Below are 288,358 nucleotides of genomic sequence, written 5' to 3'. Positions count from 1 at the left end.
GACAGAATGACAGATAAAAGGATAGATAGAATGATAAAACAATAAAATGATAGACAGAACTATAAAACAATAAAATAGAATGACAAATAAAACGATAGAAAGAACGACAGAAGAAAAGATAGATAGAATGATAAAATGATAGAACGATAAAATGATTGAATGACAGAACTAAAATGATAGACGGAACTATAAAATGATAGAATGACAAATAAAACGGTAGATAGAACAACAGATAAAAGGATAGATAAAATTATAAAATGATATACAGAACTATAAAACGCTAAAATGATAGAACGACAAATAAAACGGTAGACAGAACGACAGATAAAAAGATAGATAGAATAATAAAATGATAAAATTATATACAGAACTATAAAACGCTAAAATAATAGAACGACAAATAAAACGGTAGACAGAATGACAGATAAAAGGATAGATAGAATGATAAAACAATAAAATGATAGACAGAACTATAAAACAATAAAATAGAATGACAAATAAAACGATAGAAAGAACGACAGAAGAAAAGATAGATAGAATGATAAAATGATAGAACGATAAAATGATTGAATGACAGAACTAAAATGATAGACGGAACTATAAAATGATAGAATGACAAATAAAACGGTAGATAGAACAACAGATAAAAGGATAGATAAAATGATAGAACGATAAAATGATAGATAGAATGACAGAACTAAAACGATGATAGACGGAACTATAAAACGATAAAATGATAGAACGACAAATAAAACGGTAGACAGAACGACAGATAAAAAGAAACAACGATAAAATGATAGATGGAACTATAAAATGATAGAACGACAAATAAAACGGTAGATAGAACAACAGATAAAAGGATAGATAGATAGAACGATAAAATGATAGATAGAATGACAGAACTAAAACGATGATAGATGGAACTATAAAAAAAATGATAAAATGATAGAACGACAAATAAAACGGTAGACAGAACGACAGATAAAAGGATAGATAGAACGATAAAATGATAGATAGAATGACAGAACTAAAACAATAAAATGACAGACAGATAGATAGATAGAATGATAGAGCTCCTATATGCAAATAAAAATCATATACAAAGTCTGACCCGTAAATACAGGAGACGTCGATGACCACATCAATCATGTCGCAGCAGAGCTCGTAGGACTGCATGTCCACCGGTGAACTGTCGGTGGCGATGTAAATCTTACTGACGACATCAAACAGGAAGGCCTTCTCAATCCCTGAATTCTATTAGCAGAGAAACACACATACACACATTGCATAATGCCCTGCAGGGTTTGATATGGGATCTTACAGCACTGAGAGCATAATAAAACATGCATGAGCATGACTGCATCAGAGATGGAGAGCCATTTCCACTGCAACAACAACACTATATATTCTTCATAATGACAATAATGTAGTGACCAAAGAGGGAATGAAAATTCATTAAGGTGCAACCATCTAGAAACATTGGGGTCTTGAGGTAGAGGCACGTACAGATATAAAGATGTTGAGAAGGTTCTCCAGTGTGGGAAGCTGAGGAATGAGCTTCTGGACAACTTTACTGAAGGCCTCGAAGATGGAGTGATCATATATACTGGTCAAATAGAAACTGCAGAGGACAGAAAAAAAAAGCCTTTGAATGAGATACAAAACATCCGATAGATTTAATACAGCCAATACACCTAATTCTCATTTTACCATTATTAGCACAATGATCTAAATTCAGTGTAATGCTTTTCATAGGTTCTCATTTAGGTACTAGTACTGGTAAAAGTAAATTGCAGGGTAGTTAAAGAAACATTTCTCAGAACATTCACACCTGAAAACGGCAATCTCGCATCTATGTGCATGTGGTGAACACTTCTTAGTCAAAATGGGGGGGCTGGGGGGGGGGGTATTTATGTAAAAACAGTTACATAGCTATATATTGGGAAGACAAAAAATTGCAATGTTTTTGTAGCGAAATCTGTTGCCAAATGAACAGAAGTGTTACCAAGACAAAAGCCAGCAGAATCTGCCAGAACAGAAGTAGCTTAAAGGCTCTGACTTAATCAAATATCCTCTCATATCAGACCGATCTGATGTGCAAAGATCTCTAAGCTCTCTTCTGCAAATAAGATGAGCAACACTATTACTTGTAAGAAATGATAGTAGTTGCCAATTATTACAACACAATATAATAAACATTTGTACACCATAAATAGTAGTGCAAGTCTAATAAACATTCATTTGCCAAGTGAAGTCAGTGGTCAGTGCTTTGTAAACAACAGGCAATGGTGAATTGCAAGCATACTTCTAGCATGTTCTGCTAGAAGTATGCTTGCAATTCACCCTTGCCTGTTTACGAAGCATTGACCACTCAAGCCTCTTGTACACTTGACTTGGTGTACCAAACAGAGCTGAAGGAAAACAAGCTTCTTGCTTTCCTAGTGTGGCTTTAGCATGTAAATTCAATTGTATAAGAGCTAATTCCTCGATAGATACTAACATCCACATGGTCCCAAAAACTATAGTAACCTAAACAGCAACTAAAAAGTATGCCTTTTTTTTTTTACTGAGGTGATCAGAGCATCTGAAGTTGCCATATTTGGATTGATAAAGACAAATATTACAAATGTAAATGCAAATATTTTCAGATAATGCATCATTAAGCAGACACTCTTTATTTAGATCAGAGGGTTGAGAGCTGTGTATTCATCTTCACTTTCAGTAAAGAGTACCAGGAGATTTTAAAGCATTAGTGAAGACAGCAGGAAAAAAACAAAACAAAAACATGTAATCGGATCCAACCATAAGTGGCACTCTATTTAAAATTTGATAACAAAATTAATTTTGCAAATGCCTATAATGACTGAGATTTAACACAGAGCTCATGAAACATCACCATTTCCTTGGAGAACCACTTTTCAACATCAATCCATTGCATCCATTATTAAGTCAACACCAGAGTGGCTCTGACTTACAGTAGTTTCTCTGATTTAGTGACATAAAATAAACAAACCAAGAAACAAAATCAAACTTTAGAAACATCCTTTCCACATATTCACACATTAATTAGCTGTTCTGCAAAATGAAAACATTAAGAATGTCACATTAAAAAATTATGATGAAATCACAATGCATCTACATCAATGCAGGATTTCTGTTCCATCTTCTCAGATCACAGAAACACTGAAACATGGGAATCCAGCACATATTATATGCCAGCACATATTCCTGGCACATATAATCAAGGAGTATTTTAATCAATAAACAGCACAGAAATAAAATGCAAATGATTACCTGAGATGTAGTTTCTCTAAGCTGGCATCTGCCAGGTCATCATTAGCCCTCTGATGTATATCCCTCTGGGTCTCAATCTTATGGTCATCTGACAGGCCATCTACTTTATGGATGAACACTTCAAAGTTGATCTCTGGGTTAACTCTGTAGGCCCGTGATACTGTTAGGTGGAGTCGACCAAGGGCCTCCACGTAGTCATCCTTTTATACAGAGAAAAAAAAATACAAAATGTTATGAGTTGGCAATGTACAATCGAGACTGATTAGGTTTAGAGAAAAAGCTATACTTGAGGCTACCAAAGAAATTGAAAATTACATTGTACATATTTACAAAATAAAAGAATGCAGAACTAAAAAAATAAATGATGCAAAAATATAGCAGTCTCTTCTAAATAACAGAAGACAAGAACATTAACAGCTCTTCTTGACACAACAACACATCATTTGTGCGATATCACACTCTGCTGTAGTTGAGACTTCTACTAGTTATTAGCTAATCTGCAATCTAATCAACCATATCCTTTAAAATAACTTTCAGCTAGAAGAAACACTGAAGGGCTGAGAGAAGATACCGACTCCTCTGTATCAGCAGAAACGCAGTCAATCTTGTGTCTATTTTTACCTTAAGCCAATGAGATACAATGAGCCAAGCCTCAATGACAAACACCATTCAATTAAATGAAACCAGAATATCTGGACTCAATGCCAAGATTTAAATAATTAACCATTTACAACCATTAACCCATATCAACTACAGTTAAACACAATCTTTACAATAACTTTAAATTTAAAACTTGATTCATTTAAATTAAATGACTTTCTTTTTGAAACATACAAACAAACTTAGACACTTAGAAGCTCTGTTTTATCTGGGTAGAAATAAAAGAAGTTGAATAAATAAACTTAAAACCTTAAATATTCCACCAACAAATATGATATAGCTGGTCAGCATTTGTAATTACAACGTTTCACACAAAAATACAGCCATCTCGAATTACTGACAGAAATGCATCACTATGTTGTTTGGGTGTATACAGTAATTAGAGTCAAGGCTTTGAATTTCCCATTTCACCTGTGCATCGATGACAAATATCAAGGCCCCAGTTCCTCTGAAAATCATCTCGTAGTCAAAGGTAGGATCAAAAAAATCAACTTGTCCAGGGAAGTCCCAGATCTGGAAGTTGACAAAGGAACTGCTGGAGATGTCATCTTTATAGATCTTGTTGGTGCTTTCCAGAAATAGGGTCTCGTTGGGGGACATCTTATGAAACACCACCTGATAAGTCAAAGACATTTAAAACATTACAAGCATTCTCGAAGTGCCCTGTCTCAACTCCAAAGGGTAATTATGTCAACCAGTTGTGAAATCAAACTAAAAGCCCAGTCACATGCTTCATGAGGAGCTTACTGGTGGCAAGGATTAAGTCTCGGGGGCCTCAGATTCAAATTCTTAAATCATAAAGTCAAGGTAATCATGCACACTATAAAGTTGCACTCTTTTTGCACAAAGTTTGCACATTTTTGATTGCAATTAGTTGGCGCTTTATCATTACTACCAATGGTTTTGGACATTATACTATAAACTAACACCAAGTGTGCGAAATAATTATTATGAGGAAAAGAAGTCGAAACAAAAAGATCTAATTCAACCATATTCAATTTTTGAAAGGGTTTACTATTTTGCAGTAGTGATAAAAGTTGAAATTCTTATTTAATCTTTCGCCAAATAGTGACTAAAAAACAAAAGTCGTGTTTGCCACAAAGTAACCAATACGGCACTCACACACTTTCCATTGAGAATCAAGTGGTGCGTAAATGAAGTACTGGCATTATGAATCGTAATGTTGCATATTTCATATCAAATACCCTTTCATAAACCCTGAAAGTCTGACACCTATTGTAGTGGATGCATGACACTGCGGCTTCACATCTCTTTATTTTTTTCATCCACGCGTGCTTATGAGTTCTCTCCCCGCGGCATTTGTGTGTTTCATGGTATGGCAGTTGTGACTGTCATGTGTTCATGTTCAGTGCCTGGAACATTTATCCTGAATTGGTGGTGTGGAAGTTGGAAAAAAAGAATCAAAAGGAACTGCTTGTTTGTTGTTATACTGTTTGCTACTTTTAGATTAATGATTTTTAAAATGCCTAAGCACTGGCTGAAAATGCTATATAAGATAAACATAATATTACCATTGTTATTATCAGTAGTATTATCCCAATCAATTGCATGAAACAGTCGGTCATGTGACGTCACCATGGAAGCGCCCACGAGGGGGCGACCCGCTCCATGCACAATAAAATAGCTTTTTCTAGTAGACTGTTATGTCTATAGTCTTCATTCCATGTAATTGTTCATCATTTTAAAAGCGCTGTTCATTACTTTGTGTACATCGTTTTTAATTAGCAAAAGTGCGCCTATAATGGCGAAATTTCTTAAACAAATATGAGTAATATAGGAGAAATGCACTCAAATGTCGACTTACACAATACGCAATTAATAGCCTTTGCATAACGTATATGATGCGCTAAAATAGTAAAAGATAGAAAACTCTTTGACAAGAATGAGCTAAACCATGAATGTTCGTACGATTTATATCATCGGTGTTGCGAGGGTGTGGGGGATGCTGAATGTATGAATAAGCATTTCAGGTTTTTATATGAAGAAATCACGTGCCACATTAATGCCGGGTGAGTTATCAAAACATGAACATAAGACATGCTACATATTCTTAGCCAGCTAACTGAATGTGATGTTTTTAGGCCTGTATGGCATCCAAGTCCGTAAATCCACCGCTGCTTAAGAAATAGGCTGGTTGTAACGGCTCTGAGTGCTGATCTTGCCCGTGCCCAGTGACAGTTAAGTAGCCCGGAGCGGCTCTGACCCGGTTGTAACTCGCTCGGCTAAGAAGTCAGCAGGGGAAAAGATCGTAGACTGTCTAAAAAAAACATCTCTTCCTCCTACCTTTTGGATAGAGGACTTTCCGCTCCTCCTTAATCCCATCAGCAAGATTCTTGGTTTGCTGTCGGAGGGACTAGGACTGTCCTCAATGTCTCCCTCCTCTTCTCCATATCCGAAATCTTTGGGAAATGAGTCCGCCACCCCGTAGCTGTCCGCCAGCGGTGCCTCGTACTGGATCGACATGTTGACCCCCCTCCCCAACCCCTTTAAAATATAACCTGCCCGATTATTAGTAATATAACCAGCATAAAATAAATGCTGAGAGAACAAACATAAAACCTCGTTACACTATAAATGGATGAGAGCAAACTTATTATGGATTCTCCTTTAAATCTTCAGTCTCTTGTGTTTCCCTTCTCGACGAAACGCCCACTTAAGATCGACACTCGCGTGTAATTGGACGGCCGTCCGGTAACTCGTATGCTGGTTGGCTAAATAAAGTGTCACTCAACTGAGCTATTGAAATGCGGGCGGATCGTTCCAAGTCATGTGCCTGGTGGTCACCTGACAAACGGATTCGTGTGAATGTCTGTTTTTTTCCGACCTTTCACCTAAAGTGTGCTTTCTTATCTAAAAATGCTGAAGAATTGTTTGTGAATGTTATATGTTGTTTATCCCTTTCAATTTTCCTTGTGGGAAAGTACGTTTTACTCCCTGGATATTAGACAAACTGTATGCTCTTTCTAAAACAAGTATGAATCAGCTCGACCACTTTCATGATCGATGTGAGAGCAATTTTATTATTACATTAATAGGCTAATAGACCCTTTCCACATTATGCATGCCAAATGTGGTAGTTGTAAAATTGTTTATATTAAGTCAAAACAGACATTTAATTTTAGACCATTCAAAACTTTAATTAACAGGCTATTGTTTAATATAATTAAATTATGATACACATAAATCGTGTATTTCAGTTTTATGTAAACCACAGGCCTTTCCAACACTGATGGACCAATGTGTCACATGGCAGACAAAAGCCAATGTTGTTATTGTTCAGTTTTACAAATGTATATGCACAACTATATAACTATATGTATTACATCAGATTGCAAAACTGAAGCACTTTAGTTTTTACAATTTTAGCAGCACAGATACATATAATTCATAAAATATTAATTCAAAAGATAAATTTAATGATCACTGGATGTTGGAAACTGCTTATTTGTTTTGTTTTGTTTTTGTGGTTAGGACACAACCAAATAAGAAGTATAAAGCAAGGATGGGATCTTATCTTAATAAAGATTTCTTGAAATGGTGCAAGTAAAGTTTTGCCATTTAAGAGTTGAATGGGAATGTAGAATTGTCTTACAAAACAGGTTAATTTGAGCAACTGTTTTGTAGTTTTATTCACTCATGCCTTCTTTTTCTAAAACAGCAAATGAACAAATATAACCAATCCAGTTCCGAATACTCAAATTAGAGTAGCATTTAGCTGCTAAAGTCACAGTATAAATATTTTTTTGTGTGAGGACTCAAAATATATATCCATATATATATATATGTCCAGTAGATGGTGGTGTGAGCACTCAAACTAGTTTGTTTTTTAAACTGTATTATTAATTCACTGCAATGTGGTATTAAAATTCGGGGAGAACAAGAAATAATAACACATTTCAAATGTCCCATTTTATTATGAGGTAATACTTATCATCAAATTTACGATTCTTCTCTTTAGTCAAGTGTAAGACAAGAACAAGGATAATTTCTTCTGAACCAAAGTGTGACATGAATAGATGATGATAACCTTTCAAGCTAACAGTAATGGAAACAGAAAACATACAAAAAACAAACAAACACACAAAACCATAATTAATAAAAAATAGTATTAATATTTGGATTTGGTGGTTGTGAAGAGAGCTCATTTAAAGGTGCCCTAGAATTAAATATTGAATTTATATTGGCATAGTTGAATAACAAGAGTTCAGTACATGAAAAAGACATACACTCAAACTCCAGTGTTTCCTCCTTCTTATATAAATCTCATTTGTTTAAAAGACCTCAGAAGAACAGGCGAATCTCAACATAACACCGACTGTTACGTAACAGTCGGGGTGTACGCCCCAAATATTTGCATATGCCAGCCCATGATCAAGCCATTAGACAAGGGCAGAACGTCTCAGCACAGCTGAATCATCAGACTAGGTAAGCAAGCAAGAACAATAGCGAAAAATGGCAGATGGAGCAATAATAACTGACATGATCCATGATATCATATTTTTAGTGATATTTGTGAATTGTCTTTCTAAATGTTTCGTTAGCATGTTGCTAATGTACTGTTAAATGTGGTTAAAGTTACCATAGTTTATTACTGTATTCACGGAGACAAGAGAGCTGTCGCTATTTTCATTTTTAATCACTTGCAGTCTGTATAATGCATAAACACAACTTCATTCTTTATAAATCTCTCCAACAGTGTGTAATGTTAGCTTTAGCCACGCAGCATAGCCTCAAACTCATTCAGAATCAAATGTAATACATCCAAATAAATACTATACTTACATGATCCAATGTATGCAAGCAGCATGCATGACGAACATCTTGTAAAGATCCATGTTGAGGGTTATATTAGCTGTGTAAACTGTGTTTATGCTGTTCAAGGCAAGCGCGAGCTCCGGGGGAGGGGGAGCACGAGAATTAAAGGGGCCGCAACCTATATATCGGTGCATAGTTAATTATGCCCCAAAATAGGCGGTTAAAAAAATTAATTAAAAAAAATCTATGGGGTATTTTGAGCTGAAACTCCACAGACACATTCAGGGGACACCTTAGACTTATATTACATCTTTTAAAAAGAAGTTCTAGGGCACCTTTAAAGCCTGTGGGAAGAAGCTGTTGCATATTTTCTTACCGTTAAGGTTCTAAACCAGCTTCATCTTGCTGATAAAATCATGTGTGCATGATTAAACAAAGCACAGTAGGCATGATCTTGACCGCATTACATGTCACATTACAAATCATTTTGCCAAATGATTTCAGTTATTTCAAATGTCCTTACAGCCTACAAAAGAAAAGAAAAAAATGACACTGAACAAGCAAATAAATATAGTAAACAATAGGATAAAAACAACAAATTCTTTCCATGTTTTTTGCCACAAAATTACGTTTTACTATGTATGGAAAGCACATAGCCTAGTCTTTCTCCTGTTCTCTCTCCTACTCATGCACACACATACAGTACGGACACACACTCGCACAAAAAAGTGTGGTCATTACTGCTCTGACAATTTTATTAAATCTTATCATTTCTCACTAGGGAGGTAATAAAGGCGCTGTTCTTGAACCAGATAAACTAGTTTTATTATTAGACGCTGCTGCCAAACAGTGTTGAGAGACACACAGACTCAGGTAATTTACACGCTTAACCTCTCTCTTTCTCTCTCTCTCTAATAACTGCATTAGTCTACTAGCAATGGCTCAAGCTTCCATTACTAGCTCTAAAAATATGAGATCCGTAAGAAAGTAGTCCTACACATGAGCGGTTTAAGGAAAAAACCTGACAATGTCTTGAAATACAACATCTGAACGATGTCTTGAGATGTGATAACCATAGTATAAGCTAAATAATTGACTCTGGTCCATTGAATTATTAGAAAATAATGCACACAAGGTGTTCTCCACTTCGTGTTGTGGTCATATTACCACCTTGGGTGTGCATCTGCCACTGTCTTTCTAATAATTCAACGGTCCGTCATCAAGTATTCCTTACTTATCCCGCTTTTTTAATCTTTTGAGATTTAAAGGATTAGTTCACTTTCAAATGAAAATTAGCCCAAGCTTTACTCACCCTCAAGCCATCCTAGGTGTATATGACTTACTTGTTCCTGATGAACATAATAGAAGAAATATTAATAAATATCCTGACACATCCGGGCTTTATAATGGCAGTGAATAGGGTTCACGAGTATGAGCTGAAGAAAAAGCTTCCATCCTCATCCATCCAGCAGAAAGTAGAAAGCTTATGCTACATCATGCGCCTTCCCTATTCAACTTACGGAAAAAGTGTAACTTACATGACACCAGTTTACACTTTCTTCGTAATGTGTATACGGAAGGCGGTCTTGTGGAAGCTCGATATTTGACTTCATAACTTGTTTAAATATGGATATTTTTTTACACAAACGCATCGCTTCGCTTCAGAAGGCCTTTATTAACCCTCCGGAGCCGCGTAGAGCACATATGATGGATGGATGAGGATGGAAGCACTTTCTTCAGCTCATACTAGTGAACCCTATTCACATGTCATTATAAAGCTCGGATGCGTCAGGATATTTATTAATATTTCTTCAATTATGTTCATCAGGAACAAGAAAGTCATATACACCTAGGATGGCTTGAAGGTGAGTAAAGCTTGGTCTAATTTTCATTTAAAATGCTCTTTGTCCATATGTTTGGAAAAGACAACCTTTACAAAGAAAGATTCAACATTGGCTTAATTGCATTGTAAATCAGACCACTTTATTTAGCTGTATTATGACATGCAGATATAACAGGTTTTTTTTACAATATCATATTTTTGAAGATTTTAACAACTGTTCTAATTAAGCACTATGGCCTAGTTTCACAGACAGGGCTTAGATTAAGCCAGGATTAAGCCTCATAGTTCAATTAGGATATTTAAGTAGCATTTATAAACATACTGATAGCAAAAAAAACATTACTGGTGTGCATCTTGAGACAAAACAATGGCACTGACAAGATATGTCGGTGCAAGTTGCTTTCAGTTAAAACAGCTTAAGCCTTAAGCCTAAGGACTAGCTTAAGCCTTGTCTGTGAAACCACGTGTTTTAAAATTGTGATTTTTTTTTTTTTTTTTACCATTACACCATTTTTACTTCTGATGCAGGAAGCACTCAAAAAGAGAAATTTCCAGAAGGCATACATAATTAAACATGCAATCCATTGTTCTGTATTGTAGTCATACTACTATTGTTAATTAAGTATACTGTGTGTACTGCTGAATTGATATGTATATAAAAGTAGAATTTAAACAATCCATTAAAGAGGGCCACCACTTTATAAAGTTAAATATAAAACTTTAGTCTAAGATTGCTTCCATGCTAACATCAAAGTTTTAGATGTTAATTTTACAGTCCATCAATTTATAACTGCAAAAATGGCTACCCTCTATGAGTTTTTCTCATATCTGTAAATCTGTGGGAGCAGCTCGTCTGCTACTGGAACTGCTGGCCAATGAGGCGCGATGGCTTGGTGATACTTGTGGACTATGCCGTGACTCAGAGCTGGATTCTTCTATTGAATCAGGAGAGGTGGGCCTGCTCCGCTTGGATTCAGACCTGGACAAAGTACGTGCCCGCACAGTGGAGTAGGGACAGCGGGCTTTAGCGCCTTCCAGTGAATCAGAGTCGGAGCCATTACCTTCTACAACCGTTGAGCAGTTCCAGGGTGCGCTGACCTTCCATGGCTTCTTTCCCACGCTGGATGATGAGTGAGAAGATTCTCTGGGGTGGCTTGATGAGTCTGAAGTCTTGGACTCCTGCCCTTTCTTGTGCGTAGGTGGAGGCTGGACAGAATCTTCCCCCTCATCTTGCTTTGGTGGCGTGACGGAGTTGCAAGGTGGTGAGCGCGTGTCACTGCTGGTGTTGTTGGAATTGCTGTTGTGCTCTGTGGGACTGTGCTGCGAATACTTTGGTGCATCAGAACCGTTTTTAGCTGGCAAATCACCCTGAACGGGTAAGAAAGCAGAGGATGGGTTAATCAAAGGAGGGTAGCCGGTTTCATCAGGTGGTCTCTCAAGAAGAAGGTTGTATCCGCTGGGTGCAGAAGCAATGGTGGCCTTGCGGCCAGTCGAGGTACCGATGCACGTCTGATGGACCACAGAATCTTTCTTCAGCTTGTTGGGATAGTAGCTGTCATCGAGATCGTCCTTCAGGTGTGGGTAGTAGTTCAAAATGACTTTTTTAAGCTTCTTGTAGGCCAGGTGCATGATCTCCAGGATGTTGAGAAACAATGAGATGGCAGCTATGCATTGCATGAACACCATGAAGACACTTTTCTCAGTGGGTCGAGATACAAAGCAATCCACTGCGTTCGGGCAGGGCTCCCGCTCACATTTGTACAGCGGATTTAGTTGAAACCCATACAGAATATATTGTCCGGTCATGAAGCCCACCTCTACGGCAGAGCGGGTGACTATGTGAGCCACGTAGGTGCGCAGAAGGGATCCTCTCAACGGAGCTTTGTTCAGCTTCCCCTGGTCGATCTGCCGAAGCTCACGCTCTATTTTGCGTCGTACCTCTGCCATCTCCACGTCCACAGCCTCAAGTTCACGTCTCAGTGTTAACTTTTTGCGCTGTCGCTCTTTCTCGAGGGCACGGAGGCGGTAGAGGGCATGGCCCATGTAGACCAGCGAAGGTGAAGACACAAAAATGACCTGCAGCACCCAATAGCGGATAAGGGAAATGGGGAATGCTTTGTCGTAGCACACGTTGCGGCAACCAGGCTGCTCGGTGTTGCAGATAAAGTCAGCCTGTTCATCATTCCACACATCCTCTGCCGCCACCCCAAGCACCAGCATGCGGAAGATGAAGAGGATGGTCAGCCAGATCTTCCCCACCATGGTGGAGTGGATATGCACCTCTTCCAATATCCCGCCAAGGAAGTTCCAGTCTCCCATTTTCACTTGGGCATTTTTGTCTCTGTTAAAAGAGGAAATAAGCAAGAATCATGAAAACGGACCGTGGGTCGCATTTGAATATTAAAATGCATTGAAATAAAACAAACTTACTACTAAACTATTATTTGATTATAGAGCGTATCACTTTCATTATTACTGTCAGTCACTTTATTTTAAATAAACATTCTCCCAGAGCTAAGCTTTCCCAAACTAAGAATATCTTAGAATAACCCAGTATATTTGTATAAATGTATAAATAGGTTGAAAACTAGGAAGGAATAACTTAACAAAGAGACAAAAAATTTTATGGTAAACTAAAACAACTGATGCAAGATCACAAAGTCTCCACTGCAAGCATCGAAGCATCTCCGGTATTAGGTATAATTCAGACATAAACGTTGAATACCCCCCCAACAAAAGGCAGATTAATGGCAGATCAATGTGGGATTTTCAGTGACAGATTCTTGTTTGAATGCAAACAAAATATAATAATAATAATGATAATACACTGTAAAAAGTAATACGCTCTATCTACTCAATAAAATTGTGGCAACAGATTACGAGCAATATTATTAATTAAATTCAACATATAAGAATTGAGTTAGAATTAATCAAATGAATTGCTTAAAAGTCAACCATTTAAAAAGTGTAAAATTAGCAAACACCATTACAAAAACCACAAACTTACATAAAAAGCAATGTATTAAACTACCCAACTAAATGAAACACTGATCACTATAATGGTGACCAAACATTTTCAATAAAATAAACATCAACAACTAAACCTCTGTTAATTATTATGTTTCTCTTTCCTTTAGTGATTCTGCTTGTTATCATCAAGTGTCTTCAATTTTGGTAATAAAAAATAAAGAGTTCTTAATTCATCTCTGATGTCTGTTATTCAGATATTTTTGAATAGATTTTATTTAAATTTTACTCCTTTTAAATGGTTGACATTTAAGGAATCAATTTGAGTAATTCTAACTCAATTCTATTTGTTGATAATTTAATTAATAATATCGCTTGTAATCTGTTGCCACAATTTTATGGATTAGATAGAGCGTATTACTTTTTACAGTGTACATTTACCTTTTTTTTATACCTGAATTTAATGTAAACAAATACATTTAGTCCCAAACAACATGTGTGTGTGTATATATATATATATATATATATATACTCACACACACACAAGTATATTAGGTATAACTTAGGTACCTATATTAATTACAGCAAGTTTAACTAACCTCTCTAATGCTACTAGTGCATGCAGTCAATCAATCAATCAGTACATTGCTGTGTTTACAGTTGTTAAGCATATTTTTGTTGAAAGTAAACGTAGATAAATAAACTGAAGTACCAACGTACCTTAAACAAATTAGGAGAAAATGAAGTAAATCTTCATTGTAAAATGACTCAAAAGCTACTCCAAGGCCTACACCTTAATTAAAAGCTAGGCTTATTCCATCCTGCTTATTGTTAAAGGTCTCGACTAAACACAAAACAAGCAGGTCTTCTTGGTGCCAACTTATAGGCATGCAGGAGAAATCAATGCGTTAGCTGATGTCATTACCTTACAACAGTATGGACAGAATGCTGGTGCTTTAAATCCCCGCGGGTCATACAGGCGCGATGAGGCCACCAAAATATTTAAAAATCGTTGGTGCCCTGTGCATCTGATGCAGCACATCACCTGAACTTTTGTGACCCCCTCTTTCCTTTCTGTTGGCACCGAAAGAAGGTTTCCAAATGTAGGGTTCTGTTGGCAAGCGCACTGCTTCTGTATGTCAGTGCGTCAATAACCAATACTCAAGGGAACACTGAATTGATTGTGTATGCCATGCATAAATAGAACATTATGGAATGATAAAGCCCCCTTCTGTATGAAATTAAGGCTCTGCTACACTTGGTGCTCACTTCATGATCCTGTGCACTCGCTCTTAAACACAGTAGTTGGTCTTGCATGTTTGATTTCTAGTTAACACCCATTACAGAACAACATTTCTGCTGAATTGCAAAAATAACTGCGCTCAACACTATTGGTGGATTTCCACATTTTGTAAAGAGAAATGAAGGCCTGTTGGTTCTTTTAACGACATAAAACCAAAAACAATGACCGACATTATGAGAAATGTAGAATAAAACAGCAAAAAGCTGAGATGTTTATTGTTATCATGATAGAGATCGCAGCTTATCACAATGCTTCTAATGGCATTTGGCCACATGTTGGTACTACTTTTAGTAGCCAATACTTTGGGAAGTAATCAATCGGTCATGTCCGATTTCATACTCTGCTGGGTCCAGCCCAATGTAATTAAGTTGTCTCTGCTAGTTGTGGAGATATTTTATTCCATTTAAAAGAAATCAATTGTGCAACCCCATTACACTCACTAACTATGCTGTTGTCCACGGCTTGCGACATCTACTTAGGGGCATATCAGGCAAGCCCTGTTTAACATAGTGAGTCTCTTCATTACACAATTTGATTCAGACTAGCATGCTCTTAATGAATAACTGAATTAAGCAGTTGAGTATCCTGTAGCTAAAGTGAAGCACATCAGGTTAGCTTGAATGCATTTTATGCTCCATGAGTAAAAAAATCTTTCCAATTTAACCATTTTATGACCATCCTATATGATCATATTAAACATTTTATGCATTTAATCATATAACAAAACATATTACAAGCATTATTTCAGAGTTTTTGGAAGACAATTGTTTCAGACAATTTTCTAATGGATAACTTTGAGCTTAATTCAATATTTATGTTCTTTACATAAACCATTATACTTTACAGAGATGGTGTGACAACTACTATTCGTCAATACATCCATCATAGATATGCACATACTGTACACACTACTTACAGACCCCAAACCTTTCTACATACACAATATTGTAGTGTAACATCTTAGTCCAACGATGAAGATTCAAATTGAAGCGTGTTTATTAAAACAAAGTAAGCTCAGGCAATACACAAAGATATGAAATGGCATACTACACACTTACAGTGCTACACACGAAAGAACTGAAAGCAAGGAGGAACTTAAATACACAGTGATAATCAACTAAATACAGACAAGTGTGCTCGTTAAATCAATGTCCATGACAACTGATTAGTGGTAGGAAACAGGTAACTGAAGAGAAACAAATTAAAAGTCCATAAAAAGAAACCAATACCAACTAAATGTGACAGAACTCCCCCCCTCTGGAAGGCTGCTCCTTATGCCACAAAAGAGAGTAAACGGTTCTTTTAGGAGGGAGAGTCCTAGTAGGTAGGAGGAGAGTACCAGGGTGGATCAGATGGAGGGAGGAGCCAGGGAGGAGATGAATGTAGGTGCAGGCAGATAAGGGTCCCAATTACAAGTGGATCAGGTGATGGGAGGAACCAGGAAGGAGGTGATGGCAGGATGAAGCAGAAGTAAGTCCAGAGCACATGTGGTATGTAGGCCCACTGCGGAAACGATGGTGAGAGGAGCCACTGAGGAAGACTGAGGCAACTCGAGAGGCTACTTACTGCAAAGCCATGGGTGGAGTATAACCTCCAGCTCCCCCTCTCGACCTACTGTGGGCATGATGGGTGGAGCTGCATCCCTGAACCACACCCTAATCCTACCCATAACCCTATCTCTCCACCCATTAAACAGGTTAAGATCATTTGGCTCTGCAGCGAGTACCACTTGGGCGACTCTGGTGCATCCGAGGATCAAGGCAGAGCCCAACAGAGTCGAAGGGGTGGAGAAACGAAGCACAATGAAAGGCCTGGAAGTCTGCGGTGCAGGCAGAGTGATGTCTGGCCAAGGTGGAGCCAGAGGGATGAGGGAGCCTGGTGGAGCAGTGAGGACGATGGTCCCAGGTGGAGCCGACTGGTCAATGGGCCAAGGTGGAGTTACAGGAATGGCTACCTGATACAAAGCCAGGGGATTCACACTCCAAGGCAGAGCTGGTGCTCAGCAGAACCGAGGCGGAGCCGGCTTACAGTCTAGTTCCAACAGTGGAACCGAGGGACTGAAGGGCACCAGTGAAGGCGGGGCCAAAAGAAGCAACTGATCTGGGCAGGATATACCAGTGGTGATACAATCTTTAAGCTGGGCAGGTGGCGATGAAGGCTCTGGGCTTGGCAGAATCAGTGGAGGAAGGTTGTCATCATTCCCTCAAACTCCTCTCTTTTTCCCATCCAGCTCATATGTAGAAGTCGGTACACACGCCTGGTCGGACTGAGCGGCGACATTTGGCTCCGAAATGGACGTGGCTTCAAGCTTTGACTCCATGATGGGATTGGCATTGGCTCAAGGATTGTGGCGGGCGTCAGCACTGTCTCCAGTTCTGCAGAGGTCTAAGGCTCCTTTCCTGCTTGCTCAGGCTCACAACGCATCCATCAGCTGTAGGTATGTGCACAGCAGACAACAAGAACCACCTCTCTCCAGGTTCCTTTTCCCACGTTTGGAAAGGGGGCTATACTAGTTCGCCCTCAACCAATAAAGAGACTTTATTGTCTTGTCATCAAAGTTGAATCTTGCAGCCAGTTGATTAAAGCAGGCAGAGTACTACAAGATAGAGAGATTCTTATTGGCTAAGTCAATGAGTTTTGCTGCAAAATCCATTTTCTTCTTTTCAGGTCCAGTATTCTGTAACGTCGTAGGGTGCGTTTACATGACAACGATGTAATAAAAACAGAAATGTTTTTTCTTTGTACAGATGACAATGTTATCAAAACTATCCCCGTTCACACGGATCCACGCAAATGGCTAAAAACAATGTATTATGCATGCCAGACAAGTAGTTGGCGATGTCACTTTGTGAAGAAAGACTACATGTCAAAACATACGCATAAAACGTTTTCCGTTTTAGTTGAAAACGGTGTCGTTTAAACAACCCCCTTAGTCCGATGATGATGATGATGATGATGAAGATTCAAATTGAAGCATGTTAAAACAAAGTAAACTCAGGCAATACACAAAGATATGAAACAACATACTACACACAATCAATACTGGACTGAATGCAAGGAGGAACTTAAATACACAGTGATAATGAACTAAAAACAGGTAACTGACGAGAAACAAACTAAAGTCCATATAAATGAAACTTATACTAACTAAACGTGACAGCAAGATGTCTCTTATGCAAAATTAATAAAAACAGTAATATTTTGGAATTGCTACAATTTATAATAAATAAATAACTGCTTTCTATGGTACTATTTATTAAACAATGTAATTTATTCCTGCTGAATTTTCAGCATCATTATTCCAGTCTTCAGTGTCACATGATCCTTCAGAAATCATTCTAAAATGCTGGTTTGGTACTCAGGAAATGTTTGTTATTATTATCCATGTTAAAAACAGTTGTGCTGCTTAATATTTTTGAGGAAACCTTGATACTTTTTCAGCATCATTTGATGAATAAAAAGTTCAAAAGAACATTTATTTGAAAAATCTGTCACTTTTTATTCATTTAATGCATCCCGATTTAATGCAAGTATTCATTTCTTTCAAAGAAAAAATCTTAATGACACAACACTTTTGAAAGGCAGCGCAGATTATGTATATGTATTTCTTCATCTAAAAATAAATTAGAACAAACTATCTATTTGTGTAAGGCAGGGGAATGTCCCTGGTGGTGCCCAATCGGCATTTCTGTTAGTCAGGGCAAATAACTGAACTTTGGATGAACATTTAGTTGAAGGCACAGCCCCAGACATCACTCAATTATTTTCTAAATATGGCCCAGAATTACATTAACACATATTATTCCAGGAGTGAGGTTGTTGCAAATTGATTTGATATACAACCCAAATTATGGTTTGTACTGGAAAGTTCTGCAAGTGATAAATATACCTAATTGATGGGATTGGTCAGCAGAGTGGAAAATCAGCCTCAAAGCACCCTCTTCACATCCTCAAATGCCCTTTAAGGACTTACGGGTCACATCAGGTATAAGATACTTCTGTAAATTTCAGAAACAGTTTATTATGGCACAAGTGTGAGGACTAGAATAAGTATATAATAAGATCACTTAATGAAAGCATGCTTGAACGATCAGTAAACTATTTTGTGCCATGTGGCTGGAGTTTTTATGCTATATTAAGAAGACATTAAATAGGGTTCTGCAGCAGCCCTTTTAACAATCTTTCTTTGCAGCAAACACACTGTATAAAGTGAATACTGAAGTGCCATGAATATCATAGTAGCTCAGACATATTTATAATGAAAATTGATTTTTTTCATGAACTGAAAATACCTGGAATGTTCTGTTTAGGCTGGCAAGAACACTGTATCCATATTGGCCGACAATCAATGATCTACTTTGGAGAACTACCATCAGCTAATTAGAACAGGGGGACAACATTTGTTTTGGGATGTTTTCAGATGTAAACTCACTTGCCCTTCAGCTATTCAGCATGGTACAGCATTTACCTCACACACAAAACTCATTAACCAGTACATAAAACAATTATATGTAAAACAAGTGAATATAATTAATGACTAACTTGGTTTGAAAAATTTTAGTACATTGTTTTATTTTATTTAAAAAAAAATGACATTTCCAACCTAAACCCTGAAACAAAATGATACGATAATCATGTAGTGATGCATGTCATTATAACTGAATTGACACAATTTCCTATTGATTATAGGTCAATAACTTATGCAACACCACATTTAAAAAAACTACATTGTTGTGACCTCAGGTTGAGGTCTGTCCACTTGCTGATCAGTGCTGCCCTCTACTGACACTTCCAATATTCTGAGTCTAAGAAATTAGAAATGTATTTAAAATTTCTAAGTAAAACGGAGTTTTATGGAGAAAAACAACAACAGCAGCAACAAAATTACATGGCAAGTATATTCTTTTTGACTACAAAGCTTATTTTTGGCTCCCATCAAATGAATTAAATTCAATTAAATTGAACTGTCTTAGTCACGAATTCAGTTTGTAGACCAGCATGTAAAGGGCTCAATAATTTTGTGAATACAAAATAAATGGTCTCACACACATACAAAAAAGGTCAAAATATAATTTTTTTTGTTGTTGTTGTTCCTGAGGATCTACATTATTTGAGGAGATATGTTTAAGCAAAACCAAAAAGGAAATATTTGGATTTAAAAATTACATTTACTTTAGATATGCATGTAGAGAATTAGCATACAACCTTAAGAGTCTTGTCTGACAGTTATATTGACCTGAGACTTGCTTTTTTTAAAAAGCCATGATAATAAAAAGTCCATTGTGAACTGATGCATGACTTCAACTATCACAGACACACATCCTCCTCATGCGGGTGCTGGGGACAGGAAGATGTTGAAAATTATAGCAAACAAGAAGAAGGCGATGTATCCCACAATGCACAACCAGAAGCGTGGGTCCCTGAGGAGCTCTTTATTGTAGTTGGTGAAAAAGACATAACCAATGGTCATGCCTGCTACTCCACCACCAATATGGGCCACAAAAGAGACCTAACAAAAACAAGAACCTTGTGTGAAAACTATATTCAGAGTGAATTCTTGTGGTATCTCCTATTTATTAAGCTTGTAGTCTAAATAAATCATTCTATTTGAGTATTAGGTATTCTGGTTTAAATAATATATTTTAATATATGGCTTATGATTCTGCTATGATCTTAAAACTGTCTCACCTTCATGGCAACGTCGTGGCTAAAGAACCTTCTGTAAATAGCAAATCCAACATCTGTTCCAACTGAGAAAAAAAATATATATATATATTTTCATTAACCAGTCAATAGGTCTGAACAAAATGCTCCAAACATCAATAGTAGATGTCAAAAGTGAAAATGGACGCACCAATAAGAACAATTACAAGAATGCGAAACACTCCCATAAGTGGAATCATCTCCCTGAAATTCTATAGGAAAAAGAAAACATTTTTTATTTGGGTACTTGAGTATATAGTCTGAATTGTCTTTTCTAAAAAAATGTATATCCCTTCAAATATTACTGGAAATCTACTCACCACCACAGCATTCATGAAGTAACCTCCCATGAGGGCATAAACACCTCCCGAAGCGCCCACAAGAGCACTGAGAGGATCAAAGATGGAGCTGGCAAGAGAGCCTGAAAGAGGATTCACATGTATATACACACATTCCTTGAGAATATGAAGATTTGAATCAACAGCAAAATTATAAAATGATCATAACTTAATAATTTTCCACTAAAACTATACTGTATCTAACCAGGAACTTCTCATTAATGAGTGAATGTCCAAAAGTTTAAAGTTTTGAATGTTACCATGTTATCACCATGCTCAAACTTCATTTACCCACTTTTTATAAATTAAAAAAAAAATTGAGAAATTCTTCGAAATTTCAAATTCTTCAAGAACTACAGCAAAACCAGTGTGATAAAAGAATAATATATATATATTTTAATCAATATTTATGAGAAATTGTATTTGAATATATCATTAGATTCCTAAGAACATATGAGAATAACCAGTTTGAACTCCATTGACTTCAACTGATTTAATTAAATTCATTGAAAATGTAGATTATTTAGTCTATGAACTTTTGCTCTACAATCAAATAAAGATATTTTGTCATTTTATTTTAAATTTCAGAATTATTGTGTGTGCATATGCGAGCATGTTATAAACAAAATGCAGCCCCAGTGGGAAGGAAAAAAAAAAATTGTGTGTAAGTGTAGGAAAGAGGCTAACTCTAACTAATAGATGTTTTTTTAAAGAAAAAAAATCATGTGTAAAGCCACAGTTCACTTTCCACACAAAACAGTCCAGAATGCAAAAGGTGTAACAATTCAGTTTAAATGGTTATATCTCTTACTCTTTTTGTTTAAAAAAAAAATCTGAAAAAATAAATGAGTATTCTTAAACTTACAAAGTTTCATCTTCATACTAAAAACTACAGATTAAAAAAATAATAATAATAATAAATGATGTACCTCTTCTGGGTCAAAACAGACCAGAATGCAATAGTATGTGAAATAATACGTATTTAAAGAATAAACATTACTTTAGAGTTGTGACATAACTTGCAGTAACTGTTTGCAATCCAAACAAATATTGCATTGCAATGTGAGAGATTGTATACTGTATCCCTGTAAGAACTACTGAAATACGCAAACCTACCTGCAAGGACTCCTGCCATATAGACCATGCCTACTTCAAAGCCCTTATGCACCAGCTCCAGGGGAATGCCAAGAAGAAGCTGCATTAACAGGTTTCCCATGATATGCTCCACCCTAAATGAGGAAGGATGGTATTAAAAGTTAGGGTAGGCAATTTCGGAGAAGCTAGCAATAGCAAGCTAGCTTTGAAAGCATAACGCTGCATTCACATGGTGCGTCGACGTCAGTGCTTGACGGAGGGCATGTCTGAAGCTTGAGCTGACGCGACCGTCATAGTACAACATGAACGCAGTTGGCTAGCGTATATGATTGGCTGACGCCTGCGTTGGCGCTTAAAAAAAATTGAGAAATCTTCAACTTCTGCCATGAGCAACATGAGTGAAGTAATGCCACGGAACCCACAATTCAGTTCAGCAATGCATGACGTCACCCATTCAAAGTAAATGAGAAGTGTTAATGCCGACGCCCCGTGTGAATGCAGTGTAAGATCCCACCCTCCCTTCAGAGCATCTCCAAAGCCACGCCTCCTGAAACTTCCAAGATATATATTCAAAGATATATGTACCTTTTTTTTATATATATATATTTAGACCACTTTTATTATTGATTGCCATCAGGATGTGAAGAGAGTTTCAACCAGTATAACAAAAAGTGTAAAAAAAAAAAAAATGAAAGAAATTGCCTACCCTACCTTTAAATACCTATAAGTTATTAACTTGGATGTCTGGCCCAGTGGAACAGGAGTTTAATAATTTCACTGGAATTAACTTTTATTATTTCATTCATTCAGGATGGCCAGGTGCTAATTAAATAGTTTTCATTGAGCATTTTCATGTACAACTGCAACTCCCAAAATAGAGAGTAATTTTAAAATAACGAAAATGAGCAAAATCCCCTTACCCGGCATGTACAAACATGTAGGAGAGAAACCGCCATGCCTCCTCGCGTTGTTCAGGCTTATAGGTAAGAGGACTCTCCCAGATCCCTGTACCCAGGGTTATCCACTGCTTTTGAGGCTTCCATACCGCATAGTATATAAACACTCCTAACTGTAAAAAAAAAAAAAAAAAAAAAAAAAAAAAAAAACATCAAAAAGAGTTTTGAGAGAGAGGACATCAAATCTTCATTATGCCAAAAAGCACTGTCCAAAACATTACCCTGTGTGCCAATGCCTCAAAAGGCATTTCTACTGTAGCAGAAAAAGCTCAGATTACAACAGGAAAAAAAATGTTGGTTTAGCAGTAATTAAATCATATTTAGACACATCATTTTCAAACATTATGTGTAAATTAAACCAAATATGAATTGTGGTAAATAATAATAATAATAAAAAGACACTTTCTAATGGAAGTTTATTCATTTGAGACTGATTTTCAGTGACTAGGTCTATTTTAAGTAATGTCCATGGAAACAAGGATGAATCTGGCTTTTCAAACACTGTGGCTAAGACTTGCCATACAGGAATGGAAAAGTGGACAGCATAGCTCCAAAAAAGAATCTCTGTTCTTTCATAGCGAGACATCCCAACAAAAATGTTTGCAAATTGATGGAAATGTACTGGTTGCTGCAAAGTGTCTATATATATATATATATACATAAACATACACACACACATATAATATAATATAATATAATATAATATAATATAAAGACTGGTTTAAAAGAGGTTTTCAGCTGATTGGCCAATAGATCAGATAAACCATCTCAACACCAGCTTGGCCAGGATGGGAGACCATTTTAAACCAGCTAAGACCAGTAAGCTTTAACTGGTTTAAGAGACAGTAGCTGTGGTGACAGTAGAAACAGTTCAATATAGCCAGAAAGATAAGATTCCAGCGGGTACAAAGGTTGCTATACAAACATTTGATTGTACCTCCGCTAAGCTGATGAGGATGATGAAGATCGGTGGCGGACAGCAGTTCGCTCGCTCCAAATACGTCTCCCGTAACTCCTCGGGAAGAATCCATTTCGAAACATTCTTATGTATCTTTTCTACCCTGCGACCACTTCTCTTCGGATTTGCTCGAGTATCACCTTCTTCATCCCTCTTTACGGGAAAAGTGTCTTGCTCTTCGATGTCATTATCGCCCATTTCTCTTAAAAAATGCAAATCAAAAGGGTCGTTTTTTGGATTAATTGACAAGAATGAACAAAAGGAATTAGTTGTTTTTTTAATAAAAATTATTTCATTAGGCTAACAGAAAAGTTTTTAGTAATCTTGGCAATTGTAGCAGAGCAAAAGCAAACTTAAAAGAAATCTAAAATGTACTTCAAAGCTATTTAGATTTCATCTCCACGTTATTCAGAGGCTCTCTCTTCCGGAGTTATTGGCTCTTCCTGCACAAACAAACTCATCCTGTATGGAATTATTTACGAGGTTACTATAGGCTACAGCCTATGCTTTATTTTATTAACAACTTTATGAGGGGAAAAAAATTGTAAGAGCGATTCATAGCCTATATCGGGGGGGTTTGTAACCTGAAATACAGGTTTTTCGTTTTCTTTTTTAAGTGATAGGGCATTTTCTATAAATGTTTAGAAGCTGCATTTAAACTGAGCAAAATTAAGTGCTTTTTATGTCCGAAACTCCTTTGAATAAAGAGAATTTGCGAAAAAAAACCTCAACTTACCCTTTCTTCCGATCCACCACCTCACGCGAGTACAAGAGATTTCTCTAAGAGCGCGCGCCGACCAGTGCTCATTAATGTTGTTGGTTATTTGAAAAGAGGCAAAAAAGTCTCTGTTTTCAAAATAAGATAAACAAAAATAGTTTCGTGACCATCACGGACTAAAAGACGCTTTCCCTGGACGATAATTACAGGCTTCATCCAGCTTTTCCGGTTTCAGTCTTCCTTCCTCTTGTTCCTAACTTGAGGGTCTGCAGGATCGTTTTATGTTTACTCTTGTTGAGCAAAAAAGCAACCTCTGACCCGCCAAAGTATGGTAGACTCTTTACCTGAGCTTCCGCAAACCGCCACACCTGAAGTCACGTGATGCTATTAATTGTTTTAAACATTTCGTCCAAATGACGAAATGCACGCCACAAACGATATATAAACGCGGACAATTAACTAACCATAAATAAACAGACAAAATATTGTAAAATACATAAAACTATACTCATTCAAAGAGAAGGTGGCATCCTTTATGAGCACTAGATGTCGCCATTTCCTGTACAATCAACATTCGGGTTTCTTAAAGAGAGAATTCGGACAAAAGAGAAAATTTTGCTCATACTTGCGTTTCAAAACACGTACGAGATTTTTCTGCAGAAAACAAAAGTATAAACGTGTTTTTTTTTTTTTTTTTTTTAATGGTTTTATATTTAAATACATTTTAAAATGTAATATATTCCTGTGATAGCAAAGCTGAATTTTCAGCATAATTACTCCAGTATTCAGTGTCACCGGATCCTTCAGAAATCATTCTAATATGCTGATATGGCACACAAAAAACATTTATCAATATTGAAAACAGTCGTTGTGGAAATCATTTTTTGTTTGTTTTTTTTGTTTTTTTTCAGGAATCATAACTGAATAACTTTTAAAAATAGAAATCATTTTTTCTAAGTCCTAGTCAATTTTTTTCTATGAAAAGAGTAAATGGTGACCAAACAAGAAAAAAAGCTTACAAAAAAAAAAATACATATATAATACAGTTGTTTACATGAAGCATGCACTACATTCAAAGTCTTCTAAAGCCATTCAATAGCTTTGAGGAACATGATTATAAATGTTATTCACCTGATACTTTTATATCCAGTGAGCTATTAATGCCATCCTCTCAAACACAACAAGAATTGAATTTCAGTAAAAAAAAAAAAAAAAAAAAAAAAAAATGACTTGAATGTCCCCATCACACAAGACTCCAGAACACTTACAATTTATCCTATTAACCACTTTCATGGAAATGTAACTTTTTTCCATGGAGGTCAAACTATGACATTATTTAAAATATATTTTGTGTTCCAAAAGTAGAAAGTCATAAGTGTTTGGAAAGACATGAATGCAAGTAGCTAATGAAAGATAATCCACTTTGAGTAAATTGATATGCAACACAAACCTATACAAGTTCATTACAAATTATTTGCAAGAAAGAACAGAATCTATACAAATGCTGACTTATCACAGATCTTTTATTTGTCAAAAAAGAAAAAAAAAAAAAAGTTGGAGAGTTAAAAAACAGACTGAAGGATAGAGGGAGAGAGTCTGGTATATCTGCTGCAGGTCAGTCACATTACATTATACAGAGATGATCGCATCAGCCAAGCTTTTTTACAGCGGTAGTTTGACATCTTTTCCCACAAATTCTAAAAGAGATTAAACTTTCTTAGAATGCATCTAGATATGCATATTTGGTGTTGGGCCATCAGTAACAGTTCAGCAATAAAAATGAGTTAAATGTGGATAGACCATGGCACCCAAGCATTTTAAAGGGGGGGGGGGGGGGGGGGGTAGGGAATCAAAAAGTGGAAGGAAGAAATTTCAAGTGAAACGAAGGGGGCTGGTTCTATAGCAACCAGCTGCTGAGGGTTGGCTAGTACCATCTATACTGTTCTTCAAGACACATCTGAAAATAAAGAGAGAATAATCAGCATTTGGACAAAAATGGTACAACTGAAAACTTTTTTTTTTTAATTGATACTGCAACAAACAGACAATGAAAGAATGTTAATTGGCTGCTAATAGAGGAAGTTAATATACTTACAGCTTGCAGGCCTGGCGCCATATCTTCGCATAATCTGATCCTGTGTGAATTTCACGAAGGACTCGTATTGTTCTTAAGGGGAAAAGGAACAAAAACAGCACATTAAGAATACAATTCAGCCATAAACTTGAACAAAACTGGTGAAACAAGAAAACATAGTAATGTAGCATGGCGGGGAGGGGGAATAAATAAATACATTATACTATGGACTACTTGCACTGATCCTCGTGATGCACATCCGTTTAAAACAATACTGCTCAGTTATTTCTGGTTATATACACACACTGATCAGGCATAACATTATGACCCCCTTCCTAATATTGTGTTGGTCCCTTTTGCTGCCAAAACAGCCCTGACCCATCGAGGCATGGACTCCACTAGACACCTGAAGGTGTGCTGTGGTATCTGACACCAAGATGTTAGCAGCAGATCCTTTAAGTCCTGTAAGCTGCGTTGTGGGGCATCCATGGATCGGACTTGTATGTTCAGCACATCCCATGGACGCTCAATTGAATTGAGATCTGGGGAATTTGGAGGCCAAGTCAACACCTCAAACTCGTTTTGCTCCTCAAACCATTCCTCAACCATTTTTGCTTCGTGGCAGAGCGCATTATCCTGCTGAAAGAGGTCACATGGTCTGCATCAATGCTTAGGTAGGTGGTACGTGTCAAAGTAACATCGACATGGATGGCAGGACTCAGGGTTTACCAGCAAAACATTGCCCAAAGCATCACACCGCCTAAGGTAAGCGACGCACACACACTGGCCATCCACACGATGTAAAAGAAAACGATTCATCAGACCAGGCCACCTTCTTCCATTGCTCCGAGGTCCAGTTCTGATGCTCACGTGCCACTTTTGGCGCTTTCTGTGGTGGACAGGGGTCAGCATAGGCACCCTGACTGGTCTGCGGCTATGCAGCCCCATATGCAACAAACTGCGATGCACTGTGTATTCTGACACCTTTCTTTCAGAACCAGCATTAACATTTTAAGCAATTTGATCTACAGCAGCTTGTCTGTTGGGTCAGACCACATGTGCCACCCGTCGCTCCCCACGTGCATCAATGAGACTTGGCCACCCATGACCTGTCGCCGGTTCACCACTGTTCCTTCCTTGGACCACTTTTGATAGATACTGACCACTGCAGACCAGGAACACCCCACAAGAGCTGCAGTTTAAGATATTTTAGATTTAGTACGAGAGACTTTCTGTCCATCCATTGAAAATGTGTGTGCAGTATACTGTCCACGTCCATAAAGGTAATAAAAACATCAAAGTAGTCCAAGTGACATCAGTGGGTTAGTTAGAAGTTTTTGAAGCATCTAAAATACATTTTGGTCCAAAAATAACAAAAACTACGACTTTATTCAGCATTGTATTCTCTTCCGGGTCTGTTGTTCATCCGGGTTCACGACTCGGGTTCAGTGAACCGCAGCGCACTGCTGACGTAAGACGCTGCTAACGTGTTATCTGGTGCGCCAGAGTTTCGTTTACAGTCTGAGGGAGACGCACGCTGTATTCAAGCTATTTTTTAAAATGGTGTGTATTCAAGCTATTTTTAAAAAAGGAGCGTAAGTGTGCATGTCGCGGATGTCCTAATCACCAAAAACAACGACGTAAAAGTGCATTACCAACGCCGACAGATGAAAGGATTCAGTGGAATCAATTCAATGGAATCAATTCAATGGAAAGGATTCCGAAAGAGAATACAATTCTGAATAAAGTCGCATTTTTTTATTATTTTTTTTATAAAATCTATATAAGATGCTTCAAAAACTAATAACTAACCCACTGATGTCACATGGACTACTTTGATGATGTTTTTATTACCTTTATGGACATGGACAGTATACTGCACATACATTTTCAATGGAGGGACTGAAAGCTCTCGGACTAAATCTAAAATATCTTAAACTGTGTTCCGAAGATGAACGGAGGTCTTACGGGTTTGGAACGACATGAGGGTGAGTCATTAATGACATAATTTTCATTTTTGGGTAAACCAATCCTTTTACATTGTTAAATTTCTTTAAGGCAGTTACCTCACATTCATTCAGCTATTTCAAACACTAAAGTAAAACCATGGTTCACCTTCATAAGGGTGTTTGATTAATTTTAACTAATGAAAGTCAAGATTAATCATCAGCTTGGCTTATTTGTGCATGTCTTGTAGGCTCTTCACTGCTCATTTACAGTCAGAAAGCAACTAGCGCACGATGCTAGTGGCGCTAACGGACTTACAGTGACTGTCATTCAGTTAACAGATTGCTAGGATGGAATCAACAATTCTTGTCAGTTTTAACTCGTTTTTGTTTGCAGTACAATTATAGCTGTAATGTAAAATAGTCTAGCCATCGTAATAAAGGCATTGTCACCCATAGTTACTACACTTTTACTGTAGTAAAGCCATGATTCATTTTCATAAGGGTGTTTATCAGTCAAATTAAAGTTCATATCAGTTCAAAGATAAAAACACTTCATGAGAAGACGAGCACTGGACTGCAACAGGTTAGTGGGGAAATATATTTATTATTCAGAATGTGCATTTGGAAGGGAAATATTTATAAACATTTTAGCAGGTTGAAGATAATTAATGTTAAGGCAGAGAATAAGGCAGAGCCCTAAAACGTAGTAATAATCTGCGTTTTCATGAGAAGTTCTCTGTATATAAGCGCGTTGAACGCTGACCGGAAACCCTTGAGCAGTACCAATTAGAACGCAGAAGTAGTTGTGCAAGTAGTCCATTAAAAGAAATAGACCTTATGTAGCCCCGACCCTTTTCAGTGCTGCACTCGTCATGTTCTGTCTTCCGGTTTACAGATTCGTGAATGAACAACTCGTTTTAAAATCTTCAGTCTACTGACATTTGTTATGACAGCGCTTCAAACATTACAGTGCTCATGATAACTTTCCTTAACTCTACAATAAGTAAATCCACTTCACCAGCTAATTACTCTGACAGTGATGCCATAGAAATATACAGAGCTACCTCAAAAATTAAAGTTCAAAGACAAAATTCTAAAGATGGCTGCACGGGTTCTCTGGTGCACAAGGTCTATATATATATATATATATATATATATATATATATATATATATATATATATATATATATATATATATATATATATATATATATATATATATATATATATATATATATATATATATATATATATATATATATATATTATATTATATATTGGTTTTTATCCCAATGAGAAAGGCATGAAATCAAAGCTAATACAGCACAGTGTGGAATCTGCAATGTGTTGTACCTGCAAGCTTTGTGTTCAGTATCTGTTCATACTCTTCACGGATCTTCTCCTCGTGATCTTTGATAAGGCGCTCACACAAATAGCCAACCTGCCTCAGTGTGAACAGTGGCTGATCCTTCTTCAATGATGAGGCACCTAAAAAACACACAACTCTGAATATCCACTTGATGTCACTATACATTCCAGTGCTCCCCACACATAGACTTTACTTGGGCGGGCTGCCCAGGTATAATAACGGCCACCCAAGTATATTTGGAGACACATTTTTGCTTTTATTATTTTTATCATCATCTTATACTTTTATATCCGCGCAAGATAATGAAACCATCCGCGTTTCATACCTGCTCATTATGTGTGCGTCAGAACTGTTTACTCCCGCTAGCATTCCCACAGGTGCTGCATTTTGCAAAGTCACAAGGCGGCGCTGTTGCGCCGTTCTACAAGCTCGCGCAACAGTGCCTCAGACTGCTTCAAAGTGATTCGCAATCAATGAAAAGCGCAGATTTATGCCAAGCGATTGCTAATGAACTCAAGTTGAATTACAATGTCTACTTCATGGCCTTTATATAGAATGTTTTATACGGTTGTAAGAATCTGAAGGATCAGCCTGCAATAGTACAGACATTTCAAAATAAGAGTCCCGGTGTATTTCGGGCTTGTTTATAATTAAAAGTCACATGCTAAGTTTTTTCTCTTTTTCTTTTGGGCATTACTGGTATTTTGGTTACACAATAAATTGTATTTAATTTCCATTTAATTCGTAGTAAATTATTGTAGTCTCCCCCACAGGAAGAAAAGACTAAGAACATTATTTGACACATATTATTCATAATATAAATTTTACTAGTAAAATCTGCATCCCATTCACTGAGAGAGACACTATATGACAGCAAGGAGAACATAGAAAAAGGATAACCATTTAAATGCTGTAATTTTGCATAATTTACAATGCATAATATTAGTATGTAAAGAAATTTAATAGTATGCTATGTAATTCAAATTAATTTCAATAAATAAAAATACTGTTAAAAATCACATATTTGTTTGTCACATGTAGTAGACCATTTTTGTGCCGTGGGTAATAGGAGGATTTATCACCCGGCTACCACCGCAAGTATATTTCAAAACTGTGGGAAGCACTGCATTCAATTTACAAAATATCTATACTACTGTTCAAAGTTTTGGGGTTGGCAAGATTGTTATTAATGCCTTTTAGATAAGTCTCTTATGTTCACTAAAACTGCATTTATTTGATCAAAAGTATAGGGAAAAACAGCATTACTGTGTACAATTCAAAATAACTGCATAGGTGTCTATGGAGAGACAGAAAGCTCTCAGATTTCATCAAAAAGATCTTCATTTGTGTTCCGAAGATGAATGAAAGTCTTACGGGTTTGGAACAACATGAGGGTGAGCAATTAATGAAGTAATCGTTTTTAGGTGAACTAACACTTTAATAATTACAGACAGGTGTGCTGGAGCAGGGTTGGAACTGAACTCTGTGGGAAGGTAGATCTCCAGGAACAGGATTGGGCACCCCAAGTCTAAAGGCTGATAAATGGTGAGCTTTTCAATCAACATGAGTTTTTAAACGGACTGACCTGTGGGAGAGCTGGGGGAGGTGAGGGCGGGACTGGAACTCTGGATATCAGTGGAGCTGCAGGGCTCAGTCTGGTTGAAGGCCCCTTCTAACTGCCGTCGCCTCTGGTAGCGGCTGTACTCCTGACGAATGTTCTGGAAGATCTGCTCTGTTGGGGTTAAAGGAAGACAATCGAGAGTTCAGAAAGATGTTAATTCAGCTTACATAAAAAAGAAAAAAAGAAGACTTCCCCTAATGACCTGATAAACTTGAAGAATGAACTGGTGTGTCATCATTATTTTTAACCAAATCAGGTCCAAAATGAAGTTTGTTTGGAGTTGGTTTCTGGAGTTTGAAACGGCTTGCCAAAGCAAACTTTTCAGGAAAATTTCACTCCGTAAACACCTTCAAACTACCCATTGGTCTATGGCAATTGTGTAATTAGTAGGTGTGGTCTGGGACTCCACCTGGTGCCTTATTTGATGTGGAAATTGATTAATGTTTTTTTTTCAGTTGACTTATTCTGTTCAGACCATCAAGGTCAGAAATGAGTAAAAACATGAACACAGTGGAGAGCTGCTTTGGAGTAGAAATGGAGTTGTAATTCTAAGTGACACTGACAAGGTTTGTGTCATCTTTAATACTATAAAGCTGCTTTCTTTAAAGAAATCTATTGTATTAAGTGCAATATAAATAAACACGACATGGCTTGATTTAAGTGCCAAATTGCCGAGCTGGTGCAAACATGTCCACAGTGCTATTATCAGATGCTTTCTTTACTGTGGTTTTCTCACTGCTGTAGTTTTTGTTGTGTGTTTATTTTGTTATGGGAGGTGTCAGGATGTTCCCTACCAGTATACTTCTGCTTAAGCATTTTAAACTTTTTGCCCCCAAGCAGAGCAAAAAAAAAGAACTTTGCCGCAAGTATAATCGGGGCCTATTTTCAATCATCTTAAACGATGAGGTGAAGAAAAACAACAGCAATCACTGGCTTTACTTAAGCCACCGCACACAATGCACAGAGGATATCCTGCTTTCAGCATGGGTCCCATGACGAATAGAGTGAAGAAATAAGTTTCACTTCAGTTTTACAATCAGCCACAATGGTACAATGACAACGTCACTAACACACGCTGCATAAGGGACAAAATGGGATGCAGGTTAGTTTCGTTTGGCTTTGTGGAGGGTAAGGCTTATTTCTGGTAACTGTATCTGGGTGACGGGACTGCAATGCGGAGGGCAGCAATGCAACCATGAACCTCCTGAGTCCCTTTCTAGAAAAACTGGGTTGGGTTTAGTCCCCCCCATCCTAGTCTTTAACACCAACATATAACTCAAAACTGTGTATTAGAAACCAGCATGACTTCCATGAGCCAAACTCTTTAAAATTATCTTCTATAATCGTCTTAAATCATCACAAAAGTAAGTATTTGGATGTTGAGCGTCTCAGCTTCCTGAATGTAGGTCATTTAAAGCTTCAAGGGTGGACAGAAACACCAGTGCACATCTATCTGCTGTGCCTGCATCACTTATCTTGGGTGGGGAGCTCAGAGTTTCCCCCCCTTCTAAAGGCATCAGCCTTCAACAAACTAAAAGACGAAGAAAAAAAAAAAAAGAAAAAAAAAAGAGGAGAAAAAAAGGGGGGGGGAAACTCAATGGGTAGAGGTGTGAATCTTCACTTACCTCATCATTCAATTACGATTCATTAATGATTAATGATTAAATTATGAAAATTCTCAATGTATCCTGATGCATCTTCTCCACTTATTTTATTATTATTAATAATAATCACAATACAATACTGTTATTTTATCTTTGTTTTTAAAAATAAGAACAAAGATGCAAATAAACAGTATAACAAATAAAAGAGGCTTTTCACAAGGAGCTGAACCCTGGGTTATCGTCGTTCTAAACACTGCTTTTAACCCTGGGTAAAGGAACATTTTACACTTTAGAAAAGAGGTTCGCACCGCTTTTTACCTGGTGTTATTGCGGCGCCAATCTTGTACAGTGTGAAACTATGCAGTGTTAGAATGTGAAGACTATATACTTAGCAACCAACAACCAATAGCGTCCCTCATATTTACTTTGGACAGTCACAGAAAAACCGTATGTTGTATAAACAGTAGTTTCAGTGTTTGATAGGAAAACTGTCAACTGTAGTCTTCTTCATGAGCGTTTGAGAGTGTGCGGTTAAAAACTAGCCTAGAGTGCCATCTGCTGTTAAAACCAAGCTCAGAACCGATTAGAGAAAATATCAGGATCGATCCAGATTCATTTTATCGATTGAATCGGTGCATCGTCCCAACCCTAATAATAAGAGTACTTTATTTACAATAAAACAGTATGATAGGCCTTTTTAGTTGCACTTTCTAAAATTCTATTCTTTTGTTTTTATGCATTGATGCGAAATCATTCACATCAGCATCGCAATTCATAGAAAAATGAATATATTTCACATCTCCATCAAAGGGTGCCAGCTATCTTGATGGTAATGCATTCCAGCAAAGCAGGCAGTGTGGCTACAACTTAGAGTGCCTCACTGCAGACTTCCTGTGTTTACAATTCAGCTCTCATCTGATTTTACTTGTACAAACACACAACTTTGCATGGCCAATAAAAAGGGGGTTTGGGGGAAACAATCAAACCTAGAAATAAGTATATGAGAACCAAAGACTCACTATTGATTTGTAGATGTCGTGTAATAAAGTTTTTCTGTCACAATAGAGCAGGGGTGTCCAATCCCTGCTCCTGGAGGGCCACTGCCCTGCAGAGTTTAGCCCCAATTAAACAAACTTGAACCAGCTAATGAAGGTCTAACTAGGCCTTTGATTTTTGACAATGCGTGGATGTGAGGATGTGATGCGTCTTAGTGCGATCTTCAAATCTCAACGGTTGTGATGTAATTATATAAATATATAGTCTGATGAGCTGCATGGAGTAAAACACAACTTTCAGCTTCGATTCACAGAAAATGCAGCTCTGCAAGTGCTGTGTGTTTGATTCGCTTTGCATTTGGGAATGCAACGTGCACAAACCATCCGTAATAACAATCATTTATGAATCTGTTGTCAAAGAGAAACGTCTTCCTGGACCTCCCTGTGGTTTTCCATCAAAATAAAAGCTCAATGATTAATGTTTGAGGGCAAGAAATAAAAGACATCCATCAATGTTAGTATTGTAATTTTACAGTTCTGTAAAATTATTTTTATTATTAAATAATAACTATATTAATACTTTAATATTTTCATTATAACTATCAATACCTTCTTTTTGGTCTTTAGCTGATCAAATGCCTGGCTCACTTAAGTGAGAATTTTTATATATATATATATATATATATATATATATATATATATATATATATATATATATATATATATATATATATATATATATATATATATATATATATATATATATATATATATATATATATATAGTGTTCAGTGGAGGGGGAAAAGAAAGAAAAAAAAAAAAAAAAAAAAAGTTATTTTGGTCTTTTGGCCCTGACACAGGCAACGTGAGGTGACAACACAGTCGGCTTTTATCAGTGCTAGTTCTTTGGTGTCGGTTTGATGTGTCCCTACCCTTATAACCCACTGCCTTTCATTGCATGGGTAAAAGCAGGCCTTTTCTTGTGTTCTAGAGAATAGGTCTGTAACAAATAACCAAAATCGATAATGAAAATAAACAAATCTGTCTCTTAATGTGTTTGAGATATGTTTTTCTCAGTGTAACTTAATGTATCCTTATTTGAAATCTTAATAGGTTATTTAGTAGTTAGTGTAGTGTAGTTCACAATTATCTGTTAATGTTAGAAAATTATTTTGTCTTGTCCTAACAGCAAGTCTCTGTTAAACTTCACAGCCTTCAGTGAACAAGAGTCAGGCAGATGGAGCACAATAGAACAGAAGTGCAATAATTCTCACTAAAACATAGGCCTACATTATTGCACTTTTTGAAAGGCGCCTATAAATAAACGGTATTATATTTCTTGTTAGACATCAAAAGCAACATGCAGCAATTTTGTAATTAATGGATTATTTTTTTAATAATCAACCATGAATTATTCCATTTGATTAATCAAATAAATAATTGTCCGATTAATCTGTTAGCAAAATAATTATTAGTTGAAGCCCTATTGCAGAAGGAAGTCTAAAAGGTTTTAAATAAAACAAGGATGACAACAATATAAGAAAACATTGTGTGAACTAACCCATTGAGTTCAGATCATGCAATAATCAGTTTTAGATACAGCTACAGGAATATGCACAAACTAGTCAATTGGCAACACCAGCCCCCTTGAATGACAGGTAAATCCCTCTGCCTGTATCAAATGCTGCCAAATGCTGAGACTAGGTCCAACAGGTTACTTAGCAACTGTAACCTTATATGGTCAAACCAAGCAATCAATCACAGTGGCTTCCTGAGAGAGGATGGGGAGCGATTCAAGGCCCAAAAGCACAGAACAGGGATAATACGACTACAATGGAGGTGTGGGATGAACTGGACAGGGGGGAGGGGAGTGTAAGTGGGTGTAGAGTTATGGCGTCGTATTCACTACACTGTCGAGGATTTGAGGAGGGAATTTAAAAATCCCAAACTGGCAGGAAGAGCCCTTAAGCCCAGGGTGTGTTCCTGCAAGGAGCTTGATTCGCTTTCTTTAGGATTTGGTGTGTTACAGGCGTTAATTATTCTGAAGCAAAAAGCTTTAGCGTTTGAATGTCAGATGACTTATAAAAGCAACCTCAGACATAGCTTGAAATATCAGACACCAACTCGTAATAAGAAACGATGAGCTGCTGATGGAAGATCTAGAAAATATTTTATTCAAATGTGCCCATCTAGAGACATAAACCTAAATGAGGATGATAAAGAGGGTCGTTCTATGAAAACAAAAGGGGCATTTGGTTTCACAAAGACAAGACTACCAGACAGCGAAGTGGGTCACATTCCATCTTTGCCATTTGGACCATTTTACTTCATGACATTTTACTTAACATGCATTTCTCTCTATAGACGCATCCATTATACTGCGGAAATGAGAGTCAGAATCGTCAACTTCATCTTTGCCACCGAAAGACAATAGTGTATTATTAAATTATTAAAAATGTCAGTCTCATCCAAGACAGTCTCCTTTGTTTTTTACCCAGACACCTTCATATTCATTACTTTTGCCAGTGTGCTATGGCAATCTTTATGGAGTGCTTAAATTTATATATTAAACACCCATTATTATGGTTTATTATCTCTCTAATGTAGAAAAAAAAAAAAAAAAAAAAAAAACATACTTTCTCAACCCTGAAACTAACCCCTAGTCAGGGGCAGACCTAAATAAAAGACTATTGCAGCTTCTGTTTAATGCCTGTTCTGTTTCTAACCTGCTTGTCACAAGAAAAAGTCAAATATTTTCATGTTTTTGTATTCACTATGGTGTTTATCAAACAACAAGATTATGAGATGAGAACCAGGTTCTTCCTTTATTCACTGTCACTTAGCAAAATAATCTGTGTGTCACCAAGTCATAAGTTGTGCCCCAAATGACGCACTATACACTTATACACTATGTACTCATCCGTGTAGTGCAGGAATTGTATAAGGTTATTTTGTCATTTAACAACGGAGTTCAATACCCCCTCTCCCTCCGATACGTAATTAAATCTGCGACAGTTGAGTGCATGAAGTGTCCAACATTCCACACTTCCTTTTTTCTGTTAATTTAGTGCATCATCCGGGTATTTAAAGTGCACTTTTTCTTCTTGGAATTTTCTGTGTGAATGCACTACTTGCGCTATTTATACTTAAAAACATCATAGATAGAATAGTGTATAAGTACACAAATTGGGACACACCTATAGTTCTATGTAAGAGTAGTGCGAAGGAAAAGAGATTAGAACCCCTCTTTAAAGAGAGGAGAGAAAAAAAAAAAAAAAAAAAAAAAAAAAAAAAACACTGACAGCATAAAACCTGATCTGAACTGAAATTTATAGCACTGAATTTTCATCTTGGTGTTAACAGGACTTTTTTTGTCATGTCCAACTCAAAGTATTGCAAACTGGAATCATTAAAGGTAGGGTGAGCAATTGTCAGAGAGGGTAGCAATAGTGAGCTAGCTTTGATAACCTAAAGGCCGGAACACACCAAGCCGACGCCGACGAACTAGTGGCTACGAAAGCATACTGCGAGGTTGGCTCACGACGGCAGCGTCTGTGTCCAAAGTTGGCCTGACACACCAAACCAACGCTCGACAGCCGACGGCCAAGTAACACGTCAGTTCTGCCTGCGTGAGATGAAATGCCTTTCCGAACCAGCAGGTGGCAGTATCTGAACAGCCAATCAGGGGTGCGTTTCCCAAAGCGAACTATGGTCGCAAGTTCCGTCGTTACCAATAGAGTTCAATGGGACTTACGACCATAGTTGGCTAACGATGCTTTCGGGAAACTCACCCCAGAATGATCAGATGGCCCGACGGGCCGACAAGCTCCGACGCCGATTCAACATTTCAGCATTTCAACATTTCGAACCAGCAGAAAAATAGCCGAGGAGGACCAACTTCAGCCGATGGTGTGGAACACACTGAGAAAACGTAGTCGGCCGACCGTTGGCTTGGCGTGTTCCTGCCTTAAGATCCCACCCTCCCTTCAAAGCATCTCCAAAGCCACACATTCTTCAAAACACAAATGTGTACAGCAGGGGGCACACAAGAGACGTAGATACCTCATATCTCAAAGCACATAACATTACAATAATAATGAACAAACAACTTTGAGCACTGACCTGTATCACCTTACTGCTGCAGATTCATCTCTGCGTTGATAGTGTTGCCATTGAAGCACATAAATTCGAGTCACAAACCGCTCCGAGTATAACGTCAAGGGTTTCCATCTCTTCCAAATAACGGTAGTTATGGCGTGAACGCAGCAAAAGCTTGTTGTCTTGGTTCAGGAGGAACTGTAAAGTTGTCTGCCGTTTCAGTTGGAGTGCACACACGGTGACTGACATCTGTCTAACTATGCATAGCATGAAATACGCCGATGACGTGCGATGTCTGCGCGAGCAGTGTGTGTGGAAGTATAAAAATACACGTTGACAGGATGTTGCATCATTGCACTTGGACCGAATGCAATGATTGGACACGTTTTATAGTCCTACACCTTCCAAAGACACTATATAAGTTAAGTGGTCTAAATATGTATATGTGTGTATATTTTGTGTGTGTGTGTGTATATATATATATATATATATATATATATATATATATATATATATATATATATATATATATATATATATATATATATATATATATATATATATATATATATATATATATATATATATACACACACATATTTAGGCCACTTAACTTAGTGATTGCCATCAAGATGTGAAGAGACTTTCAACCAGAATAACAAAAAAAAAATGTTTATGGAACAAATTGCCTACTCTGTCTTTAAGAATCAGAACCTAAAACATCATTTTGCATATCTTCTCAATCCTACTGATGGGGAGGCAAACTCACAGCACCTATAATTAAGAAATAAACGATGGCAAAGTGCAGGAGTTTGTTCTTAACTTTATTGTTATTTCACTCTAGCTTACGAATTTATTCAATGTGGCGTCTTTGAGATTTTAAAACGTCTTTCTAAAGCTGTGACTGTTTTACAAGCGCTAAACAGGAGGATTTGGGCGGGTTCGCCAAGGGGTCCATACATTTCAGATGAAAGCAGTGCAAGTATACAGACTACATAAAAAATATACACGGCTTTAATGAAATTATTAGTGTTAAATATCAAATTACTTAAAGTTGCCGAATTTTTGCCAGGGTTATTTTATGTATATATGCACACATAACATGAACACTTGTGTTTTCGAATAATATTGTTAAATCTAAATTAAATAATGCCAATCGACCCTTGCGCACATACCCACCTTTCCTCTTTGTTTGGACACACTGGTTCAATCCTGCTGATAAACTAAGTGGCTGAACGCAGAGATAAATGTTCACCATCCAGGCCAGAGCCAGGCGTTTGTAGAAAGACATTGTCATGTGTATTGTTTTCGGTAGTAATGGTCGATGACTACGTGTGCGTGTGTTCACACTAAGCCATGGGAGTTAAATGAAGCTCTGTGTCAGCTAGTCTGTATTAGCGTCCGCTTTCAGCCTAGCTAGCCGAGCTCAAAACAGCTATTCATCCAAACTGCATAATTAACTACAGCACATACCAACTACCCACCACAACCATACCATCCATTAAGAAACTCAAACTGCATTACTCAAAGCAGCATGAAGGGGGAATTAAATTAACAGACTGTCGAAATTCAAATACCCACTAGCTGGTTAGCTGAGATTAAACAACCCCCCATTCCCCTCCTCCATGTCAAACAAACCAACGCTTTTTTCCTCAAAGCCTTTTTCTCACCTGGAGTTAGCCTGTGTTCTCCACCCATAGACTGGGGCGACATCGAGTGTGCCGGGCTCTCTGTTGACGGGCGAAGACCGCATCTCTGCGGGGAAGGAGTAGTTGGAGTCCCCGGTAGAGGATTGCACCTCCTTCGCTTGGGGGACTGCGGGCTGAGAAGGGCCTCAAACTCCATAGATCGCTTCAACGTCGCGCCACAAGCCATGATCGCTGATTTAATGGGACAATAAACAAGAACAACGGTAAAATGACACCTTTTCGATAATAAAATGCGTCGATTTCCCTTTCTAACTCGACTTTTTCGGGGTTTTTATTGAGCTTCGCACGATGTCGGCGGCCCCCCCACTGTTCGCTCACCGGTTTAAACACCAAGTGCCAGATTTGTAGCAAAAATGCTAAAACGACACAGCCGAGGACTGTACCATTCACGGATAGGGGAGGGGGGAATGTTATAAACAAGTTTGTCTTTTCTCAAATAACATTAAATCATACTTTATTTTGTTTACTAAGCAACAAAAACATTCACACGGTTCAAAATATATTGTATACATATAAGCTATATTTTAAATAAGTTTTTACTTTATGAGTAAATTTACTACAGTGGTAATCGTCCCAACCTGTGATTCGTGGTTTTTTAATGCCCTCTCTTAACATAGTTTCTAGCGATGTGTTGCTCCAAATCAAAACGATTATTAATAATGAAAGTGATAGTTATACTTACTCAGGTTTATGCTTGCCATTGTTTAGCTTTTCCTGTATAAGCAGGCCTCTTGATCCGACTTTTAGGTGGAGGCTATTTGAATATAGAAAAGAACACATTTTACTATAAATTAACTTAATATTTTAAGATCCATGTACGATCATTATGATCTACCTTATGAATATATATTAAATAAATAGCCTAGGTAAATATATAATATGAATATATTATGTATAATATTTGATTAATAATAATAATAATAATAATAATGTATAATATTTGCTCTTTTTCGTCAATATTTGTTTTTCTCTTTACATGCTAAGTGAACTCTTTCAGTTTACCTAAACTCCTTTTGGGTCAGAATCTTTCACTCTAAGAAAGAAAAAAAAAAAAACTTTCAATTTCCACTCCTCCAACAGCTTAATCCTGATTGGTGCTTTACAATCATATGACTCTGATCAATATTTATTGAGTTTATTTGGCCAATGACCATATTTCTGTTGGATTTGCATGTTGGTGTTTGTTTGTGTTAGACCTAAAAGCAGTCTTTCAACTCACAAGAAATAATTTCCTTACTGTCTCTTTACATTTAAACCATTATTTTAAACCATTTAAACCATTATTTTCACATTGCTGACTCCATATGAATATCACACACTTTTATATCCCAATATGTCTATTTTGAATCAATCCAATGAAAATAATGTAAAATGTAAAACATATCGGCAGTTAATAATGTAGGCCTAATTGATAACAAATATACAATTACAACCCGAATTCTGGAAATTTTGGGACTTTTTTAAAATTTGAATAAAATGAAAACTAAAAGACTTTCAAATCACAAGAGACAATATTTTATTCACAACAGAACATAGATAACATAACAAATGTTTAAACTGAGAAATTTTACAATTTTATGCTCAAAATGAGCTCATTTCAAATTTGATGCATGCTACAGGTCTCAAATTAGTTGGGACAGGGGCATGTTTACAATGGTTTAGCGTCTCCTCTTCTTTTTAAAACAGTTTGAAGACGTCTGGGCATTGGGTTATGAGTTTCTGTAGTTTTGGTGTTGGAATTTGGCCTCATTCTTGCCTGATATAGGTTTCCAGCTGCTTAAGAGTTCGTGGTCATCTTTGACATATTTTTCGTTTAATGATGCACCGAATGTTCTCTATAGGTGAAAGATCTGGTCCGCAGGCAGGTCAATTCAGCACCCAGACTCTTCTACGACGAAGCTATGCTGTTGTAATAGCTGCAGTATGTGGTTTTGCATTGTCCTGCTGAAATACACGAGGCCTTCCCTGAAATAGAGGATTGTGTTTACCGACAGTGGTTTCTGGAAGTATTCCTGGGCCCATTTAGTAATGTCATTGACACAATCATGCCGATGAGTGATGCAGTGTCGTGTGAGGGCCCGAAGACCACGGGCATCCAATAAAGGTCTTCAGCCTTGTCCCTTACGCACAGAGATTTCTCCATTTCTCTCTATTTTTTGATGATGTTATGCACTGTAGATGATGAGATTTGCAAAGCCTTTGCAATTTGACGTTGATGAATATTGTTTTTAAAGTATTCCACAATCTTTTTACACACTCTTTCACATATTTGAAGCCTCTGCCCATCTTTACGTCTGAGAGACTCTGCTTCTCTAAGACATCCCTTTTATAGCTAATCATGTTACAGACCAAGGGCTGTATGTATAAAGCCACTCAGAGTAAAATTTTAGTCTTAAGTGTGTCAAAATTCTAAGAATTTTGCTCTTATTCCTAGACTTAAGAATAAGTATGATTCATAATGGTTCCTAAGTGTCAAGACTAGGCATTAGCTCCTAAATTATTTAGGAGAGCTGCATGGAGAGGTCTCCTAACCTAGTTAGGAGTAGCAAGATGGCAGCAAAGAAGAGGAGAGACACGCTTTCCAATGAAGATATGATGTATTGGAGTTATAAGATGACATGGCGTTGATAAAACACTATAAAGTTCATTGATAATTCTTTTTGTAACTGACCTAATAAGAAATAACCATAAAGTAATAACTTTAAATAAATGTAATACATTTAATAAATATTACTTAAACAATAATTAAAACGTTTAATGTATTTTGAATAAACTTTTTATATCTTTAAATGTAATAACTTCTCCCACTCTACAAATCAATGCTCTGACTGTAGAAATGAAATAGTAATTACCTTTTTTGGTAACTGGAAAAATGCAGCAGTGCATGGGTGATGACTTGAGCCCATCAGTCCACAGTAAGCAGGCTCATAAATAGTACTATTGCTAAACTTACCACATCAAACATAGTGGCCAAAATTGATGTGCAAAGGTTTTTTGTTTGTTTTTTAAATGACCCTACAATTTTGCTAAATCATAATATGATTGCCATTATAATATGAGGAAAATAATTTTATTTTTTATATTTATATTATTTAAATGAGGGAAGAATAAATCACTAAACTAAGCAAAGGTATTTATCTGACAAAATTTTTGGCAAAAAAAAAAAGGGAAACAACAGCTACAGGTTTCAGAAAAAACAGAAAAGCTCAGAAAAAGCATACATTGACTACAACATAATCAGTTTTTAATATTTCATTGGTCCTCATGTTTATGCATGCATAATTTCTTTGTATGTGTCACAGTCACCAGCTCAGTCACCTTCTCCCAACTACAACTCTCAGCATTCCTCCTGTTCTACACCTGCGCTCATTCATCAATCACCGGCACCTGTAAACCATCACCCTCGTTAACACTCATCAGCACTCTCTATATAAGCAGTCACCATCCTCAGCACAGTTGTCTGGTCTTGTCCATGACCTAGTCAACTGATCAATCTGCCACATTACCTGCCGTTCCCACTACAGAAATAGGGATCTAACCACACTGCCAATGCAAATGGTCACAGTGTCACCAGTTTCAGTTATGGCAGCGAGGAATATGGACTTGGCTGGCTGTGATCTGACTGAATATCTCATAAGGATCCTGATGGAAAGAGGCCTCAGATACACCAATATATCCTCAGTTCTGGTGAGAGAATGTCACCGGTGTCATCCCATCATGGCCACCAGTCCAGTATTCCATCCTAAGATGGCCGCCAGTTCAGAGTCCCGTCCTAAGATGGCCGCCGCCACGCCTGAGTCCTCAGTCAAGATGGCCATCGCCATGGCTATAAATCTCTTCCTCGTCCAGGATCCAGTCCTCATCCCACAGTCCAGAGGCGACTCCCATCCTCGTCCCGAGTCCAGAGATGGATCTTACTCATGAGTCCGCTCCAGTTCCTGTGTTCGCTCTTAGCCCAGAGAACGTTACAGTTTCTGTAATGGCACTAGCAATTGTGTGTGTTTGGGCCACACGCACAACAGCTCTAGTCCCTGAATCCGTTCCAGTGATGGCTCCAGCCCCGGACCAGCGTCCAGTGATGGCTCCAGCCCCGGACCAGCGTCCAGTGATGGCTCCAGCCCCGGACCAGCGTCCAGTGATGGCTCCAGCCCCGGACCAGCGTCCAGTGATGGCTCCAGCCCCGGACCAGCGTCCAGTGATGGCTCCAGCCCCGGACCAGCGTCCAGTGATGGCTGCCAGCGCTGCCATGGCTTCCCGAAGGGCCCGATCCGCCTTGGCGCCCTCGACAGCCAGCTCCGTCCTGGCTTCCCGAAGGGCCCGATCCGCCTTGGCGCCCTCGACAGCCAGCTCCGTCCTGGCTTCCCGAAGGGCCCGATCCGCCTTGGCGCCCTCGACAGCCAGCTCCGTCCTGGCTTCCCGAAGGGCCCGATCCGCCTTGGCGCCCTCGACAGCCAGCTCCGTCCTGGCTACCTGAACCACCAGTACCATCCTAGAGACGACCTGCCCTTATCACTCTGATCACCCGTCGTGACTCCAGGATTCCCTCCCTCCCCGACTAACCACTAACCATATACGGCGCGAGGACGTGCCTTCCGGGAGGGAGAAGTACTGTCACAGTCACTAGCTCAGTCATCAACTCTCAGCATTCCTCCTGTTCTACACCTGCACTCACTCATCAATCACTGGCACCTGCAAACCATCACCCTCGTTAACACTCTTCAGCACTCCATTCTCCACCATTCTTACCACAGTTGTCTGGTCTCATCCATAATAAGCTCCACGACCCAGCCAGTTATGCTCACCAGAGATACCTACCTGCTACTTACCTGTGACCTGTCTTCTGACTGCTACCATCCACCTGTCTTCATCCGTCATCCAGTCTGGCTCACCTGCAAAAGAGACGATTCATTACCATTCAGCAAGTCACCATTCAACGTGCTTTAGGCACAATACTCACCATACTTCATCTTTGTCCAGATCTGTGCCTCTGAATCTAAATAAAGACTGTGTTTGTGTTACTTACCTGTCTGTTCCCTTGTGTAACATGACAGTATGATAGCCTGGCCAAAAATTTGAAATAATTTGAAATTTCACTATTACACATGAAACAATTGACTCCAAGCACAGTTTAGCTTATGTTTATATCTTTAAACACATTTTTAAAAATATTTGAATTAAGGTTGAAGATGTCAATTTTCAGATGGCTGGACATCACATTTGGCCACTATGGCAGTTGATTGACTTTCCAACTGACCATCAAACCATGCGGCAAACCTTTGTTAATAGTGGGCTTCCCTGGAGTTGTTGGAGCCATTGATGGAACTCATGACACATCATTGCTCCAATTGTAAATGAGGAGACATATATCAATGGAAAATATTTCACACCATCAATTTATGATAATTTTGCACAATGCAAAGCTATTTTAAATTTAAATAAATAGCTATTTTAAATAAATTTAAACATTAAAACATTTCAGTGTCTTTTTAAATAATGTTTCTTAATATAATAACATTAAATTATTGGTGTTGTGCTGCTGCGACTTCACCCTTGCAGACTCACTATTGGCTCATTCAGAGGTTGAGGGTGGCCATTTTGAGTTGACATCATTGTAGTCCTTAGTTCACAACACTTAAGAATCAGACTTAGACTTTACTAAAAGTTGCTTTTAGCTCCTTTTTAAAAGTCTCCTAATCTTAGAAATGTCTTACTTTTTACTAAAAATTTTTTGACACTTACGTCAAAACTGAAGTCTATTCTTAAGAGCATTTCTGAAAAGTTTTATACATACGGGCCCTGATAACGATGAACTTAATTAGTTGCTAGATGTTCTCCCAGCTGAATCTTTTCAAAATTTCTTGCTTTTTCAGCCATTTGTAGCACCCATGCCAACATTTTTGAGACCTGTAGCAGGCATCAAATTTGAAATGAGCTCATTTAGTGGATAAAAGTGTAACATTTCTCAGTTTAAACATTTATGTTTAAGGCTCATGTGATTTGAATGTCTTTTAGTTTTCATTTCATTCAAATTTAAAAAACATCCCAACATTTCTGGAATTTGGGTTATATCAAACATTTATCTGAAAGAATATAGTGCTCCTCAAACAGAGCTGTATCATCAAGGTGTTTGATATTCAGGGGGAAAAAACAATGTATGAGTAAATTAATTGGTCAGATTGTAAAGTGTAAGTATGGTTTCTTAAACAATGTAACAGTAATTTATAGTTATGGCATTCAGTATTTTATTTAAATTGAATAATAATAATAATAATAATGCAGAAGACCTTCTGTTCAAACAGAAGTTAATATAAGATTACACTAATGACATTGCATTTTGCTTTATTAACAGACTCTTTCTTAACAAAGCAACATACAATATGCTTATTGTATCATAACAATTACTCTTCGTGATATAGTAAGACATACAGCCAAGAAATGTGATGAAGGCAGAGATGAAGTGTGTATTACAGAATGTACTACAAAGCATAATGTACAATCTATCCAAAGCGGAGGTGATGTTTTTGCCAGTAGTCATCAAAAATGCTAAAGGTATTTTGTTTCACAGTGTAATCTATATATATTTTGGCATCGTTTATGCTTGGGTCAAAATGTAGCTGTTGAGTCAGCTGTTCTGAGTGTGTTTAGTAGGTCATTTCACTCCTGAAGAAAATGGTTTAGAGAAACAGCATTATACATCAAAAGCTGATCACAATATTACTATACACACTGACCTATTGTATGTTCCCTTAATTTATAAACATGTTAAAGTTCTTATTAGAATTCATTTCATATTTTCATATTTCCCACACTTAACACTGTAATTTATTTGATAGCCTACAAATTCTTACCTCAAGCAATGTAACGGCAAGGCATAATAAAGTATACATTTCAGCAAAATGGATGAAAATGATGACCAAAATATTTTACAAATAAATAAGACTTCATAACATTTGTATGCTGTTTTGCTGGTTGTCTACACTCTCAGAGATAGTATCTGGATTACTATCACTTACTGTCTGATCCTTTTTCTTTTTGCCAGAATTATTTTCATTTCTTTGGCTGTAAGCTTTTCCAAAAGTATGTTCCCTGCAACATCTGAACAGTGCTAACAGTTCTCCCCTCAGCTCTCGGCAACGTAGGGCGTATAGGAGCGGGTTTACACATGAGTTCACCAGGCAGAGCGTGCTACAGAAAGCGAATATTCGCTGTTGTATTTTCTCAAGGGTCACCATGACATCCACCATCATAATGGACAGGACAGGCAGCCAACAAACCGCGAGGATCAGGAGGATCAGACTGAAGGTACGTGCGAGATGAATGTCCATTCGCATTCGAGTCTGTCCTTTTATGCTCTGCCTCCCCAACTTTGGTACACCCATTGCTGCTTCATGCCGGTTTGCTTTCCACAGGATGAGGACATAAGCCACTGTGATAAGGAAGAGCACCACAAGTTGCAGGCCTGTCCAGAATGCCAGGTAGTAATGATCCACAAAGGGGAAAAGACGGGAACATGGAGGATCCAACCTGGTTTTGCACCTCCAACCCATCAGAGGAAGGAGTGAAATTATAATTGTTACACACCATAATAATACTATAGCCAGCTTGGCCCTAGTGCGTGTCAATAGCACCTTGTAATTGGAAGCCTGGTAGAAGCAGAGATAACGGTCCAGCGCTGTCAGCAATAGACTTCCCACAGAGCCTGTGAAGGCCATTGTGACGCCACCCAGCTTGAACAGATAGATATTAGCGATGTCGCCTTTACTATAAAGATGGAAATCTAGAAAACTTATGGTGAAGAAACAGCTGGCTAAAGTGTCAGCCAAAGCCAAGCTGCTGATAAACAGGTATGATGGCCGTCTGCGCAGATTGGTGGAGCTTGCAATGACCACCAGGACCAAAATGTTCTCCAGGAAAGTCACGGGACCAGCTAGAAAGCAAATTGAGCCAATAGCGTTCTTCTCTGGTTCGCTCAGGACCATGTAGCATTGTAGGCTGTTGCACAAGTTTGAATCTGCAATAGTTCAGGATCAAAATTATTCAAAATAAATGCTTTTTTTAAGATAAAGAATCACTATGATTAATATTTAAAATATTTTAAACCAATGTTTTAATTAGGAATATTTTTAAATACCATTCAAGTGTTTGGGGTCAGTAAGATTTTTTTAATGTTTGATCTCTTATGCTCACCAAGGCTGTGTTTATTTGAAGACTTCAGATGCAAAAGCCTCTAAGTGCCGTCTGAAATTTTCTTCTAAAATGAGCATTTTTATCAAGCTCGTATGTCAAGCTCATTATCAAGCTCATTTTAGAAGAAAATTTAAGATGGCACTTAGAGGCTTTTGCATCTGAAGTCTTCATTTGATCAAATATACTGTAAAAACAGTAATACTGAGAAATATTATTACAATTTAAAATAACAACTTTCTATATATCAATATATTTTAAGATGTAATTTATTTCTGTGATGGTGAAACTTATTTTTTTACTCAAGTCTCAAGTGTCGCATACTCCTTTAGTTCTTTGGTGAAGAAACATTATTGTCAGTGTTGAAATCAGTTGTGCTGCTTAAAAGAACAGTTCACCCAAAAATGAAAATTCTGTCATTATTTACAAACCCTCAAGATGTTCCAAACAAACCTGTATGAATTTCTTTCTTCTGCTGAACACAAAAGAAGATATTTTGAACAATGTCAGTAATCAAACAGTTGATTGTCCCCATTGACTTCTATAGTATTTCTTTCCCCCATACTATGGAAGTAAATGGAGTCCATCCACTGTTTGGTTACCCATAATCATCAAAATGACTTTTTTTTGTGTTCGGCAGAAGAAAGAAATTCATACAGGTTTGGAACAACTTGAGGGTGAGTAAATGATGACAAAATTTCCATTTTTGGGTGAACTATCTTGTGGAAGCCATGATTTTTCAGAGTTTATTTGAAATAGAATTGTTTTTGTAAAAATGTAAAAGTCTTTACATTCATCCTTGCTGAATACAAGTAAACTAATTTCTTTTAAAAGCAACATTTTACTGACCTCAACCTTTTGAAAGGTAGTGTTAATTTAAGAAAATGCATAAAAGTTACTAGTAAAATCATCACAACTCAGAACAACATGTCATGATCACAGATGGACAAACTATACCTGTGGTTGAAATGTTTGGTGTACTTTCATTTGAAAGCAAAGCTTCTTGATCTGGTTCCAGTCCGCTCCCCATTTCCCCAGGACAGAAATTATCTATTAAAAATAAATGATTTTGGAGTTTGACATGATTAGGAGGGATAAAACACTCATTTAAAGTCAAGCATGTCTCCAAGCAATATTTTTATTAGGCTAATGCATTCTATAAATAAAATGACATTATTCAGGCTACATGGCTTAGATTTGTAAGAGAAGTGATGTTATCTTTAATGTGAAAAAAACAGCTTGTCCTACAGGTCTATTTGTGAATATAAACGCACTCACTGTCTGTGACCTAAAGCTGTTCAATAGATTAGAGAGTTACATATTGCCCTCTGCTGGCCAGAAGAACATACAGGATTATTACAAGAGAAGGATGGACAAATGAAGCAAAACTATGAGTGTTATTGTTTGATTCACATGTTAATGAACCATATAACCATTTATTTTTCCTAGTATCCACTAGAGGAGAAAGAATATTTTTGGAATAGCCTTGCATGCAAAGTCCAGAAAGCAGACACATGCTCCTTCCACAATCACCTTATTGATCCTTTCCTTACAAGAGGCAGTAATATCTTTTCCTTAATACCTTTTTCAGTAATATATTTTCCTTAATATCCTCCCACATATTCATCCCAAGGCGCATTAGCTCCATGCCATCTCTTTGTCTCAGTGTTCTTAAAATTTCTGGAAATGCTGGAACATTTTCAGTTAAAGCCTCTTCTCATGTTAGCTCTAATAGAAGGGATTCCCCGAGTCTTTGTTTCTCCCAAAATTTCTTCCTCATTTAGGCTATTTAAATATTTTTGTGAGTATTTCCTATAGCTACTTTCACCTTTGGTGGCTCACCGATGGTTAAAAGAAAGTTTTCCTTTATCTAATTTAGTTTTGCTTTAGAACCATGTGTATTGTAAAAAGCCCTATAGATATGATTTGAACTGACCAAAATAAGACAAAGGACTGTACAAATCACCCTTATGAAAGACAGTTATCTGATAACTTAAACACACTGTTGGAGTCACAAACTTCCTCAGGTTACACACTCTCACACAAGTGAAATGTAAGAAGATCTTACATACATTTATTTACATATGTCTTACAAACAAGGACAAAAATTACTTTCCTTATTTCACCCATTAGAGTTGTTTCAGTTCACACAGGATTTTGGCATAGCCTACATACTGATCAAATGAATAGGTTCTTACCGTTGTGTTTTGCTGTTGGTAGGGTATTGAATCCGGTATTTCACAAATCTGATCTTTCTGCAGTTTGCCTCTGATTACAACACGAGAGCATATGCCACACCCCCAATGAGAGAAAGAGGGAACCAAAAATGTCAGTATCATTCAGTATGATCATTTTCAGTATTCCTTCCAGACAGCTGTTATGAACTGAGATGTATTCATCATATATGAGCAGAGATGCAGGTTTCAGAGATTAAGATGACCAGGAAACATTACTGAGCAAAAAAAAAAAAAAAAAAAAAAAAAAGAAAAGAAAAAAAGATAAAGCAACTGATGGAAAGAACCAAAGCTGTTACTCTCTAAAGGTAATAAACAAAGTATCCAAAGAGGAAGCTTTTTGTGTCTCATCACCACAAGATGAAAATCGTTTAATTAATGCTGAAACATTTCTTTTTACCACAGCTTCCTCATGTTGTTGCTGACCTATTTCACAATAATATAAAATTCTATTTACTCATATCTTGGAGAACAGATGGTGGAGAAAAAAACCCCTTACCTCTCACTGCAACTGTCCCAATTTTTATACATTTCCATCCCTTTAACTGCTTATTCTGAAAGTAGAAGCACATTTTGTGAGGAACAACAACGCAAAAAGGTTTTAGAGCGTTTCTCATTTAACCCTTTGATGCACAACATGGGTCAAAAATGACCCGGCTGAGTTTTTATTTTCTATATCTTTGCAAGAAATTAATTTCATCATTCAGTATTCCAGGTATTCCTCAATTAACTTGTTTTTGATCATCACAAATCCTCATTTTCATTTTTTCTTTCTTAATTTTTGTATCACCACCCTTCTAATGCACAACATGGATCAAAAATGACCCGTATGCATTTCCTATGTAATTTCAATCATGGTTGAGTGTTTCTTTGCTGAATCTTTCAAAGAAATGTATTTTATCATTCATTTATTCCAGGTATTCCTTAAATATCTTGTTTTTGATTGTCAAAAATCATTATGTTCATTTTTTCTTTCTTACTTTATAAACAAACACAGTTTCTACATCAATTTTACACACATGGGTCAAAAATGACCCGTATTCATTTCCTATGTTATTTCAATCATGGTTGAGTGTTTCTTTGCTGAATCTTTGAAAGAAATGTATTTTGTCATTTATTTATTCCAAGTATTCATTAAATATCTTGTTTTTGATTTTCTACAAATAATTATGTTTATTTTTTCTTTCATACTTTATAAACAAACACAGTTTCTACATCAATTTTACACACATGGGTCAAAAATGACCCATATAGAAATCTTTAATATTTGCTAATTTTTGCAAGTAGGAACATATTTACTGCAGACAACTGTTCATCTGCCACACATTTCACATTTTAACAAGGCTACTTTTGTATATTTGATGGATGTAAGTCTTACAATATTTCATATATTAGGCTATATATTTCATAATTTTTAATTTTTTGGTCATAAACCAATGCGATTGGTCACCCGTTAAGTCTGTCAGTGTTCCTGAAAAGTAACAGTTTTGGACATATACATCATGGGTCTAAAGTGACCTGAATGAGTTATTTTCTATATTGCATATATTACAATAAATTAATTTCATCATTCATTATTCCAGGTATTACTCAATAAACAAATCCTTATTTAAATTTTTCCTTTCTTTTTGAATGAATTTTTTTTTGTGTGTCATTACCTTTCTAAAGGCCAAAGTATACTTCACTTTTTATGCATACGTGAGGGTCAGCATACAGATTTTTGTAACTTTTTATAATTTCTGCCTGATTTCTGTAACTGTGTGCAACCTGCACATACGCATTTAAATTGCGTTCAACTGTGCGCAAAGTATACTTTTAGCTTTTTTTTTTACAGTGATGTCATCATCCACCTCAGTTCTGTTGAGGACCAGCCGCTAACACTCTAGATAAAGACAAGAATATTTTGAAATACACATCAAACCGTTGATCGATACACTTAATATATATTTTCACTGGACAGAAACCTTGTTCAAAATGTTACTTTTCAGGAACACTGATAGATGTAAAGGTTGACCAGTAGCATTGATTTATGACAAAAAATGAAAATTATGAAATATAATATATAGCCTATTATATGAAATATAATATGACTTTCATCCATCAAATACACAAAAGCAGCCATGTTGAGACATGAAATGTGTGGTGGATGAATAGTTCTCTGCAGTAAATATGTTCCTACTTGCGAAAATTTGCAAAGGTTTCTATATGGGTCATTTTTGACCCATGTGTGTAAAATTGATGTAGATATACAAAAGCTGTGTTTGTAATATGTTTGTTTGTATAAATAAATGACAAAATACATTTCTTTCAAAGATTCAGCAAAGAAACACTCAACCATGATTGAAATAACATGGGAAATGAATACGGGTCATTTTTGACCCATGTGTGTAAAATTGATGTAGACATACAAAAACTGTGTTTGTTTATAAAGTAAGAAAGAAAAAATGAACATAATGATTTTTGACAATCAAAAACAAGATATTTAAGGAATACCTGGAATAAATGAATGATAAAATACATTTCTTTTAAAGATTCAGCAAAGAAATACTCAACCGTGATTGAAATTACATAGGAAATGAATACGGGTCATTTTTGACCCATGTTGTACATTAGAAGGGGTTTTCATAGCTTGTGCATCAAAGGGTTAAAGCCCCCAGTGATAAATACATTTACTATTAATGAAGAAAGGAAGAACTACGTTGATGTTTATCCACGGGCTATGCAATCCAATATCCATAACCAAAGAAAAAAATAAATATTTGTCAGTGATACCTTTAAAATTATATTTTCACTCAGTAATATATAATACTTAGGCCTGTGTAAATATTGAGTGTAGCGTTATTTTTAATCAGCAGGTGGCGCTTGTAAATCTTTTTTGTACTTACCTCATGTAATGTCTGGGGTCAATTTGACAGCAAAGCAACTCTGACATCTCTGAAAAATATGCTAATTGTATTTATTAGAAAAAATCATATCTATCTATCTATCTATCTATCTATCTATCTATGGTACATCTATGGTATAGGTACATACTCCCATTTATGCAGCATAATATAGCTGTTTAACATACAGATATGCAAATATAATTTACATGCATCATAAAAAGTATTTTTGTTTGTTTATTTGTTTGTTTCTTGTGTATATCTGTTTCTCCCCAAATTTGGTCATTTGACCTCTTCTCAAATCGTGTGTGACCGACAAGAGCCTCCCACCCGACCTACTTTCCAAACATAGGGCACAAACTTAGGCCAAGCCCACAGGAAAGCTCTAAACCAAGGTTGCATCCAGTGGGTGTGTACTTCCGTCACCAAATACGGATTTTGATTAAACAGGCAAACAAGTGCTGCATTATGCAACAGGTTTGCTTGAGGGATGAGCAGTATTATTCTACAGATGAGGGAAATTTTGTTAGGCTACATATTCATATTTATACTTTTTTGTTGACACTGACTGTCAGTTTTGTTTAGCTGAATACTTGTGTATCACACTGAGCTTTTTAGATACACATTTCAACAGCAGGAAAAAGTTTACTTGGGAAAAGTCAATACTGTAGCACACAGAAAAAGAATATAGTACTTTTATTACTACATGTGAACATAGATATTTATGGAATGTCTGACCGATTTTGGCTAACACGATGAAAGGATGTTTAGAAGTTGTGAAGATGACAATTTCACCTAGAATCATCAGTTTTGATCAGCAAGCCATGTGCATTTAGTTATTGTGCAAACTGTAGACAATTGAATAAGCGTAGTTTCAATCCGAGCTGTTCTGATGAAACATCAAGTTACTTCCTGAGAATAAGGTTGGAAATAGGACAACATAGAAGGTCTAATTTTGGCCTAAATTAAATGTTTATCTATAACTTCTAACAGCTGTTGAACTTAAAACATTCTCAGAGTTATAGCGCCATAAACAACCTGAGCAGACATTTTGGTTCAAGAACACCAAATGGCCCATATGCCTCCTCTACTTCCATTCATTGATTTCTGAAGATACTACACCCCCAAAATAACACCTTTGTCTGTAGCTTTTCAAACACTCTCCCTTCTATTGTCATTGGCAGTAGACACCACTTCACAGGTTTTTACCTACCTGTTGTCACATGCCAGCAGGTGGTCGTGTGTGATACTTCTTAGAGGATGTCATGTTTTTTCTTGGTTTTAAAGACAAAGTATTTCCTGTATCTCACTCACACCTTTCCTATGATCATGGTAATGTCTGCTCAATGTCTACTGTTTTATTAGGTTATTAATATAGTATGCATTTTAACATCTTGACTTCAAAATTAGACATGGGCCTACTCAAAATGTAGGCCTATTCTTGTCTTATATGATCATTTGCACAACATTAAGTGACTAAAAGTTACGTATTTTAGCTTGTGTTTAGCTCAATTTTCCTAAAAAAAAAAAGCTCTTCTATAAGGAAATTTGATATCTAAAGATTCAAAACACCGTTTCATTGTTCACAGAATTTTACATAAAGCATATACACTTCTACGTGTTGTGCCCCTTATGTGCTTTTCGATGATATGTCTGTATTTTGAGTTTAACCCAACCGGAAGAAAACCATGTGACGTTTTTTACGGCTTCGAGCTATTACAGTAACGCGGAAAAACCAAAATTCCCCACAAACATGCATAACACTCAGTGACGCAGGACGGATGGCAACAGGCGTGTTCATCGCTCCTATTGGTCACACGTCGACAGTGCTGCTCCCTGATTGGCCAGAACAACACACGCCTGAACTACTTATGCTTTGTTGAGGATCCATTTTGTTGTTAGACGGAGACAAACTGGAGGAGAATAATACCATTCCGCTGTTGCCTCGGATTTGTATGAAGATTCACATATCGGGATATATTTTCTCCATTAATAGCTACAGCTAACATACTATACCAAGGGAAGACGAAGGGCTTTTTCCATCAAAGCCTGAGGAAGTCGGTAAGTTGTTTTTTTTACTGAGTTAAAGACATAGGGAGTCGTCGACGGTATTGACGCCATGTTGCGTTCGAGAGTCTTTTGTTTTGGTACGGTGCCAAAAAACATGACCTAATACCCTTATTTTTTAACATTTAAATCACAAGTATTTTGTTAAAACATTGTAGTATTTATTTGCAACCTCGAAATGACCGAAACTATGTACTTTTTCGTCGATAGCGACCATTTTTTTTGTGAGAAGACTGAACATGATAGGGGAAGATCTGATGTTGTTTATGTAACACCACATCTACAAAATATTCCATATTTCAATTAGGTCAGATTTTTAAATGACAAATTATATGCAGGATTGTCTAATGTTTGACCCCAACTTAATTTTAGACCGTTTATTTACACTTACACACAAACAAATGGTTTAATTAGATATTTGATATTCGTGAAAAAATGAATGTTGGTAGATATCGTCTAAATTGAACGTATTTTATTAAGTTTGTCGTACTTAAGATTAAACAAATCATGTTTCTTTTGTTAGATTCACGGCTTCTAGAGCACCGTGCGCCGAGGTGAATTCATGTTCAACTCGGTTACACGACAAAACAACGCTCATTGGCACATGAAAACCTCAGATCTTGCTGGACTTAGATGTGCAGCGAGAAGTAGATCAACTACTTCGAGGACCTGGAGCCCGATTGGTGAAGAGAAATTAAAAAGTGAAAAGAACCACGCACTCAACTTTTTTACAACAGTGAGGTAAGTAGAGGAAGCGAGTGGGGGATGGGCGGGGACGCGTTGGCTGTCTCGCGCTGCACGTAGCCCTTTGTTATTGCCAGCCTGCATCAATGGACGTTTATCAACTATTTAAAGTTTGTTTTTTAACCAGTTTGCACATTTTAACATAGTACTTAAGATGTGCATTTATTTCCCTTTGATTAAACACCGTTTTATCTTCGTCTTTAGGTGACATCCAGTCAAAGCAGTATGGGAGGTGGTGAGAGATACAACATTCCAGATCGCCCAGCGCCCAAGAAGAGCCACCAAATTGTCAGGGGCAAGCAGAGAAGTCGAGACCAGAATGGAGTGGTGCATTCCGCCTCCTCAGGAGCCTTAGGGGTGCCCCATCACCACAGCCATCGCAGGGGTGAGAAGGGCACCAGCTATTCTTGGTCTCCTGAGGCGCGGCAGGCCGCGTCTGTAGACAAGAAGAATGCCTCAGTTCGTTTTGCCACACCATATGATCAGAATTGGGAGGGTACCATGTCCCATCTGAACAAACTTTTGTCAGCTCAGTGTGGTCAGAACTATGCTGGAGCCAAGTTTAGTGAGCCCCCATCCCCGAGTGTTCTACCCAAGCCCCCGAGCCACTGGGTGTCTCTTCCCATGGGTGCTTGCGATCATCGTGAGATGATGACCTTTCAGTTAAAGAGCCTTCTGAAGGTTCAGGCATAACAAGGTCTCACTGCTGCTCTATTAAGCCAACATATGAATGAAGGCTCCGCTTTGGCTTTTTGCCCTCCCCTTGAATGCTTCAGCTGCGTAATATATTTTACAGCTATTTTTAGATTTGCGTCTTAATAAGGTGATGACCATTTGGCAGGCAGATGTTTCTCCTAAATGTCCTTCACCTAACTTTTTTTTTAACGATAACCGCTCCACTAGTTATTACGTCATTGAGGCCTTAAGGGGCGGTAGAGAACTCTTAGCGGAGCTGTATGCCATGACAAATGAACTGGATGTCCTCCTTAATAACTCATTGCTCTGTTATGCTCCTGTTTTGTTTTGTTCTTTTTTTGATGGCTGTTTGTGACAGTGTTTTTTCTTCTCAACCAGGCCTAGGAGTAGATGTCTAGACAAAACTCAAACCATTTCCTTTCTAATATTTCGCATTCTGTTTTTCGCTTGCTGAGGATTGATGCGCACTCTCGGCTTGAGTTTTAATCATGCAGGGAGTGGCGGAAACCTCTTGGTGCTAAGCACAGCAGCATTTGTAGCATAATAGCGCATACTGCATCTCCAGGTATATCTTTTTATTTTGCTTTTTGGGAAGTAAAAGCCACTTGACTTCGTTCTGCAGGGATAACTAAGCGAACAGAATATGGAGGGGGGGCCAAGCTTAAGTGAAAAGGTCATATAACTAACCTCAAGCTTAATGAGGTGGCACAATGGACCTTGTGCTTTCAACACCTGTACTTTTTTTTTTTTTTTTAACGGCGCTGTGCGCATTGCACTATAGGTGTTGAAATTCGTTAAGGTTCACAAGCTCTATTGCAGCGTTAAACTTTTACTTTTTGCATCCCTTATGTTATAGCTTAGAAAACTAAGTGTGATTTTTAATGTCTACCAAAGCTACATAATCAGCAATTTTCTGTTGGAATCCCCATTTGCTTAACCAGATCTGGTTACAAGTGCCATAAATCATTGGGTAAGGCATTATCGTATATCAAGGTTTTGGTTGACAAATCATTTTTTGGAATTCATTTTTTTTTTTAAACTTTGCTGTACTTTTAGAACGATCGCAGAGCAAATATGCGGAGGATGGTTATGACGCAAGACCACAGGATGGATGTTTTCTCTGGTCTTGTCTCATAGCCTTGTTTGCTCTGGGATGTGTTTTGATATTATAAGCATTATGTTATGAAATGTGTGTATTATGGCACGGGGGAACTGAGAAGTAGGGCGCAAGTCCAGTGTGGACATGTTTACATTGTTTGTTTTAAAAGAGGCAGGTTGCCGGCATTTTACACACACACTGCCCTTTCTCACTTGTTGTTATTCTTGCACTGCTGTTCATTTGTGTTCAAAAGTTTCAGACAATGTTGCTCTTTCAACTGTGGATATGTGATGAAGCACCCCTTCCCACTTAGTTATGTATGTGGTGGAAACTACCTCTCTTGCAGAACGTGATATTAATAGCTATCTTAAAGATGACAAAACAAAGCTGATGAGTTTGGATCTGTGTAATGGAGCCATGTAAATAATGAAATGTATAAAATGTTGTAGCATATTGTACATTTGTGCAGGAATGTTTGAAACCTGCAGATAAAGTATTTTTAGTAATAACACTGAATGTAAAAGTCACGCTAAGGACGTGGCTTGTTTTCAAATGCTGAAGAATATTTTGTTAAGAAAAAAAAGAAAATTTTGCCTATAGTGCGTCAACACCCCTGCACTGTGCGGTTTGTTGCCAGTGATCTTGCACATATTTTTTTGTATAATGCACCATGTAGGGGCAGAACGAGCTTTAAGTGCAAGTAAAAAAAATGGAGAAAAAAAAGTTTTGAAATTGAAAGGGACTTTTATACATTTTGTTTGAGTTGCCTATGCAAATAGAAAATTTATTTTAAATATTTTGCTTGTTTATAACAATTCATTATTTTGCCCTTTATCCAGAGTCCATAAAGCAGTGTTGCATTTGCATCAAGTCATTGGTCTTTCCTCCGCGGGCCAATGTTTGAAGCCAATGATGCTGCGTTTTACCTCCAGAAACACCAGGTTACATTTTAACCTTTTAAAGTAAAAAAGTAAATTATTTTAATAGAATGTGTAAAAGTCCTTTTCCTAAATTTAGCTATCCTGAACAATTGGCTTTGAATTTATCCCAACCATGTAAGTGTCACTTGAAATGGAAACTGAAAGCCCTTTTGGTAAGAATTGGTATATACTAAAAAGATTGTTTAATTTGGTTGTCTAAAAAAAATAAAATCCCTTCCCTTCCCCCCAGTATTGTCTTTGTGTGTTATGTTGTTGCTTATTAAATCTGTTGTAGAGAGTTTACATACAAAAAAAAAAAAACACAATGGATGTTTTACCTGCTGTTACTATTTGGCATAGTTTTGCCATCTCATTTTTTTTTTTTTTTTCTGCATTTAGAGAAACTTCACCTAAACCCTACAGAGAACAATATAATTAATTAGTTCCACTTTAAGGAGCACAAGTAGATATTTTAGTTTTAGTGATGTACAAATACTTGTTTTTGCTTATGTTAAACACTGCTTCCAATTCGAGCAGGAGGGCACGTAGGACAACTGACACTGTATTGGACTTCGGCCCAGTTTCGAAGTCATTTACTCGGTGTGACCCATGAAACTGATTATCCCTTTGGACAAGAACTCGCTGTCTGCTCAGTGCTCACGTAGACAGCAGCACCCACTGGGAACAATTTACAACGGTGGTTTATCTTTACGACGTTTCATTAACAGAACGATATTAAGAACTGTAGATGGTGTTCGTTCAGTCAGTTTAAATTCTTGGGACATTTTTGAAAATGCTTTAACTTTTTTGATGTTTTTATTGTGTAGGCTAATGATTACACGATAACAAAACAGACTAATATGTCAATACAGAGTGAAGTAAGAAAAAATATGAAAAAATGTACAATATAAACGAAAGGTGTAGGCTATGCGTAATTATAACCGACAGAAATACAGGAAATGAATGTGGTATTTTGCAAACTGTTTACAGCTTCAGAGAGCTCGATTTAAAAAAACGTATTTGTTTGAAACTAATCTTATAACATAAAATTACAGGGAAACCATGAACATCCTACACTAATGGCTCTCAACGGCAGACAATGGTCAGCTTCACTACTGTAAAATGTACATGCACTAGAGCTTACGTTTTCACTGCTGTTTACATTTTCTGTGGTTAGCCTGTAGTGTAATATTCGATTAACCCCAATAGAAACAGGAAATAATACAACACAAAAAAGTGATTTACGAAAAAAGATAAACAAAAGAAGTATTACACTTACTTTACATTATAAATAATCTTGAAAGCTTCTATTTTATTAAGATTAGTTTAACAGCGCATTGGAAATAAAAGTGCGCAACGTTGGGTGCAGTGGTTTCTGTTTTGTTTTCCACAGCACCATCAACTGGCAACAAGCTACACTGGTTTCGGTGATACAGACGTAACCTACTGAAGAAACAACAACCTTTCAATAATTGAATGGAATTCAAACCACTTAATACAGTCGGAAAAGTGAGAATCATTTTGTGCTAAAAGTAGTGTATAAAGTATTCAGTTTATAGTCCACAATAATGTGGATTTTTAGAATAGCAGTTACATTTTAAAAAACACTGTATTCAAAAATTCACGTTTGTAGTATGAATATGCATAATTTATACTGTAGAACAAAACGTGAAACGCTGTTCCAGTAATGTTAATCACAGACCTTATTTTACTTATTTCGAAAATAATGTGAACATTTATTTCCGGGACTCGCTTATAAAGTGACGCCATCACGGAAACTTTTATTGTGAAAGAGTGACGTATTTTTTGTTTAACGAGGAACCGCTCGCGCATGCGCAGAACTAAGCATTTTTACCTGTCAACGACTTTAATCAAAAATGGTACCATCCGCGAAGTGTCAACGCTACCTGGACTGATGTCAACATTAACGCAGCTGTATAACACATGGCTTTACTGAAAGCAGATATGTGATCTCGCTAGCGGAATCCGGGAAAGCGTTTACTGCTGTCAGTATACCCACCGACGTCGCACCTGACCGTACATCGCTCACAACCTATTCATCCATCCGTTCATCCATCTATCCTTCCATCCATACATTCGCCCGCATACAAGACTAACCCTTAGCCCCTCACAGCACAGACCTTTTCAAAAAAATCGTCGTCGACTGACAACGGTAAGCAGCAGCTCAATGGAGAGAATCCAGTGCTCTGTATCGAGCGTACAGTAGCTTAGCAGTTAGCCTGTGTTCATGACATTTGATCGTGTTTGGATGGTTATTCTCAGTTTGTGGGGGAGGTGTCGTACCAAGTGGAGAGATTTAGAGAGATGTTTACCAAGAATCACATATTCATCATTGTCACACTGGCTAACCGCTTTTGAGGACCTCAGAGGGGCCTTCTCATCACATAATGGCCCCTTGTTCCCCATCAGCAGATAATGGGACATCACAATCAGCCTGTCAAATGCATTGATGCTATGTAAAATATGTTGGATTTTTAAAACAAATTAATTCAGTTCGGTTGATAAGAGTGTCAGATTTAAAAGGCCTTAATATGCATACTTATTTTGGTTGGTAGGATCTTGTTTTGGTTTTGGATAGAGTAAAAACTGGGCTGTTATGATGCATCTTAAAGAGACAGTTCCCCCAAAATGGAAATTCTGTCATCATTTACACACTCTCATGTTTTCTGTATGGCTTTCTTTCTTCTGTGGAACACAAAATGAGAATTTAAGCAGAATGACAGTCTCATTTACTTTCATTGTGTAGAAAATGACAGTGAATGATGACTGATGTTGCCGTTCCTATGGGTTTGAAACAAAATGGGGATGTTTTTTGGGCTGAACTGTCACCCCAGTGAACTGTTTTCATTTATATTGCAGGTTTTTTTGAGAGAATTTAATGTTTTCTATAACATGCTGTTAATGGCAGATTAGAAAGAACTAAAATGTTATTTATTCCCAGTCAGTGCTTTATTGTTGATATTCTTTGCCCTTTATAGCTTAAAGTGTCTCACCTGCAACTGAGTCACACCTGTTAATAATTCAACAGCCTCCCACAGCATTTCCACCAATGACAGTGAGCTCTTCTGAACAGTAAAGGGCTACTGTGTTTATTTGAGTGTAAAATATACCACTTGGTGAAGCTTAATGTTGAGTATATTGGAATCTGGGTGTGAGCTCTTTTTTCCATCAACAAGCATGTGATCTGCACTGTAACATTACTCATTGAGTACACTCCTTTTGATTGCATTTTTTTCCTCTGTTCCTTTAAACTGAAGGTGTGATGTTTGTACGTGACCTCGGAATCGGCTTTTAGTCCCATCGTGTAGGACGATGAATGCAGAGGAGTTGGAACTCCTCGGTGACTCGAAGTACAGGAACTATGTGGCAGCGGTAGATAAGGCCCTAAAAAACTTTGAGTACTCCAGCGAATGGGCCGATCTGATCTCAGCACTCGGAAAGCTCAACAAGGTCCTTTTATACATCCACCTTGATCGCATTTAGAAGCAGTTCCAAACATGGCAGTTGCTTTATTGGTCTTATTTTTCTGTATTTGGTGGACAGGTTTTGCAAAACAATGGCAAGTATCAGGTTGTGCCCAAGAAATTGACCATAGGAAAGCGCCTGGCCCAATGCCTCCACCCGGCGCTGCCCAGCGGGGTTCACCGCAAGGCCCTGGAGACCTACGAAATCATCTTCAAGATCATTGGACCAAAGCGCCTGGCAAAGGATCTTTTCCTTTATAGGTAGAGATATTGCGAGATTGATTTTTCTGCTACAGTGACTTTTAGTGCCTAATATGTGCCTTGATCACCCCTTTTCCTCCTCCTCAGTTCTGGACTCTTCCCTTTACTATCCAATGCTGCTATGTCTGTGAAGCCAGTATTACTTGGGTTATATGAGACCTACTACCTGCCCTTGGGGAAGACTCTTAAACCAGGCCTGCAGGGACTCCTGACTGGTGTAATGCCTGGTCTGGAGGAGGGATCAGAGTATTATGACAGGTAAAGTATATATTTTTTTAAATCTAGAATGTACTTGTTTCATGTTTATTAATATGTGTACAACTGTTTATATTACTACTAGTATTGTATTAGTATCGTAACAGTAATATAGTAAAATATGTTGGCAATTTAAAATAAGATATTTTAAAATGTAATTTATTTGTAGGAATTTCTGATTTTCTTATTTATTATTATTATCAATGTTTAAAACAGTTGTGCTGCTTTAATATTTATAAACAATATTGTGGAAACTGTGATTCTTTGTTAATTGAAAAGTGGATTTTATTTTCATTTTTCTTAACAAAGTATAAGTCTTTACTGTCACTTTTGATCAATTTAATGCAGCCATGCTAAATAAAATAATTAATTTCTTTAAAAAAAAAAATCTTACTGACCAAAACTTTTGAAAGGGAATGTATATTATATGTTATTTGTTCTTAAAAAAGAATAAATAAATAAAAAAATAAAACAGTACAAACTAAAATCAATAATTTCAAATGCATATGCATGGACATTAATTTTGAAATATACAGTGTTATTAAATTATGAGCGTTTTAAAAAGATTAAGCGAGGTAATGAAGGCAAAAATAATGAGCATGCACAAATATACAAGCAATATCAGCTGAGATATATGTATGTGTGTATGTATGCATGTATCTACAATATCGACTAATACCGATAAATAAAAACTACAGGACCAATACCCTGCTAGAAAAGGTGGCAGCAGCTGTGGAGCAGCCGGCCTTCTACAGTGCCCTGTGGGGCAGTATCCTAACCAGCCCTGCTGTGCGTTTGCCTGGAGTGACCTTCGTCCTTCTGCACCTTAACCGAAAACTATCCATGGAGGACCAGCTGTACATCATTGGCAGTGACATCGAACTGATGGTACACTGATCAATAGTGGCAAAATGCAAGCAAAAAAGCCTTTAATAATGAATGAACCACAATAAATTGTTCTACTGAATACCACAGGGAACATGATTTACATCTTGATTTCATGTTTTCATCAGGTGGAAGCAGTAAGCACATCTGTACAGGATTCCAGTGTGTTGGTGCAGAGGAGCACCCTAGATCTTATCCTGTTCTGCTTTCCCTTCCACATGAGTCAGGTAACAAAACTGATTAAAAATGTTGATTTAAACCTGTTTTACATCTCATTTTACCACAATGATGGGAATATTTCTTATATTTCTCTTCAAAATCCAGCTGTGAAAGACCTTGCTGTGTTGCGTCTCAGGTGGCAGAGTTACCTGTCCACCTTTAAAACGGCTATTTGTAGATTTGGTTACTCCCTAGTCACACAAATAGAAAAGTTAGTGTAAAGTTTTTGGCATAGAAATTAAGCATTAAGATTAATTACACTGTATACTGTTAATTTCAGGCTACACGTCCAGACATGATCAGGATTCTGTCTGCAGCACTTCATGTTGTTCTAAGGAGAGACATGTCCCTGAACCGTAGACTTTATGCTTGGCTGCTGGGTGAGATATCCACACCTCAAACACCCTTTTTTGTTTTGTTCCCATTTTCAAAGATATGGCATTTCTTAGAAATCTTTTGTAATGTTGCAAATGTCTTTAATGTCATGTTTGATCTATTCAATGCATCCTTGCTGAATAAAAGTATTAATTTCTTAAATAAAATCTTGCTGACCCCAAAAAACACTAGCATAAAACAAAAGAACAACAAAAAAAACTATTTCCTTGGAAAAACGATTACTGTACTTAAAGGGTTAGTTCACCCAAACACGAAAATTCTGTCATTAATTACTCACCCTCATGTCGTTCCAAACCTGTAAGACCTTTGTTCATCTTCAGAACACAAATTAAGATATTTTTGATAAAATATTATGGCTCAGTGGCAGCAAAAATACAAAATAACGACTTTATTCAACAATATCTAGTGAAGCTTCGAAGCTTTACAACTCTTTTGTTTTGAATCAGTGGTTCGGAGCGTGTATCAAACTGCCAAAGTCACGTGATTTCAGTAAACGAGGCTTCGTTACATCATAAGTGTTTCGAAATTTCAATGGTTCACTACTGGGGGGCGTGACTTTGGCAGTTTGATACATGCTCCGAACCACTAATTCAAAACAAAAGATTCGTAAAGCTTCGAAGCTTCATGAAGCAGTGTTTTGAAATCGCCCATCACTAGATTTTGTTGAATAAAGTCGTTATTTTGTTTTTTTGGCGCACAAAAGGTATTCTCCTCGCTTCTTAACATTAAGGTTGAACCACTGTAGTCACATGAACTGTTTTAAACATGTCTTTAGTAGCTTTCTGTGCATCTGAACATGTTAATTATCTTGCTGGCAATGGAGGCCTCACTGATGTCATATTTTATCAAAAATATCTTAATTTGTGTTCCGAAGATGACCGAAAGTCTTAACTGGTGGAACGACATGAGGGTGAGTAATTAATGACAGAATTGTTATTTTTGGTTGAACCAAACCTTTTAATTTGATAACTTCATAAAAACAACATAAATTTGCTTAAATTTTGTAGCGGTAAAGCATTTTATATTTAAGCTATATAAAATTGACCAGAGGTTAGAAACAATTGTTTTAGTGTCCCAATTCCCTTATGATCTCTCATGTTTTTATAATAACTATATGACGCATGATCAGTTTGTTGACCGATTGGTCATACGAATCTTACATGGCCTGCATGTATGTTAAGTGTTTTGGTTGACCTTATTTTGTCTCTCACTTGCTGTCCATATGCTGTGGATGAACATTGTGGTAAGTTTGAATGTCATGAACAGAGTACCAGTAACAACTATTAGTAGCCTCATATCATATTTTCATAGACACTTCCTCGTTTATTTCCTTGTCTCTTTGCAAGTAGTTAAAAGTGTTTAGAGAAATTTAATATCTATGTACTCATGTCAGTGTGCTAATTGTGTGCTTGGTGTTTTCAGGCTTTGATAACAATGGTGTGCAAGCAGGCCCTCGTAGCACCCGACTCAGTAATCCAGAAGAGCACGTCACGCACTACTTCAACACGTATTCCAAGGACATGCTCGTTCAGGTATGGTCAAACCTTCAAAGCAGAATATGAAATCCAAACAGTGAGAATTTCACCTATGTTTTTAAATATAGAATCCGAAGTTTGTTTTATGTCACAAATTAAGATGGATTGATGTGACTCACTTTGTTGTTTTGGACTTTGAGCATCAAAAGCATCACAGAGACTTCAAAAGTTCTTTCTTTTTTGGAGTTTGAGTTCGCTTTTGTTGTAAGATGAAACCGTTTTTGTTATGTCTGCAGTGGTGCACAGGTGCATGCACACATTTTGTCAATAAGCCACTCTGTGAGTCTGTACTTCTCTCCATGTGGTCTGTATGCATGGTTTAGTTTGCGATGAGACACTGGTCCCAATGCATGCACAGACAGAGCCTTTCAGGGCCATGCTTTTAAAATGTCCTGGTACCCCTGGGGTTGAGTTTGGGACTTCAGCAGGGGGAGTTTTGTTTTTGGCATTTTCCTCTCTGTTTTATTGGAAGGGGAATTGTTTGATTGCGTGCCATCTGCTTTGGGCCACTTGTTGGATCTCGCTTGTTTGGGAAGTAGGTTATTGCAGGGACCGTCTGTTCCTCTGTCTGTGCAACCATGCGTTACACCAAGTGTGAAATCCCTAAGGAGCTGAAACACACACTTGCAAAGGCATTCACAGTATAATGGAGAGAACTTTTTTTCTCAAGGGTAATGCAGAGGAAAGATCCATTTTGACTACTCTAGCTTCATTCAGACTTACTTTGCCGTAATCTAAAGCTCAGTTAAAATTAAAGGGATAGTTCACCCAAAAATATTCTGTCATCATTTACTCACCCTCAAGTTGTTCCAAACTTGTATGAATTTCTTTCTTCTGCTGAACACAAAAGAAGATTTTTTGAAGAATGTCGTTTGGTTACCCAAAGTCTTCAAAATATCTTCTTTTGTGTTCAGTAGAAGACAGAAATTCATACAGGTTTGGAATGACTTGAATTTTTCTATTTTGTAAATGCATGTTATAGATCTTATTGTGAATGTTATTACTTTTATCTTATTGTTTTATCTCTTTAGTGATGCATGACTTCTCCAATCATTTATTCTTCTTAAACCCTGCCCCTCCACAAGCTCACATTCATTTTTTTTAATGCAATGCCCACATCTTAAAATCCAATCTACAGTGAAAGATAGAACCCCACACTGGATTTTTTTTTTCTTTTTCGATAATTTTTTATACTCGGATGTATGTCATAATATGGAAGAAAGGATCTGTCTCTACTTCCCTTTCATTGTGACTTTTAGAACTCTACTAATTTAATTAATAACACTGTTAAATGTAATCTTTAGGAAAGCTCAAAACTAATATATGTTTTTCATATTGTATATTATATTTTATGATGCGTTTACTTGTAATATTTAAAGCAGTTGGTTTAAGTATTTTATTTTTTTCTGTGCATCTCTAAATGTGTCTGTGTGTGTTTGTAGGCCATGGTGGGGATCTTGCAGGGGAAGGCAAGAGGAGGGGAGGAGGAGAGCATCCTGATGCACGACTTAAAGCCGTTTCGCATTCTCATCAGCCTTCTCGACAAGCCTGAGCTGGGTACAGTCATTATTACATGATGTCTGAGGTATCCCTAGACTCACGCAAAGAGAGCTTGGCCTTGATACTTTTTTTGTCCACTTCATTTAGGCCCAGCAATCTTAGAGGATGTTCTGATCGAAGTTTTTCGTACCCTGCACACTCAGTGCCGTGCTGAGTTGGACCTTCAGAACCAAAGCCCCTTCAGCAAAGACCAAACTCAACTTAGCAGGTCCGCAATGCTTTTGTCTCACTAATGGTTCTTACAGTTACGCAGTTCTTACAAATATTTCAATATTTTTAGTGAAAATATTTTCCAATTTTGAATCTTTTGTGATGTTTTGGTTTTTTTTTTCAGCAAACTCAGAGAGAACAAGAAAACAGCAGAGCTCATTAAAACCGCCAACCTCTTGTTTAACTCCTTTGAACCATACTACATGTGGGACTATATTGCATGCTGGTTTGAGGAGTGCTGCAGGTGTGTGTAGGATAATGGGAGAAAAATATAATGCATTTTTGGCCCATTCTTACTTAACCACATTCTCTTTTTGTAGGTGGACTCAGAGCAGTCATACCCCTGGACAGACTACGAAGTCTGAGACATCAGCACGCTCATTGGTTGAGTTCTGTGAGCTGGTGGACTTCTTATTGGACATTGTGTCTTTGGTTAGTAAACTTTACACTTCGATAATTTAGCTATTGAAATGTTCAGTTTTCTGCTTTATTATTCCCCAATGTCCATTTTCTGCTTTAAGAAAGTGACTTTTTGCCAGCTAGAAATGAAAAATTCATGTAAACTGAGATTTAGTTGGTCTAATCTCCACTGATGTTTCTATCTCTGTAGTTATAGGCAACTAAACTACTTAAACATTTTAGTGACACTTGGTTTGTCTTAGCCTTATAGTTTAGACATTTTCTACATGTGTCCAAATTTTTATGTGTCTGTTGATGTCCTTGTGAAAGTTTCAGAGATCATCTTGGTCTTAGTTTCTGCAATGGTTGTGAATGAACCAATCAGGGTTTCTGAAATGTTTTCTGTCCTCTGCTCTGCTCGCTTCTGTCTGTCTGAAAATCTCTGCTCTCTTTTTCTTTCCTCGAAGCCTACTAGAAGCATGAGGGTTATCTGCCAGGTACAGTACTGCTCTTACTTGCCTCTTCACCTCACCTTCACTTCACTCTAATTTTTTGGCTACCTTTCCAGAAACATCCATTAACGGCCTGTAATCTCCAGGCTTTCCATTTCCTGTTCCGTGCTCACTTTGAAAAATCGCCGCTTCAGCTTCACACCACTCACACCCTCTGATCTGGAATGCCATGAAACAGACAAGCGGAGTAATAAAAAAAATTAAAACGCCTATTTGCTGTTGTATTAAATTATATTTATTGTTATATTATAGCTAAAAATTTATCTATGGATGTTGCGGAAGGTAGAACCATCAACTTGCATGAACTCACCGATTAAAAATCTTAAGCTTGTTACTCCCTTTTATGCCACACGTAAAGCCTAAAAGGTTCTTATATGTTTTTCAGTTTTGTTAACCATCACTCTTAATGTATAGCACTGACTGTGATGCAGGAATTGACCTCCAGCTGTCTTAATATTGACATGGAACTGAGCCTCCCTCATGTATCTCTCTCTGTCTCTTTTTCTCTCTAGGAGACGTACATTGAGATCCAGACAGAGCACCTACCTCAGTTGCTGCTGCGGATGGTTTCCGCTCTTACCACACACCTGCAGGCCCTGGGCCTCAGAGAGCTCACCCACTGTCTGCGCCTCTGCTCGAAGATCCTCAGCAAAGTCCAGCCCCCTCTGGTGTCGCCCCTTGCGCTGCCCTCTGGTCCATCGTCTGCCGCAACTACCCCTTCCGCTAGAGACAAAGATGAGAAAATGGTGAGAGCAGACAATCAAATGCTTCAAACATGTTTAGTGAATAAAAACCCCAAACCACATATATGACTGACTTTCTATATAATTCACATCTTTAACAGTACATTATAAGTTTAAGGTAAAGCATACTATATGCAGGGTCCTCACAGTCATGGAAATATGTGAATAAACAAGCTTAGGAAAGACATGAAAATTTTAATGTTTTTCTTCTAGTTACGCTCAGCTCTAAAATATTTCATCCGTTAGAAATTGCAGGGTTTTTTTTTTTGCTATCTAGAAAATTTATCAGTGTTCCTATGGTGGAAAACCTAGAAATATATATGGGAATTTTAAAATTTCCAGGCATAGAAAAATTCAGGAGAACATAATTTCTGTAAACTTCTAGTGAACATTTAATTAGTAATGAATATTCAAAGTTTTATTTTTTTCTTTATATGTAAATGTCAATTATATGGGCTTCCCTTGGTAACAGATGAAATAAATCAAATGAAAGTAAGATAATCTATTTTGAATTTTAGTAGCTTTGATTCAAGCCCAATTAAGGAAACACATTGGCACCAGTGCACAGAGACCTAGCTCCAGGCTGAAACACAAAATCTGTTACTCTCATCTCTGCCATTCTGCATAGGGAATATGTAGTGTAGATTAAAAAGTATTTTGACTTGACTGTTCAGAGTTCAGTGCTGAAATGTACTCTATTTCTTTCTTCTCTTACTTTGTACATCACTCAGCACTTTATATTACTGCCAATATTAACAGTACTCTGTCAACTTAGAATGTCTCTTAATTGTTTTGAAGTCTTTGAAAGCAGTCCCTACAGCATTAGTCTGTTAAATTCAAGCCAACATGGACTGTTTGCCATACAAGCACTGGCCTGAAAAAATAATTATTCTGCCTGATGGTGTGTGTCTCTACTGTACATGCCTTCATTGACTCCCTGCTCTGGGTCCAGTAGACAGGACGGTCCTCTCTCATTGGCCCCTGACATAAGTTTGTTAGTGTGTGTGTGTGTGTGTGTGTGTGAGTCATGACCTGTTTGCTTCCTTACTGGGACTTACTAAGTGAAGCTTCATCGAAATTATGCCAGACTCCCTGGATGGTGCCAGCATGCAGGGAGGGTAAGCAAGGGAATAGGGATGAGACGTTCATGCACAGCTGAGTTCCTCTCTCTAGTGGGAGCCAAGTCTAGCCTCTGAGGCCCAAGAGTCTGTCATTTCCACTCAGGTGAAAATAGCCTTCAACCTCTCAAGCTCTCGCCTTTCCCTCCTCTGGGGCTCATACAGCGCACTGCTTACCACCTGAGTCTGGCTCTGCGCTGCTACACGGTTCTATGATTGGAACCACTAAGTTGTGGATGTCTCATTGTTTTATAGCCAACTCACAGCATGATGGGAAGGGCTTCAGGTTAAAGTGTAGGGCTGAGAGAGCTGTGTTCTGTGAAAGAAATCGCCAAAAACAGCTAGATAGAGCTCACCATAATAGAATTCACTGGTTTTGAGTTGGAATACTTTAAATTTGATGCACTGTCTTAACGTAAGGCTTGTGACGGGATTCTCAAAAAACTGCACCAGTTTTACAGGGCTTGACATTAAACCTTGTTATGTATTGCCCTTCGATCAAGTAAATCGGTCATTGATTCACTTGTACAAGTAAAACGTTTTGTTTTGTCCAGAAAGAAAAAAGGACTGTAACTTATTTTGAAGCAATACTCTCATCAGTGTTCAGTCCGTTCTTACTTACTTGAATCCACATTTTTGTGATTATTGCCCCTTTTAAATTGATTTCAAGGGAATTTACCTTTTTCCTTACTCCTTTCTTACTAAATGTCATCTTTAATGTCAAATTAATAAATTTTATCAGTAAATTCAATTAGAATAATAAGACGCTAAAAAGTCTGTTGCTTAATATCACTATCAACAAAATTCAACTTTCACTACAGAGAAGCTGCATCTAAAGCATTTAGAGTGAAAATAGCACTCTTGGTCAGGTGATATTGCTTAATTATATAATGTTATAAATATAACATCATTTCAGCATTTTGAATTTTTACCATTTCTGTGATATGTGATGTTGATGTTTCTTCTGTGATGTTTCTTTTTGTGTGCTATTGCAGTTTCCAACAAGAGACTTTCTCACACAGACTGGCAAGACCCTGTTGCCTTCCATACATTATCTATTATTAGTCACCATTTACATTGAATGAAATAAAATCAGAATAGCCTCCCTAGATATTTGTTGTTGTTGATGTTTTAATTAGTGTACTTTAAAAAATCCCTTAAAAAATCCATTTGTTCGGAATAAGCAGACAAGCATTAATGTCGATCCCTGCACAATGGTCAAAGGTGTATGTCTGAATGTGTTTGGCTGTAGTTCCAGTGCTTTAAATAGGTTAAATCAAAATTGTTACATTTCTGAGAGTTTTACCATTCAAACAGTGAAGAACAGCATGTTGTCAGCATGTTAACTACAAGCACCACCTCTAAAAATATCAAAACTAATCCAATATATTTCATTGACTTAATGAAACTGCATTGACTTTGAAACTGATTAAGTTTTGGACAGTGTTTTATATGCCTTGCTGAAGAGAAACTTTTTCATTCCCAATCTTGCACAGACCCTACCAGTCACCCTTGAAGCCCCTGGCAGCACTGATGTATTTGATGATGGCGAGAATGCTTCCAGCAGCCGATTGTCAGAAAGTGGATTTACCGATTTCATCCAGTACCAGGCTGAACGTGGGGACCAACCTGATAAGATGCAACACCCCGAGGATGATGCATCCAGCCCTGAAGATGTACCTAGTCAACCCAAACCTAAACCCAAATCTGGGCTCAGTAGTTTGGCCCACAGCAAGCCCCAGGACAAGCCAGTGATGCAGTGCTGTCTTGAACATTTCCAGCAGTTCCTTTCTTGCTTAGTGAGGCTTTACATCACCCCAGGTGGTCAGACAGAGGCAGGAAAGAACTGCAATGCAGAGATGAACACTCTAACAGTGGTGGCTGATAAAAAATGGACAAGTGGTTTTGAGGAGCAGATGTCTCATGAACATATGGAATGTCTGGCTGCATTCACTGCTGCCTGCCAGCTCTTCTTGGAGTGCTCCAGTTTTCCAGTCTACATTGCTGAGGGCAACCTGAAGTCCTCACCCACCAGAGAGGAGCAGGCAGGTAAAAATAACCTTCTGCTTATATTTCTTTATGTACCAAAGGTCAAAGGTCAGGCACCTTCCTTCAAGTTGTTACCTTGTTATCACAAATCCTGCTGGACATTATCCTCGACTGCCTCTGCCACCTTGAAACATAACTAAGAAATAAATATTATTATTGCTTTAATATACAACCCTTACGTACATGATAGCACAATCCATTTTTTCCACATGCATTATTTATTAATTTAATATAAAGGGATTTGGGGGACGTTAATGAGGAAAATTTATAATATAAATACAGACTTTTTTCACACTTGACATCCTTCTATGTCACATATTTGTGTTGTGCCAATTCTTGACAGGTGAGAGTGTTCAGCCAGCGGTTTGGCTTCAGACCCTGATGGATGCATGCTGTTCAGCTGCTGATTTCAGTATTCAAGCAGTAGCTATCTCACTTGTCATGGACCTTGTCGGACTCACTCAGTCTGTAGCTATGGTGACAGCTGAGCGTGTGGCAAGTCCAGACTCGAGCCAGCCAATGAGTCCAAGCCAGGGGCGTGTTGCAGTGGTGATTCGACCACCACTCACACCGGGTATCTTGAAGTACATTGCAGAGAAAACGGGTTTCTTCAAGGTTTGCAGTATTTCTTTACTTGTGTTCATTCTCCTGAAGTCTCTCCTTGTATCTTGATCACCTTCTCACTTTTCTCCTGTAGAGTGTAGCCCTCATCTTATGGGATCAGTTGGGAGAGGATACCCCCCAGCACCACAAGCGTAGTGTGGAGCTCTTTTACCAGCTTCATAATTTGGCTCCCTCCCCCAGCATTTGTGAAGATGTCATTAGCCAGCAGCTCATGCATCGGGACAGGGTCAGTCATGCATGTACAGACACCCCACAAATAAGGGGCATAGAAATGCACAACTATACATGCACAGATATTTTTTCATATATTACAAAATTTTATTTTAGAGAATACGTCTGGAGGCTCATGTAAAATTCTCAGTTCTTTGGCACCTAACCAGAGACTTGAATATCACCAAGTCTTCACCTTTCAATCGGACATTTGACAGGTAACAGCACTTCTATGGGAAATGAACTCTTAATTTTATACAAAAACAAATATGACTTAGTGAATCATCTCAAGACACTGTCATTGATCATTAAATCGCCTCACCATTCTCTTCCTCTTGTAGGTCTCTGTTTATCATGTTAGACAGCCTCAGTTATTGGGATGGCTCTGCAAGTGCTGTTGGCAGGGCCTGGTTGAACCAGGTTTTGCAGAGACATGACATAGCTCGTGTTCTTGAACCTCTACTACTTTTGCTGCTGCACCCTAAAACCCACCGTGTATCCATACAGCGGGTTCAAGCACAGCGTCACTGGAACCAGGTCTTTCCCAACACACTGGAACAAGAGTCCTCTGAACCCATTTACATGAGGGATATGGGCTATACTGAAAGTAAGAGGGTTCATCTAGTAATCTAAATAGATTTACCATCTGCTTTTTTTTTTTATCAAATTTGCTAATAAATGTGCTTCTCCTCTGCAGATTATGGCCAGATATCAGGGAATGGCCACAGGGGTGTCCAAGCATGTGGCAGATGCCTCCCATTGGATGATATGGAACCTTTTAGCCTGACAGTCAACCCTTTGAGTGACAGTCTTTCTCTTTTGAGCCTTAGCAGCGAGAACCTGCAGCTGTGTGGCGAATATCAACCTCCTGATCAGCAGGGGGAGCACCAGAGCTCAGATTCGAGTGGCTCTCAATCCTCTACTATAGACAATGGCAGCTTTGATGAACTGGAGGGAGGTGGTAGCACTGTTAATATATCTGATCCTGTGCTTTGTCAGTCTGTTTCGTTAGAGGAGGAGTCCTTGCACAAGGCAGTTTCTGCTGTGCTTTTTGAGCTAGTGGATAGAGTGGTGCAAATGGTGGAGAAAGAGTCCTCTGAGGCACCATCTCCTGATGCCTGGATTCAGACAGACTCTGACAGTTCTAACTCGTCCACCGATACCTCTAATGGGCCATCCATCACCCTTGCTCCCTTTTCCAACACCCATCCTAGAACACTCCCAGAACTGGTTGCAGGGGGAACCTTGGAGTTCCTGGCTGTGGCTTCAATTGATGCTTCAGTGGAAGAGGAGCGTCGGGAAGGCATTGCTCGCCATAGCTCTTCGCCTTCGATCATTACACTGCCAGACAGCGGTGGCAGTGCTCTCACCGAGCAGAGTCTCCAGGTAGATGACCCGCACCGCAAGCGCAGCCACAGCAGCACCCAGCTCAGCCTAAAGGGCAAGATTATGGAGCGTCTGGTGGACAAATCCCCAGGGGCCAAGCCCAAAATCAAGAAGGTCAAGAGGAAAGATGATGAGAGACGCAAGACCAACCAGACTGAGAAGAGCCGGCCACCCAACATCTTCTTTGGTGACAGTCTTGACTTGGAGAACTGGTACAGCTGTGGGGAAGGGGAAGTGTCTGAGATTGAAAGTGATATAGGTTCACCCAGCGGTGGGGCTGCTAGTGTTGTGGGAGGATCGCGCTCTTCTGGGTCACCTCGTTTTAACATCCATCCCCTATACCAGCATGTGCTGCTCTATCTTCAGCTCTATGACTCCTCTCGGACTCTGCATGCGCTTTCTGCCATTGCAGCCATGCTACGTGCTTCACCAGCAGGATTTGTGAGCGCCATCTCCACCACCAGCATAAACAACACTTACACCCCACAGCTCTCTCTTCTGCAGAACCTGCTAGCACGCCATCGTGTCTCTGTCATGGGCAAGGACTTCTACTGCCCCATCCCGCAGGACTCGCACTCCCACTCCTTCCGAAGTGCCATGTTCCTGGAGATCATCATCTCCCTTTGCCTCTATTTTCTGCGCAGCTATTACTCGGCTCATGTGGCCGCCACATCACAGGACCTGGCTGGCAACCATGCCATGCAGCTGACCAGCGTGGAGGTGTTGACGCTGCTCTTCAGTGAGCTTTCTAAGGTCACTGGGGGCTCAACCAAGGGCTTTGCAAGCTTTATTTGTGACGTTCTGTCCAAATGCAAAGTGCAGAAGGTGGTGCTACACTGTTTGCTTTCCACCATCTTTAGTGTACAGAAATGGCATGAACACCGTGCCCGTGGCACCAATGTGGCTGTGGTTGAGGAGGGTCTTTCAGAGGACAGTGTCATCAATCTGTCAGAGGACCAGTTAGACAACTGCAGCGCTATACAGTCACAACTGTTGCGTCTGCTTCAGAGCCTGGTGGTGTTGGAGCACCGTGTGATGATCCCAGTGGATGAGGGTGGTGAGGGAGGTCTGGGGTCATCTGGGTCTAGTGGCGGACCTAATGGTCCTGGAGCTGGTTTTGAGCTGATTGGAGGGGAGGTGGAGCATGTCAACCCACAACAACCTATGACTTCCCTGCAATACCTACATGGGCAACCCATTACATCTCAGGGCATGTTTCTGTGTGCGGTGATCCGAGCCCTGCATCAGCATCATGCTTGCAAGATGCACCCACAATGGATTGGCCTTATCACAGCCACTTTGCCATACATGAGAAAAGTGCTTCGGCGAGTGGTTGCATCTGTTACGCTTCAGCTGTGCAAAAACCTTGACAACCTTATCCAGCAATACCGCTATGAGACGGGCCTCACGGACACCAGGTACTGGACCAATTCAGTTATGTAGCAGAGAAACGGGGCTATACAGCAAAGCACAGCAGTTCACAAAGCTGTTTGTATTGAAATCTTCAAATTGTCGATAAAGATGTCATATAATCACAAACCGATCACTCACAGCAACCACAAAGTGATTATTTGACTGTATTTATTTTTTGATAGTACATTATTTTATATCCACAAGAGGGCACTATTCACCATCAGTTCTTTAGTTATTGCCCTAACAAAATCATGCACTTTAGGGAATATAAATTAAAATACATACTATGATCTTTTGAAGCAGTGCTTTGTTTTACGCAGGGAAATGAAATGTGTCTGTGTATATATTTCTAGGCCCCAGTGGATGGCATTGTGTATCCCTCCTGACCTGATTCTAACTGTACTAGAAGGAATGACAGCCATAATCCATTATTGTCTGCTAGACCCAACATCACAATATCACCAGGTGAGGGAGCTAGTGTTTCATGCTTGTGTTGTCTTTTAAATGCTATAAGGTAAAGGGCACATCAAGAAATAAGGGAATAAATAATGAGAACATAACAATAAAACTTAATAATAATAACAATTATTATTATTATTATTATTATTATATAAAATTATGTATATATAATATTGATTTAATAGGTGTCAGTTTCAGTTTTAATCTGTGCTTAGGTGTGGGCTTTGAATTAGTATGAGGTTTTTCGTAATGCTTATGTGTATGTAATCCTCAGCTCCAGGCGAATGTAGATCAGAAGCATCTTTCAGAGGCACGTGCAGGCATTCTCTCCATCTTGCACACCATTATGTCCTCTGTAACCCTGCTGTGGGGTGTCCTTTATCTGGCTGATAGTTCTGACAAGCCAGCTGCAGCCTCTGCTTGTTCCACCTCCAACATCAACCTAGGATCCACAAAGGTACAATGTGGAGAGTAAACTTGTGTCTTAAGACATGTAGTGACTCTGCTTTGGTCCTGTGTGTAGTACAGGTGCTAGGCTAACTACTTTTTTCATTGGTTGTTCACAGAATCTCAGGCAGCAAATTCTGGAGCTGCTGGGGCCAATCTCAATGAATCATGGAGCTCACTTCATGGCTGCTATTGCTTATGTGTGGAATGAAAGGAAGCAGGCTAAAACTCCATCCAGGAACAAGGTATGAACAACACCAAAAGTCATCTGATGGTTCTGTACCCTGAAACTACAAAAACAAACACTTTCATGTCTGGGTCTGTATGTTAGGTAATTCCCACAGCTAGTGAGGAACAGCTTCTCCTTGTGGAACTTGTTCGTTCAGTAAGTGCCATGCGAACTGAGACTGTGATACAGACAGTGAAGGAAGTCCTCAAGCAGCCCCCAGCCATCGCCAAAGAGAAGGTATAGTTACGAATGTACTCTGACAACTCCCATAATTCCCTTCCAGTCACTATCAATTACTGCTGATGGTTTTGCAGGTAGACTTAACTCACCTTTGTCTTAATTTTACAGAAGAATCTTTCCCTGGAGGTCTGCATGCTTCAGTTTTTCTATGCCTATGTGCAGAGGTAAGTGAACTATAGTAATATGCCAAATGTATTCTTTAAATTACTTTGTCTCACTGCCCTTGTCTTGTCTCTATTAGTATTCCAGTGTCTAGTCTGGTTGATAGCTGGCCATCACTCTTGGCATTGCTGAAGGACTCTGTGCAGCTCGGTCTGCCTGCTCCAGGACAATTCCTCATACTAGGGTAAGTGCTTTTTCACAAATCCTAGCACAGCCATACTTTCATTTCAAAATTATATTCAGGTTTTACTTATAATTTAAATTGAGGCAAATAAAATGGAATGAACATGTCTGATAACAAAGTAAACCCTGTCATAAATGAAAAGTTTTTGTTATTATTTAAAAAATAGGCATGGTTTTTGAAGGACTTCATTGGCTATCAAGCCTGTTTCATTGGAATGTCCTGGATTAAATAATATTAGGCAGTGTTTTATTGAGAAAGTTAATTAATAGTTTTAAATGATTTCTCACTTATTTTTATGTTTTCTTTAGAGTATTGAATGAGTTTATCCTGAAGAATCCCACCCTGGAAAGCAAGAAGGACCAGCGAGAGTTACAGGTGACCTTTCCCTCACTCCATCACTCTTCACACTTACATTCAAGCACCATTCTTTTTTGGACATTGGAACATGGTAATACCTTGTTTTACATTACCACATTATATAAATATGGCTTTACTACTGTGCTAAGTTGAACATTAAAGTTCCATGGTATTACCATGTTTCAGTGTCAGCTGTTTCTCTTACATGTCTCATTTTAAATGTTCACATTAAAATCATAAAACCATGACTCTCCAGGATGTGACCCATAAGATCGTAGAGGCCATTGGCACGATTGCAGGCTCATCCTTAGAACAGACCACGTGGTTGAGGAGAAACCTGGAAGTCAAACCTTCCCCTCAAATCATGGTGGATGGGGCCAGTCTGGAGACAGATGTTGAAGGTCAGAGACTTTGTGTGTCTGTGTTTTATGTAAGGTATAGCCCATGTAAATCGAGCCCTGTTAGCTTGCACAGCTGCATGAGTGTATGGCGAGTCTATCACTAACAGTATGTATGTTTCAGATCTAATGCTCACAGTGATGGAGGCCTCCAGCTTCACTCCATCTGTGTACAGTGTTCACGCCCTCATGTTGCTGGCTGAGGTAAACACAGAATGTCACATACACACTCTTTTTGTTCTTTAAATACACAACAAGCCCAAATCTACCACAACCAGTGCAGCAGATATCATTTGTAAATTGCAATTTTGGAAATTGGATTTTTGCATTGGTATCAAGCACACCAGGAACATTCACAGGTCACCAGAGGTCATGCTTTGCCCTGCCCTACTTGTTTCTGTATGTTTGCTTTGCTTTCTGTGAATTAAATTATTGTGCTCATGTTTACATTGGTATCTTTGCAGGTGCTGGCTCATCTATTAGATATGGTCTTCTACAGTGATGAGAAGGAGAGAGTGATTCCTCTGCTGGTCAACCTCATGCATTATGTTGTGCCCTACCTGCGCAACCATAGGTATTTAGTCTTCAAAATCCAACACTGTTGAAACAAGATAAAGAACCGACAGTTAATTGGACAGAAAGTTGCTGAAGCTGCTTCAGTGTCTTGACTTTTGTAATTGAAAGTTATTATAGGGATCAAGATCTTGTTGCTCTCTCCCTTCTTTTTGCCAGTGCTCACAATGCCCCCAGTTATCGTGCATGTATCCAGCTGTTGAGCAGCCTCAGTGGATATCAGTACACCCGGAGAGCCTGGAAAAAAGAAGCTTTCGACCTGTTTATGGACCATACGTTTTTCCAGATGGACTCCTCTTGCGTCAGCCAGTGAGTCCTGTACAGCACAACATGTCTTTTCTGCTTGTCGCAGTGGTTTTACTGCCACTCACAGGGCAATGTGACCTCTAGTTGACCACATCTCTCTATTTCAGCTGGAGAGCAATCATAGACCACCTGATGACTCATGACAAAACCACATTCAGAGACCTGATGAGTGAGTCTTCCCTTTCTACTAAGTGGGCCTTCCAGCTGCGCCCATCTTATTGCTCTATCATCATCATCGAGCTAATGTTTTTGTGTGAGTGTTGTAGAGAGGAACTTGCTAACATTCTGTATATGTGCAGCCCGAGTTGCCGTGGCTCAGAGCAGCTCTCTGAGTCTTTTCACCAATCGAGATGCAGAGCTTGAACAGAGAGCCATGCTACTCAAACGACTGGCCTTCACCATCTACAGCAGTGAGGTGGACCAATACCAGAAGTACTTGCCAGACATTCAAGGTACACACAGACACTAACAGACACTTGAACATAAATCCATTGATTTCAAAATCAGGGGTTTACAATACTGGACGTCCTGAATTTAGTTCCAGTCTGCACCAACACACTTGCCTGTAAGTTTCTAGGGTTGCGATCCACTTTGCTTGTAGACACAGACTTGAAAACTTACCTGAGCTCTTCCCCTTGGGGGAATCTACAATTTGAAGCGGGTTCCAGTTCAAGTGTATGAGGGAAGTTTATATGGACAGACCTTCAATTTCCGGCAACATATATCACAATGCAACATGATTGTGATGCCACAGCAGACCGTACTTAAGTTACCCCCACCCCACACAACTCTGGTGTATGATGTATGATTTTTATTTTGTGATTTAACTGCATAATACTTGTGTCATAGGTTATTGTATTGATATCTTAGTTTGTGTAATTTTATATATTTTCTCCAACAGCCCAAGCATACCTATAGGCATATAGAATGGTACATCAAACAAATTAATAAGGAAAAGTAAATAAACAATATAATGTAAATAATGAATCGGTTCTATAGCGAATTCTAAGTGACCAAGGGCTTAGGATGTTCCAGTTCAACCCATTCCATGGGTACTGCCAGTAGTAGACAACTTTAAGTAGTGCCAGTAGTGTAATGTAAGCAATGATGTGACAACAAGATGGAGGGATGTTAGCGAGGGAAGGGCATAAAAAGTGACATGGAGCACAGCCTAGTAATCTAGCACTAGTAATAAGCTCTAAATCAGGGGTCGGCAACCTATGGTACTTGTGCCAACTCTCAGACAGCACTCAGAGGGTAATCACTGGCATGTGAGCAATAGCAAGAGAGGTGTATGTATTTAATTTAAAGTATTAGTCCACTTTTAAATAAAATTTTTCTGTTAACTTACTCACCCCCATGTCATCCAAGATGTTCATGTCTTTCTTCGTCAGTCGCAAAGAAATTAAGGTTTTTGATGAAAACATTCAATGATTATTCTCCTTATAGTGGACTTCAATGGCCTCCAGACAGTTGAAGGTCAAAATTAGTTTCAGTGCAGCTTCAAAGGGCTTTAAACGATCCCAGACGAGGAATAAGGGTCTTATCTAGCGAAACAATCTGTCATTTTCGAAAAAAATACAACTGTATATGCTTTATAAACACAAATTATCACCTTGCATGTGCTTCCGCTTTCCGTATTCTGAATAATGTCCAGAATGTCCTACGCTTTCCCTATTCTACTTACAGAAAAAAACTAAACTGGTGCCGCGTTCATTCCGTAAGTAGAATAGGGAAAGCGTAGGATATACAGCGTAAGCGTTTTGAAGAATTCGCTAGATAAGACCCTTATTCCTTGTCTGGGATCGTTTAAAGTCCTTTGAAACTCCACTGAAACTGTCATTTTGACCTTCAACTGTCTGGAGGCCATTGAAGTCCACTCTATGGAGAATAATCCTGGAATGTTTATATCAAAAACCTTAATTACTTTGCGACTGACGAAAGAAAGACATGAACATCTTGGATGACATGGGGTAAATTATCAGGAAAATTTTATTTAAAAGTGGACTAATCCTTTAAATACCCCTCGTACCTGCAAACCAATGAACATTTTGAGGTGATAATTCCTCATAGTCACACACCCTGTTTAACGTTAGGACTTATAAATACTAATAAAGGGTGAGAATTAAACTGTATCACTTGAGTCACGATACACGATTGTTTGTTCTGCAGTATTTGTTGCTCTTATATTTCAGAAAAAGTTACTGCTGTCAATGATATTTTCAGCTCTGTATACACAGTCCTTAACATTTCACACAATGTAATTTCAGAGCGTCTTGTGGAGAGCCTACGACTCCCTCAAGTGCCCATCCTCCATGCTCAGGTCTTCCTCTTCTTCAGAGTGCTGCTACTACGCATGTCCCCCCAGCACCTGACCTCACTCTGGCCCACTATGATCACTGAGTTGGTGAGGATGTGACACACCTCACACATTTACATATAACAAATAATCACAAGCAACATCTCACAAATCAGTCTGTTAACTCTTGACCGTGATGGTGAAATAACAGAAGTTCCCAGGGAGAATATGGAGAGGAATAGTTATTTGGTGGACCTGTTTTGTCTCATTCTTTTAGAATCAGACATGTTTATTAGGATGTTTGTTTCTTCCCACAGGTTCAGGTGTTCTTACTCATGGAACAGGAACTCACTGCAGATGAGGACATCACCAGGTACCCATTTATCAAATCTGTTTTATCTTTTATTCAAGAAGTAAAATCTGGCTCCATGTTAGACCTTAAAGGTGATTTGTACATGTTGAATACTGATGAATGTGGTCTCTGGCCTCTCTCCAGGACCTCAGGCCCCTCGGTTGCAGGGCTCGAGACGACATACTCGGGGGGCAATGGCTTCTCTACCTCCTACAACAGCCAGCGCTGGCTCAACCTCTACCTGTCTGCCTGCAAGCTGCTGGACCTGGCCCTCGCTCTGCCCTCTGAGAGTCTGCCTCAGTTCCAGATGTGAGTATTTTTTAATATGTTTTTCACATATTAAATGTTTGAAATGTATTTTAGTACAAGGAAGGAACTTGTTTCAGGTCACATGCTGCTTTCGTCAAATCAATAGCTATGGACATTTTTTGTTTCAATTGGAATGAAATCATTCCAATTGATGAATTTCAACATAGTGTTTACATGAACATGGACCCTTGAAACCAGATATGTTGAATAAAGACCCGGAGTCAAAGTTTAAAAAAAAAAAAAAAATTGAAGAAAAATTTAATGAAGAATAGTTTGCAGTTTCATCAGCAGAAGCCAGCTTCAAGTCTCACAAGGAGTTCATAGGCTGCTCTGCATACATTCACATTTCCACAACAATTATACTCTAACAGAATCTACCAATTACGTCATTACTTCAGGTTGAATGATTCTGATTGGCTAAGAAAAATAGACAAATTTGGTAATCTTCCACACATGGACAGATAGTCAGAAGCATATCTCCCTTCATCACGATGCTGACGAGGAGACCCTGGATTTAGGTACTGGATGTCCTTTTGGGGTCATGACATGGCGTCTGCTGGTCTCAAGCAGAGTGCCAGTTGTCCACCAGTAAAAAGGACCTGCACAGAACACTTAGCGCACAGATACACATGATTCACAGCTTCTTCAAGGTTGAAGTTGATCTGAGCTCTGCTCTGAACAGGAAACTTTCCCAAAACATACTGATAACATGCTCTTATCTCTCAGTGAGAGGTACAGACAATATTAAAACTTATTTTCTAGTGTTTGAAAAGGAAAATAAATGCTTTACCATACGTTGAAGAAGTCATTCAAATAATTTAACAGAAAGATAAATGTTGATTAATAACTTAAAAGGTATATATTGAAGCGGCAGTGAATTCCAGAATCCAACCCTTCAGCGCGTTTATATGTCACAAGCTTCAAATCAGAATAGATTTTTTGACATGTGCATACTGAATGAATATACAGAGTTTCCCGCTGTTTGCGCATACTACTATTCTCCTAAATTGCTTCTTTTCATTGTTTACATGCCCTCTCAATTGGATTAGAAATGGTTTAAACCAGCCCTTACAATCAGAATGAAATTTTAATTGGATTTAACCAATTCATTCCAATTGATGTAGTTACATGTGACTTTTTTTTTTTTTTTACGATTTTGCTAGTAGTCCGATTATAAGAGTCCATGTAAACGCAGCTAATGATACTGACACCCCAAATACATGAATAAGGACATTAACACAGGGTTTAGGAATGTTTGATTCACTGTGATGATTAACTGTTAACTCCAGCTAAATCATGAGCAGTGTGAAGTGTGATGCAAGATAATCCAGGATTCTGTTTACCCAGGGTTTAGAATGACGTAGGGTTAACTATTTCAAGTGTGAAAAGCCTGAGAATACTATTCATACTTTTACATTATATCAATTTTCTTCATGGATAAAATTAATGACAAATATTGAGCATATTTAATTTGAAGGAAATAATAATACACTGTGCCATAGGTATCGCTGGGCTTTTGTTCCTGAAGCCTCAGATGACTCTGGTCTGGAGGTCCGCAGACAGGGGACCCATCAGAGAGAGTTCAAGCCCTATGTTGTCAGACTGGCCAAGCTGCTGAGAAAAAGGGCCAAGGTAATACGACCACAAAACCGTCGCTAAAATATACCTATCTATGGAAATCTATTCTGTCTAACTGTTGCCTTATTTTAATAGAGATTCATTCCACATGATTAGCATAAGTACTATAACATGTATAGACTATTCAGTAGATTTGCTAATGCTCCTAAGTCTAGGATGTTCATTATCCTCATGGGAATGTCTCCATTAACTCTAGAAAAATCCAGAGGAAGACTGCTCCACACGGACTCTGTCCTGGGAGCCCGGACAGCTCCTGCTCACCCTTTATGTGATCCGCAGCATGGAGCAGCTCCTCCCTTTCTTCAACCTTCTCAGTCAGGTGTTCAGCAGTAAAGGCAACAGCCGTTCAGGACCATATCACAGCCCTACTCCCAGAGACGGCCCATTTGCTAGCAAGGATGGCAAGTTGGAGAGCCAGAAAGTCTTCTGGAGCCGGGCCAGACAGAACATTGAGGAAATGGTTGAGAAGGACTTCCTTGAGGGACTAATCAAAACGTGACCTGACATGAACAAAAAGTGAAACTATTGAGCAAAAACACTAACACCTCACCTTTTAAAAAATGGAAGAGAACAAACAAAAAAAAAAAGTTTGTACATTTTTTGCTTTTCTAATTAATGTATTTTCCCCCCAAAAGCTATACTATTTAATTTAAAGTCTTTTACTTGTAAATATGGCCAGCTGTGATGATTTCTTTCATTTGTTTGAGCCTATAGGATAGTATGATGATACTGTGCCATTCCATATTGTGGTGACTTGCCTAATAAAAGAGACATATCATGTGAATTTAAAACATTTTTGAATTCCCTCATCCACAGAAAGGCTTGTAGCAGACCTCATGTCCATAAATTACTGATCAAACTTGCACTAATATTTATTTCCTTTTGGATTAGATTTTAATTGTCAACAAAAACCTTTTGTGTAAGGAAAAAAATGCATATACGTGGACAGGTAAAAGTAATGTTACTTTGAAAATGTTCAAAGCCATAAAGGAAAAAATATATATACTGCATATCAGAGTAAGTGGGAGAGAGGAAATAAAACAGACATGTTCCACATCCTCTAGAGCTGTTTTTCTTCTTTAAACCGTGATCTAATTTAACAAATGTAACGAAATAAGCCTTTATTTATTTTGGTTATGAGAATTACGTTGATTGCAATGTGTCAGGTTGATTTGTGAACTCTTCAACTAGAACGATTCATTCAGATTTGTTCATAAATGGGTGTTTTGAATGAATCTTTTGAGTGAGTGAATAGTTCTTCTCGTTATTTATGCTTTAAAACTCTGACTACAGCCATAAATCAAATAGAGGGATTATGAATTTTTAAAATGATCGAAAACCACAATTAAAATGACGCAAGTACATTGTTTAAATTATTTATTACTTAAAGCTGCAGTCCGCAACTTTTTTTGTGTTAAAAATTTACAAAAATTATATAATGAGAATATACAACATGAATCCATTTTCCAAACCGTGTTTTTGTCTTATTCTGAATCATGGTACACTTATAATAAGTGTTTATATTCGGACTATTTCAGACCGGACTGGTAGGACTCGCCGCAGAGTATCACAGTAACTGCGTGACTCGCCATAGACATACACAGAGAAAAGTAGCTCCGGCTAGAATGTTCCTCCGCAAGACACGTGCAGTTCTGTTTATTAACCGCTAGAGGGCCAAAAATCGCGGACAGCAGCTTTAAAGGGTTAGTTCACCCAAAAAAGAAAATTGTCATTAAAGGTGCTCTAAGTTATGTCACGCGTTTTTAGGCCAAAACATTTTTTGTCACATACAGCAATCTCCTCACTATCCGCCAGCTGCCTGTCCCCTGAACACATTGTAAAAAAACGAGGTCTCTGTAGTCGCCACAAGCTCCAAAAATGGCAATAAAAACAAACTGGTGCAGCCTGGACCACGAATCATAATAAACATGCTCCAGCCAATAACCGACAAGAATGATTTTAAATGCACGTTCATGACTGTTTCAGGAAGGACAGGGGGGAGGGAGAGGAGGAGGAGGAGGAGGAGGAGGAGGAGGAGGGTCTTGCTAGCCTCTGTTTTGTTTGACAACACTTTGAACGTCAACAGGAAGTTACTCCACCCAGGATCACTTCCTTTAATTACTCACCCTCATGTCGTTCTACACCCGTAAGACCTTCTTTCATCTTCATGGAACACAAATTAAGATATTTTTGATAAAATCCGATGGCAGTGGTTCAATCTTAATATTATAAAGCGAACGAGAAAACTTTTTGTGTGCCAAAAATAACAAAATAGCGACTTTATTCAACAATGTCTAGTGATAGGCGATTTCAAAACTCATGAAGCTTCGAAGCTTTACGAAATCTTTTGTTTCGAATCAGTGGTTCGGAGCGTGTATCAAACTGCCAGAGTCACATGAACTATTAAAGCTTCAAAACATATGACGTAACAAATCCTCGTTTACTGAAATCATGGGATTTTGGCACTCTGAACCACTGATTCGAAACAAATGATTCGTAAAGCTTCGAAGCTCATTTTGAAATCACTAGATATTGTGGTATAAAGTCGTTATTTTGTTATTTTTGGCACACAAAAAGTATTCTCTTCACTTTATAATATTAAAGTTGAACCACTGTAGTCACATGAACTGTTTTAAAGGTGCCCTAGAATTAAATATTGAATTTATATTGGCATAGTTGAATAACAAGAGTTGAATAACAAAAGACATACACTGAGTTTCAAACTCCATTGTTTCCTCCTTCTTATATAAATCTCATTTGTTTAAAAGACCTCCGACAAACAGGCGAATCTCAACATAACACCGACTGTTATGTAACAGTCGGGATCATTAATATGTACGCCCCCAATATTTGCATATGCCAGCCCATAATCAAGCCATTAGACAAGGGCAGAACGTCTGGATGTGCACAGCTGAATCATCAGACTAGGTAAGCAAGCAAGAACAATAGCGAAAAATGGCAGATGGAGCAATAATAACTGACATGATCCATGATAACATGATATTTTTAGTGATATTTGTGAATTGTCTTTAGCCACGCAGCATAGCCTCAAACACATTCAGAATCAAATGTAATACATCCAAATAAATAATATACTTACATGATCCGATGTATACAAGCAGCATGCATGACGAACATCTTGTAAAGATCCATTTTGAGGGTTATATTAGCTGTGTAAACTGTGTTTATGCTGTTCAAGGCAAGCGCGAGCTCCGGGGGAGGGGGAGCGGGAGATTTAAAGGGGCCGCAACCTATATATCGATGCATAGTTAATGATGCCCCAAAATAGGCAGTTAAAAAAATGAATTAAAAAAAGTCTATGGGGTATTTTGAGCTGAAACTTCACAGACACATTCAAGGGACACCTTAGACTTATATTACATCTTTTAAAAAGAAGTTCTAGGGCACCTTTAAATATGTTTTTAGTAGCTTTATGGGCATTGAAAAATGGAGTGTTATTGCTGGCAATGGAGGCCTCACTGAGCCATCGGATTTTTATCAAAAATATCTTAATTTGTGTTCCTAAGATGAACGAAGGTCTTACGGGTGTGGAACGACATGAGGGTGAGTAATTAATAACATAATTTTCATTTTTGGGTGAACTAACCCTTTAATTAGTCTCTTATTTATTACTTAATTTGTCTCTTAAGTTGTGTTTATAGCCTAATAAAAGTCATTAAGCAGTAGAGAAACTTGAAAATGACGATGCTTGAACATTCTTGAATAGTCCCTTGTAGAAACTTAAATTTGAATCACGGATAACAGACATTGAACTGAATTTTTGGGTGAACCGACTGAAAAGATTCGATCCTCCAACAAGAGGAATCAAAATCCCCACCTCTAGTTACCATAGTAATAAAACAGCTCACTTAGATAGTAAAACGCAATCTGGGTTTTAATGACGTGTGACCTGACTCATGCGTGGGGGCGGAGTGATAAGACAAATAAATAAATATTGAGTCCAGCAGGGACCGCGGCTTCCCGTTATCGCTGCGTTTCATCTTCCTTGTTCCGTAATTGTCCGAAACTGGACATAGCCACAGGGTGAATGAAAAGTAAGGCGAGCGTTTTTTTAGAGATGAGGAGAACAACGCAAGCAGTTTGAAGGTTTGGGTGACTGCACATCCAGCGGGGTTTGTCGGGAAGATTAATCCTTGATCTGGAGGAGGAGAGAAGGACGACTGTTCGAGCCGAGCATCATTCGTTAACAGCCTCCTCCAATACAAAGTGGAAATAACGAGGAATATCTTTCAGGACTTTATAAAATTAGTCTTTTATAACATTCAAGCTCGCCGTTTTCTCTTTTTTAATAACTGTTTGTGGTTGAAATACTCGTTACGCATCTCTTGTATGCTCCGCATCCCCACGAGGGGAATACACAGCGCAGGCGTTGACCTGAAATTTATATTATAGTAAACACGGAGTCTCGCTCTGTATGTTTTAGTATTGCCTTAGGTATGTCCTTTGCTCATCATCCATGGTAAAGACTTCATCTAAGCTTGGTTTTGATAAAAATAACATAATATTAATATCGCAAATTGTGGTCGAGAGTCCATTTTAAAGGGCCCCATCCTTTGGACGCTTTGGAGCTACTCGACGCGTCTCTTTATACGGGAATAAAGGCGTTTGATTCCGCGAGAGAAGAAAGATGTCGGGCCAGACTTTGACGGACCGCATCGCCGCGGCGCAGTACAGCCTCACGGGATCCGAGGTGGCTCGTGCGGTGTGTAAAGCGACCACGCACGAGGTGATGGGACCTAAAAAGAAACATCTCGAATGTAAGTTGGTTCGGGTTAAAATTACACCTTTCTTTGCCTTGTTTATGTCTATCAAATATACCTACACCATCTCTTCTCACCTATACACATAATGGTTTACCCACTTTACCCATCATGTTCATGAAGTGGCTCCTCAAAGGTCATCAAATACCACTGGATTGGATTGGTTAGAAAGGCCTGTAGTGCTGTTTTACTGTCAGTATTGTGGAATGGAAATATGCAATTGCTCTGTGACTAATGGGCCCTCATTTCACAGTGTGTCTGTCACTAAGCAGAGAGACACCAGAATGAACAGAGAACATGGCTTCCGTCCACTGTATGGCCTGAAAGGAAACAGAACAGACTATTTATCACACTCTTCCAAGTAATTTGTTTGGAAAGCCATTTATTGGGTATGAAATTGAATACATTTTCATACAAATAATCTGTATATATATGAAACGTAAGGATATATAGACATTTTAAGCGATATATAGATAGATATGCAAATCTATCAACACAGTACACTACAGTATCTATAAAATTTACATATTTGCTACATACATATCACTTAACACATTCATCTATTTATCTGTCTAACTAGCATGTGCAATATAGGTTGGACAATATAGATTTTCAGCAATATAGCTCGCTAGATAGATAAATGTAACTGTTTTCATACAACTATATATATATAGAGAGAGAGAGAGAGAGAGAATGTCAAGGTATTTTAACAATGTAATCTGCAACCTTTTGTCTACTAACTGTAAGTTTACTGTACGTTACTCAGTGTTGATAGCATAATAGGAAGTGCATTCGAAGGCTAAAGTAATCAACCTCCAGAAAAGGTTGAGCAGCATGTGGCCTGGTATTGTTTCGGCAGCCCCAGTACACTTTCATTGCCTCTCAGATTCACCTCTGCTGAATTATACATGCCTCATTCATAGGTCAAAGGTGAGGATGTCACCAAGAACATTATGTGGAGCATTTGATACCGGTGACTGATATTCTATGAAAGTTTAAAAGTCTTAATAGTCTTATTGTGTGTCATGTAGAACAAAATACAGATTGACAAATATGCATGTTGTTTACTCAGACCTAGTAGTAAAATGAATTGGTAGAAATTGGACACAGAATAGACAATCGGCAAAATTCAATGAGCATTGTTTATTAAAGTGCATGTGATATTGAAAGTAAATATAGTATTTGAAAAGCTTTTAAAATTGGCTCATGTTGAAATTTAAACACTGTCTCTTTGATATTTGGCACATTGTGTTTCTGTATGGGCTCTTAAATCAATGGCTTTCAAACTGTCCTGATCAGCATCACAAAAGGTCTCTGTTTGTGGCAGGTGTCCCAAGCTCCTAAGCACTGTGACACACCCACATCTGTCTCAGAGGAGCATGGGTAATCAGAACCCGTCAATTAATGCAGAGATAAGCAATTCAACTGCAAAGCTTAGAGCAAATTCACATGGTTGAAAAGCTTTTCTTTGGTTTCTATCCATGTGATCTGCCTGTGCTGAATATTTATTTAGTTTATTTATAGTTATAAGCCATTCAGTATTATTTTGTATGCAGCGTTCAGCATTCACTCAACATGCCAGCAATCTCTTTAATGTGCTGACTCATTAGTTCACCTCCCATTTTGGATTGTACAGTCATTTCAGTAACATAGTGTCGCTTGTCTTGAGTTTTCATACCTTATGTGTACATAATTGTCATCTTCAGGTTTTTGATATTTAAAACAAAATCAGAAAACGAACATAATGAAATCAACTTGCATTTTGCTACATAGATATAACATAATTATTAAATGGAAACAGGAGAGTCTCAGTTTGAGCAGCAGACCTGCTAGGTGGATTGTGCTGCTGAATTGGTGCATAAAGATGTTTAAAAATGTACTTTTTTTTAATGTAAATTCATGTTCCAGTTACACTTAATGTTGATACATTTTTCAGGTTAAATAAATAAACATTACTTACACTACCAAGAAAACAACCAATAAATTATATAATGTATTTTTACATTAAAGTGCAATTAATGTTCTATTTATTAAAAAAAAAAGTATATTTCACATCAAGTTGGTGCTTTTTAAGCATTTTTACATTTATTTCAAAACAATAACTAAGAATGCAGTAACAGATTTATTTCACCAATCAGATTGCTCACTAAAACCCCTCACAGATTGTGTATCTAAGTATTTCAAGTTTGAATGTGATGTGACATTAAGCTGTGATATCTAAGTGGGTGAGTTGTTTACTTACTTTTTAATTAATCATCACATTAACACAATTATTCATTCAGACAACATGACTTTCATGGGGACATTCATTCTCAATTACCCATCACCAAACCCACCGCACGCTGTAGGGGGTCTGTTAAAACTCAGTGGGCTCAGAAGAGGCGAGAGAGATGCTGCTTCCCAACGTAACTTTACTGCTGCTGTTTACTTAAAAATTAGTGATTTATACACATTTATACACATATTTAATTCAGTTTGCATTTTATTTTTGTACTGTGGATTATATTCTCATTCAGTTTTTGAGGATGCACTGCTTCCCTTTCTTACTCAGAGGAAACGTCTTTGATAAAGAAAATTTTTGTTTCAAACAACAACATTTTTTCAACTTTTTGTTTTAAACATTGCCTCAATTTTATGTCCTGTGACTGGGAACCTGCACAGATTTTTGTTAGGGTTTTTTTTTTTTTTTTTTTTCAAAATATATCAGGTTTGCTAAAGGCTTAATTGTATCAGGCCTGTGTTTGGTACTGTCTGCCTCATTAAGGGAAATCAGAAGCAGCAGGAGCCATGATCCAAATGGTATAATAGCATTAAAGTGACACTAAAATTGTCTTGAGTGTCACTGCATTAAATAATGGGATATAAAACCTAGCATCTGCAAACAAAAAAAAATTATGCTAGAGCTTTTCTCACTTCTACAAAAAACTACTTTGCAAGTACGTCTTTCCAACTGGTCCCATGGTGATTTTAGTGGATGCATCAAGCAATTTCCCCTCAAATTCACATAGTTGTGCTAGCAGTAACCACGGGTGTAGTTCATTGCATTAAAGGGATAGTTCACCCAAAAATGAAAATTTGATGTTTATCTGCTTACCCCCAGCGCATCCAAGATGTAGGTGTCTTTGTTTCTTCATTAGAACACAAATGATGATTTTTAACTCCAACCGCTGCCGTCTGTCAGTGGTATAATGCAAGTCAGCGGGAACTTGGACTATAAGAGTAAATAAAACACGACAGACAAAACCAAATGAAACCTTGCGGCTCGTGACGGCACATTGATGTCCTAAGACACGAAACGATCAATTTGTACAAGAAACCGAACAGTATTTATATAATTTTTTACCTCTAATACACCACTATGTCCAACTGCATCGTACATGTACAAACCGATCGTTTCGTGTCTTAAGACATCAATGTGTCGTCACGAACCGCAGGGTTTCATTTGGATTTGTCTGTCGTGTTTTATTTACTCTTATCCATGGGTTTCAAAGACGTCACTTCCGCTATGCCCGCCGCCATATTTGTGACCGGTCACAGCTGCGCGCTCTGTTTAAGTCTATGGTGACAGCAGCTACAACTACCAGAGGAAGGCCAACAAAACACTCTCAGAAGGTTCACAACAAATTTACAATATGTCTGGGATATGTGGTGCTGTTAGCCGTTTCAACAGTCGTCAGAACTACACATTTATTTGATCCCAAAGGAGTTAGATCGGCAGAATTATTGGCTTCATTCAGAAAGGATCATACCACTGGCAGCCAAACAGCAATGCACAACATTAATAACTGCTGGGACTGTCATTTACATAAGATTATAATTGTATACAATATTGTATTAAAATATTGTGAATTCTAGTTGCTGTGTTTCGGCGTGTTATTACAGGATGAACAAATTCATGACACGAGCTGACTAACGTTACATTACTTGGTTCAAGTAGCCTATGCGTGCATGATTTTGTGAAAATATTTGTTATTATTTTAATGTCTATCTTGTATAAATACCTTATATAGGATGTGTTCCGTTGAGTTAATTAACTTTGTTTTTATTCTCTTCAGCTTCAGCGTGCGCAGCTCAAACAGCAATGATTAAGTCATTAAAATGTTTACAGTAATATTAAAAATTTCATATTTTTTTTAAATGATACATTATTTTTAATAACTAGCTCTTATATTGTTCTTGTATTATATTCAGCAACACATGGTTTGAATAAGGATCACGAACAATAACAGATTTTTTTCTCAAATCATCTCATTTTGATAGTAGCCTATTATTTGAGCTGCGCGCGCTGAATGAACATCCGTAAAATTAAGCGCTTTAAGTTAATTAACTCAAAGGAACACATCCTATATAGGGTAATTCATATATATTTATACAAGACAGACATAAAATTACAACTTATATTTGCACAAAATCATGCACGCATGTACTTGAACTAAGTAATGTAGTCAGCTCGTGTCATGAATTTGTTCATCCTGTAATAACAAGCCGAAAAACAGCAACTAGAATTCACAATATTTTACTACAATATTGTATACAATTATAATCTTATGTAAATGACAGTTCCAGCAGTTATTAATGTTGTGCATTGCTATTTGGCTGCCAGTGGTATGGTCCTTTCTGAATGAAGCCAATAATTCTGCCGATCTAACTCCTTTGGGATCAAATAAATGTGTAGTTCTGACGACTGTTGAAACGGCTAACAGCACCACATATCCCAGACATATTGTAAATTTGTTGTGAACCTTCTGAGAGTGTTTCGTTGGCCTTCCTCTGCTAGTTGTAGCTGCTGTCACCATAGACTTAAACAGAGCGCGCAGCTGTGACCGGTCACAAATATGGCGGCGATAGAATACAGTGACGTCACATGAAACCCATGGATAGTCCAAGTTCCCGCTGACTTGCATTATACCACTGACAGACGGCAGCGGTTGGAGTTAAAAAAATCATCATTTGTGTTTTACTGAAGAAACAAAGACACCTACATCTTGGATGCCCTGGGGGTAAGCAGATAAACATCAAATTTTCATTTTTGGGTGAACTATCCCTTTAACTATGGATGTTCCACTGATTGTTGTTTACCAAATTTTCGCAGTTGAAATCCAGTCATTTCAATAGGAATCCATGCAATGGAGAATTTCATTAGAGGGCGAAACATTTCCCCACGCAGATTATGCAGTTCATTCAAATTCGCCATAATGACCAACAAAAAGCAGTTTGAAAGTGACTTCGTTGTGAGCTTTGCTTCAAACATTGCTACATGACAAATGACAATTGTCAATTTCTCTAATATGACCGCACCATTACAAACTCGCAGATCAATCCAATGATTGTGTCACATCCTGTCTACTGAGCTACAGTCAAAGCAAAAATTATTCAGACATTTTTGATATTTTTGAATGGGTGCAGGACACTATAGTTAATTTATGTAAGTGAGGATAGCAAAATAAAGTAAACTGTGACATATTATACCCAAAAATTCTTAATACAGTGGACTACCAGTAAAATTTATATAAATTTGGAACCAAAAATTATTCAGACACTTTGACCTGACCATGTTTTGCTTAAGTGTTATCTGACATAATTAAGATTTATTTTTTCTGACACAGTTTAACTCTGAGAACGTTGTCATATTTTATTACCATTTTTTTAAACTAAAGTGAATAAACTGTATTAATGAATGAAATGTTCAAGGTGTCTGAATAAATTCTGGTTTGACTGTACCTTCATGTGGTCGATTTTTTAAGGCAGCATAGATGTGTCCTTCACTGGCTTAGATATCTCAAAATCTCAAATTTGTGGTTGGTGGTCAGTTTCTGTAAATGTACATTTTTAGCCAACTTTTTCCACTTTTGATGTCATTTCTAGTGAGAAATTGATGTAATTAAATAATAATTAAATATTTGCTTGGTTATCACCAAAACACACTCTTTTTTGCTGTAGATCTTTAAACTGTTATGCTGGTACCTTTGTGCGCAAATGCTGCCTGCAAAGTCATTGCTTGATAGGGCAGCGTGGAAACAAGTCAGCTGCCTAAGCATTCGGACACAGCCAGTGTTTGTGAACAAATCGAGTGAATGATTCAACGACTCAGTACGTCAATGCATCCAATATCACATATTTCCCTACTATATAGTAAGCGAAAAACAGTATGTCAAAAAAGAAGTATATCCTAATTCCCAGAACTCATACAAGAGTAGGCAAAATGTCAACCCAATCTCATTTGAAAAACGTACCTGTGGGAACGTTTTCGCGAGTCTCAAAATACGTACCAATATTTACATATCACTGCAGTTTTGATGTGAAATGTCCACTGAGTGGCGCTAAAAGCGTATGTTTTATGATGTTGGTTTTTTTATATGAATCACCGCAGTTCTGATTTGAAATTTGCACTCCATTGTGTTTTAAAATAACGTTCCACCAACGCTACACCTAAACCTACCAGATAGTGTTAACAAAAGCAAATGTGACAAAAAGCATCCGTAATCGTGCCGTTTTAGCTTGTTTAGATCTCTCTTTGAGCTCTTTTACCATGACTCACCTTTCACGAGATTCGTACCCAAGGCTTCCTCGTCTTAAGTACAACTCCGTATCAGCTGAGCTACCGAGCAAGCTTGTTATGTCAGAAAAGCGAAACATAGGGAGGTGTTTAAGCGCTGCAAAATCCAAAATATATTAGTTTACAAATCGTGCACTTTGGTGAAAAAGCGTTTTGAAGTCGTAACATAATATTGCTTGCCGTTTTACTGCCTCTAGCATTCATTTCTGTTGGAAACTGCAGTGATATGTACGCATTGGTACGTATTTTGGCGACTCGCGAAAACATTCCCACAGGTGCATCTTTCCTATGAGACCAGGTTGCAAAACGTATCTGGATGCCCTACTTTTCCCAGCGAGATTCTGAAGTGTGCGTATGATGAACACTTTGCTATCCCATGAGGCCACGGAAGAGGATTTGTGAATGGCAGTGAAGTGATGCAACTGACGCTGGTAGTCACATGATAATGACAACATGGCGAGTACATCTAGATTACATTCATACTATATAGAACATACTTTTGTAGTGGTTGTGAAGTAATTACTTATTCAAAATAAGTACGTACCCAAGAGAGTATGCGATTTCGGATGCAGCCAGCCAACTATTTCTTTCCCAAATGATTCAGCATTTAAACAAATCGATTGATTGAATGATTCCAATAAAGACAATCACTTGTCACCATGTACTGGTGTATTGATGCAACCTACAGAAAGAGTCACTAAACCATCACTACCACTAATGCATAGACTGACAGAAAAGCGCAAAAACTGGAGTAATACAAACCGGGAAAAGTCCCATTCCTGTTGAACCGTTATTACAGCATTTTTAAGCCAAAAAATTCTGCAAATGTTAGCAATGTTAGGATGCTGAATTATCTGAATTAAATGAAAACATGATATTGTTTGCATTGGCTGCTGATTAGATATTTTGTTTGCTTTGTTTAGCATCTCTAATTGGATTCATGTTCGCTGTAGTATGTATATTTATAGATGAGTCAAACAATTAAGGAACGAAACATATTCATAGGCATCTGGTTCGTCTTTGTTGATGCTATTTTTAGTGACTGAGGGTAGAATGGCCTTGTGGGGTCCTACAAACTGGGCAGAATGTCAAGCTCCAACTCACACTTGAGTTTCAAACATCAGCAGTATAATGATAAAGATTTTGTCTAAAAGCCATAGGGAGCTGACTCACAGCTAAACGGGAGAGACATAAGGAGAAGGAAATTATTCATCTGAGTGTCACAAGAAAAATGAAGAGGCTGTTGATGCCACCAGGGTGTCATTTAAACCAAAGTGCTGATTTAAGGAGCTTCTCTTATAGCTTAATAAGTGTAAAACTTACGTTAACATTAAATACATTAAATACGGCACATTATTCAGTAGAGAATAATGCATCCTGGATAAGATAAATTTTTCAGTGTGTCTCTGTGAATCAGTCTCACTCTAGCCTTCTCTTTTTCATCTTTTTATCTTTGCCTGTCTGTCTCGTTCTAGCTCTCTCTTTCTGTCCATCTCTTTCAGCAACTACAAATCAAATGGTGCAACGTTGCCGATACTCTCTCTGCAGTGTGTGAAAGTAAGAGAGCGAAAGCTGGTGCTGCACTGATGTTACTCAGCAAGAGAAATCAGCATTGCTGTGATGTCACAGTATTAAAATGTGGCTTTCGGCCAATCACTACAAAGCATAGTGGCCGGCAGAGTGTTTTCAGCACCTTGGACAGGGACACCCCCACAAAAACCATACTAACACCTCCCTCTATTCTTATATTCTGCCAATTCCCATTTACCAGCACCCTTCCCCCCGCATAGCTGACTTAGAGGTCACTGCGTCCTTGAAGCTGTATTATTCATTGCACATTAGTCATTGTGTGTGCTAATTTAAAACTTTGAAATGAGTCATTTATGCTTCTCTTATAAGCACACACACATATTTGCACTTGAGTGTAGCGAGAGAGATGCTCTTCTGTCCATTCATTGCGCAGATGTTCGTAATGCTGTTTGCTTAGTGGTGAAAGTGCTAAATTTGTCGCCTGGTTAATCAGGCTACAATCACACTGGCAGTAGTGTACATGGCATCAATGGGTGCTGTTAGTACACCGCTGTTCCATGAATAATGCAAGAGAGATGTGTTTCCTGTGTAATCTGTCTGCCAGGCCCCCAGGAGCCTTTAAGAGACAGAGCAGGGTGCAAGGATCTTGACCAGGTCTGCCATTAGAGATTAAGCCACACTGATTCTCACATTAGAGAAGTCAAACACATTGAGATTATACGTGTCATGCTGGAGATTGAGATTAGGTTTTCCAAAGGGGGAAGGGGGTTAGAGTCGGTCAAGGGACTACAGATTAGTTTGGAGAGGTAAAATAGAGCACTGAGATTATAATAGTACATTCATGATTATCTGATGTCGAGATGCTCAGTCAACATAAAATGTGTTTGCAAGCCATTTTGCTTCTGTACAGTGACACATTTCAGAGTAAGTAAGTGTTATACACATTCAAAAATAAATAATACAGGTAGGGGTGTATGATATATATACATGCCCATTTGTTTCATTTATTGTTCGATATTGGATTTAATTGTTTATACTTATTCCTTCTATTTTTACATTTAGATTACCTTTGCCTTCATCGCTCATTTAAAGATAATCTTTAAAAACATTAACAATTTATTTACACTGTTAAACAATCTTTAGCAAGTCTCAAAATTAATATCTATTTTTCATACTGCATATTATAATGTTGTGATGCTTATTGCCTAAATTCAGTTGTAGCATTTAAAAATGATACATTTTTTGTGTTTTATTTTTAGTTTATTTACACTAATTAATTTATCAGTTATTGGCATTAAAGGGATTGTTGAAAATTATCCTATGATTTCCTCACCCTCAAGCCATCCTGCACTCTAGCAAATGGTGGGTTAAAAACAACCCAAGTTGGGTTGAAAATAGACAGACCCAGCGATTGTGTTGTTTTAACCCAGCGGTTGGGTTAAATGATTGCCCAACCTGCTGGGTAGTTTTATTTAACTCAACAATTGTTTAAAAATTACTGTATTGTTGGAAACCCAAAGTATGTTGGAAATTAACATTTATTATGTTTAATAAATGAACATTTATGAATAAGTTTAATGAATAATAATTAAACAATAAACATTTATTAAATTGCTCATTAATAAATGTTCACCTTTTGATTATTATTGTTGCCTCTAGTAATTATGTGTCTAATTTTTAAATTCCAACCTTTTAGGTTCATTTTAAGCCAGCCATATAGTAATTTTTTAAACAGTAGTTGTGTTAAATAAAACTGCCCAGCACATTGGTTGAAACAACGCAATCGGTTGAAAACAACTTGAGTTGTTTTTAACCCAGCATCTTCTTTCAGACAAACACAATTTGAGTTCTATTAAAAAATATACTGGCTCTTCCAAGCTTTATAATGGTAGTGGTCACTCTATAATGGCCAGAGGTCACTCTTCTGCCAGAACTCGACTTGCGTATGGCCATTGCCAGAAGCCAGTTATTATAGTTTATAAATATGGATATTTTTCTTACAAAATAACATCACTTCGTTTTCAGAAGGCCTTTTATTAACACCCTGGAGCCATGTGGATTACATTTATGATGGATGAATGCACTTTTTTGGGCTTCAAAATCTCAAGCACCATTCACTACCATTAAAAAGCTTGGAAGAGCCAGGATATATTTTAATATAACTCTGACTGCGTTCCTCTGAAAGAAGATAGTCTTATGCACCTGGCTTGAGGGTGAGTATATCATGGGATAATTGTAATTTTTGGGTGAACTATCCCTTTAAAATGAAAATAACTAGTGACTTATTGGCATTGGCCAGGTTTCTAATAATACTGGTGCATCCCTAAATAAATACAGGTGCACAAAACCTATATATAAATTATCAAAACATGATGTTTTGCTCTCTAAAATACTGATTAATCTTCTCTCCAAAAGATTACTGTTCAGACTGATAAAGTCTTTTTGGAGAAAAGATTCAAAAATTATTTTTGGTAGCAAAAGTGTGCCAACATTATATTTAGATTTTATGCATTTCAGAGTTGTAATAAAAATGTAGGGCAAGACTTGATTTTATCCATTAGGAATGATAAATAGGGTCCATTTGGATTGATTCTAATGCAAAACACTTCAACACATTAAGCAAAATCTGTTATTTGGTGGCTAAAGGGCTGGCTTGTTATTCACTGTTCAGCATTATTAGCAAATTGTCTTGTAATGAGAATCATGCTTCAAGTTAAGGGTGATTTACTTTTTGTAAAGTAAAATGTGAAAATATTTCTATCAGTGGCAATAAAATTGTCAGGTTTCCTAACGATTGCTCTAATTATGTTTATAAGCTCACATCTGCCCTACAGAAAAGAAGATATTCTCCTGTACAGGCTGGTTTATGCTGGTTTCTTCTTGGATGCTATGTCGCCACGCTGCTTGCCAGCGAGGGCACATGGGCGATCTCTCAGTTTTTTTTTTTTTTTTGCTCCAGGGAGAGGACTATAAATAAAGAGAGCTTTTCATGCTCCATTCATGTGCAGCGGAATATGGCTGTTTTTGCTCTCAAAACACACATATTCAGCACACTCATTCAGCTCTCATTTTACTTAAACACTACCTTAAAACCATTATTCATTCCAGCACAGTCATTAGTTTGCATAGCTCTGTTGAAGGGACATGGCGAAATTGTCATTTCAGTATAAACAAGTAGCTAGTAGCATAGCATCTTTGGACAAGGGGAATGTTGGTAAAGATATGCAAAGATATTAAAACTGGTCTAAAACAACAAGCTAAATACACCATTAAGGTCATAATCACTTGTTATGAAAAGCAAAGTGGAGAGAGTAATGCAATTTAGCATGCTAAGATTAGCATGAAATTTCCAGCTGGCTACATTGTTTTACAGGTTTACAATGGGGCTCTATCACATGATATTTCATCAATAATATATATTGCAAAAGAACCCTCTGACATCCAACAATTTCTCAAATAATATGTATTTATGATATCACAAAATAATACATAGAAAATTAAACTTCTGGGACTAGAGAACTCAACAATGGTAATTCACATCCACAACATGCAATATTACTCACAGTTCTGGTTTTATAAGTAACAAAGAATGCACTTACAAATCCATTTCACATAATTTTACAGTCTCTGCAAGTAACTGGACTGAATGTACCCATGCTGGGTAACACTACACATGTATTACATTGTAGTGGGTAGCACTACAATACTAGGAGATGTATGGAAGCATGAATGTTTATAGTATACTTTGTTGCAGTAATATCAGATTGTTCATTTAATTATTAAAATATGAATCTATCATCAGTTTATTAATATGCATTTTTGATACTTTATTGTGTTCTCATGCCATGTCTTTTATTTTGAAATTTTGTGGACTGTGATTGGTTCCTGTTCAGTTGTCTTGTTATCAGGTTTGCTCCATAGACTGTAAAACAATATGGACGTAGTGTCCGTGACGTCACCCATAGATTTCTGAACAGCAGTTTTGATGCGTAAATGAGGCCGCAGCCATCTTAGCTGCGCGTCACCGCACGTCACTCCCGGATAACTGAATATGGGCAAAAAGGCGGGGAGATGGTTTGAGCTGATATGACTGGTTGCTGAAACCACGCCCGTCTAGCTCGACATGACCATGTTAGCAAGCAAAGGAGCTATCTATCTAGATACTATCTAAATTATTAATGAAGATAGGTTTTATCATCAGAAAGGTCTAAAGGTTTACTGTCAATCTACGGTGTTTTTTTTTTTTTAAGATATAGATGCTCCAACACCTGTCATTTGTGTTGGGTGTGCAAATAACAACATGGAAAATTAAAATGGGACTTCATACCTTTATAATAGAGATCGCGAGATGAATCCAATCTGTGGCACTTGGGTAAAATATAAATGTCCATTGCAAAACAAAAAAAAGTATTTTTTGTCCATGAAATATTGATATATTATCCATTGTTTGCATAACATTTCTTCTGAATGATCTGCTCTCTGTCATCGTTCTTCAAGAAAGGATGCAATCTGAGCAGCGTTTATGTTGTAAAACTGTATACGATCATATCTAACAAACAAATGAGCCTGTGTCCAAAGTATATTTTTTCAAAATAGTGCAGCAGTTTTAGTTATAATATCCAAGCAGTGCTGTCAGAGTTGTATATCCTCCTGGTATTGTCATTGTAGTAAATCTCACAAACAAAACTTTTAGCCAATGCCACGATCCAACAACGTGTGTTCTTTTTCTTCCGCATGCATGCACATCTACACAGACACACATCAGTCTCGAATATTATGCAGCAAGCCATATTTTATAATTGTATAAAATAATCGAGCACAAATACGGCTGAGATGCCAAATTCAGCGGCTGGAATTAACAGAGGTAAAGTGACGGCTCACAGACAGCAGCGGCATCTACCTGTCACTCAAGTGACCACGCCCTTAATTATGCAGAACTTTAAGGCTTAATATAATTTAAAAGAATGAGTTAGAAAAAAATTCACCCCCCTCACAGTTGTCATGAAGGGCAAAATTAGCAGTATAGACCAAAACCACAATTTGAAGCAACTTGTAAACATGTTTTTTTCTGCTGTAAACTTGGCCAATTTAACATGGAACTCAATGAGATTCTGCTCTCTTTTGGAGCCTGTCCCTAGCGGCCAGTCGATGAATCGCAGTTTAAGTCACTTCCGTACTGGCTTCACGAGAGACTGGGGGAGGTTGCCGCTTGGTTTGCTCTTGTGTATTGTTAGCCTGAATGTTTCCATTGTCCTGTGTCTAGCACCGTTCATTGTAACCAGGCATTGATCGGTGAGTTCTTGTTTATAATTAACTGTAATTTCTAAAGATACACATGGGAACAATCAAGCTAAGTAATTTTATGAACATGACATGACAATAAACATAGGAAACAGGAACTAGAAGACCAGTACATAATGAGGCCTAGCGTGTAGGCCTACATAGAGATAGTTGCAAGAGACATATTGTTTTGAAAGCAAATTTTTTCACCCAAATATAACATTGTAAATAGTGAAACCTCAGTTAAAGAGCCATATTAAATGATAATATTTACTTAAATCCAATTAATACTTCCGCATAAATTAAATGAAATGTAATGTCATCCGTCCATCCATCCATTCATCCGCATTAAAAAATGGATGGATGGAGGTTTATTTTAAAGGGGGGGGGGGGTATCACACACAGTTTCTACCAATCTCATGTTAATCTTGACTACCTATAGAGTAGTATAGCATCCTTCATATCTCCGAAAAGTCTTTCGTTTTATCATATTTATAAAAGATACATATGCTGTACAGAGTCTTTCCGAAAACAGCCGAGCGCCTGGAGGCGTGCCGTGTGAGCGAAGCTAAAGAGTGACGAGCACGTGCAGCTTTTGCGTAGCGATCGTCTGGAAGCTATCAATGGTCAGCTAAACAAATGTATTTAAACACACACAATACACCATCGCATTATCCCTGGATAACTTTTGAATCAACATAATGAACATAGCATATAGTGAATGATGAATAATGAATTTATTAAACCATAAGCACTGATCCTGAGGGCTCGAGCAGCCACGGAAAAACACGAGATATTGTCTATTCATTTTAACCAATAAAAAAGTGATTGCAACTATCAGTTTCTTTAATAACAAATATCGAGAGCGCATCAATGTAAGGTGTGAGCACAAATCTCTTAGCTCCACTTAACACTGGGTTCTTTGGAAAGCAGGTTTATCTTTCCCTCACAACCAAAAACACACTTCTTTGGTGACATTGTTGATTTCATGGTCTAAAAACAAAGTGACAAATCTTTCTCGAGCAAGTCCTGTGCAAGGCTGCTGACAAGTTCCGTAAAGCCGAACGAAGCGCGTTGATGGGTGTGCTCTTGCTCTCTCGCTCTGGTCGATGTGTGTGCGTGCACGCTCTTCCCGGAGAAGTTCCCGTACAAGGAATTCCACCCTTTATTTAAAGCACCATACTCGAAAAAAAAAATGTCCAAAGTTTGTGAGCAACCTGAAGAGTATTTTTGGCACAGAAATACTCTGTTATATGTCCAACTCATTTTTTGAAACTTTGGCCATATTTAGCATGAGAATCCACCTCTTTAACAGTGTAAGTAAGTCATGAAATAGCATTAGACCCCCCCTTTAATTGTGTCCTCTTATTTAAATAGCTAAAATGTGTGTGTGTAAGTTAGTATCATTATATTGGTAATTTTCATTTTTAATCTTTTAATCTTGTATTTCTTCTTACTATTAATAGTTGTATGTAAAATAACCATAAATGAATCATCTTACAGATTACATTTACAGAACGCACTTTGATAGGTAATTGACTGAACAGTTCTCAAAATACTATCGCAAAAAATGTATATGATATTAATATCTTGTAATTAAGTATTTATAATCTTTTCATGATTAAATGTCAACCACCCATTGAATGGTTTGCCCTTCAAACGAAAGTGTCTTCATTAAGTTCGAGAGTATTTTGCGCATAATGTCATGTGTTGAGTCACAACCCGTATCAGAGCTGCTGTTTGAAGCTGTCTGTGTACACATGCTGTTAGATCAAGTGGATGTGGTAGTGGATTTTCTTGTACACTCTTTAGCTCTTCTATTAGGAGGACACTCATTGGTAACTGGCTTTTAACTGCCCTCTTGTCTCGCTCCATGGCTGTGTACATTACTTAATTAAATGTTGCCGTGCCTTAATATTCAACAAAAGGGACCTGGTTTCCTGACACCAGACTAAGTGCTGCAGTTGCCAGGGAAACAGGCGGTTTAAGCATGTCTGTCTCCCCTCCTACTCGTGTCTTTAGAGGAGTGAAAATTACTGGCTCAGAGACGGACCATTCTGTGCATTTTAACACATGGCATCGGTGCCTTGTTTGTAGAAATGATTTCAGCTTGCATAAATATATGATGCAATTACTCCACAATGGCATTTACAGTCTGGGTGAAAATGCTTTTGTAATGACACCTCAGAAGGTTAATTGAATGTCTGAAGTGCATGTTCTAGGGCTTTCTTTGTTGCTAATGGTCACTTTATGTGCAACTGAAGCTGTTCAGTTCATTTATAGGCTGTGAACTGTGAACACATTGACCAGACTGTTTTGAATTTCCAAATTTTATTTGCTCAAAGTGCTGAGTTGACAGATTAAAATGTGAAGAGATTCATCTATTAAGTTTATCAAGTTATTGACTATGTGTTTCCAGCAGCTTCCCTTTTGTAAGTTTCTGGTACAAGTGGATATATAAATATTTATGATATATATATCTGTATGAGGGTCAGGTTTGCCCTATTATTGGAACCAAACTTTCAAGGGGGGCATATAATATAATGTTTTAAAAGTATTTAAAATGAATTACATGCATTTAAATAATTAAAGGGATAGTTCACCCAAAAATGAAAATTTGATGTTTATCTGCTTACCCCCAGGGCATCCAAGATGTAGGTGACTTTGTTTCTTCAGTAGAACACAAAAGATGATTTTTAACTCCAACTGTTGCCGTCTGTCATTCATGGGAACTTCATCTATAAGAGTAAATAAAACTTGCTTAGACAAACCCAAATTAAACCCTGCTGCTCGTGACGACACATTGATGTCCTAAGACACGAAACGATCGGTTTGTGCGAGAAAACGAACAGTATTTATATAATTTTTTACCTCTAAAACACCACTATGTCCAACTGCATTCATCACTCGATTCGTTTGGTCTGATCGCGCTTTGACAACGGCAGTGATGTCTCGCGCATATACTTCAATGAGAGCTAGACATCACTGCTGCTGTCAGAGCGCGATCCGACCTCACTAAGCGAATGCTGAGCACAGTTGGATATAGTTGTGTATTAGAGGTAAAAAATGATATAAATACTGTTCGGTTTCTCGCACAAACCGATCGTTTCGTGTCTTAGGACATCAATGTGTCGTCACGAGCCGCAGGGTTTAATTTGGACTTGTCTATGCAAGTTTTATTTACTCTTATAGTAGAAGTTCCCATCCACTGGCATTATTTGAATTACAGACGGCAGCGGTTGGAGTTAAAAATCATCATTTGTGTTCTACTGAAGAAAAAAAGTCACCTACATCTTGGATGCCCTGGTGGTAAGCAGATAAACATCAAATTTTCATTTTTGGGTGAACTATCCCTTTAAAAATTAAAATGCAGAATCAGTTAAAATATTTAGTAGAAAGTATTATAAAGTATTTCTTACTTTGCAGAAAATTCTGAAACTTTGGATGCACCATGACAGTTAGTTTTTCATTGCAGCCATCAAAATTATTTAAAAGTTTAAAAACAAGCTTATCTTTTTGTTATAATTTATATCATAGCCTGTGTAGGACAGACTTTGAATATTGACTTTGACTTTGACACCAGTTACAAAGGTCGTAGGAAGCACTGGTTTAGGGGCAGGGGATAGAAAATATCATTAGCTCAATAAAAAAAAAAAAACATCAATGGAAAGTCCCGCTATGATAGAAAAACAAAAGTGTGTGTGGCTGTTGGATCTGCCACCGATACTGTAATTTGGTCCTGTTATTGAACAGGGAAAGTGGCCTGTAGGCCAAGTTTACAGTCGATAATAGTTGGGGAGCACATCAGAGGCCATGAGGCTGCAGGGTAGTTTTCGAGCCTGCTATATGAGCTGCAGTGCAGCTGCTCCTCGCTGCGTTTGTTTGACTGCTATGCTCTGATACCATTTGTGTATTGTGTATACCGCTTCGTCTTAGCAAGGTGTTTATTTATTTGGTTATTCTGGATTTTGTGCATGTGTTAGCATTCCTGCCGTGTAGTGAGAACCGTGAGATGTGTCATATCTGACTCTACTACTGATTCTCCACCCCCAGCCTTTTATCACTCTCCGTAAATAATTTAGGAAGCGAAGGCTAAGTCAGAGATACTGTGTCCTCTGCAATCCTACTGCACAAAACTCAAACTTTTATTACAGTATGACTCATATGGGATTGTAATTTGTTTTAAGCAGAGCCTTGCTCCATAATTTCCCGGTGAAAGCCCCAACAAGTACAAAAAAAACGCCCGGGACATCAGTAGATGTTCTACCTCTATGCTTTGATTTAGCAACTCAGAAGAGACAAACTCTACGTCTTACAAAGTTTAGGAGACTGAACAAACCTGCTTTATTACCAAACTTTTTAAGGAGCCATTTGGTTTATTTTATACTAACAGAGGCATTGAGCACTGGGTACTGAAAATGATGTGAAGGAACATAAACAGGATATTTAAATAACGGTTAGTTCCTGTCCTTGATTCTAATTGGTCAATAGCTGTGTTTTATTAACGATAACGATAGTAACCACTCTTAGCAACGTAAACTGTTTGTTCTCAATTGATTATGTTCATTGGAGCTTACTGTATTATGTAGAAGAGTATTGTGAGAAAAAGATTGATTGAGTGAGTTTATTAATACCTGCATTCAGATTTAGCATTTTCCTTCAGGTCAGTCCTATGTTCATAATAAAAAATTTGTTCAAATGTCCAATGTATTATCTTGTCCTTTTAACAGTTAAGGGGTTTTGCCGTGACTGACAGCGCAAGTCAAAGCTTTTGTCAGTTGTGTTTTGTTCCGTGTTCACAACAATTCAGTCTTTTCAATGTAAAAGTCTTCGCTACTGACTGACACACTCATAAAGACAGTCTTTGCTGCCATCTAATGGCATGAAAATGTAACTTCTGTTGCTGTTCACTGTCAGGGACTATTTTTCCGGCGGAAGGAAGGCTTTTAGTGACAGTTTACTTTGTGAAAGTTACTCTGCTTTGCATCGTGCCTAACAACGCCCTTCAGCAGTGACTTGCTTACATACACTATATCGATCAAAAGTGTAGGGTTAGTACGATTTTTAAAAAGTCTTTTATGCCCACCAATGCTGGTTCATTTAATCAAAAATACAGTAAAACAGTAATATTTCATAATATTATTATTGTTTAAAACAACTTTTTCTATTTTAATATATTTTATAAAGTAATTTATTCCTTGGTGGCAAAGCTTAATTTTCAGGAACCATTACTCCAGTGTCACATGATTCTTCAGAAATTATTCTAATATGCTGATTTGGTGCTCAAGAAATATTTATTATTATAATTTCAAAGTTTAAAACCTGTTGTGCTGCTTACTATTTTTGTGGAAACCACAATATACTGTATATATTTTTTATATCTTTCGTAACATTCTCAATGTCATTACTGTCACTTTTGATCAATTTATTAATTTCTTTTCCCCAAAAAAATCTTACCGCCCCCAAACTTTGAATGGTAATTAAAAAAAAAAATACAATGATCTGAAGTATCAATGTAATATTATGATAAAAAGAACTAGAACAGGGTTTTTTATTTAGTTCAGGTTACATATCAAGGTGTTTTTGACCTCCAATTTCATCCCATCAGGCTGTGGTAATGTGCTTTAAGGTGTCAAACCAGGATTTTAAAGTCTTTTTAGAGGGAGGGATATTATTGTGTGGACTCTGTGGATATGTAATCTCATCTTGTACATGAGTGAGTGTACCCTTCCTCTTTTAGTCAAGGTGACTACATCCCATAGCCTGGTGTATTTCCACCATATAATATTATTTCTTATGTGAGATAAGGCTGAAAGTCATTGTTCTGACAGCTCTTAATTAGATAATAATCATAGATAGAATGATATTGGAATTATTGAAACATGGTTACAGTACTTGTCAATATGTAAAAATAATATTTGAACTCAGACTGTGGTTTCAGGAAGTGTGTTGTGATGTAGTTCATGGTGTATGTGTGTGGTTTGTAGGAGGAGAGCAGGCTGCTTTGTCATGATCTCCTTGGAGACATACCGATAGAAATCTCTCTCTCTCTCTCTCTCTCTCTCTATGTGTCTGTGTGCATTCCTCCCATAGTGAAGGTGTAATAGAAAGAGAAAGAGAGGGACAGAGAGAGAAGAGAAAGATCTGCGTAACTGTCTGTCTATCTATCTATCTATCTATCTATCTATCTGTTGAACAATGTCTGTCTAGATGGATAGTTAGACAGACAGACAGACAGTCACACATCTCATAATCTGTCTATCCATCTAACTTAACTATCCGTTTGTTTGTCTATCTGTCTGCCTGTGTTTTTTTATGTCTATCTAACTGTCTGACTGTCTGTCTGATGATCAGTATGTCTGTCTCTCTTTACCATCTAACTCACCAACTACAGTATCTGTATAACTATCCGACTGGTCTGTCTGTCTACAAACCCGATTCCAAAAAAGTTGGGACACTGTACAAATTGTGAATAAAAACAGAATGCAATGATGTGGAAGTTTCAAATTTCAATATTTTATTCAGAATACAACATAGATGACATATCAAATGTTTAAACTGAGAAAATGTATAATTTTAAGGGAAAAATAATTTGATTTTAAATTTCATGGCATCAACACATCTCAAAAAAGTTGGGACAAGGCCATGTTTACCACTGTGTGGCATCCCCTCTTCTTTTTATAACAGTCTGCAAACGTCTGGGGACTGAGGAGACAAGTTCCTCAAGTTTAGGAATAGGAATGTTGTCCCATTCTTGTCTAATATAGGCTTCTAGTTGCTCAACTGTCTTAGGTCTTCTTTGTCGCATTTTCCTCTTTATGATGCGGCAAATGTTTTCTATAGGTGAAAGATCTGGACTGCAGGCTGGCCATTTCAGTACCCTGATCCTTCTTCTACGCAGCCATGATGTTGTAATTGATGCAGTATGTGGTCTGGCATTGTCATGTTGGAAAATGCAAGGTCTTCCCTGAAAGAGACGACGTCTGGATGGGAGCATATGTTGTTCTACAACTTGGATATACCTTTCAGCATTGATGGTGCCTTTCCAGATGTGTAAGCTGCCCATGCCACACGCACTCATGCAACCCCATACCATCAGAGATGCAGGCTTCTGAACTGAGCGCTGATAACAACTTGGGTTGTCCTTGTCCTCTTTAGTCCGGATGACATGGCGTCCCAGTTTTCCAAAAGAACTTCAAATTTTGATTCGTCTGACCACAGAACAGTTTTCCACTTTGCCACAGTCCATTTTAAATGAGCCTTGGCCCAGAGAAAACGCCTGCGCTTCTGGATCATGTTTAGATATGGCTTCTTTTTTGACCTATAGAGTTTTAGCCGGCAATGGCGAATGACACGGTGGATTGTGTTCACCGACAATGTTTTCTGGAAGTATTCCTGAGCCCATGTTGTGATTTCCATTACAGTAGCATTCCTGTATGTTATGCAGTGCCGTCTTAGGGCCCAAAGATCACAGGCATCCAGTATGGTTTTCTGGCCTTGACCCTTACGCACAGAGATTGTTCCGGATTCTCTGAATCTTTGGATGATATTATGCACTGTAGATGATGATAACTTCAAACTCTTTGCAATTTTTCTCTGAGAAACTCCTTTCTGATATTGCTCCAATATTTTTCGCCGCAGCATTGGGGGAATTGGTGATCTTCTGCCCATCTTGACTTCTGAGAGACACTGCCACTCTGAGAGCCTCTTTTTATACCCAATCATGTTGCCAATTGACCTAATAAATTGCAAACTGGTCCTCTAGCTGTTCCTTATATGTACATTTAACTTTTCCGGCCTCTTATTGCTACCTGTCCCAACTTTTTTGGAATGTGTAGCTCTCATGAAATCCAAAATGAGCCAATATTTGGCATGACATTTTAAAATGTATCACTTTCAACATTTGATATGCTATCTATATTCTATTGTGAATAAAATAGTTTATGAGATTTGTACATTACAATTTGTACAGTGTCCCAACTTTTTTGGAATCGGGTTTGTATCTTTCTCTCTAACTATCTCTCTGTCTGACTGTCTAACTGTATCTGTTTGTCGATCTAACTATCTGTCTTTCTAACTCTCCAAATATCTGTTTGTCTGACAGCCTACCAATCTAACTATCCAACTCTCTGTCTGTCTATTTGTCTATCCAATAGCTTGTCTTTCTGTCTGTCCGTCTGTCTGTCTAACTACACATTTCTCCAACTCTCTGTATGTCTATCTTATTATCTAACTCTCTGTCTGTCTTTTTGATTGTTTATCTATGTATTTCACATTCTACCTCTCTCATGTCTCTTTATTGCTCTCCTTTAGCATATTTTGCTGCATTGTCAGATGTCACACTAAATGGCAAGTCAAAAGAGATGTTTTGTTATGCACTGGTGCACCACAGTGTTCCCATCACACTTCATTATTCAAAGTTATGATAGTGCTGTAATATTAATCACCTGTTTTTTTCTCTTCATATCTGCATTATTAAGTTAGGCCGTTCTTTATGGATACTATATGTCCATAACCATAGCTATAATGAGAATTCAAGTTATAATGGCTTATAGAGATTTGTGAACTCTGTCATCATTTTGCCCTCTGAACTTAAATGTCTTTTAAGAGAGAATGTTTGATATGCTAGCACGCTAAGCACAGTTCAGAAATAGAGCAAGACTGAAGTTGAATGCAGGACAGCACTGAATAGCACAACTGTTCCTCTTACCCTGATGTCCTGGTCTGCGTTGAGCCCACTGCTTTTACCCAGAATGCCGTAATACAGTATGGAGGAACTGTTATGAGTTCAAGTTAAGTCTTTAATTTGCATTTCATATTCCTTCACAGATTTGATCCATGCAACGCAGGAGTCCAATGTCAATATTCCCCAGATGGCTGATACCCTGTTTGAGAGAGCAGGGAATGCTAGCTGGATTGTGGTCTTCAAGGCTTTGGTCACCACTCACCACCTGATGGTCCATGGCAATGAGGTGAGAAGCAAGCAGTTGATTACTGCAGTGTTATTTACATGATTCTTGTATGGTAAACAACCTTTATGGCAATGTCACGATGATATTTTGAATTAAACATTATTATGAAGTGTCAGTTATGGTAATGGATAGTTGTTGAAGTCAGTTCTAACTATCTCAATTAGACAAAATATGCATTCTCTCTTGTTGTTGGTTTTGTACATTACCATTCAAAACCTAGAAGTCAGTAAGATTTCCTTTTTTTGAAAGAAATTAATACTTTAAGCCAGGATTGCATTAAAATGATCAAAAGCGACACTTTTACGATCATTACAAAAACAAAACAAACAAAAAACACTATTTAAGCAGCACAACTATTATTGAAATTTTACTTGTGCACCAAATCAGCATATTATGATATTTGATGGATCATTTTGACTCTGAAGATTGGAGTAATGGCTGTTGAAAATTCAGGTTTTCCATCACAGAAAAAATTACATTTTAAAATATGTTAAAATACAAAATAGTTATTTTATATTAGTGACACTTAAAAACACTTTGAAAGCAGTTACTTTTGTTGTTTGTGAAAATTACTGTACCAGCCTGTGACATAATTCCCATTTCAGAATACTCAAAATATTCAATATCTCAACAATGCAATTTAAAAAGTGGTTTGGAAGTGTTTTCAAGATTGATTCTGGCTTGGGCTGCAGATGTTTGCATTGTTGAAAGATGTTAATAATACATAAACAGTGTTGTATAAACCTAACAGTTAAACAAACTTTAGGCTTTGTGAAGCCTTTCCTTGAATTTTAATAATATTCTGAGGAGCTTATACCCACAGCTAACCACCTATTGCACTCAAAGCCCTCTTGCTTCTGCTTATCACCGTTATCACACCCATCAGGCTCACAATAGGAGCAGAGACAGTCAGGCGGGCAGATGCTCCGGCCCTCTCTCTCTCTCTCTCACTCTCTCTTTCTGAAAGCGCAGTTTACTCTTTCAGTCAAGGCTGGCGCTGTGCGGTGACAGAGACATTGGAGAGTGAAAAGGCAGAATGACATAAAGAGCAAGAAGAATGAATGATAATGGAAGGAGGGTGAAGGAACTGATAGAATTTCAGAGAGGTGCAGCTACAAAGGATAACTGAATAAATATGAAGCCACATATATGCGGGCTGCATATGAATAGGCGTCACAATGTTATAAAAAGTGGTGCGGATAGTTATGGAGGTGTGCACATGGACATGCTGGTTATGACGTCATGGAATGACAAAGGCGTAGCTAGTGAATATTAATTCTTGCGCAATTTCATATAATTATATGCACTATCTCACTCACTAAACACAAATTTGGGTGTGAAATCTGCATACAAACGTTTTCACGAACAAATCATGATTTACCGAAACTTTTGTAATAAAATTTATTCTAAATATACAAAAGACATGTAAAAACAACTTAAACCACACATACACAATAATCACATATGCTATAATCCAAACTATAAGTTTGTTGACCTTATAAACATGGAAAAAAAGAACACGCGTGTAATTTTAACACATTAACGGTTTTCGTTACCACATCCTATGCTTCTTTTTTACCTGTTACACTTTTAAACAGCACACCTTTTGTGGCTACCACCTCCGACAGCAAAATCTCCCGTTCATTATCAGTTTCTCTGGACAAGTGCTGCATTGTAGAAATTGAAAGCCCTTATATGGAGCTGGTTTGGGCATGTATTATGCAAATTACCAACCTCAGGTACACAGTCGCTCATTTAGAATACTCCGAATTCATCAACATTACACCGAGGTTAAGAACAAAGTCATGTACGTACACACGTACAAATTTTTTTTGTGAGAAGTTCAAATTTGTTTATAAATATGAATAATGTACGCAATTATTAGTGAATGAGACCCACTGTCTTTTGAAAAGTTTGGGGTCAATAATATATTTTAATGTTTTTGAAAGATTTGTCACCGCTAGCCTGTCTGTGTTGTCTTGTTTCACCTTAACGGACATTCAGTTTGCATTTATCAGATCCTGTTTTCCTTTGTTCAATTTTCCTGCTACTCCTTTTTTGTTATGGTTACTAATATGATTTTCCATCACATTCAGCTGTGTTATCGTTAATCACTTTGTTTGCCTGTGTATTTAAGTTCCTGTGTTTTCAGTATTCTTTGTCCGGTCTCAGTAATGTTACGTTGTGTGTGTTTGCCTGCCTGCCTTCTGTTAGAGGTACCTAATAATCTAATAATAATACCTAATAATAATCTGTTTGAGATTATTAAAGACTGTTTGTACTTGAATCATATTCTTCGTGTGTGTTCCTACAACGTTCCCGTGACACTTATGCTCAACAAAGGCTGCATTTATTTGATCAAAAATACAGTAAAAAGAGTAATATGGTGAATTATTAGTAAAATTTTTTAAAATGTTTTCTATTTTAATATATTTTAAAATGTAATTTATTTCTTTAATGGCAGTGCTGAATTTTCAGAAGCCATTACTCTAATCTTCAGCGTCATATGATACTTCAGAAATAATTCTAATTAATTCTAATTCGTCTTTTGAAAACACTTTAATTTTTAGTAAGAGGGGTCCAAAAAATCGTCCAAGGCTAAAAGTGATGGTCTCCCGATGTGCGTGTTATTATGTAAATCTATTATGTAAAATTATGCAGAGTGTTGATACTTCTACAAGCATTGCCTTTCATTCTGCTGAATAAGCATTGAGGGAAAATAATGTATGTCATAGCAGTAATATATAGTAGATGAGCTCACTTTGCAATATTCTAATTAAAGAGAGCTTTTCAATTATTAGAAATGTGACCTGCCAGACTGCTTTGTCTGAGGAGACAGCTGCACTGCTTCATAATCTTCCCCCTAATGTTTAATTTGTTATGGTGGATATCAGCGCAAGGAGAGACAGAGGTGCAGCTGGATAGTCAGACAGGAAAGTCACACTCTGGAAGAAACAATTAAACAGGGTGTGTGTTTTATAACATCAGGTTATGTGCTTCTACAGGTCACATACACATGGGAAGTATTTACCTTGACACATGGATATTTGAACTGGTTAGTAGTCTGACCTAATTGATTAAAAGTGTTAGGTACATTATATATGTACATTCATCTCCTCACAAGCCTCTGTATCGATCAGCTGACACATCAGTTAAACTCTGACTGGCAGAACTGAAAAGGCACAGCACACAGAGATGATGTAATGCTGGGATAGGTTTGATTTGTGTTGTAGTTTAATATTTTAAATGTAATATTTAATAAAATTAAATTAAATTTAATTAAATTACAATTTAATATTTTAACTCCAAAAATCACTTTGAAAAGGTCATCCATAAATAGATAATATAATATATACCTTCATAGAACACTAGAATTCATGAACCAGACATGCAATAAAACGGTTTCTTTCTTGTTTTCTAGTAAAATTCTCTAATCAAGACTTGAGATTGAGAAATTGAGACTTGAGAAATGACATCAGATAATAAGGCTTGTCTGTAAAGAATATGTCTTAAACTAAGCATGTGTTTCTTTATCTTATAGTTTTTTTTCTTGTTTTAAGCATAAATCTAACTGTAATGATTTGTCACTTGAGTTGGGATCCATCAGCAGGCTTTATTGATAGAAAGCGTAGTACAAACAGGCAGGGTCAAACAGGGGCAACAAGGGACAGGCAGAATCGTTGTCAGGGTACAGGCAGAGAATCAGGGCAGGCAAATATCACTCACAGTCCAGGCCATAGGCGCCGATTTATGTTTCTGCCGGTGGGTGCCCAGTAACAACCCCTTTTTTTTTCTTTCTTTTTTTTTAAAGTGTTATAGTTATAGTTTCATCCTTACAGCTATATTACAATATTAGTATCGTACTACTATTATATTTTAGACAAATCCGCACTTAGTTTTAGTATTCCCCATTGGTCTCGTGGTAGAATTTTTGTTAATAGAGTCAGAAGTTCAGCTGTGCACTAATTATCAGCGTTTCGAATCCGCCCTCGCATAGTTTTTTTTTTTTTTTCTCATTAAGATCAAAGAAGTTTATTTATGATTGTATATCAATAACAGGGACAATTTGTGTGCATTTTGATAGTGACTTCGCTGGAAAGGAGTCTAGCGAATCGCGATAGATTGACGTATGTATGTACACGAGTCACTGTTCCTCCACTTATAACAGCGATAACACAGCATTTAAAGGTGCCCTAGATTCAAAAATTGAATTTACCTCAGCATAGTTAAATAACAAGAGTTCAGTACATGGAAAAGACATACAGTGAGTCTCAAACTCCGTTGTTTCCTCCTTCTTATATAAATCTCATTTGTTTAAACGACCTCCGAAGAACAGGCGAATCTCAACATAACACCGACTGTTACGTAACAGTCGGGGTGTATGCCCCAATATTTGCATAATGCCAGCCCATGTTCCCAACATTATAAAAAGCATTAGACAAGGGCAGCCAGTTAAAGTCTGGATCTGTGCACAGGTGAATCAACAGACTAGGTAGCCTAAGCAAGCAAGGACAATAGCAAAAAATGGCAGATGGAGCAATAATAACTGCATGTCAGTTAACATGATATTTTTAGTGATATTTGTAAATTGTCTTTCTAAATGTTTCGTTAGCATGTTGCTAATGTACTGTTAAATGTGGTTAAAGTTACCATCATTTCTTACTGTATTCACGGAGACAAGAGCCGTCGCTATTTTCATTTTTAAACACTTGCAGTCTGTATAATTCATAAACACAACTTCATTCTTTATAAATCTCTCCAACAGTGTAGCATTAGCCGTTAGCCACGGAGGACAGCCTCAAATTCACTCAGAATAAAATGTTAACATCCAAATAAATACTTTACTCACATAATTCGAAGCATGCATACAGCATGCATGACGAACATCTTGTAAAGATCCATTTGAGGGTTATATTAGCTGTGTGAACTTTAAATGCACTGTAATATAATCGAGAGCTTGTGTGGCAGGGAGCACGCGAATTAAAGGGGCGGCGCTGCCTAAATCAGTGCATTGTTAATGATGCCCCAAAATAGGCAGTTAAAAAAATTAATTTAAAAAAATCTATGGGGTATTTTGAGCTGAAACTTCACAGACACATTCAGGAGACACCTTAGATTTATATTAAATCTTGTGAAAAAGCATTCTTGGGCACCTTTAATATCACATATCTGCTGGCAAAGTGGAGCTAGACTTGAGCTGGCCTGGGTTTAAACATTTGCATGGCATGAAATTTGACAGACACATTCAGGAGACACCTTAGACTTATATTACATGTTGTGAAAAAGCATTCTTGGGCACCTTTAAAAAACAACACGTTCCAGCGCAAGATCGCTTATTATTTAACTCAAATGAACGTCAACTGGATGTTTCATTTGAATTCGACCAAAAACAAGCACATTCTTTTCATGAGTGTTGTCGTGCTCTCACTGAAATCTGAAGATAACGTTACCTAAAAGTAGCCTACACCGTGTTATTTCATCAGTCAGTCATGAACGTCAGGTGGTTAAAAGCTTCTGGCAACTTTAAATCCAGGAAAGAAGACCATTTTAGGGACAGGGCAAGGACAGTATGAGTTCTGATTCTGAATCTGAGCGAGCGCGAGAGTGAAGGAAATCCGACTGCGAGTTGAGAGATTTTTGCTAGCTCAACACTAGATGAGCTCTCAACGCGCTCTCAACTTTTGCCATTAAAATAACGTCATAGAAACGGCCTTAAACTATATATATATATATATATATATATATATATATATATATATATATATATATATATATATATATATATATATATAAAGGATCGTTTCTGATAGCTGCAATCGATTTATTTACTTGTTAAAATCCATGGAGAATATCTTGTATTTTTCCGACCATTTCCAGGCAACAGTAAACAGTCCAAAGGCAGGCAGCAGAGAATCGTAAACGAGAGGCAAACAGGTTTAGTAACAGGCAGGCAGTCAATACAAGAAAACACTCAGAAATGTACACCGTGGCAATACAAGACTTCGCAATGATGGTGGGGTAGTGAATGTCTTAAATAGTCCAGTAAATGAGCTGCAGCTGGGTGTGGTGATTAGTCCAAGGTACGGGGCTGATGGGAAATGTAGTGTGTGAGTGTGTGTGTGTCAGTACTCGGGAGAGGGTGCCCTCCGATGGTCAGAGGAGGGAATCACGGAGTTCGTCTCTGTGACACTAACTACATATTTTGAGATATTTTTTCAATAAAGAAGACATAAAAATGCCACACACACACACACACACACACAAAAACTAATTCAAGATATGTTCTCTGAAATTAAAATACAAACAAGTAATAATCATATTTTTACTGATTGTTGCAAGACAAAAAAATTATTTCCAGTTAAATATTTACACTGTGTGTGGAAACCAATTAGAAAATAATTTTTCTAATTATTTTGATTAGTGAATATTTTCAATTTCATTTCCTATTCGCTGCACATTTCTGTTTTCACTAGTCTTGTTTGCCTGCTGTTTTTCATTAAATGTGTCAAGCTGCATAAATGTGTTTGTAAATGAAGGCTGTATTCACTGTTCATATGCAGGTGAGTGTGCTGGTCTTTCTTGATAAAGCCTCTGCCATTATTTCCATATTTGCATTCACTCCTACTCAAAGCTTTAATGTGAGTTCTGAGTGATTAATCATGAGATGATGATATCGGTTTGGTAGCAATGAATTCTTTTTTTTCACCGAACCACAGTTTTCATATGCAGTTCTGTATTTCTTATGCATCTCTCTGCATCTCTGTCAATTGGAATTTTTTTATTAATTGAGGGCAGTATTAATTGTAGTCTTCCAAAAACTTACATCTGAATTATAATTCCATGTGTGCTGAAAATTTAACTGCATTTTTGTCCTTTTTTTCCAGAGGTTCATCCAGTACCTGGCCTCCAGGAACACCCTATTCAATCTTAGTAATTTTTTGGACAAAACTGGCTCTCATGGTAAGTAATATTTCATGCAGTGACAGGAGCTGCCAGTCAAAATCTTCTTGTGTGAAATTAAATCACTATAAAAGAGTTATGTGAGCTATAATTAATTGCACTACTTTTAGTTCTTATTTGATAAGCTTTGATGTCATACCCACTGCGTACATTTGAAATTGTCTATGAACTATAAATCATCAGTCTGTTGTATTTATAAAGGCTTGTACTTTCAGGTTACGACATGTCAACGTTTATCAGACGCTACAGCAGGTATCTGAACGAGAAGGCATTTGCCTACAGACAGATGGCTTTCGACTTTGGCCGAGTGAAGAAAGGGTAAATGATTATTCTGCTACATGGCTGTACCCTGAGTTAACATTGGAACGCTACTGCGCAGTAACAGATTTGAGTGGGATGCTGGGAAATCAAGGACAACCTTGAATACTTGTGATGCTTCTGTTGAAAAAGCAGTTATTTTCACCAGGTTCCTTGCTCCCTTGGAACTATTGTGTGTGTGTGTGTGTGTGTGTGTGTATGACTTTGTAATAAGTAAAATGGGCCATTACTCAGAGGCTGCCTACTGTATGTTGGTGACCAAGGTCTCATTGCAGACACAATGAAGGAGCTACAGCACATAAATTGGCTGACATCCCAAACACAATGACAGCTCATGGCTAACAACTCAAACACACACATCTGATGATTAGAGACTAAAAATTGTATATTTAATTAATTCTCTAAGTAATTAGTATTCATGCTCCCTGAAAAAGGAAATCCCCATTTGACCATATTTGGCTTCGCTATATTACTTATTATAATTGGTTTGATGACACAGCCTATTCATTACTTTTTCATCAAAATTTTAGGTTAAAATGTATATGAATGTATGAATGAAAATGTATATTTTAGGTGCTGCACTATTTCTGTTACATTTCATGTCAACTATCCATATATATATGAAGACTTCAGATGCAAAAGCCTCTAAGTGCCATCTGAAATTTTCTTCTAAAATGAGCATTTTTATCAAGCTTGTATGTTTAGGTTCAGTAATTTCACTTTAATGGCAATTAATATGTCATTTTCATTGCCATTAAAGTGAAATAACTGAACATAAACATACGAGCTTGATAAAAATGCTCATTTTAGAAGAAAATTTCAGATGGCACTTAGAGGCTTTTGCATCTGAAGTCTTCATATATACACACACTATTTTGCCAAAAGTTGGGACGTCTGCTTTTACATGCACATAAACTTTAATGACATCCCATTCTTAATCCATAGGGTTTAATGTGGAATTGGCCCGCCCTTTGCAGCTATAACAGCTTTAACTCTTTTGGGAAGGCTTTCCACAAGGTTTAGGGGTGTGTTTATGTGAATTTTTGACCATTCTTCTAAAAGCACATTTGTAAGGTCAGGCACTGATGTTGGACGAGGAGGTCTTGCAGTCTCCGCTCTAATTCAACCCAAAAGTGTTCTGTCGGTCAGGACTCTGTGCAGGCCAGTCAAGTTCCTCCACACCAAATTCGCTCATCCATGTCTTTATGGACCTTGCTTTGTGCACTGGTGCGAAGTCATGTTGGAACAGGAAGGGGCATCCCCAAATTGTTCCCACAAAGTTGGGAGCATGAAATTGCCTGAAATGTCTTGGAATGCTGAAGCATTAAGAGTTCCTTTCACTGGAACTAAGGGCTAAGCCCAACCCCTGAAAAACAACCCCACACCATAATCCCCCCTCCACCAAACTTTACACTTGACACAGTGCAGTCAGGCAAGTACCGTTCTTTTGGCAACCGCCAAACCCAGACTCGTCCATCGGATTGCCAGACATTGCCAGACGTCTCCACTGCTCTAGAGTCCAGTGGTGGTGTGCTTTACACCACTGCATCCAACGCTTTGCATTGCACTTGGTGATGTAAGGCTTGGATGCAGCTGCTCGGTCATGGAAACCCTTTTCATGAAGCTCTCTACGCACTGTTCTTGAGCTAATCTGAAGGCCACACGAAGTTTGGAAGTCTGTAGCTATTGGCTGCAGAAAGTTGCCGACTTCTGCGCACTGTGAGCCTCAGCATGCGCTGACCCCACTCTGTGATTTTACCTGGCCTACCACTTCGTGGCTGAGTTGCTGTTGTTCCCAATTGCTTCCACTTTGTTATAATACCACTAACAGTTGACCATGGAATATTTAGTAGTGAGGAAATTTCACGAATGGACTTATTGCACTGGTGGCAGCCTATCACAGTTCCACGCTTGAATTCACTGAGCTCCTAAGAGCGACCCATTCTTTCACAAATGATTGTAGAAGCAGTCTGCATGCCTAGGTGCTTGATTTTATACACCTGTGGCCATGGAAGTGATTGGAACACCTGAATTCAATGATTTGGAGGGGTGTCCCAATACTTTTGGCAATGAGCTAATTTGAGCTAATATCTTCTTTATAACATTCATGGCAGCTAGCCAATATTTCTGGGCACTCTCACTCAAAAAAACAATAAAAAAAACAGGATGCTTGGGAAAATGTATCCTAGTGACATGTACAAAACATCTAGCACTATGTCCCAAAAATGTTGTACATCTGGACAGTCCCAAAGCATGTACTTCAATGTTCCTATGTTCCATGGCCTACAAAAATTACAGTAAGGGTGGGGCTGATCTTAACATTTAACCCAAGAATTGTTGTTATACCAGATTCTGGATTATGATTACTTATAAATGACATTAAGATGTCATTTATAACTTATAAATGTACTTATAAATGACAAATTAATTTTTTTTTTTTTTTTTAATGCCATGTGAATGTGTGTGTGTTTCTCAGTGCTGATGGTGTAATGAGAACAATGTCTACAGACAAGCTATTGAAAGGCATGCCCACACTGCAGAGTCAGATCGATGTTCTGCTGGAGTTTGATGTGAGTCTGCTTTCTGTCATCATCACAGACTGATGCTGTTACACTGGGTTCAAACTTGACTATCATCACATCAAGTTAGGACAAACTTTTGCAACATACAAATCTGTGACAGTCATTTTAATGATGTTTTCACAATTTGAAAAATAATGCAGTCTGTATTTTATGTTTACTAAAGCTTTTTTGTTAAGTAGCTGGTCAATTTTAACAGCTGGTGAATACATATATTCACAGCTTGTAGAAACATTAATTTCTTTGACTTACCTTTAATTCTTATTCTCTTGCTTTGTTGTTTCAGGTTCATCCAAAAGATCTTGTAAACGGGGTGATCAATGCTGCCTTTCTGTTGCTCTTCAAGGATCTGATCAAGTTGTATGCCTGCTATAATGATGGCATCATTAATCTTTTAGGCAAGTCTTTGTTTTTCAGATGGACATCTGCAAGATTTGACACAACTATATGACTTACTACGATTACCTTGTTCAATTTTTTTTAGAGAAATTTTTCCAGATGAAGAAAGGACAATGCAAAGACGCATTGGAAATCTATAAAAGATTCTTGACACGAATGACCAAAGTCTCAGAGTTCCTCAAAATTGCTGAGGTAAACCATGTATTTTTTGTAACTAAATGTTCAATGAAACTTGCATTAGTGGTTTATAGGTTATGACATATAATCTCTCCTTTTTGCCCAACAGCAAGTGGGAATTGACAAAAACGATATTCCTGAACTTACGCAGGTAAGGCTTTGTTTAAATTGCATTTTCTGCCTTTTCGTTATTCCTCATGATGCCAAAACTCTCCACGTCAGTACTAACAATGCATGTCAGTGTTGTGGTGTTGTTTTAACATGTGTTGCATGTGTCGTAGCCTTTGAATCCGAGAAATCCCAGCAGTTTTAGACAACTGAAAGGTTGTTGTCCTTTAACTGGCCATTGGGCCAGTCATAGACATCCATGCGCTACATATAAGTGGTCATTCTTCTCTCATGATGGGGCATTTGTCAGAAGGGTGCGTGTTCCATGGATCCATCCTGTCCTGTGCCCCCTCCGGCTGATTGACAGATTCTGTACCTGTCTTCTTATTTCAGCGGTGCAGATTGATCACACAGGCTGAGAGTGTGAGTAGTGTGTGGTACTTTCCACTTTGGGAAATCCTGCAGTTGAGGAGAGAGCAAAAGCCAATCCTCATTAGCGCTCATTAAATAAACTGCACACAATATCTCATTTCAGAGTGAATTTGGATGTGACTGAAGGATCATGAGCAGAGTAGCAACAATGCTTGCTGTCTGAGACAAGAACTTAAGCTGCAGCCACATTTGCATCCCAGTAAAGCTGAAGAATCACCAAGAATAGAGTTTCCACAATCATTAAGACCCATTTAATATGTTCAACAAATCTATTTGCATAAAAGCTATTTAAAGACGTCTGACAATTTGGGGAATTTTCGAAAATTTCTGTCTAATGGAGTATTTACCTGCGTGGTGCCTCCATTTTTGATGAGCAAAATATGAAAATAACTGGCACTTTCCATGAATATGGAGAACTTTGGTGTCCCCTGACTTTTTTAAAAGCATTAAAAGCACAAATAGCTTGCTTTTTCTGTTGTAAAAGCTATTATGATTTTGGCCTTTTGTGCACAAACTTGTTAATATGTGATTTTCCCTGTAATACAAAAAAATAACATTCTTTAAACTTGACACGTAAGATGTAATACAAAATACAACATGACATTGCAACATGACATTTTTTATTCTTCTTATTTTTTATTTATTTTTTATATATATGAGTAACAATTATATTTGTTATATATATATATATATATATATATATATATATATATGTGTGTGTGTGTGTGTGTGTGTGTGTATTATTTTTTATTTTTTTTTCAAATATAGTTGTGTTGACTGCCTCAAGCTTTCAACTCTTCTACCCCAAAAATACAACAAATATTTTTTTTAAATCTATAGAAAAAGCCACTAGAGGAAACAGCTTAATTTAGACTAAATATGCTACTCAAATGTGTTACTCAAAATGTACTATAATATATATATATATATATATATATATATATTATTTGCCATTTATTGAAAAACATTAAAAAAAAGACAATTTTTTTTAAATAGTTTTAGTCTCCTGTTTTGTGCTGTATTCATGTAAAATGCCAATTCCTTTAGAAACTTCTAATGGTTTTGCGGTTGTGGAAGCTCTGTTATGAGATTAGGAGAGTTTTTCATGCTGGCAGAAACTAGGAGGCTTGCTCTGAAAGCATGCTGTGTGTGATGTCAGGGAAGGATGGTTGCCTTTAGATACTCTGGATCAGCAGCAGAGTTTAGGACGTGCTGAAGGGAGATGTGCATGACTGCCTGGGTTCTGGATTTGGCAGTGGTTGTAATTAGGTTTTGGCCTAGGATGTACAGCTGTGTATCTTGAAAAATTTGATTAATTTTAATAGGGTGTATTAATGTTCTCACACAATTTATTTCTAGATATTCCCTTAAACCCTATTTAAAGGACTCAAGTATACTGAAATACTTAAGTAATCAGTTGTGCATGCATTTAAAGTCTACACAACCAAACAGAATTATTAAATTGCTTTGTTTTGTTAATTTGTTGTTTTTAGCTTCTATTAGTGTGAAGAAATATGAGTTTGAGTTTAAATTCAGACTAGCCCATTCCTGTTCATTAAACTCAGTTTTGATGCAACCCTTCCTGCTCACACTGCAATTAGAAATCAAAAGAAACTTTGCATTTTTCAGTTAGTTTTTGTCACAACAAAAAAGCTCTCATGTCTTACAGGAGCTAAAGAGAGACAACACACACATTTGTGTTTAACACACTGTTTAAGGATCACTGTTATCTGCTTGATATATAGAGCGCAGGGTAATTAATGGATTAATTGTATACAAATTAATCTCCATTATTCCTTTGTAAATATTTATGACAGTGTGTGTAACTGTGTTTGTGTGTGTATGACAGAGAGAATGGGAAGAGGTGAGATATGTTGTGGGTATGCCCTAGGTTAGTGTATTGGTGTATTGCGCCAACACTTCAGCTGAACCCCCAATTCTCAGAGGCACTTCTCAAGCCACTAATCTGTCTGCTAGGACCCCAGTGTAATTGCCTGAGAGTGCTGCCATGAAGGATTTGTTTAGCTGCCACTGCTAGAATTATTGTATGAATTATCATACACTATTTTAATGAACAGCAATGTTCGTGTATATTAATTATACTTAGGTATATTTTATTCTGATAGGTCATCTAGCTGTATATCACGCCACTCATTCAGGTAACTGAAAACTGGTGTTGGTTCGAAATCAGTGACCTACAGATATCTTGTCATGTGTGTGGCAGGAGAGTCTACTGAAGTTCTTTATCGAGTAAAACACAGGTAAAACACAGGTTAATTTACTTCAAGAAATAATATGTTTAGATAAGCTGTCCGAGTGCTATTGGTTCATTATGATTAGCCATTCACCAATTTTAATGTGAATTTTGGGAAACTGCATAAAAAATGGTAGATGGAAACCAAGTGTGCCACACAAGTCCTGAAAAGTGAAGCCAAAGCATTTTGAGCGCCCCCTGGTGGCTGGATGCAGTATAGGTCTTAAACCCCGCCTTCTCCATGTAATCGAATGGGACGCGAGAAATTAAAAGATCCAATTACACTTCAAAATAATTTTTTTCCAAAGATGTTTTTTGTCATTTTAGGTATTTCTCATCACGCATATGTATTTTCAAGTGCTCATTTTCCCAATAATTTGGTTTTAGTTATTTATTTAATGCTATAAAAATGGGTCATGTTTGATACTATAAAAATGGGTGTTATGTCATGATTGACAGCTGTGCTTGCTTCTTTTTTTATCCAATAAGAAGACATGCCATAAACTACTATGGAAACACATTTTATGAATAAATCTCTCCATGTGCTACAAAAAACTCACGCAACTTTGCGTCAACAGTGGATACTCAATGTTGGTTTGATCATTCTGAAATGACTGAGCCAAAGTCTGTCATCAAAATTATTTGGTATAATGACCTACCAGAACTGATTGGGAATGCAATCACACGATTGCGTTCCCAAACACCAGGCATCCTCCACTGAATGCAAAATAACATGACAGTGTTTATTGCATTTTGTCTGCACTCTCTGAGTCGCAAGTCATTTATGATGTATGAAAAAAGAGCCTTGGAGAAGCCGCTGATTGCATCAGGCATCATTTTAATACAGATATTTTGTGCTGAGTTCCCAGGAAGTCTCCTGACCACTTGGGATGGAAACGCTTTATACGATCCAATTTTGAGTCTAATTTTGCGCAAATTTAAATTCGCAACTTAGCTATTGTAATATTTTACCATTCTGATTGTGGTTTATGCATCAAATACAGTAATACATTTGTGTTAATTGTTAATTTACATTATTATTATTATTTTGTACAGATATTACAAAATGATGCATAATGTGAACAGCTACAGACATACAGCAGTGTCACCAGATCCGACAAGGCACCCTACTCAATCTGTACATGATAGGTAGTTGAATTTATTATACTAATGATAAATATTTTTCCAGGCTTGATCAAACAATATTTAATGATCATGATTTGAGAATTGTAAAGGGTTTGTGGCATTAGATGTATGTATGTATGTATGTATGTTAGATATGTGTATTTTGACAAGACCTAGACAGTCAATAGATGCTCTGTGGTTTTATGGCCCATCATATCATATTTCCCTAGACCCAAGGCTTTTTATTTAGCTTTTATTCATGAATTAAGCACAAAAATGGACCAGATTTTATATTTAGCTGTAACTGCATGACATTTTTACCCATGAGATACACCCATCTGCGATTATGTGTGTTATGTCTAACCAATAATGTGCTCTGAATCTCTATGTTGTGCCTGAATGCATGAGTGAGCATGCTGCAGTGCATTGTGGGGCCCCACTGGGACCATGAACTAAAGCATTGTGCTCTATATCCAAACCTGCATGCATGCAGGGAGAATTTTTGACTTGCTTTAAGTCTATTAACTCTATTAACTCTGTTGCAGTCATTTTCTAGTATAATCTGTCCTCTGCCTGTCTTCATTTATTGTTAGCAGCTTGACTTTGTCTTTTTGTGTTTTGTAGTCTGAGACTTTGTGTCCTTAGTGGTAGGTCACTTTAACAATGCGTTGTTTTGTGGCTTTGTAGGCCCCTGAGAGTCTTCTGGAATCTCTGGAGACACATCTGATCACGCTCGAGGGGAAGAAAGTGTAAGTCCTTAAAGTCTTCTGAATAATATGAAGCAATAAAATAAATAAAGTCTCTCTTCTTTATCTTGGATGGATGAAGCTTTTCTACAGCTGATAATATCTATACTTTACAAAGAGTAATACTGTCCCTCCTTTCCTTGTGTTAACAGTGATGAGTAAGTATTTCTACAGAATGTTTGTCAGAATTCACTTTTACGTAAACATAATTATATTTTTGTACTGTAACGGTGATGTTGTCGTCATTGTGGTGTCCACAGTTCTATAGACTGATGGTTGAACCTTTAGTTTTAAGTTTCAGCATTTTAAAATGCTGACGTTCCCTCTCTCTATAGAATGGATTATTTTAAATAATAGTATTTTTTTTATTTTTTATTAAGTTCACTCTGTACAAGCTAAACCAGACTGAACTTAACATACTACCAGTGCCAGCCTAGAATTGATTGCTCAATATGAATTGATCGATTTTGATTTTGAATTTCTTCATTTCAGTGTCATGTGACTTGTATCATTACTGAATACCCTGTATTCCCCAATGCATGCCAGCTGTTGTTATATTATATGCATTTAAAAAGAAACATTATACTTTTTGGGATTGTATAACTTGAATTTATTTTGTTTTCTACAAAAAAAATTAAAATAATAATAATTAAGAAGCAGGACAGTAATACTGTCTGTTTTATTTTCATTAATGCATAAGTGCTTGCTGTTTGAAAGTGATTCCTCATATCATGAATTATAATTCCATTTAACTTTTTGAGTATAATATTTTGTCAAAATTATTTCAAAAGCCATTCTCACATTCTTTACATTTCCTACCACTAGGTCACCTACTAAGGTGAGTAATGCAAAACTTTTTTACAATTGAATTATGCAGTATTACACTAATGTTCAAAAGTTTAGGGTCAGTACGATTTTTTTTTTTTGTAATGTTTATTAAAATGTAGTTTCTTATTCTAACCAAGGCTGCATTTAACTGATTAAATACAGTAAAAACAGTAATATGGTGAAATATTATTACAATTTAAATTAATCAAAACAACTTTTTTTCTAGTTTAATGTGATTTATTCCTGTGATTGAAAGCTAAATTTTCAGAAGGCTTTTCTCCAGTCTCCAGTGTCACTAATATGCTTATTTGGTGTTCTAAACATTTCTTCTTATTATCAATGTAGAAAATGGTTTTGCATCCCAACATTTTTATGTAATCTGTGATGTATGTTCTTTTAGGATTCTGTTATGAAAAGAAAGTTCAAAAGAACAGTGTTTTTTTTATGGATTTTTTTCTTTTTTTTCTTTTTTGGTAACAATGTAACCAGTCACTTTTGAACAATTAAATGCATCCTTGCTGAGTAAAAAAAAATTTACTGACGCCAAACTTTTGAACAGTACATAATTCTGTATAATATACAGTATTATAAGGCATAATTCATATTACTGTGAAAACAGTAAAACCAACTTAAAATTGGTAAATCCAATATGTCACATATAGAAAGGATCTCCAACAAATAATGGAACACCTGCTGGTACCCCTGCCAAAACCGCAGAGCCCACTGCTGCAGCAGCCGCAGTAACTGAGACCATTGCAGCAGAACCTGCAAAAGCAGCACCAGCTATAACCACCATCAAGTAAGTTGTCTTATTATAATACAACAAACACAACCATCTGTGACATGTCCTTACTGTATGTGCATCACTCTCTCTTGTCTTTTTCTCTCTACAGTAGCGGCTTTAATGATCTTGTGGATTTTGATCTGTTGGCTCCAACTGCTGGGGCATCAGCGGCTCCCACTGCATCATGGGGGGGTGAGTTGATGTCATTTCATTTTGCTGCTATAAGCCATGGTCACCAGCAGTCGTCGCTGTATTGAAGAATGTTGTTGTTTTTTATTATTTTTTTTATATTGTTTTATCAGGGTGGGTCAACTGATCTCATTTCTGGTTAAAGTTGTGCAAAAAACTCCAGCATTTATTGTTACAGAGACTTTACAGAGAGGTTTAGGTTGTTATTGGTATTTTCATCATTCATATCACCACTATATACTATTTAGTCTATTAAGCTGCACTGCATGAACCATTTTCTACCCAAATTAGGCCAATTAGGGGTATATTTATCGAGTGGGCATTCTAATGAGTTATAATGACAGACTAATGGGAAATGTCTTTCCCTCTCTGCTTTTCTGCCCAAGCTTGTCAAGTCCCAGTTGTAAGCTGCAGTTTCTTTAGAAAGAAAAATTCTCTAAGTGGATCAGCTGATCCAGGGAGAGATCAAACATCTGTTTTCATCTAACACAATCTTCTTCTTTTTTTTCCCTCACTTCTTTCCCTTTTATTCCTGGCTGTTTTTTGGCTTTGGTGTCAGATCTGCTTGGTGAGGGTGAGTAGAGATGATTTTTAGGTTGCATATACATGTGTTCTATCCAAGAACTGAGCCTTTGAAATGTATCATGCCCCCCCCAAAATATTAAAATTTGATTTAATTTTATTGATGTTTTTATGTTATTTTATTTTAATTAAATTTTTATTTATTAATAATTTTGCAACCTAATATAACCTAATAATTTTTGACTTTTTTAAATCATTTCAAAATTTGAATGGGCATGACACCATTGCGTCTTGTCTACAAGGAACTTTCTGAACAAACTTTGTACTGTCCGAATCTGCGTTCTTTTTTAATCCAGCTGTAGCTTTATGAAGTAATTTTGCTAAAAATCTCTCCACAAAAAAACTCCTCTGAGCTTTCTTTCATCCTGTCTACATCCATTTCTTGCCTCTCTCTTCTCCTCTGTCTTTCTGAATGCTGTGGTTTGGTTGTGGCTTTGCTGTGGCGGGGTTCCAGACTCTCTGGCTGCTCCTGCCACTGCTGCCGCTAGCTCTGAAGCGCCCCTCTCTGAGGCTGACTCTGCCTCCGCAGTTCCCTCTGCCGCAGCCTCTGCTACCGAACCAGCAGCTGCTGCCTCGCTGCCAGTGCCTGCCCCTGCTGCCACCGTCTCAGACATGGATCTGTTTGGAGGTCAGTCAGGTCATCTCCAGGTTTAACTATCAGGGAAGAATGGGAGTCTTCCACTTTTTGGTAAATGTTTGGTTTAGGTACATTGGGTACATGGATTGTATTGTCCAAGTCACTCATTTGACACATGACGGCTTTTCATGAAGGTACAATAACTTGTCAGTTACTTAATATTTAAGTAAACGCATTTTGCTTAATTTGCAGTATTTTTCATGGCTTTTCCAATATGTGGCCTGAAGTCACTGTTGTGTAGGAAGAAGATAATTAGTTCACTGGACCATATTTATTCATTTAGCAGACGTTTTTATTCAGCTGAGAGCAATACCAGCAGAAAGGATTAATTTAAGGGAGAAAAGAACAGAAGTATTATTAGACCTACCAGCTGAGTTGGTCCATTTGTTTTATGAAGCATACTATAGCTAAGGATTAGCTCACTTGAGATCACTTACAGCAGACATTTCGGTACAGCCCTGATTATACAAGGGCAACTGCAAATAAGAGACATCAGATCACCTTTAACTGTCAAATTTCATGCCATGCAAATGTTTAAACCCAGGCCAGCTCAAGTCTAGCTCCACTTTGCCAGCAGATATGTGATATTAATGTTTTAAAAATTTGGAGAAAACCAACCAATTACACATTGAGTATAAGTTTAAATTGGTTTTTTTTTTTATTTTATTTAATACATTTATTTTTTTATTAATTAGGGTTGCCAACTTTTGTATATAAAAAAAGAATTAAGTACTAAAGTGCATTTCAGATGCAGTCACTTTAATTGCATTTGCTGTAAAAAAACAAAAAACAAATGTAATGTCAATGTCTAATGCATGTTAATCAGTGTTAATTTTTAGTATTATTGCTAAAATAATAATAGTAATGTTAATTTTTATGTTTTATTTTTATATTTTCCATTTTCATTTAAATTTTTATTAAATTATATTATCATTTTTATTATTTTTATTAATTTTTATCTATTTTAGTTAGGGATGCACCGATACCGATACTAGCTCATGTACTTGTACTCGTACTCGGGATAGGCGGAATCGTGCTGAATGACAGACCAGAAGCGCTCTCTCACTCTCAATCCCAGTTCTCTCAGACAGCGCGCGATCGGTTCTCCATTGTCAAAATGTCCATCGTGTGGAGTATCTCATGTAAGTACAGTCGGTTATGGCTTAAGTGGATGTAAACATTTGGGTGAAAACAGGATATGTGTCAGTATCCATGGATTTGGTCTTAAAGGGACCGTAGCCTATATTTGTCATTAATGTTAATGAAACAACAAAATATGTTAAATAAATGTATACATGGTAAATAAACTTACTGTATCTGAAAAACAAATTTATTTAATTTGTATCTTTATAGTATTTGTTGTATTGTTTGTAATTTGTTTGTAAATTTCTTTTTAATATAACAACAATTATATATATTGGTAATTATGCCCTTTGAAGGTTATTGGACACTGTGAAATTTTTGTTCTTTAAGTTTGTGACAAGCACATAAAAATTATTTCTTTTTTCATTAGAGTAATAATAAAGAAGCTGTCCTACATTCATTAGTCTCACTGTGTTGTGCTTGGAAAACTGCAACATCACCAAAAAAAAAAAAAAAAAAAGAGAGAGAGAGAGAGAGAGAGAGAGAGAAATTAATAAATGTACAGGTATTGGTATCGGCGAGTACTAGAAAAAAAGTATCGGTACTCGTACTCGGTCCTTAAAAAATGGTATCGGTGCATCCCTAATTTTAGTACATCAAGTTGAACTAAATGAAACTGAGAAATGTTGCTTTGGCAACTAGAGAAAATTAAATAAAAAAACATTTTTGTTACTTGAAATAAAATAAATATATATATATATGTGAAAAACTTGAACTTACTTATATATAGTCTTAGTTTAAGTTAACTATAATAATGCTGCTGTTAAAGGTAGGGTAGGCAATTTTTTATTTTTTATTTTTATACTGGTTGAAGCTCTCTTCACATCCTGATAGCACTCAATAATAGAAGTGGTCTAAATATTAAAAAAATTTAATATTTCTTCTGTGGAAGTCTCAGGACAAAAAAATGTTCGTCCAATCATTGCATTTGGTCCAAATGCAATGATACGATGTCCTACCTGCTAACAACCTATGTGTTTCCATACCTCTGCGCACCCTGCTCATGCAGACATCACACGTCATCAGCGCGTTCCGTAAGACTATGCAGAGTTGTAGACAGACAGTCACAGAGCTTCGCAAACAAACAGCAGCCGCCTTTTACAGTTCCTCATGAACCAAAACAACGAGCTTATGCTGTGTTCACGCCATGTTGTAACTGTAATTACGAGATGGCAAACCGCGACATTCTACCCGGAGCTGTTCTGTGCCAACACTATTAACGGCGAATTGAATCTGCAGCAGTCAGGTGATACAAGTAAGAGCTCTATAAGTTATTTACGTTCATTATTATGGAAATGTTATATGCTTTGAGACTTGAGGTAATTTAACGCCGCCTCTCATGACACTTTGCAGACGGTGCTGTGTGCGTTGCGTTCATGTGTTTTGAATGAGTCGTGGCTTTGGAGAGCGTCCTGAAGGGAGGTTGCGATCTTATGCTTTCAAAGCTAGCTTGCTAAAATTGCCTACCCTACCTTTAATTTCTATTAAAGTTTCATACAACATTACAGACACAGATTACTTGAGGAAATCTTTTTTTTTTTCTCCATTCTAATCTGGATTTTTAACTATTTGTTCATACAAAAGTCAGTAAAACATTATTTTAGTGTCCTTGTTATACATGTAATTATAATAGTAATAACTACAGTTATGCATAATTACATGCAATTAATCCTAAACCAAACCCTATTCCTAACCCTAACATGTTGTTAATTAATTAACTCAGTACTTTCTATGTATAATTACACTGTAACAAGGACACATTAAAATAAAGTGTAACCCAAAAATCATGTGCAGAATTAATGCAATTCCTTCAAATTCAGGATAATTCTGTATTATATGGATGTTGGCAACCCTATCAGTATCTTACACCTTGTTTCGTACAAAGCTGTGCAGACTGTTGATTTGATATTCCTGTAATGAAATCAACAGTTGCTTAAAAAAAAAAAACAAGCTTTTTCCCCACCCAGTTAAATTCATTCTTACCTGGCTATCACAATATCAGTCGTGATGGGGTTTGAAAGATCAAATGCTCATCACTGCCTTGGCTTTAGTTAACAGAAGCAATGCTGTCAAACCAAACACTTTTTACTCACTTGTTGGTCCTGACGGCATTGACAGGATGTTACACGCAGGCTGACTCATTTCCCTCAGTGTGTGTGTGGACACACTGAATTAAACTGTATACAGCCCAGACTGGTCTACTGTATTTTACTGCCATTTGGGTCGTATAGAGTGTTTCTGTTCACTTCAAGTCTCTCTCTCTCTATCTCCCCTTCATCCCCGTTTCTTTTTCTCTGTTGGGTTTTGTTGGTCTGGTTCGGCCCAGACGCTTTTGCGCCCTCCCCAGGTGATGGTCCGAGCGAGGGTGTGGCCCCAGCAGCTGCTACCGATGCATGTGCCGGATCTGGTGGGTGCTCATCCTTACACAAGATCCTTTAGCACCCTGCTCTTTATTTGTGTGTGTGTGTGTATGGACTGATTTAAATGGTTTGTGTGTAATATGGGTGCATGCTTGAATGGAAACATTAAGTTCAACAACCGCTATGGTCAGCAGTCTGTGTGTAGAGAGAGAGTGCATGCAATGCAATTTTTGTTTGCATTGTTTCAGTCCCTGCTTTTGTCCACACGATACAGCAAAATCACTTTGTCCATGACCTGCCTGAGCACATACATCATTCTCTGCAGGCACAATTGATAATTTCTCTCCTTACATTGCAAAAAAATCATTTTTAATCATTAGTTTGGTCTTGTTTTACAGTACAAATATGTACACATCCTTAAAACATTAAAAGCAAAAGTGTAGGTTATAGTAGGTTATAGTTTTTTTCCTTCTGGTTTTAAGAATAAACCTCAATAAATTGTATTAGATTTAAAAAATAAATTTTTAAAGATGTATTATATATAATTCAAGATATATTCTTTGAGGACAAGTATTAATAATATGTGAAAAAAATAACATTTATTTTGTGTTAAGGATGTTTAGATGTTTTGAAAACAAAACGAAATTCTTAAGAAAATGATTTTTGCAATTACTTTCTGCTGTTAACTTTACTAATAATTCAGCTTTTTTTTATTTCCCTTCCAGCTTATATTTTCAGTATCAGTGATTCATTCTAACAACCTAAACATTTATTTTCATGAAGTTTGAAGAGCAAAAGCTTAGTGGTTGTATTTACATAATGCAGCTATGGTATCATAGAACATGAACAGAATTACTCTAAATTGACCTTACTTTATATTTGATTTTATTGTAACGTATGGTTACACTTTCGATAGTCCACTTTAGGCATTCTACTACTTTGCAACTACATGTCAACTGATTCTCATTAGAGTATTAGTAGACTGTTAGGTTAGGGTTAGTAGAATAAGTAGACATGTACAGTACAGTCCAAAAGTTTGGAACCACTAAGATTTTTAATGTTTTTAAAAGAAGTTTCGTCTGCTCACCAAGGCTACATTTATTTAATTAAAAATACAGTAAAAAACAGTAATATTGTGAAATATTATTACAATTTAAAATAACTGTTTTCTATTTGAATATATTTCACAAAGTAATTTATTCCTGTGATGGCAAAGCTGAATTTTCAGCATCATTACTCCAGTCTTCAGTGTCACATGATCCTTCAGAAATCATTCTAATATGCTGATCTGCTGCTCAAGAAACATTTAATGTGTACAATTGTACAAAATATTTGTGTACAATATTTTTTTTCAGGATTATTTGATGAATAGAAAGTTCAAAACAACAGTGTTTATCTGAAAACTAATCTTTTGTAACATTATAAATGTCTTTACTGCCACTTTTGATTGATTTAATGCATCCTTGCTGAATAAAAGTATTAATTTCTTTAATTTCTTTTCAAAAAAATAAAAATAAAAATTCTTACTGACCCCAAACTTTTGAACGGTAGTGTATAATGCTACAGAAGCTTTGTATTTCAGATAAATGCTGTTCTTTTGAACTTTCTATTCATCAAGGAATCCTGAAAAAAAAAGTACACAACTGTTTTCAACATTGAAAATAATCATAAATGTTTATTGAGCAGCAAATCAGCATATTAGAATGATTTCTGAAGGATCATGTGACACTGAAGACTGGAGTAACGATGCTGAAAATTCAGCTTTGCATCACAGGAATAAATTACTTTGTCAAAAATGGACTGTACTGTACATGCAAAGTTACTTATGTAGAATGTCTGTTGGGGACCATCAAAATAAAGTATTAGTAGATATTAAGCAGAGAGTCTACTAATACTCTAATGACTGCTAGTTGTCATGTAGTTGCAGAGTTACTGTAGTTAGTAGAATGTCAAAAGTGGTCTATCGAAATGAAGTGTTACCTAACTTAGCTCTGCTTCCACATTACTGCTAGGACCTTAAAAGGGTTAGTTCACCCAAAAATGAAATTTCTGTTATGAATTGCTCACCCTCATGTTGTTCCAAACCTGTAAGACCTTTGTTCATCTTCGGAACACAAATGAAGATATTTTTGATGAAATCCATGAGCTTTCAATATATCATTAGTCATAATACATGCCATATTTGAGGTGGTCAAAAACATGGAAGTACAGTCTGATGTCAAAGGTTGCAGGTTTTTAAGGTTAGTTCACCCCGAAATTAAAATTCTGTCATTAATTACTCACCCTCATGTCTTTCCAAACACGTAAGACCTTTGTTCATCTTTGGAACACAAATTAAAATATTTTTGATGAAACCCGAGAGCTTTATGACCTCCGATAGACTGCAACGTTATTACCAGTTTCAAGGCCCAGAAATTTAGTAAAGACATTTTTAATGGTGCCTTAGAACGCATTTTCAAAAGATCTAATATAAGTCTAAGGTGTCCCCTGAATGTGTCTGTGAAGTTTCAGCTCAAAATACCCCATAGATTTTTGCCTATTTTGGGGCATCATTAACTATGCGCCGATTCAGCGCCCCTTTAAATTCTCGTGCTCCCCGCCCCCGAGCTCGCGACTGCCTTAAACAGCATAAACAAAGTTCACACAGCTAATATAACCCTCAAAATGGATCTTTACAAAGTGTTCGTCATGCAGCATGTCTAATTGCGTAAGTATGGTATTTATTTGGATGTTCACATTTGATTCTGAATGAGTTTGATAGTGCTCCGTGGCTAACGGGCTAATGCTACACTGTTGGAGAGATTTATAAAGAATGAAGTTGTGTTTATGCATTATACAGACTGCAAGTGTTTAAAAAAGTCTTGTCTCCATGAATACAGTAATAAATGATGGTAACTTTAACCACATTTAACAGTACATTAGCAACATGCTAACATGCACCTTTAAAATAGTCCATGTGACTACAGTTGTTCAACCTTAATGTTGTGAAGTGATGAGAATACTTTTTGTGCTCAAAAAATAACAAAAATTTCTTCTCTTCCATGTCAGTCTCCTACGCTGTTATGTGTTTACAACGTGAACAGCACAGGAGACTGACATGGAAGAGAAGAAATTGTTGAAGTCATTATTTTTGTTTGTTTTTTGAGCACAAGTATTCTTGTTGCTTCATAACATTAAGGTTGAACCACTGTAGTCACATGGACTATTTTAATGATGTCTTTACTACCTTTCTGGGCCTTGAAAGTGGTAATAACGTTGCAGTCTATCGGAGGTCATAAAGCTCTCGGGTTTCATCAAAAATATTTTAATTTGTGTTCCAAAGATAAACAAAGGTCTTACGCGTTTGGAACGACATGAGGGTGAGTAATTAATGACAGAATTTTAATTTTGGGGTGAACTAACCTTAAAAACCTGCAACCTTTGACATCCAGACTGTATTTCCGTGTTTTTGACCACCTCAAATATGGCATGTATTATGACTAATGATATATCTATAGACGTATAATTATATGAAACAGATTAAAACCTATCATTATTTATTGTGTTTTTGACTGCTTTTTAATTCGTTTGCAGTACTAAGGTTAATGGTGTCTTAAAGTGTGCTTTTTAAGGTAAAATCCATTTCATATCTCTCTCTCCGTGACTTCAATGCTGCTGAAGTTATGAGCTTTCAGTGTGTTTCTTTTTCATTTGCAGTGTTTGTTATGTAACAAACCTTCCCCATTCCATTTTCACCCCCACCCCTCCCTAATAAAGACCCCTGGGCCACATCCGAGGGGAGCTCAAGCATTGCCCCAGAGCTGGACCTCTTTGCCATGAAGCCGGTAGAGAGTGTCGCTGCCGCAGCGTCCCCTACCAACGCCGAGCCGAGCATCTCGCCAACAGCGGCCCCTGCTGTCCCCTCTCCTCCCACCACCACCGCACCTGCTACAACTGAACCTGTGGCCCCGCCAACACTAGACCTCTTTAGTGGTAATATTTCTGCTGTAATTCTGCCTCTGTCTTGCTTTACTCTGCATTATGACAATATTAACGTGCTAAGCTAGTTCCCCAACATTATTAAGATTCTCTTTGTTTTATTTCTCTCATTTAGATTTCTATTTTATTTTTTGGTCATTCTGGTTTGTGAATCATGACCTTAACCACCTTTTCAGTTCTGAGGAACAATAATTGTAAATATAAATATAAACATATTCAAAATGTAAACAAACAAAACAAGGATGCATTTAATTGATCAAAAGTCAAAGTAAAGACATTTATTAATCAAAGAATATAAAAAAATATCATGGTTTCTATACCAATATTATGCAGCACAACTTTTTTCAATGTTGATAATAAATAATAATAAAAAAAAAATGTTTGTGGAGCACTAAACCAGCATATAAAAATTATTTCTGAAGGATCACATGAGACTGAAGACTGGAGTATTGATGCTGAAAATTCAGCTTTTGCCATAACATGAAGAAATTACTTTTTAAAATAATTAAAATATAAAGCAGTTCTTTTAAATGTGTAATAATACTTCATAATATTACTGTTTTTACTGTATTTTTTATCAAATAAATGCAGTCCTGGTGAGCATAAGAGACTTCTTTCAAAAACATTAAAGAATCTTACTGAACCCAAACATATATATATATATATATATATATATATATATATATATATATATATATATATATGTAAATCAAGAGGGATGGTCAATGTCAATGATTCACATTTGGCCACTAAAATTGCACTGCAATCTATCAAAATCCAGGATTTGCAGTGAACAGATTTGTCCTGCAATCATTTTCTGGCTTTTTGACCATAATCTGAATGCTGCGGTTTGCATTGAGATTTGCAGACTTGATTAAACAGTCTTTTGTGCTATTTGTTCAGAGTGATTATAGAAAAAAAAGCAAGCAAAGCAAAATGTTTTCTCGTCTAAATGGTGTTTTTTTTCTCTCTCTCTCTCTCTCTCTTTCTCTCTCTCTCTCTCTCTCTCTCTCTCTCTCTCTCATTCACTTGAAGCTGTCATGTTATGCACTGACTATAAGCATAATGCAAATGTGTGTCCTTGTTTATAGATATGTTTGATTCTATGCCTGAGCAAAGCTCCTCCACAGAGCCCAAAGCAACCACTCCTAGCGTAGACCTATTTGGTGCAGGTACAGGAGTTGATTCCCGTACTTCTCTTGAACATCTCGTCTCGTCTCCTCTAGTCTCACCTTTCTTCTTTCTCATCTGTTTTTTGGCCCACTCCGTCTTGGTTTGTCCTCATAGTGGAACGTGGACTTGTGCATGTTTGCACCCTCAAAAGCACGACTCTGTGTCTTTTACGTGTTTCTGCTCCTTATTGATTTCTCTTCTCTTATATTTCATCCTCCACTTCCTTTTCCTGCTTTTGGCTTGGTCTGGAAGATCTTCCTGCTGTCTCACGCGGGCCTTCACCTTTGCCTGAGGCCAGTGTGACTGGTGATCTCTTGTCTGGTGAGTGTCTGAGGCTTGTCTCTAAATGTAAAATGTTTTGTATTTAACCATGAATTATTATTATATTATTATTTATAATGAATAAATAAATCATATTAATTCATAATTAATCACATTATTATTATTAATACTACTAATAATAACATATATTTCTATATTTTATATTTAATATTTTTCTACAAACTACTACTGTAATGAACATCTGTATTAAATTGCAAAAATTGAAATAAAAGCATCTCTGTAGTGGTTATAAAGTTATAAATAATATAAGTTATAAATAAATAATGATAAATCTAATAATAATAGTTTTACATCTAAAATAATACATTTATGAATATATAACTAGATATGTATCATTAAGTATTATTATATTTTTAAAAATTTTAATATTCTCACATTTACCTTAATTTTTTTTTAAACCATATTACTTTCCTTCTTCTGTATAACAAGAAAATAAATAATCTGAAGATTATTTTCCATGATTTGTAAAGCATTTAAAGGGATAGTTTGCCCAAAAATGAAAATCCTGTCAGTTTTTTAGCCTCAAGTTGTTCCAAACTTGTATGAAATTCTTTCTTCTACTGAACACAAATAAGGTACTTTGAAGAATATGGGTAACCAAACAGTTGATGGACCCCATTGACTTCCATAGTATGAAAAAAATACTGTGGAAGTCGATGGGCTCCATCAACATCAATTTTCATTTTTGGGTGAGCTATCCCTTTAAGCATTAATCTTCTGAATCTTTGTCCTCTTAGTGAATGAATCATTCTTTTTTTTTTTATTCAGATCTTTTCAGTGATTTGAATTGAGTCAATGATTTAATCATAGTGGTAAAGAGGAAGATTAACAGTGAATAATGACTTAAATTTCAGTCTGTTTCTCATAAAAAGCTATCAAATTTAAACAGATTTGAAAAAAAAAAGTGCATGAGTATGAGTCTTTTTTTTATGGTGTTTTTACATGATTTTTTGAAAGTTGAAAGCTTCAGTCACCATTCATTGTTAGTAAAAAAAATACCCGACCAGCACAGACTTAAGAAATTGTCCTTATGTGTTCCACGAAAGAATGAAAGCCATGCAGGTTTAACATGACACGATGATGAGTAAATAATGACAGAATCTTCATTTTTGGGTGATTTATCCCTTTTATTTAGCATTGCATTTAGTTAATGTTCTTCAGTGCACTTCTACTTTACAGTTACACATTAAACTGCTTGTATTAGCAACAAAGTTAGCAACAAAATCACCCCATATTCTCTCTCTCTTTCTCATATAGACTCATTTGTTGCTCCAGCTGTTGCTCCAGTGGTTCCTACACCTGCTGCTCCAGCTGCTCCTGTCTCCCCTCCTAAAGCCGAGCCTGTACCTGTGCTGGACCTGCTTGGTGTGTCCCCTAAACTCTCTCATAAAAACACCCATCTAGAAGACCAAAGGAAGTGCTTAAATATTGAGATATTCATATTCAAAGGCTTCCACTGCAGTGTAACCCAGTGAATTATGATCATGTTTTTGCATCTGACTACACAACGTTGGTGTCGAGCTTGTTCAAGTTCATTTTCATAGCATAGACATTTAAATTTATGAACTGGTAAGTATACACCAGCTGTTTCATAACCCAGTTTTTCAGTCATAGTAGTGAGTAGTTTCTGCTGTTTGTTTTGTCAGTGTCTGTTAAGTGAGCAGATGATAACCTTGAGAAGAGAGACGTTTGTTTGGTGTGTGAGTTTAGTGTATTTGCATGCTGTGCCGTCATGTGTATACATTGTAAGTGTGGGAAGATACACAGAACGCACATCTATGTGTCAGTGTTTGTTACGGGGTGTTTATGTGTTTGCGTGGGCCTGTTGTATGATCTCGGCTCATTCTCTCCATCTGCCCCTCTCTCAGTGTATGCAGCTTTAAGGCTGACTAATGCTTCTCCTCCTTCATGCTGCACTGTGGGACATCTGTCTCTGGAACAGACACATTTGGCGACACTACTGGAGAGTCCCAGTCCGCTGCTCCCGGAGCACCATCCGGTGACCTGCTTGGAGGTATGGTCACAAATCTTGATTAGCAAAACTTATTTTTGCATGATGATGAAATAGAGAAGCTAGAATTAGCACTGCTGAAGTGCTGTTCTATTTATGTTATGCAGTTTATCAATCAATAATATCAATAATAAATAAACAAACAAACAAATAAATAAATTATAATAATTAATAATATTAATTGCAATCATAAAAATAATAGTTCTTATCATTGTTTTTGTTGTTAAATGTGTATTTTAAACTAATAATTATAATAGTAATAATAATAGAACACTAAGATTGATTATTTTTCTATAATGATTTATATATATATATATATATAAAATGAAAAACTTAAACTTAAAAAATGTATCTAACAAATATTACAAATTTTGCCTTGGCAACTAACGGAAATAAGTTTAATCTGAAGTACTTAAATTACTAAAATTAAAACTTAAATAAAAATAAAGCTATATCGAAATATAAAAAAACTAATGCCAAATGCCAAAAGCACACACATAACAAAATTACTAAAGCATATTCTAAAATTATATATATTATAAATAATACTACAATAATGCTGCGTGTCTTAGTCTTTTGGACCCCACTGTATATTAAATTATAAAGATAAATTTAATCTGTTGATAGTCTTAGCTAGAATACTAAGACTAGCATAGTTGTTGATATTACGTTTACGCTCAACCATAATTAATAATTAAGACTTTTTTTAAAAATTCTAAAAATGTGTGTTGTGGATTTGCCATTTCACCTGCAGGGTTGATTTCACCGGTCACCCCCACGGTTACACCAACCCCAGCAGCAGTGCCAGCCTCAGCCCCAGCTGACCTGCTGGAGTCGGGTTTTGATGCCTTTGGCACTTCGCCGGTGTCCGCCACACCAGCAGCTGCTGACAGCGCCCCCGCAGCGCCCTCTGGTGGCTTTGATGCGTCAGGTGAGAAATCAAATTATATATGTTCCCCAGGTGTTTTGAACAGATTATTATACTCTCAGGTTAAACATAGATAATTACCTTTTTGCAAAAACTGTTTTTATTTTCTCTTGAACACAGCGTGGCGATTTTCAAGCTTGCTTGCTTCTCAGCACACTTTCGTCTTGCATGAGCACTTTTGTATCTGCTGACCTTCTTAAATAATACAGATTGGATGTGGCAGTGCTTATAAAATGCATTCTCCTTGTGCCTTTTCTTCTTTTTCATTTCCTTTTGTGTTCTGTCTATTCTTGCTCTCTTACTATAATTCTGCTTTTCTCAACTTCATCATCTTTCCCATTCTTCTGTCATGTCTCTCTCTCTCTCTGCACTTTGTTTCTGATAACTCTCTCTTTGCACACTGATCTGGCTCATTGCTTGCTCCTGCTGTGCGATTGGTGAGTTTGCGAGAGAACTCAGCGGCTTTGCGGCATGTATAGCTGTACCCGATCACGCCAAAGGGTTTGGGAGGTTTGAATGTTCTAGCACCGTTTGTTCTTCAACTGCACACCCTTTACCCTTTGAACTCTTTGTGCAGTTTTTCCCTGCTCGCCCACATTACAGATCTTGAGCATTACTGCATTAAAGTGAATTGCCTGCCTTAGTGTTGTTGGTACTGTACTGGAATACTTTTTCATAAAAGGTGCACTAGGTACTTAGTGTTTTTGGACATCATACTGATGCCTATGAGCCTGAAACTTGTTTTAAGAAAAAGCAAAAGCTTTCAGATAATACTGTCATTTTACACAGAACATACTTTTCAGTCAGTGTTATTTTTTACACACTTGTTGTTCTATTCATTCAACAATTTTTTTTTTTAATAGAAATGTCCTTGACATTTTTGTTTAAAGGTCCCGTTCTTCGTGATCCCATGTTTCAAACTTTAGTTAGTGTGTAATGTTGTTGTTAGAGTATAAATAAAATCTGTAAAATTTTAAATCTCAAAGTTCAATGCCAAGCGAGATATTTTATTTAACAGAAGTCGCCTACATCGAACGGCCAGTTTGGACTACATCCCTCTACTTCCTTCTTTAATGACGTCACTAAAACAGTTTTTTGACTAACCTCCGCCCACAGGAATACACAAGAGTTGCGTTTGTAGAGTGTGTTTGTCGCCATGTCGTCGAAACGCTGTTATTTTCATCCCGCAGTCCAATCACCGGGTCTGATTCCGGCTCAAATTGATAGGGTAAAATTAAAGACATGTTTACAATAACACTGAGCGCGTGCATCTCCACGTTATGGTAAGAGGCGTGACCTTTCCGGGCAAGATGCGCTAAACTGCTGTCGAATCACAACACAGGAACCGCTGGCACAATCAGAACTCGTTACGTATTTCTGAAGGAGGGACTTCATAGAACAAGGAAGTCATCAGCCCGTTTTTATGACAGTGGAAACAGCGGTATACAGATAAGTAAATTATGTGAAAAATACTGTGTTTTTTTACACGCGAAACATGAACACATGTTATATTGCACACTATAAACACAATCAAAGCTTCAAAAAACAAAGCAAATTCAACTATTATGTAATTTTTGTTGATGTAAATAAGACATATGCAAAATGATAAGAAAGTCTGTAACAGACCAAACTTTAACCACATTTTCTAGCTTTTTTTGATTGTCAAACATATAAAAGATTAACATAATGTGAAAACTATTGTGAGCTCCTGAAATTATTTCAGCATATAATGAGTAAACTGAAATGTGTTGTGAAATCTACACGCTTTTCTAGGGTGTACATTTTTAAGTATGTGTAAAAAGTATGGATGTCATTTTAAGCTTAAAAAATATTTGGTGCACCTTTAAAATATTTGAAGACCCAAAACCTTTCCTTTAGGGTTAAAGTTTTGGGTCATTGACTGGGAGGTGTTGGATCTCCGCCTATCTCCTCATCCATTAGTTAGTTCTGCAGTGAGGATATTTTCATTGGTGCCTGACATGATGCATCCAACCGTGCTGTAATGCAATGAAAATCCTGTGTATAAAGATGTACTGATGTGTGTTGCCAGTTTTTGGCTTCCCAATGCATGTAGTAAACACCCCTGGATGCAATTTGAATACCTCATGAATGTTATGATAAATGTGTGGATCTCAGTTTTTTTGTTTTTAAATATATATGCACTACCTTTCAAAATTTTGGGGTTAGGAAGATTTGCATTTTTACTTATATTCAGCATTAAGTTAATCAAAACTGACAGTATAGACCTTTAAAATATTTAAAATATTTCTGTTTCAAAATAAATGCTAAACGTGCTATTCTTCAAAGAATCCTGAAAAAATGTATTACGGTTTCCACAAAAAATATTAAGCAGCACAACTGTTTTCAACAATGATAATAATAATAAGAAATCAGCATATTCATTTTCATTTTTGATTTCTGAAGGATCACATGACACTGAAGACTGGAGTAATTGCTGCTATTTTGCCATCACAGGAATAAAATATTTTTTAAATGTATTACAATAGAAAGTTTTTTGAAGTGTAATAATATTTCACATTATTACTGCTTTTAATGTATATTAGATCAAATAAATCCATTATTGGTGAGCATAAGAGACTTATGAAACATTAAAAGAAACTTACAGACCCCAAACTTTTGAACGGTATTGTATTGTTACTGTCGTTTGTTTTACTTCTGTTCTGTTACAGTACATCTGCCTTGGTATATTATGGGATTGCTGTCAAGTTGTATATCCAAATCAATTCTAGGCTAAAATGGTCTCAGTCCATGTTGACTATATTAACCCACTCTTTTCTATGTCAATGCCAGTGTTTGACGGATTAGGAGACCTTCTGATGCCAGCCATAACACCTCAGAGCACAGGCGGGACCCCTATGTCTGCAACAAGCATGCCGTTGGCACCTGGAATTGTGCCCACTGTTGGGCCGACAATGGCTCCGGCCATGGCACCTGCAATGGCACCGACAATGGCACCCTTACCAGCTGCCCAACCAATCAAACCTATTGGAGGAGACTTGGACACTTCACTCGCCAATCTGGTCGGAAGTATGTACGAAACAATAATGGACTTTATTCCATTTTTCCCATGATGCCAGCTCAATCTTTTCTGGTTTCTTCCTCTCTTGTAGACTTGGGAGTGGGAAGCCAAAAGAAGTAAGTTCCTTGTCTGGTGCAGCAAGTCTCTAGGTGCATGTTGTTTCAGGAATACCTATTAATCTTGTCACTTATCCGTAATGTCTGTTTGCGAGCATGAATTGCTCAGCCTGACCAGTATTGACAATTCATTTGGACGGTTATGGCAGCTTGATTGATTCACTCTCCATTGGAGCACAATTTAATCATGTTCACTTTGTGTGGCCCTAGAGCGATGTTTATGAATGATTTACACATTATGCTTGCTGACAGCTATTTGTTTTGCACAGGGACAACCAGTGGAATGAGAAGAAGCTGACAGGAGGAGCTAACTGGACCCCTCAGGTCGCCCCTTCTAGCTGGGGCACACCTGGTGCTCAGATGGTAGCGGCTGCTTCTTTCTTAAACACATCAAAAAAAGTTTCTTTATGGTATTATTGTCTTACTGTTTTGATTGTGTTTAGTCTGGCTCCGCCCCTGGAGCCCCAGGAGCTGTCGCCCCACCTGGAGCAATGGCACCACCCATGGGAGCACAGCCTGGCTTTGGCATGGTGAGCAACTACTTTTTAAAATGTTGGAAAATCTCTGTATTTTGCACTTACTGTATGCACTTATGGATGGATATTTTACTTGTCATTTTTTACTCAGCCCCCAGCAGCAGGAGGTCCCATGATGCCCCAGCCCATGATCATGGGTCAGCCCATGATGAGACCACCATTTACAGGGCCAGCAGCAACAGGAACACCCGGAGCACCAGTAAAGAACATGCACAAAATCACATGCAAACATTGTTACAATCGACATGAAATGGAAGTTGCAGTAGTCATTTCTTCCATATTCTGACATATATGCAAGTGAAACGACTTATCGTACAAGAAAAAAATGTAGGGCGGCACTTGATTTTGTCTTTTGAGAATTGGGTCATAGTTTGACCTCTTGTGAGTGACAAGTTGTCCTACCCTTGCGCCCGTAAACACATCATCAGAAAAGAGATGAGGGAGGGGAAGTTATTTTGATGAAAGATTACAAGGGCACATACTGCAATAATCCATTTAAAAAAAAAAAAGAATTGTCAGTTTTGATTTAATGGTGACATCAATGAAATGTTGAAAATATTTGTAAATAAAGTTTTTTTTTTGTTTGTCTATGATAATGAAGAAGAGGTGAAGAAAAATGTGCACCATGAATATTATTTTTGGAAATCAAGTTTTCAAAGAACAGTTTTCATGTTAGTTTTATTAATATTTAAATTTATATATCATTTTTGGAATATTTGATTTAATTTTATACTTTCTTGTCGAATAAAATGTTATTTTTGTTGACTAAATTGACTAAATGTTTTAGTCTATGATAGACTATAGACTAAAACATAGACTGAAAGATATTTTCATCATTTTCATCATATTTTCAAAATTGACACTATACACACATACTGTATATAATTCAGATGTTTGGGGTCTGTATGGCCCAGTTTACACCTGGTATTAAAATGCATTTTGGTCGATCGGATCACAAGTGGACGATGCTAAATACAGGTGTAAACGAGGTGTAAAACGTTTTGAGCTTGTCCACTTTTGACCACTTCCAGAGGTAGTTGAAAACGCATTTGACCGGATTGCTTTCGTGGTGTAAACGCTTATGTGGTCTAGAGCCCGACCGATATGGATTTTTGGGGGCCGATGCCGATATTAACTTGAAAAGAGCCGATTTATAAGCCGATATTTTGAGTTTGAAAATAAACTGGATATTAGACCCATTTCCTATAAACTACACTTACACGACATTCAATAGAAAAATATCTGCCTGTTCTATGTATGTGGGCTGTATAAACCATTTTCCAGAAGGGATTATGTTAAAAAAAGCCTTAGATTACAGTCTCAATGACTAAACAATTGCACATCAAAAGTATATATTTTTTAATGATCAAAAAACAGTCTGGTTTTAAACATTTAACAGTTTTACTTACTTCCAGTTGAAGCTGGTTTTAACAGTCTGTGTGTGTACTGTAAATAAATTATAATACTAAAGTTAAAGTAAAAGAGCTATACCAAACAAATTCAATATTCCACAAAACCATGTCAATGAATTGAAAATAAAATTAAAATAAGTTAAATGGGAAACACTGCAGATATAGAATAAGTTAAACGCTAACGTTATAGTTTGACCTCTTATTAACGTTCGCGCTCTTCCACTGATAAACATGGTATTAGCTTTGTGGGTAATCTAATATAGCAATGCATTAGCGGCTGTAAGTGATGTTACAGAATATTTAGAAGTGATAATGATAGGACCGTTAGCTAGAACTACCACACTGTTTTTATATACAGTGTATGAACTAAATCTACAATCATTTCACATGACGAACGACAGACTCACCGTCAAAAGAGTACAACAATACTTTCTTCTGTAGTGGATTTCTGGCGCTGTTGTCAACTGGGGAGTTGCAGAGCTCCCTCTGGTGGGCAAACTATGCAACACTCATAACATGAGTGAAGCATGAGACTCTGTTTCTCATGTTTCATCGGCCGTTATAAACGCCGATGCCGATTTAAATGCAATTAGCTCATATCAGCCGATAATATCGGCCGGCCGATATATCGGTCGGGCTCTAATGTGGTCAAATGTGTACGAACAGCGCAAAAGACCACATTATGAGAAGTGCGCTAGCCAGACGGGATTTAAACTTTGTGGGCTGAAGACCTAAGTTTGTTTGAAGACAACAAATGTACCAAACACAGTGTTCTCTCACCATTCCTGATTTCTAACATACACTTAAAGGTGCTAAAGAGGATGTTTTGTTTTATACATTTTTGCAATATTACTTGAAACTGTCTTTACTAACTGATAAAAGACTATTTATTAGGTGCACTGAAAGGAATAATATTAATATACATCATCTGTGCACGAGGTAGGGCCTTAAAAACATCAGTCAATCGTTTACGCGATCATCGCGTAAACGATTGGCCCTCTGGCTTGTCAATCACTGCCGTGACGTTCCTTGTGAGAGACGTGCGCGGATTGGCCCTCTGGCTTGTCAATCACTGCTATGACGTTCCTTGTGAGAGACGAGCGCGGCTGCGCGCTCCAGTAACTTTCCACACTCCACAGGCGCCGCATGCAATGTTTTTGTCAGGAGACAGGAGTAACAACTGCAGATTATGAGTTACCTGCGGTGAGTCCGACATAATGAATCCACTAACACAACACAGCGAATGCCGGTGGTAAACACTCGTGTTCCAATACGAGTGTTTGCGAGTTTTGGGAGGTGTTCCTTCGAAGGAGGGGGGTTGTTCTTACGCATGCGCTCATTTCAAAAACTCAGTAACAGTCTTTGGTTTCTCAGTCGACGAAAAAATCCTCTCTATCACCTTTAACTCATTCAGCATGGTCTGGCGGCTATCAAGGCAGAAACGAAAGCTGCTGCTCTACGTGTTTTTCTGTCATCTCCGGGCGCATTCATTTATAAATTGCGAAAGCTTATTTTGTCCATTAGATCAAAAGATCTGAGGGAAAAAAAACAACAACATACATTTACCCACCCATAGACCCTCCCCTCGAAGAAATCAGGACAGAAGTGGTTAAAAGTGGACAAAAGAGACCGATTAAAATACCAGGTGTAAATGGGTATGTGTCTGCCTCATCTACTTGAGATCCAATTGACCAAAAAGCATCTTAATACCAGTTGTAAACAGGGCCTAAGATTTTTTTAAATGTTCTTGAAAGAAGGTTCTTGTTCTCAGCAAGGCTGCATCAAAAATACAGTAAAACAGTAAAAATTGTGAAAAATAATTACATTTAAATTTAAAATAATTTATTTTAAAATCTAATTTTTTCCTGTGATTACAAAGCTAATTTTTCAGCAGCCATTACTGTTCCTCATGCACCCTTTACTTTCTCAGTTGTCTCCAGGACCAGCTGCTCAGAGCCCCAAAAAACCTCCCACCAAGGACCCACTTGCAGATCTCAACATCAAGGACTTCTTATAACTTTCCAGGTATCGTTATCTTACTAGTGACTTCTTAAATGAGGCACCAAATCACTTAGTAACATGACATTTTCTCCATGCTCCATTTGCAGTATTTGTTTTCTCAAAGACTGAGCTCCAGTGAGACAGGTCAGCTGTCTGTTTACACCTCCAGACGCCAAAGGGGCCTGCAGCTAGATATCCACTGACCCCGCCCCTCCAACCCAAACCCCGCCCACTCTGCCCCACCCAAGCATTCCTGTGTCATGTTGTAGCACAAACTGTGAAGTGAATCGTAGAGAAAACAAGCAGAAAAACGAAGATGTGCTTATTTCGATGTTATCCTTTGTTTTGAACGAAACCGAATAAAATTATTTAAAAAAAAACACACAAATGAAAATGAAATATTAAAAAATATTCTTATGTACGTCAATTTTTTCCGGTGTTTAAGTCCGAAATGAATGATGTGTGTGTGTTGATCCCCTCGACTTTAATTCTGGTTCCTCTGGGACTTCCCTTTTGGGGTCAGAGGTCCTAAACAGGTTGTTCAAGCGCTTTCTGTTGTATGTTAGTTTTGGAGCAGTGTGTATCATTTGCAGAAGGTACTGTGTATATTATCCTCGTTGATGAAAAGGTCTCTCCTCTGCTCAAATTTTTTATCTGTGGACAACTTATTGATGTGAACCTGGTAATCGGATTATAAGAAATGCTATTGTCATCTCCCATCATCAACTGACTTGTTTGTTTACAAATATAAATATATGAAATATAAATATATATGAGTTATGTATAAATGAATAACATATCTAGGCTCCTCTATAACCTCTTGGTGATTACATGTAACTTTTGTATTTTAACTCATATTATTTTTCATATATATATTTTTTTGAATCTTTAGTTTATGTTTTAATTGTCAATGCGTTGTCAGTTCACTGTTTACATGGATATCCCAAGAAACTTGAGGTTAACCTTTATGGATATCCTCAGCAAATTTGGACTTTAATTCCACTTAATCTCAGTGCTACAAATCTCAGCTGATCTCTGAGAAAGGCCTTTTGCAGTATCTTAAAATAAATATGTACAGCAACTTGTTCAACTGGTGATGTTTCCACACACAAAAAAAAAAAAAAAAATCCCCCAAGATTTCACAGTTGTATAGTAAGTGGAATGCTGTGTTTGAGTCTCATAGTTACTTGTGCTTGTATGAAATCCAAACTGAAGCTGGTACATGTAGTGTTATTTTGTATAATTGTAAAAGAACCCGTTCACATGTTTGGTTCTCAGTCTTACCCTCTCATACAACATTATGAACCCTGACCCTTGTTTGTTATACGTAACGGTTAATTCATACTCCCTCTGTTGGTGCGTGGTGGTACTGTAGTTAGCACAGCAAAATGAAGTGAGGAGGAGATATAAGAAAATAACTGATTTCATAGATAATAGGGCATAGGTTCACTAGCAGTGATAGACTCTTAGATCCTTGTCAAAGTTTTCAGGAGGTCACTGTTAAACAGTGTTACAGAAAGGTCAGACTGACAGCCATGAATCGCCGAGCCTCTGTAACTCACTCTCTGTTAGATCTCTCATGGAAATGACTAAGGCAGATCTTCAGATCTCTCTTTTGCAATTCTCTGTTCCCTTGAAAGAAATTTTATTTTGATTTACTGATTCATATTTGACACCCCTACATAGTGCATGTAAGCCCTTTGAGATGCAATAAACACTGATGGGAAGAATTGCCCACCTGTGTCCCCCTGTGTCTGTTTTCACAAGGAGAGCTCTATATCGACACATAAATAAAGAAAAAGTGACTAACACTAGTCAGTCATTTTTAAGCTGCAAAATTTAAGGTATATGTTCCTGGGTTTAAAAATATGCATTTTAAAATATATTTTAATATAATAATAATAATAATAATTAGTGCTGACAAATTGATTAATTGCACCTATTTGATTGCACTAATAATAATAAATATATAATATATAAAATAAAATGTAAATATTATATATATATATATACCACCTTTTTTAACTTAATTAAAAAAATCGTATGTATAGGGAAACAATAAATAATGATCAATAAGCAAAAATCTAAAATTAAAAGGAAACTTGGAAAAACTAAATGTTAGATTATATAAGCTTGATGGAAAAACGGACACACACTATTTTTTCCTCTTAGACCAATACAAATCTCAGTTTATTTGGTCCTTAATAACAAAGATTTAGAAAAAGTTGTACAAAAAAGAAAAATGATGCAATCCGATTTTGAAAAATCAATTTTATATTAAGATTTTCGATTTATATTTCCTATCAAGCTGCATTGCTTTTCTCTTGATCATAATTACAATGATATGTATCATCAATTATATCTAAATTTAAATAACCCTGTTTTTTTTAAAAGAACAACATGATCATATGAAACTCATAATACAAGCCTTATTAAATACATACTTACAGTTCTACAGTAGGCTGTTACTCTGACAGGTCCTCAGATGCTTTATATTTTAAAATTAAATTAGCACCAAAAGTCAACAAGGGCATCTGAAAATGAAGCTTAAACCTCCAACTAACTGCCTGCACTGTGATACAAAAGGCAGAAACAATTGTAAATGAAAGCCCATGAAGACAGGTTACAGTTTATGCTATCAAAGGCACACAATCATAACATTTAATAAAAACAATAACAATGATAACAAGAATAAAGATTTTCAAAGAACACCAGCACATTGATACTCAGACATGTTCTTCAAAAAGAAAAAAGGAAAATTACAAACATCAAAGCTTCTTCTCTCAGAAAAAAAAGTTTTTTTTTTTTTTTCTTGTGTCAACTAGTCAGATCTAGCTTTCTACTTCAAGGTATCCAGACAGATTACCAGACAAAACAAATGCCTCCCATAGCAAACAACACTGACTGAAGTAAAATTTCTAATTCAAAACGACAGTTTAGGACAGAATTAGTTCTCATTAGGACAACTGAATCTAGAAATACATTCGTTCTAACTGATTCATAACAAAAGTTGTCTAATAAAATAAATTAAGGTATCAAAATAGCTTGGAAAAGTTCAATTGTAGGTGTGTTAAAGTCTCTAGTGTTGAGGAATGCAGCAGTTTGTGTAGTGCACAAATGGGAGGCACAAGAGTTGGTGAGAGCCGGGACAGAGGCAGTCAGACGGGCCGCTGATGGAGTCTCTCAGGTGCCCTGACACTGGCTAGAGTCCCCATGGACCCAGCGGCAGATCTGTGCATACTTCAGGGGTGTGATTCTTACGGCCACGTTGTAATCCTGCTGCACCCCGTTAACATCCACCCACTGGTGACCCGAGAACACGCCAATGATTTTCCGCTTCCACTTCTTCTTGCCAGGCTCTTTAAGGCGAATGTAGACACCCGAGCCGCTGGAGCCAGGCTTGGCATCGCAATACTGGTACAACAGGTCGTTGGACTCCTCAGACACAGAGCAGAAGCGGTACACCAGGTTGTCTGGTCGGTCATCGTCGAATCCCGAAAAATGGATACGTCCAGCGGGCAGCTTCTTGACGGAGGGGATGACGCCTAGATCCATGTACTTGGTCTTCTGTGCCCTCTTAAGCTCCAGGATGGCGTAGTCATAATCGGCCACAATGTTCTCCGAGATGCCTTTAAACCAACCCTTCGGCACCTGCATCTGTTTCACCCGCGTCCATCGGAACGAGGGCTGTTCAGAGACAGTGCTGCGGCGACTACGGTTCCTCCTTCCTTTGCCTTTGCCCTTACCCTTACGTTCTTGCTTCTCTTCAATCTCTCCATTTTCATCGATTTCTTCCTCCTCTTCTTCATGTTTCCTCTGGCCTTTCCCTTTCCTTCCTTTCCCTTTCCGGCCTTTCTTCCGGCGGGAACGGTCTTTCAGCACGCCAACGCTGAGTTTCTGTACCCCATCTAGGTAGTCCGTACCGTTATGGATGCAATGAGCGGCAGTCAGGACGTGTTTGGGGGACACCAGCACTCCAGAACAACCTGTGGAGATCTTCACAGATGTGGAGAAAGGATACTTCATGGAGTACTGCTTGTCAGCGATGGTAAACCTCGTATCCGTGCCATAGACCTCTCGTCTGTGGCGAGCGTGCAACCGAGAACCTTCCGTCCAGTCGTCGCTCACGTTTAGCTCCTGTACGGTGACGGTGGTGAGCGTGCGTGTTCCGTTGTCGTACATGGTCTCGTAGGATAGTAGCTGCTCCAGATCATCCAAACTGGGCTCTGGAAGACCCCGCTGGCACTCAATGCCACATATCCCATGGAGCTCACTCTGCGGCTTGGCCAAAAACTCTGAACTGCCCAGATGCACCGTTTGCTTTTCTTGTACCAGTGGTACTTTCCTCTGTGGCCAGGTGTAGTCATCGTCACCTGTGGGATCGTCCACTGCTGCAGACACCAGCACAGCCAGCGCTGAGATGGAAAGCAGGAGCATTAAGGGTACCGGGCCCATTGCAGAGAGACCCCTAGACCAGACAGAAAGAGAAAAAGAGAATCAATATCACCTCAAATATTGTTAAAGAGTTAGTTCACCCAAAAATTTAATTTCTGTCATTAATTACTCACCCTCAGGTCTTTCCAAACCCGCAAAACCTTTGTTCGTCTTCGGTATTTTTGATGAAATCCGAGAGTTTTTTTATCTCCCATAGAAAGCAATGAAATTACCACATTCAAGGTCCAGAGAAGTAGTAAAGACATTGCTAAAATAGTCAACGTGACGACAGTGGTTCAACCCCAACGTCATGAAATGACGAGAATACATTTTGTGCCCAAAACAAAACAAAAATAACAACTTTATTCAACAATTTCATCTCTACCCTGTCAGTCTCTTACGCAGTTGATGCAGTGAAGCGCTTCTGTGTTTACATCCGAATACAAAGTCTGTGTTCTGATGTAGAACAGGGAAGCTCTGCAATGTGTCTTCAACATAAACTGCATAGGAGAATGATAGGGTAGAAAGGAAATTGTTGAAAAAAAGCTGTTATTTTTGTTTTGCTTTTGCTCACAAAAAAGTATTCTTGTTGCTTCATAACATTAAGGTTGAACCTCTGTAGTCACGTTGACTATTTTAACGATGTCTACTCTTTTGGATCTTGAATGTGGCAATTTCATTGCTTTCTATGGGAGATAGAAAAAACCTCTCGGATTTCATTTTTGTTCGGAAAATGAACAAAGGTCTTACGGGTTTGGAATGACATGAGGGTAAGTAATTAATGACAGAAATTTCATTTTTGGATGAACTAACCCTTTAAGTAAAAACAGGAAAGAAGATAAACATCAGTGTACCTGAAATCTGTGAAGAAGCACAATCTTACAGAAGCACAGAAAATTCATAGCCAAAAATATAAGAGCATATTGTGTTGTTGTTATAAATTATTGGTATCACTATCAGTCGATATTGGATATTTATTTGCACATAGTATTTCTATTCTATTTTTAATACAATACAATTTTTTTTAACATTTAGAGTAACTTTGCAGTCATCTAAATCCCAAAGTAAAGGGCATCATCATAATATGTGCGTATTGCAGATGCGCAACATATTTTTATAACCTCGCATACATCTGGCACATGCACTTGTTTTTTTTGTTGTTGTTGTTGTTGTAAATGTATAAGTAATATTATTTTGTATGCAATATGCATGTAGTAGATTTCTTTCAGACCGTTCTACAAATGAGTGGACGTGAATTCTGGTCCCAGCTCTGCACTTTTTGGATGTCTTGATTATTTAGCACACCTGATTTATTTTATCAGCTCTTTAGTAGAGGTTCCAAGACCTAAAATGTGTGTCAGATAAGAAAGACATCCAAAAATAATATTAAGGGGGGCCTGCAGGAGGAACACAGCTGGAAGCACTGAAATAGGGAGCAGATGATTATATTATACAGTCATGGCCTCTAGGGGGAGACAAATAATAAGATTTTGGAGTGCTATTTCAAGACCCTTGAGAGTGTGTGTGTATATACAGTATACCTCATTCTCCATTATCACATTCCACAGATATTTAGATCCAATCCTAATGTAACAATAATGTATTCCCACAGATTCCAAAACAAAACTTTTGAATCTGCTTTTAAGACACAAAATCGAATGCCAAATTTTCTGCATTAGCTTTAGAGACTAAACAAATTAGTCAAATAGCACACAAATATGCTCACATTTAACAATTAGTCCTTAGATGACACTGGCTGACAGAAAATATCTACTATTAGAGGAAAATAATGCTGCCTGTGGAGACTGGAGGTTTGTGGTGGGGACTGTAAGGATATTGACCCTGTTGGTCAGAGCTTTTTGAGTCAGTGGTTTGGAAACGTTTCTTACTGTCTTGCTAAATGTCTTTAATAAGTATATACTTGGGTTCTGCGGATGGTAATGCAATTGGTACTGTAACCAATAAATAGGAGTATAAAATAATATGATAAACTAAACAAACATGCACCTACACACAAAGCTATCCGATCAGAAGCCTACTTCTGTATTCATTTATGTATCTCGTAACAGCTCTTACTGAAAAAGTTTTAGACATGAGTGCATTTTATATTTTCCACCAAACCATCAATTTGCACAGTGATGAAAAGGTGCTTGACTCTTGACTCATGCAAGTCACATGAATTATCTCGCACCAAATAAATCACGCACATAAATACTGGGAACAAAGCAGTGGTTTTAAATGCATACCAAGATTCCCAAAGCTTTTCAACAAAGCATTTCCCTGACTTTTCCAGTCATTTTGTGGGTGCAGGATAAAGATTTTCAAAACAATATAATAAAGACTGCAATGACCTGAGCATAAATATAAATAATGAATTCCATGATTTTTTTAAATATTGTATATATTTCCATTATGTTTTAAGGCCTGAAAATCACAATTTTATCCAAATATCCTGATATTTTCAGGTTTTCTGTGTCAATGAGAAAGTTTTTCATTTGCGTTTTTCATGGACAGATGACAAAGTTGTCGAAACGATCCCCTTTCACACGAATCCATGAAAACGATTCAAAACGCTGCATTGTTCATTCCAGACCAGTAGTTGGCGATGTCACTTTGTAAAGAAAAACTATTCGCCTATAAACTGAACATGTAATACGCATGCGGATGAAGTCACCATTTTCACAAATTCACGTTTTTGTAGTTTACACGGAGACAATAACGGTATCGTTTTCAAAAACTTGCACTTTGTATCCCGTTTTCAAAGTTTGCATGTTAAGCCCCCCAAAATGGTATTGTTGTGTGACAACCAAAATGCATAAAACGTTTTCAGTTTTTTTTTGTTGAAAACTGTTGTGTAAATGGCCCCTAATTCACAATATGCCAGTAGCATTTATTTGAAGAGATTGCAATACGTGATGAGTGTGTATTACAAGAGAGGCATGAAAATAATTCCGGTTTCTGGTGTTATGTTGAATTTCGACCCCCTGCTAAATTATTACCCACCTCGTTGCTACCTAATTGCCTAATCTTAACCCCACACCTACTCCTAAACCTGCCAATAATGAGGTAATAATCTGGCAGGGGGTTGAAATTCGGCACAATACCGGATACACGGACACATACAGCCTTGCCATGGACGACAGTGACTATTTGGCAATATGAGACCGCAGTAAGGGGTGAACAATATATTAGCACTGATACAATTAGCCTACTACGTTTCAAAATTACAAAGCTAAGGCGGATGTATAAGTGTGCAGCACGACAGAAATTATTTTTCACCAACACACACACACACACACACACACACACACACTCACAAAAAAAAAAAATCAGCAAAGCACAAAGCCAAGAAATTCACAGTCACCACTCTCACACATTCATCATATGTTAGATTGCTGAGCACTGCCCAAGAAAAACACAGACTGCAGCAACATTTTCTAATCAGTAGCCAGTTTAGGGATGAAGAGTGCGGGATATACAGTAGGTTGCTACTCCATTCTTGATTCAGTACATTTTCCCCTGCAGAGCTGGAATCCCTCTCCTCCCACCTCACACTTCACTATGACATGGCGTCGGTGTGGATTATCTGCATCAACCGTGCTGTCTATGAGAATCAATCTGTACAGAGCAGACAATACTGTGCAGCCTCAGTGGAAGTGTGAGGGGAAAATATGTGCACAAGAATGTGCGGAGGGAAAGTTATGGATTCAGGCAATGACAAATCAGATGTGTCCCTAGTGGAGAGGGCCATGAGAAGTGAAGCACTTACAGAGGTCCAAACAAATTCCAGCAAGACTATGATGTAAAATGTGCAGACAGCTCGAACTTTAAAAAGCCGGCAAAACAGACAAACTCAGGCAAACTTGGTCTGACACGTGGTCTGATCTCTCTATCAATAGTTTTTTTTTGATGAAACGAGCAATTGCAATCTGAAATTCCTCCATCACTACTGAAATATCATCATGACATTTCCAGTGACATTTTCTCTGTAACAGATAGGCTACATCAGTAGAGATGCTTAGATTAGTAGGCTGTTTTAAAAAAAATGGCTATGTTGGAAGAAGCAGAAATTTTCCCCTCCATGTCAGCATCAACCAATTTTCCATTACAAGGCACAGGAATCTCAATCTTGCACATTTGTAAACTTTTTAACCAACTTGATCAACCAAACGGTGGCGCTATTGGTCCCATTTCAAATTAAGTTTAAAACTGATTGATTCATTCAATATTTCCAGATCTTTAAGTGCATGCCTTTTCCCCACTGTCAATCATTAATCGATTCATGAATATTTACACCAATAATGTGAAGTTATATGCGGGATAATCATCTCCATTACAAAAATGCTAACTATGATTTCAACCAAAGAAGATCTATGATGTATTTATTTATTTATTTATTTATTTTGCAAGGGTTGCTTTGGTTAAGTTTACTTAGATTTGGGGTCTTCAAATTACTTCCCAACTGCCATTATCATCCCTGTTGTACCGTCATATACTTTTTAAAAAAGTATTCAAAGCATTTTCTCACAACTTTATGAACTCCCTAAACTCTCATGAAAAAAAAAAACAAACAAACAAAAAAAACAACTTTTTTTTATTATAGCCCATCTTTCACAGAAGCTTTGCAATCCATAAGTACAGGCTACTTGAGATGCTTCAAAATGATTATGACAATTACACTTTATTTTCACAGGTTAGAATGATGCAAAAAGTTATAAACTTTTTACATATAATGGGAGAGAATTAATGAATGAATGAATGAGTAAATAAATAAATAACCCTCTGGTGAAAAGCGTCATACCTGCTATCATTCGATTGATGGAGATGTTCAATCCGCAAACAGATGCTTGTTATTTAAGCAGAAGCGTCTAAAAGTTACTTCATCTCAGAGGTTTTCTGTTGGATTGGCTGATAGTCCGTTTCTTCTCATATCTGCTCCACCTTCAAGACAGGGAGAGCTCAGGGACGAAGCCCTTGGTAGGAATTACACTTGACGTTTAAGGGAAAGGGAGGAAAAAAGTCCCAACAAGATTTTCACAAAGAGTTTCGTATAGGGGAGGGACCATCATGCTCTGCAACGATGGAGCGGAAAAAGTGAAGTTGAGAAAGCGTTCAGCACTTGATCTTAATGAATCATGGGATTTGAATAAATCTTTTTTGGACAATTCAAAGAGTCATTTATGTCCAGAATTCAAAGGGGCTTTCCAGTGATTCGTTCCACTGGGCGCACAATAGCACAGCAGCAGCGACTTCATTGTGGTTCGGTTCCGTTCCCACATCACTGACACTTGTGTCCGTGTACATGATGTGGTAAACACGCGAGCAGGGGGTCTGCGATTTAAAAAGAAAAGACGCCTCTAAATTTGCGTGCACATCTATATGCAGATTCTTCAGTGGGTGAATGGATTATTTGTGGGAAAAAATACAAATCATGCAAAAATCGACTTTCTGTGGAGAACAGGTTTTTAATTTCTGAACTGAAATTAATTTTTGATATTTTTTGTGAGGCTAAAATTATAAATGTGGTACAACTGTTGGTAGATTATAAAAGGGAAAGAGGTTTCATTAAAAATATGATGAACTAGCTACTTAAAAAAAAAAAAAAAAACAGTATTAATATTTTAAAAACTTTTTTAAGTTTAAAAGCCAACATGTAGGAAGCCATTTTGTTGTCATGTGATAAGAGAACTGGAAATGATGTACACACATATGGCTGTGTGAAGGTAAGTTTAAAAAAAAAAAAAAAAAAAACATAACTTATTTTGATCTTTTTATGAAAGAGCATTTTTGTTCACGATAATTAGAGTAATCTATGAAAGTTTCATGCTATTCAAGAATCTTAGAAGGAAGGCTTTAAAGGGTTAGTTCACCCAAAAATGAAAATTCTGTCATTTATTACTCACCCTCATGCCGTTCCACACCCGTAAGACCTTCGTTCATCTTCAGAACACAAATTAAGATATTTTTGTTGAAATCCCATGGCTCAGTGAGGCCTGCATAGCCAGCAATGACGTTTCCTCTCTCAAGATCCATTAAAAACATATTTAAATCAGTTCATGTGAGTACAGTGGTTCAATCTTAATATTATAAAGCGAGGAGAATATTTTTGGTGCGCCAAAAAAACCTAAATAACGACTTATTTAGTGATGGCCAATTTCAAAACACTGCTTCAGGAAGCATTGGAGCATAATGAATCAACGTGTTGAATCAGCGGTTCGGAGCGCCAAAGTCACGTGATTTCAGCAGTTTGAATCATGATTCGACACAAAAGATTTAAAACGCTCTGAAGCTTCCTAAAGCAGTGTTTTAAAATTGGTCATTACTATACAAGTCGTTATTTTGTTTTTTTGGTGCACCAAAAATATTCTCACATGAACTGATTTAAATATGTTTTTAGTACATTAATGGATCTTGAGAGAGGAAATGTCATTGCTGGCTATGCAGGCCTCACTGAGCCATCGGATTTCAACAAAAATATCTTAATTTGTGTTCTGAAGATGAACGAAGGTCTTACGGGTGTGGAACGGCATGAGGGTGAGTAATAAATGACAGAATTTTCATTTTTGGGTGAACTAACCCTTTAAGTACTTGATGGTTACTCATCTGCAATGTGTGAATGTGAATGAATACATTACATTTATGAAGCATTACATTTTGAAACATTTCAACTTGCTTTTGAAACTTGATGTAGATGTAGATAACCGACATGTTTTAAACGTGATTTTTAAAGATTTATCATCCTTATTTGTAGATTTTGAGTTTTATACACTTTACTTTAGATGTGCGATCAACGCTATCAAAATTGTTCATTTTTCCACTTAATGAGTCATGGGCAGGGCTGGACTGGTAATCTGGCATACCGGGCATTTTCCCAGTGGGCCGACGCACTTTGGGGCCGATAAAAGGTTATTTTTTTATTTTATTTTATTTTTTTATTTATTTTTTTGCCAAGGACTGGCCCATCACGCAGGGACAGCGGCCCATTGGTTTGTCTTCTGAACTGACAGGCCAAAGTGAGAGAGACCTCCCCCTCCCGCGCTGTTTTTTGTTTTTAATTGGAGCATGAGAAACTGCAAAAGGCAAATATACCCGCTCACCACTGCCGCCCTATGAAGTAATAAACAGCGCAAGTCGCTTGATGCCTTGATCCTTTCAGAATTTAGTTTAAAACAGTCGTGTGATATCATGGGAACATTACAGGTTCGGTGGTGAATCTAGCTGAAAACAGCCGCGACCATGTAAAGACATGACGAGGTAAATTGGAAAACGCCAATACACACAACTACAAGCTTGTCAATCCAAAACCACCACCTTTATAGTAATTTACCTTGCAGCTACTAACAGTGAAGAAATATGGTGTTTTGGCAGAAATGTATTTATTAAAAATGCTGCTATTATTAGGCCTACTTATGTTTAATATTGAGGAATATAAATCACTTTCTTTCATAAAGACTGTTTTCGTATTTTCTGTGCTTACAATATTTTATTACACAATCTATAGTTTATTATTTATTTTAGAAACCATATACCCAAGGTAATAAGAAGCATGGTTTTACCTGTGCTCTGTCTACCATGATCTTACAGTTAAACCATAGTAAATTTCATCAGGGCAATTAAAGGATAATTTAACAAAACAGCTCTAAAGCCTGTATCCCATGGGATAAGGGCAAAGCTTTAGTTTTTATTTCTTTAAATATGTTTTATGACATTTTTAATAGTTCTTATGAATTTTAATTGAAGTAAAATGTTATTTCAATGAGAGCATCATGAAAGATAGATATCAGTGTCTTACATAAATTAGGTGTTAACTCTTTAAAAATGTTATTGTTTTAAAGGTTCAGTTCAACCCAAAATGTCTTAATTAACTCAAACATGAATTACTTTCTTTCTGTATAACATAAAAAATAAAATAATTGGAGTCAAGGGTAGCTTAATCAAAATGGTTTGGTTGACAACATTCTTCAGAATATCTTCTTTTGTGTTTTACAGAAGAGAGAAAGTCATACAGGTTTGAACAACATGAGAGTGAGTAAATGATGACAGGATTTGATAGCATTAAATGTACTTAACGGCATGAAAATCAGTGCTTTACTGTGACAAAAGTGCAATATTAAAGTTGTTAACTGCATTTGTAGTAAATTCAATAATATCCATCATTATTTGTCACTGTCCTTGTTTTATTTATTCATTTATTTACTCCAATTTAAGGCCCTAACCCCAGCAAAAACATTCACAGGGGAACTCGTGGGCCGCATGGGCTGGGTTTGTCCAGGGCCGAATTTTAGCCTCAGTCCAGCCCTGGTCATGGGACATCTGAGAAGTTAAATGATTAGGTCTCATTTTATTTTAAAGAGGCCACCAAACAACATTGTTGTGCGTAGACACTTTATACAAAACGGCACAGATTCCTTTCTTGGAATTAAAGTGACTGCTGGGATTAGAAAGATGCAGAACTGCCTCGTGCAAGAACTGACTTTATATATTATACTTTATATACGTTCAGGTATATTACTCTTTTTTTTTTTGTTTCTGTTTTCTAATTCTATTTCCAAACCAGAGACTCAGGGAAAGACTCAGTCTTTCAGGTTCCACAATGTACGCTCACATCAGGACCCTTCACTTCACTGTGAGGTTCTCTGTCAAGTTTGAACAGAGAAAGGTGATCTCACTGCTTTAGACTGTGGCCTCCACCCTCCAACTTAGAGAATGTGCCCCTACAATGATCATCATGAGCTCTCTCTTTGTCAATACAAGGTGTGTTATGTTTTATTTTTGCACATTGGGGTTATTTATATATTTATTTATTTATTATTGATTGTAAATCAATGGAAACGGAGTGGACGAGTGGGATCTGTGCATGACACAGAGCAGAAACAAACTCTTGTTTCCTAAAAGAGAGCTACTTCTGTCTGTAGCATCTGTACTAGCTGCGAGGTTATCTAACAGGTCTCATAAATTGTTACATGAGTGTTTGGCAGCATTGCTCTGAAAGGAATGGCCTTAGGTGATATTTCTGCTCACGGTTGTGCGGTACACTGGTTGCATAGAGGGTTCTTTGTCAAAGGAATTCATCTTTTCATGATCCAGGGTGAACCGCTAGATTTTGTGCAGGCATATGCTGTTAGAAGATTGTGTCACTGAATATTGCAACTATTGCGTTTGTTTGGAGTATTCACGGCCAATGCAGACTTTCTTAAGCGGTATAGTGCTGGTCTAGATGGTGGACCGGAATCCAGTTTACCCAACAGCTTGTTGTCAGATTTCATTTGCTGCTAATCCATAATTCCATTTATATGCTAAAAAAGACCATTTGCAGGAGTTTAAGGGAACGTGAGTGTGTTGAGTGGCTGTTCAGGCACATCCTTAGAGAGTCAATGAAGGCGATGTAGATTAAAATGTCAAGGTGTTTATTTATGCAGGTCATGGTCATAAACCATCTCAGCAGGTGTGAACCTTTCCATCGCTTATTAGAGCTTCCTCCCAGACAGAGAGCCATTTATAGGGTACCTCTTTCCTAACTAGCCCCCCTCTCCACTGTAAACTATAGCTGGAAGATAACATTGGGTTAGCCATACTGAATTTGTTGACAGCAAATATTTAGACGCATCAAAATGGGTCAAAGGTCAGGCTGTCATTATACAGCAAACATATACAAGCAGCAAAGCAAACATATGAATACACTACTGTTCAAAACTATTGAATGGTAATGTATGCATCAAAGATATACTTGTGCAGACATTTTTTAATGATGAAAAGTTTTTAAAAATTTGTTTTAATAAAAAATATTATCACATTTATTCCAAGGATTATTTTAGGCACTTTGAACTTTACAAAGATCTAAGGGATCTGGTTAAAACCAGTTTTTTTAAGGCCGTGCCCAAGTTTTTGCACAACCAGAACTGTGGTTCAAACCACATTTTCCCCATTTTTTTTGAAAGAATTTTATGCATACAGGAAGTTTTAAGGATGTCCACGTGTAGATACAAGTACTGTAGCCCACCAATACTGCTGCTACGGTGAGACACTTGGACAGATTTCTCTAAGAGACATGACCTCCTGTGCTTAAGGCGAAGTTGCCAACATACACAAGAGAGGAGCAGAGCACTTCAAGCATGCAAACAGCTAATACAAACTAAACAGAAGTGGTTCCTAAGCAAACACACTGATTTGGCACAGTGAGTCATTCTGCTCTGATATTGGCCCGGGCTTGGACTACAAGTTGACGTATAGGAGTTGTCAAGTCAGTGGCTTGAAACAAGTTCAACATTTTACACTGAAAGGATAAATAGATGTTGACTTCCATTTTTGGTTGTGAGTTTTGATAGTTAGTCTACTGCCTTCAGTGTTTCAGTGTCAGGAGTTTGTTAACAGCCAGGGTGCAGTTGGATAAACTCACAGGTTACTTAGTTGTTCTGCTAAATCTTAAGTGTAATACAAGATGATTTTCATACAAAGCACTAATAGTCAGACTTGGGAAACTTGCATTTAGGTGTCATAGAAACACAAATTCTTTGCTTGAGATCGAAAAAGCTATTCAAACTTTGCTAACATACTATGCTGATACAGAAGTCAATATACTAAGACAGAAATTTGAAGTGAAAGTGCTTGAATTGCATTATGACATCCGCATAACTGCCAGTAAGCTTCTTGGCAGAAAGTCAAGTATTTACATATAATGGTACGTTGCTAAATCACATTGGCCTTTCTTATTTTTGCAAGATTACTTCAAAGAACCAAGTTCAAAAGCAGCTCTTATTCCCCCTGTGTGACCTTTGATCTGCCTTGAATTTTTTCAAGTCAGTCACTTTACACTGTATAGCTGGTTGTCCTTTTCCTTATCTCTCAGTCTGTCTCATTCTTTGTTTTGTATTATTTTTTGCATTGCCCATTCGTGTGCTAGCAAGCTTCATTAGTCCCTGCCAAACACGTGCAAACACTTTGTATGATCACGTCAGAAGATTAATCATACCAGCATCACAGTTAATGAAGGAAAATTTACCATGTTGATATTATGAGCACTATGAAGAACAAGTCGATGAGTTCACCAAGGTTTTCCAGGTCAATGGCTCCAAAATATATGAAAGAAATTCTGAGTTTTGTACTTAGTAATCCAGATGTTCACAAGCAGAACTGTGTATTCTGCTTTGTTTTCTGACTGTGAAATAATTAGGTAGTACTTTTTTTTTTTTTTTTTTGCTAATTTTGCTTAGTTTTCTTTAAATTTTGTAATAGAGTTATTTATTATTTTATTTTAAAAATGTATTTAATTATATATAATTAATTTTATTTAAACATGTATAGATTAAATTAATTTACTCAAAAAGTTTTTATGAGTCATAATTAAAATGTTTTTAAAATAAATTGTAAACAAATTCCTTATTTTAAAAATACACTCTTTTATTGGAATCGAGGGTTCCATGAAGAAACTTTAACATCCATGGAAACTTTTCAAGGCACAAAAGGTTCTTTTTTACGGAAGAGGATTAGGGCCAAGCAATAATAAAAAAATAAAAACATCTCGAGATTAAAGTTGTTAAATTTCGAGAAAAAACTTGTTAAATTTCGAGAAAAAGGTCAAGATAAAATGTTGAGAATAAACTCATTAAATTATGAGAAAAAAAGTCGTTAAATTACGAGAACAAATTCGTTAAATTACGAATTTGTTCTCATAATTTAACGACTTTTTTCTCGTAATTTAATGACTTTATTCTCAATATTTTATCTTGACTTGTTTTCTCGAAATTTAACGACTTTTTTTCTCATAATTTAACAAATTTGTTCTCATAATCTAACGACTTTTTTCTCGTAATTTAATGACTTTATTCTCAACATTTTATCTCGACTTTTTTCTCGAAATTTAACGACTTTTTTCTCAAAATTTAACTACTTTAATCTCGAGATGGTTTTATTTTTTTATTATTGCTTGGCCCTAATCCTCTTCCGTACTTTATAGTGGAAAAGGGTTCTTCAGATTATTAAAATGTTCTTCACACTAAGAAATAAATGGTTCTTTTAAGAAGTGTTCAGTGAAAGGTTCTTTAGGGAACAAATAATGGTTCTTCTATGGGATCACTGCGAAAACCCCCTTATAACCATTATTTTTAAGAGTGTACTTGCATTTTAATGTGAAAATAAATACATTTTGACCAGGTTTTTGATGATGTGGAATTTCAATGAAAACTGTTATCCTGATAATGTTTTATTCACAAAGTTTGTGAGGAACACGTTCAAACGATCTATCCAATCAGCACGAGAGGAGGCCTATATTTATCCACAACCGACACACCTATGTTCCTCGACAGTTTTTTGCATCTCTCCGCCACCCCGCCTCCTCACTATTGGCCGATTCCTATCCCAGCCAGGGATACGGGTGGTGTACTCTGGGTTCAGGCCAAATTCCGTGCTCAGAGCCTTCCCCTTGGACAGTAAGCCAAATATGCATAATTTTCTGATTAGTGTGAACTTGTGAAATTCCCAAACATCAAAAAAAAGGACACAGTTTTCCTTTAAATAACAATGTCAATGGCATGTGAAAAGAAATCAAGCTGTGATTGGTCACTTTTCCCTTTTTTCCCTGCAGCTTATTCTGTAACTTCTGGACACGCAGCATCATTAAACTTGGGCTTTTCAATTCATATTCAGAGTTCTTTTACTGCTTTTGCACACATTTATAGTTCCATCTTAACTCACCTGCTCTGTAAGTGCCCTTTTATCAGTTATGAATATGCAAAGAACAGAATATATAATTAATGGTGCATTAAATGTCGCAGACATCAGGTGAGCTCATGAGTCTGCATGTGTTCCTTCAGTTCTTTAGAAACTCGGATTTGATGTGCGTTTCCCTCGGCTCACCCCTGCTGAGCTTTTTAATGGAATAGGATAAGGATTGGGCTTATTAAATTGAGTAAAAGTAAAAATCCCTCTAATGTGTTTGAGCGTTTCCCTCTTTTGATGGAGCTCAGTGGGGTCTTCTATTAGAAACACCACACCATACAATATGTTTCATTGAGACAGTATGTTTATGTATTTGTCTAAAGCAGAACTAAACAACTGTGCATTGTTTTGTTCCTAAGTGAACAGTGAGGCAAAAAATGGCAATGTTAGCAAGACCGTTTTATAGCATTTTAAAGCCTTGTTCTTTCCAATTCCCACCTCTTCTGATTCAATTACTCTCTCGCAGCTCCCTGAACCACCAACTGCTAAATCTTTTCACTTTGTTCCTAACTACAATATTACTTTCTAGCGCATACGCCATGTTTCATTTGCAGTTCTAGCCTATCCTAAATTATCCATGCAATTTCCGTTATTAGTGCAGAGGGATCCTCTTACTCCCACTGTGGGTTCTCATTGAGAAACTCTCCACTGATACAGTTTGCATTGGCAGGTATATATCACGGCCGAGGGAGTATAATTTCCTCATTCCTGGAAATCTAGGTGTTTTGGTCCACACTATGTAAGTATGCGAGTGCGTGTTAATATCATACATCACAGCTGCAGCAACACCAGGTGTTGGTTTTCAGGGGTTAGGGAGGAAGTTCAGCAATCCTCTGTAATCAAGAACATCCTTCAATGTCTTTTTATGGAGCTATGTAGCTATTTCCCTCATCCTGCTGATCTCTGGCCAGTGTTGTGGCTTTGATTCAGATAGAAGAGCTCAGTGTTGTATTTAAGGACTCAAACAGCCTAAATCTGGAAATAGAGCATGTCATAGGAGGCTCCGGGAATTCCTGTATGGAATCACTAAACCTTATCATTGAATTGAACACCTTTGCAAATATAATTATACACAGCCGGAAGCAAGTCCTGTTATTATGAACCAGATAACACAGAGTATGCTCGGGTAATTGCATGTTTACCCCTGATGTTAAATACTATCTATATTGTTCTGAAAGTGCAAATAATAGCAATACTAGCTTGACAAATGGACTTTTGGGAAAAAACATTCCTTATGCGTGAAGAAGTAGAAGAAGAAACATAAAGAAAAGAAGAAACTGAGGCTTTTTTAAATTTTTCTGATAAACTGCTTGTGGTGTAAAGCTACTTAGTCTAAAGCTGTCCAGTATTATAGTAAGGTAATCTGAAAAGTACAGGTAATACAAAGTTTCAGACACTCTTTAGAAAATAATACAAGCTAGAACAGGGAGAGATCAAGGAATAGTGAAGTTTTTTTTTCTTTTCTTTTTTTTCTCTCAGCATGAGTTTTCAGCTGTTTCTTGAATATTGTTAGGAATTCGGCATTACGATTAGGGTTGGGAAGATCATTCCATCAACAAGGAACAGTGAATGAAAACATTCTGGAAAGTGAAATTCATGGTTTGAAATGTAACAATTCAGCAAAAGCAGTCCAAAAAAGCTTCTGTTTTAATATTGTATATATTTGATACACTTGTTTCAATAGCATTCAACATATTCAATATTGTTTTCATTTTATTTCCTAACTTGTGTACTCAAGCTTATAGATTTTGGAATTGTGTAACAGTTTCTGCAAAAAAAATAAAAAATAAAAAAATAAATAAATATATATATAAATATATATAAATATATATATATATATATATATATATATATATATTATAATTTTTTTTTTTTTTTTTTTTTTTTTAGATTTTGGAAATGTATTTTATTGCCAATTGAAGTACATTTAGATATATAGGATATATATATGTTTGTATATTTATATATATATGTATATATATATGTTTTTATAGGACTGCAAATATTTTGGGCTTATGATAAATTGCATTTGTAAGTAACTTTGGTTAAAAGTGTCCTCTAAATGGCAAAATATAAATTTCCTTTCTGTACTGAATTACTTTGTACATGTTACAATATTTAAGATATTATTCATTTACTACAGTCAACAGCTTCATCATATTGCCCGGTTGGTGTAGTGTGAAATAATAAATGAACTGAATGTTCTCCTATCTGAGCCTCATTGTGCTCTTATCTGAGCCTCTGTATCACAGTCTTGCCCAATTTATCGCTCCATTTATAACTCTGTGCAACATAGTGTTTGGACAGCTAGTGTTTGTCTTTTTGTGATCTAATTTATAAGGCCTATGATTCTCTGAAAAACCACCCTTTTACAATATATTTAGTAGAATAAATATTTGATTTATTTTGCAAGCTAGGATTATATTTAGTGACATCATCTCAAACCTGGCACTGTCATGTCTGGTTTGCTCCCTGTTCTTGTAAATCATTTCCAATCTATTTCTGACATGTTTAATCACCTCATACGGAGAAGAGCCTCTTGATATCACATTTATCTTATTTAAACAGACAGTTCTAGACATTATTCTATAATATTTTCTATATCTGTTTGTTCTAATATTTGCATTATATAATAAAATAAATATTAATAAATAAATATTATATAGTAATATTTGGTAATATATTATTTTTAACATATGACATTTTTGACCCAGGTATAAATTTAAATGGGTTAAAGTTAGCTTTGTTTTTCAGCGTTAAAATAAGGAAGGACATGAAAAAGTCTGAATGAATGAAACTGCGTAACTGATAAAAACTGATAAAAGCCGGAAGCTAGTTATTTTAAAGTTTTAAATAAGTATATTTTTCTTACAAAAACCCATCACTTCACTTTATTAACCCCCCCAGAGCTGTGTGGATTAATTTTATGATGGATGGATGCACTTTTTTTTTGGCTTCAAAATCAGGCCCCCCATTCACTGACATTATATAGCTTGGAAGAGCCAGGATATTTTTAAATATATCTCTGATCGTATTCGTATGAAAGAAGAAAGTCATATACACCTTGGATGACTTGAAGGTGAGTAAATCATGGGGTAAATTTCATTTTTGGGAGAACTATCCCTTTAACTTCACTATCTCCCACATTTAGCCTGTGCAAAGTCAAGATAACGTGACATGGGCCTGGGGCTAAAAGGAATGCACTTGAACAAGCTGCCCTTGAGTCACACTTCATACAGGGAAGTGCCTGAAGGTCACAGAATATGCATTAGCTTTCGTAATGAGCCAGCTCCTTAATGCCACGCCATTATTTTTACTTTCTCTTATGTGTATCTAGAAAAGAGCTTAAATTCCATTGCAAATTAACATCATAGACAGGTTTACTATCTATATATTTGTTCATATGGGAACAGTAATGGTATGCACAAGCAATTTCAACATTTTTGCCCCCGGTATGTAGTGTTGGATTAGGGCCAAATGCCCTGGGCTTTCCAAAGCAGTCACAGTGACTAAGCGTCTTTGTAAGAGGACCCTAACTGCCAAGTCTGTAAGAATGCACATGCCAGCATACTGTACGAACCAGATATCTTCTACACTTGTGAACACACACACACACACACACACACACACACACACACACACACACACACACACACACAGGCCAGGGTTCAGCCAGAGCACTGCTCTCAGACATGCTCATTTGTGAAACATGATCTTTCTTATCATTACGAGACAGTTCAGCTAATTCAATGGCCTTGTGCAATGTAAGGTGAGTGAGGTAATGCTCAGAGTGACACAAAGTCACTCACATACACTATCTTAATTTATAGTTCTATAGTCCATATGGGAACAAAAAGCTTTGTATTCAAAAATCTGATGAGAGGAGAATTCAGGCACAGCTGCAATAAAGTCTTTTTTTCTGGTGCAATATGCATCAGGCAATCTAAGGACAAGATTCCCTTTTACCTAGTCGTCCTATTGCAGTGTCTTACTCAGCAACTTTGCATTATTCAAAGCCAAATTACCTCACTCAGAGCAACTTGCACAATGACATCTGGATCGTGAATTTGCAACCTTGCTCATCACCTGACACCACACCACAAACCAGTTTGTTTGTATTTTTTTCGTAAATCAATATACAAATTGTTGATTAGGATTAAATGAATATATCAGAAATAAATGGTTAGATATAGACCATGGATAGTTGTCACATTATACAATTTTTCTCAGGTTGGGTTTTAGGTCACATACATTTAAAACTTGGCAGTAGATTAAACATTTGTTATTGGCAAGGCAATATAGGTCGACAATTTGTGGAGCACTGGGGTATTGTCATTAAACCTGCCTTTTATATGATATTCTGTAAAGTTATGAACTATATTCTACTGTGGTTTTACTGTGTTACCCAAAATCTATAGCAAAATATGACACTGAAAATCTAAGTTTGGATGTCAGTTGTGTCACCTGTAAAACCACTGCTAGAGAAAAAGATTTGTATAACTAATACTGACTCAAAATCTGCAATACAGACATTGTGACAACTAGCCCCGGTCTCCTTTTTTTCTGTTCCAACAATGTGAAAGTTACTTTGAAACAACGCTTGAAAATATTACGTAAATCCTATAATGTTCTGACTCAGATAAGATTTCCAAGGCTATTATCGACCTTTACAGCTAATATTGGCGATAACGGCAAACACGCAACCGCTGTTGACACTCTCGCTGTCTTCCTGTCTGTGATGCAGCGCGTGCACTTGTTGAGTTCAGCGCTATTTAAAGGGGAAGCAACATGGCACACGCTTCAGTCAAACAGGAATCTGTCGATTGGGAGATGCAGAAGTCAGCAGACCAAACCAAGACCTTTGTTTACACCAAGAAGAGGGGGTATGATGTTACACGCAACCCCCACCTGAATAAGGTAAAATAAATGAGTTGTTTTAATAACTTTTTGACGTTTTCCCCCCCTAAATAACATTTTGTGTTGACGGTTTCCTAATACGACAGTAGGGCAGTGGATATCAGTTTCAAGAGGAACTATATTTAGACTTAAAGGGCCACAGGCTCGCTTTGTTCGCGGTTGCTGCTTGTGTTTAAAGCAAGTCCGTTTGTAGTTTACAGGTACTGTTGAACTGACGTGGGCCATGACGTGCCACCTTCAGGATCAGTGCACCTTCAGATCTTTTAACATTTATAATCTACATTTAACGTTACTGTTTTAATCCGTACAAATCCTAATATTAAGCCTCATATTTCGCTAAACAATATAAAGAATAATATAAGACCCATAAACTTTATTTTAATAATCTTTTGGTAAGATCAACAGCAGCCTCTGTCCAAGGTGCTGACCAGTGGTTGCTATGGCATCACCTCAAGAAATCGCACCGGATGCGACCGTGATGCTGCAGAGCTAAAATATTTACTTTGTTTACTTGTATGTTCGTGCTATGTATCATGCATTTATTGAGTTAAAAACTAAAAATGTTTATATGAACAGGGTTATAATCACATTTTCTAATGCAAGTTCTTAAGTCGTAGTTCAGTGGTAACTTGTGTATATTATTAGTAGCCTACAGACTTTTTTTAATTAAAAAAATGCTTAAGAAAACAAATTCTAGTAATTTGAAATAACTGCACTTTTTTCTTTCTGACCTTGAATGTAAACATTATTGACCTCGAGCAATCGATTGTTTTTTTTTTTTTGTTTTTTTGTTTTTTGAGGATTCTGTTTAGCTTCTTCTCTTTATTTAGTGTGATGACATTCAAACCTCCTAAAACAACATTAAAAAAAGAACAAACAAGAGCCTGGCATGATTCCCTATGTTTTTAATTTTTAATCTGCTACCATACTACCATACTGATTGAGAAAACAGTTAAAGGGATAGATCAATGTTTGCCCTTTGGAATTTATTTTCTGGGCTTTTTTTTATTTTTATTTTTTTATTCAGGCATATAACAAAACAAAGAGCATCATCCATTAATAAATAAATAAATAAATAAATAATGCACATGTTATCATAACACATCAAGAGTAATGTTATCACATTATTTAGCCCTCTGTCTGCCATAGTAGACTGAAATGTCTGTTTTAATTATTTGGATTGTTTTTTCCACATTCAGAGATGAGTTTTCAAAAACTCTTTATATTAGCTACACATTTAAATGGTTAGTTCACCCAAAAATGAAAATAATGTAATTTATTACTCACCCTCATGTCGTTTCACACCCATAAGACCTTCATTAATCTTCAGAACACAAATTAACATATTTTTGTTTAAATCCAATGACTCAGTGCCTGCATAGCCAGCAATGACATTTCCTCTCTCAAGATCCATAAAGGTACTAAAAACATATCTAAATCAGTTCATGTGAGTACAGTGGTTCAATATTAATATTATAAAGCGACAAGAATATTTTTTTGCACCAAAAAAAAACCAAAATAAAATAACAACTTATATAGTGATGGCTGATTTCAAAACACTTCATTAAGCTTCAGAGCATTATGAATCTTTTGTGTTGAATCAGCGGTTCGGAGCGCCAAAGTCACGTGATTTCAGCAGTTTGGCGATTTGACATGCGATCCAAATCATGATTAAACACAAAATTTTCATAACACTCTGAAGCTTAATGAAGCAGTGTTTTGAAATCGGCCATCACTATATAAGTCTTTATTTAGTTTTTTTGGTGCACCAAAAATATTCTCGTCGCTTTGTAATATTAATATTGCACCACATGAACTGATTTAAATATGATTTTAGTACATTAATGGATCTCGCGAGAGGAAATGTCATTGCTGGCTATGCAGGTCTCACTGAACCATCAGATTTCAACAAAAATATCTTAATTTGTGTTCTGAAGATGAACAAAGGTCTTACGGGTGTGGAACGGCGTGAGGGTGAGTAATAAATGTCATTATTTTCATTTCTGGGTGAACTAACCCTTTAACAAAACTTGCTTCTGAGACAGTGATTACAGATTTTTCTGCTACAGGTCGCTAGTATGCTTGCACTGCAGAGGCACTAAACACATTTGAATGTTATAAAGTATGGGGGCATTTTTTCACTTCAAAGGGGCTACATGTAAAATTCAGAAACCGTTGTTATTAGCACACGTAAAGTACAAGAGACTGAACATGATTCAAGGCGAAGTTTTTTTTAATTTTTCACTTAGAATTAAAACGAATTAGGAAATTCTTTGCAGAGACATACAGTTAACGAAGGTCCAGATGCTGTCCACGATGCTGAGAGCGACGTTTAGATGAATATGCTGCACGCTTTTTTCTCAACAAAATAAACAACAAAAATGACTCCTGTGAGAAAGTACCAGTTTAGAAAGCATCTGATCATAGCGATATGGATGTGTTTGCACAAGCTCTGCAATTCATCAGCATCATGTCAACAGATGAGGTAATTAAAATTACATGATAATTTGATTATATTATATTTGAGACTACAGACTATAGAGTGTGAGACTAGTTAATCCATTTTCTTTGCTTGGCACATTGATATTACAGTATGGCTGCTTAGGCATTATCCTGTACATTGTATAATGTACAATTTAGGAAGTGAGGAAGATCTTGTTTTTTTTTAAAGTTTGTTACAAGCTGTTCACACATTGGCAATTAAAAAGCGATTAATACATGAAAATTCATACATTTTATATAGCCCATTTAAAGGGATAGTTCACCCAAAAATGAAAATTCTGTCATGATTTGCTCATCCTCAAGTTGTTCCAAACCTGTATAAATTTCTTTGTTCTGCTGTACACAAAGGAAGATATTTGGAAGAATGTTTGTAACCAAGCAGATCTCGCCCCGCATTTTTACCCCAACCCCTGGGTAATTTTAAGGCAATTTACTTTTACTATATATATATATATATATATATATATATACTTTACTTTTTATCTCATTTGCATAATACTTTATTCATTTATTTATTATTTCCTTTGCAGTTATATTTATTATAGTTTATCTGTCACAGTTTGATCCTCAATTGTATCTCACTGTCCCTGACCTTTGGTTAATTTCTCTTTGGACTTTTCCAGTCTTTTGCTGCGTGCGCCTGCACTCTGCTCTTTTGTTTTTATTAAACAGTCAGTTTCCCGTGCTGAAATGAAGGACCATAGTCTGATCAAACGTCACGTCTTTTGGCACTCTGCCACAGGTCAGGTACTGATGACAACACAGCACACTGCCTGTCGTTAAGGTTAATGACTTCTAATCTGCACTAGAGATGCCCCAGAATGAGGTCATATTTTCAAACCAGGTGCACACTACCAGAAAGTTCTGAAAGGTGTCTTTATGTATACATGAATGCATAGGGTTGGTTGAGCTATGAAGATCACGGGTCTGTGTGTTGTCTTTTTTTAGTGCACACTCATTTCACAGTCATTTCAGCTATGTTGACCCTGGCTAAAAAATAACATTTTCATAGGCCTATAAATGATGCAAAGGCACTCTTTAATCAGAACTGGCTATTGAAGTAAGACATTTTCAGTGACCCACTCATTATAGAGGTCATGATACTGTTTTTCAAGAATATAGGCTGTGTTTTTACATCATGTTAATCTGAAAAGGTCTTTTTGTAACTGTGAGATGTTAAATATTTATACCCGAGATATTGAGTTCAAAAACTCCTTACTGCAAAATAAAATAAACTAAGGATTGGCGCATTGCTCAGGGGCATGTTGGGGGCACAGTGTCGATTTCAACTGATTTTCAGTAGATGTGCCATTTTGTTCAGCCAGCTAAATTCACTTTAGATAAACTAACTTATGATCGCATACAGTATGATTTCGAAGTAAAGTGCCCAAAGATGTTTTTTGTTTTTTAAAGGATTAGTTCACCAGGAAGAGGGACAATGGACAGTAATAAGGTACAATCTTAAAGGAATAGTTCACTTCAGAATTAAAATTTCCTGATAATTTACTCATCCCCATGTCAACCAAGGCAAGATGTTGTGCTTCCCACAGGTTTGAAATATACTTGCGGTGGTAGCCGGGCGAAAAATCCTCCTATTACCCACGGCACAAAAATCGTCTACTACATGTGACAAACAAATAATGTGTGATTTTTAACAGTATTTTTATTTATTGAAATTAATTTTAATTACATAGCATATTACATTTAATTACATACTAATATTATGCATTATTATGCATTGTAAATTATGCAAAATTACAGCATTTAAATGGTTCACCTTTTCGTATGTTCTCCTTGCTGTCATATAGTGTCTCTCTCAGTGAATGGGACGCAGATTTTACTAGAAAAATTTATAGAATTATATATGTGTCAAATAATGTTCTTAGTCTTTTCTTCCTGTGGGGGAGACTACAATAATTTAGTATGAATTAAATGGAAATCAAATTAAATTCAATTTATTGTGTAACCAAAATACCAATAATGCCCAAAAGAAAAAGAAAAAACTTAGCGTGTGACTTTTAATTATAAACAAGCCCGAAATACACCGGGACTCTTATTTTGAAATGTCTGATCTATTGTAGGCTGATCCTTCAGATTCTTACAATCGTCTAAAACATTTTATATAAAGGCCATGAAGTAGACTTTGTAATAATTCATCATCTTGAGTTCATTAGCAATCGCTTGGCATAAATCTGCGCTTTTCATTGATTGCAAATCACTTTGAAGCAGTATGAGGCACTGTTGCGCGAGCTTGTAGAACGGCGCAACAGCGCCGCCTTGTGACTTTGCAACATGCAGCGCCCGTGGGAATGCTAGCGGGAGTAAACAGTTCTGACGCACACATAATGAGCAGGTACGGAACGACTAGTTACTCTATCGCGGATGGTTTCATTATCTTGCGCGGATATAAAAATATAAGAGGATAAAAATAATAAAAGCAAAAATGTGTCTCCAAATATACTTGGGCGGCCGTTATTATACGTGGGCAGCCCGCCCAAGTGAAGTCTATGTGTGGGAAGCACTGACTGTTCATGTCTTTCTTTCTTCAGTCGAAAAAAAATAAAGGTTTTTGAGAAAAACATTTCAAGATTTTTCTTCATATAGTGGACTTCAACAGAGTTCAGCTGGTTGAAGGTCCAAGTTGCTGTTTCAATGCAGCTTCAAAGGGCTCTACATGAACCCAGCTGAGGAATAAGGGTCTTATCTAGCTAAACAATCAGTCATTTTCTATAAAAAAAATAAATATATACTTTTTAAACACAATTGCTTGTCTTGCACTAGCTCTGTGATGCACCATGCATTACATAATCACGTTGGAAAGGTCACGCGTTACATGGGTGGACTACCACGGTAGGGCGAAAAACTCATGCAAGACGAGCGTTTGTGGTTAAAAATTATATATATATATATATATATATATATATATATATATATATATATATATATATATTTTTTTTTTTTAGAAAATGACTGATCATTATGCTAGATTATGCTAGACCCTTATTCATCGTCTGGGATCGTGTAGAGCCCTTTGAAGCTGCACTGAAACTGCAATTTGGACCTTCAACCCGTTGAACCCTGTTGAAGTCCGCTATATGGAGAAAAATCCTGGAATGTTTTCCTCAAAAACCTTAATTTCTTTTTGACTGAAGAAAGAAAGACAAACATCTTGGATGACGTGGGGGTAAGTAAATTAACAGGAAATTTTAATTCTGAAGTGAACTAATCCTTCAAAGTGTCACTTTCTTACTGTCCATTGTCTCTTTTTCTGGTATCAAAAAAATAAAAAAATAAAAAAATCTTGGATTAATTGCTCTCATTAATGCAGCTCCTGTGCCTGTGGTGCTGGAAGTTGCCAGACTGGTGCCACAACTTAAAGCTCATGTGGTGCTTTGGGGTGTGAGAGCAATTCTAACGCTTTCATGTTTTTATGACGTGGCTTTCCAGTTCCACCCACGTCGCTCTAATGAGAAAAATTCAATGTTATTGTCTTGTTTTATAGACAGAGACATGATTTAATGAGATTAATTAAAAGAGAGGCCTTGGGTTTTTCTCTGTCTTTGTAGGCGTCAGCAAAATTGTGTGAAATGTGAAATCTCTGCCATTATAATGAAGGAAAGAGGATTACATAAACTTAAGAATGAACCTCCAGCACAAAAGACTCTGTGCGATTGATATCATAATTAGCACAGCAATTAGCAAGCAGCATTATGTCATAATCAGGGTCGAGGTACATTCAGAGCTAAATTGAGAATGGATGCAGGATGTGTGGGACTATATTTACAAGTGAATAACACTAGGGCGTTTACTACTAGTTTACTACTTTTGTCTGTCAGCTCCTAGTTCTGTTAGTCAAATATGTGTTATTTGGGACAATAAAAAGAGGAATGTGTGTATTAGCTTGCTTGTAAACTCTGAATCTCTGTTTATTTAATTTAAGACTCTCATGCATCATTAATGATCTGCAATCTAACCAACCTTTGGTCCTGTTTGTCCCAGGTATGTGGGACAATTTATCCGGGTCACGGCACCAAAGTGACTGTGTGTGTTTGTGTGTGGATGGATTAACGCTGAGAGCAGGTGGATGGACTGTCTATTTTACTGTGCCTGGGATAGACAGGACCAAAGGTTGGTTAGATTGCAGATCATTGATGATGCATGAGAGTCTTAAACGAACACTCCACTTTTTTTGAAAATAGGCTCATTTTCCAACTCCCCTAGAGTTAAACAGTTGAGTTTTACCGTTTTCGAATCCATTCGGACGATCTCCGGGTCTGGCGGTACCACTTTTAGCATAGCTTAGCATAGTTCATTGAATCTGATTAGACCGTTAGCATCTCGCTCAAAAATGACCAAAAAGTTTAGATATTTTTCCTATTTAAAACTTGACTCTTCTGTAGTTACATTGTGTTCTAAAACCGACATAAAATGAAAAGTTGCGAATTTCTAGGCTGATATGGCTAGGAACTATACTCTCATTCTGGCGTAATAGTCAAGGAACTTTGCTGCCGTACCATTAGTGCAGCAGGTGCAATGATATTATGCAGCGTCTCTCACAAATGTCTCCATGGTTGCACGCTCCCTGTGCAAACAGGGGGTCACAGCCGCTGCGTAATATCATTGCGCCTGCTGCACCCATGGTACAGCAGCAACGTTCCTCGATTATTACGCCGGAATGAGAGTATAGTTACTAGCCATATCGGCCTAGAAATTCGCAACTTATTCACAGCTTAGTACATGATGTAACTACAGAAGTGTCAAGTTTTAAATAGGAAAAATATTGAAACTCTTTGGTCATTTTTGAGCGAGATGCTAACGGCCTGAATTGAAATCAAATTTTGGAGCAGTTTGGTTGAAGTGAGAAAGCAATCCGACCCAACGGACCAACAAACTAAGATCCAACTATCTATATAACTATATGTTTTTGTGGTTGAAAACCAAAGAGCGCCTCTTTATCTGAGTAATTGCTATATATATAATTAAGTATATATAGTTTTAAATATAGTTAACCATTTAACTTGGAATCAAGGTTACATTTGTATAAGTGTTTGCTTGTGCAATGTCAGCTACAGATAAAGCCACAATAAGCCCATGGAGCGAACTTGTCATTCCATTTTGATGGATGACAGAGGAGCGTAAACAGATGAATTCAGACCAATAAGAGGATGGTTTTACTCACATGTGATTTGCATAAACACATTTTGGTATGTTTTGAAATGAGAGAACGAAGAACCGAGAACCAAGAAGAAAATGCAGCATTGTAATAAATTAAGTCCCTGTTTCAGAACAGGTGTGAAAATGCCCTAGTGATACTCGCTTGTAAATACAGTCCCACATCGAGTGAAACATTTGCTCTTTCATGCAGATTTCTGAAAAACCAACCTTCAGAACTCATGAACCAAAACAAGGAAATTAAGAGAGGAGGTAGGAAATGACCCCTGAGAGGAGCTGTGCGAGGCTGTACACTCGGTACTCTGTGGTTCTCCAGTGGCGCATTGTTGCCTTCCCATGGGTCCAGTGATCACAGGGCTTGAGTGTTCTCACTTTTTCTCAGTCTTAGCTGCAGAGAAGCATAGGACAACATGCTAATTGATGCTGTGGGACTGAAAATGTAGAGGCCTCACGTCCGCAAGCTGGAGTTTACCTAGCGCCCCTCCCCGGTATCCCCTCTGACCTCCTCCCTTCTCAACAGCCCTTCCCTGTGTCTGCCTGAAGTGCAGGCAGGATATTATCCTTGTGTTTGTGGGAAGCTTGCACAGTAAGAGACGAGAGTGAGGAGAAAGAGGTCTCTGTGGAGCAAAGGAGAGAAAGAGGGAGCTGCCCTGCTCTCTACAGACCTCCTCTGTGACTCTGCTTTATCTCCCATTAATGACCGCCTGTGTGAATCGAGGCCAACAGCACTAGCCTCTGGCTTCACGCCATGCCAGAGACCAAAAACGCAAACAACGCAGCACAAAACTCTCCTAGCATCCAAGCCGAGATCCTGTTTCACATGGGGAAATGTGCTTTTAGGAGCACAGGTGACTAACAGATGCCCATTCAACTTGCTTTTGAAAACAAGAGCTCAGTTGGAAATGTGGCACCTTCTGGGTTGAGCTTTGGAGACTTTAAGGCCCCCTTGTGGTTGTTATTTGTGCCAGTTGCCTCAAAGTGGCACTGAGCTATTGTTACAGGGAAAGAGCTATTTGGGGAAATGTATCTGTTAGCGTTCCTTTTCATTTCAATTGCGATTTATAATGCTCAGGACAACTGATGACCATAAAATAAAAATGTACAATGCCATGTACAATAGTGTAGTTCCAGCATCTACCAGCAGGGGCTAAATGGACCAGGCTAACCAGAGCATTGACCCCATTGGTTAGTGATCTTGCTATCATCAATCCAGAGTAGGATTGGCTGTAGCATTCTCATGACAACAATCTTCTTTGTGGTTGTGGAAAAAAATTGTCTAAATTGGACAATTGGGTCCTATTTTAAACCTGTTGTCTTACATCTTCCTCCCCCCCCACATACTTGTCTTGTTCTGTCACAAATATGGTGTGTTTAATCTCAAAGGGGGTTGAGGTTTTCCATAAGATGTATTGTTTTGCATTTAAATGAAAGCATATATAGGTAAGGTAAATAAAATAAGCAAAAAGCCAAAGGCTGTCAACCAAGCACTGAGCTTTTCATTTCATTCCACTACAAAGTAAGAAAGCCCATATTTTGGTTGTGCAGTAGCAATGTTCAAATTGAATGCTCTTTTTCCCTTGAAGGTTAAGAGTGAAAGGTTTGAATCTTGTTTTATTCTGATATTTTTACTGTTTTTTTTTTTTTTTTAATGAACCAGATAAAATAGCTTCTGTTTGTCGGTACATCACTAATATTTGGTTGCACAATTTGTCAAAATTTCATTGCCTGCATGAATCAGTTTAAATTTATAAAATGTAAGCTTTCGTAGCTATTGGTATTGGGAGAAAATGAATAATTTTAATTGGCTATATCAGGAATTCAAGTTCAGACAGACAGATGCATGTTGGATATTCATCATCACAAGCATTATATTTTCATCCATCCTTGATTTTTTTTTTTTTTTTTTATTTAGCGCTATACTAAATTTAATATTACTTAATTTGCTGTTGTATACCAGAAAAGTATCAGCCAATTTACAAAAAAAATGTTTAATGTAGTAATATTTTTAATAGTTTGTCAAAGATATAGCCTATAGATATGTTGCACTGTACTGTATATAACCCAATTTTAAATCCTGCTCAGTCATTCATATTTTCATTGCATTAAATTTATTTCCACAGACAAAAATGTAGATTTTTGGGGGGGTTATTCTTAACCTTTTTGTATGTGTGTATGTCTGTTTGAGTGTTGGCAGAGACCATTACATTTTCATCTCCTCCCTTGCCATATGCTTTCTTCCAAAATGATTTAAAAGAAGTTGCAATTGCTTTCATTTGAATTCTAATGTTTTACCCTTCAGATGCAGAAGGGTGCATAAAGTAAATCTTAATGGAAGAAAAAGCCCAACTTTATGCTGAACCACCATGGGACCTGATTTTAAAATGTTTCATGCCAGAAACTAATGGGTTTGTTTCTGACATTAAAACTAACAGATGTTTGATTGGCATCTCAGACATTTTAATTAGTTGCACTTTTACCCTATAAGCTCTAGAAATGTTCTCAGGGCATTGAGGATGCAATATAACGTGAGCTTCTGTCATGTTGTTATATTACCACTTTTTATGGATTGTGCTGTAAATCACAGAATACTGTATGTGTGGGCGTTACAGAAGATAAGGACAGCATCTCAGCTGCCTATACATGCAGCTGAGATTCTTATAAATGTGTGTGTTGAGTCAGTATGCTAATGAAAGGTTGATGGAACAGACTTCGTTTTGTCTGGCCGGAGAGCATCTAAGCACTCAGAGAGGTTCAGGTGCTGTTTTCGGTCACCTCTTTCTAGGTGGGCTCCAGTAGTGTGTTGATATGTATGGCAACCCAGGTGTGCCCAGGTGCATATAGGAGAGGCGACTGACCACCCACAGGGTAGCGGTAAAGCATTCCAGTGCTATGTGAGTGAAGTGGTTAAATGAGGAAAGTGCTCTACTGTTCACAGAGAGATTAAGTGCCAGTCACCCTTATCCAACTCCTCACATACACACATAAGCATGCATGCATAGAACAGCCTTCTGATCGCAATCTCCCTGCTCATTTGGCCTTCACATTTTTCCCTTTGACAAATCGCAAAGTTCCAGACAGTGTTTCAGCAGAACAGTATTTCTAACTGAGACATGATGCAATTCATTAGTGTAATTTAGCTTGGAAACGATTAGCTAGTCTCAGATATTATAATTTTTACCATCATAATATGTCCAGGAGGCAGTTTTAATCATATGTGTATACTATGCGTTTGAACAAAAACACATTTTCACACATTTTTTTTGGTCAATAAAATCAGATGACAATCAAGAAGAAACCTGATATATTAACCTGATAAAATATATTTGATTCAGTGTTGTTAAAATAGTTCCCACAAAAAAAAATATATATAAAGTGCATCTTATGATTTGCATTTTGCACAGTTATATACGGTAGCCTAAGCATAGTTTTCCCACAATATTATGAGCTCTGCAAATGATTTCTATTTTTTAATATAGAAGTTTTCTATTTTTTAGTATAGATTTTTTTTTTTTTTTGTATTTATCCAGTTTGTGCAAATACAAAGTTCTGTCATGAAACTCTGGATGTCACAGGCTAATAGGTCTTTTAAATCAGCCTGCTCATAATCACATTGTTTTCTATAGGGCACAGTTGATTGGTTCCTGCTGTATCAGTAGCCAATGAGCTTGCGTGCTCAACCTTCAAAATACTTTGGTAGCATTGTCTTAGCAGTGCAGTGCGCTTCGGAAACCCTCCACCTTCCCCAGCTCCACCTGTATAGATCTGCTATGGGTAATTCATGTATGCTATATTGTACAGCAGCAGCATCTCTTATTTGCTCATAGCAGTGTGTCATGGATGAATTGGCAGTAGCAAGTCCCATACTTGCTCTGCAGCAGTTGCAATAACCTACATCAGCAGCAGCAGCGTAGCAGGTCTATTCCGCAATGACCAAACAACATTGTTATACCCATTACCATGCCAAACATGATGTATTGATGTATTCCTTCTATGTAATCCTTTGAGGTTATTTGAACTAATTTACACAATATACAGACTCTTTCTACATTACATCAATACACCATTGAACAAATTCATTCCAGCTAATTTGTTCAAAAGCGCAGATTCATTCAGGAACAAACCAAAGGACTGTCTTTATGAGCAGGTCATTGAATCATTTCCTCAGTAAATTCAAAACACGAAACACTTTAGCTGTGAGAAAGCAAAGTGGCAATGTTGTGTCTAAAGGCACAATGCTCAACATTAACTTCTTTTTTATTAAATATCAATATCACAGTCATTCCACTTTCGTTCCACTCCATGTTTTCTATTTCCCGCTCCATGAATCATGCCCCAGGGCTGTTATTGATTAGAGCTGCTGTGTAAAATATAATGTGATTTAACAAACCTTGATGAATATGCAACAAACAATATAAAAGAATGTTGTTATAAAACCAATATCACGTATGTTTTGATAATCAGTGAACAAGAATTTGTAACTGTCAATCTCATTTATTGATTTTGAACAAGGTTTTTCCTTTGGTTGTCAAATTTGATTTTAAATCCAAACTGTTTATGACAGTCAAACTTATGATTTAAATAATAAGGCTAAATAATGATTCCAGACCTAAGGCGATATAGAGATGGACAGATCTAATCTGATAGCCAATTGAATGTCAACCAATTTATTGTACATATCAGGGCTTTACAGCACAGTCATATTAATGTCTATTAGTAGTTTTGACAATCAGTAAGTCTTTTAGGCCGATTGCACTAAAGCAGTTAATTTTAAAGGAGAAATGTTATGGGAACCAAGATGTAAAACAACATAAACAGCAACTTACAGTAAATTAATCCAGTGCTTGTGCGATGTGAGAAGCTCTACATCTGTTACCTATATCGATTGTTTTGTGAGAAACGGGTGAGAGTAATCTCATTTTGAGGGGCTCATGGGATTTTAAATCTGCTTTGAAATTTGTGCTTGCTTGCCTTTAATGCTCAGATTTTTCATGGGGAATGGAGAGAGTGGTCACAGTCTTGGCTCATAGAGAAGGATTTTTTTTAGGCCCTTAAGTCTACCTCCTTTTTGTCTTTTGTTTTCTTAAAGATGTGCAGCTTTTCACATGGATGGCCACCCTGTGGGTGGGCATGTGAATGACTTAACTATATGTAAGGAGGATGTGAATGAATGGTGTCAAATTAAGTTCCCAGGACAATATAACCCCAGAAGAGCGATGCTGATTCTGTGTAGCAATGAGGTTCAGCAGTCACTATGTCAGATGAGTCAAATAAATTCAGGTTCATACAAGAACATGTCCCAAAGTCTGTTCATAAAGATTTTTTGTTGAAGTCTTAAAGTCACCATTAAAAATCGATCCAACGATCCAATGAATTCCCGATGGAAAAAATCAAGTCTACCCTACATTTAAGAAGCCATTTCACTCAGATACATATAGGTCACAATAAGGAAGAAGAGACGATCCTAACTTGTTTTATGCTGACTTTAACTTTAGCCTATGTGTAAAAAAAATGTTTCTCAATTTCATATAACATTTTTTTATTTTTTGAGTTTTGGCAGAGAAAGTAAAATTTCATCTATTACTTTTACAGATGCTTCAATTGACATACCCAGTATTCTTACTTAATGATCACAGGAATTGTTGCTCCATTCCTATTCATTTTAATCTCTAAGTAAAATTACCTACATCATTAGGTACGAATCAGCTGCATCAACTTAAACATCATGGCTGTTTTGAAAGAACTTGCTCAAGTGTTTGATTTTTATATCTGTACCTCCTTTTCATTCAAGAATGCCAAACTTAAAATATTTCAAAGCTTTTAGAATAAAGAAATCGTTTGATATTTATCATATGCAAATTGTGTAGTAGATTGAAATCTCTGGAAAAAAGAATTATCTGCCTTAAGCAATACGTGTCCACTGAGAAATGCCTCTGATCGTGGTTATCGCATTAAGAGGGCTCCTGCTGTGTCTGTGTATTTGGATTGTACAATATGTTAAATTACTTTTGACTGATTCTTAGGATCAAGGCTAGGAATGCAAAGAACCAAATGGCTTATGCAGCCATAGATTGTTAATTAAAACTAAAACTATAAAACATTTGCAAAATTAAAAAAATTAAAACTGAAATAAGTTGAAGCACTAAATTTATTACAAGGAAATATATAAAAACTAAAACTGAAATAAAATAAATTATAAATGGCAATATATATATTTTATTTTTAAAGTTAATAAAAAGTGCAACAGAATTATAAACTAAACTAAAATAAAAACTACAATAACACTGGCTTAGCCTAACAAGATAAAAGTTGTGAATAATATTACAGAAAATTGACAAAAAGAAATCAAAACAACAAGAACAAAAGAAAAGCAAAGTAAAAAAGGAAACAAAAACTACTCAAAAGTAACAAGACATGACATATGAAACAAAAGTCAAAATAGAAGACAGTATAATGCAATATAAAAGTATGAACAATTTAAAAAGATAGAGAGAGAGAGAGAAAGAGAGAGAGAGAGAGAGAGAGAGAAACTCAACATCATTAGAGGAACACAATCCAGTGTAATGTTTTACATCTATATCTGTTCTCCTAAAGCCAACATGTCAGACTTTAACTCTTTTCAGGGCTATTTAACTAATAAGTCCATCTATACATCCCTCAGATGGCATGTGGCTTCTTTTTGTAAAGAAATGAAATGTGTTAAACTCTGTTTCTCCCTGAGCCAAAATAAGAGTGTGGGTTGAGACTATCACTAAGTTTTAGTATCCAGCCTTTTCTGGATCTGAAACATGATTTTTTGGACAGCATCACGTCATATGGAAGACCGTTTAATGAAGCATCAGGTTTCCTTTTTCTGTCAGGAAAGAGCCCTTGCAAAGTGTAGCCAATGGTTTCTTAACATTGTCACTGCCCTGCTCTGTCCGTTTGCTGAGACCAGCTTGTGTGGGATGTCTGTTTGGCTTTATTTATTACTGTCATTGGTGTCTGCTACATTGAGGTTTCATGATTGGATGTGAGGTAAAGTGTCCTCGTCATGGCACAGCTTGTGTAGCAAGTGAAATATAACAACAGATACTCTTTAACAATGTCTCTCTTGGCTCATAATTATCTGATGTTTGTCAAAATGACAAACCCATTTGAGATCACTTAAGATAAATGAGATCGTCCATCTAAACAAAATCAAAAGGCAAACACATCAGTAACCCATGATTCAGGCAAATGGACCTATTTGAAGAGACAGTTTATGGAGGAATTTATCTGACAGGTAGATAGTAATTTAGCTTTTGTATTTAGGAAGTGAGGCATTTGAAAGATGCTTTTAACCTAAGCAAGCTTATAAAAGCTTTCCAAGGTTAAAAAACAAAACAGTAGTGACACTCATGAGAGAAAGAGGGCAATTATGGTGTCAACACATATTGTATCAAAGCAAATTGTAGTCAAAGATATGATAAGCACATTTGTGGAAATTTGCATTAAATTAATTACTATGTTTTTTAGACTTTATAATTTATTTCACAATTTATGTTACTATAATCCCTAAACATGAGATTCAACATTGGACATTAATTTGTAATTTCTATTAGAAATAAAAAGGTATAATGGGAATAAGCGAAGCAGCAACTTATATATTCTTATATAAATGCTTTTAAAATATATATATTGCTCATTATTAGGTCATGTTAATAGGTAGGACCTTATTGTAAAGTATTACCATAATCTTTTGTAAATTTGATTAGATCTCCACATATGAATTCTGAAAAAATTAAAATGACTCTTCCAGACAATAAAATTGGTTCCTTTTGGAAAAAATGTAATATGTGCATTGATCTTTTGATTCTTTGGCCATTAACGTCAAATTCATGAGCTAGCTGTCAGGTTGTATTGTTCTCGGGACGGTCAAGAGTTGTGAACGGAGAACTGGTTCTTATTAACTCATTTAGTCGGAAATGGTTATTTTGAAAGAATGAATAAAACACAGCCTGGTTATTGGGTGTAGTCTGATTCCAGAATAAAGTACTCATAACTATTTCTTTTAATGAATCAAAACATACCGTACACACAAATGTAGTACAGTTCCCAAACAAATGAACTATTCGAACTTGCGATGCCAGATTTGCGAATGAATTACTTTGTTGCAGTGAGTTTGTGAAACTGGTTAGCATTACAGTTTGTATCAGTTCACTAATAAATCTGAATCATTCAGATGACTCACATATGTGAATCGTTTGGAGCAGTTACTGGTAAAACATTGCAGTAACATCCTTAAAACACAACTAGAAGAACAAAAAGAGTGCAGGATTAAAGGTGGACTCTGTATTACTTCAAATACACTGTTTGGAAGTTAGTCGGGCCAAAACCAAAAACAAACATCTAACCAATCAGCATTAGGGGGAGGGAGAGAGAGAACGAGCAAGAGGTAGATTTGAAAAAAACAAAAAAAAACAAAACAAAACTGCAGAACAAGAGATGGGACACAATACATAACAGCTCAAAGGAATTTTACTGGAATGAAGGTTTATGACAGAGCAAGTGCTTTAGGATCCACGTTTATATTAGAAAAGATTATCTGGAGCTGCTGTGCTGTTGGTGATTTACAACAAACTCTTGTTTGTATTTACTCTTGTGTACAGTACGTTCATTTTTTGTGCTTCCTTGTCATTCGTTCATCATCTTTATTTTTCGTGAAGCATTTTGTTGTGCGTTAGATAGTGAGAGTTTTGCAGTTATACTACTGCACTTTGACAATTGCTAGAGAATGAGGTGTTTAGCGTCATTGGTAATGCGTTCGCCTCGCATGCCAGCAGCGATCGGGCCGGGGCTTGAGACTGAGTTGGAGCAGGGTGGTTAGTATTGGAGTGTGAGTTTTGGAGGCGGAGCAATGAAGAGAGGGATGGGTTTGTTTGGGTTGATTTCAAATATCAACAGTGTTCAACAACGAATTTGAAAAATTGCATACAGCGCCTTTAAGTGGATATTTACCTTCAATCTTTTTAAATCAGATAAATACTATTGTATAGTCTGGCAGTGATGAAGAATGTCTTGAAGAATTTAGTTTGACACCTGTGTATGCAGCTTGTGAAGAACCAAAGACTATAGAATAACACAAGACGTATCACTCGTATTGTTTTGAATGGGAGAAAGTGTAATGCGCAATATGGCGGAATAAGTCCCGCCTTTTAAATAAGAACCAGTCGCTGACTGGTAAAGTCATCGCGTCACTTCAGCGGCCGTTAGAATCACCGGTTTCTATAGAAACAGTCAGACGCGCGCCTCTGAAGAGACGCGCATTTAGGTCTGCGCATGCGCATTAGCTTGATCCAGCCTGAAAAATACAGTTTTTTGACATGATTCGAGCGTTTAGAAACTAAATTTATGAGCCGGTTGTTGTTAGATTTCATTGGTGATTTCAAATATGAAATTTAATCGTAAGGTTGTCTAACAGTTTTGGAAAATTTGATGTTTCCCCATTCAAAGAGATTGCATGATGCCCAGGATGCCCGAGAGGCGTTTCAAAGATGGCCGCCGAGTGAAATGACTTGTTTTAAAGGGACTTTGGAAGAACTCACTGCAGGTAACGACATTTTCTTTCAAATAGTGTACGGAAAGAACTCGGAGCACCAAACACTACTATAATCTTGTTTTAAGCTAATATTAACACTATTATTATCTTTTCTATTAAAATGTAAGACAAGCGTGCTTCATTCAGTTAGGGTTAGTGGTTATGGTGCATTCAAGTCCTCTTGGGAAATTTGTATTTACGAGTTGGGAAGTCGTGTTTATTATGTCAGGTGCATTCAGGTCACTTTCATTGCAGCAAGATGGCGGTGTACCTTCTCTTAATTAACTACACAAAAATACAGCATGGTTTTTAAACTACTTCTAGAAAATGAAGAACAAAGAATGTGCATCAGATGTGTTTTACTTTTGAATGTTTTTAATGAATTTATGAAGTCACTGTAAACTTTGTTACATATTATATTGTTATATTACAATGCCATTATATTTTGTACAGGGAATTAGCTTAGTTTGTTGAAAATTAAAAAGCCTGACAATGTCACTGATAAATACCTATAAATAATGTGGTATTCTAACACGTTTCTCACCTGCACGCCCCCAACTCATAAAAATCTAAGCTTTAAGAAAATCCTGAGCTTCCCACTCATATTTATGAATTTTTGGTGGCATTCATGTGACTTTATCATGCGTAAAGAGCCCAACACTTGCTTTCTGCAGTTGTTCTATCTAGTGGTTTTGATCAGTGTGAATATAATTGTAAGCTTTCTAGTCAATTATTGTTTTCAAAATCAATTGCTGTCACTTGAGTACCTGTGCCTGTACATATTCTGAGTTTCTGAATAGTTAGTAACCACAAAGTCTCCTTTTACAAAGTCCAGCTATTCATGTCTTTATAAAGTAATTTTTTTCTTCTATATTACACTGTGTAACACGGTTCGTAGATGTGGGAAGAAGGAGGCGGGAATCGGCGAACATTCAACAAAACTTTAATTCCAAAATAAACAAATACAAAACGAAAGTAATGCCGGCCGCCCACACAAACATAATAAAACATAAAATAAAGTCCAGGCCTGGTCCTCTCTCGTCATCGCTCCTCCTTTTATGCTTCCGGAGCTCCTCTGTGAGAGACTCAAGGCCGGTGCGCCTTCCAGGTGGAGCTCATTAACTCTCGCGCCACCGGCCTCACGCCGTTCCCTCACGGCTCTCGCCCGCCCTGGTCGCCACACACTGACTACTTTGTTCCAACTATTCTTGTCACCTAGGTCATTTTCTGTTACTTTTAAACCCTCCCCTTAGTGGGTTCCTATTTAGTCTTTTGTCTAGTTGTTCTGATCCTGTTCCCCAGTGCTCTGATGAAAAGATGCAGCTGGGGAGACTTGGTTTTTTTTATGTACAAAGAGATGATGACAGACCATTTTAAAAAAAATGATAAAAGAAAGTGGTGCACAAAAAAGAATAAAAAAACAGCGTCAAGGTTGATGTATTTGAGAACAGGTCATGAGTCTGACAAACAGACTGAGTGCCTGGAGGGATTGACAGCATATTTACCCGGCCTTGACTCGCTCTTGGCCATGAGGGCTTGGAATTTTATTTAACATCCATTATACAATTGGATCTTCAAAGTCTAGATAATGTAATAACAGATAGGATGTCTCCTAATTTAAATAAAATAACCCGGGTGTTGGCTCATGGGAACCGAGGGTCAAGTCTGGCCTATGGCATCTTATTTCCACCCTCTTTTATTTCAAGACCCATTGAAATGAAAGTTTTGTGGCTTTTAGTCTCATATGTGTTTGCTTTAAAACAGAACTAAGTAACTTATTTTACCTTCATAAATAGTTTTCTAAGTCCTTACGATGGTTAATTGACTTGTAGTGGTGTGTTTGAGGCGAGCACTAACCCCCTCTGGCATGTCTACGCCAGAATACAGCACTAGCAAGTTGAGCTGCATCGACCCGACACAATCTCGCCTCATGTTCACGTTCACGCGAGAGTGACAAAATGCTTTACGGTAATTCAAAAACAATGTATATATTATGACTTTATAAGACAATTTCGAAAATTACCCACCTCCATCAAGTGTACTGTATTTGCAAATTACCCACCTCCTCTTTCTTGCACTGTATTTGCAAAACTACTGCGCTGGTGAGCGTTGTAGTCATAGTCCAGAGCTGCGCTTGGAGTATTTACGACAGTGTGATTCACTGAAGGAACCTGTAGGGGGAGCTTCACAAATCTTACTGAGTTCCGCTTTAAAGTCATCTATAGGCTTTTGCACTCCTAAACAATGCCAAAATTGACAGTATAAATGTACAGTCTCTCTCTTCTGGGAAAACGCAGCAAAAATATTAATAATGACTCACTCTATGCTACACATTTTTGTCCAATCAAAATCTTTGTTGAATAAAAATGTCCCTCCTACCAAATACTACGACTAACAAGTAACAAATCATGGATAATGGCTGTGACTTAACTAATCTGCTTTTTTTTTAAAAAAGGAATGAACCTTTATATGATAGCAGACACAACAATAAAGCCAGAAGCAATAAAAGCAGCAAGTGATAAAAGTTATCTTCATTATATAATCTCCTTGTAAATGTCACTTTGACCGTAACACAAATAGCGACATACATTTTTATTTAACAGAATTTACACTTTGGTTGATGGATTATAAAGCGCTTTTGTACCATTGTTAGAGGTCGTGACCAAATTCAGCGCAGCTTTTTTTCACTGCAAGTCCTACACCTGCAGTCCAGGCCTGTAAAGATTTTGCTTGTTGTTTGGAACAAGACTAATGTCCACTAACCGTCCTAGACACGGCTGGACTGAAAGAACAGTTTACGACCGTACCAGAAAGCATTGAAAAATGCCCCCTTTTACAACTCTAAGACATTGTTACCTTTGTGGACAACACTGTGATCATTTTGAAAATAGAATTGGATGCAGAGGAAGGGGAATTTCACTGGTACATGATCTGTTTGTGTCCCACAGCTATGGCAACCCTCCTTAACAATCAGCTTACTTAACAGGGTCAAAAGTCAACTTTTAACTTTCAACAAATAAAGAGAAGTACAAAAAGGAATCAGATAACTTTGGATTGGACAGATACATTTCCTGCTCTGTTGCTCTGCTGGATTGTGGATTTGCAGATATGAATAGTGATTTAGATTAGAAGCATATTGGCAAAGCTACAAATGTCACTTTGAAATTAAGATACCCACATTCAGTCAGCCTCAAAAACGATTCATAAAAATAAATCTTAATGATATTACACTGTACAGGTGAGTGTCTGCCCTTCTGTTTTTGTGTGTTTTAGTCTTGAAAAAACCTTTATATTTTCAATGAAAAGTTCATTCTTAAGTATTTTTGACATTTCAGATAGAAGTAAGTAGATAAATATAAGTGCAATTAGGGCTGTCGCGATAACCGCAATTTCGTAATACCGCGCTTTTGACGAGCCAACCGCAGAACACTGCAAAAACCGCAGCAACCGCGATATTTGCATGTTTTCTATTTTTTGAAAGGCTATGTCCTTCTCGTTTTACACTTCATACACGTGTACTAAATATTAAATAAGGTAATAATGATAGCATAATGTGTACCATGGTGATTTGTACAGAGGCTCCGTAGATTTGCACTAAACAAGCCTAAACAGACAGTGAATGTGAGAGAGATCGACGGAGCGTTTGCGATTACCTGCGTCTGTCCTTCAGGCCGAGACATATATTCGTGAAAAAAAGTTGTTGTGTCCAAGGATAGCGAAATCTCTGCCTTAGCATCGAAGCATTACTGGTCAGCTGAGCCTTATAAAGTGACGCTCAACGTTAAAATGATTTCAACAGCTTGTTTCATTTCATCTCTCTTTGAATGAATCTGCGTTTTTGAACGTGCAGTTGAATGAACGGTTTAAAGACTCAAAGACAGTCCCTTGCCGCCACCTTGTGTCACAACAATGTAACTGCACTGACTGCCGTTTAGAACGCGCAGAGATGAGTAACGTTAGTTCTGCTTATACTCGTGAAATATCAGCAGAAAGTCTTGTTTTGTCAGATTCGAGGATCGAAACTAACTATTATACATACAACAATAGCTCTACCATCTTATTGTCAGGTTTATGTTCTGTTTTGTAGACCCTTATTTTGACATTCTCTTTACTTCAATGCTCTATTTAGTTTCGTTATTGAATATGACCTCTCTCTCTCTCTCTCTCTCTCTCTCTCTCTCTCTCTATATATATGTATATATGGCGGTAATACCGCATATCGCGCTATTGAGCCACTCAAAAATACCGCAAGGGAAATTCCTTAACCGCGACAGCCCTAAGTGCAATAAAAGAAAACAATGCTGCTGACAGCATCTTTTCAGTCTCACCACAATGGCTTGACCTTGCTGAAAAGACCACAACAATGTCCAACACAGGCAGGCATGGTGACAATTAATTTGTTGCAATAAAAATGCTACTGTCAGGCAGTGCCAATTCTCTTGGTTGGTCTGCTGAAAATATATATATGAAAAAGTGTTTTGGAGTAAAAGGAGGATCTTTTTTGTCCAGAAATATGGCTGCTATTTTGGTTAAAAAAAAAAAGCAGCCTCACCTCTGATTCAGTTGAGTGCAGATAGATAGTAATTTCTTCTTTCTCAGAGTTAGAGATAAAAAATTGCATCCCTGAGGGTTTTTTGTTCAGTTTTTATTAAGTTCATAGTTTGTTTTGGATAAGGACCAGGAGCTCAGGACACCTTTGTTTCGGAGCAGATCAAAGAACTGGGAACAAAAGCCATCAATGTGCTTATTTCATCTCTGTTTTTCTTGTTTTCTCCTTCATACATGAACAAACACTTCACAAATAGATTCTGATAGTGATATCTCTTAAAACGAGTCTTACAATGAATTCCTTATGGAGTTGTCAGCATACTTAATACATCTAATGTTGCCTTTCTGCCTTCCACCGTTTTTTCATCCAACTGTAGCAGAAGACTATTATAATATACATATTTCACTGCTAAATTAAATATTTAAAGATGTTTCACATAAGAATCTTTTTAATGGCTTCCTTGTGGGCCATCTGCATACTTAGTTTGCTTAATGTTGGTTTCTGCCTTTCTGCTTTAAGATGAAACTGTAAGGAAGAGACTATATTATGTTTCATTTTGCTTTCTGATTGGTGGGTGGAAAAAAAGATACAGTGTCAACTTAAAAAGTAAATATTTTCCAGTTTCACAGTATAAATGAGTCTTTATACATAGAAAAATATAGCAGCTTTTATATTTTAGGGGATCCCTCACAAGGGGATCATCGTGATGTGTGAAATTCAAAAGTTTGTAAAAAAAGAAAAAAGGTAAAGAAGAGGCAATCAGGTGAAAAATAATGATACCTTGCCACTGGTATATAATAAGACAACATCTATTTTGTATATTTGTGGCCCTGATTGAATTATAGTTGCTTATTAAGAAAAAAAGCAGACCAACAAGAGAATTAGCTGAACTTAATGTATTACTCTTTAAAGATGACAGGTTTTTATCACCATTTAATTTTGCATTATATAGGCCAGCCTTAGTATCAGAAATCCGTTTTCCTTTCCTCTTAGTTGGTGTTGAGAGATAAGCGGAGATGTGATTATGTGAGGGCGTGTTAGATCACTTATTGATGGTTTTGTCATTGAGCTTTCAGCAGAGTGTTGTGTGTAAACAAACCAATCTCTGTGGAAATGATCAAGCAGGGAAGTCAAGAATCTGAGTCATCGTTCTGTTACCATAGTTTGCTTACCACTAAAAAGTCCACAATTCATAAAACATAGCGCTGGTTCGTTGCCAGACAGTGTATTATTGATGGAGGGGAATTTTTGCACTTATGCTTTATTTTGCTGATGTTTTGGAGATCACATTGATGTTTGTTGATGCAGCCTTCACTTTTGTTTGTGCATGTGAGTCACACTGTCCTCCAGCTGCTGAAGAACTCTAATTTCACTACTTTGTCTTTATTTTTGCTCACTGTTCAAGTACATATTTTTTGTAATTTTGAGTCATCTCACAAATTAATGGTGCACATGTGGATCTTGCTTATTACAGTACATTTTCCTAAAGGTTCACACGTGTTTGTCTTTCTGCATTTGAGATAATTTGCTTCTTGTTTTTGTCTTTTTGCCCATCTGGTTTCTTGCCATTTAAGTGATGCTTTTATAGATTTTTTACACAGACCAGAGCTGATGAATTTTGTTCCCAAGAGTCTCATGCACTATCATAGATCAGGGAATCGAACCAGCAAACATCCAGACTTATTCGCTGTACCACTCCACCTAATCTAATGTATGCTTTAAGTCAATACAACCTCTATCACACTATCTCCACCCCTGGCTTTTTCTGCTTGTGTCCTACAAGTCACTTTCTTTGGTCATCCTTCTTGGCTCTTTTAACAGCACTGAAATGGCTGCTTGTGGACAGAATTAAGAGCGTGGGAAGATACATGTGGAATTAATACAGCGATTTAAGCAATGAGGGTGTTTATGAGAATAGCATGTGTTTATTCATTCCATATTTGGTCAGCTGGAAAGGTCTACTCTACCCTGAGTTATACCCTGCGACAGCTTCTGCTGGAACCACGTGAAAAACTTTTTTTTTTTTTGGTCGCACCATCAAGCAGCTGAACCAGACTGGGCAGTCATGTGGTTTTTACCACATTCAGAGTGTGTCTGCTTACATTAAGGCCTTTTAACCCTTTAAAATGACCCTTTAACTAGAGATGCACAATTCTGGATAAACTGAGAATCATGATTTTCGTGATGATCAGGATTCACGATTCTAAATAAACAACTAAACAAAATAACATAACTTATTAGAGGTTCTGATAAAATGTTAATTGCTGCAGTCTATTTAAAAATGTTTCATTGATCTGAATGAATTATTTAAAAAATTGGTTTGAATGAATCATTCAATGACTCACTCATAAAGACTTCACTTGTCTCATTTCTGGATGAATCAGGATTTTTGAACAAATCTCTTGAATGAATGATTCAATGACAAATACAGTCATTTTTCGCCCTCTACTGGCGTAACAGTGTAAATAATACATTCTTTATTTGAAGCATCAAGTTACTTTCAAAAGGTGATTTATTCTATTTTGATTGCTACCATAGAATTCTTTGTTTGTATACAAACTATAATCTTTTATCCCACTTCTGTGGTAATTTGAATTATTGTAACACAGAAATAATGATTCTGTGTGGACTGTTTATCAAGCTGTTTCATAACATGACAACTGAGGGCTGTTTCATAAAACAAGATTAGAAAACAAGCCAGGCTTATTTTAGTTAGACAGACTTATTGTCAGCGAATTCTGTTTCAGCACATGCATGCAGCAGTGCTCGCTCACTGTGAAGTTTAGCCACAAAATGGAAATATTTGCATGACCTTTTAACATTTGTAGATGGAGAATAAACTTGTGAAAAGTAAGTTATGCACTGAGGAAAACACCGTGTCTCAAACACATAAAATAGCACAAAATATATGCCGTTTCCTATGGTGGATCGATTTGATCCATGATCGACCTCTATGGCTGCTTAAAAAAAGCGTGCACGTGCAATTGTCTTTACTAGGTAAACCTGGATCGAATTAGCGGGACTGCGTGAACTTCAGTTACCTTTTATGAAACCACTTTAGCCCCAACTCATTTGTTAGGTTCATTCAAGTCAGGTTTTGGAGGTTAATCCTCGCTTAGCATCTTTTATGAAACAGCCCTCTGCTCTCTCTGGTTCAGCGACAGTGCCAACGCAGATTTGAATGTTCCGCTGTGATCATACTTGTCAAAGGTTTAATAGACGTAGCAGAATCATTGTCATTTAGGAATAAGTTCACGTGGGTGTTTGAATTGAGATGTTTTAATGATTAATTGTGCAGCTCTACCTTTAACCATAGTCCATTTCACTAACCCAAACTTATGATTTAAAGCATCTCAGATCTGTAGACATCTACTGTACCGCACTACCCACACCCATTTTATTTGGATTCGGCCGTCTCAAATGAGTCTCAGACAGCTGGGAAAACATCCTCTGTCATCAGCAATGTCAGAGCAGTCTCACATACAGCTCTCACTCTCTGATCCTTTGTTTGTTCTGTGATTAGTACACTTCATTGACACAAGGGAGCTTGGTACTCTTGTCTCGGTGTCTGATCACTAGCATGGCTGCTGCATCAGGTCAAAGCATTCTCTTAACAGAAAACTTTTTAGTGTTTTCACTTAGATGAAGGTCACCACTTGGACATAAGGGAAATGTGAGAAGCACAATCAGAAAAAAAACTCAGCCTCTGATCTCTTTCTCAGAAAGAGAGCCAGTGTCTATATAAGACTGACATGAATGATTTCCTTTCTCACGTCCCTTTGTCATTTTGAGAATCTGAAATGGGTCAAGTAGCCCTGCTTCACACCATGATTTCCGTTTGGAGCAAGATTTGAAGTTATGTTTGGTGTGCGAATGTTGTTCTACTTTGTACTGTATGTAGACGTGCATAGTTGTTTCTTCAACTAGGGACTTTTTTAGCCCTGTGGAATTTTAGAAAATAAATTTATCTTAAAACACGCTTTTCACATGCTCATTTATATTCACATCAAGTAATGCAAATTCCCACCACAGTTACATTTCCAATTCCATCGTATCTCAGTATATATTAGGGCTGGGTATTGACACAATTTTCACGATTCGATTTGATTTCTATTCACATGCTTTCGATTCGCTTCGATTTCAATTCAGTTAAATTCAATATCGATTATTTTGGATGTATCAGATTCAGTACACGGAATATGGTTTTTCCGTTAAATGTGACGTTACGTGACATTGTTTACAAGCTGTTTTTTGGATGTCTTTCCGAGGTTGAAAGACGGATTGAGCTATTACACGAGACATGGTACAGATTTTGGTAAGTTTTGCTGTATCTTTTAACATACCTTCAGATGTTTATTCATGTTTATTTTGCGCTGTAACTGGTATTAAAGCGGAGGAGATGTTCACATGTGCTCCGTGCTGCCGCTTCTCTCGCTACAGTGATCTGTCAGGCCACATATATATATATATATATATATATATATATATATATATATATATATATATATATATATATATATATATATATTGCATATCTGTGACATTTCAATATTTTAATCTAAAAAATAGAAATCAACCCAACATAAAAGTAGCCAAAGCTGAAGAAAAACCCATTAGCAGTGCTTTGGTCTTGGTCCAAGAACATTAAGTCAGTCCTGAATGTATGATAAGAAAAGTCACAGTTCGATTAAAAAGGAAGAGTTTTTGGAAGCAGAGGTTATGCATTGGCTCAGCTCAAATTTTTCTTATCAGTGAGATCACAAAATGCAATACTTCATTTTGTGCTTCATGGACTCTCATGCATTCTCCATTACAGGATCAAGAAACATCACTCCCACTGTAAAGTTCCATTGAAGAACAGCTTTACTTTGCTTTTCTGCCTTTTTTCTGCCTTGGTGCTTTTTTGGCACTCTATGAAGCAGCTGCAACTTTTTCCGCTTACAAGTACTGGGAATTTCAGGATTCAGATTGAGTTGTTTGAAATGGAATCCCTGAGTTCTTCAACGTGACCTCTTGCTTGAAGTCTTGAAGAGCTTTTGAAAGCTGTGGACTGGCTTTTATCAGTGAAAAGCAAGGCTTTAATGTTTGCCACAAAGTACTTAGTGCTCTGTGTTTGGGGTGGTACTGGTCATGGCCAAATTTGATCTTGAGATTACAGGTTGGCATGCACAGCAGTTCTCCTTGCTTGAGCTTGTGTGGGCATAACACATGTTGGCACACAACACATTGGCGTCTTTAATGTGGTCGTTGCGCATGTGGAAGCGTTCACACATTCCTGCCCTGCCTGTCCCTTTATTGCTACAAAAAGCAAAGCTCTAACAACCTGAGCCAATAAACATGACAGGGCCTCTGATATAAGTTTAATTAATCAATTACTCATCATTATGTTGTTCCAAATTTGAATGATTTTCTTTATTCTTCTAAATGCAAGTTATAGATCTTATTGTGAACAATCTATCTGTGCATATGTATCAGCTGGATCTTGAAAAAGACAGATTACTTTTTAGTCTGAGTAAATGATGACAGAATTTTACTTTTTGGGTAAATAATCCCTTTAAGTGCTATTAAGCGATGCATCCATCTGGACAATATACTTATCACTCGGCTCTCATTCTTTTTATCTTTAGTCTTTTCATGTGCTACAGTTTGCTTTTTATCTAGATAGCAGCGCTACTGTTGTTTTCTATATATAGAGCAAGATTTGCAAGTCTCGCACTCCACTCGGCGTCAAAGCTGAATTGCTCTTAACCAGCGCCAAGTACCTCACCAGTTCCCACGGCAGCCCCGCCAGGAGCTCCGGGACTCATTGCTCTAATCTTGCCATCCATGCGTGCCATCAAACAGACCACTTTCCCCAGTCCAGCCATCCATGGCTATGATCAGAATGCCAGTCCTGGGGCTTGTGGACGTGCCCTCTGGAGTTCCACCCGCAGCTCCATTGTCAGAGACGTTAATTTGCTGCTTGGGCCCGGTTCCACCAATGTCTCCGTTACACATATGCCACAAGGAACCATTCAGTGTTCGTAGAGCTGTTTGAGTAATTATATTTGATTAGGTAGAGCTATTCTCATTGAGAATCCCTGTTGCTTTAGAGTCATCTTCAGTCTTCTCGAATCGCTAGTTACAGAAATTGCAAGCACTTTTAGGCATTAAAAATGTCAGTGACGGTCAATGAAATGCTTATTTTAAGTCAAAGTTGTCGTGGATATGTTTTCAACAGAGCTCCACTCTCTAATATACAGTATAGTTAGTGTTTTAACAACCCTATAAACCAACAGAAAGGAAATCTGATGTAGTCATAAGTGTCTAGGGATAGTCTTGCATAAACCACCAGCTTTTTTGAGAAAATAGAATGTCCGTTTTTAATTACAAAGGTTGCAATTCAGACCTGGCAAGATGGCGGTGACTTTTCGAGGCTCTTAAATACAGACCATCAGTGGTGCACTGCACAGTTAGCTTTAGGAGATGACAGACATGATAGAAGCTACAAATAACATCCAATGGGTTTTGAGTAATAAGTCTGTATTTTTGCCTCAGGATCTTTTTAGAAGCCAAAAAGTGCTTTTACATGCTGTTTGTTTCTGTTATATTGGTGAATGCTGTTGTATGTGTAGCTGTCATAAAGGAGTTTTGTCCGAGGAAGGTTGAGGATTTTACATTTCAATAAATAGTAAAACAAAAGTTTTAAATTGTATATTAACATACTTTATATATTAATATGTTTAGATTTATTTAAATATATATTTTTAAATATACATATTGAAATGCATCCCTTTAAATACTATATATCAATATATTTTCATTTGTCTGCTTTGCCTTTTATGGTTTAGATCTAATTTTCCACACAGACTGCACACAGATTTAAATGACATTAATACATAAATTGCAGATAATACAGAAATATTGCATTTGATTTACATCTTATGAAGTGACAGCAACTCTACAAACCAACAACCATACAAACCTCAGAATTTCTACATGGCGAGTTCCTTTGTTTCTCAGTTGCATCAATAACACCACATCTTATTGCACGTGTGCAGACTAGTCTTCTCATGTTTACAAGGCCAAAATCATTTTTACAAACAGACCACTTAACCTGACCAGATGAAAAAGGGCTAAAAAGCCAAGCTTGCATATACTTGTTTAAAAAGCAAATCTAGCACAGCCTTTCAGGGTTTTGGGCCTTCCTTAGTGGTTCCTCTGAAGAAGCAGCCAGAGGCGCGGCAATGATGATGCAAGTCTGTCATTAAGGAAAAGACAGGCTAGCTTCAAATGCCACAGCTTTTGGTCCTGACAGATATTCCTACAGGCATCCATCCATGTGGAGCCCAATCTTGAACATGTGGAGTCTGGTAATATGAACTCGCGGCACCCTGGCTGTAGCATTTGTTTTGACAAGGTCAGGGTTAGGGTAAATGTCAAGGGTTGCAGCAGCAAAGCAGCAGTCTTGCCCTTTTAGCTCTGCACCACACTGTGGTGTGATCCAACTGTGACCTCTGTGACCTTTCTGAGGCTTTGCTTGCATTACAGACTTCTCCACCATAACAAACAGTGATTCTGGAAGAGAACTTTGTGAGAACAGTGACAAAAGGCCTTTTAAGTCATCTGAGACATACGGAAGGGGAATATGGGGATTTATTTAAGCTTTTCCAAACAATCTTTTAATAATACAGCTGTTGAGGCTTGACAACTCTCTGAAGATTTTTAGAATGATAATGATATGACAATGTTGATGCATTTGGTCTTGGCAATAAATCTGCTATGCCGCTGCTGTTGATTATTGCTATTGTTGTAGATTATTGCTGCTGCTGCTGCAGAGCAAGTCTTGCTACTGCCACTACATATGCTGATACGCTGCTGTGCATATGTAAGATATGCTGCTGCACAAATAGCATATATAAATTACCCACAGCAGATATATACAGGTGGAGCTGGGGAAGGTGGAGGGTTTCAAATGGAACTCTGAAAACACACTGCAAACTGCTAGTGAATGTTAACCAGCCATTAATTGTGAGAAGCAAGCTCATTGGCTGCAGATGCAACATCAGCTTGTGCCAAGTAGTTAACGCTGAGAATATCATCAGTTTGTGTTAAAGGGTTAGTTCACCCAAAAATGAAAATTCTGTCATATATTACTTACCCTCATGCCGTTCCACACCCATAAGACCTTCGTTAATCTTCGGAACACAAATTAAGATATTTTAGTTGAAATCCGATAGCTCTGTGAGGCCTCCATAAGGAGCAATGGACACTTCCTCTCTCAAGATCCATAAAGGTACTAAAAACATATTTAAATCGGTTCATGTGAGTACAGTGGTTCAATATTATAAAGCAACGAGAATATTTTTTGAGCGCCAAAAAAACAAAATAATTTAAAATTCAAAATAATTATTTAGTGATGGCCGATTTCAAAACACTGCTTCATGAAGCATCGGAGCATAAATGAATCAGTGTATCGAATCATGATTCAGATCGCGTGTCAAACTGCCAACGGCTGAAATCACGTGACTTTGGCACTCCGAACAGCAGATTCGACACACTGATTCATCTGTGCTCCGATGCTTCCTGAAGCATTGTTTTGAAATCGGCCATCACTAAATAAGTCGTTATTTAGTTTTTTTTGGCGCTCCAAAAATATTCTCGTCACTTTATAATATTAATATTGAACCACTGTACTCACATGAACCGATTTAAATATGTTTTTAGTACCTTTATGGATCTTGAGAGAGGAAGTGTCCATTGCTCCCTATGGAGGCCTCACGGAGCCATCGGATTTCAACTAAAATATCTTAATTTGTGTTCTGAAGATTAACGAAGGTCTTACGGGTGTGGAACGGCATGAGGGTGAGTAATAAATGACAGAATTTTCATTTTTGGGTGAACTAACCCTTTAAGGCCCCATCAGCCTGTGCCATCTAGAGTTTCATGACAGAACTAGGTAGCCTAGATATATACCCTGTTTCACTTTTAAAAAAGTCACATTATGGAAGTAAAATGGGTTACAATCTTCAGTTCTCTCTGATTTAAAATTTAGCCGTGCACATTAGTGTCAGTTCTCAATGCTCAGTAGCTCCTGTAATAGTTAATAGTTGACTGTTCTGTGTCCTCTCTGCAGGGGATGGCCTTCTCCCTGGAAGAGCGCTTGCAGCTGGGCATTCATGGCCTGTTGCCCCCCTGCTTCCTCAGCCAGGATGTGCAAGTATTGCGGGTCCTCAGAAACTACGAGCTGAAAAAGGACGACTTGGACAGGTGAGGGAATGGAGTACTGACCTCCATCCTGTTGCTCTCAGTCCTGCTGAGAGCAACAGGACTCTATCAAATCGATCAGTTGTTTTCTATGACTAAATTTCACACCATCAGATCACAGAAATAGTGTTATGTATAAGTGTTATAGTGTTATGTTGCTGCCACTTGCACAATATAAGTAGATCTTTTATTACAACAAGAATGATTTTCATTTTCTTCTTTTTTTTTTTTTTTTTTGCTTTCCCTATTTTTTGAACTACAAAGCAAAGAGACATCAAGAGTTGACAGGACATAAAAAGCATCAAAGTGTCATCAAAATAACATCAATAGTTCTTTAGCTATCTTGTTAGTTAGCATTTTCCCAGAATTCATTACTAGTCCCTGCATGGGGTCTGTTCCCATGTTTTGCATGCCTGACCTTTTTGGAAATTATGTTTTTGTCATATCTCAAGGCTACTAGTCACGTAACAGTCTTTGGTTTGTCCTCGCAGACAGTGGACACGGTTTATTTTTGGATGGGTTGCCTTCAGACGAATGACCCTGACCTCGGCACTCACATTACCGTCTGCTTGAGCAATGAGGGAGTCTTTCCCAGACTATCAAAGTTATTTTGATGTTTTGCTGCCTGAATTTTGTGAAGGGACGGGCAGCCCGCCAACATTTTTAACAAAAATATTTGAAGGGAAAAAAAGACGAAGTAAAAAACGAGAGTAAAAACATTAATTTGCTTCGATTAGGGAGACTACACAACAAATAGTTTTGACAATCTGTTGACAAATTGCAGCACAGGCCTCTGAAACCAGTCTCTGCCTTAAGTAGTGGTTAATGGGTTAAAGGCTGGGTTCAGTTTAGACTGTCAACATGACTGAGTAGCAGTAGTGACTAAAAATTCCACAACATACAACAAGATGGAGTGAAAAGAGCTCTTAGAGCTAATTCATCACATACTGCAAATGGTTTCATTTGTTTGATTATTGTCTCACAGGTTGGACTACTTTAAGACTTGTGGACCTTGAAAGAATCTATATATTTTAGTGTAATATAATTTGGCATTTGAACAGTTTTGCAAATAAAAGCTCCTTGTGGAGTTTTTTTGTGTGGTTCTGAGTGTCAGCAATTTTTTTTTCAATAAGTATTTTCACTCTTTAGTGGTAGTTTGGAGAAACAGTTTTTGTCATACACATACACATACAGAAATGCATACAAAATACTAGTGATATTGAAAAATGCTTCTCTATAATAAGTATATGACTGCTGTCAACATTATTGCTTGTATCAGGACAAATACTGACACATTACTGAGCTGCACAATATATGGACATTATAGAAATATTGCAATTGTACATATGATTTTCATACCCCAACGACTTACAACAACTGAATGATGAGTTTATTTGATCCGATGTATATCATTTTCAGTTTTTAAATATATTTATATATAATTTCAATTGTTTTTACACTCTTAAAGCATTATCATATCATGTACTGTGATATTTAATGCATCATATTTTTCTTGAATATTGTGTAGCCCCTACACATCAGGGGGAAAAAATAACTTTGAAAGAAATATAGAAAGTATTTAAATTAAAGATATGCAAAGAATATGTTCCCTAGTGTCCAGAATTATCACGTTTTGTAACATAGTCTAAGCACTTTATTTTAAAGTACTGCCTTCCCCTTCACAATGCCATTGCATATAGCAGGAACAATATAAACTCTGTGAAAGCCATTACTTCTCACAGTTTATTGGGAATACATACAGCTTTACAGCAGTTGGCTTTGCCAAAATAGAAGACGGCCAATCCAGCCAGATTCTAGCTGAGCCGAGTCTCAAGAATGGCATTTGGTTGACTCTCCTGAGATTTAGTTAGGTAATAAGGTGCCAAAATATCACTCACACCTTTCACCCTCACAAACACTGTCAGTGCACTGCTGTCTTAATTGGTTGCGACAGAGCTGACACTTTCAGGTAGAGTTAGATTTTCTCTCATTCCACCTTGACACCTTGTGCACTTTACAGTCCTGGTAAACATCGGACAGTTTCCTCCTGTCTGAGGAAGGTGGGCATGCTTTTTCTGAGCCAAACAAGAGAGATATTATGCTCTTGCCTTGATGGAAAGCTTGCTCGCACTGATGGGGAATGTGACGTGGTCTTGTTAATTTGGGTCAGATGTAGAACTTGAATGTATTTCTCTTAAACATATTTCTATAACAAGGAACTTGTGTCTAAGATCTCTGGGGGCATTTTTGTGCATGTGTATTTTTCCTAACATTTTAACATAAGCAGGGAAAACCCCAGTTATTCTTAAGCTTTGTTTCAAGCAGCAGCACATGGTCAAGACTTTTTAATGTGACAGTCTGGTCATTTGATAAACATTTTTAATGTGACAGTCGGGGTAAACATCTGTCAGTTTCCTCCTGCCATCTCTGTACTACCTTTGTTGACATTGTCATATCATTTCTCTCATTTCTCTCAAGTAATCTCTCATTCTCACAGTGGTAAAAGAAAAAATATCATATTATATATAATAATAAAAATATATTTAAATAAAAATGCAATATATCAACATATATTAATATACTGTGTTTTTTATTTTAAATATATATTTTTAAAAAATATATTATATAATAGGTGATTTTTCAAACTTGAGTTTCTATGGTATTTAAAATCCACCATACAACTACAAGAAATCCACCATGAAAACCAAAGTAAAGAAAACAACCTTCCGTGTTTCATCAGAGGATGCAACTTAGTCTTATAGGGGACCTATTATGCATTTTTCCAGTCTTTATTATATTTTTGGGGACTACTTGATTAGGTTATCATATTTGAATGTTTGAAAAACACATTATTTTTCACATATTTTACATTATTGCAGCATCTCTCTTCCCAGTCTGTCTGTAACACTTTTTGGGCTCTATGAAGCCCCTCCTTCCAAAAAGCACAATGTGCTCTGATTGTTTGGCTGGACCAGTGCATTGTGATTGGTCAACCGCTTTTGGAAATGTCTTACCCCTAATCATAACCGAGAGCTTCATCACATCACTAATACAACTCTACCAGGCCTTGCCCATTTTTTTCCATATGCCTTGGGCGCAATTACTGTATTAAATGAGGGATATTATAAAATGCACGTTCCCGGAAAAAAAAACTCTAGACTACAATCAGTTCAGAAACAGTGCTTACTGATATACAGAATAACTCCCTTTGTTGTGGATTTAATGCTTTGTAACTTTGCAGACATTTTTATTGCTCAAACAGCAACATTATACACTAAAGAAAGTTGAAAATGTAAAAACAAAGGGCATAATAGGACTTCTTCAGTTGCTTTTAATTTAAAAGTGGGTATGTAAAACATTATTATTGTATACACTACTTGAGTACAGTAAGAGGTGTGAACTGGTTTTGAAGATTTTAATGAATCTATGTACTGTAGCTACATTGAACATTTAAAGTGCACTTCTGTTCATCCAATCAGAGTGATTTCCTGAGAATTTAGTTTATTATTAGTCTTTCTTTCATTCTGTCATACCCATTTTCTCCCCAGTCATCATATTGCCTTTACTCACCTTCTTACTCACTTGTGGATGTGGGCTTGTCTGTTCCTGCTTTAAGCTGGTGTCACACTAGCTGAATCAGAATGATTCAAAAATAGGTTGGGGATGTCACACTTACTGGCTGTTGTTGCTGAAATCTTGTCTGTCATAGTCACAGATTAAGAATTGAAGAGGGCTGACCGATTAAACAAATATGTCCGACATTTCGCTCTGATTCCCTGTCACTGATTTGAGAAGCTCCAATTTGGCAGGAAACTTTAACATTCAAATTACCAAAATAAAATATTTATTTGCAAATAAAAGACTGTTACGCCAGCTTTAAATTGTTGGGTGAGTGGTTTGGGTAATCCTCCCTTAAATATGGAGCAGTATAATCCCAGGATGTCCTGAAGCTACCCACCATACTCTGTGTCTGTTCTGCTTTCTAGCTTTAGTTGCATTCTTATTGTCCCTTCCTTTAGCATTTGCTAAAAAATTTTATAAAATGTCCTTTAATGCATGTTGTTGAATTTATTTTCCACTTTCTTACAGATATGTCTTTCTGATGGGCCTTCAGGACCGCAACGAGAAGCTGTTTTACCGGGTCTTGATCTCAGACGTAGAGAGATTCATGCCGATTGTGTACACGCCTACTGTCGGTCTAGCGTGCCAGCAATACGGCCTTACCTTCAGGAGACCTAGGTAAGAGACTGCTGAACATAATTTAATTTGTTTTTATTGTTAAGCTCTTTCTCCTTCAGCACGGTCCTTAAGCAAACACATTCATCTAACTGGCAGCTTATTTTTCAGCTCTGGCATTGTCACTCTGCTTTTGAATTGTTCTACATATCGTCAAATATCTTGCCTCAAGGCAAATGAAACTGAACGCCTCTAGGAAAGTTGAAACATCTGTCTTGAGAGTTGAATATACATCCTGTCATAACAGAAATTGTATTGTATGGTGGAATTTGGAAACTGTGCTGTCAGATTTTTTTGTCAGACTCCTTGAAGTATATGCCAGTTTAAATAAGCATAACCTTTAGTTCATTGACGAGCTTGGCATATGTTGTGAGATTGTTATCGCTCTCAGCTTCCTGTACTGGTTCAACATGATTAGCAGCCATTATCATCCATTTTATCTCTCAAATTATGCCTCTTTTTTGCTTTTTTCCCCCTCACCGCTTTGTGGAGTGAGCTAGGTCTGGACCTGATCAAATATAAGAATGCTTTTCAAGTCTTCTCATTGTTTTCAGTGATTCATTTTGAGGGATTTCCTAGGATCCTCAAATGAGGGGAAATTTTAGAGCATTCCACAACCTCAACGTTACAAGAGAGCCTTCCGCAATCTCGCTAGATACAAAGAATTTGGAAAGAATGCCTCATTACCAGACTATCAGTGGTTCAGAACTAGTGAGTTGCAACCCAAAAATGTGCCACAGATCTGTTCTGATAGGGTCACAGAGGGAAGAAGAATACGCTAGAGTTCAACTAACCATGTAATTGTGCATCGTTAAGAGATAAATTAAAGTTGAAAAGAAAAGTGTCCATATTTTTTGTTGATGAGGTTAAAGACTGTACAATCACACTACTGTATTTTGGTGCAAATTCATCTGTCACTTGATAGTATTGCTAATATTACTTATTTTTTTTATATTTGACCTGGTGTTTGTTTCACATGTTAAAGGGCTAGTTCACCCAAAAATGAACATTCTTTCACAATTTACTCTTGTGTTGTTCAAACCTATTAATTTCTTCTGTGGAACACAAAGAAGCTTTTTTTCCACAATATTTTCTTTTGTTTTTCACAGAAGATAGAAAGTCATACAGGTTTGGAATTTTTCGTCGGTTTGGCTGTTTGTCCACACATAAACGCAGTGTGAGGTCATTGAAACCGAACCTTTTGAAAACTCCTGCCAGGGTCAAGATTTTCAGAAACTCCGATTAGAGTGTTGTCGTGTAGATGGTGAAACTGGAGATTTTGGCTTGTGACGACGGAGTGCGCGCTGTTATCTCCTTTGTTTGATGCCAGATTGTGCACTGCTATTTCCTTTGTTTACAATGAACCGAGTAGGCGGACATAGGCGGACAAAGTAGAAACTGTTATGGTGCTAGTATATTGTGCATCCCTAATTTTAAAGATTACTCACATTAACCAGGAAAAAAAAAAAAAAAAACTTCTGCCTTCTTCTCTTTGGAGCAAATCTCTTTTTTGTATTTACACTCACACAAATATTAGCAGACTTCCTCATGGGTGTTAAACTTGTCAAACGGACCACCAGGGTGGAGCAACAATCTCAGATTAGAGCGATAATCACAACAACGTGAAATAAGCAGTGTAAGGTGCTGCTGGGTGTTATTTCCTTGAATCTCTCAGTGGTGTGTTGCTTAGTAAAGTTTATATGTGTGTGTATATATATACAGTGCCTTGCGAAAGTATTCGGCCCCCTTGAACTTTGCGACCTTTTGCCACATTTCAGGCTTCAAACATAAAGATATGAAACTGTAATTTTTTGTGAAGAATCAACAACAAGTGGGACACAATCATGAAGTGGAACGAAATTTATTGGATATTTCAAACTTTTTTAACAAATAAAAAACTGAAAAATTGGGCGTGCAAAATTATTCAGCCCCTTTACTTTCAGTGTAGCAAACTCTCTCCAGAAGTTCAGTGAGGATCTCTGAATGATCCAATGTTGACCTAAATGACTAATGATGATAAATAGAATCCACCTGTGTGTAATCAAGTCTCCGTATAAATGCACCTGCACTGTGATAGTCTCAGAGGTCCGTTTAAAGCGCAGAGAGCATCATGAAGAACAAGGAACACACCAGGCAGGTCCGAGATACTATTGTGGAGAAGTTTAAAGCCGGATTTGGATACAAAAAGATTTCCCAAGCTTTAAACATCCCAAGGAGCACTGTGCAAGCGATAATATTGAAATGGAAGGAGTATCAGACCACTGCAAATCTACCAAGACCTGGCCGTCCCTCTAAACTTTCAGCTCATACAAGGAGAAGACTGATCAGAGATGCAGCCAAGAGGCCCATGATCACTCTGGATGAACTGCAGAGATCTACAGCTGAGGTGGGAGACTCTGTACATAGGACAACAATCAGTCGTATACTGCACAAATCTGGCCTTTATGGAAGAGTGGCAAGAAGAAAGCCTTTCTTAAAGATATCCATAAAAAGTGTTGTTTAAAGTTTGCCACAAGCCACCTGGGAGACACACCAAACATGTGGAAGAAGGTGCTCTGGTCAGATGAAACCAAAATTGAACTTTTTGGCAACAATGCAAAACGTTATGTTTGGCGTAAAAGCAACACAGCTCATCACCCTGAACACACCATCCCCACTGTCAAACATGGTGGTGGCAGCATCATGGTTTGGGCCTGCTTTTCTTCAGCAGGGACAGGGAAGATGGTTAAAATTGATGGGAAGATGGATGGAGACAAATACAGGACCATTCTGGAAGAAAACCTGATGGAGTCTGCAAAAGACCTGAGACTGGGCGGAGATTTGTCTTCCAACAAGACAATGATCCAAAACATAAAGCAAAATCTACAATGGAATGGTTCAAAAATAAACATATCCAGGTGTTAGAATGGCCAAGTCAAAGTCCAGACCTGAATCCAATCGAGAATCTGTGGAAAGAACTGAAAACTGCTGTTCACAAACGCTCTCCATCCAACCTCACTGAGCTCGAGCTGTTTTGCAAGGAGGAATGGGCAAAAATTTCAGCCTCTCGATGTGCAAAACTGATAGAGACATACCCCAAGCTACTTACAGCTGTAATCGCAGCAAAAGGTGGCGCTACAAAGTATTAACTTAAGGGGGCTGAATAATTTTGCACGCCCAATTTTTCAGTTTTTGATTTGTTAAAAAAGTTTGAAATATCCAATACATTTTGTTCCACTTCATGATTGTGTCCCACTTGTTGTTGATTCTTCACAAAAAATTACAGTTTTATATCTTTATGTTTGAAGTCTGAAATGTGGCAAAAGGTCGCAAAGTTCAAGGGGGCCGAATACTTTCGCAAGGCACTGTATATATATATATATATATATATATATATATATATATACAGTCGTGCTCAAAATTATTCATACCCTTGGTAAATATGACCAAAGAAGGCTGTGAAAATAAATCTGCATCGTTAAAACTTTTGATCTTTCATTTAAAAAATCTACAAAAATCCAACCTTTCATTGGAGAATAATAATTTTAAATGGGGGGAAAATCTCATTATGAGAGAAATGTTTTTCTCTAATACACACTGCTCACAATTAATCATACCCTTTTTTTCAATACTTTTTGCAACCTCCTTTTCCTAAGAGAACAGCTCTGAGTCTTCATACCTGTAATACCAGATGAGTTTGAAGAACACCTGACAAGAGATCAGAGACCATTCCTTCATGCAGAATCTCTACAGATCCTTCAGATTCCAGCTCCATGTTGGTGCTTCTTCTCTTCTCTTCTCTTCAGTTCACTTCACTCATTTTCTTTAGGGTTCAGGTCAGGGGACTGGGATGGCCATGGCAGAAGCTTCATTTTGTACTCAGTGACACATTTTTGTGTTGGTTTTAATGTTTGTTTTGGATCATTGTCCTGATGGAATATCCAACCACGGCCCATTATAAGAGTTCTAGCAGGGACAGTCAGGTTTTGATTTTTTATCTGTTGGTATTTGATAGAATCCATGATGCCATGTATCTGAACAAGATGTCCAGGATCTCCAGCAGAAAAAAGGCCCACAACATTAAAGATACAGCAGTATATTTCATTGTTCACATGGGGTACTTTTTATTTCTGTGTGCACCACACCCATCTTAAGTGTTTGCTGCTAAAAAAGATACATGGTGTCATGGATTCTATCAAATACCAACAGATAAAAAATCAAAACCTGACCGCTTCTGCTAGAACTCTTATAATGGGCCGTTGTTCGATCTTCCATCAGGACTATGATCCAAAACAAACATCAAAACCAACACAAAAATGTGTCACTGAGTACAAAATGAAGCTTCTGCCATGGCCATCCCAGTCCCCTGACCTGAACCCTAAAGAAAATGAGTGAAGTGAACTGAAGAGAAGAAGCACCAACATGGAGCTGGAATCTGAAGGATCTGGAGAGATTCTGCATGAAGGAATGATCTCTGATCTCTTGTCAGGTGTTCTCCAAACTCATCAGGCATTATAGGAGAAGACTCAGAGCCGTTCTCTTGGGAAAAGGAGGTTGCAAAAAGTATTGAATAAAAGGGTATGATTAATTGTGAGCAGTGTGTATTAGAGAAAAACATTTCTCTCATAATGAGATTTTCCCCCCATTTAAAATTATTATTCTCCAATGAAAGGTTGGATTTTTGTAGATATTTTAAATAAAAGATCAAAAGTATTAATGATGCAGATTTATTTTCACAGCCTTCTTTGGTCATATTTACCAAGGGTATGAATAATTTTGAGCACGACTGTATATATGTAATACAAATTTGTGAAGCATGCCCAAGTAAATGTATGAGTTTTATGAGTCTTCTTATCACTTAGGGTCACCAGACTTAACAACAGCATGTTGTAATTGACCATGTCAGCTTTCTTGTGCTTGTCCAGCTGGGTTCATATCAGATCTTTGAACCCCAAATAAAGGCCCAGTGTGAGATGACCTTTATGCAGTGATGGTTTAGACAGATCTTCCTGCTGACCCTCTTATTCCACCACTGATCTTCAGATGCCAGAGAACAGACTGGGGAATTTCTAATATTCTGAGGGTGACCTTCCTTCCACAAAATTTTAAATCAAAAAAGACTTTCATGTGAAATGTCAGGGGTGTATAAATGACATGTTTTTGAACGACAAGTTTTAACTGAATGCAAATGTGAAAGGACTTTGTTTATTACTAAGTTTATGAAATCAATTTGGCATCTTTTGTGGAGTCTTTTGAAAGGGATATAGGCGCATCATTATAGACTTGGACTGTTTTAAAAAAAACTCAAGTCGTCTGCTACTTTAGTTAGTTTCGGCACGATTCTGAGTAAGAGGGATTTGCGGTTGCAGCTCCAAAGGTCAAAACCGCAGTTGTCTAATTGCCTAGGTGTAAAACATAGTGTAATTACAGTAGCTTATTGACCATGTTTTAGAGGGGCAACATGGATTAACAGTGTGGTTGGAGATCTTTCCTGTCATTATTCCTGAGATAATGACAGAGGAATTGTATATCGGAGATGTCATTTATGCTGAACACGTCTCCTTAAACTTTGTGGCCCCCATAAAGAGGTTTAAGACATTCTTTTATTTGGCCCACACACACTAGGATCAGATATATGAGCATCTAGGACTTAGAAACGCCATTTTCCCCTCTGTTTCAAGAGAGCCATTGGACTCGCTTTTGAGTGGTTGATTATGATCACTGGGTTTGAACCTTTCGAAAACCATCAGTTTATGATTTATTCCTTCATAAAAAATGGAAATAAAGTTTGGAATTACAAATATTTGACAAATAATATGGCATAGGGATGTTGCGGTGACGGATTTTTTCCAGCGGTAAATCGACGTGTAAAAAAAACGGTAATCCCGGTGTCACCGGGGTTGCGTGTCGGGGATTTCGGGTGGCCGAAAATGCGGTCGTGCAGACGTGCACACGTCTCAATTTACTTTCACTTTAATTAGCGGCAATTCAGTAGCATTTGTTTGAATTAATCATGGGTTAATTTATTTTATTCTTAATAAAAATACACAAAACAATAAGACACTCGCTTGTATTACACACATCTTTATTGCAAAACGAATAATAACTTAACACACCATGCAAAAACTAAACAAAAGCACTTATGAAACACCTTTAAAGTGCATTTATTAACAAAACGAACCACTGCACACATCGTGCAAGTATCAAACAAGAAATTATATTAAAAAAATTCACTATTCGTTAAATAAAGTGCCTGCCTTTTTCAGCAAAAAACAAAACAAAACAAAAACACCGCACAACCATCGAATATGAAACGAACGAACATCAAAAACTTCATTAAATAAGGTAGCCTACCCGAATAATCACTGGACACTTAAGTGCAAAAAAAAACTAATATAAAAATTAAACTCACGTTAAGCTGTTAAAAAAAAAAGAGGTAGGCCTATTAACTGCATACACCGTACAAAAAAATTATAAATAGGCTAAATGAGAAACAATAAACGAAAAACCTTCATTTTAAATTGCAACAGGGAACAAAACGTGATCACACTGCTTGTTGCATACATTCTTACATATTCCTGGCCAGAAAAGCCAACATATTTACCATTTCTAGTTTCAAAAGAGATCTTGTTGGGGTGATTATGTTTCCCATCGTGCTGAACACTCTCTCGGATGCGCAGCTTGTTGCACAAACACAAAGATATTTTTTGGCTACTTTTGCCAAAACGGGGAGCCTATTCGAAGTTTTACCTCTGGATGCTGCCACTTTCATCAGGCAAAGTTTACAGGTTGCCTCGTTAACGTTTTCAGGTTCCCTGTTGGCATTTGGTTTGAATCCAAAATATTTCCAAATAGATGCTTTTGCATTTCGCTTTGAAACCAGATCTTCCGCCATCCTTTGCCAGTTAGCTCGCCTCACTCTCCTCAAATGATAAATGAAATCGGACACCGGCTGCTGCTTTACTGCGGCGCTCGTTCCGCTTACGCTAAATTACGAAGGCACGTAGTCACTAACTGAATTAAGTGCTTTATTGCTATAGGCTAAAACTTCAACACGATGGGGACGGTGCCGGTGGTCAAGTGCTATGACCGGTAGGTGGGTTAAACACCGTGTATCACCGGTAACACCGACTATCGCAACAAGCCTAATATGGCATAACATTTGGGATTAATCCTTTTGCTGATTTTGTGGGCCTTTTGAAACAATTTGGAGCTATAGGCTTGGTGGGGTATAAAAATCACATCCAGAGTAAACACACAGTTTTAGATTGTGGAATGTTTCATTTGCTTCTCTTTTCCATTTGTGTATATATACACTTCTTAATGTAAAATATTAATGTCATGCTCAGGAGTTTTGCCTAGAGCTAGGTGGATCATTCAGGGACTTGTCACAGTCATGCTTTGGTGTTGTCTTCAATCACTATACACCTTAGAGATTAGAGGTCGACCGATATTGGATTTTACCGATACCGATAACTAGGTTGGACCATATTTGCCGCTAAGGCGATATTTTTTTAAATGGATACTGGATAAATAATAATAATAATAATAATAATAATAAAAAAATTAAAGAAAAGTAAAACAGTGCTGAACTTTTTTTTTTTTTAATTAGTACTGAACCATGAAAATGTGCTAAATGAAATAAATCTAATATGAATATATAAATTATATGAATAAATATTGAATTAAACAAAAGACATTCAAACTGAAACAAAAAGTAACACTGAAAATGTATTAGTAAATGTTAAAATTAACAAACTATAATTGAACAATACTTCTACAGCATTTCAACAGTCATGCTTGAAGATGATCATCTTTAAATATCAACAGAGAGAACTGAAATATTATAAATGTATATTTTATGTAGCCTATAGTCTCTTTCTTTCTTTGCCTCTATTTTAGAACACTTGATGATCATCTAATCCAAATACCAAAATATGTATTGCAGTGATGATAAAAAAATGAAATCGGATGCGTTTCTGATTTGTTTATGTTTCTGTCGGCTGCATGAACTTATTTGCTTTCACACGTCGCTTTAGATATGCAACTTCGCTGGCTAATGAAAACATGAAAGTGACCAGCTGAATATACACTAGTGCAAATAGATGAAAACAATCGTGACATTAAACATTTGGGTCGGATTTGCGTGCATTTTCTCATATTGTTTCAAACGCTTGAGGTGCTACTAATGTTAGCGTCATCACAGCCTGGTCGCAAACATAGGGTAGCCTAGTACTGCTGTTCTTTTTCTGCTAATGCAGTGTATAGTGAACAAATTAATTACTTTATAATGATATGACAACATGAACTGTAGTGTACTGTATTCATACCATTTCGCTGTCTGTGTTTTAAATGCGTATCTGAAGTGTCCGCGATCTCTGAGCAGCGCTTAACCGCACGTGTCAAAGTAAACAACAGCGCAGTGTTAGTATTTATTTGGCCACTAGAGGCCGTTATTCTACTGTATGATGACGAGCAGACCCTTTTCAGCCACTCCAGTCTAAGCTCCAGTCTCCTTATATAGCTCTTGCAAGGGACGCAACCCGGAAAAACTATCGGCAAGAATTTTTGCAGATAACCGATTGTTCCACCAAACAACTATCGGTGCCAATTAATCGGCAAAACCTATAAATCGGTCGACCTCTAGATTTATGAAATTTGGGACTTTCAGGTCTTTTTGATCCAACTAGAATAGCACTGCAGTGTACTGTGCAAATTATTGAAGCTATATAGTAATTTTGACTTCTTTCACTTATTCCCCTAGTACTAGCTACAAAGATGTACTCTGATCTTTGGATGCTTACAACACGTTGTGGTTTGAAGCCACTGTGTTGTATAGCAGATTATGTTAAAAAAAAAAATCTGTGCAATATTGAATGTTACCCAATTCCAGGACAATGTTTCTCTGTAACAAATCATTGAAATTGGCCAAGTTGTTGAAATTCCTTTCCTTCTAGTAAAATTGTGGAACCTTACCCTAAAGCAAGAGAGGCTGCTGAGAGAAATAAGGTGTAGTGTTGGCAGTTTCAGTTGGTATACTCGTTCATGGGCTGTTTTTATGATGTTATTTCAACATGGAAGTATCCAGCAATGGAACACTATGAGATAATAATATTAAATAAGACTGAAAATTAGGATTTTTATTATTTTTTTTATTATTACTAAGTTAGTGCTAGTGCAGATTCCAGAATAATGTAAAAATCCATTGGTGTTGGAGGCCCATAAGCATCTTCCTGTCCTGTGAATTTGCATGTACTATAGTTGATCTGATGTCCAGAATGTAAAGCACTGAATATCACAGGACTCATTTAAGAAGAACTCATTTCCTAGTGGTAAGAGGTTAAATGGTTTACCATTCTGTGATGGATGTGAATGCCCTCCAGTTACTTAGAAACCTCATTTTCCAACCACAGTGACATGCTGCCACATTCTGCTTTTTTGCTTTATCCCGACTCCCGAGTAGAAGTCAGAGTTGTCTCTGTGGGATGGTTGTCTTTTTATGATTGTGTATTGATCAGAGGGCAAAAAAGCTTCTTTAAGGCAGTTTATAGAACTTTGGTGATGAGAATAGATGTTTCCTTGTAGAGCGCTATGCATTTTGATCAGCAGTGTTGACTCTATAGACATTTTTTTTTTTTAATATATAGAGAATTATTTAAATGTGCTGCATCTTTACAATCCCATGAGTTAAAGGGACTGCTACTAGTATCTGATTTTGCAAATAGTTTGTTTCTGAATATAAAAATGTTAACACAATGTAACATACTTGCTCTGCCACTAGTTTTGGATGAAGAGATGTGCATGTTGTTGTCATTTGTTATCGTTGTACAAGCAGAATGTGACGGTTGGTCAGTGTAGTATTTACCCCCCCTCCTCTTGCACTGTGATTGGATGGCTTGTAAAAAGTGACAGTGATGAGCGCTGCGTTTTACCCAAAGTTGAACATTCTTCAACTCAGTGCTCAGTGTGAAATAGACGCTCAGCGCCTCGTCACGCTGCTAGCGATTTAAGAATACGGCACTCCCAGTTGAAAACAAATGGAAAAATTTACTAGCCTTTAGAAAAAATGCTTTGGTAGTCACATGGCCTAAAATATTATACAATGGCCCCAAAAAGACATTTAAGTCAATATGATTGATTTTCTTAGAAATAAATGCCACTTGGTTTAAATTTTTCTAATGCAATGACATTCAAACATTTTAAGTGTAACTTACACTACCATTCAAAAGTACCAGTCTGACTCTCTATCCATTAGGCCACGACTGCACCAATTCTCACCAAGGCTGCATTTATTAGATCAAAAATACAATAAAAACTGAGAAAATGACACTTTTTAGTTTCTCATTTAAAAAAAAAAGATATTTAATTTTCAACTAAAATGAATCAAGATATAAATTATTAAATTATTTATAATGCCTTGTCTAGGCTCTGCCCCGATACGGTTTGTGTTAAGCCATTCGTTAGGCTGGTTGTTTAATGAGAAAGAAATTAAATGTAGTTGCAATAAACGCTTTAAGAATCCGCACAACTGTAGCATCGGATGACTATTATTCTGTTGCACATATCTGAGGAACAACTTATGATGGCACGGTTTGATGTTTGGCTTACCAATCAACAGAAAAGGGCATTTCATTCCTGCACACATGTAGAGATAGAATATTCAAGCTGTTAATTAATTTTCTACCCCTGAACGTAAAAACAAAAAAAACAAGCTGAATTGTTTTTTTTTTTTAATAAGTTTTATTTATATAGCGCCTTTCCAGAGCTCAAGGACGCTTTACAGTGAACAATTAACAAGGAAGAGATAATACGAGTAGACAATGATGAGAAACAATAATGGACAGGGAAATATACTGAAAAATAGAGTCAAGTACAAAATTACAAAACAGGATTTAAGAGACATAACATAACATTCAGAGAAATATTAGGAATAATGCAGAGCAATCAATTAATCAAATCAAGATTTATAACATTCAGAAAACAGGTGAGTTTTGAGTAATGATTTAAATTCAGAGATATTATTAAGACAACAGAGTGAGCAGGGGAGAGAATTCCAGAGGTTGGGTGAGATAGTACTGAATGATCTGCCCTCCATTGAAGAGAGGCGATGCCGAGGGACAACAAGAAAGCCAGAGTCAGAGCAACGTAGTGAGCGAGACGGCGTGTAGGGGACGAGCATATTACAAAGATAAGGGGGAGCCAAGCCATGCAAAGATTTAAAAGTGAGCAGGAGAATTTTGAATTTAATACGGTAGGCAACTGAAAGCCAGTGGAGATCATACAAAATTGGGGTGATGTGAGCAGAACGCTTGGTATGGGTGAGTATTCTAGCAGCAGAGTTTTGAATGTTCACAAGCAGAGATTTTGTCTGTTTGAGGAGGTAGAGTAGGTGTGCAGATTGAGTATAATTGAATGTCATCAGCGTAGAAATGATAGTTGAGACCATGATGTTGTAAAATCTGACCAAGTGGTATGATGTACATTATGAATAATAAAGGCCTCAGAACGGATCCCTGGGGAACACCTCGCTTCAGGGGGACAATAGGTGATTGAAAATCCTTAACTGAGATGTAAAATTGTCTGTCAGAGAGATAGGAAAAAAAAACAAGAAAGAGCAGAACCAGAAATCCCCAAATCAGAGAGACGAGAAATAAGTAATTCATGGGAGACTGTATCGAAGGCAGAGCTGAGGTCAAGTAGCAGAAGTATAGACGGAGAACCAGAATCAGCAGAAAGCAGTAGACCATTCACTACCTTTATAAGTGCAGTTTCAGTACTATGGAGGGGGCGAAAACCAGATTGAAAGGGATTGAAGAGATTATTTTCAAGACTGGAGTTGGGAGGGAACAGTGCTTTCCAGTAATTTAGCTATGAAGGGTAAATTAGAAATAGGACAGTAAGTAAATAGAACTGAGGGGTCGAGGTTGGGTTTCTTGAGAACAGGGTAACTGCAGCAGTTTTGAGTGGCAGAGGAAATGAAGCAGAGGTAAGAGATGTATTGATGAAGTGAGAGATAGGTGCAGAGATGGAAGAATGGCAAAGTTTCAGGAGAGAAGTAGGAGCAGGATCAAGTTGACAGGAAGAAGAGTTGGATTTCAAGATTAACTTAGAGACAGAAGATGGGGTTGTCAAAGAAAAACAAGACAGAGTTTGACTGGATAGATTTGGTGGATAGTTGAGCTTTGTATCAGTAGAGAAGCATTGGTGGACGGCATCGGTCTTTTCAAGCAAATAATCCATAAAGGAACAGCAAAGCTCATTAGAAGCTAGGGCGTCATGAGGTGGAGGTCTTTGTTTTGTTTTTTTAATGAAAAGGTAATTTTCTCATTTTTCTACTTTCAATATTGAATAAAAAAAAAATTAATGAGCGAATGATACACAGATTCATAAAGGAATTATTTTTGCAGGTAGCAAAAAATTAAATTTAGTGTTTAGTGTAGCTCTCAGTGTGACACCAGCCAATTTGAAGACGTATTTGAGCTATACATTCCATTATGAGCCTAAAAGGATTTCAGGAATCTCCCACTCGAGGGAGCGTCAAGGCACCTGACACAGTGTCTCTCACATATTGTACAAATACACTGTTCTGACCTCAAGGTTAACGGTGCACATTTACCAGATTTTAGTGTCAGTTAATATAAAGGGAGCAATAAAGTATATCAGACTCAGAGAAAAACAGGTGTTGTACACTCAAACAATGTTGTAATAATTATCTGCATATTTATGTACTCATAAACCTGTGGTCGTCGGTCCCACATATGCCAAGCCGTGGTATTTACTCCTCCTTGATGGTGCTTAGAGGCCAACAAATTCTCCATCCAGATGTTTTATTTTAGGTTAGCTGCTGGTCCAGATGTGTTAGTCTGGGTCTGTGCCATTTATTTGCTTTTGGAGGATGTTTTAATTTCCAGTCACCTTGGAAAGATGCTTGTGCTCATTGGTTTGGTTGATTTAAAAAATGCCCTTTACAGTTTTCATTCTTCATATTAAAGTATATGAATTTTAAGCAGTGTTTAACAAAACATTATTTGAAATAACATCAAATTGAACATCATGCTCATGTGTTAGAGGTTGTTAGGTCTTAGCCATGTGTTGTGAAATCATTTTACCTGTTTTGCAGAGATAAGACATTATACCATTATCTATGCGTGGCAAATCACATAACACTTGTCTGTTGTTTTAAGATTATTTAGGAATGCAAAAGGCTTGGATACAGTGTCATGGTGCAATTAGTGTTTTGTTTTGAATGGAACAGCTTGTGAAAGCACGCTTGCCTAGTTTAATTTGATGAAAATGGGCAATTTGAAAATTAATGCAAACGTTCAGATTTTATAGCTGGAAGAATTTAAAGGAAGATTTCACCCAAAAATTAACATTTTCATCATTATTTACTAAATCTAATGTTGAAGTACCTTAAAAATTTTTATATTTGAACAGGAAGTAGTTCTTTAAGTCTTAGTTTGAGTTGGACTTTAGTCCCAGTTCAGAGGCTGCAGTCGAAGGCCATTTGCATCACAGTGGCGCAACAGAGGCAGTCTTAATTCAGAGCCTCCTTCAAATGTGGCCTCGAAATGCGTGCTTCATTTCCTGGGCAATGAAAGATACAACAGATGGAGCCTTCATGGCCTACTCTACCTCAAAATTCATGACATGATTTTTTGAGAGAAATTGCCAGATTACACTTTTAACCCTTTAACACGTACGATCACACCGGTGTGATCAGTCTTGGCTGGCCCCAGGAGCGTACGATCACACCGGTGTGATTAGAACGTTCAGTGCATTACGTGATCAACTGCCAAATTCAAATGTGCGTGCATGCTTTAACTGGTGCTAAACCAGAGACGGACGCGCGCAGCGCTTTTCATATATCATATATATGCAGTGTTTTCAACCAAATAATGTTCATTTCAGGTTTCAGACATTTAAATACACATGAGTACTAACAAAACAATATATTTAGAGTTTGTAAAATACACAATGATGTCTATAGAAGCGGAAATAACAACCCTTTCCATTATAACTTGACAATTCATAATTCATATCAGATACACATTGTGAAAGTAACTTAAAAGCTTACTCTATTCTTCCCCAGTTCACCGGCACATTTACTTTCACGTATTTTGGGAGAAGTGGATAAATTCACGGGTTGTAAATCCAACAGATCCGATTCTCTGCGCGGTGCAAACTAACATGGCGGCGCCCATCGTTCATATGGCTCAACTAACGCGATCGTTATAAAGGTGTTTAAACAGCAAAACACATCCACTTGCACATATTTGACAATCGGAATATTAGATATTTCATGCTATAGTTAACAAATTTGTGAATATTTTGAATAAAAAAGGAAAAATTAAATGAAAGCAGATCATCATTCATACAGTGCTGCAGTGTGTCACGTAACAAGCAATGACGCGTCACCATGGAAACCATAAAGTGATACGTTCTAAATAACGGTCGCCTTAAACTCACGCTGGGGGGTCAGCCAGAATATTTGAAACTTACGTGCGAAAGGGTTAAATGTAAGTACTGGGTTTCAACTTACTCAAATATCTAATGATACAAATGTAAATACATATAGCGGTTCAAATGTTTATCGTGATTTTGTTTTATAATATCCTGAGAAGTTATTTCCTGAGTTTGTTTAAAAAAAAAAAAATGCTTGCGAATAGATCCAGCCATTTATTTTCAATTTTGCTGCATTCACTGATTCACTGTGTGATACTTTTAGGGTCCATTGCACAACCCAAGTTGGGTTGAAAATGGACAAACCCAGTGATTGTGTTGTTTTAACCCACCGGTTGGGATAAATATTTGCCCAACCTGCTGAGTAATTTTTTTTTTTAACTCGACCATTGTTTAAAAATTGCTGTATTTTGAGTTCATATTAAGCCAGCCATATAATAATTTTTAAACAATAGCTGGGTTAAATAAAACTTCCCAGCATTTAGGGCAAACATTTAACCCAACCGCTGGGTTTGTCCAACCCAACTTGGGTTGTTTTTAACAGCAGCATGGAAAAAACAACCAGTGTTTTATTAAAAATGTCTCCTTTTCTGTTCAACAGAAGAAAGTCATACAATAATGAATTCATTTTTGGGCAAACTTTCTCTTTAAACCTAGCAAGCAGAAGAAACTCTCTTTAGATGAAGTTAAATACTAAGTCAAGCTCCAGACTTTGGTCTGCCTGTACAGTTTCTCTGAAATGAAGTGAAGTAGGGAAGTCACAGCACAAAATCTTTGGCCTGACCGTAAAGAGAGCTTTTAATAGTTTGGGAATGAATTGAAGATGCCAGAGTGTGTTTAATAAGGGCTTGTGAAACACTATGCAGCGTGCTGTGATTTTCTCAAGGGGAGGAAAGAACTCTTTTTTTGCAGGCTCTATTGCAGTGTCAAACACTATTGCAGCGTTTTATAACTCTGTGTGGTGTCATGTTTAAAAAAGGCCCCATCCAACAGGTCACTGCGCTGACGCTTCTACATTTAATTTTAGTGCCTTATTATTTTATCAGCTGCAATAAGTGCAACAACTCCTGTGGGGAAAACAGAATCTCAGCCTGAAGAGACTTTAAATGTGATTTAGTTAAATAAATAAGCCTGTGGGCAATATTGTGCTCCTTAAAACTGTGGGAAAGTAACCTTTAGGGATAAAAACTCTGGCGTGTCCCAGTTCGTTAATCTTGACTTGTCATCTTGCTCATTTTCTATTTAGCAGAACTGTTGATGTTTGGTTCCGAATACATAGTCATAAATAATTATGTGTAACAGAACATTTTAAACTCAAATTTATCTCAATTTATTTTATGACCAATGTGGATACTGAGTGATAGTGGTACTCGTGGCCTTAAAAACATGTTAGATTTTATGAGATATTATTAAAGCATTTATGTTTCCTGAATGTGCACTTAGTCTTGGGGTTTTATAACCTGGAAAGCATCTAGAGGTTGCACATCACTCCAGTACAGAATGACGTATGCAAAAGCTCTGAATATTTTGTATCTCAGGATGTTAATCACATTTAATGAGGACTCACAAAGCCTGACAGCCATTGCAGCAAAAATGAAATTGTGTGACCGGAGGGAAAAAAAAAAAGAATAAATAAATAAATAATAAACACTTGTGTGTCAATTTCACTCTCCAGTTGTGCATATAATTCTGATATGTGGGAGTTTATCATCATTAAAACTTTGGTGTCAGGCTTATTTTTTGCTCGCATCTCCACAGCGTCAGTTTTTTGAAGAGATGTGAAAGTTAACAAACGTCACGGACCACTAGACTTTACCGGCATGCCATGCTAGCAAAGTCCAGACTAACTGGATAATTAGGCTGCATATGGCAAACCGCATATGGTTGATGTTTAAAATGTTTTTAAGAAGATTTTTGTGCTGCTCTAATGTGATTATGAAATCCTTTTTATATGCAGTGCACCTTGCCCATGGTAGGTTGAATAAAGTATTTATTGTCATTAGACACATAAACACATATGCAGCTGTTCAAGATGATTTGGATGAGGGGAAAATTGGCAGGAATCGTAGCTACAGCAGAAATTCAATGGGCACCGTGGGTGCAGCACACCCACAGTCAACAGAGGCGGCTTTGGAATATATTGTTGTAATATTTGTTTGGAAAAAAAGCTTTACCTATGTAAATATGTCATGAACAATTCAGGCTTTTTTCATCAAATTTCCTTTTTGATTTTAAGAGTTATCCACTTGTTTATTCAAGTGATGGTGATATTTCCTTTCATTGGTCACAGCTTTTATAGAAGGTTGGAAGTCGTTCAATACATTTGTTTGGACATCTCACAAGTTTACAGGAACTTGCTCTGCGGGACTCTGAGGTGAAATAATTGGTGATGATGGTAAAGAATGTTTTGTCAACTGAGTTGAAAAAAAAAAAACTGGGGAAAATCCATTCTTATTGCCATTTTTTTTAATAACTGCTCTTCATTATGTTATTTATTGGTTAATTTATTTTAGTACCTCTGTAAGAGTCAGAGGTTAGAGAATCTTAATTCAGCCGCCAGCTGTTTTAAGTGAGGTGCATTTTTTTTTTCCACTAAATTATCAAATTGTGCTTATTTCACTGCTGTACGTGAAACTTACATTAATCTTCTGTCGAAACGGGGTCCGATGAGACATGCGGACTGCATTAACAGTGATTTGTGTACAGTCGTCCCACAAGGCACTGTTATATTTTACATGCTTTTAGAAAATGCAATTCACATTCATCTATAAAATATACCAAATCTGTGCAATCCATAAATCATAGTCACACAAGCAATATTTATTAATGCTATAACTTTGCCTTTTATTTTATTTCCAAGGCTCTCTGAATTAACTTTCCTTAAAAGAGTCTCTGTGTGGTCAGACACAACTAATACTATTTTCATATGGGATGTTAGTGCAGTTTTGGCTTTTGCTGTAGAGTAGCAGTCAGTCTTTAGCACAATGAGCCATATACTCTATTTGATGTAGAGCTTTAAGCATGTCAGTTGTTTAATAGCAAACGTCACGCCAAAATGCAACAATTACTGTGAAGTAATTGATGGAAAAAATGGAGCATGGTTGTAATTTATCTGTCCTTTTTACTTTGACTGCAGAGGGCTTATTCCATTAGCATTGTGTGCGTGTGTGTGTGTGTGTGCGCGTGTGTGTTTCACTGTTATGTAAGCTTGGGTAATTTGACTCTTCTGGCTGTCTGAATGCCGAGTCGAGGAACTGTCTATGACTCCCACAAATACAGACAGGGCAGCCCACTCTCACCCACAGACATTCAAATGCAGATGATTTGCACCACATTTATTGAAGAAGGAAGACCAGTACCATCTACACTAACTTAAATCATTGTATTTATTCTTTTCTAACTGTCATTTTCATCTAAAAGCCCTTAGATGTGTCAGGACTGCTCATAATGAGGGTGATGCAAACCTCAGACTGGCACTCAGGGTCTGAAGATGATGGTCTGGGATTATAATTCTCTGATTTCAAGAGCCGAAACAGCTTTGCACTTTGCATAGGCTGTATGGAAAAGGGTGGTGGGTTCAGAAAGATGAACGTCTCATGCAATACGCTCCTCTTACTGGAATAGAGGAAAGTTTGGCCAGCGTCGGCAGCTGGGTGGAGAGGAGTCTATTGTTGCTGCTAGTGGCCCGCACAGAGTGAGGGAGAGGGAATTGGAAAGAGCGGATGGTGTGTTTGTCCAGCTGATTCTTCGTTTTTCATCCGAGTCCCTCCATCTCGTTCCAGCCAAGCACTTTTCCATCCCTCAGAGCACACGCACGCCCTTGCACACTCCCACGCAGCACTCTCACAGATCTAGGCACTCTGTTTTATTGTTAGTGGATTGTGTCCCTACAATGACGTTTGAAGCAAGTCGATGTTTACAGAACTTTAATTTTGTACCGCTTGCTCTGGGCATAGTTCCATTTGCCAACTCGGTATATGTCACAGGCGGTTTATAAAGGTAGAAAACCAAATCTGCCCTTCCCTTTTTTCTAATACCAAGTGCCCACTTTTGTGCATAGTAATGAGTTGAGATTGCATTTGTGGGATCTTTCATAATTGCACAATACCTGCATGTTCTTTGTCTCCTCTCCTCTCCTCTCCTCTCCTCTCCTCTCCTCTCCTCTCCTCTCCTCTCCTCTCCTCTCCTCTCCTCTCCTCTCCTCTCCTCTCCTACATTTCTTTGCACTCAGATGAACTTTCTGTCCTGTTATTATCTCATAGATCAGGATTAGGAAGGAGTCTGTGTCAAGAAATCAGTAACCACATGCTGAAAGTATTGTATTGTCAGTGTTTTTTGGTGCCAGAACTTGGTCAAATCCAGCCACATAATTTAATCTTATGTCCCATTCCTATCGCTGTCCTTTTTCATTACATGTTTCTTTTTCTGTATTTATGTTTGTTTTGAAACCAGTGGACCTCCATGGGATTATTCTGTCTGTGGGATAGTTGAATCATAATTTTCATGATTTTATTTAGGAAGTTGTTATTATAATGTTTAAAGGTGCCCTAGAATCAAAAATTGAATTTACTTTGGCATAGTTGAATAACAAGAGTTCAGTACACGGAGTGACATACAGTGAGTCTCAAACTCCATTGTTTCCTCCTTCTTATATAAATCTCATTTGTTTAAAAGACCTCCGAAAAAACAGGTGAATCTCAACATAACACACACTGTTATGTAACAGTCGGGATCATTACAGTATTTCACAATTGCTAAAACACATTTCTTGAAACCATCACTCATTTTCTCAAAACATTAAACACAAATCCAATCTTCAAACTAATTTCACAAAACTTCTGACTCTTATGGCAAAATCAAACAAAGCTTTCAGATCATACACACATTAAGCAAAATATAAACACATACAGATAATTCATTAGACACTACATTAAAAAATGGAAAACAAAACATCCAGAACATGAGGTTACAGAAAAAAAAGTATATTGTAACACAGTAAACACATTTTGCCATTACATAAAATGTATAGAAATCACAAGTAATGTGAATTTAAAGTATACTGTGTACTGCAAGTACAGTATTATATTCAATATTATATAGTATTGAATGTCTGTATATACAGTACTTACATACTGCAAACATACAGCAGTCTAAATGCAAATGACTAAAAGGTCAAAGAAAACTCTAAATGAAAAGCATGATACAGTACACACACACACACACACACAAAAAAAAAAAAGTTCAGAGTCAGTGAGAGATTCATTCTGCTTCAGCATCATGTCTTCATGTTGGGTCCGGCCTAAATCAAGTCAAGTCACCTTTATTTCAATTGCAATTTATACTACACAGATACTAGTCTAGTCTAGTCTAGTATAATATAGTATAGTCAAAGCAGCTTTACAGTGATAACAGGTACATGATGATCAGTAATGCAAAGAGGGTTCATTTTGGCTGTACAGCTCTAAAAGAAAATAGTGTCATTGTTCAGCTGAAGTCAGTTCAGTGTTGATTCACTTACATTGTAAAGACCATCAATTATTATGTAAATTACTGTAATTATTTTCCTCTATAAAGCAGTTCTGCAGAAAACAGTGATGTCATCATCTAGGCTAGCTTAGTTCAGTTCTCATCCTATAATGTCAGTACTGTCAGATCAATAATATTGTTGAATATTATTGAATATTGTTGAGGACATTTTCCACATCACAGGCAATGTCATCTCTTGCCAGGCAAAGGGAAAAACCTGTGCCGGATCCAGCCTTGACAGCCTTGTTTCCACACCCCTTGCTCTTTCTCCTCATCATCCTCTTACACATACTCTTCCTCCTCTACTTTTCAGATTGTTTCCATCTATTCATCATTCAGCACCTGTGTCACCTGTGCACTCTGAACTGACCTATATTTTATACAGTTGATTTGATCACATCATTAGAAATAAGTGTGAATAACTTTGAGTCACTGTGTTTAAAGGATGACAACTGTGTTGTAGTTGTGTTTAACTTTTGCCACATGTATTTACCATTTTGCAACACAGTGCAAAATGTGTTTTAGTGAGTAAGAATGTGTTTAGAGTTTTGCAAAAAGAGTGGATGAGATTTTTAAGAGAACTTGTTTAAGGTTTTGCCTACAAAGTGACTGATTCGACAAATGGGTTTAGGCCACTGAGCATTGGGTTCAGAGAATGGGGTTTAGTGTTTTAGCAATTGTGAAATACTGTAATATGTACGCCCCCAGTATTTGCATATGCCAGCTCATGTTCAAGTCATTACACAAGGGCAGCCAGTATTAACGTCTGGATCTGTGAACAGCTGAATCATCAGACTAGGTAAGCAAGCAAGAACAATAAAATGGAAAATGGCAGATGGAGCAATAATAACTGACATGATCCATGTTAGCATGATATTTTTTGTGATATTTGTAAATTATCTTTCTAAATGTTTCGTTAGCATGTTGCTAATGTACTGTTAAGTGTGGTTAAAGTTACCATCATTTATTACTGTATTCACGGAGACAAGAGAGCCATCGCTATTTTCATTTTTAAACACTTGCAGTCTGTATAATTCATAAACACAACTTCATTCTTTATAAATCTCTCCAACAGTGTGTAATGTTAGCTTTAGCCCCGGAGCACTATCAAACTCGTTCAGAATCAAATGTAAACATCCAAATAAATACTATACTCACATGATCCGACGCATGCATGCAGTACAGTAGGTGGACAACCAAAATGGGTATTACCGCCGCGCATACCGCCGCAGCAGGGCTGTTGCGTTAACTGAAATTCAGTTGCGTGTAAAAAACTACCGCCAGGTGGCGCAAAGGGACGGATTGGAAAGTGACTGTAATAATAAAATGTTGGTTTGTAAACGATGAAAGGACGAAGTAAAACAACAATAACATTATTATAAAACATTTTAACATCCTTAAAAACCATTAGAAAATTTAAAGTGAGAGTTAATTTCAAAACGTGTGATAGTCTTAGGGTACAGTCTATGCAAATTAAAAGAAAGACCTTTACACAAAGTGGACATGCTATTGTCATTAAACAGTCATTACTAGGCATATATATATATATATATATATATATATATATATATATATATATATATATATAAAGGAGCACACACACACGATTAAAAATGTAATATTTTCATTCTGGTCTGCTCTTAGAAAAAAAAAATTTAATGTTAGTGATTTTGATATCGCAGACTAAGATACCGGCAGGAATAAAAATTTTTTTTTTATTCCTATTATTTCTTTCTTTTTAGGTACAACGCTGAGTTTAAGTTCACTTTTGAGACGTTTCAGATTCTCGCAGAGAGACAGCTGAAAGCGCACCCTATTTTTATTTTATTTTATTTTATTTTTCAAAAGTACAAGGTTTTGTTGTTATTGTGAGCGTACACAAATAAAAGTAGACCATTTGAAGTCTTGCACTAATCTGTAGGCTATCGCCAAAAATGACGGAAGGCCTGTTTTAAGTTGTTTCAGCTGTCATGAGGAGAAAATCCATCAGAACGCGCCGGCGCGATCGTCGGCCAGAGGGATAAAAATGTAGCCAATTTAGTTTCATATTTATATTTAAATATTGGGCTATTGCCTTTTTTTTTTTTTTTTTATTTCACCTATGTTCATTATGAAAAGAGAATAGCATGACGGATGCGCAATGTCGGGAGACATGCAGCGGGTCAGACATGAGTTTGACCACTTCATTAAGTTTTGTTTTATAGCAAGTCTTTCTTTAAAGTGAAACACTGCAAATCCCCATAACACAAACAAATAAAGAAACTTACTGCAAATACTCATAACAGAGTCTAACAATTGTGTATTTCGTCAGCTTATTTCATATGATCAGATCAGGATGTTAAAATTAACAAAAAGCACCAAGATTGCAAAAAGGTCTGTCACGCGCATAGTTTAGGCTAATATTTTGAGTCTCCCGCCCTCTGGATTAATGGCTTTGGTGACAAACATTTTAAACAAAGCGCCCTTCCCCCATCTCAAACTTGTCAAGTGTTGCAGAGCAAGTGAGTGCCTTTTATACACACACGATAATGTAAAAATTATACATTGATATATAAATGGAACACAATCGGTTTGTTCTTTTTCTTTGTTTTTCTTTAACATTTTTATTTTATTTCTTTGTCTTTAAGGAACATTGGATGGCAGTAAAGATTCTGTACAGTTATTGTTCTAATAATATGGAGCCATAATGTAACATATCTTGGTCAATGCTTTCGAGCTGCTTTACAGCTTAACCACAGTTTGCAAAATCAGCAGTTATTGAAATGAACTGAATCAACACAGATCTGCTGATATAAATAAATAGGCCTAAATAAATAGCAAAAACCAAGATTGGGTTTGTACGGTTAATTTGAACTATAATTTAATAATTTATGTTATGATGTTATAGAGGTACAATGTACAGATGCCTATATGTTTTGCATAAAGTAAGAATATTTAATAAAGTATCTTAAACTTCCAATGTTAAACATGTTCTCGTCATTTGCTCTAACTGCAGTCAAAATACAAATAGGCCTATAAAATATTTTTATGCATTGTGTAGCCCATTGTGAAGAGTCAGATTAGGCGCAAACTATAGCAGAAACTTTTGATCTTAATCTAGGCTATTAAGATCTAAAGTTTCTGCTATAGTTTGCGCCACTTGTTGAATAACAAAATGTTGATTATTGGGATATCAACGTTTTTTTTGTTGTTCGTAATTGTGTAGCTTATGGCATGACATTTCTTTTTGTAATGTTTATGAGCGTGTTAATGGATACAAACTGCACAATTGCAGTTTATCAGATTGTTACATAGCTTTATTTGCATGATAGTTGAAACATTAACACATTAAAATCGTCTGATAATCCAGTAGTTAACATGAACCCTTTGTAAGCGATGTATTACCATTACATCATGGGCGTACGGGACACCCCCGCACCACCAAAGCCTTTGCTTTTTTTAGAACTAAACTAAATTGACTAAAGATAAAAATAAAGCATCCAACTGAAGCCCAAAAATGTAAGCAGAATACCATAGAAAATAGTGCTAAATTACCACAAAAGGGGGAAAAAATCACTGTTTCCATCGCTGTTTGTAAGGTAGCCAAGACAACAGCAAGCCTCGATGAGCTGTGCTGTGTTATTGTTAGCGGTCGTGTGCCGAGACAAAATAAATATGTTCGGTCTTTGCTGAGATATTATTATTATTATTATATATTGCTCAAACGTAAAAATATCTACTTAAATATCTATTTCTTTATTCTTTTACTGTAAATACATGAATTTAGTTTAGGCCTATATCATTTGATGCACCGATCGAAATTACTGAAAATTTGCGGCCGAAACAGCAATTTACGCGCTTGTCTAGAAGGGAACCTTATATAGCCTAGCCTATACGCAAATTTGTGTCTAACTTAGAATTTAGACCACCTAAAATATATTGTTAGACCAAAACATCTTATTAATTAATTAAGTAATAAAGGCATGTATTTAAGAAATTTAATAAAAACAGAAAGATGTCTATTGCTTCAGCCTTATTCAAAGGCCGCGGAAACATGAGTTTGTTTGTTACGCACTTCAATCCATTCCACACCCAACGTTCTTGGTTTTCTTCCTAATTATTAATAATTGGTTGATGAAACATTGATTGAAATTAAGATACAATTTCTACAAAACGAAATTCGTTTTAAAGAAAGACTTACTATAAAACAAAACTTAATGAAGTGGTCAAACTCATGTCTGACCCGCTGCATTTGTCTCCCAACATTGCGCATCCGTCATGCTATTCACTTTTCATAATCAACATTGGTGACATCTTAAAAAAAATTATATTAGGCTATAGCCCAGTATTTAAATATAAATATGAAACTAAATTGGCTACAGTTTTATCCCTCTGGCCGACGATCGCGCCGGCGCGTTCTGATGGATTTTCTCCTCATGACAGCTGAAACAACTTAAAACAGGCCTTCCGTCATTTTTGGCGATAGCCTACAGATTAGTGCAAGACTACAAATGGTCTACTTTTATTTGTGTACACTTACAATAACAACAAAACCTTGAACTTTTGAAAAATAAAATAAAATAAAATAAAATGAAAAATAGGGTGCGCTTTCAGCTGTCTCTCTGCGAGAATTTGAAACGTCTCAAAAGTGAACTTAAACTCAGCGAATAATTGTACCTAAAAAGAAAGAAATGTCAATTCATGTCAAATGTGAAATCTCAATTCGATAATAAATTCGTAGGTCTGTGTTAAATAAGAGGCGATCTATCCGCTGGAATGTGTTGTTTCTGAATTTGATATTTGATATTTTAAGGAATAGAATACACTCCTGCATTTAAATGCGGCTGCAGGAGTTGCAGTTTTTTTATGACGTTTTATTAATCCGTCCATTCTTTTTAGTTCCAATGATTTAGCTAAATCGTGCCTTAATAATGGGAGCGAAATTATTGAGTGACTCACGTTTTACTAAAATAAAGGATATAATTCATGAAACACGCAACAATTTCTTAATCAGTGTCCAAACAGATAGGCTATATTTTTCCTAAGTAGTTATCTGTCAAATAAAGGACAGGTAACAAATAACAAAGTATGTGCGTGTCAAAAATCCATGCTATTTTATTAAAGGAGTTTAAAATATAAATAAAAATGTATTTGTGATAAATATAGGCCTAATATGTGAGAAAATTGACATTTTGCATAAAGATAAATGTGCTTTGATGCATTTGTTGGATAACATGTGGTTAAAACGCCACTCAGCGGTCAAAAGCTGCAAATGCACTTTGCGACGCGGCGGCACGCGCAGCGGTAGAAACACCGTTTTGGATGGCCACCTACTGTATGTATGACGAACATTTTGTAAAGATCCATTTGAGGGTTATATTAGCTGTGTGAACTTTGTAAATGCACCGCAGCCTGAATCGGTGCATAGTTAATGATGCCCCAAAATAGGCAGTTAAAAAAAATCTATGGGGTATTTTGAGCTGAAACTTCACAGACACATTCAGGGGACACCTTAGACTTATATTACATCTTGTAAAAACTGGTTCTAGGGCACCCTTAAATGAAAAGAGATTCCTGAACTAAACTGTTTTGGCTTTTTAATCAGTGATTGCAATTTGAAAAAAAAAAAAAAGGCTAAAATACATTGGCATAATTCTGCAATTATCATTTACATGTGAATAAATGAATTTGATTAGATTGATCTCAGTGCTGCAGAAATGTCACACAATTTGCCTGGAAGATTGTTACAAAAAGTTATACACATAGTATGACATACTGATTAATCAGATGCATGAAGCATTCATAACTTTAGTAAACAAAACATAACACTATTAAAGTGTCATTTCTCCTCAGAGTTACACTGTCAGAAAATAATTTTGGAGATCTAGCTTGACAAGGTAGCAGGATATAATATTATTGAGGGTGCTGCAGGCAAATAGTAGATTTATAGATCAGTATGTGTACAGAGATATACTGTAGTCGAACAGTTACACAACACAATCCACAAATTCATAAAAGTGATTTTATATAAATAAATTCTGAATTTTGACTGTCTGGAAAATATACTTGCTTTATTGTATTTGTAGATACATTTGAGGCAGAGTACAAATAGAAATGGATCACATTTATGCTCTGTATGTTAAATGACTTCTTTTTTTCACTCCTGAGCACCATATCACCACCCCCAACTGTGCTGTACCTTCAGAAAATAGTATAAAGGCCATTTGTCAGTGTTGCAGAAAATGATTGTGATACAATGAAAATTAGCTTTGAGAGCTGATTGGATTTGGCTTTGTGGTTTCTTCAAAGGTCATCTTTGCTTTAATGTCTCGTGACCCTTCATTCTCTCCCTCCAATGATTAATAATTTTGGATCATATATCAGAGCATTTGTCTTTCTCCCTGTTTTAGTTTTTCAAGTGATTTTTAGAAGAACAAGATAATTGCTGCAGAATAGGGCTGGCACTTACCAAGAACTGAATGAACTGAATGTTAATGCTAGATGGTTGAGTTTCTATTGTGAACCTCATCAGAAAAGACATAATTTTTGTGTCTGAAATTTTAATTTTTCATATCATTTAAGATTGGTGTTGTCACAATACCAAAATTTACAAGTTTGGCTACCATAGCAAAAACTATTTAATAAATAAATAAATAAATAAAATGAAATGCGCTAATAATAATTTAAGACTAACTTAAACATCTTTGACTGGCCATTGTGTTCATGCACTCAACAGAAATGTCTGTGATTGGCTACAATCAAAACATGTTGTAAATAGAAAACTTTAATGCTCTTCACAGAGCGCTTAAGAAAGCAGCCGCCTGTCAGCAAGTAGCGAGCTGACCCGGTACTTAATATAACTGGTACTACAGAAAGGCTGGTATTGTTACATTTTTTAAATTGCAGTATCAACTTGGTACCAAAGTACCCATACTTTTAACAGCACTATGTCAGACATAATGTGGAGGAAGTTATCCAGGCTGTCTGGGTATGGTTCAAACCTGTTTAAATGATCTGTTGTGGTTTTCCCCTCGTCATGAATAAGTTTGAGTCACTGTGGAGGATTTCACAGAGCAGTCAAAACCTGGGACACTTTCGTCTGAAATGTTTTTGAGAAGGAAACAGGTTTCCAAGGCATCATAACATCATTTGTAGTGATGTTAAACAAATTTGAAAGAACATAACATAACAAAATTTGTAATGAGTACTATGCTTATTTCACAGTAGAATTGAAATCATACATTAGGAAAAAGGGGGAAAATTTACATTTACAAATTAATTTACTTTCATCCACTCCTTTAGATGCCATTTTTATACTTTTTTAACCATCCGCCAAGCCACAAGCACAAGATGACACTGAAGACTGGAGTACTGGTTGCTTAAAGTTCATCTTTGCCATCACAGGAATACATTTTTTTATTTTATTTTTTAATGCATTAAAATAGAAACTAGTTATTTTACGTTGTAATATTTCACAGTATTATAGTTTTTACTGTATTTTTGCTCAAATAAATGCAGCCTTGGTGATAGACTACTGACCCCAAACTTTTAAATGGTAGTACAGTATAATATTTTTAGATGAGCACCAAGTTGGTTCCTGACAACTTATAATGACATTTTACCTTCTTATTTGGTCCTTTAAAATTCTTTTAACTGTCCTTTAACCGTTCCTGTTTGTTTGATAGGAAGTTGGTTGTAGACAGTCATGAGGCTTCCAACAGACACTTCCGAGTGAGGATTTCATAACACCGCAGTACTTGAAATCTATATTATCCATTTCATTTAATATAATTTTAAGTTTGTTTACTTCACCATGGTGCTAGGTGGTGAATGACTTTTAAAGAGTTCTGTGTCAGAGGAGCATGCAGTCTGAATTATGTTTGTGTTTCGAGCATTATCCCTGCTCCCAGGCGTGTGCTTTTCGTTTGAGTTTAGGTCAGCTACTGGGGAAGAGGTCTTATGCGCCTTTCCGCTGCACTGGAATTTAGCAACATCTTGTTGATGCCTGAAAGGATGTCTAATCTGTATCCCTGGAATCATATAATATGTTATATACCCATGTTTAGATTTCCTGTCATTGCCTGAGGTGTCTTCCTGTCACAAGATGTCCTCCATTTGTAGGCTTCTTGGAACTGGATCAAGTCCACCTAGTGAAGTCTAATTTCAAGATTCTTCCAGATGTAAGAATGATCTGTTTTTATGGATTCTGTGAACTCAGGCTGACTGAGAGATTGGAAGTTTTCCATGAAGCCGTAGGTGGAAGGAAGAAAGATCTGCAGTAGGTGTATGATATTTTTAAGGTCAGTGAAAGATGTCCCAGGGGTCCTGCTCATCCAGCTACGCTCAGTGGATCTCATGAGACCAGAAAATAAAAACTTAAAAGCGAAAAAGAGCGGTCAAAAGAGAGTTTGAGCTACAGAGAGAAGACCAGAAAAATATGAATGCCATTGTGAAGTGCATTTGTTTGTATCTACTGCATCATCTCCAACTGTATTTCTGTCAGGACCACAATCGTCAAAGATGAATGACAATTAGCATACTGTTTGGAATGGCAGTATGGTTCTGTTCTGAGCAAGAACTTCCTGCCCATCCATGTAGTCCAAACAGATATCATTAATGTTCACAGTAAAACATCCAGTGTTAAATGAACACTCTTAGTGTTAAATTAACATTGCCAGTGTTTATATAATCCACACCAGATTATATAAACACCAGGTGACACTGGACGTGTTCATTTAACACTGGATGTTTTGCTGTGTTCTTAATGACAATAATTTAATATAACAACATAAATCAAGATAAAGGACAATCTGATTCAAAGAGGAATATTAGAAGGCCAAGACCTGACTGGAAGAGAGGAGGAGCTGGGTATGGAGGAGGGTAATTAACTCCTGAGCAATGCGTTAAAGCTACTGATACTGAATGGACCTTATGCTGTGATAGGTGTCTTATTCCTATAGGTAGACATGTGTTGTCAAAAGTACTGACTTCGATACCAAGTTGATACTGAAATTTAAAAAATGTGATGCTTTGAGCGCTGTTGAGCAGTAGGGCTGCAACGATTAATCGCGATTAATCGTTTGCGAAATAAAAGTCTGTGTTTACGTAATATATATGTGTGTGTTCTGTGTATAATCATTATGTATATATAAATACACACACATACAGGTAAAAGTTTAGAAATATATGCATGTATTATAAATATATATATTTATATATATTTTATATTACATATAAACATAAATATTTTATATATAAATATAACATTTTTCTTAAATATATACATGAATGTGTGAGTATTTATATATACATAATTATTATACACAGAACACACACATATATATTACGTGTAAACAGACTTTTATTTTGCAAACGATTAATCGCGATTAATCGTTGCAGGCCTATTGAGCAGATTCATAAACACCTCGATTGGCCATTGTGTTGCGCTCAACATATATATCTGTGACTGGCTACAATGATCAATGCACAGGAGTGTTTGAAAGCACATGGAAGTGTTTGAATTGTTGAACGTGTGAACACAATGGCCAATCAGAGGTGTTTACGAATGTGGTCAACAGCGCTCAAGGCGTCACATTTTTTTAAATTTCAGTATTGATTTGATATCGAAGTCGCTACTTTTGACAACACTAGGTGTGAGCTTGACTGACGTGACCTTCCAGAGCCAACGCTACACTTGATGTTTATGTACAGTAAAACAAAACTGAGCAAGGTTTATCCAAGGTCATATTTATGACCTTGTTTATATTATGACATTATTTGTCATATTTATTCGTCCAATGATTGACAGCTGTTCCACACCTCTTTGACCTACAACCATTAGCAACTAAGACACACCAAGATCATACACCACTCGTCGACCACATATAAAACTTTGCAAACGTGCCACATCTGAGTAAAAATATGCATGGATCAGAATATCTGAGTGCGAAAAGTGAGCGTTTGTTCATCTGTTTTCTAGGCATGGATCAATTAAGTATAACCTCTACTAAAACATGATCAAAGATATTTTGAGTCCCCATCTTTTTCAACAAGCATGACTTTCCAGACTGATCCAGGCTGGTTTAACTATGCTCAAACAGCATAGTCTTGCTGTTTAAACACAAAATCAGTAACCCTCCCCTTGAACTTCAATCACAAGTGGTAACAGGAGGTGCATTTGAGAAACAGGTTTCTTGTCGCAGTATAGCCCAGGTTTGAAGCTGATGATTTATTTGAAGAAGGTTATGGGTGGAATGGGTGGCTATAAAAAATAGCACATGTGGGAGTGGTTGAACCTTCCACTGAGAGGTGGATAGTTTTGATTTGGATTCAAAAATAATTGAGAGTACAGAAATATGGGATCAAATAATATATAATCAACTTGTTTATAGTAGCTCAGAAGTAGCAGCAGATAGTTTTAGAGGGAGATCAGTGCAACCATTATTATTTTAGTATTATTTATAGACTATTATAGTATTTATTAATATTTCAACTTAAATATATTTCAGTTAGTTGACAAAGCAACATTGCTAATTTTTGTTTGATTTTTAAAGTTTGTTTTCCATCTCGTTTGTATTTTATTTCAGTTTTATTCAGGGCTGGACTGAGGCTAAAATTCGGCCCTGGACAAACCCAGCCCATGCGGCCCACGAGTTCCCCTGTGAATGTTTTTGCTGGGGTTAGGGCCTTAAATTGGAGTAAATAAATGAATAAATAAAACAAGGACAGTGACAAATAATGATGGATATTATTGAATTTACTACAAATGCAGTTAACAACTTTAATATTGCACTTTTGTCACAGTAAAGCACTGATTTTCATGCCGTTAAGTAAATTTAATGCTATCAAATCCTGTCATCATTTACTCACTCTCATGTTGTTCCAAACCTGTATGACTTTCTCTCTTCTGTAAAACACAAAAGAAGATATTCTGAAGAATGTTGTCAACCAAACCATTTTGGTTAAGCTACCCTTGACTCCAATTATTTTATTTTTTATGTTATACAGAAAGAAAGTAATTCATGTTTGAGTAAATTAAGACATTTTGGGTTGAACTGAACCTTTAAAACAATAACATTTTTAAAGAGTTAACACCTAATTTATGTAAGACACTGATATCTATCTTTCATGATGCTCTCATTGAAATAACATTTTACTTCAATTAAAATTCATAAGAACTATTAAAAATGTCATAAAACATATTTAAAGAAATAAAAACTAAAGCTTTGCCCTTATCCCATGGGATACAGGCTTTAGAGCTGTTTTGTTAAATTATCCTTTAATTGCCCTGATGAAATTTACTATGGTTTAACTGTAAGATCATGGTAGACAGAGCACAGGTAAAACCATGCTTCTTATTACCTTGGGTATATGGTTTCTAAAATAAATAATAAACTATAGATTGTGTAATAAAATATTGTAAGCACAGAAAATACGAAAACAGTCTTTATGAAAGAAAGTGATTTATATTCCTCAATATTAAACATAAGTAGGCCTAATAATAGCAGCATTTTTAATAAATACATTTCTGCCAAAACACCATATTTCTTCACTGTTAGTAGCTGCAAGGTAAATTACTATAAAGGTGGTGGTTTTGGATTGACAAGCTTGTAGTTGTGTGTATTGGCGTTTTCCAATTTACCTCGTCATGTCTTTACATGGTCGCGGCTGTTTTCAGCTAGATTCACCACCGAACCTGTAATGTTCCCATGATATCACACGACTGTTTTAAACTAAATTCTGAAAGGATCAAGGCATCAAGCGACTTGCGCTGTTTATTACTTCATAGGGCGGCAGTGGTGAGCGGGTATATTTGCCTTTTGCAGTTTCTCATGCTCCAATTAAAAACAAAAAACAGCGCGGGAGGGGGAGGTCTCTCTCACTTTGGCCTGTCAGTTCAGAAGACAAACCAATGGGCCGCTGTCCCTGCGTGATGGGCCAGTCCTTGGCAAAAAAATAAATAAAAAAATAAAATAAAATAAAAAAATAACCTTTTATCGGCCCCAAAGTGCGTCGGCCCACTGGGAAAATGCCCGGTATGCCAGATTACCAGTCCAGCCCTGGTTTTATTTCAATTACTGAAAAATATTTTTGATATTTTTAGTTTTTGTTAACAACACTGATGCTGACAGTGAATGTAAGTGTAACACTGAGTTGTGAGTCACATGCCAGGGGAGACTATGATTTGCAAAAATCAATCATTAAAGTGAACAAAAAAAATCTCTTTATAGTCAGGAGCTGTGCTTCTATCATTACATTTACCTGAATGTGATACATGAATTGCTCCAAATGGAACTGGAAAATGATTCTACAATGGACATGATAAAATGGACTCAACCTCCTCATTTTAGATGTCCACTGATTCGTTTAAATGTTTTGGTAATCTGATTCCATGTATAACGAATGGAAACACTTGCAGACACGGAAAGCAGAATCAATTCAATTGAGCATGTTTTTTTATGTGCGCTGTTTTTCTTTCTCCTAGGGGCCTATTTATTACAATTCATGACCGCTCCCACATCTCCACACTACTTCAGAGCTGGCCAGAGAAGGACATTCGTGTAAGTACTGCCCACTTAGATCTACACCACCTTGTACTATTACACAATGTACCAGAACTTTCATTGTCAGACACAAATTAAAACTCTCCAGGGTTTCACCAATTCCAAAGACATTGATTCCAAATGTATATGACTTGTACCGTGAAAACGTTGCAATAAAGTCATATTAATCTGCTCATTAAGCATTTAAAAGTTATTAAGGTAATGATGTCGCACCCTGTAGGGCTTTGGCGTGTTGAGGAACAATGTGGGGTAGCATGAAATGAAGCAGTAAAAATCCTAAACACCTACCGCATCTGCATTTCAATGTTAACGGAAAAAAACATGTTGTTCTTGCTTTGGGATCAATTGTGTCCGGTAATGGGATTGACTTACACAGCTCATGCTGTTATTTTGAATTTGGTAGTTTATTGTGAATATGTGAAAATGTGATTATAAAAGCAGAAAATCTGTTGTTACTGGAGGGCAGACTTTCAAGCCAACCTAGAATATCACAGATCCAGTTAAATATGCATATGCTTAATCCAGGAAAATAAAAAACATAAAAATACAATAAAGAAAGTGATTTGATAATAAAGTGCCTAAATTAGATCAGCAGTCTTTGTAGGGTGAATTAAATGCGTGGGCTGCTGTAGTGTCCAAACCATTATATACACACTACCATTCACAAATTTGGGGTTAGTACGATTTTATAAAAAAAAAAGAAAGTTTTTAAAAGATGTCTCTTATGTTCACCAACGCTACATTTATTTGATCAAAAATACAGTTAAAAAACTGTAATATTGTGAAATATTGTTACAATTTTAAATAACCGTTTTCTATTTTTATATATTTTAGCTGAATTTTTAGAAGCCATTACTCCAGTCTTCAGTGTCACGTGATACTTCAGAAATCATTCTAATATGCAGATTTGGTGATCAAGAAAATTTTTTATTACTATCAATGTTGAAAACAGTTGGACTGTTTAATATTTTTGTGGAAATCATGAATTTTTTTCATTTATTTGTTTATTTAAAATATACTGAGTTTATTTAAAATATACTGTATATCTTTTGTAACATTATAAATGTCTTTTTTTCATTATAAATGTTTTGTCACTATTAATAAAATTAATGTGCCCTTGCCGAATAAAAGTATTAATTTCTTTAAATGATTTGAAATCTTGGTAACACTTTACAATAAGGTTCATTAGTTAAACATTAGTTAATGTATTAACTAACATGAACTAACCATGAGCAATACATTTGTTACTGTATTTACTAATCTTTGTTAATGTTAGTTCATGAAAATACAGTTGTTCATTGATTGTTCATGTTAGTTCACAGTGCATTAACAAGAATTTAATAATGTATTAGTAAATGTTGAAATTAACATTAACAAAGATTAATAAATGCTGTATAAAGACAGTTCATTATTAGTTCATGTTAACAAATATAGTTAAGTAATGAACCTTATTGTAAAGTGTTACCGAAATCTTTTACCGAGAAAAAATACATGTGTGTGTGTGTGTATTATTAAAATCATGGCTCCTAATAATGAATGCATGGCCCACATTTTTGGTAAAAAAAAAAAAAAATCTTTGTTCACCTAAAATTTTACAAATGATTTGGTTGTTCATACACTGTGTTTCTAAATTTGCTGACTGTCTCAATAACTTGGATGTATTTTTTGCTAGGCTGTAGTAGTGACAGATGGAGAGAGGATACTAGGCCTGGGGGATCTGGGCTGCTATGGCATGGGCATCCCAGTGGGAAAACTGGCCCTCTACACCGCCTGTGGTGGAATGCCTCCTCAGCAGTGCCTGCCTGTAATGCTGGACGTGGGGACAGACAATGAGGTAGGTAGACATGTGGCACCACAACCACCCAGACCGTGACTGCTGACACCCTCTTGCCATCTCGCTTACTCTGACATAATCAAAGAGGTACATAACTATTCATAGCAACCACATCCTTTCTCACGACTTTAATCTGCCAACTTGTTTGTTTTCACTGGTCGCAATGTTGCAGTGTTGTACAGATGGACGGAGGTTACTGCTGCAGTAGCTGTAGGTTATTAATAGCCCTATGAGTTCAGAGGTAAATTTAGTGAGTGTAAAGTCTGTGTCATTCTCAACAGGGCTTAGGGTGTGGCACTGCAGAAATAGAAAACCACTGCCTCATCTACCAAGGCTTTGTGCCAGTGTCCACCTGGCACTCCCCTTCTGTGCCAGAGCAGCGGCTAAGCCATGCCATCATAGCTGCCGATTCTCAGATGGAGGGAGTAAAGTGAGAGAAGAAAAGACTAAGAAAGGGTGTATGACTTTCAAGGCTTTATGTTTTAGAGACACTTGCCTTTCTTTTGAAGTTACAGTATATCTTATTTATACAGTACATGCATATGTACAGTAATGGAACTGTAAGTCTCAAAATGACATAGACATGCACTTTTTTAGCTTTAACATTTTAGGTTAAAATTAGAGCTTTTAATTTAGTAGATAGTTAATAGTACTAGATAGCTGCTGCTGCTGCTGCTGCTGCTGCAGAGCAATTACAGAACTTGCCGCTGCTAATACACACAACATGCTGCTATGAGCAAGCAAGACATACTGCTACTGAACAAGCATACATGAATCACCCCTTAGCAGATCTATACAGGTGGAGCTGGGGAGGGTGGAGGGTTTCTGAAAGTGCGCTGCAAACTGCTACAGCTAACAATAGGAATTTGAATGTTGAGCAGCAAGCTCATTGGCTACCAACACAGCGGGAACCAATCAGCTGTGCCCTATAGAAAATGATGTAATTGCAAGCAGATTGCGTTAAGGACTTATGAGCATGCGCCATCTAGAGTTTCATGACATAACTTTGTATATATAATACACTACCAGTCAAAAGTTTGGAATAATTAAGAATTTCTATCTTTTGAAAGAAGAAAGAAGTCTCTTATGCTCACTAAGGCTACATTGATTTGATCAAAAATACAGTAAAAATGGTAATTATTACGATTTAAAATAACTTTTCTATTTGTGTGCACATTACATGATGGATCTGCGACGACACTTCAGTAGAAAGAATCGCCCACAACTCTGTCTGGTCTACTAACTACGTTTCACAACCAAACACACATGAGAACTGATTCAGGAAATAATGTAAAATCACACATGAGTGGAGTTCTCGCACAAGACTGGATTTCTCCCTTGTTAAAATGATGCACGCAAGAAGATTGTGATCCAAGTTGTATGTGTGCTGATTTGCGGCGAAAAAGAAAAAAGAAAAAAAAGAACATGAAGGAGGGAGTGGTTACTTGCAGAAGCCATGCTTCTTGCTGATGTTGTTGCAGGACTCCTCCCCCTGAACTTTCCCTTGCCCTGTATCTGTGATCTCTCATTGGCTGTAGGTCGACGGCGATGTAATTTAAAGTCAAAACACATGACTCTGAGTTACAGACAGGTCCAGATATTTAGCATGCATTTCATAGCATGCAGATCACGTCTTTGATCAGTCACACTACGTGATTTTTCACTCACGTGAACAAGCACCGATTTCCCTCAGATTCCGGGCATTTGTCAGTGATTTCCACAAAACTATCAGCGAGTGAAAATCGGGGCTAAAATCGTTCAGCGTGAACCCGGCATAAGAGACTTTGACTATCTTACCCCAAGCATATTACTATGAATTCAACATATGCAATTATGTATATCTCAGTTAATATGAGGTATGTCATGTCAACAATTCTTGTTTTTACACTAAAATTTGAAGTTCCTCAACTCATTTGACAACTTCACACTCTCGTTGGTCTGCACAAAAGCTCATAAATGAGAATGAGGGTTAAAGCACATTAACACTGTTGTGTAACTGCTCTGAGTCAGTTTTCCCGTTCAGTTCTGCTTCAGTATCCAGCAGGCCAGCTCCACATGTGTCTTCTGCTGCGATGCTGAATCCAGAGTGGCCAGTCAGCGATTCAACGTATCCTCAGGCATCAAAACACTTTAATGAGTTGACTCCCTAGATTTTGGCCCCCTGTCTCTGTCTGCATCCAAGTGTATTCAGCTGGAGGAATAGAGGGAAACAAGTTTCTTTTCCAACTTAGTTTAATTTATTTATCATTTGTTTTTAACTATTTATTTGTTTGTTTTGTACTGTCTGGGTTAATGTTGCGTGCATATGTTCATGATAAAAAGTCTGTTTTTGTTACTGAAATGGTCTCAAGGTAGACAGACAGACATAAATGCATACGCAGTATTTCATACCCGCACACATGGCTCGCTGTTTAGTCTTCTGTCCCTCTACAAGTCTAAAATTGAAAGACTTCTTCAGCTGCTCCATTTGGCCGACTTTGGATGTAGTCTGAGGTAATTAAGATCTTGTTTTCAGGATATTCTGAAGAGATGACAGATCTGATTGATGAACTCACTGCTTATACCCCCACAGCTGTGTGTGCGCATTTTATAGGACTGTGCAGTCAGATGATAAAATGAGTGTTATTAAAGGATTAAGTCTACTGTTATTTCTAAAGGAGCAAGACGCCTACTGACTGAGTTCAGGCTGACTCCTTTCTTTCTGCTTGTCAGAGGGAGCTTGATGACTGCACCTGGATCAGTTTTGACTCTCCAAACACAGTCACTAACATCAATACAGACAGCGAGGAATCTGATCCAGGATCAGCACACATCATTTATGGTTGCTTGATCCAGGCCCTATACGCTCTGGTTAAACTCTAATCCATAAAGAACGCTGTCTGTGGTCTGGCTGCTAGAGAAAGTTCAAGATGTGCATGGAGGGGCTTTGCACAGACTTTTTGTGAAGAGCTTAAGTGCGCTAATTGTTCATGACAGCAAACTGGATTTCCTGTCGGCTACTATTTGTGCCTCGTAATGCAGTTTTTATTTGCACCCCATTGAAAATATATACTCTATTACATATACTATATCCTTTTACATTTAGAATTTTACTCATATTATTTTTGTATAGTATTAAGATTATATTATAGTATTATATACTGAAAAATATACTGCTAAAAATATTTTTTTAAATATAAAATAATATATGTTTTATAATTTATAATTATAAATATATTTTAACCATTTAAAATATTCAAATGACCATAATAGTCTACTCTTTCGTATTTCTAAGCATCATGAATGGTAAAACATAATCACTGGCCAAGATCTGCTAAAGAGCAAATATTTAAAATGTTGTTGTCATTAAAGGGGTCATATAATGCCACTTTTACAAGATGTAAAATAAGTCTCTAATGTCACTAGAGTGTGTATGTGAAGTTTTAGCTCAAAATACCCTACAGATAATTTTTTTTATAGCATGTTAAATTTGTCACTTTATATATGATATATATGAGATGAGATGATATATGAGCAAAAACATTCTGTTTTTGTGTGTGTCCCTTTAAATGCAAATGAGCTGCTGCTCTCAAGAAGAGGGCGGAGTTTCAGGAGCTCGTGTTAGCAGTGAAGAAGCTCGTTGTAGTCCCTACCAGCCGTTTGTTGTAGTCCTTAAACAGAGAATTCTTTAAAATAAAATATCTCTTTGCTTTGAACTTTGAGCTTCGTAACTTTGCAGATGTTGATTGTGGTCAAACAGCAACATTACACACGAACTAAAGTTAAAACAGTGAAATCATAATCAACCACCCCTTTAAGTATCAATTAAAAATAAACACCGCCTACTACTAATAAAAATGACAGGCAGTGAATAACTGTCACAGTTCCTGTCAGTTCTGGACTCCATCTCCCATCATCCTCCCTGGCCCTCACCTGCACTCACTCCACCACTCAGTTATCACCCACACCTGCAAGCCATCCACTCATCACCACAGCAGTACTTAAGCGCACCACTCATTGTTGATCTCCAAGACTTCTATGTTACTATTCCGTTCTACTCCAGTGTGTTACCCCTGTCTGTGCGATATCTTCTGCATGTGAGTTCACCTACCGTCTCTGTGTGTCCATCCAGCCTATCTACTGTCAGCCATCCACGATCCATGAACCTGTACAACAAAGGACAGTATCATTGTTCCTTATTCATATCACAAAGACTATATCTGCAATTCACTCACATGCATTCATGTGTTTACCCTACTGTTTGTTATAATAATCTACCATCCACGTTCATCTCTGTCTCCGCCTATCTGTCCGTAACAATAACAAAGCTTCAAAAAGTCTTATGAATCAATTAATGTACATTTTAAATGTAGGCTATTGTACATTTCACGTTTTTATTTGTGACAAATATTAAACTACAGGCTAAAGTTTGTGACCAAACTACTATGTTGGTTGGAGATACCTGAACCTCGAGCCGGGACTCGAACTCAGATCGCCTGAAGCATGGCTGTGAAATATATTGTAGCGCTGCCCACAAGGCTATGGTCTTGTCTTGTTTATTCTCCCACGCAAAGCCTAATTCATGTACCTATTAGATTTTAACCCAGTGATTGGGTTAAATGTTTGCCCAACATGCAGGGCACATTTATTTAACCCAACTATTGTTTAAAAATTACTTTATGGCTGGCTTAATATGAACTCAAAATTGTTGGAAATTCCAAAAGGTTGGAAATTAAAAATCAGACACATAATTATTAGAGGCAACAATAATAATCAAAGGTGAACATATGTTAATAAGCACTTTAATAAATGTTTATTGTTTAATTATTATTCATTAAAAAGATTAATAAATGTTAATTTTCAACATACTTTGGGTTCATTTTAAGGCAGTAATTTTAAACCATAGTTGCGTTAAATAAAACTACCCAGCAGGTTGGGCAAACATTTAAAACAACCCAATTGCTAAGTTTGTCCATTTTCAACCCAACTTGGGTTGTTTTAATTTAAGTTTTTAAATGCATTTTAAGTATTTCATTTATTTTAATTCATTTATTTATGGATTCATATTATCAGGATATTTTCAGGCAGGATCTGAAAATATCATGATCTCGGTTCAGATTTCACTGCACTCTCTGATTAGTGCTAGTTACACCTTGGTGCAAGTAGTCACTCTGTTAGCTGAGAACAGGTTCAGTAAATTTTGCAGCTGCAGTGTGGATCTAGATCGTACACACACAAACGGCCAAAGCAGATTGCAATCAAACTCATGTAAACACTATCTGTGTAAACACCTCCTGTGAGTTTTGCTGTCTAAACAGTGCTGTATCATGGAAATTTCTGAGCTCCTGTATACACTGCAGACCTCCAGATAACAGATTATGTTTGATGATACCAAGTCTGTTGATGTGTCTGGTGGAAAAGAGAAATATGATCTCTGATTATGTCTCTTACACATCATCATTAAACTTCAGAGGCTCCTTCTGCTGATTGACAGCAGGGATACTCTGTCTAAACTGCTATCACCTCATGTGACCTCATCCACACGCATACATTCACATACTGGAAGGAAACCAAATGATGTCATTGCAAACAAAGTGCTGTCTGTTTTGGTTGTGGGTGGCCTAGGGATCTCTCTCTCTCTGACTCTCATTTTCTCATTCTTCTCTGACTGTGGCTAACAGACCCTGACTGTTCCTGTGCCTTAATCTCACCTGAAAGACTACATACACATACAGTTCACACACACAAAGCATGGTTCATCAAAACCCAGTATTAATCCCAAAGAGAAAAAGGCTTTCTCTCATCACCCTCTGACCAATCAGAAGGTATTCACTTCTCAGTAGTTGGGCTGATCTAGGATCAGATTGTGTCCTGATTTTGCCTGAATTATATCAGGTGGATTTGTTCCTTCGGAGCACTTCAAGCACTTCACTTTCTGTGAGAGCAGGCACATTTTGTTATTTTATCTAATGTGCTTGTTTTTCAGATAAAAGAGCCTTATTTAACATCAACGACAGACATATATTCCTTATTTTGTGAATATATATTTTACCAGAATACATTTAGGTGTTTATCAAATGGGTAAGAATATCAAGAGGTTACTGATTGGAAATTTAATATAGAAAAAAGTTTTGTGAAATAGTTTCTGGATCTTTGTTGCTCTCGGAACTGCATTTTCATCAAGCTGTCAGATTTTAGGTTAGACTTAGGGGTGGGACTTTTATGGTATTCCTATTGAAGGGTTAGTTCACCCAGAAATAAAATTTCTGTCATTAAAGGTGCTCTAAGTGATCCTGGGTGGAGTAACTTTCTGTTGACATTCGAAGTGTTGTCAAACAAAACAGAGGCTAGCTAGACCCTCCCTCCTCCTCCTCCTCCCCCTCCTCCCCTCCGTGCTTCCTGAAACAGTCATGAACGCGCATTTTTAAAATCATTCTTGTCGGTTTTTGGCTGGAGCGTGTTTATTATGATTCGTGGTCCAGGCTGCACCAGTTTGTTTTTATTGCCGTTTTCGGAGCTTGTGGTGACTACAGAGACCGCGTTTTTTTACAGTGTGTTCAGGGGACAGGCAGCTGGCGGATAGTGAGGAGATGTTTGCTGTATGTGACAAAAAATGTTTTGGCCTAAAAACGTGTGACATCACTTAGAGCACCTTTAAGTACTTACCCTCATGCCGTTTGAAACCCGTAAGACCTTCATTCATGTTCGGAACACAAATTAAGATATTTCTGATGGAATCCGAGAGCTTTCTATTCTCCCTGTACACAGCAATGTCATAACAAATTTCAAGGCCCAGTAAAGACATCATTAAAATAGACCATGTGACTACAGTGGTTCAACCTTAATGTTATGAAGTGATGAGAATACGTTTTGTGTGCAAAAACAAAAATAACAACTTTATTCATTTGTCAGGCTCCTACGCTGTAAGTAAACACAGTGCAGCACTTCCGGTTTCTACGTCAGAACGCGTTCTAACATCGTAACCGGAAGTGCTGCACTGTGTTTACTATGTCAACAGTATAGGAGACTGACAGGGAAGAGAAAAAATTGTAGAATAAAGTCATTATTTTTGTTTTGTTGGTAAAATCTTGGCCATGACGAATAACATAAACAGTTTTTGGTTTTGTCCTGGTGCAGTCTGCAATCATCCTATAAATGCAGTGTGGGAGAAGGGCTTATTTTGGCTCTGCTCCATTGATGGAATAGCTGGCAAAACATGTCACATCTGAGGAAGAGTGGCAGTTTGATGTTTGTTTTGGTTCCTGTGAGCTTCAGAGAAGCAACCTTTATATCGACGTTCTTGAGATTAAAAAACACAGTCACAAACCAGACCCTCTGGAAGCATATCCCCTCCCACTGAGTGTGCTCTTAGAAGCATTATGAACACACAATAAATTTGCCTGCAGTCACCGTGTCATATCTCAGACTGCACTCTCTGTTTTCCTCTCCCACACTGATGAATTCACCTACCGCCAGAAACCAGACAGTCCTCCCTTTTAAGGGCACCTTTATGAGCGCAATTGCTGTGTAAAACTCTTAAGGAGAAATCCAAAGAAGTGCTGGAAGAAGAATTTCCCCTTAGATCAATTTCAGTCTTCCTGCATGTTTTTTTTTTTTTTTTTTTTTTTTTTAGCCAGCGTGCCAGTTCAGTTACACAGAGTTTCTCATGGATCATGATATTGATCTTGCATTGTTTTACTGCACATATTCTTATATTCTTATTTAACATAAAAAATGTATATCTTTTGAGCAGTGTTTTTTTGGAAGTCAGTGGTCACCAAAACTATTTGGTTACCAACATTTTTCAGAATATCTTCTTTTTTGTTACGCAGAAGAAAGAAAGTCAAACAGGTTTGGAATGACTTGAGAGTGAGTAAATTATGACTATCCTTTTAAAACAGACACACTCTGTTAATTTCAAAGGGAAAGCAAGAAATGGCCAAAATGTCATGTGTTTGGTTATGTATGTCTTTTAAAAATATTAAAATACTCTGTAAATCTCAGAATGTATTTAATAATCATACAAGTAATTTATATAATCATAAGTAATTAATAATAATGGTACAGAGAGTGCTTATTTTTCTTAAAAAGATTTTTTTTGGCGTTTTTGCCTTTATTATGATAGGGCAGTGATCAGACAGGAAGCGAAGTGGGAGAGAGAGGGGGACGGGAAAGAACCATGAGCCGGGACTCGAACTCGGGTCGCCCGAAGCGCATTAGCGCTACATGTGGTTGCACTGCACATGAGACCATCGGCGCAGACTAGAGAGTGCTTATTGAATGTAAAATTTATTAATGAACATTTGTACAAAGTGTTACCAAGCAAATCTACATGTATGCTTTTTTAATGTAAATTTTGTTATAGCCTAAAAAAACCTTACAAACAAAACAGCATTTTTTATTCTATTCAGAGGGTGCTGTTGCTGTAAAGCCATTTTTATGAATTTAAGTTATCCATTAGAATTTTAAAAGAAATTTGAAGGAAGATGAAACAGAAGTAGCGACATATCTTTAAAGATTGGAGAAGTCTGCCATACTGTATGTCAGCAGAGACAAGTCTGTCATTCACTGGAAAAGTGAGTTATATATACAAATATATATATATAAAAAAAATAAATAATGGATGAATTGTTCACAATAAGATCAATAACATGAAATGAAAATTCAAACAATTTTTTTTTAAACTGCATGTTGACTTTAAAGACCGTCTTTTAGAAAAACTTAAAACTTCAGGAGTTATTACTTTTTCAGTCCCACACAACTTTTTTCTTTTTCACTAGTCTGTCAGATAAAAAAAAATGCTTTAATACTGAGGACTGATCGTCAGAAATGATTATGACTGAAAGTTTGTGTGCCATGTGGGATTGAGTTCTGATGAAAGTACTTCCTCCTCACTGTGATCAAAACATGGAAAAAGTTCCAGACTTGTTGCCATACGATGTTAAGTATGCACCACACATCAGAACTGCTGAGAGTAATGCAGGTGCTCTGTTAATTCATTTTCTTTTCTGGATGACTGGCATGCTGACAGTGATGGGGCGGCCAGAATTTTTATTTGACGCTTGCGTTCTCTCTTCTTCTTCTTTTCTGTTTTTCCCATAGCATTTGTGGCTCACAGTGTGATGACTGCAGATATGTACAAGACCGACAGCTGCTAGACTTTCAAATTGAAAATGCAGTGTTTTTCTTTTTCTTCACATGTTGGCCTCTTTCTGTCTTTTATTATGCTTTCATGCATTTGTCTTTCTCTTGTTCTTGTTCTGTGTTTCCTTAAGCACACGCAGGCACAAATAATTGTGAGAGGTTTATCCAGCTGCGGCGTAACCAGATTACCATATGTAATCTAAAGAAAGGGGAGCTGTATATATAATAAACATTCGCTTTTTGAATTTTGATGGTATTTTCAGTTCTCATCTTTTCCACTAGTTAGAGTAATATAATGAATCATCATGCCATGCTATTGTTTCTACTTGATGCCTGGGATTATGAAAGTGTGGTTAAAAACCATTTTAAATCTCTCTTTTTCCCTTTTCCCTGTCGCAGGAACTCCTTAAGGACCCTCTGTACATTGGTCTGAGGCATAAAAGAATACGTGGACAGGCCTATGATGAGCTGCTGGATGAGTTTATGAAGGCCATCACAGACAGGTATAGTAAATCCACTGTACCCTTCCCTCACAGCACACGCTTCCTTCCACAGGCAGCTGATGGAAATGCCTGGAGAGCATAGCTGAGCCATTGCGTTGCAGGAATGTGGGGTAAAGCGCATGCCTCTAGGTTTGCGGGCTCTGAGCGACGACTCCAGTGGCAGGGACCCCAACCGGATCGCTGACTGCACGCCTCATCAGTTCTCTCCCCACATATCCTGCTCTATATAGAGCCATGCGGTGATGTAATTCGGCCCATAACCAGCCCCCACTGGCTGGATGATGGCTCAGCGTGCTCCCTGATACTTAGAATGGTTCGCAATCTTGTGCCATTTTCTTTGATAGTCATCAAGATTGTAGTTTGGGTTATTTGAGTCATTGGAATTTTTTGTTTTATGTAATTTTCTTTTTTGACAGCTAATGGGAGAGAGAATGTCATTGCATAAAGCTCAGCTTTTGAATGTTGGAAGATTAATTAGCTGCAAATTGTGTAATGGATGTTGGAGTTTAGCATTGTTGGCACGGAGAATGAACAGAGAAGTCTTTATTAGTTGAATTTGTTAAAGCAAGCATTACTATTTAACTCTTTACTGTAAGATTTTGATTACAAATTTCAGTGTGTAGATGCACTAACTGTGCTGGAATATTTATAATGCAAGTTGTTTAGGTGATAAGTGCTTTTGTACTTTTGGGGGGGGATGCAAAAATTTGGAGAAAAATCCCACTGACTTGCATAAAAGGAGAGACACAAACAGTTTCTAGGGACCAGAATATCGTAGGGGTTTTAAAGTGCGCTCTTTTGACCTGAAACAGTAAGCAACCACTAAAACCCTCCAGAACAGCCTAGCTACCAACTAGCAATGCCATAGCAACCACACAGAACATGGCGGCAAGTTTTGCAATGGTTAACACCAATGACATTTAAGAACCAGGGTCTTGGTCAAAGGTCTTTCTGTTGCTTTAGGCTCTGGTGTGGCCGGGTTTGATGGAGGTTGTCATAAGAACGTAGTGCCACACATGACTGTATTTAAAGGAGAACTCAAAAACCCCAGTGTCTGATTTCCCTCCAGCTGGCAGAATATAGCCATGATTCTATAATAACGGGGTGGACATGAAACTACAGGGAACAGCATCACTTTTCTCCAAAAGTGCAGAGTTGGTGGAAAATAAATGATTATAGGTTGCCGACTGAACAAATGATTACAGTCCTGGTGATTTTTAATAAACTCCTTTATAATTTTAAAATTCAGAGGCTTAATGCTTTAGAAAAATCTTGAAAAGGTTGCTGGATAAATGCTAAATTTACCATACATTTACATTTAGCCTAAACAACTTACAATATTGTTACTCCCTAAAAAACAAACTAATTGCATTACTTAGTTACTTTTTATGAAAATATATATTTTTTTTTTTATGAAAAATAATGCTGCCATACTGGATTAAAGAAGAATAGGATACAGCAGAAGGAAGTTCAACACTCTTATTTCTAAATCTAAATCTAAAGTAATTTTTGCTTATTAGTATGGTTGAATTAGATTATTGAAGGTCAGCAGCAAAGACATTGGTTAATAAAGTAAGATTAAATACATAAAGTATATTTGTGTAACTTAATATAGTTAATTATTACAGGTTTTCGTAAAATTCTGAGATTGCATTTCACTGTTTTTATTCATTTTGAGGAATACTGAATGTTTTCGTGCAAGTGAGATGAGTAAATGCATGTCTAGATTCAGTCTAGAACTACAATAATCATCATGTTTACACACACACCAGTGCACACAACACCACTGCACTTTGTTTCTCTCAACATCGGGACAGGAAAGCTGTCAGTCAATACATGTGAAAAAGTATTTTGTTGTAAATTGAAAAAAACTACCCCCAACACTGCCATTGCTATTCTCTCAGTTCTAAAGTTTAAACAAATGTTTGAAGAAACTGCACACAACCATTTATTGGTGGACTGCAATCCAGTTGTGTTTTTTTTATTTTTTTTAGGGTCAGTGAAATACAAAAGTCTGGCTTTATTTCAATACATATTAAAAGTAGAGATAAATAGCATTTGTGCAAAATAACTATAGTAGTTTGAAATAAAATGGAAAATCAAAGGAAAATCACAATGCACTGTATATTCTTTCAGACCATAAGTTTAACAGCCTGCAGGTGCTCTGTTTCCCATAAAGCCTTTTGTGTGAGTGATGAAGAATAATGACAACAATCCCCATCAGGACACTTTTCTGTGCCACAATGGCTTTAACAAGAGGAACTAGAGCAGATAGTGGGCATAGATGCTTTTTGAGGTCTTTATTTTGTTTAAAGAGTGTACAACACCATATAAAGAAACACACCCTAGGAAAAAAAAAGCAGCGTTTTAGGCGGTAAACACTGGGAGTATTTTTGCGGGGGGTTGTTATGCTTCTTTTATGGTGTAGTTAATTTAAGAATAGACTCTTTTTCTTTCTTTATTTCTTTCTTTTTTTGCATCTCAGACTTTGTGTTGTTGTGCTGAAGTAGTTTGTGGGGGGTTGACTTTGTTTTCGTTCTGCTCCCAGAACAGACTGAAAAGTATCTGTCTTCTTTAGCCCCTCTTTGTGCACAATTCCCATGTCAAATTATTTCATTAGAGCTGGTTGCTTTTCACAGAGCTGTAGTGGTGACGGTGTTCCAGCTATCGCTATGGTAACATGGACCATCTTAGGGCAATGTTATGAAGCCATGATAGGAAAAGAGATGGAGGGGAATGTCACTTGATTTTTCTCTGCAGATGGGAATATAGGAATGGGAATTTAAGGAGTGTTTTAATAGAAAGAGCAGCCTGTGAAGCTGTATGGGCCCCGTGGGAGCCGGTGTGTGATGGAGAGGAGCACCGAATTCAGAGCTGCATGCTCAGCATGAGTGAATGTATTGCTTGTCCCACTTAACCCTGACCTGATAATGATAACCCCATGCAGAGCCTTACTAACGCATTGCGTTTAAGAAAGTTTAGGTGTAACAGCACAGTAACAGCTTGGAAATTTTTGTTTTTGAAAACATCTTTCAATTATTTTCTGATGTCAAACTATAGTTTTTTTAATGTTGCGGTTTTTTACCTAATTTTGGTTAGTTTATGCTTGAAACAATTTTTAAAAAATGTACTATAGAATAATACATTTCTGTTCAATAGTTTGTGGTCAGTTCATTTTTTTTTTTTTTTTTTTAAGAAATTGTTTTATTTAGCAAGGAACAAAACTGATTAAAAGTGACAGTAAATGCATTTTCAATATTTTTTTTGTTTCAAATTAATGCTGGTCTTTTAAACTTTATTTTCATCACTGTATCATGGTTTTCTCAAAAGTATAAAGCAGTTTTCAACTGATAATAAGAAATATGTTTTGAGCACCACATGCACAGTTTAGAATGATTTCTGAAGATCATTTGAAGATTGGAGTAATGGCTAAAAATTCAGGACTGAATTACATTTTTGCAGTATATTAAAATAGAAAACAGTTACTTTAAAGTTTATACAATTTTACAATATTACTGTTTTTGATCAAGTAAATCCTTGAAGAGTATACTAAGCTCAAGGAGACTTCTTTCAAAAACATTAAAAAATCTATATGAAAATGAAATGCAAATGAGGTAATGCACATTTAAAAGACACATTATTAGCCACATATATGGTTATTTTGGTGAATAAACACTCTTTCACTAACTTGGATTTATAAAGTATTTGTAAAGTGAAATTTTTACCATTTGTACATACACATACTTACAGTGGGATGAAATCTATGCAAAATTTTATAGGTCCTGGGTGTTAGTTTGAGATATTCCCCCTCAGCATATGAAGAATATGTGGATATAGTATTTCAGTTTGACTATAAACCTGATAATGTGGGCAAACCTGTGTAGAATGCTACTGCAGTAAATGTGGTGGTTGTGAGAAATGTGTGAGTGCACATTTAAAACTTTGGTTGAACAGCTGTGTTTGGACGACATTCTTACCATGACCTTTAATACGGAGGCCCGTGGGCTGCGCGGTAGGCATGCGGGGAAAAGATAATCTTTGAAAGCGTCTCAGCTCCACCAGAATCCTTAGACCCAATCTCAGTAAACGTTCAACGAGCATGTGTGGCCAGTATAGGCTCAGCAGGATTACACTAAACCTAAACCTAGGAGCATTTTTTTTTTTTTTTTTATATATATATATAAATATTTCTCTGTTTTCTCCACTCTATTGTTATGTCTGAGCAAACCACTTTATGAGAAATGCTAATTCCCAACAGTCATGTTATGTTCCTGTTGGTGTTCAAATACTGAAGTGTGGCAGTGAGATTTGGCTGGTTAGTGCTTTATCAAAAGAAAATTTGTCCTGCATTTTTGTCTGGCATAAATAATTTACCTCAGAAAGAAACAAGTAGTAAATCAACCGTGTATGAAAGAAGATGGCACAAAGGGCCTTGGTGTAATGTGTTAGTGATGGTGTAGAGATGGATTTAACAGTCTCTCATGGGCTCTGAGCTCATTTACTGCATTCCACTTTTGGAGTGATGGAGCCCAGCTTCCGTCTTAAGATCACTTAGACAGAGACTGAAGTGTATTATGGTTTGTATAGAATTTGTTGGCTCCAGCTTCTATATGCCTGAAAAATAGATTTGGGAATTGTGAGACATGAATGGTACAGTTTTGAGTCTGTTTCTATGTGAAAAATAAATGAATCCTCTAGATGTAGAGGTGTTGATCTGGAGATATAGTCATCCTTCTATGTAAGCTTACACATGTATTAAAGGGATAGTTCACCCAAAAATTTAAATTATCACCGTCATGTTGTTCTCTTTTCTGTGGAACACAGAATGTTGGTAACCAGACAGTTAATGTCACCATTGACTTCCATAGGTTTTTTTCTACTATGGAAGGCAATCGCTTCCGTTTGTGCCATTTTCCAAAGCACCAAAAGGTCAAAAGAAGTGCAGTAACCAGAGGGCTTGTGGAGAAATTCTTTCTAAAAGTTCCAGCCTAGAAAGTTTTCTCATTCACAGATGCTGATCTGCTGACTGAGAGAACTCTTAGGATAGAACTAAAGCAAGTAGCCTGCTTGCAAAATGACATTTTTTTTCATGCTTTTTCTCTTTCTAAAAACATAGCACAGCTGTCCCAGAGCACTGAGTTGATTTAATATTGGCTCCTCTCAAAACCCCAGTGCTTTCTGCTCCTGTCTGGAGGTAAAAGCAGATGAAGAGAGACAGATCCTGTAGCTTTCAGTGTGCTTGGGTGTGTCTGTCATTGTCTGGCATGATTTTTGGTAGAGAGGACCAGTGGAGTTGATTCTCGGCCAGCTCTTTGTTTGAGTTTTACAACAGATGCAGAGGTGCATTATGGATCTGATTGAATGAGGCGCCAGAAAAAGACAACAAGCTTTGGTGAGAATGAGAGCACAATGCGCCGAATGAGCGCTTTTTGTTGGTTAGTTGTTTCTGCCTCTTTCTGTCTCTCTCTCATGCACATTTACCCAAAATAAACAACCGTGGCAGCCATACATAACTCTGTATTACTTCAAATATTAAATAGTATTAAGTTAGCAGAGATTTTGTTGTTCTAACGTCAACCATAATGTCTTTTACGACCACTGTTGAGCTAGATCAGAAGGTTATAATCTCATTTTTCATCTTCATCCTCAGATGATGCTGTACACAGATCAGAGAGCATGTTGAGATTATGACTCACTTTCTCTATGTCCTATTTATATCTGCCAAAGTTCTCCAAATCCATGAGCAATTACTCTGTCAGTCTCTCCTGACTGCTTTCCTGCCTCTTCCAGCAGATATTTAAGAGTTTAGACTGCAGTTTGATTAGAAAGACCGATCTGGGGACATGTCTCAGGACAGAGGTTTCTTGAAAACTTGAAAAAGTTTTTTGAACTCATTAAACCTTGTTTACCTAGAGTACTTTGGTGCTGGAAAGTCTCTGGAGACAATGAAAACTTTATAGCGTTTTTCTGTTTTTGCAGCATGTCTGACCACACAATACTGACCATAGTGTATCACATAAAGGATTAGTTCTCAAATAATGAAAAGTCTCTCTCCGCTCTCATGTTTTTATAAACCTATATGACTTGCAATTAATTTTTTTGAAGAATATCATGGACACTCTTCTTCACATAATGAAACTGAGTGACAAAATGACATAGAAGCACCATTTAAAGGGGTGGTTCACTGTTTTTTTTCTAGGCTTGATTGTGTTTATGGGGTGCAGTTTAACATGTCTTAATGATTAGTTTAAAAAAAAAAAAGAAAAAAAAAAAAAACGCTGTATTTTTCATATATTTTACCTTTATTCTACACCACTGTTTCCCTTCTACAAAAATGCTCTGTTAAGTTCCTGGTTCTATGACGCCCCTCCCTCAGAAATACACAATGGGCTCAGATTGGTTAGCTGGCCCAGTGTATTTTGAATTGCTGTCCTGAACACATTGTCACAATTCACGTTGTCCAGAAACGCCACGCCCCTTACCATTACTGGCAAAAGTCGCATGTGCTTCGTTGGAAATGTAAATAATGGCGTCAATATTGCCGTATCAATTTGAGCCCGAATCAGACCCAGATAGCAGTAATGAAGAGGGTCAAGCAGAACCTCAGCAAGCACGGTTTTTAAAGGACGTTTATGAATGTAAATTATTTTTGTTTGCATTTGTGTCAAAGTGTTTAGATATGCTGTCACTTATAAATGTTACTGCTGTTTATGTTAGCTTTCAATATACGGTGTTATCCCGATTAAAGCTTTACTGTAGCTGTAAGTAATTGATAGCATAAGTAGTAGCATTTTTGTAAAGGTATTGTTTAATTTATAACATGAACGAGCATGTGGGTAAACACAACATAAAAGCCGTAATGAAACAATGCTGTACACTGATAACAGAAACGCCAACAAACACCAAAAGAAGTTCGCTGGTGTGATTATATAGAAGTTTGTTGGAGAAGTATGAAATAGAATTTAGCTAACTGGCTAGCGAAGCCAAACCGCGTTAGTCTTTGTTTACATCCCAGAAACTATATAACTTTATAAACAATAAAACATACTTGCAAGTTGGGGCCCATAAACAGCAGCTTCTGCTTTAAAAGTGGGAACTGCGTCATCTTTTAGTAATAGCCTTTGTGCAAATCAAGCATTGAACTCGTGTAGATGTTCACGAGACAGCTAAATTAGCATTATAATTGTCTGGAACAGAATTAAACATGTTCTGTCATTTGCAACGTAGTTGAACAATTAGTTTTTTTTCTCAAGAACATAGCAAACATCATTACAAAGTTATGTGGTTGAACCTACAGCTCTCAACCTGTGGTTAGAAGCATAGTTTCTGCTTAGTATGACATGGACTTGAATAGATCATGTTCTTGTGCAAAATGAGCAAGCTAACATGCAATACAATCTATATCTATCATTTCTTATATATATATATATATATATATATATATATATATATATATATATATATATATATATATATATATATATATATATATATACAAATTTCATTCTATATCTTGTAGTTTGTCAAGCGAATGAAAGCACTGTTTGAAGAGTGTGCATGTGCGAATTAACTCTATAGTCAGTTGCTTACAGCAATAATCTGACATTAATCTCAAACAGATCAATTAACAGTTCTTTTCATTAATGACAGTTCTATTGCTGAACCAACATGATTTGAATGATGGATGTGCAACAGAGTTACCACTTTCGGAAAACATTCATGACTAAACTTGAAATACAATGCACATGTTATATGGATACTTTTATGTTTTCTTTTGTCATTTTGTCTTTTCTGTTCATGATGTTGTTGATGGAAATAGAGAAACGGATGGATGCTTCAAGAGACAACTGTCATTTCTGAATATAGTGAGCAAATCCCTGTGTGTGTTTGAATGATATGTATTCACAGCTCTAGGCAGCAATGCAGATCTCTCTTCTTCTTGCATTAGGTTGAGTGACAGACTGGATCTCTGCAGTGCAGTATTTACTCATCCTGTTTCCAAAGTTTGGATGTCTGAGACCTAATATTGCATCAAAATCTGATGAGTGCCTCTGCTCTCTATTTTCCAAGGGGCAATCAGTGGGGAATCAGAGGGTTGTTCTTTCTTTTGTTCTGCAGACTGGATGTACAACATGAGAAACCACTGAATTACCGCTGTAGTCCATTCAAAAGTCAATTTTGTGCAGTTCATTGGCTTTTTATTTTGAATAGTCATGTTGGTGTGTTTTTCTTAATAGTATTTCTTTGGGAGAATTAGAGGCCATGGTGTTAGCACATCATTTGCTAAAGGTTTTTATTTTATTTTCTGACCATTGAGAGTTGTGTTTGGCTGTAGAAACACCTACAAAAGAAACAATAACAGTCTCAGGCCCATACTGAGAAGGAAAAAATGCTTCAGGATTGAACCACCCCATGTATGATGGGCTTGAGGAGCAGTTGGATGGCCCCCTCTACAGGCTGAAGTGGAGTGCATTAGCAAGCCACTTTATATGAAATGATAAAGGGTTATTTAAATTTTTAGACTAGCCTGTGAAGATTTGGATCATTTTAATTCCCATTTTGTAAGGATTCTTTGTATGTATCTTTTGATTTTTGTAAAACCTTTGATGTTATCTTTCATTTTGTTGTGTTTCTTGAGTTCTAAAGAAATATATTGATGTTTCTGTTATGCACAGATATGGGGTGAACTGCCTTATCCAGTTTGAGGATTTTGCCAACACCAACGCCTTCCGTCTATTGAGCCAATACCGCAACAAGTACCTCACATTCAATGATGACATCCAAGGTATGGACACTAAAAGAGATTTTAGTCGCACACTTGTTTTTAGTCTCTCTTGCACTAAATTATGAAAGCTCAGACAACACATACAGTATAAGTTAAGATTTTGAGTCATAATATAATGCTTAAGCTGATTTCTAGTCTGTAGTGCAGTTCATTTGAGAAAATGCTGAAATCAGTGTAAGTTATTCATTCAGACCACATCTCTCACTCTGCTTTTCCTTCCTATTGTTGCTTAAACCCCTTTTGTATTTATGGTTCGATATCAAGACTGTGTTTATCTTGAGTCTATTTTCTACCATCCACCTCTCTCACTCTATCCTTTCTTTACATTATCATTGCAGACACATTCCAATCAGCAACTTCAACACAATCTTATTGTTTGAAATTGAGTTTCAATCAAACGTTTGGATGGTTCGTGTTCAGTTAATCTCACCGTTCACAGAGTTAACCATATGTGTCCACCAGAGTGGTGCGAGCGAGCAAAGCTGATCAGTCGTTTTCAGTTTATTCTAAATGGGAGCTGTTGATATTGGAATTTCTTGTGATGTCAGTGGTCGTTTTATATTTCAGATACAGTTTGCACATTTTCCATGTGTCTAGGCCAGTGGTTCTCAACCGTTTTCACGCAAAGGTCCCTCATTGTCCAACATAATGATATACATTCAGAAATTAAGTTTACGATTCTCCAACTGTTATGATGCATATATGGAATTATTTTATTAACCGTGTAAAGCAAGCTAGACTTCTAGACTCAAGCTAGACTCACCCCCAAATCAGCAGACCTCTAGCGTTTTAAGTGGATTTCCTCTTCGACAGGTTGCGAATCTATAAACAGCTGCTTATCTCACTCCTTTGACAGTTCCTCCAGAAATTCAGCCCTATATACTTTAAACTCCACCTTAATGTCTAGAATTGATGAGCTTCCAGAGTTGAGTCTCAAGCCTTAGCTCATTTTTTGCAGTTTTTCTAATTACCACAGAGATTAGATAATCTCAGTAAAATATATTTGTGTTTCCTATCCCATAGGTACTGCTGCTGTGGCTGTGGCGGGACTGCTGGCTGCCCTTCGCGTTACCAAGAGCAAAATGTGCAACCATACCATTGTGTTTCAGGGTGCTGGGGAGGTGCGTGTGTCGGCTACACAGATCGGCATATTACAGTTTTAAATGCCATTTGTTTCAGTATTTCGATGGTGGTCACCCTATATTGAGTAAACAACAGCACTAACAACACAGTGATGCACGGACACAAATATACCATGGTTCATCCTGTCTGTCAGTAAAACTATTTAAAAATGTATGAAATGATTCTCATGTTCTTTTAAGATGTGGATTCATTATGGATTCAAGCTGTAAGATTTTTATTGAATTACTATGAAGTTTACAGAGTTGGTCTCTTTAGATGTGTATGTGCAATGTATATCTATTAATTTTTAACCACATTTTTATGTTTTCAGGCTGCAATGGGCATAGCTGAGCTGATCATTATGGCGATGGAGAAGGAGGGGCTCCCTCGTGAGCAGTGTATAAAAAAAATCTGGATGGTGGACTCTAAAGGACTTATCGTTAAGGTGAGGTCATCATTAATGACAAGTTATATTTATATCAATGTTGACATTCAAACACACCATGTGGTTTGCATTGGAATTTACACTCATTCAGACATGTTTATTGATTGTCAGTGAATGTTATGGTAGGTCTTCATTAGAATTTTTTTTTAAACTTGAAAGAAGATGTTTTTGTTATTTTATGCTTAACAGATCATTTGGCCATGTTAGATTAATAAAGACAAAGAGGTCAGGGATGTTGTGATGATGATACTTTCATCCAGGTGATCTGTTTTACACCAGTTGCTGTCCACCTCCCTGAAACTCCTTGGAGTAAGAATCTTGCTCAAGGGCAGATTGGTGGTGATGGAGGAGCTCAGCGATCGTAGCAATTTTCGCATGCCTTGCTCCTTTCCATTTCTTTGCAGCCTGGGGCTGTATCCTCAACACTTTACTTAATGGCTCAGATTCTGTACGGGAAGGCTGTCACCATTCGGATTAGATGCCTCTTTTTATTTATTTAAATGAACACCAGTGTGTCCCTTTTTCTTCTGACACCTAAAAATGTGAATTTCATCCCATTAGATAATAAAATATCAAACCAAATGCCATGTGCTAGACCTTTTGATGCTGGACCTTTTGTCAGTGCTAATTTACCACTTTTCTGAGCCTTTGCTGTGATTTTTTTTTTTTATTAGTTTTATTAGTAGTAGTTCATCACATGAAATATGGATGAGGTCCACTAACATTTGACAACCAGAAACAGTGTATATATATTGCCTCATCATTTAAACCTAATCAACTATGGTTTCTTTTATTAAAATTAATGGCAGATATACAGATAAAAATTTAAATTTTATTATACTTTATCTAATGCAATGACATTTATACTCATTTAAAGTGTGACATTTTTAAGTGTGACATTTTTACAGTTTTTATTGCCCATCTGGCAGATTATACATGCTTTTTGTTCTCTGTGTTCCTAAATTTTTACGTCTTTTTATCTGTCAATTGTCATCTCTCTGTCCTCCATTAAGGGAAGGGATCACCTCACCCATGAGAAAGAGAGGTTTGCACATGAGCATGCACAAATGAAGAAGCTTGAGGATGTTGTGAAGGAGCTGAAACCCACTGCTTTAATTGGTATGCATGTACTGTATAGAGGGTATGCATTGACGTCACTTTCCCGTCACTGGAACGCGCTCCCTTAGCTGGACTGAGTGGTAAAGGAACCTGCTGCATGACTGGATTTAATAGGGGAAACTGCGAGGAAAAAAAACAAAACAATTACACTAAAGGTTGGACTCGAAAATGTTCCTTACAACTTGTCAAATAAACCTAATCCATGGATATTGACATGCAGCCAGGAGTCGTGTTTCCTGACCTTTATATGTGCCTGATTTTGATGCCGGGGAAATGCATAAAGCAAATCTGCCTGTGAATATTTTATATAAACTACAATATAGGTAGGTTTAAATCCGCATAATCACTTATATCAATGTTATATATATCGACATATTGTCCAGTCCTAAAACTTGTATAGTTTTTATTTAAAAACACCCAAATATACAGAATATAAGATGGTAAATATTTAAATGATGAGTTGTCAACACAATATATATAACAATACAATATATACGGTATGATTTTACCTCAAAATCCAACAATTTGACACAAAATGATAACTGCAAATCCATGTTTCTCTGCCTGGAGTCCAGCCTTTTCTGTGAATTGCAGTGATCCATTTGCTTTTTTTTTTCTGTAACTTTTGGCAGTCTAAAAATGTATACCTCGGGTTTTGTGTCAAAGCTATTTGTACAGTCAATCACAAAACTCTTTCCCGTTTTGGGTGTTTTTCGCGGCATTCACGCTGAAAACCAATGCTGCCGCTCAGTCTTTTGCCACTCAGTGGGCGTAACCGCAGTCATAACGGTCGACGGTGACGTCACGTGCATACCCTCTATAAATAAATAACTGTTGTCCCAGCAGGCCCTAGGACGACAATTGTACTCAAATAGCTCTCATCATCTTCACAGGGGTGGCAGCTATCGCTGGTGCTTTCACTGAGGAGATAATCAAGGCTATGGCGTCCTTCAACAAGAGACCTATCATCTTCGCTTTAAGCAACCCCACCAGCAAGGCGGAGTGTACTGCTGAGCAGTGCTACACACTCACTGAGGTGCTTCTGAGGAGGAGTCGCATTTGTGAACATTTATGTGAGAGAGTGAAATGTTTGTTTACATTTTTGTTTCTTTTCTTTTTTTGTTTTGTTTGTTTTATATTGCAGGGAAGGGGGATATTTGCAAGCGGGAGTCCCTTTGATCCAGTAACCCTTCCTGATGGCCGGAAGTTTTACCCCGGTCAGGGCAACAACGCTTATGTGTTCCCTGGAGTGGGGCTGGGGGTCACCGCTTGTGCGATGAGACACATCTCTGAGGATATTTTCCTCGTTACGGCTGAGGTGATCGAATATCGCTTGCTCTTTTCTGTCTACCTAAATCTGTCTTTATAAAGTTTCTGGATACTTTCTCTCAAAATTTTCCTCTCTAATTTAATCTTTTAATTTCAATCTGTTGCCTCCATCTTTCACTCACTTTTTCTTAGGGCTGGGTATTAATACACAGTTCCTGATTCGATTCAATACAGATTCACTAAAATTATACAGTGAAGCTCTAACTGTACATTGCAAAAATAATCATTTAAAAAAATAACAACAGGGCTCAAATTCTGATATTGTTTGTTTAAAACAATTAAATAGTATGTACCTTTCACTAAATATAGTCACACAAAATGGGACCAGCCAGATTACATGATTTTTCACATGTTTGAAAAGTCTAGTGATGTCTAGTGATGGGAAAAGGCTTACATACCCTGAAATTTTGGATGTACTGTACATAAATTTGACACCATTTTTCTAAGCATAGGGCATTAGGGGTTAAACTTTTGTTTTGTTCTCTCACAATGGAGGCTTTTTTCTGTAGTTTTTCATCATTATTGTCTCATTGATATTGCAATATATATTTAGTAAATGAATCATATTAAAATTGTTAGATTATATTTAAAATATGATTAAATATGAATATTTATTACAGTATTTAAATGGTAAAATAGTGAAATTACTTTTCCTGACTGTATCCTTACTGGTTGAAATATATTATTTTCCAAACACATTTATGTTGAATTGTTTTGTGAATTTAAAACGTCCACTTAATATAGCCATAGAAACTGGAATGGCATTAAAATGGAAAAAAAAGGTGAAATTTTGCAACCCTAAACTTGTTACCACATTATACCCCAATGCAAATTTTTGCCTAAACAAAAATTTATTTAATAACTAATTGCTTCCAAAAGACACATTTAATGGTGAAAAAAAAAAAAAAATTTAATATATTATATATATTTTTATAATTAATATAAAAAAAAAATATATATATTTATATACATATACATATATCATGAATATCAATGCTTGGATCTCTGAGGGTCAGCCCTACTTTTTCAGTCTCTCTGTATTTACATGCTCGTAATAAACCATAAAATCCCATTTCAATATGCAGCGCCTTCCATTTTATCACTGTAATGTCATGTATTTTGCTGTACGTAGCTATCAAGCTTCACCTGATATCAGCCAGACGGTGTTTTAGTCAGGTACTGCGAATGGTTGCGTCAGACGATATAAACAAGAGAGCTTTTTATGAATCACAATGAATCACTGCCGTTATGCTGGAAACAATCCATTGCAGCAAAAAGAGTTTATCCAAGGCCATACGAGTCAAAACATTATATCAGCGTGTACGATTGAAGGTGATTTATCACTTTAGAGCAGCTCAGAGTGGAATGATATACTCAGAGCGTGAGAGGGATCACTTCTCCTGCAGTCTGTGGACAACTCCAGTGAAGCTGCATTGTGGATGTCTGAACTTCAAACAGCATTGGAATGCTTAATATCTCTATCCCCCCTGGTTGCACTAGGCTATTGTATTTTTCAGTAAGTTAGGGTTCTGGGATATCAAGTCTCAGGAAGGTCTATAATCACTTACTGTAGCAACCCAATGTGACCTGAATGGCACACTGGTACGCAAAATAAACCAGCTGAGGGAACTAGAGACAGGACATTGATGCAAATAACACAAGTAGATCAATGAGCAATAGCACCTGATAGCTGGAGACTTTTGTTGTCTTTCTTGATGAGTTCTTAATTATAAAATGACCAATGCTAATTGTGATTTATTATTCTGTGTTGTTATTGGTGGTCAAGGTTGCTGTAACTCTAATGGAGCCAAAAGGATGTTGGCCTCGAATTATCTTGAGGGCAACATAACAAAGCACCATGACTGTGCTTCTGTTGAAGTTTAATTAAAGCAGCAAGACCCTCTAGCAGTTTTTCCAGGAGACTTGTTGTTATTCTGCACCTCACAGTGTTGTTTTTCTATTTAGCTGTATTTAAACATATTTAAAGGGTTAGTTCACCCAAAAATGAAAATAATGTAATTTATTACTCACCCTCATGCCATTCAATACAAATATTTTTGGTGCGCCAAAAAACAAAAAACAAAAAAAACAACTTATATAGTGATGGCCGATTTCGGAGCGTTATAAAACGAATCAAAGCTTCCTGCAGCAGTGTTTTGAAATCGTCCATCACTATATAAGTTGTTATTTTGTTTTTTGGCGCACCAAAAATATTCTCGTTGCTTTATAATATTAATATTGAACCACTTTACTCACATGTTTTTAGTACATTAATGGATCTTGACAGAGAAAATGTCATTGCTGACTATGCAGGCCTCACTGAGCCATCGGATTTCAACAAAAATATCTTAATTTGTGTTCCGAAGATTAATGAAGGCCTTAGAGGTGTGAAATGGCATGAGGGTGAGTAACAAATGACAGAATTTTCATTTTTGGGTGAACTTACCCTTTAAGTTTGTTGCCAAAGCAACATGTCTGAGTTTCAGTTTTTAAAAATGTTAGTTTTAGTTGTAGTTAACAACAATGATACCACAGACCAGAGGCCGAAAAGAAAAGGACTAAGTCTAGGCAAAATACATTTTTTAGTTATTATTTTAGTCTCTTGTTTGTTCTGAAAAATGTGTTACTGCCTAAACAATCCACATATGTAAGCAGTGGGAAATTGGGATGAATATTTGATGTAGTTCTATAAGAAAAACAAACAATAGAAAATAATTAGGTTCAAACTATTTGTGCGTGTACACAAATGGTGTAATTAGACATATTGTCCATAACTTAAGTCCATAATAATCGTCAGTTTGTGCTGTGTTCACAGACTATAGCAGAACTGGTGACTGAGAAGGATCTTGCAGAGGGGCGTCTGTATCCTCCTCTCAAAAGCATCCAGGATGTTTCCTTCAAGCTGGCTGTGAAGGTGGGTTCGACTCAATAACATCTCAAGCCACAGGCGTGATTCATGCATGTCACTATTTACAGATTCTAATCATTTTTATGTGCATCATGACAGATTGTGGAGTACGCCTATAAACACAAAATGGCAACGCTGCACCCGGAGCCGCAAGATAAAGAGGCTTTTGTTCGTTCGCTCATCTACAGCACAGACTACGAAGAGTTTGCGGTGGACTCATACAGTTGGCCTGAGACTGCCATGAACGTCCAAACGTGCAAACTGTGAACTCCCAAAATACACAGACCAGAATGAGATTCATGACATTTCTGTTTTAAATGTGATTTCTTGACATGATTATAATGATTATCTGCAAACAGTACTGTAAACTAAAAATATCCTTAATAAAATATCCTCAATAGATGTACAAATTTATTGTAATTTTGTAAGAGAGTATGTTATTATTTATTATATTGTATGGGATTTCCTTTGTCTATAAGTAATATGGTACAGTATGTACTTCATGATGCATGAAGGAACATACAGCACTGCATGATCATTATATGAAGAGTTCATGCTGGGCTATAAAAAGAGCTGTGGCTTTTAAAGCCACTAATTATCACCTTTGAAATACTCGTCTGAGTCGTTCTCTTCAAGAAAAGTGATATTCTGGCACCAGATATATAAAGATGATTTTAAAGATTAGAAAGAGATTTTTTTTTTGTCATGCACATTATTTTAATGGTGCCCTCGAATGAAAAATTTAATTTATCTTGGAATAGTTAAATAACAAGAGTTCAGTACATGGAAATGACATACAGTGAGTCTCAAACTCCATTGTTTCCTCCTTCTTATATAAATCTCATTTGTTTAAAAGACCGAAGAACAGGCGAATCTCAACATAAAGTAACACGTTACGTAACAGTCGGGGTGTACGCCCCCAATATTTGCATATGCCAGCCCATGTTCCCAACATTATGAAAGGCATTAGACAAGGGCAGGCAGTAAAGTCTGGAGCAGCACAGCCGAATCATCAGACTAGGTAAGCAAGCAAGAACAATAGCGAAAAATGGCAGACGGAGCAATAGTCTTTCTAAATGTTTCGTTAGCATGTTGCTAATGTACTGTTAACTGTGGTTAAAGTTACCATCGTTTCTTACTGTATTCACGGAGACAAGAGCCGTCGCTATTTTCATTTTTAAACACTTGCAGTCTGTATAATTCATAAACACAACTTCATTCTTTATAAATCTCTCCAACAGTGTAGCATTAGCCGTTAGCCACGGAGCACAGCCTCAAATTCATTCAGAATCAATGAAAACAATATAACAGTATACAATACTCACATAATCCGACGCATGCATGCCGCATGCATGACGAACACTTTGTAAAGATCCATTTGAGGGTTATATTAGCTGTGTAAACTTTGTTTAGGCACTGTTTAAGGCAAGCGCGAGCTCCGTGGGCGGGGAGCGTCAGCATTTAAAGGGGCCGCACAGCATAAATCAGCTCATATTTAATGATGCCCCAAAATAGGCAGTTAAAAAAATTAATAAAAAAAAATCTATGGGGTATTTTGAGCTGAAACTTCACAAACAAATTCAGGGGACACCTTAGACTTATATTACATCTTGTAAAAAAAAAACGTTCAATGGCACCTTTTACACCATACTCAATTACTCTAGATATTTCCATTGGAAATTACTATCGACTGAAGCTGTTGGCTTGTCTTAAAAACAGGACTTAATGAGCCGTCGTGGCTGCCAGTGGAGTGCTTTATAGAGGCTTCAGTTATGCCATTTTTCTTAGAATGTTTTATTGCTGATGAGAAACAAAATTGTCTGAATTAATATTTTTAAAAAAATGTTTACATTTAAATCTGAAGACAAAATTATCTATTTGGATAAAAGCAAAGTTCCTTTTAAACAAGGCTGAATTTAAAGGTACACTATGCCAAAAAAATAACACAATTTAAATAATGAGTCAATAAATAATTAATATTTCTTCCAAAAAGTTTTTGTTTTTGTCTTACCCTGATTATTATAAGTGATTATATTTTATACCTAGTGAGATGGTTTATGCAGGAAATTGCATACATACGTCACTCGCCTATGCATGTCTTGTCATATCCATAAATTGAGAAAAGTTGTTCTGACTACTTTGGGATGTGTACGCCGTGGGAGTGGCATAGGTTAGTTGTCACAACAGGTGAGAAAGGTTGACATAGAGCAGGATAAATCTTGAACCTCCTGGAAAATGAAAATTACCCCATGTTTTACTCACCCTCCAGCCATCCTAGGTGTATATGCCTTTCTTCTTTCAGACGAACAGAATCAGAGTTATATTAATCACCCTGATGCTCCAAAGCTTTATAATGGCAGCAACCTGTTAGAAGCTCAAAAAAGTGCATACATCCATCAACGTATTCCACACTGCTCCGGGGGGTTAATAACGTGCACTGCTATTATAAAGCTTGGGAGCATCAGAGTGATCATTAATATAACTCTGATTGTATTCGTCTGAAAGAAGAAAGTCATATACACCTAGGATGGCTTGAGGGTGAGTAAATCATGGGATAATTTACATTTTCAAGTAAAATATTTTAATATTTTCCGCATTGGCTTGGCTTTTTGGAGATAGTGAGAAGTGAGGGATTTAAAAATGCAAGCAATGTGGAAATGCCGTTTTAATCAAACAACAGGTGAGTAAGGTATTTTATCAACAGATGAATTGCTAGATGGAGCTCTCTTTGTAAAGCATTATCTATTAGGGTCATTTCACTATGTTTGTTGTAGCGCTGTGCTGGAAATTATTTTTAAGTTAGTACCATCTATTAATGGGTATAGCTACAGTAACATCTTCAGCTAGTCAGCTTGAGATGATTTCATCTAAACTGATTACATTTCTTAAGACTTTTAGTGAATGTTTTATGAGCGGTAGATATATCCATATTCATCTGCACAGTCACGCAGAGCCGAAACACAACCAAAACAATGTTCTTCTGCAAAATGCATGCAGTTTCGTATTTTTAAAATGAGAGAGCCAATAGTTATAGTGTAGCTTTAAGTTGTAGCCTTCCTTGTGATGCATCACAGATTTTGGATCAAAGTCGATTACATTTGAATCAGACACATTAATGTAATTGTACAAGCTGCTGTGAAAGCTGTGGGGGGAGTGTTTATGCTGCCTTTTTCTGTGTTGTGTTGTGTTTATTTTGGTGGGGGTTTTTTTATTTGTGAAAACAAAAATTACTGAAAAAAAGGCAGGTAATTTCACTTGGCGACCAGCTACTTTCTGTGGAAGTAATAGTCATACAAGAATATTTCTTATCTATTTAGGTGGAAAGTTCTGTAAAAAAGAAAAAAAAGGTTTGTCAAGATTAAACGTTGATAACATTTTACAAATTAGCAATAGAATCAAGCAACAACAGTATAATACATTTTGTATTCAACCTGATCCATCTACTGTGCAATGAAGCTCTCAATATTTCCCCATCTCTTGCTATATTTGAAGGTCTTGGAAAGTGATGATATAAATATTACATAACTGCAGTAAAACCTGCTTTCCTCTCCAAAGTACATTGTAATTTTCATTCATTTCCTGTCATCTATATGTAAACACTCAATCAACTTTGCAGATTTGGCCAGATAAAACAGATATACTTTTTATTTCCTTTTTTGTTTTGTTTTGGTAAAACCACAAAATTCCATTAAGGAAATAAAATGTATCATTTGTTAATTTTGAAAACATCTGTGCAGTGCAGGCCACTAAGTGTTTAATAAGGGATTCAGATAATAGATTCAGACTCATCTCACTGCGTATAACATCACTGGGACTTTGGATATTTCAATTACTGCAATCTGTTGCACATTTAACCAAGTGCTGAGATCTGTGCTGCTGGGACATGCTGTTCCTTTGCGAGTACCCTCAAAATTTGTGAATTTCAGATGCATCACACTTTCATCATTATTTAGCTGCACATTCACATCATTCCCACAGTGGGATTTGCATGTTTATCATGTTCAATGAGAAGCTTCCTGAGAAGCTTTAAAGAAATCTAAGTAAAGATAAGGAACTTACATTGGAGAAGTCTAGAGCCCTGTAAGGATTCTAACATAAAAGGCTTTGATTCATTTTTTAATATTCTCAAAATAAGTTTTCTGACTCTGCCTGTCATGTCATATAGACAGTTATTTCTTCAGTATATTAATATAATCTAGAATACTTATTTTTCAAAGAAAAGCGTGAAATGGTAAAAGACACATTTTATGTTAGAGGAAAGTAGTTGTCTTTTTATGATCTTCACTGTATGTATACTTTATGGTGAGCTGATGACGCACTGTACAAGTGTAACTAAGGTGCAATAACACTGCATGATAGCACTGTTTACTTTTCAATAAGGCTCTTTAATTACAAGCAATAAGGTCGTGGGTTTGATTATCAGAGAATTTGTATAATTATGAAATAACCTGGTATGCAATATGAGAAACATTGAAACTTTTTTGCTAATGGATTTGCGTCAATGTCCTCTGCCACAACCATCACAGAACCAGAATCCAGCCAACACCTCCACACACGCTACAAACCCAGAGCCAGTGCCAAAGCCCACGGCAGACCTATGCCAGCCAAGTCTGGCCAGGTGTGTGAGCTGGTGTCTCTGTTCATTTTTGAAGGAGTTTGAGAGCATAGAGTGGAGTCATGCTAATACAACTGAGGGTGTGCTGTGCCATATCCACAAGGAATGGAATTATGATTTGGATGATCAGTCCCCAAGTCAGTCCCCTCTGTCGCCGCTGGTTCCACCTATCCTCGCACTCCCTCCTCTTCAGACAATGCCATCCAGTTCCTCAGCCCTGGCTTCACTGGCTCCCTTCAGCCCCTCAGTGTCTCTGCCCAGCTCCTTGAATTCACCTTGGGCTTCCAGGTCTCCAGCTCCACCCTGGTGTGTCAATCCCCTAGCTCCACCTCAGGCCTCCGAGTCCCTTTGTCACCTCGGCCATCCAACCCATCGGCTCCTCCTTGGCTCCATGCTCCCTTGGCTCCACTGTGGCCCGTTATCCCTCAGGCTCCGCCAGGCTTCCTTATCCTTCTAGCTTTACCTTGGTCAGTTGTTGCTCTGGTTCTGCTTGGGACTTCTAAATCTTCAGCTATGCATCGACCCTCCTTCCCTATGGCTCCACCATTGTCCTCAGTCCCACTGGCTCCACCCCAGTTTGCCGATCCCCTGTCTTCATCTCTGCCCCTCGAGCCTGTGGCTCCAACTTGGCCCTCCTGGCCTACGGTGTCACTCCGGGTCTTTGTCTCCTCGGCTCCGGCTCTGTCTCCACCACTCCAGACTCCACCTCAGTCAGTCGGGGTCCTGGCTTCTCCCTCCATCGATTCCATCATGGGCCTTCGTCCTGATGGTTCTGTTCTGGGTCTCTCTCTGCCTCCTTCTTCCATCTCCCCCGGTTTCTCCCTCCATTGTCTCCTCCTTGGTGTTTTACTCTGTCAACTCCTCCATGCTGCCCTTTGCCTGCCTATCCACCTCCAGAACTTCCCTCTCTCTATTGGTTTTGTTACGGGAGGTGGTGTGTAGTGTAATGGCCATGTTTTGTTTAGTTTAATTTTCCTGGTTTCCTGTTTGCCTGAGTTGTCTTTTCTAGTTTATTTCCATGGTTGTTAATTGCTAATGGGTTGGTTTGCACCAGCTGTGCTTAAGTTACAACTTGGCCTAATTTTGATGTAAATGGGCACTACTAAATATTTTTTCATTGCACCATTAAACTTAGCTGAAGCGTAACCCTACGTATAAACTAAATATTTATGAAAGCCTCTGATCAGGAGTAACGGTTAGCAGACTGAAATGCTCTAGTTCTACCTGACACACTTCAGTTCTTTGGACATACAGTACTGTGAAAAAAATCTTAGGCACATTAGTATTTTCACACACAAAAAATTATGTGAAGAAAAAAAAAAAAAAAAAAAAACAACAACTGAGAAAGACTAAATCCAGAAGAACTGTCAATGTCTCCAAGACACTTGATGAAATAATAAAATACTATTTATATTCGTAAGTGGTATCTATTTAAATATTATAATGACTATTAATGGCAATTGTTAATAACAGCTTTTGATTGTCTTTTGATATTACATTTTAATTTACATTACAATTACATTTTCCCCCACCGATTGCCTATGATACTTAAATTATTATATTCAAAATGTATCACAGTATTTCCACTTAAGTGCAAATAATCAATAAAGTTAACTAAAGTTATCAGTGGCGGAATTAGTTTAATACTGTTTGATTAGCGATAGAAGAAGGACTGAATGTGCGATAAAATCTCGTAAATGTCTTGGAACCTTTCAATAATATCGAGTTGGAGTGCGTCATGGATTGTTCACAAGGTGACTGTGCGCTGTTACGAGTGGAGACACCAGTGCGCATTCTCTGGTATGATGAGGACGCTGAAGCCCACGAAGACATTCCATGGACATACAACTATGTGTGATGTTATACCGCATTTCAGCGCATTCTCGTCGATCAGAATGAAACGCGAATGATGAACGCCATGGTGGAGTTGGAACCTGTTGTTTGGAACTTTACGCTCAAATTAGACAACGGCACGCGCGCTAATGAAACAACAGCAGGATATCCAGCCGATGAGTATTACAATATTGTTCACGTCACGGAAACCAAAATCCTTCCTGCATTTATTGGGTTTCTGTGCTCCACCGGGCTTGTTGGAAATGTTCTTGTTTTGGTGACTATTTTAAGGTGGGTTTACAGGTTGATAAGGAAACCTTTTGCTTCTGTTTTTAATTAAGTTATTTTGCATTTGTTTATATATTTTAAAAACAATAAATTTACTACAAGGCATGTTTAATACATTTCTTCTTATGGAATACATAACCACTTCCCTGAAATTCTCTACCTTGAATTGTGTTTTCTCTTTCTTCTTTCTACGAATGCCTGTGTAAAGGTAGTTAGTAAAGAAATATGCCACTGGAAATTGTAAAGGAAATAAAAATAAATGTGAACATAACGAATCATAAACATGTTTATGAAGGCTTAAGAATGTTTTTGAAATCATTATTGAAAGGATGTAATTGGATTTGATAGCTTTAATAATTGGATACAGCTTTATTAAAATGAGCATTAAATGGGGATTTGCCACCATAGACTACATTTAACATCTGGTTCTTTTTTTTATGCAATTCATATTATATGGCAAGAATTGATCATTTGATTTGATTTTATATATATATATATATATTTCTGATCAAAATGTTTTTTTCATTTGCATAATCTCTAATTAAAGAAATTTATTTATTCCATTAGATCAATGAAATTGTTTCAATGATTCAATTCACAAATAAACATCTTCTTTATTGATTTATATCATGGTCTGTCTGAATACTCGATTCTGATTTTCTGGAAGATGTTCAATATAACCGTTTAATGCACAGGTAATGCTAGTTTATTGCTAGAGGAATTCCTCAGAGAATTTTCAGAGTTTTGGTGGATGCATTCCCTCAGGAAATAGCCATGACCCAAACTGTCACTCACTGCAGCTTATATAACCCTGTTTATTGCTGCTTGCAACTTGTCATGTTTCCCTCATATTTCCTAGTAGTTTCTTTAAAAATAGGTCACCAAGGGACCACAGATCTCAACAAGTTCTTACTTTTTTTTTTCTTTTTTTTTTTTGCAGGTCTGCCAAAAAGACAGTACCAGATGTGTATGTGGGAAACTTGGCTGTGGCCGACCTGGTGCACGTGACCGTCATGCCATTCCTTATTCACCAGTGGGCGCGTGGGGGGCACTGGGTGTTCGGCAGCACCCTCTGCACGATCATCACCTCTCTTGATAACTGCAACCAAGTGGCGTGCGCTGCAGTCATGACCGCTATGAGTCTTGACAGGTTCGTGATCAGTGAAATAACAATGTCTTCATTGTCATGTGGTTCAAATCATGAAATCATGAAATGATTGAAATGATATAATTACATTTCCAGATAACTAGTTTTTTTAAAATAAGCATTAAGTGTTTTTTAGCAAATATAACAATACAATACAATTGTTCTTCCATTACACATTTTACATGTGATTTTTAATTTTTTTATTTTATTTAAAGAATCATTTTTATTTTGCAAAAGTATGTCATTTTATCATATCATTCAAATCAAAAAAATGTTTATCCTAATCAAAATGCTTTTATTGTCTCAATTGCATTGATGTATAGTGGTGGTCAGAATTATTGGCACCCTTGGTAAATATGATCAAAGATGACTAAAAATAAATCTGCATTGTTTATCCTTTTGATCTTTAATTCATGAAATTATCAAAAATCTAACCTTTCATTGAAGGAAAAGAATAGAAAGTTGGGGGAAAATCACATTTCACATATGAAATAAATGTTTTTCTCCAAAACACATTGGCCACAATTATTGGCACCCTTTTATTCAATACTTTTTGCAACCTCCTTTTGCCAAGATAACAGCTCTGAGTCTTCACCTATAATGCTTGATGAGTTTGGAGAACACCTGACAAGAGATCGAGATCAGATCTCAGAATCTCTCCAGATCCTTCAGATTCCCAGCTCTATGTTGGTGCTTCCTCTCTTCAGTTCACTCCACTCATTTTCTTTAGGGTTCAGGTCAGGGGACTGGGATGGCCATGACAGAAACTTAATTTTATGCTCAGTGATACATTTTTGTGTTGGTTTTGATGTTTGTTTTGGATCCTGAAATAAATCCAACCACGGACCATTATTGGATTTCTAGCAGAAGCGTTCAGGTTTTGATTTTTTATCTGTTGGTATTTGATAGAATCCATGATACCATGTATCTGAACAAGATGTCCAGGACCTCCAGCAGAAAAATAGGCCCACAACATTAAAGATCCAGCAGTATATTTAACCGTGGACATGGGGTACTTTTTATCCATGTGTGCACAAAACCCATCTGGTGGGTTTGCTGCCAAAAAGCTCTTTTTTTAGTTTCATCTGACCATACAAGCTGGTCCCGTTTGAAGTTCCAGTCGTGTCTGACAACTCAATATGCTGGAGATTGTTTCTGGATGAGAGCAGAGGATTTTTCTTGAAACCCTCCCGAACAACTTGTGTGGATGTAGGTGCTGTTTGATCATTTTTTTAATCTTTCTGAGACTCAAGACTCGACTAATCTCTGCAATTCTCCAGCTGTGATCCTTGGAGAGTCTTTGGCCACTCAAACCTTCCTCCTCACCGTGCATTAGGACGATTTAGACACACATCCCCTTCCAAGCAGATTTGTAACATCTTTAGTTGATTGAAACTTCTTAATTATTGCCCTGATAGTGGAAATGGGGATTTTCAATGCTTTAGCTATTTTCTTACAGCCATTTTCTATTTTGTGAAGCTCAACAATCTTTTGCTGCACATCAGAACTATATTCTTTGTTTTTTTCTCATTGTGATGAATGATTAAGGGAATTTGGCCTTTGTGTTTCCTCATGTTTATACTCCTGTGGAACAGGAAGTCATGGCTGGACAAAGAAAAACATTTATTTCATATGTGAAATGTGATTTTCCCCCAACTTTCATTTCTTTTCCTTCAATAAAAAATGTTAGATTTTTAATTTTTAATTTTATGAATTAAAGATCAAAAGGATAAACAATGCAGATTTATTTTTATAGTCATCTTTGATCATATTTACCAAGGGTGCCAATCATTTGGACCACAACTGTATGTGAAGCCAAAAGTGCAATCATTACACCCAGAGCCGGAAAATCTCACACTCATCCAGACCATCCCATATACCCACAACAAATTTTGAAACAACGGACAACCTTATTTTTTGTATGGCCATTACATAAAATGGTCTAAATCCTTAGGCTGGGGCCATGCAAAATAAGTATAGATTCTGTCTTGAACTGCACCTTCACCTCCTTTTTCCTTCTCTTTATTTTCCCTGATATCTCTCTGTGTCTCCCTTGTGCGTGTGTACTTTTTAGAGGTTCAAGCGCGCAGCACTGAAAACCTATTGGAATTGTTAAAATTTACAAGGATCAGCATTCTCCCCTAAAAGTGACCGAGCAGACCAAACCATTGTACAAATGTTTCAAGTCTCAACACATTCAGAGACTTGAAACTTTGAGGGCTGGTAGTATACTCACACCACCTACAACATCACCAATGCTCGGCTCGATCGGCCTGATGGGGGTCCTACATTGGTGAAAAGTACGAAATCGCTCATAACTCCTAAAATATTAGGCATAGGCTCAAGTGTATATTGTTGGAATCCTTGGCTCATTTGTTCAACGTTTTTCAGGTATTTTGCAAACTAGTCTTAGGTTTTTGGCCGATCGGAACCAAACCAGTGCAGCAAGATTCTCTGGAGTGTGATTGTCAATAATTACCAAAAAAGTTGAAATTTCAATTCACAGTCCCTAAGGGCCACCAAAATGTTCAAAGTGGGTGGAGCCACTTTTGCTAAAATGGCTATAACTCATGAACGAAATAAAATATTTTCAACTCAGCACACCTACTGTATGTAAGAGCTCATTCTGTGGTCGCATGAAAAAGGACACGGCAGCTGGCCACTTGGTGGCACTATAACAGGGAAAAAAACATGAAAATGGCTACAACTACTTTAATGTTAGTTCGATTGACTTGAAAATTGGCATCCAGTGTCTTTGTCCAAGGTGCTATTTTCACTGGTTTTTCTTGGAGACCCTCTTTCTCTGCTCCACCTGACCCCTTTCTTCATCCTCGACCATGAGGCCCTTGCTGGCGGAGACGTGGAGCAGTCATGAGCCGAATCTTACTAGCTTTGCCAGTCGGGTCAAGACTAACAGATTCATTATCAATATATTATAAAACTGTTAGTTCCTGTCCTTGATTCTAATTGGTCAATAGCTGTGTTTATCCATGATAAAACATGGCTATGACTGCTTCACTCAACAGTTCTGTGTATCACTATGCAACACCCTTAGCAACCACTCTTAGCAACGTAAACATATGTTTGTTCTCATTGATATTGTTCATTGAAGCTTACTGTATTATGTAGAACTAGAAGAGTATTGTGAGAAAGAGATCGATTGAGCGAGTTTATTAACTGCATTCAGATTTAGCATTATCCTTCAGGTCAGTCCTATGTTCATAATAAAAAATCTGTATAAACGTCCGATGTATTATCTTGTCCTTTTAACAGTTAAGGGGCTTTCCCGTGACTGACAGCGCTAGTCAAAGCATTTGTCAGTTGCGTCTTGTTCCGTGTTCACAATAAATCAGTCTTTTCAATGTAAAAGTCTTCGCTACTGACTGACACACTCATAAAGACAGTCTTTGCTGCCATCTAATGGCGTAATAATGTAACTTTTGCTGTAACTCTGTTGCTGTTCACGGTCAGGGAATATTTTTTCCAGCGGAAGGAAGGCTTTTTATTGATTTTACTTCATGAAATTTGCATTGATACATATTTTTGGCTTTAATATTTGTATTGTGTGGTAACCGCTTCGCTTCGTGCCTAACAACGGCCTTCTGCCGTGACTTATTCACGATACAGCACAGCCTCTCGTACCTTATTGCTTACTTATTGAATACCGAATTCGGAAAATAAAACTTTAGTACATTGGGTTGGCAATAGTATAAAATAATAATAATAAAAATAAAAATCTCTTCTGATAGCTTAATAAAAGCTCAGGTTATGAGTTCTTAGAAGAAGAGGATCTGGTCACATGGAGAGGTTGTAATAAGGGCTTTATCTCAGTAACTATTTTTGATTAACAAGGTTTTGAGACAAAAGTTTGATTTCAAATATTTTGTTTTCTGTATGTTGGTGCTACACTGATATTTGATAAAGGTTCATTAGGTTTTGATTAGGCTTCTCCATTGGTTGCATATAGTTTTTGAACTGTGGCTGGTTGAATAGTAATGTTTATGTAGCACATAAGTGCATTGGTGTTTCATTTATTGCTGCTATACTATAATATCACCACTAGAGGCCACACTTACCACAATTATAGAGCAGGTAAGTAAAATCATTATTCATTTGAACAAATGACAGAAAATAAAAACAGGAATAATTGCAATCAGTCACAAAAAAATGAATAAGATTTGACTGTTTATGAATACTATGTGGTGTACATCCCTTCACCAGGGATGTGTTATTTGGGCATCAACAGGAAGCTGCGGTTGACTATCCATACACATCCTCATTTCCCACAATGCAGCATCTCTACAGCAGATTTTCTTTCTCTTTTGTTTCAAAGAGATTTATTTTTGGGTTTGAGAAGACAGTATTAATAAATTAATAAATTAATTAATTAATGCCAAAGCACATCTTGGAACAAGATGATTTAACACCAAGCTCATTCTGCGTTTTCTTTTAGCAACAAGATTGTCTGTCCTTTACTGTAAATGTCAGATTGTGTCTTCACCAACACAGTAATGGTGAACGGGAAACATTTTTAAATCGAACATTTTGCTTCTCGTAGATGTCAGGCAACTAATTAAATAATAAAAAGAGCAATTTTTATCTGAAAATATACATAAGAGGGGTAAAATCTGTATTGTTCATTCATTTATGCACTCCAGATACCTGGCCCTTGTTCATCCGTTTCGCCTGTTGAGTCTCAGGACCAGATCCAGGACAATCCGTATTAACCTGTTTGTGTGGGTGGCGTCCTTCATCATGGTTCTGCCTGCCTGGGTTCATGCCAAAGTGATCCGCTTCAGGGACGGACTGGAGAGCTGTTCCCTTAACCTGGTCTCTCCCAAAGAGTTGCTCTGGTAATTGGTTCTGCTTGTGTACTTCTGAATAACCTTCTGCACAGGTCTGATTATTCCATCTCTCATCACCCCTTATTTGTATTGTCATAGTTCTGACGTCTGAATTTTATCCTTCTGTCACTCTGTTGTTATACAATCTTCTATTGAAAAGTGCTAGGAGATTGACAAATGCCAGCATGAGTGTACCATTTTCAGCATTCTGTTTGAGAAATTTGCTACAAAAATTATAGATTTTTTTCCCAGGATAGTATGCTTTTTTTTAAAGAAGCTATTGTCTGTTATCTGTTGTGAAAGCTGCCAGGTTCAAAGACACTTAAAAACAACACAATAAAAGCTTTTCTGTATTTTCAATCAGTATATTTTCCATTTCAACAGAAAATTGCATTTACTGAAGTCTGATGCTCAGAGGAATCCATCCTTCTTGTTTAATTAAACTAAGTGAAGCGTAGAGTGGGAAAATAAAGGCTTTAAAGATTTTCTCACATGACTGACATCATGTGTCCTTATATATCTGTAGGTACACACTCTACCAGACTGTGACCTCCTTCTTCCTGCCATTACCTCTGATTGTCATCTGCTACATACTGATTCTCTGCTACTCCTGGCGAATGTATCGCAAGAACAAAAAGGCTCACAGGTTAATTAACATTCATTATACAGCCAGTATGTGATACCAAACTGTCAAAGCTACAAATGTAATTGCTTGTAAAGCTATTCAGTGGCTTTACTTTTCTAACTAGGTCTACACTGGTTTCATTCATTAATATTCCATTTGCCATCCATAAGGAGAGTATCTTCTGCAAAGTGAAAATGAATCCCTTTTTTCTTGTATGAAGCTGTCAGATGTGATGTCCCTTTTGAGAATTATCCTGCTCATGCACATGCTGCACATGCTGATGTAGATTTTATGGGCTGAACCATAATTTATAAGAATTTTCTTTTAAAAAAATCACAGGTTCAATACATTTTCTTAAAAACTTATATATTTTTGAGTTGTAATGCTATTTACATTTTTTTAGGGCTTTAGGTTTTATTGCATTATGTTATCAAGGCAACAAACTTGTATATAACAATACCTTAACTCACACAGAGGAGGCTATAAGCAATTTTTTTTACACTAAAATCATGTTAAAAACATGCAAATGCTGTCAGTTGAGCTTAACTTGGAGTGAAACCATAATATTCCTTTAAGTTTTGCTGTGTATTGTTAATTTACATTTCAGGGAAAGAAATTTCTGTCAGCATATACTCACCCTTATATTGTTCCAATTCTGTATGCATTTCTTTTCTCTGCTGAACACAAAAGATATTTTGAAGAATGTTGATAACCAAACAGTTTTTTTTTCTTACAATGGAAGTCAGTGGGAACTGAAACTGTTTAGTTTCCAACATTCTTCAAAATATCTTCTTTTGTGTTCTGCATACGAAAGTCAGTCTTACAGGTTTGGTATGAATAAATGAATAAATTTTTCAATGGACTATTGCTTTAACTGTAATTACAATATTTAGAATTTTAGATAAGAACATTGTGTGTAACTCCCCTAAATTTAGATTTAAATTTTGGCTATATACTGTATGACCAAAACCTGCATTCCCCGCTTTCTCTCAGGTATAACACCAGCCTGCCTCGGGAGCGTGTGGTCCGCCTCACTAAAATGGTCCTGGTTCTGGTAGCGGTGTTCCTGGTCAGTGTTGGGCCGTACCACATCCTGCAGCTGGTTAACCTGAGCGTACCTCGCCCATCTTTAGCGTACCACACCTGCTACTACCTGTCCGTGTGCCTGAGCTACGCCGCCAGCAGCATAAACCCCTTCATCTACATTCTGCTGAGCGGACACTTCCGCCACAGGCTGGTCTGTCGGGACACACCCAGCATGCCAAGTGTGGAACGGGAGATCCAGGCCCCCCGCTCTAGTTTTTAACCTGAATTCATAGTGAAACACAAGTAACACTGTTAACGGATGAAGCCTTTGTTGGTCTTATGCAAAGCTCGTTGGGGAAAGATTCCTATTTGTTTTCTTTAATTGCTGGGAGGGATTTCATAGAAGGCATTGGGTGTTTGATATGTGCATGTATGCATGTCTTGTACCTTTTACAGTAGGCCGGTGTTTTAAATGTGATGTTATTTATTATTTTTGTGGTGTCTTGGCTCCCTCTACTGTTTAGTTGTAGTAATTCACACTTTGGTAATTCATATCTATCTATCTATCAACCTTCATACTATATTTTCAAAACTTTGAAAAAGGCTTTAACAATTCAACATTCAAATTTTGTCTTGACAAACTTCACTTTTCTACTTAAAATTACAGTTATATTTTTTTCTTGATTTTTTTTTAATGCCGTTTTTTTTTTTAATTCTATTTCCTTACATTCTAATTTGAATTGTAATTCTGCAATTGATATTAAGAAAAGACATTCTCAGTTCTTTTCTGAATTGTGCACAACCCTGCCTTTGATTGAAGGGGCAGTTTTGGCAGTTGCAGATTGCATTAATTTTGTGGTCAGCAGTTCTCATCAATGGAGAAAATAAATAATGATGATATTGATAATTATAATAACTGTTTAGGGCATAATGAAGACCTCATTGTGGTCTTGTATTGTATAATATGGCTCTGTTTTCTGGTTTTAATCTTGATTGTACAGTATGTGACATTTTGAAAATGTGATATTTTATTATGTTGTCAATGTTTTATTGTATTATCAACAGGTTTTTATTAAGAAAAGTTTCACATATCATGAATGTGTTTAGTAATTGCTTTGCACTGTGCAGAATGTATTGAGGCACGTGTTTTCATTCATCTTGTGCGCGTGCATTACATTATCATTGTTACATACAAGCAAAATCAATATTGCTCGTGACAGGGCATTTGGTATTGTCTGGTGTGTAAACTGGACATCATAATGAAGTGGCTGGCAGATCTAAAGAGTGAGGTCACAGACCAGACGGGCAGAAATGCAGGGATCCGTTGGTAGCCCAGCGCCCAGAGTGGAATCAATTCTCCGACCAGACCAGAGACAGACAGGGACCGCGTCTGACCTAAAGCATGCCTGGCGGCAATGGCTGGAAACGCACCGCCATTCTCTCTCTCTCTCTCTCTCTCTCTCTCTGTCTGTCTCTCAATTATACCCTCTATGGCCCAGTAAACCAGAGGCAAAATATCAACTGATGTGTTCAAATACTTGTCAATATTAGTGTTTCAGTGTCAACATAGCTTGTTGAGACCATACATTTCAATAATACTATTCAATACAGTAATATAAGTCACAAACTGTTTTGCTATTGGTTTGTCAGTTATTCCAATGCAGCAATAGAGATTCTGCCTGGGCAGGAAGGTGCTTTTACCTTCTGTTTCTTGCTCTGTTAAAGCACATGATGCAAAGTCTTCGCCCTGTATTTTCTGCATTACATAATTTTTCTCTTTCTCAAACTTTGAAAGATCATTCTGCTGTCTGAGCAAGGTGACTGACTGCTGCTGCTGCTGCTAGTCTGACATTGTTTGACCTTGTTTGTGACTTGCTTCATATGGCACTGGCCTTGTTACTTACACCTCAACAGTTTGGCTGCCAGTTTGTGTCGTGTTTGTCACACGCAGGCTTTTGTTTTTACGTCTTATTTTATTTTGAAAGATCATTTACTGTATAATATGAGTTATTAAAATGTCTGAAATCATCAGAATTAAATTTTAATTGGTTAACATTTGTTGTATGATTGGTAGAAGATTAGTAGAACATTTTGTTTTCCAGTAGTGGAAGTGTACAGATGACAAGTGAAACCCTTTTCTGTCACTGTAAAATAGAAAATGCCATATATTTCTATAGCCTACAATACATACACCCCATCTCTCACTTTAGAGGAGACTGGACAGACACAAAAACATCTGCTGGACGTAGCCTACAAATATACCACAAAAGTAGTTTAATTTTTCACCAGTAGAGGGCATGTGCTGACAATTTTCCCAGCTTAGAGTTTGCAGGTGCAACAAACGAGGCAAAATATATAGGCCTACACAAAATTTAGTGAATCAGTTCAGCATATGTTTTTATATGGGTCTATAATGTATGCAAGATTAAATCATATTTCTCTCTGTGAACATTTAGGTATTCCTACTACCCCTAAACCTAGTCCTACCCATAACTTAGCCCTAAAATCAGAGGGGAAATATATGTGAATAACACCGATGTAGAAGTACCTATCCCTGGCTGCAAGCCGACACTTGACATAGAAATGGTAAACTTGTCCCTCAAATCTGATTGGTTGATTGGAATGTTGTTCCAGGATCAATGTTGATCCAGGAACATGTCGTAGCCTACTTGATGAAATCACATTCACCGAACAGGTATGCACTAATATCCTTTTATTAGTTTTGTCATTCTGATACATTTAATAAATGACACTGTTTCCTGGAATAGGCTAGGCCTACTTGATCAGAATAAAAAAGTAATTTGTCGAATGATCTAGGCCTATGTTGGATATTTTATTGTTGTCGTTGGTAACAAACTGGGCGTACTTTAATGTCTTAATTATCCGTGATCTATTAATTTTATTTTCAACGCAATGACAAAACGATCACGACTGCTCTAAAATGGTAGTGGAGAAATTCCGTTTAGTATCAATTTGATTAAGTCTTATTGATAATGACACGTGGGAAAAGGGGCTAGAAATGGCTAGCATATTATAGACTGTTTTTTTTTTTTTCTTTTTTCTTAGCGGAATCATTAAGATAATTAAAAATAATTTCAAATAACTTAATATTTCATGTCCATGTATTCATTTTTTTCGTGAGTATTCCTAAACGAAATAAAGCCTACAGTAAACAACCCATTATTTCAAAATAGGACTTAAGTTGCAATACACAAGTCCTTTTTAGTGTCACGTGCCAGAATTTGTTCATATCCTATGTAGCCTAAATCACATTTTTACACCTTTCTTATATACGAATATTATGTACACTGGAAATAATTCTTTAACGGTAGCTACTTAACTAGAAGAGCTTTTGAATCAGGCTAATAATAATATATAGGCCTATTATCTTCATTTCCGCATACATCCTCGTTGATCATTAACTAGGCTATAGCTATTCCAATACATTTCCACGATGGAATTTATGCAAACACCAGTCTTTAAAATGGTAAAACAATTTGGCACTGACTTTTTCGCACTTTGACAAATGACCTCGGTTATTTAATCGTTTTTTATTTAAGGTTAATATTCCCGGACATGTCTGTACATTGCGAAACCTGTGTGAAGAGATGAGCACAGGTTTTCGCCTGTGAGGCAATGGTGCGCGCAGGTTTCCCGACAGCCTGTTGTTTCTCGGGCGGGTACCACGCGCAGAAACCAAGCGCGAATCAAAGGCCTGACAACTTCTTTGTTAATTGGAACAGGCTTCTCGCTATGTGTGCAGCGAGGGTGCTGAAAAGCCTGAGATACAATATGACAAGTGTGAGCACGAAGTAGAGTCGCGTTTAATTAATTTTTCTTTCTCCCTTGGAAGCCTCGCTGTGTTCGTTTGTGATACACTTCGAGTTGAAGTATTTCTTCAGCTTGGAGTTGCCTTTGTGTTTGAGGAATCAATGTGGGACTGTCAGGTATAGATTGAAAACCATAAATAAAGTCAATTTGACCTAGAGATTAAACTCATTGCATTGTGGTGTATGCTGCCACACTGAAGGCGTATTGTGTGGAAGAGCCTCTGCACATGACCTCAGCTGAAATAACTGGACATCTAGCAGAGGTAAGTGAGCAGTTTATTGGTTTTAAAATGTTTATTTTGGGTGTCCATCCACATTAAGAGCACTTTCCCATACGCCCTAACTCCTAAAACGGTTTTTAGGGGGCATAGGCCTATTTGCAACTGAGGATATTTTCAATAGGCCTATTTCCCACTGGAATTGGTTTTTAGAGTAAACAATACAGTAAAGCACACAGCAGTCAACACCAAATATTACAACACCAGACTTTATTTTTAATTTTTTTAAGAATAATTTTTAGTTTTTATTCACTAAGACGCTTCATATTTTCTAAAAGACACTGAATTCAGGTCGCTTAAGTGTGTGCCAGAGGCATTAAATCCATAACTAGACAGGCCTATGTTCAATTTATGTGTGATTTTTTTTTTATATATATATATATATATATATATATATATATATATATATATATATTATATTATATTATATTATTATTATTATTATTATTATTATATATATATATATATATATATATATATATATATATATATATATATATATATATTTTTTTTTTTTTTTTTTTTTTTTTTTTTTATCAGCCCTGGTTAATTTTTTGACTGACTTTCTGAAGAATTCCTGACTTTTCCAAATTCCAGGTTATGTCACATGGAGATAGTTTAAGTCTTAAAGGGATAGTTTTCCCAAAAATGAAAATACTGTCATCATTTACCCACCCTCATGTTGTTCCAAACCCGTATGACTTATTTTTTTCCCTGTGGAACACAAAAGAAATAAACATGCACACAAAACAGTGAGACATTTCTCAAAATATCTTCTTTTGTGTTCCATAGAACAAAGCCAGTTATACAGGTTTGGAACAACATCAGGGTGAGTAAATAATAACAGAATTTTCATTTTGGGGTGAAGTATCCCTTTTAGAGAATTTTTAGGATGATTATAAGAGTTAATTAGATGCCTTTTTATTTTCAGATTGATTTAGTGCAAAAATATGATAAAGATATGGGGCTCTAAGGCTGTTTCTTCCACATAAGGACTAGTCTCAGTTTGTGTGGGGTAACCATGATGTTTAGTGGACCAAAAATGTTGATTTGACTGAGTTGTTATTTGTCTATGCAAAAGCATGGTGCACATTGCACATTTCCCGCTCCCACAACCTCGGCACATGCTTGTGTGGCTTGTGCTGATTATCCAGCCTCCACAACTCCAGATGGATCAACACATGCTGAAAATGCGACAAACTAAGATGCAGTTTTCCATCTGACCTCAATCTATCACTTCTGTTTGCCTGTATAAATGTCAGCGTGCTTCCTCTCTCAGACTCAGTGAGAAAAATGTAATCATGTTGTCATCTTATAAGTCGTTTTAACAGCCTCATCAGAGTTTGTTTGCATGTTAATCGAATCAGTGTGGGTGGGCATTGCTTTAACCAGTTGTCACGTATATTGTCGAAACGCTTCTGCCATGGGCATACTTGCCTGGTAGAGTTAAGCCTGTTGCCCTTTAGTCTTATAAGACTGTTGGTTACAGGTGGAGTAGGCTATTTTTGGATAAAGGCCCGTTCATACCAAGGTTAACTATAGTGATCAAGATTTAGTTTTAAAAACATTCTAAATGTAAAAGAATAGCAGAGTCCACACCACAACTATAAAAAATTTAAAGCAATAGATGACATAACTGCAGTGTGTGCTTATAATAAACAATGTCATCGTGGATTGGTGTAGATTCTAATTAGGGGCCAAGCACCCTTTAACATCATAAACATTTTTTCCACCATTTTGAATTTTTCAAACTCCTTCCAGACTGTTGCTCCGATTTTCACCAAAATCCAATCGTATCATCTTCAGACCATGCCGACAAAAAGTTATGGATTTCAAGTCGATTCGTCAAATATTTTTCGCATACCGCAGCGACGAATTTGAGGCATGATGCAAAAAAGACTCTTGACGCTGTATCTCTGCAATGCTTTGGCATATTGACACCAAATTTTGCATATGTAATTGTCACCTCACAGCACCACCTATTGGTTGAAAGTGATAAATCATTAAATCATTATTATTAACTGTATGTTTTTTTTTTTTTTGTTTGTTTGTTTGTTTTTGTCATTTTGCCTGATCTTAATATGTCTTTAATTGCTTATTGTTGCAGTCAGTCTGATGCTCCCAGCTGTGCTGGCATGTCTTGTTGTGCCTTTTTTTGTGCTTGGCCCCTTAATTGCTGCTTGCAGCTATATTGTAGTTATAGTTATCATTCTTGGTGTGAACGTGCTCTTAAAGGCCTTGATTTATTTTTGAAATGATTGCAACTGAGTGGGATGGTTGGACTGATCTAGCTTTGTCTCACACAGTTTAGGATGTACATGATCACGTTAACCTTAAAGCAGATTAGAAGACAAAGGGCGCAGAAATCACCTGTACTGAACACGAGCCGGGACGCTTTAATGGTTTTTGAAACGATTACATGCATTCTAATGGAGGGCATTAACATGCATGTGTTAGAAACAATAGCATCCCTCATTGTTTCTCCATTCTTCATTAAAGCTGTAATTCAGTGCAAAATGATTGACTGCCAAGTTTTGTGAACATCAAAGCTTTTTTTAATATAATTTCCCCCTAACCAGAAACCCCATTAAATTAACATGCATTTTGAATCTTTTGCCCAATAAGTTGCTTAATGAATTGTGAGAGGCATTGACAGTGGTCAGGGTCTCACATTAATGTCAGAATTAGACATTTAAAATATTGTGTGTGTGTTGTCCATTTTGAATCGTGCTGAGATGTGATGTGTGTGATACGAGTGAGGTCTCCAGTGCTCTTCATGCCCCGTTAATAACCTGGCCAGCTTTGATGTGGCAGTGTGGAGTGAGGTGGCTCTTTCTCTGGATCACTTGTGGCATGTAAATCCGGCCAGCATTTTATCTCCTTACCTGCTGCTTAAGGGGCGACTGGATTTGCTCTGGCTGCCTGTATATGCACTCTTGTAGCGTGAGTCATGAGATGTCACCTACCCAACAGGCCACTCACAAATGCTTTGGGAAGAATGAATCTTTGTGTATTTGCTTTTCTGTTCTTTTGATAATACTGCCTGTTTGTGAAAGACATTCAGTAATAGCTATAAACATGAATTTGAACTTTGGTGATGCTCTGTTTCTAAAGGGCTTGTAGTATTTGTAACTGGACTAGTCTGTATGAAAGCTTGCTTATGCCTCAGAGAAAAGACTTTATATACCACACAATTGCACTTCATAATTGCGAAAACCGAATCCTCCAATGAGACTTTTTCTCATAATGAGAAAATTGAGATTTTATATCTCGTAATTGTGTATTTATATCAGGCAGTGTGGTATTTTTCTTTTTTTTTTTTCTTGTAATTTTCAACTTTTTCTTGTAATTTTGAATGTTTCTCATAATTTTGGCTGTTTCTTGTCATTTTGTCTTGTAATATAACTTTGTCACAGACAAGGCTTAAAGGTGGGATCAGTAGATTTTGAAAAGCCACTGTTGCTGTTTGAAATCAACCCAAAGAAACCCACCCCTCTCTTCATTGCTCCGCCACCAGAACTCACACTCCAATTCTAACCACCCTGCTCCCAGTCGGTCTCGAACCCCGGCTCGTCCGCTACTGGCAGGCGATGACGCTAAGCACTGCATTCTCTAGCGATCATCAGTGTGCAGTGGTTTAACTGCAAAACACTCACTATTTGGCCACTGTTACACACGCAATGCAAGTGAATGTCTGTTTATCATAGCTGTCGCGCAACAAAATGCTTCAACGAAAAATAAAGCGCAGTCAATGAATGAACAAAAGAGAAGCACAAAAAATGAACGTGTTCGTTCGAAGTGTTTGTTGTTAGTCACGAACAGCACAGCAGCTCCAGACAATCAAAACCGTGTTATTCACATGAGAATCGGGATCAAAGCAGCCTCTGCGTCTGTTTTCAGGCCTTCCCACTTCCCACTCTCCCCAGTGCTGGAAAGCTTTTCTAATATAAACGTGGTCCTAAAGTGCTTGCCCAGTCATAAACCTTCATTCCAATGATATTCTTTTGAGATCTTTTGTATTGTGTCCCACTTTTGTTGTTGGTGTCGGCCCGACTAACTTCCAAGCAGTGTTTTTGAAATTCCTAATTCCTAATTGAATACCGAGTCCACCTTTAAGTTAGTCCTAGACTAAAATGCATGTTTGAGCTGTTTTAACTGAAAGCAATTTGCACTGACATATCTTAAAATATGTCAGTGCCATTGTTTTGTCTCAAGATGCACACCACAGTAAGGTTTTTTTTTTCTAGTGAATGTTTATAAAAACTACTTAAATGCCCTAATTGAACTAAGGCCTAATCCTGGTTTAGGCTAAGCCCTGTCTGTGAAACCGGGCCTATATATCTCGCAGTTGCGTATTTATATCAAGCAGGGTGATGTTTCTTAATTTTTAATGTCTTATCATTTCTGCTGTTTCTCACAATTGCGACTTATGTCTCTTATACATCTTTATATCTCACAAAGTTCTTTCTCACGATGTGACTATATATCTGTTGCAGTTTTTCTCGCTATTGTGATGTCTCG

The 288,358-nt window shown here is 37.1% G+C and overlaps 11 protein-coding genes across 25 annotated transcripts in view; 5 read left to right on the top strand and 6 right to left on the bottom strand.

The window, feature by feature from the left end:
• rragca (Ras-related GTP binding Ca) overlaps nucleotides 1-6,631 on the bottom strand; it is a 10,050-nt gene extending 3,419 nt beyond the window's left edge. Inside the window, exons 1-5 of the mRNA XM_048153126.1 lie at nucleotides 6,259-6,631; nucleotides 4,366-4,569; nucleotides 3,295-3,494; nucleotides 1,507-1,621; nucleotides 1,112-1,254 (exon numbers count right to left, since the gene is read on the bottom strand). Of these exons, the coding sequence (XP_048009083.1) occupies nucleotides 1,112-1,254; nucleotides 1,507-1,621; nucleotides 3,295-3,494; nucleotides 4,366-4,569; nucleotides 6,259-6,438 (842 nt within the window). The 5' untranslated portion in view covers nucleotides 6,439-6,631. The remainder of the gene's footprint in view (nucleotides 1-1,111; nucleotides 1,255-1,506; nucleotides 1,622-3,294; nucleotides 3,495-4,365; nucleotides 4,570-6,258) is intronic.
• A 3,943-nt stretch (nucleotides 6,632-10,574) lies between these two features.
• Nucleotides 10,575-12,973, bottom strand: gja9a (gap junction protein alpha 9a). Its single transcript, XM_048154187.1, has one exon. The coding sequence runs from the start codon at nucleotides 12,890-12,892 to the stop codon at nucleotides 11,396-11,398; it is 1,497 nt and encodes a 498-aa protein (XP_048010144.1). The 5' UTR covers nucleotides 12,893-12,973; the 3' UTR covers nucleotides 10,575-11,395.
• A 6,416-nt stretch (nucleotides 12,974-19,389) lies between these two features.
• On the bottom strand, nucleotides 19,390-24,983 carry rhbdl2 (rhomboid, veinlet-like 2 (Drosophila)). Its single transcript, XM_048153629.1, has 8 exons — nucleotides 24,630-24,983; nucleotides 23,873-24,095; nucleotides 22,900-23,048; nucleotides 22,001-22,113; nucleotides 20,867-20,967; nucleotides 20,698-20,758; nucleotides 20,532-20,593; nucleotides 19,390-20,352 (listed from the first exon to the last, which is right to left on the bottom strand). The coding sequence occupies exons 2-8, from the start codon at nucleotides 24,089-24,091 to the stop codon at nucleotides 20,170-20,172; spliced, it is 888 nt and encodes a 295-aa protein (XP_048009586.1). The 5' UTR covers nucleotides 24,092-24,095; nucleotides 24,630-24,983; the 3' UTR covers nucleotides 19,390-20,169.
• A 1,133-nt stretch (nucleotides 24,984-26,116) lies between these two features.
• Nucleotides 26,117-40,381, bottom strand: akirin1 (akirin 1). The gene is made up of 5 exons (XM_048153296.1): nucleotides 39,993-40,381; nucleotides 31,589-31,735; nucleotides 29,988-30,122; nucleotides 26,707-26,778; nucleotides 26,117-26,568 (listed from the first exon to the last, which is right to left on the bottom strand). Exons 1-5 carry the CDS (start codon nucleotides 40,195-40,197, stop codon nucleotides 26,558-26,560), a joined length of 570 nt encoding a protein of 189 aa, XP_048009253.1. The 5' UTR covers nucleotides 40,198-40,381; the 3' UTR covers nucleotides 26,117-26,557.
• Nucleotides 40,382-46,353: 5,972 nt separating this feature from the next.
• cnr2 (cannabinoid receptor 2) lies at nucleotides 46,354-54,945 on the bottom strand. 2 transcript variants are annotated; one of them, XM_048153445.1, is made up of 6 exons: nucleotides 54,545-54,945; nucleotides 53,335-53,395; nucleotides 50,949-51,003; nucleotides 50,414-50,483; nucleotides 49,173-49,265; nucleotides 46,354-48,042 (listed from the first exon to the last, which is right to left on the bottom strand). In XM_048153445.1, exons 5-6 carry the CDS (start codon nucleotides 49,243-49,245, stop codon nucleotides 46,973-46,975), a joined length of 1,143 nt encoding a protein of 380 aa, XP_048009402.1. In that variant the 5' UTR covers nucleotides 49,246-49,265; nucleotides 50,414-50,483; nucleotides 50,949-51,003; nucleotides 53,335-53,395; nucleotides 54,545-54,945; the 3' UTR covers nucleotides 46,354-46,972. The 2 variants fall into 2 exon arrangements, with proteins under 2 accessions (XP_048009402.1, XP_048009401.1); XM_048153444.1 differs by having other exon boundaries at nucleotides 53,335-53,383.
• Nucleotides 54,946-55,094: 149 nt separating this feature from the next.
• Nucleotides 55,095-59,106, top strand: pnrc2 (proline-rich nuclear receptor coactivator 2). Its single transcript, XM_048153446.1, has 3 exons — nucleotides 55,095-55,392; nucleotides 55,922-56,139; nucleotides 56,347-59,106. Exon 3 carries the CDS (start codon nucleotides 56,368-56,370, stop codon nucleotides 56,833-56,835), a length of 468 nt encoding a protein of 155 aa, XP_048009403.1. The 5' UTR covers nucleotides 55,095-55,392; nucleotides 55,922-56,139; nucleotides 56,347-56,367; the 3' UTR covers nucleotides 56,836-59,106.
• Nucleotides 59,107-59,237: 131 nt separating this feature from the next.
• dop1a (DOP1 leucine zipper like protein A) lies at nucleotides 59,238-85,126 on the top strand. 5 transcript variants are annotated; one of them, XM_048153441.1, is made up of 38 exons: nucleotides 59,238-60,366; nucleotides 62,136-62,328; nucleotides 62,422-62,603; nucleotides 62,691-62,861; nucleotides 63,557-63,746; nucleotides 63,872-63,970; nucleotides 64,243-64,342; nucleotides 65,781-65,890; nucleotides 67,336-67,450; nucleotides 67,541-67,661; nucleotides 67,788-67,907; nucleotides 67,984-68,095; nucleotides 68,530-68,559; nucleotides 69,087-69,320; nucleotides 71,932-72,484; nucleotides 72,828-73,099; nucleotides 73,182-73,334; nucleotides 73,436-73,536; nucleotides 73,660-73,925; nucleotides 74,016-76,122; nucleotides 76,471-76,582; nucleotides 76,851-77,033; nucleotides 77,143-77,268; nucleotides 77,355-77,489; nucleotides 77,601-77,656; nucleotides 77,734-77,838; nucleotides 78,147-78,213; nucleotides 78,452-78,596; nucleotides 78,718-78,797; nucleotides 79,058-79,167; nucleotides 79,326-79,475; nucleotides 79,580-79,641; nucleotides 79,772-79,924; nucleotides 81,743-81,879; nucleotides 82,089-82,144; nucleotides 82,268-82,432; nucleotides 83,935-84,064; nucleotides 84,267-85,126. In XM_048153441.1, the coding sequence occupies exons 2-38, from the start codon at nucleotides 62,191-62,193 to the stop codon at nucleotides 84,567-84,569; spliced, it is 7,449 nt and encodes a 2,482-aa protein (XP_048009398.1). In that variant the 5' UTR covers nucleotides 59,238-60,366; nucleotides 62,136-62,190; the 3' UTR covers nucleotides 84,570-85,126. The 5 variants fall into 5 exon arrangements, with proteins under 5 accessions (XP_048009398.1, XP_048009397.1, XP_048009399.1 ...); XM_048153440.1 differs by lacking the exon at nucleotides 59,238-60,366 and adding an exon at nucleotides 60,438-60,863; XM_048153442.1 differs by lacking the exon at nucleotides 59,238-60,366 and adding an exon at nucleotides 60,438-61,030 and having other exon boundaries at nucleotides 65,808-65,890.
• A 2,733-nt stretch (nucleotides 85,127-87,859) lies between these two features.
• snap91a (synaptosome associated protein 91a) lies at nucleotides 87,860-150,082 on the top strand. Of its 10 annotated transcripts, none has more exons than XM_048152975.1 (29): nucleotides 87,871-88,848; nucleotides 111,047-111,189; nucleotides 118,074-118,149; nucleotides 118,365-118,467; nucleotides 120,944-121,037; nucleotides 121,333-121,444; nucleotides 121,531-121,637; nucleotides 121,732-121,773; nucleotides 126,229-126,290; nucleotides 126,440-126,445; nucleotides 127,113-127,125; nucleotides 127,778-127,914; nucleotides 128,009-128,091; nucleotides 128,648-128,662; nucleotides 129,125-129,298; nucleotides 132,777-132,857; nucleotides 136,567-136,782; nucleotides 137,880-137,960; nucleotides 138,214-138,282; nucleotides 139,561-139,668; nucleotides 140,246-140,317; nucleotides 141,069-141,245; nucleotides 144,069-144,290; nucleotides 144,374-144,398; nucleotides 144,668-144,761; nucleotides 144,842-144,928; nucleotides 145,026-145,133; nucleotides 148,277-148,371; nucleotides 148,455-150,082. In XM_048152975.1, the coding sequence occupies exons 1-28, from the start codon at nucleotides 88,719-88,721 to the stop codon at nucleotides 148,361-148,363; spliced, it is 2,724 nt and encodes a 907-aa protein (XP_048008932.1). In that variant the 5' UTR covers nucleotides 87,871-88,718; the 3' UTR covers nucleotides 148,364-148,371; nucleotides 148,455-150,082. The 10 variants fall into 10 exon arrangements, with proteins under 10 accessions (XP_048008940.1, XP_048008932.1, XP_048008938.1 ...); XM_048152976.1 differs by having other exon boundaries at nucleotides 87,874-88,848; nucleotides 129,200-129,298; nucleotides 144,054-144,290; XM_048152973.1 differs by having other exon boundaries at nucleotides 87,874-88,848; nucleotides 144,054-144,290.
• Nucleotides 150,083-150,505: 423 nt separating this feature from the next.
• prss35 (serine protease 35) lies at nucleotides 150,506-157,978 on the bottom strand. The gene is made up of 2 exons (XM_048153660.1): nucleotides 157,583-157,978; nucleotides 150,506-152,815 (listed from the first exon to the last, which is right to left on the bottom strand). Exon 2 carries the CDS (start codon nucleotides 152,800-152,802, stop codon nucleotides 151,531-151,533), a length of 1,272 nt encoding a protein of 423 aa, XP_048009617.1. The 5' UTR covers nucleotides 152,803-152,815; nucleotides 157,583-157,978; the 3' UTR covers nucleotides 150,506-151,530.
• Nucleotides 157,979-170,253: 12,275 nt separating this feature from the next.
• Nucleotides 170,254-265,761, top strand: me1 (malic enzyme 1, NADP(+)-dependent, cytosolic). The gene is made up of 14 exons (XM_048152091.1): nucleotides 170,254-170,412; nucleotides 201,307-201,440; nucleotides 205,527-205,676; nucleotides 238,105-238,180; nucleotides 239,856-240,017; nucleotides 249,540-249,643; nucleotides 258,319-258,428; nucleotides 259,452-259,549; nucleotides 259,882-259,995; nucleotides 261,009-261,114; nucleotides 262,008-262,150; nucleotides 262,259-262,432; nucleotides 265,259-265,357; nucleotides 265,451-265,761. The coding sequence occupies exons 1-14, from the start codon at nucleotides 170,284-170,286 to the stop codon at nucleotides 265,616-265,618; spliced, it is 1,767 nt and encodes a 588-aa protein (XP_048008048.1). The 5' UTR covers nucleotides 170,254-170,283; the 3' UTR covers nucleotides 265,619-265,761.
• Nucleotides 265,762-271,298: 5,537 nt separating this feature from the next.
• mchr2a (melanin concentrating hormone receptor 2a) lies at nucleotides 271,299-281,903 on the top strand. The gene is made up of 5 exons (XM_048154332.1): nucleotides 271,299-272,090; nucleotides 273,028-273,237; nucleotides 277,893-278,087; nucleotides 278,605-278,724; nucleotides 279,697-281,903. The coding sequence occupies exons 1-5, from the start codon at nucleotides 271,873-271,875 to the stop codon at nucleotides 280,007-280,009; spliced, it is 1,056 nt and encodes a 351-aa protein (XP_048010289.1). The 5' UTR covers nucleotides 271,299-271,872; the 3' UTR covers nucleotides 280,010-281,903.
• The last annotated feature ends 6,455 nt before the right edge of the window (nucleotides 281,904-288,358 follow it).

Source organism: Megalobrama amblycephala, linkage group LG13, assembly GCF_018812025.1.
Source record: "Megalobrama amblycephala isolate DHTTF-2021 linkage group LG13, ASM1881202v1, whole genome shotgun sequence".
NCBI lineage: Eukaryota > Metazoa > Chordata > Actinopteri > Cypriniformes > Xenocyprididae > Megalobrama > Megalobrama amblycephala.
Note: the sequence above shows the minus strand (reverse complement) of the source record. Positions and strands in the feature narration are given on the sequence as shown.

What these genes read in the sequence shown, in the direction of transcription:
- akirin1 (XM_048153296.1), bottom strand. Translation starts at nt 40,197, where the DNA reads ATGGCTTGTGGCGCGACGTTGAAGCGATCTATGGAGTTTGAGGCCCTT. An exon ending in AGAACACAGGCTAACTCCAG is followed by an intron (nt 31,736 to 39,992) that starts GTGAGAAAAAGG and finishes TAACCCCAACAG; the next exon opens with AGCAGATCTTCCAGAACATT. An exon ending in CTCCCCCAGCTCTCCCACAG is followed by an intron (nt 30,123 to 31,588) that starts GTCAGTCCGTTT and finishes TGTGTTTTTTAG; the next exon opens with GTGCCTCATCATTGAAGAAG.
- pnrc2 (XM_048153446.1), top strand. Translation starts at nt 56,368, where the DNA reads ATGGGAGGTGGTGAGAGATACAACATTCCAGATCGCCCAGCGCCCAAG.
- cnr2 (XM_048153445.1), bottom strand. Translation starts at nt 49,245, where the DNA reads ATGGGGAGCGGACTGGAACCAGATCAAGAAGCTTTGCTTTCAAATGAA. An exon ending in ACCAAACATTTCAACCACAG is followed by an intron (nt 48,043 to 49,172) that starts GTATAGTTTGTC and finishes GAACTATTGCAG; the next exon opens with ATTCAAACTTGTGCAACAGC.
- mchr2a (XM_048154332.1), top strand. Translation starts at nt 271,873, where the DNA reads ATGATGAACGCCATGGTGGAGTTGGAACCTGTTGTTTGGAACTTTACG. An exon ending in ACCGCTATGAGTCTTGACAG is followed by an intron (nt 273,238 to 277,892) that starts GTTCGTGATCAG and finishes TATGCACTCCAG; the next exon opens with ATACCTGGCCCTTGTTCATC. An exon ending in TCTCCCAAAGAGTTGCTCTG is followed by an intron (nt 278,088 to 278,604) that starts GTAATTGGTTCT and finishes ATATATCTGTAG; the next exon opens with GTACACACTCTACCAGACTG.
- me1 (XM_048152091.1), top strand. Translation starts at nt 170,284, where the DNA reads ATGGCACACGCTTCAGTCAAACAGGAATCTGTCGATTGGGAGATGCAG. An exon ending in GCAACCCCCACCTGAATAAG is followed by an intron (nt 170,413 to 201,306) that starts GTAAAATAAATG and finishes TCCTCTCTGCAG; the next exon opens with GGGATGGCCTTCTCCCTGGA. An exon ending in CCTTCAAGCTGGCTGTGAAG is followed by an intron (nt 265,358 to 265,450) that starts GTGGGTTCGACT and finishes GCATCATGACAG; the next exon opens with ATTGTGGAGTACGCCTATAA.
- gja9a (XM_048154187.1), bottom strand. Translation starts at nt 12,892, where the DNA reads ATGGGAGACTGGAACTTCCTTGGCGGGATATTGGAAGAGGTGCATATC.
- dop1a (XM_048153441.1), top strand. Translation starts at nt 62,191, where the DNA reads ATGAATGCAGAGGAGTTGGAACTCCTCGGTGACTCGAAGTACAGGAAC. An exon ending in TTCCCTTCCACATGAGTCAG is followed by an intron (nt 63,971 to 64,242) that starts GTAACAAAACTG and finishes TGTTAATTTCAG; the next exon opens with GCTACACGTCCAGACATGAT. An exon ending in TCTGGAGACAGATGTTGAAG is followed by an intron (nt 78,597 to 78,717) that starts GTCAGAGACTTT and finishes TGTATGTTTCAG; the next exon opens with ATCTAATGCTCACAGTGATG.
- rhbdl2 (XM_048153629.1), bottom strand. Translation starts at nt 24,091, where the DNA reads ATGGGCGATAATGACATCGAAGAGCAAGACACTTTTCCCGTAAAGAGG. An exon ending in TCCTCATCAGCTTAGCGGAG is followed by an intron (nt 23,049 to 23,872) that starts GTACAATCAAAT and finishes TTTTTTTTACAG; the next exon opens with TTAGGAGTGTTTATATACTA. An exon ending in GCCACGACGTTGCCATGAAG is followed by an intron (nt 20,353 to 20,531) that starts GTGAGACAGTTT and finishes TGTTTTTGTTAG; the next exon opens with GTCTCTTTTGTGGCCCATAT.
- snap91a (XM_048152973.1), top strand. Translation starts at nt 88,719, where the DNA reads ATGTCGGGCCAGACTTTGACGGACCGCATCGCCGCGGCGCAGTACAGC. An exon ending in TAAAAAGAAACATCTCGAAT is followed by an intron (nt 88,849 to 111,046) that starts GTAAGTTGGTTC and finishes ATTCCTTCACAG; the next exon opens with ATTTGATCCATGCAACGCAG. An exon ending in GGACAAAACTGGCTCTCATG is followed by an intron (nt 118,150 to 118,364) that starts GTAAGTAATATT and finishes TTGTACTTTCAG; the next exon opens with GTTACGACATGTCAACGTTT.
- prss35 (XM_048153660.1), bottom strand. Translation starts at nt 152,802, where the DNA reads ATGGGCCCGGTACCCTTAATGCTCCTGCTTTCCATCTCAGCGCTGGCT.